General features: G+C 42.5%; 15 protein-coding genes across 19 annotated transcripts; 8 read left to right on the top strand and 7 right to left on the bottom strand.

Annotated features, from left to right (window-relative positions):
• The first annotated feature begins 2,461 nt into the window (after positions 1-2,461).
• LOC139223173 (E3 ubiquitin-protein ligase TRIM35-like) lies at positions 2,462-7,768 on the top strand. The gene is made up of 7 exons (XM_070855148.1): positions 2,462-2,790; positions 4,773-4,868; positions 5,017-5,253; positions 5,349-5,371; positions 5,450-5,568; positions 5,656-5,858; positions 6,023-7,768. The coding sequence occupies exons 1-7, from the start codon at positions 2,479-2,481 to the stop codon at positions 6,773-6,775; spliced, it is 1,743 nt and encodes a 580-aa protein (XP_070711249.1). The 5' UTR covers positions 2,462-2,478; the 3' UTR covers positions 6,776-7,768.
• LOC139223163 (long-chain fatty acid transport protein 1-like) lies at positions 7,667-13,335 on the bottom strand. Its single transcript, XM_070855137.1, has 13 exons — positions 13,166-13,335; positions 12,271-12,409; positions 11,875-12,130; positions 11,599-11,766; positions 10,888-10,957; positions 10,563-10,654; positions 9,527-9,636; positions 9,230-9,439; positions 9,016-9,142; positions 8,754-8,891; positions 8,181-8,345; positions 7,898-8,044; positions 7,667-7,824 (listed from the first exon to the last, which is right to left on the bottom strand). The coding sequence occupies exons 1-13, from the start codon at positions 13,333-13,335 to the stop codon at positions 7,667-7,669; spliced, it is 1,950 nt and encodes a 649-aa protein (XP_070711238.1).
• A 1,297-nt stretch (positions 13,336-14,632) lies between these two features.
• On the bottom strand, positions 14,633-28,819 carry LOC139199276 (adhesion G protein-coupled receptor E5-like). Its single transcript, XM_070828323.1, has 17 exons — positions 28,522-28,819; positions 24,821-24,895; positions 24,244-24,393; positions 24,039-24,167; positions 22,485-22,628; positions 21,953-21,996; positions 21,687-21,791; positions 21,438-21,591; positions 21,173-21,292; positions 20,857-21,056; positions 20,551-20,718; positions 19,672-19,866; positions 18,721-18,938; positions 18,424-18,582; positions 17,333-17,501; positions 17,004-17,105; positions 14,633-16,485 (listed from the first exon to the last, which is right to left on the bottom strand). The coding sequence occupies exons 1-17, from the start codon at positions 28,550-28,552 to the stop codon at positions 16,444-16,446; spliced, it is 2,205 nt and encodes a 734-aa protein (XP_070684424.1). The 5' UTR covers positions 28,553-28,819; the 3' UTR covers positions 14,633-16,443.
• A 13,877-nt stretch (positions 28,820-42,696) lies between these two features.
• Positions 42,697-45,764, bottom strand: LOC139199392 (basement membrane-specific heparan sulfate proteoglycan core protein-like). The gene is made up of 8 exons (XM_070828458.1): positions 45,716-45,764; positions 44,916-45,065; positions 44,690-44,833; positions 43,723-43,895; positions 43,443-43,629; positions 43,167-43,346; positions 42,817-43,083; positions 42,697-42,701 (listed from the first exon to the last, which is right to left on the bottom strand). Exons 1-8 carry the CDS (start codon positions 45,762-45,764, stop codon positions 42,697-42,699), a joined length of 1,155 nt encoding a protein of 384 aa, XP_070684559.1.
• Positions 45,765-46,461: 697 nt separating this feature from the next.
• Positions 46,462-57,198, bottom strand: LOC139198992 (pre-B-cell leukemia transcription factor 1-like). The gene is made up of 8 exons (XM_070827990.1): positions 56,247-57,198; positions 54,727-54,800; positions 50,292-50,527; positions 49,717-49,907; positions 49,463-49,598; positions 49,215-49,362; positions 47,791-47,880; positions 46,462-47,626 (listed from the first exon to the last, which is right to left on the bottom strand). Exons 1-7 carry the CDS (start codon positions 56,414-56,416, stop codon positions 47,834-47,836), a joined length of 1,002 nt encoding a protein of 333 aa, XP_070684091.1. The 5' UTR covers positions 56,417-57,198; the 3' UTR covers positions 46,462-47,626; positions 47,791-47,833.
• Positions 57,199-66,734: 9,536 nt separating this feature from the next.
• On the top strand, positions 66,735-72,362 carry mvb12a (multivesicular body subunit 12A). Its single transcript, XM_070827772.1, has 10 exons — positions 66,735-66,872; positions 68,305-68,394; positions 69,427-69,510; positions 69,697-69,796; positions 70,078-70,207; positions 70,398-70,538; positions 70,763-70,872; positions 70,966-71,024; positions 71,155-71,217; positions 71,323-72,362. Exons 1-10 carry the CDS (start codon positions 66,735-66,737, stop codon positions 71,398-71,400), a joined length of 993 nt encoding a protein of 330 aa, XP_070683873.1. The 3' UTR covers positions 71,401-72,362.
• Positions 72,363-74,299: 1,937 nt separating this feature from the next.
• Positions 74,300-83,153, top strand: LOC139199227 (transcription factor AP-4-like). Its single transcript, XM_070828264.1, has 7 exons — positions 74,300-74,618; positions 76,935-77,100; positions 77,309-77,407; positions 78,377-78,547; positions 79,483-79,629; positions 79,835-80,002; positions 80,150-83,153. Exons 1-7 carry the CDS (start codon positions 74,530-74,532, stop codon positions 80,303-80,305), a joined length of 996 nt encoding a protein of 331 aa, XP_070684365.1. The 5' UTR covers positions 74,300-74,529; the 3' UTR covers positions 80,306-83,153.
• Positions 83,154-83,702: 549 nt separating this feature from the next.
• On the top strand, positions 83,703-98,163 carry LOC139198914 (sarcalumenin-like). Of its 2 annotated transcripts, XM_070827897.1 has the most exons (9): positions 83,703-83,768; positions 90,370-91,097; positions 91,128-91,641; positions 93,294-93,395; positions 94,161-94,256; positions 95,020-95,136; positions 95,406-95,639; positions 96,099-96,448; positions 96,545-98,163. In XM_070827897.1, exons 1-9 carry the CDS (start codon positions 83,711-83,713, stop codon positions 97,043-97,045), a joined length of 2,700 nt encoding a protein of 899 aa, XP_070683998.1. In that variant the 5' UTR covers positions 83,703-83,710; the 3' UTR covers positions 97,046-98,163. The 2 variants fall into 2 exon arrangements, with proteins under 2 accessions (XP_070683998.1, XP_070683997.1); XM_070827896.1 differs by having other exon boundaries at positions 90,370-91,641.
• Positions 98,164-105,171: 7,008 nt separating this feature from the next.
• On the top strand, positions 105,172-143,609 carry adcy9 (adenylate cyclase 9). Of its 3 annotated transcripts, XM_070855119.1 has the most exons (12): positions 105,172-105,322; positions 105,609-107,588; positions 129,135-129,337; positions 129,678-129,785; positions 129,991-130,265; positions 131,485-131,587; positions 132,651-132,868; positions 133,626-133,785; positions 136,351-136,499; positions 136,758-136,787; positions 137,996-138,281; positions 138,666-143,609. In XM_070855119.1, the coding sequence occupies exons 2-12, from the start codon at positions 105,695-105,697 to the stop codon at positions 139,731-139,733; spliced, it is 4,494 nt and encodes a 1,497-aa protein (XP_070711220.1). In that variant the 5' UTR covers positions 105,172-105,322; positions 105,609-105,694; the 3' UTR covers positions 139,734-143,609. The 3 variants fall into 3 exon arrangements, with proteins under 3 accessions (XP_070711220.1, XP_070711228.1, XP_070711212.1); XM_070855127.1 differs by having other exon boundaries at positions 105,172-107,588; positions 136,351-136,493; XM_070855111.1 differs by having other exon boundaries at positions 105,172-107,588.
• Positions 143,610-144,941: 1,332 nt separating this feature from the next.
• Positions 144,942-184,891, top strand: crebbpa (CREB binding protein a). 2 transcript variants are annotated; one of them, XM_070828454.1, is made up of 31 exons: positions 144,942-145,832; positions 155,225-155,961; positions 159,458-159,637; positions 161,159-161,426; positions 164,748-164,861; positions 166,174-166,446; positions 166,765-166,864; positions 167,052-167,189; positions 167,318-167,435; positions 167,597-167,768; positions 168,451-168,513; positions 168,682-168,803; positions 169,984-170,196; positions 170,541-170,864; positions 171,176-171,328; positions 172,219-172,390; positions 172,765-172,883; positions 172,998-173,237; positions 174,623-174,711; positions 175,632-175,712; positions 176,514-176,570; positions 177,396-177,473; positions 177,582-177,649; positions 178,116-178,266; positions 179,278-179,424; positions 179,530-179,643; positions 179,791-179,956; positions 180,216-180,383; positions 180,730-180,891; positions 181,118-181,399; positions 181,549-184,891. In XM_070828454.1, the coding sequence occupies exons 1-31, from the start codon at positions 145,745-145,747 to the stop codon at positions 183,838-183,840; spliced, it is 7,449 nt and encodes a 2,482-aa protein (XP_070684555.1). In that variant the 5' UTR covers positions 144,942-145,744; the 3' UTR covers positions 183,841-184,891. The 2 variants fall into 2 exon arrangements, with proteins under 2 accessions (XP_070684555.1, XP_070684553.1); XM_070828452.1 differs by having other exon boundaries at positions 170,529-170,864.
• Positions 184,892-187,192: 2,301 nt separating this feature from the next.
• On the top strand, positions 187,193-198,431 carry slx4 (SLX4 structure-specific endonuclease subunit homolog (S. cerevisiae)). The gene is made up of 13 exons (XM_070828561.1): positions 187,193-187,658; positions 188,226-188,433; positions 188,598-188,831; positions 189,140-189,384; positions 190,532-190,827; positions 191,406-191,649; positions 192,372-192,544; positions 193,018-193,164; positions 193,642-193,811; positions 194,015-196,428; positions 197,147-197,246; positions 197,416-197,739; positions 197,886-198,431. The coding sequence occupies exons 1-13, from the start codon at positions 187,193-187,195 to the stop codon at positions 198,256-198,258; spliced, it is 5,394 nt and encodes a 1,797-aa protein (XP_070684662.1). The 3' UTR covers positions 198,259-198,431.
• A 217-nt stretch (positions 198,432-198,648) lies between these two features.
• Positions 198,649-203,589, bottom strand: mcrip2 (MAPK regulated corepressor interacting protein 2). The gene is made up of 5 exons (XM_070827535.1): positions 202,961-203,589; positions 202,763-202,832; positions 201,703-201,836; positions 200,556-200,663; positions 198,649-199,127 (listed from the first exon to the last, which is right to left on the bottom strand). Exons 1-5 carry the CDS (start codon positions 203,013-203,015, stop codon positions 199,057-199,059), a joined length of 438 nt encoding a protein of 145 aa, XP_070683636.1. The 5' UTR covers positions 203,016-203,589; the 3' UTR covers positions 198,649-199,056.
• A 2,018-nt stretch (positions 203,590-205,607) lies between these two features.
• gde1 (glycerophosphodiester phosphodiesterase 1) lies at positions 205,608-211,006 on the bottom strand. The gene is made up of 6 exons (XM_070827529.1): positions 210,523-211,006; positions 209,738-209,913; positions 208,681-208,786; positions 207,811-207,903; positions 207,024-207,235; positions 205,608-206,915 (listed from the first exon to the last, which is right to left on the bottom strand). The coding sequence occupies exons 1-6, from the start codon at positions 210,790-210,792 to the stop codon at positions 206,768-206,770; spliced, it is 1,005 nt and encodes a 334-aa protein (XP_070683630.1). The 5' UTR covers positions 210,793-211,006; the 3' UTR covers positions 205,608-206,767.
• Positions 211,007-211,312: 306 nt separating this feature from the next.
• On the top strand, positions 211,313-212,866 carry tmem186 (transmembrane protein 186). The gene is made up of 2 exons (XM_070828397.1): positions 211,313-211,401; positions 212,157-212,866. Exons 1-2 carry the CDS (start codon positions 211,399-211,401, stop codon positions 212,820-212,822), a joined length of 669 nt encoding a protein of 222 aa, XP_070684498.1. The 5' UTR covers positions 211,313-211,398; the 3' UTR covers positions 212,823-212,866.
• A 32,115-nt stretch (positions 212,867-244,981) lies between these two features.
• Positions 244,982-256,330, bottom strand: cxcl12b (chemokine (C-X-C motif) ligand 12b (stromal cell-derived factor 1)). The gene is made up of 4 exons (XM_070828032.1): positions 256,204-256,330; positions 253,705-253,822; positions 248,273-248,356; positions 244,982-246,648 (listed from the first exon to the last, which is right to left on the bottom strand). Exons 1-4 carry the CDS (start codon positions 256,268-256,270, stop codon positions 246,609-246,611), a joined length of 309 nt encoding a protein of 102 aa, XP_070684133.1. The 5' UTR covers positions 256,271-256,330; the 3' UTR covers positions 244,982-246,608.
• Positions 256,331-286,519: the final 30,189 nt, after the last annotated feature.

Genomic DNA, 286,519 nt, shown 5'->3' with positions numbered 1-286,519 from the left:
ATTGAGGCAAAGAGCCCCCCAAGACACTCCCAGCATGTGCAACAACATGCTGGAGTACAAGGGGAAAAAAACCTGTTCACCTTTAGCACTATCATAGAAACACACATGGCAGCACTCCATGATTTATCTTATCATCACAAAAATTGTGCAAAATTAAAATTTCTAATATTTTCCCACAGGATGCTGAATCAGAGGGCGAGGTTCGGAGGACTCTGTGCGTTTGTTCCTCATGTGGGTCAGTAGATGTGAGCTGAGGTGAAGTCGATAGAGAAGAGCCAACGTCTCCATGATGTCAGCAGTGCGCTCTGTTCATTTTAAGCAGTTCTTTACCGGTTTGTGAAGGGCGGGTGAAATGATGCTTCCACACTCCCAGTGACTCCAAGGGGTCACTGAATAGTTTGATGAGTATGAATGTGATGTGAGTCAGTTTGACCTCACAGATCTCCACCAAACTGAACCCCTTTTAGGAGCAACATGTCAGACTGCACTCTTCACCGCAATCACCAAAACACAGAACGCGTTGGTTAATCTTTATTTTCTCACCTATCTGTATGTGACAGAATACACACAGACTTGATGTGTCTTGTGTAATACTGACCTGTTATCCCAGTGGGTTGCTAAACCTCATCCTAAACCTTTTTTAACTCCCCATCTCTTCCTTTAATCACAAGCCATTTCACCATGGCACACTCAACAAAACTGATTTATGTTGACAGTCAGTACTTGAGAAAAACACGGCAAAACAGCCAGTAACCCTACTGATGTCCTCATGTTGTAGTTTAGTAGCAGCCGTGTTAACCAGTAAAATCAGGACGAGGAGCAGAGGTGAAGCCTTTTCATCTATAAGACAATGATGGTCACTTGGTAGACTCCATGTGAATTGACACTGACTGCAGAAAAATGGAGGGGATTCACTCTCTCATCACTTTGGACTCATGCCACAAAAAACATTTTCTGTGCACAAAAAAGCTCTTCATGTCAGAGGAGGGAGAGGTAACATTTTGCTGTCAGGATCATTGGAGTAGAGAAAGAGAGGAACCAGCTGACAGACAGGGACATGGGACAGAGAGCTCTACTAAAACATGAAAGAAAAGACATGAATACACACACGCAGAGACAGCTGCTGCAGCGCGATGTGTTTCATCTTGTCTCAGCCAGTGTGGAAAGCATGTCTGACGGATGGACATTTGCGCACAATCATGCATGCGTAGTAGAGCCCATATAAACACTGTAGACAAGATAATGTAGATAAGTTCATACATGATAACTGGTAAACCTGCATGAGACAGTGAAAGAAAGCTTTGAAATCATGCTTTGAAGTCAGTATCACTAAATGTGGGTTCTGGCCTGTTATCTTTCCTCATGGCTTTTTTGCTTCTTTTCTCATTTAACCGTACAGTTATCAAATTACGAGTATCTACAAAGTGGTACAGATGTCTGTTTTCAACAATTTGTATGAATTTTCCTCGGTTAGAGTGAAATAAAAGATTTTTTTGTTGCAAATTGCTTTTTAATGAAAAGACCAGTGTGTAAAACCCCTGAAACAGCACATTTTGGGTAAACATGAATCCCGTTTTAATACAATAAAGATTTTAAAGACCATTCATGAGCATTTCTACTACACAAGTATTGAATAGAGCATGTTTTGAAACATTATGTCATCAGACTTTGGAGAGTTAAGTTATATCACTCTTTTCAGTCAGCCCTCTGACACTGAACTACATTAGAAAAATGCAATTACTTGTGTCCCCCAGATTTCTTTCTGCTGCTAACTCCCTGGGTGGAAAGCACCAGAAAAGGTCTGGTTCTGAAACCATGACCCTCGGGAATTGTTTTGGGCCTGGCGAGGCACTGACTCATCAAATGGTACATGTGTCACCAGACCTTCTGTACACTGGAAATAACCAGATCATTAATTTCACTGTAGAGCATGTGATTCAATGAAATATGATTCCACCGTCAAAGCTGATATGCTGTACATGTGAGCAGCTCAAATTGTTAAAGGCCAGTGAAAATTGATCCATTTAACATATTTCAGGCCTGGCACACAGTGCATGAAGTATTCTCACTCTTGTGCATTACAATAATCCCCAGTTCACACAAGTAAATTACACCTGATATGCCATTCAATGAAAGAAGTGCTGTACCGCTGAGGGGGAAATAGGTGAAATAATAGAAATTACAAGCAAAGGCAGAGAATTTGGCCTTGGGATGCGAGTATATACCATAAATCACAGGGTCATGAAAATCAAACTGACACTCAGAGTGATGTATGGCTACACCCAGTGAAGGCATGTTGGCTAAGCTTCAGTTCAGACCGGGAGTGTGTAAGCAGATCCACAGTCTGTAACTGCAGCGCTGTACATAGATACAGCATGAGAATGACTCATATCCACACTCAGGTATGGCAAGTGCACATGAAATACTGATACCAGCGCACATGAACACACTGCTCCTCCCTTTCTTTCTATCCTTTTCATGCGTTTCATGCAAAGTTGCTGCTTCATTCGGACTCAAACCGAACTGGCCTCAAATCAGGAGGCTCCAACCACCACCGGCGGCTCCATGAGCTGCCAATCCTTTCTCCCGGTCTCCCTTCCCGGAGCAGAGGCAGAAGGCCTCGTCTCGCTTCCCGGGTCAGATGATTCTCCAGAGCGGTGTGAGGAACACGAAGAGAGCCTGTCTATGTTCTGTTTGGACGACCTTGAGCCTTTATGTAAACAATGTGCAGCTGTGAGCCATGGAGGACACAGGGTTTATCCCCTGACTGAGGCCGCAACTGACTGCAAGGTAGGAATCAGGCACTGCAACCACGCAAAACATTTGAATTGCAAATAATAATTGAAAATATAAATTCTACAACTAGTGTAGTTATTTGAGCCTTTTAGAGAAGTACTACTGTAAAGCTTGTGGAGAAAGAATTTATCATGCTTAAAGACTAGAAATAAGTAATAATCAAGAGGTATTTTTTTCACTCAGGTAAAATACTGTGTGATTTGATCATATTGAATCAGTATAAATGTTTTTTCCATCTTCTGAACAAGTAGAACTGTCCAGTATTTTACAATAAAAATGTAATTATTAGAGAGAGTCTATAAGGCAAAGGAAGAGGTTTTTGAGTAGATGAATCTCTTTTTCATTCTCTCCTATCACATTAATCCTCTTGTGAACCCTGAGATTTGTCTCGTGATCGCTTTCAGGAAGCCGCTGAAGTAAAAGGCTTGAAATATACCTACTTATTCCCCCACTGAAAGCAAGACAGCATCAGGCTGAAGGATTGGATACAGAGCAGCTGGCAGGAATTCATTGTTTCCTCAAAAACACTTCAACAGTACAGATGATTGCCAACAAGAGTGCTTGAATGCTGCTTTTCCAGTTAGAGCCGCCAGGCTGCTACAAAGCCAGAACAAACAGTAGTGACAAGACGTCAAATAACAGCAGAGCTCTCAACAACAGAGGCTCTTCCGAGATTTGAGATTTTTTGCTGGTACTAAAGGAGAACTATCTCATGAGTGCTTTGTACTTTTTCATTAATATGCCTCCTGCGACCACAGCGAGCGGATATTTAAACTAGGAGGCACTCAGCAGTTTTTTGATCTCCTGTAAATATTCATTTTCCAGCCCAAACACAAGCCGCCTCTATACAGGCAGAATTCAGAGTGACTTTTAAAAAGGCACTGAGTTGAAAACTGCACTGATTACTGGTGTTATCGTCATGTCACAAAATTAATCTTTAGATATCATAAGAATGAAACTTGACCTATGCACGCACACACACACACACACACACACACACACACACACACACACACACACATACACACACCAAAATGCTAAGAATAATCTGAAGGGCTGGTGGGTAATGCCAAGTTCCTGTGAGTCAGTACACCCACTATGCAGAGTGAACCCTGTCATGTTATATTCTATTATATTACTGATTTGCTAATAATGATGCAATAAAGGATAAGCAACATTTTAATGTTTTAGCTTTACTTTGAAGTAGAGCAAATCTTGACTAGTCGTTATACTGATTTGATTTGATCTGTAGAACTTGTAATGTAATAATACAGTATGTTTTGTATGTATGAGTTGGTGATATCTCATGATCTACAGTGTTCACCTTCATCAGGTTAAATTTAGGACTGTTTAAAGCATTCTTAAGACCACAGAGATGCACTTTTTCACATCCATACCTATAAAAGTATGAAACAAACCCCATCTGGACAATGAGGCCATAGTTATTTAAGTCCACTGATTTATTGACACTCATGTCACGTTTTTGTCAGTACTTACCAGCTATATATATATAACACTATATCCTTTCATTTATGTGACCTGGAACCCTTATAAGTGAAACATTGTCTGCTGCACAAAAAAGGATTAAACAGACTCCTGCAGCCCAATCTACTGTCACAGTAATCCCACTAGTAGGTCATAGCCTGCAATCACATATAAGATGACTGCCTATGGGTGGCAAGGGAAAGTATTTCAGCCTTCTCAGTACCATCTTAAGCCTTTTCTTGAGGCCCAACTCCAACTCTAATCTGACAAGAGGTCTCAATAGCCATTTCATTTCATCTGGTACCTCTAGCTGTTAAATAACTGTACTATGGTAAGTTCTATATTTAGCTCTGAATTGTAGTGGAGTAGAAGTATAAAGTTGTATAACTTGGCAATACTCAAGTAAAGTAATTGTACTTTCTTTTAGTCTGCTCTAACCCTGCTCCCTGGTGTGGCTTTATGTCAGAGTAATTCTCCTTTTTTTTCACTAGGAGGAGCTCAGAACATCGCTTAATGGACTGAAGACGAAGATGGTTCAGTTTGAGAAAGTCACCCAAACCTGTGAACACACATCCAGATTTAACAAGGTGGAACCGCAGCTAGAAATCTCAAACCAAAAATCAATTAGAAAAGCTCAGATGCTGAATGTGTCATTGGCTCACTCCTATTCTTTCTTCTCTCTCTCTCTCTCTCTCTCTCTCTCTCTCTCTCCTCGCTTTTTCTTTTCTTCCCCAGGCTGAGACCAAACTCACAGAGGAGCACGTGAGAAGAGAATTTGAGAGTCTTCACCAGTTTTTGAGAGGGGAGGAGGCAGCCAGGCTACTTGCACTCAGGGAGGAACAGGAGGAGACGAAGAGAGAGGCAGAGGAACGGAAACACAGAATGAATCAGGCGATAAAATCCCTGGAAGAGAAAATCCAGCTGATTGAGGAGGAGATAGATGCAGGAGGAAATGGGGCTAAATTCTTAGAGGTAGCATCAATCAAAACTTAAATAATTAGTCAGTGATTGGGGATGGATCATGTCTGTATATAACACAGTAACCATACAAACTGTTTTTTTCACAGCAATACCAAGACACAATGAATAGGTATGTGACATCTCTGAGTATTCTCCCCTCATATAGTCAAATGTAATTGTGCAACTGTTTTATATCCATTTACTACAGCACACGGACAGGTAGCAGGGAGCCACAGGAGCTTTGCAGACTTCTAATAGATGTCGCCAAACATGTGGGTAACCTCCAGTATGCTGTGTGGGAGAAGATGAAAACCATCGCCCCGTACAGTCAGTCTCTTTCTTTACATCCGTTTGTTTCCTGTTCCCTCCCTCCCTCTCTCCTTCAGTCCATGTGACCCCCTTTGTATCTTCCAGCTCCAGTGACCCTTGACCCCAGGACAGCTGGCTGGTCTCTAAGGGTGTCATCTGGCTTAAACAGTGTTCAAAACACCCCTGGACCCACACAGGGGCTGGGTGCTGATGTGTCTGTCCCAGCTAACCCTGAACGTTTCCATCCTTATTCCTGCATCCTGACGAGAGAGGGCTTTGACTCAGGAGTGCACTGTTGGGATGTTGAGGTATTTATATACTGTATATTGCTTTGTATTGGTCAAGTTGAATGCCAAATGAATGTGTGCCATGCCATAAATTTTTTTTCAAAACTTCAAGAGTACATATCAGCCCAGTTGTTGATTTTATTTACTCTCAAATATCGTTGGTTTCTTCTCTATTGATTTAACAGGTTGGTGACACCAGCAATTGGACCATCGGTGTAGCTGCTCAGTCATTGTCCAGAGGGGCAGAGTTTGAAGCCTGTCCTGAGGCAGGACTCTGGTGTATCAGCCTGCGAGACAGCGAGTACCGAGCTCTGACCACTCCATCTCAAGCACTAAATCTCGACAACTCACACCTCCTCGTCAGGATCCGTGTGAGGCTGGACTGGGATGAAGGGACACTGGAATTCATGGACACTGATACTGACGCACATCTTTTCACATTTAGACATTGCTTTACTGAAAAGGTGTACCCATACTTTGAGAGCATATCTTTGTGGGGGGGGCTTGCTGTGTTGGCACAGAGAGTCAACATCAGCGTGGGGTCATGTGACGTCCCCGTGGAAGACACCGCTCTCACTGAGGAGGGTCAGACAATGAAAAGCGAATCTTGCACTGGCGGAGACATTAACACTGCATCGACCAACAGCAAAATGTCAGAGAGCGGACGTCTGACTGAAGGCAAAAACATTTGTTCTACCAGAGAGGAGAAGAAAATCAAACCTCAGAGATGCACCACGAAGGATCAGCTCAATATGAAACCGACTGAAAAGGAAAAAACAAAAGACAAAAAACAGAGGAGCAAGCCCAGGTTCAGTGTGACCTACCATGTTTCACTGAACAGAGCCCTAAACATCATCAACAATGAATCTGGCAATTACAAACAAATCCAGATGAATCATAATGACCTTCTGGTTTGTTATCCCTGTGATAATAAATAATACAAAGGCCTGTAGCCATAGTGAATCACCCCATGACGCCGTCTTCTACATTCATATGAGTGTAGCAGCATGACTCCAGGGATGGCAAAGCAAGCCTGTTGGTAATATCTCAACAACTATTGAGTTACATTGGCATGGAAATTTTTAACAGTTTCGTTGTCCCCAGAGGACGAATCCTGATGACTTTAATGATTCTCTGACTTTTTATTGATCCACCACAGAGGTTGACATTTGTGGTTTTCAGTTGAATTTGTCAACTACTGGATGGATTTCCATAACATCTGGCACAGACATGCATGTTCCTGCCAGCATGAACTGTAATCAGTTTGATGATCACTTGACTTTTCCTTTAGCAGCATCGTAACTTTTAACGACCCAGTACCTGCAAAACTAATGATGTTCTTACCAGCTTCAGCTGTATTTGCAAAGGTGGAGATTTTGAGTAGATTTTTGGTTCTAAGGTGTGTGATTAAAAATAAATGTAAAATGTGTGTTCATCTGTATTTAACACTGAAAACAACAGAGCCTGATAACTTCAGTTTTGAAAGCTGAGTCTTAGCTCCATTTGTCCTGTTTTTTCTTTTTCTCTTTTTTGATGGTTGGTGTATAACTTAGTTTTGCCTTCTGTTCAAATCCAATTACCTGTTATAGGCTTATATTTTTCAATTTAAAGCATTTTTAAGAAAGATGCTATTCAAAGTAAGAAAAATGAAAAAATATATCAATGAGTTTATCACATGGCAAAATAAAACAGTGACACAATCATATTCCCATATCAGTATTTCCAGGGATGCAGTTGTTACCAAATCCCTGTTTCCTTTCTCTCTTTCCCCCCCGAAATATACACAGTATACTCTTTAAAAGTCTGCACCTTCTCAGCCTCCTCCTGTCTCATAGACGTACTTTCCCCTCCACGATGGCGTTATACAGTTCATCAGTGACAGCCTCATACCGCCCAGCGCGACTGTTCAGAAAATAAATCTTGTCACTCGAGTCTTGTGTCCTGTATCCTTCCCTCTGCAGCCGTGTCTTCTGGATTTTGAAGGTACCTGAGGACAAAAGTGGAAAATGAAGATTGCGTGCGACTTTTTCAACATGCGTGTCCTTGCATCAGCGTCCCACCTGTCGTGTCAACAGATGGCATGAGTCGGAGGAAGACGGGACGTGCGTAGGAAGGCAGCACTTTCTCTACAGCCATCATGAACGCATCGAGGTCGAACTGGCCTTCTGTATCAGAAATAGCTGCCATGCCGGCCTTTCCTTCCACACCTGCACGCAGACAGACAGCAGAAGTCATGAACAGAGCATACGATCTAACGCCCACATTAAGCCATTCATCTTTTTCCTTTCAGTCACGAATCTTTGCATGTTTTCCCCCATCCTACATGTCTTGTCTCGTGTCTACCTGGTACAGAAACACCATAGACGGCTACATCAGTGTGTTCCAGCAGGCCGCTGAGGACTCCCTCCACCTCCGCAGTGGAAACGTTCTCCCCTCGCCAACGGAACGTGTCGCCGCTGCGGTCCCTGAAATACATGTAGCCATATTCATCCATCACCAGAATGTCACCTGAGAGACAGAGACAGAAATAATAACAATCATCATCATTGTCATACCTGCAGGGAATCACAGAGAAGAAGGTAAAGTCAGTAGTGATGATGATTCACCAGTACAGTTTGACTATGATGTAAGATGATGGTGAGTCACTGAGCCGTCTGTTAGATAAAACTGTTAAAGAAGACTTTTGGAAATGAAAAGTCATGTCTCATGACCACATTATGTCATTTCCTCAGTCTGTGGGTGTTTGTATCTATTGCTGTGTTTCTGCTTTGTGTTTGTGAGGTAGACAGTTGGCTTCATGGGTTGAATAAAGTGTATAATCTCTATTTATCATCAGTCATTGTTGTTTTTGTTTTTTTCAGCCAGTCAGTATCACTCTGACTGTATTTTAAAGAGACAGAATGAACGAATGAATACCTGAGACATAAGCAGAGTCGCCCATCTTGAAGACATTGTGAGCTATTTTCCTGTTGGTGGAATCCTCATCAATGTAGCCGTCGAATCTCCTGAGTGGATCAGTGCGGTTGATGCGTCCCACTAACATACCTGGTTCACCTGCAGACACAAAGACAAACACTTTGACACATTTCTGTCCAGTTGTGGCTTTGTGTGTGTGTGTGTGTGTGTGTGTGTGTGTGTGTGTGTGTGTGTGTGTGTGTGTGTGTGTGTGTGTACTCACCAGGCAGACAGGGTGCACAGAGTCCCTGAGAGTCCCTGTACAGCTCTCTGTTGTCCCCCTGCACCCTGACCAGTCTGATTGGGTAAAAGCTGGGCAGGATGCGACTGTTGAAGCCACACGCCCCCACCTGGACATGGAAGACATTGTACATGAAGTGGAATAAACTTTGGAAAATCCATCACTCCAATTTGAAGTCTTTTGAAATAACACACACCTTTCCGTCTATGTTGATCAGGCTGCAGTTGCACTCAGTGGCGCCATAAAACTCCCCAACTCGTTGGATCCTGAATCTCTGAACAAACTCCTCCCACACAGAGGGACGAAGGCCGTTACCATAGGCAACACGCACCCGGTGATGTGCCTCAGACGCACGGACCGGCTGAGCCAACAGGTAACGGCAAACCTCCCCTATGTACTGAATCACCTGGACAGTCACAAAGTACAGGACGATATAACTTTCAGTTTTTTCCAAAAGGAGATCAGTCAGTATTGAGCTGCAGTGTGCACTCACAGTACAGTTGTGTTTAACGCAGTCGTCCCAGAAGCAACTGGCAGAGAACTTCCTCTTCATTACAACAGTCAAACCGAACAGCAAACACTGGCCTACACCCATGATGGTACCTGTAAACGTTCAAATTTCAAATGCATGCACACGGTTTAGTTTACATATATACATATATATATATATATATATATACACTGTAGGAGCCATGAGTGCACTGTTTTGTTGTTACGTTAAGGGGCATATTAATTTATTAGGTTTTGGTTATATTATTGTTTGAGATTATTGGATAGCGGGTCACATGGGTATGGGCAAGGTTATTTAGCTAATTGACTCACCTGTGCGTTGTGGATTATTGGATGGAGAGAGAGGGGGTGAGCTGGGTGGCCGTATTTTTTGTTGACCGCTGTTTTCGCTATTTTCGCTATTTTCGCTATTTTCCTTTGTTGGCTGTGACCATTTTGATTATGAGTTTACGTATTTTTATCCTGAGTGGATCTTCTTCTTTTCTTAAGTAAAAGGCAAATTTATTATTGGTAATCGCAGTCAATTGTTCTTTTACACGCGTCTGACATACAGGCCCAACCTCAGTCCCTCAGCGACTCCTTTTGGTTGAAGTCGCTACATATACACACACAAAGAAATACAAATAGATAGTAGTCAACTTGATCTAAGTCAGCTGAAGCAAAATACATCACAATAAGACAATATTCAACTCAATGGTGTTGATGGTGGAAGGAATAGTACACGACAGATGATGTGTTAATTGGTGTGATGATGTTTAGCAATGATGGCAATATCATAACATGTTGTGATTAAAATTGTTGTTGTAATATTATTCATTATGAATATGATCATTATAATAGCTTCCTGTTATAATTGGTATGGTGTTAAATTTTGATAGTATAATGCAGGGAAGCACTTCGTGAGGGGTGAGAGGAGGTGAGATGATGAAACTGTTTCTTTTTGTTCATCTTGTGTGACAAAACACAAAGGCAGGAAAATTAGATTATGGCTGACAGAGAGCACGTCGAGTGAGTCCTACCTGCAGAATGATACAGGGGAAGGCAGTTGTAGATGACGTCATCGTGACGCAAGCCAAAGGAGTGGAAACCAAAGGCGGCAATGCGATAATACCTGGCAAGAAAGATCCATCGTCACCAGACGACGGCATCAACAAAAGACACTGACAAGAGATCCTCATGATCCTGACTTTAACTGAAGCACTTGGGCACAGTTGTGATGCAGTGTTTCCCTGAAAGTTGCTACTGTCATCTAAAAATGAGCTTTCAAGACGTTTATGCCTCTAACCTCCCTCCAGAGACTAAACATGACATTGTAAGTTCAGATGAGATCACAGACAAACTCACCGGCTGTGCACCACGACAGCTGCCTTTGGCATTCCTGTTGTACCAGAAGTGTAGATATAAAAAAGTCTGTCTGCACATGGGGAGAGAGGAGAAGGCAGGAGATGACAAGCGAGGTGATTTTTAAAAAAATTTTTAGGGATTGTTCAATACTCTTTTTCACCTTCATGCTTAGTGTTTCTCATGTGTGGTATGCACACATCCCCCCTCATTCCTTAACATGTTTGTGTCTCTCCTTCCATATCTTCTGTATGTCTGACAGGCTGCGCAAGCAAAGACTTGAAGAGTATTAGCTTAGGAATGTCATGTGATAGCAAAGGTAAAAACCATACAGACAAGGCAGATCAATAAGAGAAGAGCTAATATACAAACATATCATAACAACAACTCAAAAGGGAAGTTTAGAGTGAACCCCTTTAGAGTGAAAAATATAGTTCACCATTTAATTTCACAAACCATTCAAATGTTGTATGACTGATATTTCTTTGAAGTGAGTTGATGATTTGTTTGACGGTGGTGTGTGTTACTTATGCACATATCCAGTGGGTTAAATCTCATAAGAAGACAAGAGAGAGTAAAAGCTGGCAAAGAGCTGGTTACTCTGGCAGGCAAAGACTTGCTAAGGAAAAGAAGGTGTTGCAATCAAAACTTGATAGCATATGGGCAAAACATGGCAACACAGTTATATCCATGCCCACATACACAAGCACTCACCATTGAAGTCCTTCCTGACTGTGTGGCATGGTGGGTGTTTGGGCGAACGGTCCAGCAGAGTGTCCAGGCTCTGAACTTGGAGGCTGCAGAGCTCCTCTTCATCTGCCAGCTCACCGCTGCTGAACAAAACCATGTCGGGCTGCAGAGAGCCGCTCACCTCTGACACCGCTGGGAGACAAATGTAGAACAGGAGCGCACATTAGCAGAGCATTAAACTCAGAGCCTGAATTAATTATTTATTCAACTGTGTATCAAACTACGTGTTAAAACTCCTACCTTCTCTCATCTCTGCCCCGAACACCATGGCCCGAGCACCAGACACGCTGAGACAATGCAGCAGTGACTTCTGTCGAAGGTTGTAGTTGATGAACGCCGCCTCTACCCCGACCATAGCCAGACCCAACCACAGGGCCACCACTAAAGGCCGGCTCTCCATGTACAAGGCCACCACATCTCCTTGAGCCCATCCCTGCGCCAGCGCCCAGTGAGCCACAGCATGGCATCGCTCCTGCAGCTCCCTGAAGCTCCAAACCTGGAATAAAACAAATATGGGTTAACATGATAAGTTTTGACAAAAATACAGTTCATGTTGGGTTCTGTGATTCTGCTTTGTGAGAAGGTATTTTATGCTGTTGGTGCGGCATTTATGTGGAATCCTTGACAAGTCCTCACCTCTCCTGTCGCCTCGTAGATCAGCGCAGCTTTGTCAGGGTGCAGAGTCACCACCTGGGCAAACAGCGCGGGGATGGTGCTTCTATTTCGCAGATTACGGTACATGGAAAACCTCACTCGCAGGATAACAACCAGACACCTTTTAGATTAAGAGGAGCAGTAATGGGAGTAATAAAAGAAAGTGAAAATTTGGGCAGATTCTGTGATGGGATCACATCAACTGCGACGCCAAATCAGTGTGTATAGTGCAATGCAACACATGACAAGAGAGAAATGAGTTTGGCGAAACAGGTGATGTGTGTCAGGTTTCTTCAACATGCCTACCATTGGAGAGGGACATCCAGGTAAATGTTTATTAATATTTCTTATCTATCAAGGACGTAATTGATGTACTATGTAAGATGTATCATGTTAGCTGCTGTTGTTATTGTTGTTATTGAAGGTTGAATGTTATCCAGTGCTGGATCAGTGGATGATTGACTAAAACTGGTATACAGTGATTTTCATCTTAAAAGGAATGTGGAACAGGTTCCCTTCCCTTCCCTACTTCCTATCCCACACTTCCAGCGGCCTTGCTCGAACCACACCCAACTCCAAACTCAGCCTTGATTGTAATCTCAGCCACACACTTGTTTGGACTGTACGTTGCACGGTTGTGGCGCTATCACGTTCACAAAATCACAGAGAGATACAAACACCTGACAAAGTACTTAAGTACTTCTGTGGGAGCTCCTGCTGTAATAGGTATCTCCTGGGTCACTTTTTGCCATGATGTCACACACAGACTTACAAAATAATACCAGCCTGTCACAGCTGGTAAATAGGAATAAAGCATGCATGTGTCAAATCTGAAAATGGGACAAAACACACATGCACATTCACACACACTACTTACATCAGGTCTCTTTTGATGGTGCACAGAGCCACATGAATGAAGCTCCTGGAAGCCCTCCAGGCCATGCACAGCCCCAGCCCTGCCAGCAAGCTGCAGAGCCAAGGGAGGGGGAGCAGCCTCACAGCCCCAAACACACCGAGGCACACCATGACACCACTCATCCGATTCATAGTCTTATCTATGGGGAAACAAACAGTCGCTTCATGCCACGAAAACCATCACATAACCCGGGATTATGTTTTGGTTTAGAGGGCGCTTACCTGTCCAAGGGTTTAAATCCTGCTCCACCTGGAAATCAAGAAAGCAGAAAGCAGCAGCAATGATTCCTCTTCCACGAGTCCAAAGAAGTGTCAGACTTGAAACTTTTGGGTCGAGCCACAGCACTGACGGGCTGTCAGGAGTGAAATGAGAGGCAGCACCTAGTGAGAGGGGCTGAGAGCTGAGAGCTGAGAGCAGCGCAGGTTAGAACTGTGAACTCCTGCGTCACTCAGTGATTCACTGCGCAGCGAGGACACACTCACGATCTATTATATTACCATCGGATGATTTAATAGGGGGGAAAAAAAGCCAATGATCATGAATGGCTTTGGTGCACTCCCAAGAAAACTAGTAAAATTACAACGGGAACATACAAGTATAAGCCACTGCATAAAAAAAAGAAGAAGCGTATGAAAAGTAAAGTATTTTACTGTCATATTATTGGATGATTACAGCTGATGAGCAGCAAGCTTTAAAGTTGAAGTCAGAGAGTTTTACTAAATGAAGCTGTATCTACTGCTTGGGAGTGGCTGTTAACTTGTTCTCTGTTTTGAAGGTACAGTGTTAATCTGGAAGTATTCAGTTCAGTGTTCAACGTTTCTCCTTAAACTGCAGAAGAACCAGAAAGCAGTGTAACATGTAATGTAACATGTAATGTAACATGGAAGTGCCTCAGATTTGTCGAAAGAGAAAAGAGAGTACTTTCATTTTACAAATAAAAAGTCATAAAGCAGTGAAGTCAGTAAACAGCCCACACTGACTTGGTGTGTGTGATCAGTGTCTGTCTGATGTTCTCTAATGTTGGCTAATTTTGCTGTGTAATGGACATTACATACGTCATTTTACTGACTGCATGATTTGAGCTACATTCACGTTAAATGTTCCTCCTAATCTAATATTCTACCTTCACAATCTTTCACAATCCTCATGGGAGTGGGGTGTTATGAACAGTGCTTGATCATTCATTACTTATCATGTGATGTATCATGATGTATATCATTGATGCAACAGTAAGTGGGCGAACCCTTGCAGTTTTTCTGTAATTTCACTACTGACTATTCTGAAGGAGGACTCAGTGTGACTCATGCTTACTGCTGTTAGAACAGGTTTTGTGTTGAAAATGAAATACCATACATTTCCCGAGAATCCATCCATCTGCGTGTATTTCTCCTGGGGTTTAATGCTGACCACACTTGACAGATTTTCCGTATGAAGTCTAAGCTTTAATAAAATTTTGGTGCATATTCTTTAAAGAAAACAGTACCGAACAATATACAAAAAAAAACAAACTAGAAAAATAAGTTCATATAGCTTTGAACTAGAACACCTACAGCATGTTCTCACAATAAGATTCTTACATTCACAAAAATGCTGCATAATGAACGTCGCTTTTTCACATAAAAAAAGACATTTGCAATGCATGAATAAAAAGTATCGATGATCACAAAAAGGCTGCAGCTGCACGTAAGAACCGAAGAACAGTTTAGTTGTTAAAACCAACACATAGGACGCCTTAATCAGGCAATTTAAATATAAAAAAAACAGTACAGGACAAAACCAGTCACATAAAAAGATTGATTTGAAGGCCAAAAGGTCTCTCTTTTGTTTCTACGAGGATCATTGTCTTTCACTAGATCTGATCACTTTCTAAAAAATAGAACATATAAAAATATATAATTAATATCTTTATAACAACAAGTAAACTGTTCAGGTTCTGTACGTGACGCTGGCTCTCAAGTCTTGTAGATTCTCCCATGCACCATGTGAGTGAAGATGTGCTGGATTATCATTATCACAAAGGAAAAGTGCATTTAAATAAACAAACTCAGGTCTCTACATGTCCCATTAGACCTCATGAAGGTGGCTGAAGACGGCTGAAGACAATGCATGGAGGCACAGGCTAACAGCTCAAATAAGAAAACATGATAACAAGATGGAATTCTATTCCATAAACACAGTTTGATTGCAGGAAGCTGCAGACTTATCAGGAGGGTGGGTCTGTTTTTTGTGAATTGCCCAAGGAACCACTTTGGGGTGGATTTGTTTTCTTGCTTGACAATTTCAATATATATATATATACACTGCAGACAAAAGGCACAGCTCAGTTACAAACTAAGATAGACTCTTTGAAATTAGCCACAAGTGATTTTTTTTTTTAAATCACTCATTTTGTTTAAAATCAAGAAACAACAGCCGTGAAATCCTTGCAGAATCCCACGAGATTTGCAAGCCCATGAAGGGAACATCAGATTTACTTCATGGATCATTTGTATCATCAGGCAGTTGTTTCTTTACAACAGCCAAACAAAATGTTCTGTGAAGATCACATGAACAAACAGCATAGTCATATAAAATACAGCACAGTCTCACATCCTCGTAGCCCACATAATGTAGACTTTATAGTCTGAAAATAAATAGCCTGTATCAGAGTCACTTTAAAGGGAAAACAGCTTATATTATGATTGTGATATGTTTTGGATGAGTCACTGAAATGTCTTCACTTTCACCAGGAGCTCCTGAAAGAACACTTTTAAGAAGCTGGCTACTTCTTGCCTGCTGTGACAATAATGACACATTTACACTAAAATAAAATTCAGTCATTATCATATTAGTGGGTTTAGGTTTATGATTTTTGATATTTTTGAAAATTTGGTCCTATTAACATCATCAGGGTCTGACAGGCCTGCGATGCAACTGCTTAGATTAGATGTGTGGTGATACCTATTGGTAACACCTGGATTAGGTTGTATATGTCCATGAATTTTTGTTATATATCAGAACTGTGGAACATCATATGACCCCTTTTTATCTTGTGATTTATCTTGTGACCCCACAGGGGGTCCCTGGTTCGTTGTTCCGTTAAACAAGTTTCAGCTTCAGTTGACATCAAGGTGAGTAAATAATGACTGAATTTTAATTCAAAGTGACCCAGACCTTTAAAGTCAGGGCTAACTTAGCCCTGACAGGCCTTAAAAGGCGTGATAGTCTTTTTTTGGGGTGGAATAAAAAGATGGAGCGCTTCATATTTGGGATTCTCCGGTGTGCTGCCCGCTCTGAGAACCCTGAATGAACACAAAGAGCACAAATTCAGAAACAATGGAAGGCAACGTGCTGTGCCTATTTTAACACGTTTGCACAGCAGTGAAAAACACAAAAGGTTAAGTATTACCAATAAAATGTATCAAAAGTAAAAGTAGGTAAAATGTAATATAAGCTTTATAGTTCTATGTTATATACTTGTATACATTATATTACCAAAATAAAATTATTGATGCATTAACACATAAACATATCATATTTCATATTGTGGTTGGTCAAGGTGGAGAAACCTTTAAGAACCAAATATACTGTTGAGGAGTTTAATCTCTATCTATAAGATGATGTGTTTTGTGGGTAAAATTCAAATCTGCAAAGTAAGACATTATGATAAATGTCAGATACATGTAATGCAGTTAGAAATTCGAGTCAATGAACTAGGTCATATCAAAAGGAACAGCTCGAGTACGATACCTTAAAACTGTACTGGTGAATGTTTGTGGTGTAGAGAGAGTGATAGTGAGTGAGGTCACTTAATGCTTACTGGTGACTGACTACTGGAGGGATTGGTACTGCTGAAGTCCGAGTATCTCTTCTTCTGTGGTGTGCAGATACAGGACAGGAAGTGGGCGTACTCATCTCTCACCTGCAGAGGGCAGCAGAATATCAGGGGGGAAAAAACCTTATTCCAATCCAGCCTGGTGACTTTGCTGATACACTTCCTGTTGTAATAAGTAATTTTATAAGTTGATCTGTTGTGTTCCTCTCTCTCTTAGCCTCATGCATACAGACCCAGTTAGGGTTAGGGTTTTACACACACACACACACACACACACACACGTGCGCACACACATCACAACGACTGCATCCTACCTGCTTAGACAGTAGGCAGTGCATGACGAAGATCAGCGCTCCCAGCAGGCTGTTGAGGATGGTGAAAATGTATGCTACTGCTACAGGCCCCTCTTGAAACAGGAAGGCCCCAAATACCCACATCAGACCCAGTATACACATCTGGGCAATAGCTGTCACTGTGAAGGCTCTGCAGAGGAAGAGGGAGGATGGGGGAGGTGGGGGGTCAGAGCGAGGACAACAGATAGAAAATGAAAGGAAAGATTAACATGAGCCCAAACACATGGATGACTCAGCTACCCCTGCAGTATGAGGAAAACCCCTTAAGAGTGGAAAGGAAGAGAAAATGAGGATGGGTCCTCGGCAAAGCAGCTAAAGAACAACAGAAGAAGAAAAGCCAAAGGCAAGTGATAAATATGAAATATTAGCCTAAAGGGAAAAAAAACACTATGCTCTACTTGGATGAATAACTAGCTACATAATTCACATCCAGATACAGACACAGAGGAGACTGAAAGGATTTAAAAGTTGAAGACCAGGTATCAATTTCAGTCTCCCAGCATCAGAGAGCGTTTCCTTCTAGACTCACCGACTTTACCAACAATTCATCACGTCAGACAAGGAGACATCCATTCAGAAATGTGAAGGGGATGATGTTTCCACTGGCTTTTGATTATAATCTAATCCTTTCTGAGTTTTTCTTTACTGAAAATCCCCAATTCCACGGATTAAACTGAACGTCAGTGATTGATGTATCTCATTTATTCTATTTTCATTAAAGCTAAGATGTGTTTTGCAGCTGCACGTATTTATACAGTGTTGAAAAATGAGCGTGCATCTGGTAGACGGAGGTGGTGGTGGGGGGCGGGGGCTCCTCAGTAGCACCCCATTAGAGAGCAGAGTCGGTGCTATGACATTTTCTCGACATTTTCCCTCACAAAAACTCTTACATTCTTTCCATTGATGAGTTTTTCGGTTCCCAGAGCCCCCTCATTTACGTACAAACTCAATTCTTTTGGCAGTGCAAGAGGTGAGGGTCTCAATACTTCTCACTTTACAGCAGCGACATCAGACACACAAAAAGCCACAAGCAAACAAACACACAGACTGACTTAATTTTGTGCAGCTTGGAGAGGTCTGGGTTGAGGCTGGTGAACTTCTGGGCGAGCTTCCAGACGGTGACGATGAAAAAGAAGACGTTGAGGATGATGATGAAGCACACGGGGCCAAAGAAACTCCAGATGAGGCCGTCATTCAGGGACAACCAGCAGCTAGTTAGGGGGAGAGAAACACATGTGCATGACATTGTTTTCTTGACGTCATGGAGATAGATAACAGCAGTTCTTTGTGATCCACTGATGCACCAAGTATGCAAACACACATTACAACACACATGTTGCAACACTTACTGCTCGTCTGTGCCGTATCCCTTTAGTCTAATGATGGCAGATATGATGACGATAACAAGCGGTGTCCCATAACCGGTGAGGAATAAGTAGAGGGGCCGAATGGTTGCATTGAACACCAGGACAACCATCCGGTACAGCTGCACGCCTTCTAACAGCATCCAGGTAAAGACTCCCAAGAAGAAGAAATGGAGCATCGCTGCGACAAACCTGCAGCCGCCCTGAAATGTCATATGACAACAGGAAGGCAGAAAAGATGAGAGAGGAGGGAGCAGATGAGTGATAATCTGATAAAGGCAATAGTTTGAATGAGAAATAGCCCCTCAACATCCATTTTTGATGATCAGAACCTCAACTAGATTACAGATTAATTGAATTAAGACCAGCGGTAAAGTAAAAGCCCTGTATTCAAAATGTTAGGACAAAACACTTATATCATTAAGGATATATAATATGCATCATTGTTATTAGTAATTCATCAACACTTGACCAATAGTCTGATACTTGTTATATCTAGCTCCTTCACATACTGTTGGATGCAGCCTAACGTGACCATATGTTCTATATGTAGTCCGTGCAGCACTTACTGACACTGTCAAATAAATGTAGTTAGGTAAAAAAAATGTTATGAGTTTCACGTATAAGGTTGCATAAAATGGAAACACACAAGTACCCTAAAACTCTGTTTAAATTCAGTTACTTTCCACCACAGATGTACTGCAATGGCAGGACGATGGGTTTTAGTGTTAATATTGTACAAACACTCTAATGTCAATGTGAAGAGTGCCTCTTCAGTAACAAACTGGACTCTGCTCAGCTGTGTAGCATATAAACAGGAAGTTAGAGTGGAACCCAAACATTTTAATCAAATTGCTTTCTTATTAAAGATAAGGTCAACAGTCAAATTACTGCAGTCCATGTGACTGAGGTCACTGTTTGCTTGCATTAACATACCACAGGCTTAGTTTGTGAAATGCCAGCCAGAAAGATGAGGTCAGCCATGAAGAGGCAGATGCAGAGGTGCAGGTGGATGGTGGTGCGTGTGCCTTTTATGGAGTGGCAGAACTTGAATGTCAGGATGCACAGTATGAGGCACAGCAGGGAAATGGTCAGCCCTATCTTCGTCAGCAACAGGAGCCCGAAGGTGTGCTGGTGGAGAAGACACAGTCAGGCCCTGAGGTGTTTAATTGGGATTATGAGGTCATCATTTACAACATTATGTGTATGTGTGTTTACACTGACATACAGGTGAGAGAGGAAGGGAGGGAAAGAGAGAATCAAGTTTATTGTGCATCATACTTTGCTCGGCAAAGCAAACTTTTAGAGAATCATCATTTCATAGTATTTAAAGCAGCAGTCGGTAATTTTTTGGCCACTTAGGAGCAGCGTAAACAAGCTGTAAACACAACGTTGCCACATAAATAAAAACATAAAATATAAAAATATTATAAAGTTGATATAGTGAACTTGTTAGCAAACAGTTGCCTATTTACAGATCAAGCATTCATGTAGTCATGTATCTGGTCACCTGATGAATGTAAGTCTATAAGTCTAACACATTTACTCTCCGTTTTGGTCTCCACCAACTCCTGAGGGAAATATTTTTGCTGTTTAGTCGTTAAAGTAGCTATGTTCATCAGATAGTCGCCGACTTTATCAGAGACATTTTCCTGGTGGAATTTCACATTAATTAAAAAAGAAAGAAAAAAGAAACAATTATATTCCAACATTAAATGTCCTGGTAAGATTGACATTTAATTTTGTGTGTGTGTGTGTGTGTGTGTGTGTGTGCGTGTGTGTGTGTGTGTGTGTGTGTGTGCGCTCGCTTCTTACCTTGATGGGGTAGAGTGCCATGAGCACGGCGAAGCTGCTCAGATGTTCACATGTACACACAGTGTGTGTGGCATTGGAGTACTGTTGATAGCAGCCAGCTGTGGACCAGGCCCCTCTCTCATTCCAATAAGCACAGACGTAGCTCACTCGAGAGGACTCCTCTGCATCCTATGCACAAAAGCAACTTATATATTTCACTTATATCTTCATATTCCAGTACTCCTAAGTTGTTCTTTTGACTGTAATGATTAAAAGAAATAACACAGATAGAAGACAAACCACACTGGACAGACTGTGTCAGACTACCTCTAGATGTTTGAGGGTGATGTTGACTGGGTAACTCAGATTCTGGGGGGATGGGTTGGAGACCACAACGGACACAACTCGCGAGGAGATCTTAAAGGAGGGATCCACGCCATCTTTTTCATGTCCTGTGAGCTCCTCAAAGGAGCGGTTCATAGATTTCTCAAGGTTCTTGTAGGTCAACAATGCAGCCAAAGCAAAACCTAGAAAAGACAATATTAAGAAATATGAGAGTATTTGATATACATTGAGTTATATTTGATATCGAGTATTTGAATGAAAATTGTGACTTATTTGTCACAAGAGCAGAGAGGTTTACCAGGATATGATCCTGTCCCGACTGCTGTTGCCCAGTCAGTGTCGAGTGTAGCGTTCTTATTGGTCAGATGGACTGGTCCAGTGGGTGGAGTCTTTTCTCTCTGCACTGCAATCTCACCATCTATTTGAACAGATAACTAATTTCTAATGACCAATGATGATTTACCAATTCTATTTATTGAATTCAGCATATATCATCATCCCCCGAGCTTGCAATAGGTCAAATACAGAATTTATATCACAGCTGAGCATCTAGGCACTCTTACCTGTCTCAATGGTCTCTATCCTGGTGAAGTTGTCTTTCAGCTGTGGTCCAATTAACATAATGGAGTCCTCCATAACACCGAGGAGCCTGCTCACATCTTCACTGCTGGTGAGGTCGCCAGGGGACAGGATGGCATCGGTCGCGGTAAAAAGTTTCTGTCCAAGTCGCAGGACAACAAGAGGAGGAAGTGAGCGTGTTTGTGCGTGTTCACATGTGTGTATTTTGGTTGTTTTGTATCTGCTGCTCTCACCTCTAATAGCACATCTCCAGTCGTCTCCGCATCAGTTAGTTGGTGAGACAGGGCCAAACAGCTGTTTCTCATCATGGACAAAATGTCTGCCAGGCCTCCGAGCGACTGAGACACAGAGACAGAGAAAAGGGGGAGAGAATAATAAGACTATTCAGTTTGCTCAATGCTAAAGTTCATGTATACTAAAGGGTGGCAGGGTGGTCTAGCAAATAAAGAGAAATGACACTGGACACTGGAATAAATTTGTATCTAAACATGCATCTCACCGGTGCTGGCCCGCTGCCGGCACTGAAGCTGTCACAGCTGAGCTCTAGATGGAACAGTGCGAGAAATCAGACACCAGTTGAGTTTAATACCTCGCCACAATATACGCTGAAAGCAGAGGAGTGTGATACGATCTATGCAACAAAGCAGCAGCACTGCACAGAAACTCATGACCATTATTTTTGTGAGACTGACACCGCAGATTATCTAGAGTCTGATGAGTCAACACAAAAAGTAGAGTAAAGGCAGGGCGAGCGTTCACAGCAAAGAGGAAACTGGGGGCCCAAAAGATACAGACAAATACAAATGCATGTGCATTCTTCAGAGGTGTTTGTTTGTGCTTGTGTGCGTCTGTGTGCTAGCAAATGTGTGAATTTCTACCATAATAGCATCTGTGTTGAGAGGCTTATTCAAGGAGGGAGTGAACAAGTAGAGGCTTAATAGGAGGAATAAAAGGAAATTAAAGCCATTAAATGCATATATATGAAGTAAGTAACGGCAATGGAGAGGAATCGTGTATTCACTCACACTCACCTGAGCACGGGTTCCTTTTGTTGCCATAATTGGTGAATCCTTCCTGACATTTGCACCAGTAACTCCCATTAACGTTTTTACAGCTGCCTTTTACTCCACAGATGTCTTCTCTATTCATTTCAGCTTCCTTGCATTCATTCATGTCTGCGTAATGAGAGACATAAGTAATCATTGACATTCCTAAAAGGCAATGATTCGACAAGACTAGTCTGAAGTTAATTTGAATATAGCAGGTATTGCAAATACACAAACAACAAACATCTCTGAGATGTAACCGTGCCGCATGAGTTGTGTTTCATTGTTGGCAAAAAGAACTTAAAAACACTTCTGAACTTTCCCGGCAACTGGTGGGATCGTGAGACGTTGTTTTGCCAAGTTAGTTAAAAGCTGCAATTTGAACTAGCAGGAGACAGGAGATGGCTTTGTGGTTTCGGTCAGACTGCAGGGAGTTATAATTGTTGAATCACAATGAAGCAAAAGCATGTATGACCTTTTTCAAGATTAGCTAAGGACAGGCTGTAAATAATTTTGGAAATAATCCTAACGATGGAGTGAAACTCACTCTGAGCTCCCTGAATCTTTCATAATTATTTGTAATAAGTTTTAGTTGAATGTGAGATTTTTTCCCATATCCCTGTAGGATGAATTCTCATAAGGTGATATTGTCACTACAGCTAAAAGAGACTTTTGGAAAAAAAGAGGTGACACATTATCTTCCTCTTACAAATTAAAAACTTGTTTAAAATGATTAACAACAAATCCCACTAACGCTCTCAGGGGTTGGTATGACCACTAGGCTAGCTTGTGGTGGCTAATGGTAGCTAATGTTAGTGAATCACACAAACAGACTGTGTTTTATCATCAAAGCCTCAGTATTCTTCAGATAAACTACATCGTAGGACGCGACACCCAGTACTTATGCATGTCCTGAACGGCACTCTACTTAGCTATGATTGCGTGCTGCTTGTTTCATAGCAGCAAGGGGGAAAAAAACCCACTAAAATGGAGACAACAACGTGGGAGATAGTAGGTATTATGATCAAATAGCAGCAAGTAGAAGATAAAATAATATGCTCAAAGTGTTTAAATGCTTGTTTCATTCACAAGTCATGTGAAATATGTTTTTATTAGTTGGCATTGTTTGCAATGCTGCATATATGTACTATTTTGAGTATTTGTCCCACAAGCCATTGATTCAAGTCAGCTAATCCAACATTGTGTAATCTGGGTTTTGGAGCATAATGGCCGACCCTCGAAGGCCGGGTGAAAGGTCAGCTGTTGTAGCCTCTTCCTGGCTGCATCCTACTGCCTGCCTGATCTCCCTCCAATAATTCTGTGGTGCCTTTTCGGTGTTTCTGTGTCTGGTGAAAACGGCGCACACTTGTGGACAGTGTTGCACTGAAGGCAGTAATGGCTGTACACAAAAAAAGTGACGAATGCAATTGTGAGAAATATGAAAAACAAGAGTTTAAGAGGGAAGTTTAAACCAGCGGATGTGCTTCACCTTTGACCTTAAACTTCAACTTCAACCTGAAAAATGCAGACACAACTCACCTATGCAGTGTCCACCTACGCTGCTGGTATTGGTGTACCCAGAATGGCAGGTGCACTTGTAGCTTCCAATCAGGTTATTGCAATAAGCGTTGTGACCACAGGCGTCCTCACTGAAGCATTCGTTGTGATCTGGAACAAGTGAAGATGGGTCAGACGGTTGGACAAGACAGAGACAACAGTCACTCACACACACACACACACACACCTTGGCACTGTCCATCTGTCCCTGTGAAGTTAACGAGCCCTCTCACGTGTATGAACCCCGACTGGCACTGACAGTAGTAGCTGCCGACTGTGTTGAAGCACTGTGTACGCTTTCCACATGGTCCTGGGTCGTCTTCGCACTCATTTGTATCTGTGGATTTGAATACAAATACATAAAGCAAATCAAGACACAATAAAGCATATTTTTACTGTGACAGTGTCTGACACTAATTTCAGTAAATAGTGGCTTTGTCATTTTAATCTCAAGCAATCTTTCTTATCAGGTACTTTCCCTTTAGCTCATCTGTCCACCACGCTCACCAGTCTGAGCCAGAGCACTTGAAACTGTGCTGATCCAAGAATTCAAACCTCATCTGCTGTTGTTTTTATTGTAATCCACTCTGGATGTGAGCGATGATTAAATGCCTAAAATGGCATCTAAAAAAGGCAATTTTTCCTGGTCAGCTCCAGTAAGAGCTATTGCATAATGGCAGCACTGCTACTTTCACAGAGTCTCAAGTAGAAGCTACAAAAAAGTATTGGTGGAGAGGGATGGTAAAATTAGAGGTCCTTATTACCAACACATTCACTGCCTTGTGTGTTGAAGCCCAGGCGACAGGCAGAGAGACATTCCTGCAGCATACACAGTAAGCCTGTGGGGAAGCAGAGAGAAGCCACTTATTTTCAATTCACAGTTCAGGAAAAATAACAAGCTTGCAAGGTTCATTTGTCATTCCGCAGCACAACCAAATGGAAGTTATAGCCCCAGTTGTTGCATACGTTTTTATGAGTTAAGGAGTCTTATAGCCTTATCGCCCTTTTTTTAAAGTTTTATTCAGCTCAGCCCAAGTCACTCGTTGACTTCAAGAGCCACTTCACTGGTTACAGTGCAACACTGGAGCAAAAATGAAACCTTAAGTGTAACCCTGTGCAACATTGGCAACATTTTTTGTTAAGTAATTTTTAATTTACATGTCAAAAAGTACCTTCAGTTTTCTGCTTTTCTAAAGGACCCTCACCAAAGAGGATGCTGCTGCAGCCTGCTTTGGTTTCACAGCAATTGTAACCCAGAGTCATGGTGAAATAGAAGTATCAAAACAGAAACAGAAACTTGCATTGCTATGGCACATTCCACTCTTTCATCAATGGTCCCAATGCTCATTGTCACAATGTTGTGTCCTCATAACTCACAGTACAGAAATTCGTGTTCCCGTCATGATATTGTAATAACTGGCGATCTAAACCACCCTTAACCACTATTAATTTACCCCCCATCGTTAGGTCTAAATTTAAGTTTTTTTTCAGTGCCTTGGTTTAAAAATCCTGCTAGCTAATGACATTCCCTTCAGCCTCAGCTGTATGTTAGTGCTGATTAGAATATGTTGAGCAAACATTATGACCACTAAACATCTGCGTATTAGTATTGTCATTCCTAGCTTGTTGACTTAAGCTTTAAGTTAAAAACACAGCTGTGCCTATGTACAGCACACAGAGCTCATGTAAGAATGACTAGATAGATATTTTACAAAAAGTGCAACTTCTTGTCTGCTCAAATCATCATTTAACACAGCAAGTGAAAAAGCTTAGCCTTTGTTGACGTGGTTTTATTGTGCCGTACAACAAACGCGTTTGTTTACGATATGCCAACTTTTCAATTACGTATGCGCATGTTTTTTATACAGTCATGCATGTCCCACTTTAGTGTGATCGTTTTTTTCTTCCTCCAGCAAAACTTCACCCATGACTCCACCCCCAATCTGTCAGATTGCACCACAACAGACACACATCAGTCACATTTTTTGACTAATGAATCACTGGTAAGGCATAAAACAACACCCCCTTCACATGGTGTAAGTAAAAAAAAAAAAAATCCCAACTGTGTTTCCCTCCCTCCTTCACAACGAGCCCTCTGTTGTCCCCTGATGAAGCTGGAGGTCCCACAGCAACACTACTTTAGGCAAACCCAGGAGTTTGTCAGTGGCCGTGAGTGTGTTTGAGTCTAACTTTCTGACTGAATAACAAAGCCTGAAAGTGTACAAAGAGTGACTTTGTGCTCAACTCGCAGTCAGTATTCACCACCAAGCACAGTGCTGAATGAGAGTAGTTGTCTGTCACATGAACTGTCCTCTCTGTATGTCTCGTCCGTCTCACATTTCTATATAAGCTGCATTTTTTGTCTGTCTCTCATCCTGTTGCATGACATCTGGGCCTGAAAGAAAGTGGAAGTTATAAATGCAGTCATGAGCAACCTGAGCCCGATTTGTTTCCTTTTTGCATAATCTGGGACTTGTCTTTGTGTTTCTGTGTATGCATATGAAAGCAACTGCCATGTTTTATAATCCAAATGCCTAATTTTACTCTGATGGAAAACATGAGATGACTAATAAATGCCACATGTTTACAATCCAACCTGTTATCTTTAAAGGAATGTTTGCTTGTGCCTCTGCTTTTTACCTCAACACTTCTGTGGTCAGTAAACATACAAAACTACAATGAAAATGGTATTTATGACCAATAAAATAAACCATGTAGAGGCTCCAGTTTGTGTTTGACATCATAATAGCATGTGAACAGGTGCGATCACAAGCAGCTGTTCTGGCTCTTCTGTAGTCTTTTTCAGGTCATGCATCTTTGAAACACTCTTTCAAACTTGAATGAAATTTTACAAGTAAGTTCTGAACTATTTTTAACTTTTGATGCAATTGACTTGACTTCAGGTGCAATCATAACTATCAACACAGGAGCCCCTCTTGCATTCTCAATCTGGGCTTCCTACAGGCCATTGCCAATTTCAGACGGATTAAAAATGTATCATTCCAAAAATATATTACGCTATAAACCTGAATCAGTGTATACTACTTATTGCATATTATCACCTTATGAAGTTGTTATGGCTAACATGAAGTCCTGTTTATGGCAACTTGATAAAGTTCAATATTCACTCTGCTTTTGGCTCGGTTTTTGGTCTCCACCAACTTCCAAGGGAAATTTTTGACTGTCTCTAAATGCTCCTCTGCATTCATAAGCTAGTGAGACGCTATCTTTGTCTATGTGCTATTTGGTCATCATGTAATCAGTTTATCAGAGCTCTAGTGTGTAACAAGGTTCGTGAGAGTGGTGAGAACCAAAACCACAAAATCGTGGGCCAGAAAATCCAGACAATGAGCTGAAAGTATCTAAAATGTTCTGTAGAGCTGAAGGAACCTACAGTGTCTGGTGACAATGATGGGTTCATCACTATCAGTGACCCCTTTCACCTTACACATAGTCCTTTGATCCATTGTTAGTGTGAAAGTTTTGGTCAGAGTAGCTTTAGTAACCGCTATGTTGAGTACTTTTGCTTTAGCTGCAAACATGAACCAACTGTGGACAAGAAAGCAAGTTCAGCTGTGGTTAGGAAACCAAAGTATTATATAATCATTGAATAAAATAAACTAACAAATAAATAAAACATAACTTTATATGTTGCCATACAATTTTCTTGTATTTTGGTTTACACTATACCATTTCCATAACAGATTTAGGGCAACAAACTTGTACAGTTTACACAGGATATATAATAGTATCTGTAGTATAGTGTTATATGGTAATTTAACACTCAACTCTATCATTATCATCATCTATCTATCATATTTTAACATGTATGTCCTACACAGTATGGATACATGTGGAGATAATAACAGTGTATAATGTCAACAATAGTATAAAGTGCAACACTTTATGTATACAGAGTTATGAGTTACACATGGTAAAAAAAAATAGATAAATAAAAAGTTGTTATGACGATGTTCCTCTGAAATCTGCCTAGCACAGATGTATAAACCACAAACATCACCATCCTATTCAGGTTTGTGGTTATCTCAAACGTGGCTTACTTGTGGTGAGGGACTGTGTGCTGTTGAGGAAGGTAGAAATTCTTATCACACAGCAGCCCCTCTGACCTCTGTCCACAAATCACGGCAGCAAAGCCATCTGCTCACTGTCTGATGAGTTAACATTACTGATGTTGCCCATGTGAGCTAGAATCAAAAGTCTGCCAAGATGCTCCCCTGCTATGAAATTCAGAGGGTGTGACCACGGGTAATAGCTGCCGTATTACTGCCTGAACTTATTTAGGTTTCAGCTGTGAGTCTGACTGAAACAAAAAGTAGAAGTACATCAGCTGAGGTGTTACAAAATGTACAAAAAAGTACCGGGAGGTACTTACTGTACTCTTTTCTTTCCTCACACACCCATCCAGTCACACATACACACACTGTGATGTCATTGATAGACTTACAAAGAATAAGTAGCTCCTTCCCAGACCCCATGTCAGAGGTGAACCAATATTCCCACACAGCCGAGGACTGTGAATCAGTTGTAAACTGTTGATGTCCTGTAGAAAAAGTTTAGATTCTGTCACTGAGTTGAAGAAAGATTTGACTAATTTTCAAACTTCTCTGTAGTTCAAGGTCCATAAGATCCACAAAGTATGAGAGTGGGAAAAAAAACCCAAAAAGTCAACATTAAAAAGATAAATCCTTCCTGTAGAGGATGATCGTGTTTGTGGCAGGAAAAATAACAGTGAACCGTCACCAGCTTTGGTCTCTCTCAGATTTAGACTCTGTCTGAGCACGCCTCTCACCCCCATTCATTCCCCACCCCCCCTCTCTCTCTCTCTCTCTCTCTCTCTCTCTCCCTCCCTCCCTCCCTCTCCCTCCCTCCCTCGCATTCACTTATCTGTGTGGCTTTGTCTCTCCCATCTCACTCTTTCTTGCTTTTTTCTTTCACTCCATATCTTTCCATGTGAACTCATTTTTCACACAGGCACCGTATCACATTGCTTGCAACACAACCCTCCTCCTCCTTCTGACTACTCCGTCTTTCACATTTCCCTTTACGCTCCAGTGGGCTCTATTTCAGGAGCTATTCACAACACTCTCATGAGAGACAGAAACAGAGAGGAGGGGGGAACAGAGACTGAAGAGAGGACACTAACTAACACTCCATGTAAACAGCTGCTGCCGTACTTGAGTTTTGCCAGTAAGTAATCTTATATCCGTCCCCATTCTCTCCAAATCCTACCGTCCATCTCCTCCTACTTTTTCTCCTTTGCCCTCCAAATGTTGAGCCTTTCACCCAGTTCCAGTGACAAACCCATGTTTTCTCAACCCCCCAGACAACAAGAAAACAGCCTGCCTGAGACGGATGCAGGATGACCTCTATTAAAGTGAAATCCTCCACAAGACCACAGTAATGTGGTTAAGAGAAAACAAGAGTGGTAACATGGGACCAATAAAAGGGAGTCCATCACAGAATAACCTAAAAGTCTGAGCTAAAATAGTTCACTCACAATGAAATATATTTTTATCATCAAAATATGGCTCCAAAATGACTCAACAAGTAGAAAGATTAATAATACTTGAAATATGTGAGGACACTTTGGTTAGAGCGTTTGGTTACTTTGGCTTGGTGTTTCTCAATAAATAAAACCAAACTGCAGCAGCTTTAGTTTTAACTGTTTCCTCCCTGTAGTTAGTTACATCTGTCGGGCACCAGTGGGACCACAAAGGGACAAAAACAGACTTGTTGATTTCGTCAGCCGTAGCTAGCATGCTAATTAGATAACATAAGGTTCTTGAATTGGTTCAAAGTCCTGTATCCACCTGACTTGTTTTAATGGGAACTTGTGTCTTTTCAACATAGATGTCAAAGGTATAAGTGAAGCACACAAACAGGTCTGTGGTGGGCTGCAAAAACCCCCAAACCTCCCACGATGTGAGGATGTGAAGACCCAGCAACCTTTATTTTATAAAAACATGCAATGAGGCTAAAACTGCACATCCAAGGCATCCTGCTGATGATTCACAAAGAAGACATGCACGACTAAATAAAGAAATAAAATTGTTTTTAGTTAGTTCTAGTAGTTCTAATGTAGCCAATGTTATAGCTACTGTCATACTTGCGTTTTTTTTTTTTTTTGCAATACAAAATACGGTGAAGTCAGAATCAGCTTCTATTGGCCAAGTATGTGAACACACACAAGGACTTTGACTTCAGTTTCTTCACTGCTCTCGTGTACATACACATAATCAGACAAAAAGGGAGGCAAGAGCAACAAAGCTGTGCAAAGTAAACACACATTAACTTAAGCAAAAGATAAACATTTATGGTCAATATACAATGTAAATATGTGAATATATATATAGACAAATAGCTGTAAAAAGATGCTGAAATAAATATGGAATTACTATGTACAGGTTCCATTTACATGCATGAGGTAGGTAGGATATGGGTGAATTCAGTATAGTAGTATGGTAAAATAAGGGTTAATCAATAATGCTAATGGCTTGTCTACACATGAAGCATTTCAGCCACGTTTTCCAGTCATCTGTCTCATGTGTGTCTGAAGGAGCAGATAAATCCCTACGTTAATCAGCCCAGCTGTCTACACAGGAAGCATAATGGCTTGCCTCTGATACACTGCCTTTATGCTCCAGGTCTATTTTGCTCCATTTTGTTGCCTGCGCATGGTTATAGTTGCTAAGCTGTGATCGAAGAACTGCTGTTAGACAAGCCGATGGCCACAGTGTGCGAGGATATTCAGTAACTGAGAGTGAATGGAGAGTGGAGTAAGAACACACGTAACGTAGTTGTAGGAGATTAAATTAATACTTTTTACAGATGTGTGAGGTGATCTCAGTTGCCATGGTTACCATGCAGCGTGCAAGAACAGCCTCTACCACAGATCTTCCATTCATGTCAAATTGCGAAGTGTGTGGCACAGATGATTGGTTTTGAGATAATTAAAGGCTATCTGTGCATGTCGTGTGCAGTGATAGTGGACGGTCAACAGCTCCCCTCTGTTTCTAGTGAACCTACACAATTGTTGCACAACACACTGTAGCTTCTGCACACGCTGTCAGCAATTTACACAGCCAACTGGTTGTGGCTTCTCAGCGTGTTCACAGTTGAGAGAAAAGCTTGCTGATATGACCTCTTTTCCTCCCTTCAGTCTTTCATTGTTTCATTCCGTCTCGGCTTTCTTAAGCGTCATCTTGACTCTCTGTCGCCATTTTTCATCATATTGGCGTAGACGGCTGACCAGACATGGAGACAAATGAGCAGACGCATAGAGACAGACAAACCACCCTTACATGTACTCAGGAAGAGGATGAGAGAATGAAAGTTCATGTCCCCTGAGCATCTCTAGTAAACAAAAGGCTAAACAAAGCTTTAGTGTGTGTGTGTGTGTGTGTGTGTGTGTGTGTGTGTGTGTGTGCGTGTGTAGGTGGGGCATATATATCGATTTGTCCTTGTTTGTTTATGTCTGTGTCTGAGCGGGTGTCAGGCCGTGAAAAGAAACTGCTGCTTTCTGTTACTCTACGATAATACTCATCAGTGTTTCCATGTGGAAAAATCCAGTCAGTATGTGTACGTGTGTGAATGTGTCGACAGCTGATGAGCATTAATCCCAGATGTATTTAATGGACATCTGCCCATTGTGACCATCAGTCATCCAAATGGAGAAACTGCATGGGAAACATGTGATCTGTCAGTGGCAGAATGTTATTTACACATGACTAACAAGCAGCAGTGATCATTAGACAGTTGTGACAAAGCTAAACCCGTGGCCTACCCTCACTTTACTTCGTAGTTGTGAACTGTAAGTGTGAATGCCATAATGTGCCATGACATCATTTGACTTGACTGAAATAGCTGAACTGAAATACTTCATTAACTGCCTTTGCACACTGACAAAAGACTGTACGTATACAAGACAAAGCTTTAAGAATTATGACATTTGTGCTTGTGTGTTTTTGCGTGTCTTTATTGTCCAGATTAAAAAAATGTTGCACAGTAATGCTGACAAGTGTCAGATCACGAAATATGGGTAAGGTCACATTGACCAAACATCTCAAGGCGGGGAAACAATTTGACTCACTGGGCTCGTCTACTCACCAAAACTTTAAAAGAGGAACTTTGTACTAAATACAGATATTCATGAAAAATCATCCCAGGGCTTCTTTTTAAAGGTCACTCCACCAATTTAACACCTAACATTGAATTTACTCTACAAGGAGTCTGATTCAGCTTGTCAGAACAATTTTATAATGTTTCAAATATAAAGCATTTCAAACAGGAGGTGGTGGGGTTTGGGTATGTAAGAGGGAGGGGGGGTCTACTGAGAGGTGCTAAAACAGAATTGTTCATAGTATACTAGTAAATGCTAATTCAAATAAAACACAAAGTACAGCTGAGGCTGATGGGAATGTCATTACTTTTGCAAGGATTCGGTCAAACTGAAATTTAGGCTGGATGGCTCTAGATGAAAAGAAAGTTTCTTTATATGATATCTCAGCATCTCAGACCAAAACAAACCCCTGCCCCACCTGCCAGGTCTCTTTGGTCAGGTTTCTTGTTTGTTCTGTACACTGAGACTGACTGACAGCCTCTCTTAATTTTTGTCAGTTGCTTAGCTGAGTCTGTCACTGGGCAGCAGCTCGGACTCTTTTTGTCCTCTTTTGACTGTGCTACGGGTTTGCTCAGTGAACGATTCACAAACACTATATGTGTACCAAGTATCATGGCACTCCAATAAATATTCTTAAGAACATTTCACTAAAAGCAAAAAACGTTAATCTGCTAGAGGAAAAGTCATGGAATCACAGAAGCCAGTAGGGTTAATCATCAGAGGACCATAAAATGTCCGTACTAAGTTTCATGGCAGTTCAGCCAACAGTTATTGAGATATTTCAGACCGGACCTGCAGAATTCATGAACAAAAAAATCATTGTGGAACAAAACTAATGTCATTATTTTATTCATGATTGCTGATTGAGGTCAGTCTAAAGTTTGTTTAGTTGTTGTTTTGTCTCCTCAGGTAAGCCAGAGTTTGAAAGATACATGAACATGCATGCTTTACAATCAAAGAGAAACGTATGTTAAATCAAGTTAATGTCCCAGCCGTGTGGTCATGAGAAAGATTGAATGGATCCTCAAGCGGTTGCCGATAAATGAAATCAGCTGTTGTCAACTACAGTCAGTTTCTGAGTAAAATATATTTCTTGCAATACCCCAGCTGCCCACAGATTTTGCATTATTTTAAAAGAAAGACTCTTCATTCCCCAAGGAGTGGACCATAATAAAAGCAGAAGTCACTCATATGTAGAAGAGCTTCTTGTTGTATCAGTAGTACAGAAAGTTTCTGTATAATTTTAGAAATGTGGAATAAAAATTTATAATACTGACAGATGACTAAATGCTAGTGCCCAGAGCCCCTGGCACTCACACACCCTCGCCAAAGAGGATTTTTCCATATGGAAACGGTGGAAAGTAAATGGATCATAATCACACAGTTGCAGTTTACATCCTGAGGCTCAGTCGGGCACAGAAACAGACAAACACAAGCTTTAGGAAAGAGCTTTTCACTTGTTATTCACCAACTGTGGGACCATATCATTTTACTTTCCACCAGACCAGGAGCACAGTCTTTACTGAAATTACAGCAAAAAATGATGTCTGAAGAGATTAACTTTGAATGCCACCCTTCACGCTACATCCTCTTTCCTTCCCATCTCACTTTTTTTTGAACGCCTCTTCTCACTTTTTCGTTCTCATATTATCATTAAAATTGGGTCACCACAAAACCATTTGTTGAATAATTTACATCAGAATGATAAAAAGGACAAAAATTGCCAAGAAAATAACTGATCTCATGTAAGTACTGGTTTACTGTTATTTCAGCAGCACAATTACAGAATAAATCTGTTTTGTAAAGCACTTAACAGTAAAAAAACAATAGTTCAGTTGGTTCAGTTCAGCAGCCGAATCAGCTCAGATGGTCTGTACATGATGTACCGATGATGTCGTGTGACTTTAGATCAGTCTGCATGCCTGCCTCTTTCTTCTGCTTGAATACTACGTATATAAGAGGTGCTGCTCAAACTCTTTCCGCACATCAAGTGGTTTTCGTTCTGACGCCCCACATATAGGTGAAATGACTGTGGCGGAAGTGTACACACACACAGATGCATACGCAGAATTGTGGCTGAAAACGCTTTGCAGGAAGCAGGCATTATGTATGATTAAGATGGCCTATTATGTGGTTTGAGTTTCAAGAGAAGAGGAGAAGGCCACGATGTACTACCACTGGTTTATATTTATGGTGCCCAGCAACAAGCAGCGGCAGCAGCGTCTTTGCAGCCAGTTGTGTTTTAATGCCAACCACTGCTAGGTTCCACTGACAACAGTGCTGTTATTATGTGATATCTCCACCTACACACACCCTGCTATTAAAGCTGTTAAACAAATATAATCAGAAATACAATCAGGAATAAATGTTTTTAAGAGAATTGAACTTGAACACATGAAAAAAGTGTGTTTTCTGTGTTGTGCGGTGGAATCAGAGGAAATAATCCTACTCTTCAGATTGTATCTCAGAAGACATTATTCTGAGAGGATTCGGAAAAATTTATCCCAGGATACTGAAAGTGAGTGTCAAAACTGGCCATACAGTATACTATAACTAGGATTACTTGTAAAATAACTGAATTATAGAGGAATTAGAAATATTCTGGACCCACAACATGGTCCTGGGATTCCACAAACCAGTGTTAGAACCTGGCTTTAATAGGACCCCTTGCCAACTGTTAAAGCCATTAAAACACGACTCAGGCAGGGCTCAGAGGCGTTTGCCCGTGCTGCACATTTAAATTAATATTCAAACACAATATTGACAAATTATCTATTGAGAGTGAACAAATTATGTGTTCACTCGGTACAGCTGTGGGACAAACACTGAGTTAAAACACAAAAGGGTGATAATCATTTGTGGCTTTTCACACTACACATAGTCATGTTTTCCCAATGTTAATATAAGATTATTGATTATAGTAGCTTTAAGGAATGTTAGAGGCCCCCTGTCATTACAAATCCGGCTACTCCTTCCTGTCACTCCCATCACCTGTTCATCTCCACCTATTGGTTTGCCTGATCTCACTGTCCACCTGCTTTTGACCCATGACTTTGTTCATGTTTTTTTGAACAAAGAAAACGTATAATTTTATCTTAATTTTCTGTGATTCCTGCATTTGGGTTCCGGTTTGTCTTCATTCTGAGCCATATTGTCACTGATATTGTCATATGTCATGGCTGGCCAGCAAGAAAAACAATTACTTAATGCAACAATATGCTGCCTGTAATTTCGTCAGAGACCCATCCAGAGCAGATCAGAGCCATTTCGAACGACAGTTAAACTGTATTTTCACTGAAGGAGTCAAGCAAAGAAACTCTTACAAACTCTTCCTCTTTCTGTGCATGACAACATTTCAGCTTATCCATATGAAGCAACAGAATCCATAGCAAAGTGCTGTGACTTCCTGTTGCTCAAATCCGAAGCATTTCATTGACAGAGTGTGACATTATGTACTCTGGAGTAGTTAACTTGGTTCTGCAGCCAACACAATACAGGAACTCCACTCCCTATCTCCCCATCAGCTTGCCTTCCTATGTCCTGAAGAGACTGTTGTTTCTACAAACCAGTGCCCCGCCGCAGCTTATCCCCGCTCACCAGGTGGAAACCATAGCAACAGACTTGACAGGCGCCCTGCTTCCACTTATCACTTCCTGAGGAAGCTTTCACCTCATTGGTTCCTTCCTCAATGATCTGGCCATAGTATTACTGCATGGATATGCATGGAACAGTTTTTACTTATTACTGGAACATATGAGGAAAATGAATATTTGGGAGTATTTTACTCTCCTTGCATGCTGATACAGCTATAAGACTGATTTTCTTTTCCCTTTCCTCACCTCTTAAGGGTAACATAAGCAATGTGTGGTCCAGAGCAAACGTAACACTGTTGTGTACTCCTACTGTAATATAAACTAATGTAGTGCTTCTGAAATTGTGATGGACTGTCTGTGTGAGTGTGTGCGCACATCTTTTTTCTGGGACGTCATCTGGACTCCCATGAGCCTCACTGTTTATATCAGACTCCATTAGAGACCATATGTCCATGTCTAGTTAATATGTATACAAAGACATACAGAGAGAGAGAGAGAGATCAGGTTTAATGAGTTAGTTTCCTCTCTGTCTCTGATACATGTTTTCCTCTGTTCCGACTCATCAGCTCTTATTCGTTGTAAATTATAAATACATGTAGATTTCCCTCCTCTAAAAGCATCCATAGTGGATGTATTTTGTCTCTTTCATCTTACCCCTCCCTCCCTCAGTCTGTCTGTGAAGTGAGGGGGTGGAGTGAGGTGACAGAGGGCAGATGTTTCCTCCCCAGCTTTGAAGATGATGGTAAAGATGGAGGGAGGAATAGTGGAAAGGGTAAAGCCTGTTTCTCCGCAGAGGCTGGGCGTTTTTACGAGGGAGGCCACAATCGCAAGCAGCAGATGCAGGCTCCCTTGTGGCAGCAGCTTTGGAAATGGTAGCCCTCTGCAGCCGCCGCAAAACCTAAATGTCAAGCTAACACCTCATTTAATCAATGCTGCTTTAGATTTTCTCTAACAAACCAGCCGTTAGTGCATCATTTTGCAACACATTTGTCTGATCAAACTGAACTTTGCCTGTTCAAGAGGAGGACACAGTCCATATTGACACAGAGAGCTACAATGATCAGCTAAATCTTTTTCTTTTTTCAGACCTAGAGATGACATGCAGTCATTTGGAAAACAATAGCTTGACTGTGCACCGCATCTGTCCCTGCAGTTGTTAAGGGTGTGAGGGCTCAAATTGCTTTTCTTTGGCCCAAAGGCAATGCTGGTGTGCCTTAAAGCACCATATTGCCACCATGTGGCTAAAGAAATTACATTGTGAAGTAATGCTCAGATTTGACAGAATTTGGATAATGTTGCAGATGTAAAGGCATTAACTTGGCAAGATGACAACAAATGGTAAACATTAAGGGACTGTACAAAAATTACTGGAGCGTAGAGGTGGGCTGAAACTTAGCACAACACCCTCCTCTCCAGTGTCATTAGGGCCCGAGCACCAAGTGGTGCGAGGACCCTATTGAAACTGCGTGGGGGAAAAATGTGCAAGGGAGGAAACGGGCCAGTACCCAAGAACCAAGAGGTGTACGGACCTCATAGGCCTCGAGCAGGTAGGCCTCGAAAAAATACGTGAAATGAAAAAAAACAGGAGACCAGGGGGCCGTTGAAATGCAAGGAATTCTTCTTCTTCTTTTTTTTTTAGGCAAATGAATTGCATTTTTGGGGACCTAAACATGCATGAAAAGTCATGAAAGTTTGCAGAAAATTCAGTCGTGGTGAAAAATTACGTATTTCATAGGTTTCGCAAATGGGTGTGACAAAATGGCTCTGTAGCGCCACCTAAACGCAGCCCCGGAACTGCGTTTTATGTACATGTACGACATTCGGAAGGGTTCATATATCTCTTCAAGGCGAACACAAAAAGTCTCTTGGAGCAATGATCTAAACCCAACAGGAAGTCGGCCATATTGGATTTTTCACGCATTTTTGGCGATTTACAGGGGACGTAAATGAACGAACTAGTCCGAGGGGGTTCCAGCGATTGACTTCAAACTTGGTCAGCTGGTAGAGAAGGCATCAATGATGAAAAGTTATTAAAAGTCTCTACAGAATCTTAACGGTTTGGGCGTGACGAGCTGTCAAAGTTCAGTGTCTCACCATGACTCGCCATGAAACAGGAAGTTGTTAATAACTTGACTGTACATGATCCAATCAGCACCAAACTTCACATGTCTGATGAGAGTCCCGCCCTGAAGACGTCTACATGTCAATATTCATTCACAGTCACAGCGCCACCTGGTGGTGACAGGAAATGCTATGTTTTACATTATGATGGCTCAAGACCAGCCAGTTGATCAGATCCACTTCAAATTTTGTCAGGGAAGCCTCAAGATGTTGATGTTGGTCTGGAGCGAACACTGTGAGTCTCCATCAAAAGCTGTTGCCGTGACGACCAGGCGATTTCGACTGTACAAGGTCCTATCTTCACCAAATTTATACAGTTTGATGACTGTCCGTCTCTGCTATAACTTCAGAGTACATTATCCAATCTCTTTCAAACTTGTCACACTTAATAAGAGTCCCAACCTGAAGACATCTAGATGCCAATTAGTGACCACAGTCATTGCACCACCTGGTGGCAACAGGAAGTAACACATCTATGACAATGATCATTTGATTTGCACAACATTTTCACAGTGTAGTCAACACTTCATATACTGGAATATAGGACGTGAGTGGCTGTTCTCTGGCGCCACATGGGAACAGGAAGTGACGTGTAACTCCTTCACGCACTGTCCGACATACATGAACATTTTGAGCCGCGTGGAAGGGTCAGAGTCCGGCACAGGACGGAGTCTCCTGAACACGTAGATGTAATCTGAGGTCTCTATCTGGTGAAATGAGCGCAAGAGAAGTGTTTCTCTCTCCCTCCTCTGTCATTTTAACATGGCAGTCAATGAGGCCTTCGGTCGGTGCTCCCGTCGCTCAGAGGCTCGTGGGACGTGCTGCGTGCGTTTCTGTGCGTTGTGAGTCACATGACTGCGTGTCCAAAGACTTAAGCTACATTTTGAGTGATAAACTGTGACTGTGGGTGAAACGGTTCGGCCAAACCAGCGAGTTAAAGACAAAAGTTTCATGTGATTTTTCCGCTCCTCCACACTCTAGCGATGACGTCACCCACTCTAGCGCGGCCACATACACACTCATGTAAAATGAGAAAAAGTTTAAAAATGTTTTAAAAGACGACTGTGATGAAGTGGTGAATGGCACTGAATGAGGTAGAGGTATGTGCTGAAAGAGGGAGAGATGATGAACGTTTTAAAGCTTCAATGGAGTTTCTAGCTAAAAGCATGAAGGAGCTGTGAGGGCTAGAAGTCGGGTGAAGAAATGGGAATGTTGAAAATTTTTCAAAACCCCATTTCAAAGGTAAACAACTTGATCACAACTGACCTCCATGCACCACAGAACACTTCTGTCGCAGAGGAGGTTGCCCTTCCGGAGGAGTCCCAGGTCGCTCCACTGGAGGAGGCCCAAGTCACCGAAGAGGTCGCCCCAAAGGAGGAGGCCCAAGTCACCGAAGAGGTCGCCCCAAAGGAGGAGGCCCAAGTCACCGAAGAGGTCGCCCCACTGGAGGAGACCCAAGTCACCGAAGAGGTCGCCCCAAAGGAGGAGGCCCAAGTCACCGAGGAGGTCGCCCCACTGGAGGAGGCCCAAGTCACCAAAGAGGTCGCCCCACTGGAGGAGACCCAAGTCACCGAAGAGGTCGCCCCAAAGGAGGAGGCCCAAGTCACCGAAGAGGTCGCCCCAAAGGAGGAGGCCCAAGTCACCGAAGAGGTCGCCCCACTGGAGGTGACCCAAGTCAACAAGGAGGTCGCCCCAAAGGAGGAGGCCCAAGTCAACAAGGAGGTCGCCCCAAAGGAGGAGGCCCAAGTCAACAAGGAGGTTTTCCCACTTGAAGAGGCCCAGGTCCCTGATGAGGTCGCCCCACGGGGGGAGGGCCAAGTCACTGACGAGGTCGCCCCACTGGGGGAGGGCCAAGTCACTGATGAGGTCGCCCCACTGGGGGAGGCCCAAGTCACCGGCCAGCCATCTTTGTGGAGGTGCTTCAGGAAAGCTCTAACACCGAAACACCGCCGCCAGTACAAGAACAAGAAGCAGAAAAATAAGGCGGCGTGAAACAAGACACGGAGGTTCAGTTTCATGTCCTGACAGACGGGAGCGATCCGTCTGTCAGGATCTGATCTGTTCCTCTGTGTTTAAACTGGTTTTCTCCAGGTGCTCCGGTTTATCCAACATACAAAAAACAAACAAACAAAAAATCTGAAATAATTTGAAATAAAAACTTAAATTAGAAATTAAATATTGATTTCCTGTGTAGTTGTTCCTCTGTAGAGCATCGTTCAGAACTCTTCAGACTGGTGTCTTACTGTTCATATCATACTGGGATACAATCAAGGACTGTTTACTGAGTATCAGCTGATCTGATTTGATTTAATGTTGCACATAAAAATAATATTATAATATGTATCATATAATAAAATGACATGTCATTTTAATTTAATTGTCTAATTGTAGCATGAAGAAACAGTTCAACATTTTCAGAAATGTGCTATTTAGCTTTCTCTCCAAGAGTGAGATGAGGTCACTCCAGCACGTAACTCACCCTGAAACCACTGTGTTATTTTTACATTTCTGTTTGTGTTCACACTCAACCCAGACACAACGTGTTTTCGTCTATGAGTTTTAGAGGTGTTCACAGGTGTGTTTTTGAACTCTGGACAGATCCAGGCTGACCCCCTGCTTCCAGTCTTTATGCTAAGCTAGGCTAACCACGTCCTGCCTCCAGCTCCAGCTCTTCTTTTAAATTGAGGAGTCACGGACAAAGTGTGTTTTCATATAATTAGATATTATCACTGGTGCATTTACAGGCCCAAAAAAAATCTAAACACAAAGGGAACAGCACTCAGACACATTTGTTTTTAAAGGAAACCTTCAAATAAATATTGTAGTGACAAAATGGGTTATTTCAACCAGAATTATAATGTAATATTTCCTACTGCAGCGTTACAAATCAGCTTGTGTTGTGTTCAGGTGTGTGATCTGGATGTACGACACATGCGGCCCATCTTCTGCTCTTAGTATGCGACGGTGTGAAGCGATGAGGTGTCACGTCGTCACATAGGTCAGAGTCTCCCTGCAGGAACCTCCAGCTGGTTTCCTCATGACAGAACCAACTAATCCTGCAGTCACACTGAAGCTTTCCTCGTTTCACTGCAGCTCAGTTGCTCAATTGGTCCAGTTTGCCTCAGTCGACTGCCAACTGCACCTGATCACAGTAGGTCCACTAAAAGTGCTTGTTTGATCCACTGACAGGCTCAGAGTGTTATTCTAAGTGTGTGACAGCATCATGGAAAGGATCCCTACAGAGAGAGACCTGGAAGATCCTTTTGGTTTAACCACAAACAGCCGTTATATCGCTCTCTGCACACACACCAGACTACATTCACAAAAACAGGGATTTTACCACACAGAACACAGGAAGCTGCTGCTCCGCTGCTGCCTCATTCGGTTAGTATGTTTGTGTTGTTGTGTGCTATATAAATATTTCTTTGGATCCAAACTAACCATTAAAAGCATCGAAGTAACACAATGACATAAACAAACTCACTGATTGAGTCAGCTGTAGAAGAGAAGCACTGATGTTCTGTTTGGTAAAATCCCTGTTTTATCGCGTGGAAGGGTCGGAGTCCAGCAACAGGACGGAGCCGCCGCATGCCACGACGTGCACGGAGGTGCGAGGGCCCTCCAACGCTGCTTGCAGCTTTAATTGTACATTGGTACCACTTTAAACCTCAATAGCCTCATGGAAAAATAGCTATCGACACACACATTAAAAACGACCCACTCCTGCGTTTCTCAGAACTCACATAGTGGTCACTTGGTTTAAGGGAAACTCCACATCAAACGTCTTTGGGATTACTGCGGCATTCACAACAGCAGTTCCATAAGGACTTTTGTGGCTCCACAGGGAGCTGTGTGAAATCCAGTGAATGTCCTCATGTGATGCTTGACTCAGCTTCGGTTGGGGCTGAAGACTGCAAGTTGACAACTGAAAAAAATCTGGGGGGAGAAGTGAGAAAGAAATGGACTGGACCTCTGTAGACCGTTCCTCATCTCTGCTTTAAGGCTAGCGGCACATTAGCTCACCACAAGCATATTACAGCCAAATCTCCCACCAAACTGTCAGCAAGTGGGTGAAAAAAGGACTATAATTGGAAAAATAAAACCCTGATTTTGGTATAATTATGAGTAACTATTGTGTAACTATTACTGTAAGATAAACTATCTTTGCTCTAGCCAAAAGAAAGAGTATACCGTCCCATTCTTCAGACTTCATATCCCTCTGAATAATTTTGGAACACTCCCTAATTTGAATGCACATTTTCTTGACAACATAGCTTTTCTTATAAATGAATGAAACCTCTCTTATTTGGTCTTTATTGTTTTGATATTTAATGGCATAATAGAGGTTTTTATATTAGTCCAGGGTTCTCTTTGTTTTGTTCCCTCCTTTAAAGTTTTGAAAGAGTTACAGTGAGGAGTTGGCAGATGACATGAAGAAGGAAGACCGGGTACAGAGACACTCCAGCAGAAGAAACTCCCACGCACATACCATAAGATGCCGGTCCACACTGTTCTAGAGAAAAAGAGCTTTCCAAAGGCAGATATGAGCCATGGATAACAATAGCAACAGAGTCAGTTTCTATAAAAGTACAAAATTAACCCCATATGCACAATAAACCAAACATTTAAACAGCGTTGACATCTTCTACTTTAATAATCAAAATATATGAATCTATTAAATATAATTTACTCAGCATTAACTGATTGACTGTCTTGATGGCTACAATCCAGGCTTGCAGAAGTTTTAAGCGCTGCATAAATGGTTTGCCAATCAGACCGCTATGGATTAAGCTGTAATGACAAGTAAGAGAAGGGAAGGAAACAAGATTAGAGAGTAAAAGAAACAGAAGAGGGTCAGATCAGTCATTTTGATGGTGAATTACCTCAAACCCAAACACCAGCTCACCTTTTATGGTGACTTTGGACAGTGCCTCACTGGAGCTGATGTGGTTGGTGGCCACACATTTGTACGTTCCGCTATCGCTCACTTTAACGTGAGCTATGAGAAGCCTCCCATCCCTTGTGGTCACAGCTCCTGGAGGCAGGTTCACCCTGCCCGCCCGGCTCCACTCAAAAGTAATGGGATGAGAGCCGTGGGCAAGGCACTGCAAGAGAAGGGCATCCCCAGGCCGGAGCCTCACCTGGTCAGGCAGGCAGGTGGCATACGGAGGACCTGCATGAAGGAATCATTATCGTTATCATTAGCAGTGACAAAGAATCTAGATGTACAAAGTCTGTGATTATTATTCAACTTACTCTCCACCTCCATCTGCGTGTACGCCTCACTGTAGCCATGGATGTTGGTTGCATTGCAGATGTACTGTCCTGAATCTTGGCGCCCCACACTGGTCAGTGTCAAAACTCCACCAACCACTGTGTGTTTCCATGGCAACGGAGCTCTTAGCTTGGACCAGGTGATGACAGGTGGAGGGGAACCTGGAGGAAAGAAGAGAAAGGGAGGATAAAGTGAGAAATGAGAAGTGAGAGCAGAGCTCAGAGATATTTACGAACACAAGCATGCAAGCATCTTACCACTGGCCTGACACTCCATCGTGACCAAATGTCCCTCCACCACTGTCATTTCTGTAGTGCTCACTGAAGCCACTGGCGCTCCCAGCCCCCCCTCAACGATGAGCTCAACTTTGACCTCTGTCACCCCCTCATTGTTTTCAGCCTGGCAAATATAAACTCCTGAGTCCTCTGGATGCACTACAGCCCACTGAGAAAAAAGACAGCAATCATTATATTCTATTCGTCATCTTGAAATGTGGAAATACTGAACGTGTTACCTGTGGAAGTGCTCATATTTCACCTGTATGGTGTTGACGCCATTTGTCTCCGTGGTGACCAGCTGCAGGGTGGAGCCTTGGCGTTTCCAGGCCAGCGTGGGGCGTGGCCTGCCGGTGGCGTGACACTCCACTGAAGCGGAGTCACCCATCCTGACCCGCAGGGGCCCTGCTGGAGTCAGCCGCACTTTAGGAGCAACTGACAGAGAGGACACAGACACGAATGACTCGTTAAACCTACAACAACCGATTTTTTTGGCCAGTCGGGGGCAGCAGAAATGAGCTGAGAACACAAGACTGTCATATATTACTTTTTAAAGGGGAACTTTGCCAATTTTCAACCAGCTTTGTATCATCACAGTGTGGGTAATAGAATGGAAATGAACAATGTTTAACTTTCTCCTTGTTTCCTGGGAATACTGCACCCCCGTTTCTGTTTTATCTAGTCATGTAGCATCACCACTGCTGCATAGACAGCCCTGTTTGTCTTTACACACCCAATTATTCATTTGAAGCTGTGTTTGTGTCCACCTGATCAATATAAGTCCAACGTTCACTCTTTTTTAGCTCTGTTTTTGGTCTCCACCAACTCCTGAAGGAACTACCTGGCTTTTCAGCTGCTAAATGCACCATTAAATTCACCCGCTAGTTGCTAGCTGCTTCTCGCTTACATTTGGTGCCAAGCAGGTGGCTTACATTAGGTTTCCAGAGATTTTTCGCTGAAAACGATGCCATGAGAGTGGTGAGATTGAACCAAAACAGTAAGGTGAGGGTTGGACAGCCAAACAATGAGCAGAAACTTTCTATAAAGTTCTGTAAAGCCAAGGGAAGCTGCAGATTCAGGTGATTTAACCAATATAAGCCCCACATTGATACATAATGTAGATGAAAATAACATGCTTGAACCAACTCTTCTAAAATGGCTGGCCCAGTTAAAATACTGTTGTTTCAGGGGAGCCACAGTCTCTGACTGAATTGTCAAGACAAGCTCACATTTGACGTTGAGGACTGCTGTGGCAGTGCTGCGGCCTGCAGAGTTGACCACCACACAACGGTACTGCCCTTGGTTTCCGGGTTGGGCGTTAGCAATCTTAAGCAGCACAGAGCCATCAGGACCAGGGACGACATGAACATTGTCTACAAGGAAAAGGTACAACTGAGTGAAACTTCAAAGATGGTGACATTCTATGAACAATGGTCACACGTTATTACTCCTGACCTGGCAATACTTGGCTATCTGTTCTCCTCCACTGGATGGATTTGGGTGGCTGTGCACTGCTCCCCATTCGGCACTTAAAGGTGGCCGACTCCCCTTGGCGCACAGTAGCAGTCTGGGGCTCCACTGAGATGGCATGAACCTGTCCGGCCACTGCACAGAAAGAGAGAACTGGTGACATCACACACACACACACACACACACACACACACACATATGCAGTGCTACTCTGTGAACCTTTAGCCAGGTCTGAGAAAAAATACTGTGTAAACGACCATCAACTCCAAAGCAAACAACCTGAGCAAATACACAGATTGAACAGAAGTGCTTCTGATGACGAAGCAAAAAAGAAAATAGCCAACAAATTCCAAATAATGGGAAATGAGAGGAATATTAAAATATTTTCACTTTGCTAAAAACTCACATTACTATATTAAAGGGTTAGTTTACCCAAATTACTTAAAAATGGTCTCGGAGCTGATTGTTTTGGTTTGATTTCTACCTCAGAAATATCTCCATTAATCTGGATAATCCAAATTCAGTTATTTTAAAGCTTTAATAGCTTTTTCTTAGGGGTTAAGTAGTTCCAATGAAAACATTTGACAGTGAAGTCTGTGGATAGAACAAACAGGACACTCAAAATACACTCTGTTGAAGTTTTTGTAATTATTTTCTTATTGCAGCATGAGCACCAGTTTGTGTGAGTAGTCATGTTTAAGCACAAAAATACACCTCTCTACTGATGTCAAGTAAATGAACAGAAAAGCCGTAAAAATGACAGAAAGGTAAATCAAATTAATTACCTGAACATAGTAGAGCAGAGAGGATGAGAACTCCAGGTGACAGATCCATGATGGGCACACAGAGCTCCCACTTTCATTTGCCACTGTCTCTTTTCTGTACGATCACTTTCAACCTTTAACCCCTACCTCTCCATTTACCCCTTACCCTATTCAAACATTGTCAACCAGTGCTAGTCACGTATGAAGAAGCTCACTGTTGTATTGTTATCTAGCTTTTCTAGAGCTAATAATTGTGTGATTCCAAAATCCAAGATCATCTGGTGTACCTGAATGATGAAGTGAGTCAAACTACAGTGCACAGGGACACTGATTTAATCACTTTAGTCTTCAGAGAACTGTTCTGCCTTCCAAGAAAAATGGTCTCCCAGTAGTCAGACACTCCATGTCTGTTTATGTATTGACCAGTGAGCCAGCGGTGATAAGTGGCTGATGAAAAGGAATTCAAATGGATCCCAAAGTACACAGAACTCCCTGTGTTTTGTCCCTGAATGTGTTATGTTAGTTAGTCACCTGAAGTAAAGCTGGAGACTATTCAGAAACAATGCTTTGAAATATCCAAAAATAGGCAGGGAACTCATACAAAACGCTGGCTATTAGACCTTCTGTATGAACAATGAAATAGCCCTCACAGAATTATGGATATTTTCATTGCAGGGAAGGACAAGCACATTTTAAATGATATGTAGCAATTAACTTTAATCATTGCTGAATAACAAAATGCAATAAATCTTAATTATAAAGGGATGCACAAGTAATGAAACCAGATATAACAAAAAAAAAAATCTGGATAATGTAACATAAGTTCACATAGAGCAGCAATTATGACTTTATAAGGAGTTTAGTGTATTTTGACCTACTAAACAATTTCTAATACTCAGGATATTATCCGAGTACATAATCAATTACATGATTACCTAATATGTACATTGCATCCTGTCAAGTTAGAATCACAATTATTACATTTTTTTTTTACATTTTTGACCAACTGATGGGCATTTTATCATACCTGTAAGCTACTACATTGTGTGGCACTCACTACATTTTCAGATACTCTTGCAGCAGCACTGCTCAACACTAGAGGGCACAGATGGGTGATAACACTCATGGGCCCATCCAATATGAACTTATTAAACATTTCAAGTGTGCACAACAGACTGAACCTGATCTCCTGGGTTAAAGCCTCTTTGGTTTGGTTGCTTCAAAAGCATTCAACAAACATAATGACCTGTAAAAGCAATATTGTATATACAATCATAAAAACAGATTCAAACAAACCTCTTGTCTAAAGCAACACCACAGAATACAAAATGTAACAAGTGACAATGTGTTTTATTCTTTTTTGGTCATTTCTGCCACTAATATGTTATTGTTCTGCTGTCGATGCATTTATTTGCTTAAAAAAGAAAAAAAATCTTAGTTCAACATCTAAAAATAACTACATGCTTTATTTTTGTCCTTTTTTCTCATTTTAATTCTTTGAAATAAAATCACGAGCCTGGTTCAAGGCCAAATATAGGCCCTAAACCTTCATAGGTGAAGCAGTACATTAAAAATCTTATTTGAAAATAGAAGAAAATGTGGTGAGTAATTATAAAAAGAAACAAAAAAATAGAAGTGTCAACACATTTGTAAAATAGAGGGGTTTAAAAAAGAGAGAGATGGGAGAAATGTGGGGAAAGCATCAGCATCTAAAAGCAACACAAGAGGAAAAGTTGAGTTTAATAACGCTGAGGTGTGTGTTTGTGGCTCGGCTGGAGGTCAGCCGACAGTCTGGGGTGTTTCAGTCTGAGGAGCAGGAGGTAAAGTGGAGCATCGGCTGGAGGTGACGCAGGGTTTGCTGCCTGGTGCCCTAGGTGGTGGGGGGGTGGGGTGGAAGGAGGGCTCACCACTGTCCTGCCAGCCATTATCAACCTTCAGACATTCAGAGACAAAATGCACACTCACATTTACTGAACAGGTTCATGTGTTAAGATATTTCATATGTCATAAGGTACCATATGCTAACGGCTGTTACCATGACTACTCAGCTGGAGAGTGTGTAACTATAGCAACAGTGTGTAACCATAGCTACTCACATGGAAACCGTGAGGAGGGAAAGGAGTTCCCGCAGACAGGTCCTCACAACCTCCCGTCAGTCGGAGTGTAACACAGGGGTGGGTATCCTCCTGTTGGCACACAGGTAACACACACACACACACACACGGTATGTTTGGCTATCTTTGTGGGGGCTTCCCATTGACACAATGTATACTGTAAAAAACACAAACCTATCCCTGACCCTGACCCCAACCTTAACCATTGACAAACAAATATTTTGACACAACAACATAGTTCAGAAAATCACTGTTTTCTCAGTGGGGTCCATCTAAATGGTCCCACAAAACACTGTGGGTGTTCTCCCACTTCTCTGGCCCCATTAAGTGAGTAATACAAGGACACACGCACACACACACACTTTAATGCCCTGACTTTAACCTAAATTCTGCCCCTCCACAAGGGGTTGTTTCCAGGCATAGACGAGCTGGACTGTGGACAACAACACCACCAAGGATGAGGAAGATCAACTTTTATAAACTCTGGAACTGTATTCATAACATCTATCAAGTTACTGTTTTCCTGTTTTAATAGAAATATTTTATCAGCTCTAATTAAGTACCATTCAGAAGACGAAACTAAGTAACTCTAAGCAAAGATAAGAGACCGATGCAGAATATGACAGACTGCACTATACCACTGACACAAAAAGAGAACAAACGCTAGGGCCAGATCTTTTCCCACTGTGTTGCAAAGGTGAAAAAAAACATACTAGAGCAATGTTACAGGAGAGGTTTGGTCTCTTGTTGAACACTTTTTTTGCGGTCCAGTACAAGGACAGCAGGTCACTGTACAAAACAGCAATAATAGCTTCAACAGCAGAAAAAGCTATAATTTATTTGCACTCTTATGAGGACTGTGGTTTTTAAAAGGCTAACAAAAACACATCCCTGATACGAACAAGGCATCCGTTGATTCGGTTTATCTCCCTAATGATTCACAACACTGGAGTGAAAGTGCAATCTCCATTTCATTCCCACTTTCTTCATTCTGTGAGGACATCTTACTGGCTACTTAATCATATCTGACCAGGGTGAGGGAGGATTTAAATTTGGCTCATGGCGTCATATGAAGTGCAGACCTCGCAGGGACTGAGGGAGTGGGGAATATGTGATAAGAGGCTCTAAGCGAGGACCGTCTGCAGCGCTACGTAACTGCACTGATGGGTGAAGAAACGATCTCTCCCCACTGACTGAGGTTAAAACCAGGTTGACATGATTTGTTCTGGGCTGAGCCATATTGTGATATTCAACCAATCAGGAGAAAGACTCCTAAAGTAAGGAGCAGGTGATTTATGGGCCCTCTTTAATTGAAAAGTCCTTTGACTTGGCTTCAAAGACTGACAGTGGAGATGATTATACCTTAGATTTCATACGTGTGTGTGTGTGTGTGTGTGTGTGTGTACCTGAGTTTGGTGTGGCTGGGGAGTTGGCTTGGCTTGCTTGTGAAGACGCACTGGCAGCTGTCTTCCTAGTGTACATGTTAGCTTCATCCTGGAGCTTTGCAACGTTCTTCTTGTACCGAATCCTCTTGTTTCCAAACCAATTAGCCACCTAAGAGGGTTAAAAAGAATGTCAAAGTATATGAGCATTTTATCAATTTCTTTATGTTCAAAAGCCTTTCTTTTCACCAGTGTGTCTTTGACATCCAGACCTGAGAAACAGTAATGGAGCACTTCTTGGCCAGCTCCTCTTTGGCCTCCTCACTAGGGTAGGGGTTTGCCAGATGGGAGTAAAAATATTCATTCAAAATCTCTGCCGCCTGCTTGCTGAAATTTCTTCGTTTCCGCCTGCCAGAAAACAACAGTTAGCCGTCCGAAAACAGAAAATACTTTTCCTCACAATGTAGTAAGTCCACTGTCACACACCGAAGACTCAGGTTAAGAGGAGGCAGGAAATTAAACCAACCTGGCATCCAGGAACCTGGAGCGTAGAATCATGACAGCTTCACATGTGCTCTGCTTTAACTGCACCTGGATGGTGCTGAACTTGCGGTGGATGATTCCCACCATTCGCTCAATCTCTTTGGGCGAGACTGGCCGCGTGCGGGACTGTTCCCTCAGCAGGTTCATCACATGGTCGGTGAATTCAGTGCATGCCTGCATGGGAGGAGGGGTGAGTGGGTCAGGTATGAATGTGAGAGAGAGAGGGACAAAGACAGAATTAGAACAAACCGCTCACTGCATGTCTGCCAAAAACCCCTGGTGGGATCCATTAGTTTGCTTCTGTGGCATCCCAAACCAAAATACTCTATTCAGAAGAAACACATTTCAGGTGTTCAGCCCTGGGTGGCTCAGTTATGTGGTACGCTGTTGTAAAATGACATGAAAATGGCAAAATCTGTGACGTGATGTGTGAATTATCAAATATAATTTCCTGACAGAGTGACACTTCCTTACAGTATGTAATCATTTTGTAATTATTACATTAAACAACGGCACAGCATCTCTTCACGTTGTGAAATGACTGTATATGTCACACACCTGTTCATATTTCTCCAGCTCGCTGTGGTACATCTGTCGTATCTGAGCAAGCTTCTCTCTGTACTCGCTGTGCTCTATGCTCCCATCGTTGGGCGACCCTACCGCTGCCGCCGCCGCCGCTGCCGAGGCCCCGCCCCTCGCTGGACCCGCAACCCCCTCTGCTAACAGCATGTTGTCCAGTCGCAAGATCTGAGGGTCCGGACTGTCGTCTTCTTGGACCCCTCGGATACCCAGGGCTGTGGAGATTGGTAGAAACAGTCACATTAGATGTTAAGTGATCAAGTATAGCTATAAGGATTTATAAGCCATTACAGCCTGTTCGCTGCCAGAAAGACTTTTGCTACCTTTTTAGATTCAAAGTGTGCAGCAACTTTTAATCAGTGTCTTTGGGAATAGAATAAACTCATTAAACATAAACATTAAAAAGGTGAAAAGAGAAGGAAAATGGAAAGCAGAATAATAAAGTATGTCCTGCTTATGTAACACTGGAACGTTCATTCAGAATTTTTGGCTCTCTCATGTAGAACTAGAGAAATAAGATGCACAAAACCTAGGACAACATCATAACATCAGTAGACACTAGCTACACAACCTGCTGGCATTCAGTCACACTTCTGAGCTGCTGCCAAACATTGTAGTTTCTGCTGCCTGTTTCAATGTGTCAGGTCTGTGTCAGTTTTCATCTCACAGCTTTTTTAATAATTTCAACAAATAAATGCTGCATTACTTTAGGCACATAATCATGCTGTCAACCCAATCTGAGATATAGAAATGACAACAAGGTCACAGAAAACAAAGTGTTGCTAAACACTAATAAACACATTAATATCTTCTGTTTTCTTTTTTGCTGCAACAACAAATGTACTTTTTGTGCAACATCACACAACAATTAGGCTTCCCTTAACAGCCAGCAGAGAGCACCATATCACAATGAAAACCCATAACACAAATACATCAATTCAATTTCCATAAAAATATGGCTTGGCCAAGTCTTAGTCCTAGACAACATGTAGCACCAGATGGCTAATGGCCTTAACAGGGTAATGATAGTGAAACATAAGAATGGCCAACCTAAGACCCAGCAATGCTATCAGAACAACTGTACCATCACATCAGGAGAGAGTTATGCTACAAATACTGGATGACATAATGAACCTCCGTTATAGCTGTGCTGGGGAGAACAAGCCTTAAGTGGGGTCCAGACACTGGAGCAACACAACAAAAGAAGAGGCAGAGGTGGAGAGTGACAGAGAGATCGCATTAAATGTTGCTATAGTTGTGATGCCAGCTTTCCTTGGCATCGCCAAGAAAGAAAAACAGACAGACACACACACACACAAGCACATGCACACACACACCAACAGCTGTTAATTAACGCCAGCTCTTAAGGAGCAACTAAAGACCCAGTGAAAAATTAAAGCTCATTTCAGAGGTCATTAATTTGCACAGTTATGCAAATTAGGCGGCAATTACAAGGTAGCTCCAGAGATTGTCTAACATTCATAATCCTGCATTGAGGGCAATGACAGCCTCCGCAGTCGGCTGACAGCATCCAGACAGACACACACACACACACACCACACACACACTCAAAGCAAATGTGTATGGCAGGTGCACCAGTGTGAGTGTCTTCCATGGAAATCAAACTGTTTCTCATCAGTACGAACAAAGAGCGGCAATTATCAGTTTACAGCTGACAAATCTTCATCCACCTTTTGCTTTCATCCCTCATTTATAAGTCCATATTTTCCATCAGACTAACCCCCGTCTTCCCCTGTAGGCTCACAGATTAATTTCAATTTCACTTTTTTCCCCCATCACTTCTCTGGTCAATCATCTTTCTGAGTTACACTATTTGTGTAAAGTGGAAAATCAGAGCAACAATAGGAGGAGAGGAATTAAATTAAATCTAAAGACAGTTTAGGATACTTTAGAGAAACAGTAAAACACATTAAATTCCATTTATATCAGAGTGTAGGGTAGATATATATTGGAAACCTCCGTGTAAAGCAATGAAATTCAACAAACTCCAGCCCACAAAATAACCATTTCTAAAAAAAAGTTTAAACACAAACGGATAATATAGATTTATATATTTCTAACCTTCATGAAGGTCGGGTTTATTGCAGGAATGTTGCATTAGGCTGCATTAGTTTTAGCTGGGTGTACCTAATAAACTGGCAACAGAGTGTACAAGAAGAGTGAGAGCAGGGAACAGACGGACAGTGGCAGGGTGGTTGAGAGAATAAGACAGACAACTATATTTGACAGGGGCCAGGCTCTGTTTCTAGACTCAAACCCGGGCGACTGCGGTCCCATTAATATACGGTAGGTGCTACTGGAGCACCCCAAGGTCCCGTCGCTGTTAAGTCATTCAGAACTGGTCCAGTGTTTGGGCCAGTCTCCCAGTTTGCCCAGTGACTCTGCAGCCCATGAGCGCTCTGATAGAGTAAATCCAGCTTTGTGAGGCCGTGGGTGGCAAACTGTCCACCATCGGAGAATCTGATTGTAGTGATGTCTGACACGACTCCGGGGTCTGGACATCATCAACTGTCTGCCAATCCATGAAACACAACCATTACCGCCTCTCCCTCCAACTCATCCATCAATCTGTCCCTCTCTCGCTATCTTTTTCTCCCTTGATCTTTCTACCTCTTTTTTTTTTTATTTTCTCTCCCCCCTCGCCACATCTCCTACATTTGCAGATATATCTCCCTTTGCCTCGCTCGTCATTTCTTGAGTTTTCTTACTTTGACTCCGTCTTATTTTGTGCACTGCACTACGCTCGAAACTCCCAGAAAGTGATGAAATTATAATAGATAAGATATTCCTTTATTAGTCCCTTTATTAGCAGGGAAATTCACAATTCACAAAAATGGAGAGATGTAGAATAACCTAACATGACGGAAGTCAGGAAGGAGGTGAAACAAATGGCCGATATAGGACGACAGAGAGGTGAGCCGGGTTTTGGACAGTTGCTGCCATGTGAGGCGTTATTTTTAATGGTTCTAACTTGGGACAGAGAAGAGAAGAATGAGACAATGACAGCAGACAGAGGGAGGCAGCACGAGCTCCGTCGACACAAAGCGAGAAAGGAGTGATGTATGTTCTAAACTTCAACAGAGATCTGGAAATAGAGACTGCCTGAAAGCCCAAAAAAACCCAGAGATAAAATGTGTTTCAGAGCAATGTGTTTCTCTAAGAATTTTCATCAATTATTGAGCATAATGCAATTAGTCAAGTACGTGTGAAAGATCAACAACAAAACAATGGTTAGTAAAGTGAAACACCAACTGTTCACATAAAAATGCTATGTATGAATCCAGATACTGACAAAGAACACATTGGACCATTCATACCAGATTATTGCTTAGGGGCAAATTAGGGTCATCACCTTTGACAAAACCCTGTTTTCTATATTTCTATATTATATTTCTACTTACTATGAACTATATATACTACTATAAAGTACTATATTACTACATCTATTAATAGTTATGTTCCTTGCGTTCCTTCATTACTGTGAATTTACTAATTATGGATTTATTCTGACTCAATCCCAAATACTCACTCAAGAGAACCAAATGTGTATTAATGCACCACTGAAAATAGTGGCCAACAAATAAACGATTTATTTCTGAAAAACCTAAAAAAAATCTACTTTGCCCCGTTGAAAAATCAGAAAGTACTGAGAGATGGACAACATATTGCTGGTTTTGACGGTTTCCTGGGTTTCTTCACAATAAAGAAAAGGGGGAATTTATGGTTGCCACTGACTGACATGTATGAGACTCAGATCAGAGCAGAAAACCCATGTTGACCAATTCACACCAAAGGCAAAGATCTCTCTGAGTCACTGCTGTGGTGTGAGAAAAATACAACTGAGCTGAACACAAAGAATCATGTGATGACTCTTCACCAAATTTCACCTTTCTTCAAACTATTTTCCATTGAATGTATTTTACATCTTTGCTACCCATCTTTTTTTCACATGTGACCAATTCTGTAAATTCAGGCTGGTTGAGTGTGGAAAGGTTGAATGACAGTGGGTAGGTGAGACAACTAGTTGCCTTAGAAACTCTGTTTCCCTCCCCGCAGACATCACGCCTCCCATTTTCAATTAGTGAAGGAAATTAGGTAATTACAGGTCACAACGAGAAGTGAGAGACTCTCTTAAGACTGTAAGGTATAAAATCATCACTAAAAAATGCCAAGGCAGCCAACAGAGGACCAGTTTTGGACAAAAAAGGCCACGACAAACTGACGGCAACACACACTGAGAAACACGTTTAAAATGCTATAAGCCTGAAAGGGTGAAAAATACTGTACTACCTGAACTACAATCAAGGATGCACTGAATGAGGAGAAATGTAGGCCTTTTCTGCAATGGCTGATGTGAAAAGTAAGAAGACCAGCGTGTAAATGGACACCTCACCTGTCCTTTCTTTGATCTCACACAGGACGCTGAAGAGGGCGGGCTTCATTCTGTGGCAGTTTAAAGCATGTTTCCTTCAGTGGAAGATAAAAGACAGACAGGCAGAGATTGTTGATTACAATCATTCTTGGGTAGACTTTATGTTCTCTTAGTTACATGTACAGAAACCCATCCTTAATAGATCGTGCAGACACATGGCAAAGTGTCAGCGCTGCGCAGACAGCGCAGACGGAGTGAGTGTGCAACTGGATCCGTTTAAGCCTTTGACTGAAAACAGGCCTGAACAAATACTGTCAGATTCACCTGAACTTACTCACCTTAGTGAAGAGAAGACACTCATTGCACAATCATGCAGAAACACTTAGAAAATGTTAAGTGTAAATACACAATTTTTCTTTGTATGAACAAGTAGATCGACCCAGTCGGCCTTGACTGGATCCTATGGCTGTAGGCCTGGGAGCTAACAGGGAGAAAGCCCTCTAGAAATCACAAGACAAGTTCATTCAGGCAGTTTGTTCAAAGCAACTTCAACCTAGCATATGCAGATATCAGTAGTGTGTCATCAGATTTACCTGTGCAATACTCCGTATTCATACGAGGCGGCAAACAGAGTTGCATAGTAAAAGCGAGGTGTACAGGGAAACAATCCAAACGCCGATGGTGTCATTATTCTAGAGCCATTACACTGTGCAATCAACATTTACATCATAATGATAAGTTAAGGCAGAGGATAAACACAGAACAGGTTTGATTCCTGCTTTGAAAAGAACACTTATCACAAAAATCACCCAGGCAGGCACGAGAAACTGAAGGAAAAAGAGTTTTACAAACAAGAGAAGAAAAAGAGAGACGAGAGAGGGAGAAAAAAAGACAACGCTTTACAGCTTATGTGATAAAATATAGTTTTTAGGAGTATACTATATATATTTTTACTTACACAGGTGCTGCAACGTCCCAAAGATTAACTGAATTAATAATATCGTGTATCGCATCACACACTATTTTGAGGTACTACTTTGAGCCGCTAGTGTGACTGTGTTGCATTATATTTTAAATGTGGATAGAATAGGAAAGCCTGTCTTTCTCTGGTTGTTGTGAAAATTAAGATTGTGCACTGGGGACAGCAGGATAATGTGTGATTGTGAGCGAGACAGGGGTGTAATGGAGGATACACATGAACCACCTGACAAACTGCACTTTTGTATCATACTTATAGTTTGGAACAGGACAGCCTGATGGTTTTCTGTAAATAGAACTGTTCTTCTCATAATAATGGCTGCTAATTGCTAATTTAAAAAAAACCCACCTACTGTCAGTGCTAATTCAGCTTTGTATTCAGGCCTGTGGGGTGAAAGGTGGTGACGCTCAGCGGGAGAAGGGGCACAACACTCCCAGCAGTATTAGAGACGATGGGGGTGTTATTACAGTGTGTGATTCGTGTGAAAGACCATGCAAGCAAGAAGGGACACTGAGATATTTATCTCCCCGCAGCACAAACCAAAATCCACCGGTGTCATTACCTGGCCTGGGCCTCGTCCAGACTCTCATCTGTGATGGCCATGATCTGCTGGAGGATGTCACCAATCTCCCGCTGCTGTGGCTGACCGAGGTCGTGATGTTTTCTTATATTCTCAGGTTCACCCATGTCTTCCTGAGACAGTCCAGTTAGTCCAATGTGACCCAACATCATGCCTCCAATGCTGCTGTGCTGAGAGAGGTGGGAGGAAGGGGGGATCTGACTACAATGGGCGATCCTTCTCCAACTTTCAGCACTTAGGACACAAACAGGTTAAAAAGTTTTCCCCCCAAAAAAACAAAAAAAAAAAAGCACACAGGTCTCAAGAGTGGGAGCAATGTTGGCTCAGCTGCAGCTGCAGCTCCAGCTTGTGTTGATCTGAATAACAAAGGAAAAGAGGCAGCAAAAGTGCAGCAGCCTGACCTTTGGTTTATCTCAGGAAAACGAGAAACCAGAGCTGGGGCTAACTGTAGTTCCTCTTTGGTATGGGAGGGCACTGTTGACTAAATATTAGCCTGTAGTAAAATGCTGTTGTTTTTATGAGACTGACGCGCGTACGCATGTCTTTTCCTCCCCTGAATAGACAAAAACAGGAGGGAAAACACGCCAACAATTGCCAAAACTAGCTTGGTGCAAAGCTAACAGCCTCCGGCTTGGAGAGGCTGGTCGTCTCTAGTGTGATAAATAATGGCCTGAATGGCGCTTCGGCTGTGTGTAATGACCTGGGAGTCCCTTTGATGTCGCCGTATCCGCCTGCCCTCCTTTTATTCACGGGTCCCGGTAGTCTGCTCGGTCATTAACACTGTGAACCGACAAGGGTCAACTAAAACACGGTCAAGGAGAGGTATTCCCGGGAAACTTCGTCTGTCTGGTAGCGTCCTCCCACCGCCTGGTTTCTACCATTAGTTGTTATTGCTTTCTCTCCCCGCACAGCTCGCTTTGTGCCCGCTGCCCCACTCCTCCCTGAAAAACACCACGGAGCAGAGACGTCAAGTCACGCAGCGTGAGAGCAAGAGGCAACTTCCGCCCACACCTTTCCAAATATTATATAAACCTCAGCATAGGCCACAGCCAGGAGACTCCTATGTTGTAGTGTAATGTTTTGTTTATAGTCCCATAGCACAGTGTGTCCTTCTCCAAGGGTTGATGGCCAGTGTTATCTATCAGTATCTTTCCAATTACATCAGGTGCCAGTCTACCTCTGGATTTCTGGGGTTTCTTTCTTTTTGTCAGTCTAAGACGATGGCAAAATTACTTCTTAAGATAGTCCATCCATCCATTTAGACTGCTTACCTTGTGAAGGGTCGCTCACCGTGGGAATCTAACATAGCGCTGCATGATCACACATAGTAGTTTTTTAATGGGGTCACCTGGATTACATACATCTGCTCTAATTCACAAGCCCTCTCATCTCTATGGTGAAAATGCAATGTTGTAAAAATTATGTTATGTTATTTGTGTCTCAGAAAGCAGTTTTCCTGTCCTGGAGGTGAGCAGCAAAATGATTTTAATACCTACAGAGAATAAGATGGCCAGTGAAATGCAAAGAGCTGCAGAACATTCATAAAAACTTATGGCACATTATTTGGAATGAGGTTTGCTTCCTTCCTAGAACAGTTCAGAGGCACAGAAATCAAACAGTGTGTAAACATGACACGAGAAAGATTTAAACGTCTGAGTGCTCTTATTTTGAAAACGATTCTGGTTCATTTCCGGTCTAGTTTTAGCTGTTTCCGTCTGACTTGACGCAGCTCTCTATCAGTATGTCGACGTACTCTTGGGGATGCTGCAGTTTGATTAGAAACCGCGAGGAGGCCATCATTTCACCAAACAATTTGTTGTTGCTGTTGGTGGTGATGATGATGATGTTATCAACACTAATACTAATTTTGAATGTGTGAAGATCATCCAAACAAGCTTCAGACTGAAAACAGTTTCAGTCTGAAGAATATTTCTAAGGCAACTAGCTCTAAAAATGGATTGTAATTCAGTGGGATGTTCTATAGTAATGTCCATCTCCACGTGAATAGGGAGCCTTAGATTAGATTTTCATTATCAATGTTGCTTTTCCATCTCTAGTTGATATATATTAGAGAGTTCTGCAATATTTATTTCCAACATACACATACACGTTTCTGTACACATTTAGATGTGTAGATTTGGTTGGTGTAATGGCTGAACATTACCCCTGCATCCTTTCAGGACTACCGCCTATTGTGGACTCCCACGCCTCCTTCTCAGCCACCTCAGTGCACGCATCCACAAATCATGGGGAAGCCCCATGTTTGGTGGCCAGGAAATATAGTATTTTTTCTACTCAATTATGTGTGATAGAGACATCATGCTTTTGACAAGTGTGTGCTTGTGTTTGTGTGTACACGAGCTTAGTGCATGAAGCTGACCTGAGTGAAAAAGATGAATGAATCCCCCAGCATAGACGGAAGCAGCAGAGCGTCTGAACCTGCTCTCTCTCTCTCTCTCTCTCAGTCTATCACTCTCTCTCTCTCTCTCTCTCAGTCTATCACTCTCATATTTACTACCACTCACGCACAGACAGCTGCATGCTCCCCCAACATGCACACACACAGATGTGCAGGCATTGACACACACACACACACACACACACACACACACACACACACATACACACACACAGATGCATTCACTGGTAATTTGCCTTTTGTCCCCTTTGTTTTAGTCCCAGCAGATTACAGCTGTCTCGTCCTCATTAATTGGCCAATCAGCCAATAAAGCTAAATGCTCTGATTAAACACCGATTTCCATTTTCACCGAGATGGTGCAGCCCACCCTGCAGCCCACCCCACCCCCCTCTGCACGTTGCCATGCCAACGCGGACCTGAGCGCCTCTGGATGCTCTGATCAAGAGTCATTTTCTCAATTTCACACATGTACACACAACATCAAAGTGTGCGTTGTGTTGATCTGAAGTCTTTAGATGGCGCACGGTCTGTGTGTGCAGCTGCTTCTATGTTGCACGGTGTAAATTATAGGCTCAACAAAGATAAAGAGGGACTTCTACGTCTTTGGATTTTTCACTGAATCATTCATGTTCTTTGTGCTCACTGACTACTCCAAACAGCTGTAAACATCCCAGAAACATTCACCTTGGGAGGAGTAAAGCCTGATGATACAATAAAATGTATTACTAACAGTAATAAACATTACTTCTCTGGATTTGACCCCGATCTGCTGGTGTTAAGAGTATTATTTTGTCAAAACAGCACATTAGAATAGAATAGAATAGAATAGAATGCCTTTATTGTCATTGCACACAGGATACAACGAAATTTTAGCTTTCACTTTAAGGTGCATGACAAACATACAATATACAGTATAAACAACAGAAACAGACGTCGAGCTACTTTGCAAATGTAAATTGGAGTAGTAAGTATCTACATGTTAAATTAAAATAAATAATTAAACAGCTCCTTCAGTAATAAGGGTGGTGACATTTTATATTTCATTGCCAACCAGCCATGAAAAGATGAAAACAATCCCCTACATGCTACACCCCTATTGCTTCCTGCTAAGGATAAACATTAAAAAACATTATCTTAATAATATCTTAAAAATTAAATATACCAAAAAGCCCAAGTGATTTCCTAAAACAGGTAAGCACAGCAACAACATGATTCAGTCAGGACTAAATAGGTAATTTGTCAGTCTGTGGGATTTATTCACAATACTCAGTGCCCATGTTCATGCTAATGAAGTAATGAAGGGACGTCTGCAATGCTGTGGCTGATTAATGTTTAACGTGTTTAATGAAACAATGGAGGACAATGGCACAGTGGAATAATCCTCAGGCTTTGGTTACACATGCAATAGACAGACTACTGGGTAGTTGGCTCAATTCATTGTTGATTTTGGTGTTTTTGTGTGTGTGTGTGTGTGTGTGCGTGTGTGTGGTTTTTGTTGCCCCTCGTCTTCTCCTTGCCCCTTTTAAACCCACACTGTTCCCTAGAATTAATTTCCTCTTTATCTCTTATTCCCTGTCAACCCTTTCCCTTTATCCTCCCCCCTCTCTCCCCTCTCCTCCACCTCTGCCTGCCCTGCTCACCCTCATTTTCATGTAAATGAGAATCGATCCTCCTCTCAGCACCCTGTCGTCCCCATCTGTATATATGAAGGAACATAACTGGGCAATGAAATCTTTAACCAAAATTATTGAAAGCTAAAATTCAAATTTATTTTTGACACAAAATCTATTTGTTGTTTGTTTTAACTTGAGTTCTTACTGGTTGATGACACTGTTTACTGGGACAATTCAATGAAATACTTCCATCTTTGAATTATTGATTCAGCGCAAACAAAACTAGTACCAAGCGAACTATTCATGGTCCAATATGCAATTTGCACAAGCACATACACACAGAGGACTTTTCAGTAGGAGACATCTTGTGTCCAATAGTTAATCTTGAACCATATTTTAATATTGACATATTTTGGGTGTTTCATTGAGGGAAAGGGTTTTTAAACCACTCTGGTAAGGATACATTAGAATATTAAGAAGAATATTTGCGGGAATACTCTTAATCTTTCTATTTCTCTATGTATTTGTATATATTACCATTTTTATTTGTGATCACAAGTGCACATACAGAAAATGCATAAAATGTGTAAAACTAATCACACAAGGTAGTCTGTGCAACCAGAGAGAGAAAATATTAGGGAAAAAAAACAATGAAATGTAAAGTTGTGGGCATAACAATCAGCTGCTCTTCCCACCTGAGACATTTAATTTACAAAATAGTACATACAAAACACGTGTAACACATAAAAGCAGACAGGACAAAATCAGATTAAAATCAAATTAAATGAAATCAAATGAAAACAAAATACTATTTGCATATAGATAGCTGCTGCTGCTGCTGCCATGGCAACCTCATCCTAAGCAGCAGCGTGAACTCTGAGCTCACTTTTCACCGAGATGCTCGGAGAGGTGAGTCCCTGTGGTCCTCTGCTTAGCTTAGCCTAGCTTAACCCACTTTAGCCTGGTTTAGCCTGGTTTAGCCTAGTTTAGCCTAGCTTGCTATGCCTAGCCTAGTTGAGCCCAACCTAGCCTAGCTTGGTTTAGCCTTGGCTAATGAGCAACAGCATCCTGTCTGACGATTGAAGGTGCGCGTTACAGTGAAGTTAATGACAATGATTATTCTCTCAGGAAAGAGTCATGAAAAGGATAATTATTTGAAATTCAGTATTTATTACGTTATAGTTACTAATCCAAGTGAATATCGGTACTTCGGTTTGTTGATGAGGAATTATTTATGTTAAATGACGCTTTGGTAGCTGCTGGTTAGCTTAAGTTTTAGTTCACGAGAGATGCTGATGCATTTTGTGGTACAAAACATAAAGTCATTGTATTTTGGTCCCAATGACATTCTCATTGCCTCAATGGGCAAAGTAGACTGCACAGCCATGTTTTTCTTTTTCAGTAGGAAAAAAATACACATTTTAACAAGTTAAGTTCTTGCACGTTTGTGCAGTTATCATGTGAATGAAATAGTAATTACACTGATGAAACGTGTGTTTTTATCCAAATGCTAAACTTCAATCATCATTATAAATAATGGGTCAAAGAATAAAATAGTTATCACTGTGTGAACAGCTTAAGTCGCCTACATAAGGGCCCTGGCAGAAACTGAGGGCTTAATGAAGATGACTGGCTGAAATGTGTTGTATGATACATGCAGGAGAAGGCAGTGAGGGTTGTGTTTAAGGTCAGGGCTCTGCAGGGTCGGCCAGAGATCCTGCTGTCGTTGTTAAGTGGACAGTCTCAAAATGTAAGTGATCACAAAATCCAAACTGTAATTGTAAAGTAAGTATTTTTATAATTAATTACTTTCAGAGCACAACACAATAAGGCAGAGAGAGACAAACAGAGAAAGAGAAGACAGAAAGGCTGAAGTGGTTTGAAAAAGGAAGACAAGAACACTGAGAGAAGGAAAGACAGGTGAGGATGGACAAGAGACAGGTGAGGAAGGAGGAGATAGGAAGACAGGAGAGTGAAGAAAGAGAGAGAGAAGGAAGGGAGGACACTGGCGTCCAGGAGAGGATGATCACAGAAAGACAGGAGGTGGTGGAGAAGAGGAGGAGGGAGGAAAGAGAAAGAGAGGAACAAGAGGAAAGAGACAGACGGGAGCGAGAGGAGAGTGACAAACAAGAAAAGGAGGAAATTGAACGGCAGGAGAGGATTGAAAGGAGAAAAAGGAGGAAGGAGGAGAGAAAGAGGAGGGAGCGGGAGGAGAGAGAAAGACAAGAGAGGGAGGAAATAGAACGACAAGAGAGGATTGAAAGGAGAAAAAGGAGGAAGGAGGAGAGAAAGAGGAGGGAGCGGGAGGAGAGAGAAAGACAGGAGCAGGAGGAGAGAGAGAGGCAAGAAAGGGAGGAAGTTGAAAGACAGGAGAGGGAGGAAAGAGAAAGACTTGACAGAGAGGAAAGAGAACGACAGGAGAGGATTGAAAGAAGAAAAAGGAGAAGGGAGAGGGAGGAGAGAGAAAGACAGGAGCAGGAAGAGAGAGAGAGGCAAGAAAGGGAGATAAGTGGAGAAAAACAGGTGTGTGAAGTTAAAGAGAGGGAGGATAAGAAAAAAGAAGGAGAGGAAGAGACAGAAAGAAATGAATCGGTTCGCAAGAGGAGCCTCATTTCGAACCTGAAAATGCAGTACCTCCAACAGCAGAGGGAGCAGGTCATCAGGGCCATCTCCAGGACCCATAAGAAGGAGGGCACCATTGATGCTGGTGGTAAGAAAGTCGGCTTCTGTACTTTGTGTCGTTTATTTAGTTTGCTCTGTGTGCCGTAACGACCTGCAGGAGTCCAGATTAACAAACAGTATGTAGGTGGTTAACTGCACTCCAGGCTGACCTTTGATGTCTCTCAGATGATTCTCCCGAAACGAAGGAGATAAGGACATGGAGGCAACAGGCTAAGAGGAGGACGCTGCTGAAGAAACAAGAAGCGATAGAGGAGAGAATAAAACACAAGAGGGAGAAGGAGACGAAGAAAAGTCTAGATGTGCGAGACGAAAAAAAAAGTGGGACGTGCAGTGATCTTTTCCGGGTACGGTGACTTGACAAACATCCAACTATGCAAATGCCTAATGTAATAGGGGACTATCAGCACAAATAGGAGAATGAGGAACGTGGATGTTAACGGCATTGTAGTTAAATTTGATGCAGTCCAATTGAATGTTATTCAGTCTCAGCAATGCATAACAATCAACATTAAATCACATGTAATGTAATGCATTACAATCGAATGCAATAAAGGAGATGGGAAACGTACTTGAATATGGCTGTTCTGTGTCTTATTTTCATTTGCAGTCAGTTAAAATTACATAAAGCACAACCACTTTGTTTGGTTCAGAATTTCTTTATTGGCACCTTTTGACAGTGCATTGTTTTGTTTTTTTTAATAAAGTGGACACAGTTTCCATTGGATTGTTATATTAATGCGTTTATCATTGTTTTTGAGTTACTTGGCTGCTGCCTTCTATTTCCCAGCTGGACAAAACCTGGGGCTTCTTTTTCTAACATTTTTAAAGTCATCTTGCATCCTCAGTGTCACATTACTGCCATCTTGTGGAGTTAATAATCTCCTACAATGTCCACATTATGAAATGAGCTCCAGTAGCCCTTTGTTTGTTCCTCCAGAAGTCGACCAGGGGTGGTGGGTAATGTAGGCTAGTCTCACTTAAACTTACTGACGGTTAATGTGCTTACGAGTGTAGAAATGATACAACAATACGCTGACATCACTAGAAAGCGGAGGATTTAGCCGTCCAGCTGGGTGATAAATTCTGCACAACTATAAAACCCATATTCTAAATCAGCACTTTCATTTCTTATCTGAACGTGAAGTAATTCCATGTCAACCATAATTGCTTCCAACAGCCACACTGGGGTTAAAGGCCACACCACAGTTAGACAGAACTCCACTCCACACACTCCCAGGTCTCTTGCTGCTGCATCTCCTGTCCAGCCAAAACGTGATTTCAATGTTCTGTCTCTCCCAGCAGGCCTGTAGCTCCTTCTTGGTTGGGTGACTGTCTCCGTGCCCTTTTAGCCTCACCCAGTAGCAGACTCTGCTGAGCTGATTCCCACGCAAACACAGCAGCACTTCTCCTGACTCACCCTGCAGGGCACCCACAGGAGTTCTTACTGCTCCTATACACCATCTGAGAGCCTATATATATTTGACAGACGCAATAGCAGCTCCCCAGTCAAATCCCTTGCCCACAATACTTTTAATGGAATTTTTTTGTCTCCCTCTTTTCCACAAAGCATCATCTGCAAGTAACGATCTTCCAATTTCTTTAGATACATTTCCAAAGTTGTCATTTATCAGAATAGAGTATTTTTTAGGACTTTTCACACTCCCCCGAATGGTTCTCTTACAATCCAAAAATCCATTATCCAGTTTTTCCAAAAGCTCCAACTTTTCCTCCAACTCCCATTTCATAAAGCTCCTCCCTCCATAGCATATCATAGGTTGTTTTTTTTTACGTCAAATAACACTGCAGCTACTGTTCCTTCATTAACTTACTTCATCCACTAGACATAACACTGGATCTGAAGTACCTCCTCCTTTCCTAAATCCACTTTGACATCCAGCAATTATATTCTGCTGCTCAACATAACGCATTGGTCTTCCATTTATCATGCGTTCCATCAGTTTACGTATGAGAGAAGTTAAGGTAATTGGTCTATACTGTGCTGGTTTGTTTGCATCTTTCCATGGCTTCCTTATGGGTACAATGACCACTTCTTTCCAACTCACTGGCACTCTACCCTCCTCACAGTTTTAGCCTTTTTAACCCTCCCAACATAACTGGAACACTCTGTTCATCTTCAGTGTTTTTCTTTTCCCCCATTTTGTACTTTCACCAATAATTTCGTTTTTTCTTTAAGTTCTTTAAATTGTTGCTGCTTCCTCCTCCTCCCCGGCCCTACTGGTCTTTTTGCTTGGCTCATTGTCCTTCTTACTACTGACAGAGCTTTTATTGTACTGTGTCATGTGTTGGAAGTTATGAGTTCTTTTCAGTAATTTAAATGTAGGTACTTCTGTTTTTAATCCCACCAAGGTACTGCCTTCCTTTTATTTAGCCTTTACTCTGAGCGGTGGATGTCAGTGCAGCTGTTCTTAAACCTTCTCTAACTTATTGAGGGTTTCTAGGGCCATATTTAGGGCCGTATATCATTAGTCTGGTTGAGATATTTATCACTCTCTCCCTAATGCGTCTCTCTCTTCCTAAAGGTCCCATAGTATGTCTTTTCAACATGAATATGTGTCCCTGCTGTGCCTACAATCCGACAAACTCTGAGTAACCCTCTCTTGTTCTTCTGCTCCATCTTTCAGTAAACGTGTGAAAACATGCTGTTTAGATTCGGCTCCCCTTATGATGTCATGAGGGGATCTGTTAATCATGTGACCTCCTCCAGCCCTTCAGCAGACCGGCTGTCCGTGCCCACCAAAAACTTCCTTTTTCCTCACTAACACCTGCTTCCGGTAACACAAAGATGTGGGAGGCAAAAGCAGCAGATTGTTCTGTTCTTCTAAAACGGAGCGTTTTTTGAGCATTAAACCATGTAAATATGTTCTAGTAGAACCTCCAAATACAAGTGGGGATTTTAAAATGAGCACAATAAGGGACCTTTAAACTTCTGACACTTGGCTTTCTTAAACACCCGCTTTCTGTTTACTTCAGCCACTGATGCATTAATATTAATTAGAGTGGACTAATGGTCACTACCTTTGGTTCCATCTTGATACAATTTACAATCATAAATGGGAGTGATTTTATTTGACACCAATGTAAGATGTACATTTTTGCCTTGATTCCTGCACACACAAAATGTCTGGTTTCTCCACTGGCTATCATTCCACTGGATTTTCTCTTACTTCGTCCCATTTAGGACAAATCATATGAGGATGACGTGCTGCTACTTTAACAATTACTTCACTTCTTTCTGTTTGAGACTAATCCTCAGCTGTTACATCGATCCCTTTTATACTTATATAAGTCACTAACTTCTTCTTCTCTGCCAGAACCTCCTGTTCTTCATTCAGTACCATTTGCCCTTTGGTCCAGCCATGTTCCTTAGCCTGCTTTTCATGTCAGATCATCTTAACGGCTTCTGCATTAAAAAAAAAAAACGTATCCTTCACTTTCTATTGCATCTCCACCTCTCTGCTCCAATAGCCAACACTTTGGCCACACTCCCTCTCCACACTTCCTGCATGTTTGTGAACGAGGCTAAAGCGGACTAAAATGTTTATTTCTTCCTTATTTGAGGGGATTAACAGCACAACCCTAAGAGAGAGCGTAGGATATTAACCATAACAGTTAGCGACTAAGAGGCATTTAAATGAACGCAGTCTCACAGGACACCAGCCTCTCCCATGCTGTTGTAAGGACGCCATCTTGTGTTCGCACTTTACATTTAACTCTGACGTCGCTTGCCGTGGTTTGATGGGAGTTGTAGTCAGAATGGATCCACTACTTCCTGCTTTGACGAGGAGGACCGAGAAATTTCGGCTGTTAACCAAAAAGTTGTTCGTCTGTCAAGCCGTTTCTCCCCGACGGCAAAGAAGTGAACACAGGGACAGAGTAAGTCTGTGTTTTTATGGTTTTATCAGTCGACTCATGAAACAAAAGGAATTAAACTCATTTTGAACAAGAAGGAGCGAAGTTTTGTCTGTAGAGCAGTTGCTGCTATTGTAAGGTAAGCACGGCTTGTCATATAAGTTCATGGGAAGTGACTCCAAACCAGACTTTGTCAATAATTTAATCATTTACTCAGGCTTTCTTATTAATAATTGTATTATATTACGCGTGAATTTCATTGGAAAGACGAAAGTGTGTTAATGCGGATATCAAAGTTGACGGTAAAGCAATAAAACTGTCAAAGCTGAGGAGTGATTGAAGCTGCCTGGATGGTATTGATTTCCCACCCTGAAACCAAAATAAGAGTTCACACAACAACAAAAAGTATTGTGTAAGTAAATGTAGGCAAGTTAGTAACTAAATGAATCTACCCTCACTTCACCTTTCAGACTCATCATTGGAAAAGGTTGTTCATTTAAAATCCATTTACTCATTGTTAGTTGTTTTTTTTTTTTTTTGCTTCTTCCCGATTTTTGCTTGTGAAAACGGAGGACAAGAGTTAGTTCCTGGAAATATCCAAACAGGAGTGTTACTCATGTAGCATAAAGCTTTTTATCCAGAGCCAAGAGTAGATCAAGTTTTTATTTTCACAGACAGAAAAGGTTCAGGCTACAGCATCAGCTTTTACTTGAGGTAGCTCATATTATAATATACTTTGAAACTATTCCACACTGTTTGTGCTGTGGACGCTCCCCCCGTACTATCTCTGGATGTATCAGACTGTCGTGGCCAGTGTTAAATATGAATACATTTTCATATGGTTGTGCCATCAATTTCCTGTAGTAGCTTACTTTTCAGGATTTGCCAAAACAGACTATCTTGCCTGTTTATTTCAAATTAATTTTACAGAAAATGCTGTATATTGATATTGTGATAGAGGGCAGAGCCCCTCGGGATGAACTGTCATTTCACAGCTGCAATGAGGAAAAAATTCTTGCGTTGAATAGTTTCTTTCTGTCCTCGAGCAAATAGAGATAACATGACTATTTAGACTGAATACGATCTTTCCGGCCTAGACAAAGCAGCACAAAGAGACAACGTGAATTAGACTGAATGGGAGTCTGTTTACCTTTTGTGAGACCTCACTTTTTGTCACGTGGATGCTGCAAGTTGGTCCTCACAAAGCCATCAAGTCCCAGATAAACCACATCCCTACTCACACAGGAAATGACAGACAGCGAGACTAACGCAGTAGAGAAATTAGCCCAAATACCTCATCTGACAATGAGAGGACTGACGAGACTTTATATAAGTGTGGAAGCAACATTTATGTTTGTCTTTACCATTAAAACGCACACGTTTATATTGTTTTCCTCCCCTCCAGATACCATGCACCTTCCTTGTTTATTGTTCTTTTTCTTTTTCCCCTCCTCAGATGTCTTTGATGGAGCGTGGGACCGTCCGGCCAATTGCGGCAGTGGCATGGACCTCCAACAGCAGCACCTGCCCCAAAGATTACAATCTGGTAGGAAGAGAGATGAAGATTATGGGTTTTTACAATTGTCCATGTGAAATACTATATGGTTGCCACTGGAGTAAACATGTATCTGCCAGATAGACACACAGACTGAAGAAAACTTACAGGTTACCAGGACTACAAAAGTGGTGGTGCAATCTCTATCTTTAGCCTCAGTGAGTGCAGGAGCAGCTGTGTTTGTAGATCAGCTTCATTAAACTGTAAACAGTCACCAAATACTCTCTGGAGTCTTAAGGAAGGAATATCCAATAGTCTTAGTTGCTTGAAACAAATGTGTGCGCTTTATTTTGCAAACAGACAAAGGGTCGACACTTTAAAATGACAATGTATGGAAGTTAATGATGAAGATGATGCAACCTCACAGCGGAAGGAAAAGTGGAGTTGTGGGATTGTTAAGTAGCACAGTTTGAGTGTTTTGATGAGCTGGAAACTGACCTTTAGAAAGAGAGTAGTTGTTTAAAAATGGCGTCACTGACTATAAACTACCTCTAAAGATCCGCACAAAAAAGGATGTGTAGCCACTGAATTTCTACTCTGCTCTTGTGTGACTTGAACAGGACACAATGAATAGCATCACGACCACTATGATTATTTCTAATAATCATAGTAATAAATGTACCTATTGGTTCTGAATTTAAACCTAATGTTTGACCCAGCTAATACTAACTTTTGTCATCATGTCTTCAAGTGGCCCAAAACACACTTGTCTTCCTGAATCACCGCCAGCTTCTAATAAATAGCGACAAACTTGGAATGTGCACAGTCCAACCACACTCTTGTCCTGTAGGCCAGGATGGAAATGACTGCAGTAGAGAAATGTCTTGCTAACGAAAGCATGAAGTAGAATAGTTAAGTGAGGCGCCACCCTCGAGTCAAAAGCCCAGCTTTAAAGCCACCACTGACATCAACCATTCTCAACTTGCCATATTATATTTTAAGTTAATCCGACATGTTTGCGATGCCAGGTGTGGTGTATCTAACCGTACCCCCGTCCTCCTCGATGTCTTTGCCTCTCTACAGATTAGCATCACGGAAGACGGAGCAACAGCAAACTTCACGCGCAGCTTCGGGATGAAGTCTGGATATTACCTCTGTTACAGCAAGGTAACAGGTTCAGTTCAGATCAGACAGACACTCTCATACATTTACTAGCCATATTACTTATTATTTACATCACTCTAATTCATCATGTGTTGGATATCAACAGACCTTTGTTTAGACTGCGTATCTCTCTCTCTCTCTCTCTCTCTCTCTCTCTCTCTCTCTCTCTCTCTCTCTCTCTCTTTGTAGGACTTGGCAGGTGGTATGGTTGTGTCTGACATTCAGCTTATTTCAGACAAGGACGCTATTCCTCATGGATATTGCTACATAGCAGAGTACCTTGAACCAAGTGAGTACACATACGTCTCCATCCCTTAGCCCCTAACCCAAACACAAACCATCACAACTAAATGCATAACTCCATCACTTACCCTAAACCTTAATCCCAACATTAACCTTTAAAACATTTTAACCTTTGAGGTAGTAAGGACCGGCTAAAAAGTCTTCACAATGCAGAAGATGTCCTCGCTACGATGGTTTAAAGCTGAATTTCCCCCTCACACACTCACAGGTGTTTACACATTCATGATACTTTTCAGTCTGATAGATATTATCTGTTTATGTGTCCAGAGGCCTCTGTTTGGAAGAAGAAACGGGTGTGTGTAAGCGTCGTCCCAGTGGGCAGCGTGGACACAGCTGTGCTGGATATCAAACTGACAGCCAAAAGCAAAATGATGTTGCAGCACTACACATATGTGGGGTAGATAGCATTCACATATACAAACATTTGATTTGTACCTGGTTCCTCAAAGTCTTTCTTAAATCTTGTGACCTAAACACAGTGGTCTGTTTACAGCAATGAGTTATTTAAAGACAGAATATGAGACAGTGTATTAGACAGATATGTTCAATGTTCTTGACGCACCATTAAATGTGCCTTTTCCCCCCAGAGACATACACAGCTATGTGCTGTGGTGTAGAAAGGGCTATTTTTCTAGCCCCATGCCCCAAGCCAAGCCCCGCAGTGTCAGCCTGGACCTCCGCACACTCTCACTGGAGCAGCCGTCTGCTCCTCTGCCCCTCAGACCCAGGTACAGTACATATTTAATGTCTAATACGGCCCTTTTTTTTTTTTTAAACTTTTCACTATTTATTGGGGGATATATCATGACTCCTCTGCAGCAGAGGTGTTTAAACACAGACAATTCACATGAGAGTAACTGAACGCCATAGTTTTGCAAACACACAGTATATCACAGTCTGTATCCTGAAGATGTTTTACTCTTGGCGTCAATACATACGTTTGTCTCCACAGCAATCCCCCTCCTCCAGTGCCACATAATAGAGTGAGTCAGAGACGATGTAGCCTCCAATCTAAGGACAACTTGGACAAGTCTGCTGACAGCAGTATCCAGGGAATCACAGGTACTCCAAGTCTCTCCTCATACATGGGAAACTTGTCACTATTTCTGACTGCAGACAACCCGCTCAACTGTTCCCCACTCCTACTCTCTGCAGCTCTAGACGGAGTTCCCTTTAGCCTTCACCCAAAGTTTGATATCCAGGCAAACGGCACGGTAAGTTTGACATTTTCAGCAATGCTAAAAGAGGCTGTTTCTTGCCTCACTTTATCTCCTTTTTTGTGCCTTCCACCTCTCAAGCCTCTAATATAAACATGTATGTCCTCTCTCTCTCTCTCTCTCTCAGACTCAACTGAACACTCAGTTAAACAACATTCGCATAAAGTCTCTCCAAGACATTGAAAATGAGGTAGGGTCGTCTCTGACTCTCAGTTTCAGCCCTGTAATTTTTAAATTAAGAAGGTAAACTGTTCGCAACATATAAAATACTATCTTTGTTTGTGTTTTTTCTCAGTATAACTACACTTTTGCTGTGGAGGAATCTGCGGCCAAGAGGACCAGACCATCAGTGCCAACAGGGGGTGCCCCATAGGCTCAGTGAACTGTCAACTTTGACAGGGCAACAGAATCAGAAGTGTGCGTTCTGCTCTGTCCAAAGGCGTTCAGCATGACGTCTCACATCACGGTACAGATGAAGGATGATCATGCTTGCATGTAGGCTCATAATATTAGGCTTTATTTATCATGATGCGGTCAATTAAAAGCTTATCTATGAATATTGCCCCTCTACATGAGACTGACAATCAGACTTCAGAGCTGTTTAGATGGTTTGGCCGTACTCATCACTCACATTCCCTTTTTATTTCTCTATCATGTTAAGTCAATACTTAATTGCCATCTTCAAGCATTCCAGGTTTCTATTTGCCAAAGGAAAGGCCCACTTTGAATCATACTTGTAATTATAATGTCTCAACATGTCTTTAGACCTTTTGTAGGAATATAGCCTTTAAAGTCTTCACCGTGTCAAAGATGTACTGAATCTTCAAATCTGTTGGGTATCTGCTGTTTGGGCCTAATCATCTGCAGCATTAAGGCCTATTGTCAACACTTAGACTAACTGACTAAAAAAAGCTTACTGTTGAAAGTGTGCGCTACTTGCTCCATTGCATGCTACCTGATATACTTGAGTGCTATGCCTCTTTAGGTTGAAGCATTAAGAATTTGTTAAGCTGGGCTTTAATATGCAGATGTCAAACTGAACTCACTAGATACACTAACACGTATAGATGTAGGATATTGGGTATTCCCTGTATGAAAGAGTGCTACTACTACTATTATGAGGTTTGTATTATTCCAAAAAAATGTAGGATGGTTGTATATTTTCTCACTTAAACAAGATATGTGTCTTTTAACTGTCAGGTGGAATAAGGGCCAAATATTTATCTATTCCATTGTATATATGCAGCAATGTCCCTTTTTGGTTTTTTTTGTTTTTTTTATGGTCTGTAAAAGCAAACTTTTATTGCATGGAAAAAATAAAAACCTAAGACACCACTTCAGATGTGTTGGTCTTACATACAGTGATTGCTTATGGAGGAAACTACCAGGCATTAAGGCACATTTGAGAAATATTATGAGAAAATCAGTTTGAAATACAGCTTGAGAAAGTAAATTGTGTGTCCAATAGAGTAACATGCAGGGGGCAAAGACATAAGGAACTGTACAGTAGGTACAGTAACACATCTTAACCTATTTATTTAGAAGAGGTTCACTGAGCATGTATGTGGTTTCTAAGTGATGCCTTGCATTGGTTACTGTCACATCCAGTGGATTTTTAATTTAATTTGATTTAAAAGTCAAATCGGTTTATAAAATTAGATTTAGATTTAATTTGGCATCACTGGATGAGTCTCCTCATTCACAAAAACAGGTCTGACTAGAATCTGCCCTTTATGTTTGGGCAGTCCAGCGTTGACGAATGAAATTCTCCTAATCATTTCTATTATATCCAAAATGTACCATTTTACCCAGCCCTCGGGTTATGATGCATCTGTGCACAACAGCTTTACTACAGTTCTGCATGTTTACAGCTCTCTACCAGTCTGACTGATGTTTTCCATGAAAATCCCTCCTTTCTGTTAATGGAACATTAAACCTTTAGGGTGCATCACTGCCACCTGCTGTACCATGCTGGACTGTTCATGTTGGATAAGTTACGTATACATTGCTTTTTACATCATCGTCTCCCTGCAGAGTAAACTGTTGCGCAACCACCAAACTTCATCACTTTTGTGATGAAAGAGAAAAAAATTGTAACAGCCGAAAATGCTCCCAACTGAAGATCATTCAACTCTCCTCTTCATTAACTGCTGGTGTTGCTTAGTAAGAATAAGAATAAGAATAAGAACGACTTTATTTATCCTGGAGGAAATTGTTGTGCCAGAGTGCGGTACAGAGGTCAAGTCACAACAATACAAAATATTGAAATACAAAATTGAACAGAAACTTAGACACAATAAAATACAATTAAATCAAAAAGTCTGTCCCTTTTTAAAACAAAAAGTACAGATTGAAAAGTACAAATTTGTGAAAGTGTCACAGTGTGTGAGGTGAAGTGTGCAAAGTAAGTGAAACTACACAGAATAGAATACTTTAACAATTAAATATATGTAGTATTATATTGTATTGTATTATATTATATTATGATGCTTTTGCCTGACATGTTGTAAGTTTTGTATTCTGTTAAATATATATATATATATATATATATATATATATATATATATTAATTTCTTACAAGTGAAATTTCAAATGAACTTAAACTTGAACATCAACTTGAACATCAACTTGAACTCAAAATGAAAAAGAAAATGACAAAATGTGATAGAAGAGCTCATTTCAAAGCTGGTAAATAATGACCTGCATTTACAGAAGCCAGGGCCGCATTAATCCACTGGTGGGGCCCCGGGGCACTGATGACCCGGTGATGGAGCCTGTAGGTGAGATCAACACACCACCTGTGCCATGATCAGGCCACTATCAGTTTAGTCTTTAATGTGATGCGCTTGTGCATCCAGTATTAACAAATGAAACCAGGAGTTGTGGCTTCAGTTTGGTCGCCCTGTGTTGTTCCTCTTGCACATATTCATGTTATTACAGAGTCATTAGTGTTCCTGTCCGCTGCTCCCGTGCAGCTCCGTGTGAGGATTTAATGTGCAGCTCCGCAGTGACTCTGTTTGTTCTGCTCTCCGGAAAACGGGCTCTGATTCCAACCAGCTGTTTCCCGCCTCACACACACACACACACACACACACACACACACACACACACACACACACACACACACACACACACTCTCTCTCTCACACACACACACACTCACACTCACACACACACACACACGTAGTAGGCGGAGGCAGCAGACACACACACACACACACATGCAGACACGTAGTAGGCGGAGGCAAGAAGCCACACACACACATTGGAGGGAACCCCATCAGCTGTGGGAAGCAACACAGCTTCAACTTACTTTTATTTTTCTAAGTCTATTCTTCAGATTTCCTGCTTCGGAGGCTCTATTTTAGGTATGCGCCATTGACGGCTACGGCGGGAGCTCTGCGCCATAAACGTACATCATTATATTTTAACAAGGACAGCAGTGGAGGAAGGAAGAGAGAAAAAACAGAAAACACGGACTACAGAAGGTGGCTTTGAAAGCATGGAATATTTCATGATGCCCACAGAGAAGATACCGTCCTTACAGCAGTTCAAGAAGACGGAGAAGGATGTTATTGGAGGTCTCTGCAGGTGTGTGGCCCGCTATTTCTTTGTTGATACGAAAACCGCCTGCACAAATCACCCCTCATGTGGCTGTAGTGTGTGTATGTGTGTGCGATGCAGTCTGACCTGCGCTAGCATGCTAGCTGTTAGCCTCGCTGCGATATGTTGGCAGCAGCTTGAGCACGCTTGGAGAAATTAGCAGCTTGTTGGCCAGCTGCTGCCGCCGCCGTCGGCCAGGAAATAGGGGGATAATTTAACTTATGTTATTACGTTTGCCGGCCGAATTACATGTAATAACATACCGGGCATGTTTGCAGCCATTGGGCTCAGAAATATGTAAATCAGTGAGGTGAAATCGATACATTTGCGTCCAGTTGAACATCAACCACGTGGTAGTTGAACGTGTTCCCCGCCGCCTCGCTGCTACACACCAAATCACGTTTGTAACGACATAGGTCCTCACGCCGCTCACTGTTTCCACTGAATTACTAATACATGTTTGTTTTGTGCAGGTGTTGTGAGTACGGCTGTGTAAAAGGGGGGTTTCGGCTGTGCCGCGTGCCTGGTTAAATAACGCTCCGCGCAGCAGCCATGGTTGTGTCGTGTGCTACAATTAGCTTAGCTTGGCTAACTAGTTAGCTACCACAACGCACTCGTTTTCCCACCGCGCTGTGCGCCCGCTGACTTATTTTACTCATGTGTGTTAGTTTATTTTACTGACACACGTCGTCTGGATGGTGTAATGGTCGGTACAGATCTGCACCCGTCCGTGGCAGACCACAGGGTTAGTGTTAGCTCGGTGCTAATGGTGGAAAGCATTGTTCTCCATGATGCCAGGGGGCCTCCTCCTCCTCCTCCTCCTCCTGCTGTTGCTGCTGCTGCTGCGGGCGGAGTCACATTTCACGGCCGCTACAGCCCAGACTGTCCGACGCGCCCTCCGGCGGCCATGTTGGAGGTCCGCAGCTCCTGGCAACTGCAGCAAACAACAGCTGATTTCATCTGTAAAGTTTAAAAACACCCGACGTGTTTCACCTGTTTGTCTGAGTCTCGTCGGATATTTGATCTGATTTGTGTCCGCAAGCTGCAGTGAATATCCGTGCCTAGAGGCTCAATGCGCCTAATGATGGGAATGTGGGGAATAAGGGTCCATATAAAGGGAGATGTCATTTTATTTGTCTTTACATAACTCGTTGAACTTTTATTCAGTGAAACACACTGTGTAACTGTTTGATTTAAGTGTGGTCAGACAGCAATGGGCCACAAAAATCCTTTGTCTTGTTCATTAAAACTCCATTGAACATCTCACATTAAATGAGCATGTTTACAATAAGTAACTTTTGAGTAATTAAATTACAAAACTAAGCCCTGATTTCTTGGTGTAATATCCTCGACACGTTCTGCTACATGGATCTGGACTGCATGTTAATTGCAGTTTGACTGTATATGCATACGGATATGTGGCGGATGAATGAGGAGGCTCTGTGCTGCTATGTTCTCTTAAATGCACAGATACACAGATGTAACCCAGGGGAGTCAATATAATGGTGAATCTGCCCTTCAGGCTGCTCACATGTTGATTATAAGGGCTTTAACCAGCAGATTAAGATGTATTTAAGAGAGAAGATTTTAAAGTAAGATAAAATTGAGGCATTCATTCTTGAACTTTTTCCATCATTATGAGATGATGAAGGTAACTGATTTAGATTTAGCTTCGAACATTAGTATGACTTCTCCTCCACAGTCTTTTGTAAAAAATGAACTGTTTAGAGCCACGTGAGCTGTGTCCTCTGTCTCTCCTGTTTCATTGTTGTAAACACTGCTAATCTGGTTCTCCGGGCTTGTTGTCTTCTTGGCACCACACACATATTAAGACTTAATGGTTCACATATTTTTCCTCCTGAGTAAATATGACGGAGAAGGTTTTGCCACCGTAACATCCAACCTCGTGGGGTGGGGGTGTGTGAGGGGGCAATGAGTTCAGCCAAACTCAAAGACTTCCTGGCAGAGTGACTGAGGAATGCAGAGAGGTCAGGACTACAGCCTAGTAAAGTTCTAGGTTATAGGTTCAAGAAGTCTGTGTCAGAGATCAGCTCATTGCAGATTTTATCATTGCCTTTTGTTCTTTCTTTGGCCAAAATTAGCAGAGTTGTTTCAGAGGTATGTGTTGTTTTCATTATAAGATGATGTAAGGTTTCTTTTAGCTGCATTTCCTGCGCTGTTGAGTTTATTAAATTGATTAGAAGAAGAAGGAGCATCACATGTGCATCAGAGAGGAGTTTACGCCCTCTCTATGGACAGAATAATGACCGCCTCTCTCTCTCCTTTTTGACCGTTCTCCCGCAGCCTTGCCAACATCCCCCTCAGCCCGGAGACGGCCCAGGACCAGGAGAGACGAATCCGCCGCGAGATTGCCAACAGCAACGAGCGCCGGCGCATGCAGAGCATCAACGCCGGCTTCCAGTCCCTCAAAACACTCCTGCCCCACACAGATGGAGAGAAACTCAGCAAGGTGCAGAAAGCAAACACTGACGCACAGAGACGGCATAGATCATGACACACTGCCATGACGCTTTAAATGATTTGTCACAATTGTTGAATCACACTGCAGAAAGTTTAATCGGAGGTTCCGTTCTGCCTCAGCAACAGTTTTGTAAGGAAATCAGCCCATTTGTCCACACACTGTCCTCATATTCACTTGTTTTTGGACCGTTTGCCAGGCGGCCATCTTGCAGCAGACGGCGGACTACATCTTCGCGTTGGAGCAGGAGAAGACACAGCTGCTGGCACAGAACAACCAGCTCAAACGCTTCATCCAGGTAACCATCCGTGCCATCGTTTTTCACGGTTATGTGTCCGACCCATTCAATATAGCTCTTGCACACCTCACACTACCACTAACAAGTAGTTCACTATATCAAGCTGTATGGTGTCCTAGCTCTCAGGCCACCATTGGGATTCCCCTCTTTAAGTTTAGTCTGAAAATAGTCTGAAAATGTTTGAAACTTGATCACACTTCATGCCGCCTGTAGTCCAATAGTTGTTGCGTGGTAAATATATTCTTTCACTTTGATTAGTTCCCAGCTACGACGTGCGTGTTCGGCTCCGTCACAAGCAAGCATATTAAAATCCTGAGAGATGTACAGTCTTTCAGAGGAAGACATTTTCCTGCCTGGCTCAACTGTGCCTCAGGAAAAAAAGTCGCCCTTCTGCAGACCGTGCTCCTCTGGGCCACGTCAGAGTGTGACATATTATGTCGGGTGAGGTTTAAATGTGGCGGAGGTGGGCGGTGTGATGTTGCATCTCAGTCAGTGGATACATGTGTGTTAGATGCTGCGGTGAGGCTTCTCGTTTAGGTTGACCTCATGAGGATGATGGGAAGCCCATAAATATCAGTTAGGGATGTCTATTAAATATCTTGGTGGTTATTACAACATATGCAGGCATCATTAAAGCCAAAGTTTAATTCCACGTTTGGGCACCTTGCAAGTGTTGGGAAAGACAGTCCAGAGCTTTCTCGCACTGTATGCAGCCAAGTGAGAAATATCTGTTAACCAGTCTCATTTGTTCGCTGTGGTGTCGGCGTTTTATTTACTTGTCACATCCGCGTTTGCTTAATTTTACGTAACGTGTGCCGTTTTTTAAACTCATCAAATTCTGTAGGAACTGACACTATGCTGGTTGGCCTCTCGGAGCATCGTCATCCACTCACTAAGTTTGAACTGAACACAGAAATCTTTTTTTATCCATTTAACCGTCAACCGCACGTGGCCTCCGTGTCCCTCCAGGAGTTCAGCGGCTCGTCACCTAAGAGGAGGCGAGCAGAGGAGAAGGACGAAGGGATCGGCTCTCCGGACACGCTGGAGGAGGAGAAAGTGGAGGAGCTGAGGAGGGAGATGTTGGAGCTGCGACAGCAACTGGACAAGGAGCGCTCGGCTCGTATGCAGATGGAGGAGCAGGTGAGACTAAAGTTGGGGGTCATTGTGACTCGTGTTTCCCTTTTCATAGCGTTTATGTCAGCAGTGCAGAAGTAATTAGATTTAACAATAAGTCACTTTTTGATTTTCAGACATTCAACTTCTCTTGTGTGCTTGTGACAGTTGACTGTTAGTCGCCAGATGTTCCCAGTGTGTCCTACCATCATTATGATTAATCACTCAACTGCTTTCCACAATTATTTTCCCATTAATTTGTGATTGTTTGAAAACTTCTCCAATATTGCCAGCAGTGAGAAGTAGAGGAATACATTTACCAGCCATTTCAACTTTTTTGTACTCTGTCGTGTGGGTTCTGACACGCTGCTTATCAGTGAGTGACCTTAACAGGGGTGGTAGCTGGTGCCGCTGGCAGACTGACCAGCACACCAGCCAAATCCTGATAAGCTCACATCCTGGATCTACCTGAATAGCTGGTTAAGACAAAAGGGATTGAACCACCGGCAAAGACAAACAGAAACTTGAGCAGGTAGTGAAAGAGGAGGGTAAACAGTGGAGGCCTGAGATATTTCCAAAGAGTCATAATTGAGCTGGGTAGTCATTTTGTGTCTTGTCTAAAGCCTGATTTTGTCAGAATAGGAAAAACAAATGGAACATAAAATGTCCCCCGGGATGAAATTGGAAATAAATTAGGCTTTGACTGTAGTACTTTTATTTCCCTTCATTAATGTTATTTATGAATAGATAAATAAAAAAAATTATGCCACTGAAATTATACCAGTATGTTTATTTTGTTTAATGTAAATTGTAGAAATTGGCTTTCTTTTCTATAATTTCTGTTTCATTTGAATTCCTTTATTTGTATAATATTCACGAGGCCTTGGATATGTTCTCAGTTGCCCATAACTTTGTGCTCAAATGGTTCTTGATGTAATAAACACATACCTGCTTGTGTGCAGGTGCGATCACTGGACACCCAGCTGCACCCAGAGCGTCTGAAGGTGATCACCCAGCAGGTGGAGGAAGAGCAGGCGCTCCTCCAGAGTCAGACGCTGTTACGGCTGCAGCAGATCCACGGCGCTGAGAGACAAACACACAGTCCGCAGGTCAGAAACACACACACACACACACACGCGCGCGCGCGCTTAAAAGCGGTGTCTGTTTTGGCATTTCCAAACTTTAAGACACTACAGTTTGCTCTGCTGGCCTCTGAAGTGAGATATTCTGGCCTTTTTACGTCACCACAGTCAGGTGTACATGCAGCCTCGGATCCCACATTTGAATCGTCTCTACATGTCTTCTGTCCTCCAGGTGCTGGCTCCTTCCACTCCCCCTGCCCCCACCCACCACCCCACGGTCATCGTCCCGGCCCCAACACTAACCCAGCACCCCCACCACGTGACCGTGGTGACCATGAGCCCGTCTGCCCACACCAGCACCGTGTCCACGTCCAGACAAAACCTGGACACTATTGTGCAGGTAGGAGCTTGTTTTCCTTTTTTCAAAGAGAGTCCCTGCTGACCGTAATCGTACCTCATCATTTCACCACGAAAACACCTAAGAGTTGTCTCTCAGTGGACTGAATCTTTCCTGCAGCCGTCAGTGTTCTCCATCCTCTGCTTCCAGGCCATCCAGCACATTGAACGCACCCAGAAGAGGAGCGCAAGCGCCGAGGACGAGCAGAGGCGAGCGGTCATCGTCAGCCCCGCCCACGTCGCCATGGACACCGCCTGCTCAGACACGGACACCGACACAGAGGGAGAGGACTGCTCAATGAACTGATCCGCCCCCCAACTCTCTCTCTCTCACACACACACACACACACTCTCAAACACTTAAAATACCTACTCACTTTAAGATTCCCTCCAGGAGCTTGACTACTTTTAAAAAAAAAAAAAAAAAAATCTTTCTTTGGCATTATCCAAACTCTTAAATCCAGTGGTTTAAGCTCTGTGTCAGTCTCGTACTGTAAAACCTCTGAAGATTGAAAACACAGGACGGTCAGCGTGCAGAGGAGGCCCCCGTGGGATTTCTAGAAGCTGTTTTCCGATGCCAGAGCCGGTCTGTTGCTGCCTGAAAACTTGAGGGCCTCCTCATGTAAAAAGCTATCAGCATCGGTCCGTCCCTCGTGTCTGTTTATGTGTGCCACATACAGTCGCAGTATCACAGTTACCTGTCCCCACCAGCACACTGACAGTATTATTTGTGCTACAAATTGACGGAGTCAGTACAACAGAGAGTTGAATGTAACGACACGATAAGCAAGCAGCTCTTGATTCTGGAAAGGGATGTGGAGTTGCTTTTTTTTTTTTTCTTTCTCCCACAGTCTTAATTTCTCTCTGTATTTCCTGGTTGGCTAGGTGACAGGCTGGTGCCAGCGCCCACGAAACCCAACTTATACTACAACAGAAGGCATTTCTAAATTTAAAAAGTTAGGAGAAAATTCAAACTTAATCGCAAAGCTAATTCAAGGATAGATAAAGAAATTCTGTCTGATTTACTTGAAGAGAAAAAAAAAAAAAAGGTTGTTTTTGATATCTAAATAAGCCCTTAAAAAATAAGCTGTTGAACAATTTGCATTGATCGTCTTTTGGTTTGAATGTTTTTCATGTTTTTGATTACAATTTTTTCTTTTTCTGTCAGGGTTACTGAATGTCGAAGGGGAACATTTTGTTATATTGAGATTAACAACTTAAAATTGGAGGTTTGTCAGGTTTTCACAGGGAACCGGAAGCCTTGAGATGAATTTTTGCAAACGTGTGATTAGAGCCAATCGAAGGAGGTCCCAACATTTATGTAAGAAAAAAAGAACCAAATACTGGTTCACTGCTGGAACACAAACCAGCATTTTAGTGGCTGCCGTCGACATCAATCATTCTCAGACAATTTGACTGAATCAAACCTTCCATATGAATTAATGACACTGCTGTTCGGCTGCTGTGAAGATCTGAAAGTGATTCACGTGCTCAATTTGCATGAAGGCTTCCGGTTTTCCTCCATTGACTTCCAGTCTATCTTCTGGTCTTGGTTTGTTGATTTCAGTGACTATGCACTAGAGTGTTTTGGTATTTATGCAATTCCATCTTCAGTACATTTGTCGGTGTCACTTATACATGAGGTGAAGTTATCTATGCACCGTTGATAGGTGTGTACATTACACCTACAGTATATGTATGAAACTTGACATGCTCGTATGAAAGAATGTAGTCTCTACTTGCAAGGTGCTCTTTGTCAACCTGGTGCTCCGCTGACCAGCAGCGAGCTGAGCCCCACCCCCACCCCACCCCCCCGGACCCTCCATGTTAACTTCACGTTTCCGATGTGCGACTTCTCTGCGAAATGACACGTGTCATTTCTACATATCGGAGAGTAGGGGAGCAGGGGCGGGTCGTGTCCGATCACGAATGGCAGCACATTCTGCGTCGTCTCCTTTTATGATATTTGATCATCTAAATAGAAAAAAAGAAAAAGAAAAAAAAAAAAACCTTTTGAAACACAGACGTTTTGGAAAAGAAACTCTAGCATCAGCAGTTTTTGAAGGAAAACTAAGAATGAGCTGGTAGATCACGCATGCTTTCAGTGCATCAAATGCCACAAAAGGTGCAAAACTCCAATGAAAAGCACTGGACTGGATTGCAGATCTCCCCAAATCCCCGTCCTCTCTCTCTCTCTCTCTCTCTCTCTCTCCTTCCTTCTCTCTAAAATGCACAGAGCCTGTCCACCTCATGTTTCGTTGCTTATATTTCTCTCGGGAATTTGACTGGAAATCCCTGCTTCGAGCCCTCCTCCTGTCATACTCGATTTGATACGCTGACTTGATGCTGTAAACATTCCTTTTATTTGGATTTGTATCTGTCTTTTGATCTCTTGTATGTTCTGTTGCCAATTGAATGCATGTTACTAATTGCTGTTTTCTCTTGTCTAAAGCAGGCTTTTGTTTTGACATTTTGTTTTGTTTGTTTTTTTTGCAGGTTTGCTATCTTTGTTTGTTTCTTTTTTTAACACATGACTGATGCATTTAGTGGGAAGCTGTCTTGTGTGAGATGTGTGGACACTATTCACTCACTGACATCGGTTTTATATCTGGTTAGTCTAGTATTTCTCATGCCAAACATGGGGGAAATTCTCATATTTTGTTCGTGAAACTTTGTTTGAGGGTTTGGTGTTGTTTGCCGACAGATGAGAAACCCCAGTCTGAATGAAGGCTGAGGTTTGTTATTGGTCTGCTGAACACTTTCCCCAAATGTTTCTGTACATTGTGTTGCAGCACTGCTGTCTTTTGGTGGAATTTGAGGTATTTGATATGAAGCACTTGCTGTTCTGTACTGCCTGAATCAATGATGAGGAAGATATTTTTTTGCCATTTATTTTTTTGTAAACTCTTAGCTGTGATGCGACTCAACAGCTGTTTATTGTGTTCTGCTTTTCTGTCTTTTACATCTGTTTTTCTCTTCCTGTTTTCCATTTTTGGTGACAAGCATTTTTTTATATCTTTGATTTTTTTTTTTTTTTCTTTTTCCCCATCAGTCCAGGTCGATGAGAAGCTGTTATATTTTGTTTATAAAATCTTGGGTAAACAGGCCTTTGTAAAGATGAAAAAAAAAATAAAATTTGTACTTTTTTTATTACACCCCTCTGTGTCCTAGTTTACTTTCATGGTGTGAACCTGTTTGTCCACCAGGTGGTGACATTGAGCGACTCCTCATGTCGCAGCAGCAGAGAGACGCTGCCCTGCACATTTCTGATCAACACAGGTGGCACACAGGCCTCATTTAATCCCTTTTTAGTAGCAACACAGTTCCTAGAGCTCTCTATCTGTGGGAAATGTGCATGTTTTACAGAAAAAAGCCATTTTGTCATTTAAACGTTGTTGTAGAAAGTAATGAACTCTCTACTGGGTGGTACTGATAATTAGAAGTTCGAAGTTGCTCAGGTAGGCTCACTAACATGTACATTTTGCACAATGAGGATTAAATCTACACAACTACAACTTGGTCCAGCCACTTTCTTCCTGCTTCTTTCTGCTTTTCTCATGACACATCCTGACTGGACCAGGCAGCTGTCCTGACACAATGGCTGACTTTGGTGCAGTTGCTGAGCGCCACCTCAGCTGCCATGCCCTCTGACCTTCAGCCAGAGCAGTATATATAGCCGGGGCAGACGAGGGGAAGGCCCCTGGCAGCCAAAATGAAGTCTCTGCTGTCTGTGTGCAGCTTGCTGTCTCTGCTGGCCTTGTTTGCTGCAGGTAAGGTGGAGGGCAATGGGGTTTGAGTGAAATGTCTCAGGCTTTTGGTGCGTTGATGTATTTCTAAGTGATGGAATGGAAATGCTGATCCTCTGCAGCTGGAAAGCTATTTATGTCTGTGTCTCTGAACATATCAGAGCTTTGCATGTGTTGCTGAGAGTTGACCATGATTTTATAGGTCAGCAATGAAGGAAAGGTTAAAAGATCAATATCCGTTTTGTTAAATTACTTGATTTCACTTCTTTAAATGTGCAACTAAATGAGTTCTGCGTGTTACTTTGCATTCTCAGTTCGTGTCTTGTGTCAAAAGTGCAGTGTTTTGTGTAGCTTCTATAGCCTTGGTGAAAAATCCCTCTTTTCTATATTCCTAATGTAACAAGAGCTGAGGCGAAACACGTTTTTGACATCTATGCACACCACAGCATACTTAGATTTGGCTGATTTGGCAGGAGAAAGTGTACTGCATGTTGTCATGGTGCAGTGCAGAGCTTTGTGACTGGGTGAGGGCTGAGGTGTGACACCAGCTGATGGAAACTGTCCTGTCTGCTGCTCATTCTCTTTTTGCCCTGGAGAGAAACACAGTGGCAGCAATGACAGAGTGACTTGGACTCACTACAAGGAGTCACGCTCTGCTGCTGCCAACGCTAAAGCTGACTGAAATTATTAGTTTTCCCACTGGATCTATTTTAGTTCGACTTTCTTTTCACAGCTGTGTGTGTGTAACCAGCCAGTGCTCAGACTCACCTTTAATTCCATGTCAGATGACTGAATACATTTTTAAACTGAGCATATTGAAATGAACAGCTTTGACACCAGAAATACATAATGAAACTATGGAGGTTTATACATCACAGTTGTTGCTCTGCTCGTTACCACATGTTTTAGAGAAGTGACTGCTCACGCTTGGTTAAAGATACCCTTGTCTGTCCTTGCAACGGTTTAGTTTGGCCTCTGCAAGTCACCATAGTCAGGTGTCAGGCGTCAGTCAGTCATCAGATACTGTAGTCAGCATGTGGATACACATCTCTATATACATACTATATACATCATGTACATATACACACACATAAAGGCTTCCTCAGGTTAGCATGCTTGGAATTACAAGACAGTCAGAATGAGTACAAATACACACATGTCTCAATAAAGCCTCAGCTCTACCGCTCTGCTCTGCAGAGCTGCTAATCTGTCATACCAGTCAGCAGGGTCCATGTCCAGGGGATGTCCCAGCTAAAACAGGCATGAGAGAGCACAGCAGAGGGCATGTAGGACCAGAGTTTAGCGTCCAAACAGCTGGACTGTTTAAAGTTACATATTAAGTAGATAATGAAATGAAAAGTTATAGAAAAAAGGTAATAAATTGAAATGACAGCACTGATATGGCACATAATCCATAGATTTGTGTGTGTGTGTGAGGTGATGCCTCAGAAAGTGTGAGATTCGACAAAAATAGCATAAACAATGATGAGGAGAAATGGGCTTATTGTGGAGGAAGAGAGAGTGAAAGTGTGTCTGTGTACACGTCTGTAGAAAAAGCTGACGCAGCTATGGCAGTGATAAGTGCAGCTCAAACAGGTCGTGTAGATCAAATGAGAAGGGACATAACTTATCTTTGGGTGATTAACCGTCATTAATTAGTCTGGATGCTGAGGTGCTAATTTTTAATTTTCTTTTTTCTGAGCCAGAAATGCAAAACCCCTGCGGGCTGCATGTTTGAGTTCCTGTGCGCTTTTGTTTTTGGCTCTGATGTCTAAAAAGAAAACAAACTCATCATTCATCGGGACTATTACGCTCGAGTTACACAGTAAGCAGGGTGCATGTCATCAGTGCTAGTGCTGACGCGTTTATTGTTCTGGGTCTTTAAAGAGACACTGAGTCACACACAGCCGCACACTGTTGCAGGGAATGTGAGCAATAGTGCAGCAGAGTTGCAGGCCAGCCTCATGACAATCACAGGGAGGAGAAGAGCGCCATGCTTCCTGAAAATAGGAGTGGAATTATCCCTCCTTCTTTTCACCCTCTGACTCATTGTGGGACTATTTCTGTCTCAAAGATGTACCATCCAGCACCCAGGCACCTGTCCCACTCTATCCCCACGACACTGTGCTCTGCCCAGGCTTCACTGCAGCGACAGCAGGGCGAGGAACCACCAGAGAGGCACATTACACTAAAATTTGATGTGATATACATGTATTTTATTTATGCTTGAGGGAACTTCCATTACAACAGTGGCATTGCAAATAAATGTGAGAAAATACTATCAAAGATCAAATTTTAAAGCTGGTCAGGGCTTTGCTGTTGTGTTGGAGCTTACAATAGCCTGATGCTACAATGAATGTGCATCCAGGAGTATGTAACTGTACCATTAGGGTTCCCAGGCAGATAGAGGCCATCCCATCTGGTGTCCATGAGTTACAGGACCATAGTTTGACTGATGACATTTGTTTTTACAACATTTGAATTTTGAGACATTTCACTCAAAACCATAAATGTCAGTCTCATGGTGCTGCTTAAGGAAAAGTCAAGGGATCACCAAAGCTATCAGGAGTCATCTTCTTCACAACGTTTAACAAAACTCCCTAACAATCGGTCCAGTGGTTGTTGAGATACTTCAGTCTGGGCCAAAGTCATGACAGTCAAAGACCTACCAACAGACCCACAATGCCATCCCAAGAGTCACGCTGCTACTGTGATTAAAAAGAAAAAAACTTACTTGGGAAATTTGGTTCTCTGAAATAATTCATAATTGTATTGTTTCCATGCATTTTTTTCTACTAAAACTTTCCCTCTTAATAATGTAAATCTTCACAAACATGTCTCAGGAATTACACTATTTTATCTCCACTTCTATTCTCTCATCTTTCCCTTCTTCCTAATGATGTGAACTTATGCTCTTTTAACATTTACCGTAGAATCATTGCATTTAGCATATCATTACATCAAGGTGCACAAATATTTGCTTCTTACATAAACCACTCATTTAATGGATTCAAATTATAGATCAGATCACACATTTAGCACATTTACCTTATTCAATATGACATAAATAGGCCAGTAAATGGTCATTCAGGACTGGCCTTGTTATGTAATGTCATTTAACTTTGGCAATCCATCCTCACCAACACACCTCAGGATCTTGGCTGCTGCTGCTGTTCATGTTACGCGGGAAAAGCTGCAGCACGATGTCTTTGGACAACATCCAAACCTCCCCCATGGCTCAATCAGAACATCGTTACCGGGCTCCCTCCTCACGAATGCCAGAGCCCAGACAGGCTCATGCCTCGACCTCAGTGACAGCCAGAAAGTACACATGAATATTCTCTACCTCACATCAACTCACCGTCTCACTGAGGCTGCCAAAAGATAAATCTGGCTTGTTGAGGATCAGAGGTGATTTGTGAGCTGGATTTTTTTCCTTCATCTCTGGGATGATTTTGATTTCGGACTCGGCCTCTTTGGCCAATTAGAACACATTACCATCGATGCCACGTCATCGGTGATGTCCTGGCCAAGTACTGGAAGTCCATTGGTTTGATTTGTGGGGTTTGACTGGGTTTGTATTACAATGAACCGTGGCCTGCTATGACTTTGAACTTTGCTTAGACTTGGAATAAGACAAGACAACTGTCACTTTTGTTAAAAGTCAAGAGCACAACTATCATCACAATTGCAGAAAACATTATGAAACAAAACATCTCGGTCTTATTCTGCACACAGTTGTGGATGCTTTGGGGAAAATAATCTTGATGTTCTCTGCCCACTAACGCTGACAATCCCCCCAGGAGGCGATAAGCTAACAAAGCTGCCAAAAACAAGAGGTGACAAGCGACATCATGAGAACAAAATGGCTTGATGTGTGATTCAGGACCTTAAAATAGGGCAAAGAAGCTGCCATGGAGGATTGTGCAGGAAAAGGAGAGTACACAGAGCCATGCTAGTATCATTTCAGATAGCTATGTAAACGAGCATTAAGCCTGCCATTCAGCCGAAAATCTACATGTATCTTGACTTGGAAGCAGCTGATTTTGGTTTGGTGGACTCAGCTCGGAGGCTTTACACTGGGACTTTCACATCCACATTTAAAACAGAAAGCAGCTGATGGCCACACTACTGTTTGGTGATGCACCTTATTATGTAAGCGCATTGTTATAATAGAAACAATTGAGTTTATTGGCATTTAGAGTTTCAGATTTTGCTGTAGCATCCCTCAAAATCAGAGAGGAAGGGTTCCCTCATACATCTACCAGCATCTAACACAAATCCATTATAGAGAAACCAGTGTGTGTGTTGAGTCTTCAGCTGATTACTCTCATTTTTACGCATAGCAAAATTGTAACTGACCACTAACAAGGACTCTTTTCTGTCTTTGTGGTTCAGAGTGGCATGTTAGTGAAGCAGCATGCAAAATACCACGGCCCTGGGGTTGGAACATCTAAATGGAAACAAGCCAGTGTTTATTTTATTAATTTTACCAGTGCTTTCCTTTGCTACATGACAAAAGACAGAAAAACACTCTAAAAACCAGCTGCAATCTACCTGCTCCTCTTCAAATGGCAGACAGGCCCAGCTAGCAACTAGCTGGTGAACATTATGGAGGATTTTGCAGCTAAAGAGCCAGATATTTCCCTCAGAAGTTGGTACAGCCCAAAATCAGAGCTAAAAGAGAATGGATATTGAACTTCAAATGAATGCTATTGTTGCTCTATAACTGCGGCTTGTCTAAATAATCAACTTTTCGCTATATCAACTGAAAAAGTTAACCCCAAGTGACAAAAAAACAACAGTTTTTACATGTTTACTAGTGTAAGGTATCTCATGGACTATAAGGAGTCTCTAAAGCTATCGTCACAGGTATTCGCGTCTTCTTTAGCGTTTCTCATGATGAGCATTGATCCAGAAGTCTTAAGATCATGTAAAATCTGTGACAGCTGCCCACAGCTACTAGTCTTCATCCCACACACTGACCCGATCCTGTAACATGAACTGTAGATGTGCATTTAGCCGCATCATGTCACACTGTGCACCTTTATGTGTTCCCCAGTCTTAAGACAGGCACATTATAACCGCTCACAGACAGTTATAATTAAATAGAGGTCGTGGCCTTGTGCTCTTTGTGCACTGTGGTTGCGTCAGGTAACTAATGTACATGCGTGTATGTGGTGTAATGGAGTGGGAGCCCTGTTTTAGCTGGGATTGTTTTGAAGTCATAGTAACTGTGATCTACAGTAGGATGCTGAGGGATGTCTGTTTACCTGGATGTGATCTGGACAGTGTGTCAGAGCAGCTTGTAAATGTTTGTATTTTATTGGACTTAAAGAGGAACAGAAACCATCCTTGGCTTTGTTTTTCTGGAAACTTTATGCATATAAACATGATACCATGTGCTTGATACCAAGAATGTCTCTTTTTCATGGTCTAAATGCAATTCGTGGGACTTCTCTGACAAGAAAATGATGTACTTCAGGGGAAACACTGATTTTACTTATTTTCTGTGTACTTTTTCGTTACTTTGAGGATATTTAATATCAGAAAAAATTGTTCTTCCAAATCATTGTGTCAGTTTGGGTTTAGTTGTGTTTATACAGCTTAAAAACTTAAAACAGGCACACATTCCAGTAGGTTTTCCATATTTTGAAGAGATTACATTTTGAAAAATAGAAATTGCCTTGAGATAAAGAAAACAGAGGAGACTAAGCTCACCTTAGCAAAAGGATTAAGCCCAAATTCATTCATCCACTACTTTTTTGGTTGTTTTTGCCAGTAAAAAACACAGCAATGTTGCAAAAACCCAGAAAAGGCCCCTTTCTGATACATTTTTGCATAGAAATTCCCATTAACGTTCTCATAGCATGCACAATAAAGTGATAACAAATACATTATACTACTCCAAGCTGCCCTGTCCACTCAGCTGTCTTATTATAGATTCTTTACACAACTGTGTACTGCATGTCGGCCTCAAATAGTCCATGCTTTAGTGTCACCATTCAAGGAGCTGAAATCTGAGTCTTAAATCTGGGAGGTGCTGAACATCTGATCTGCTCTGTTCTTGCACAGTGAATGAGCACTGGTCAAGCACTGACATAACAAACAAAGGTGACCGGTTTACACATGTCACCCTAATTTAAGACGTGCAGTCTGATTGGTCAGAGATGCTTTCAAATGCATTTGTTTTCCCTCGTTTTTTTTCAGCCTCATGGATGCATGTTGGTTTGAAGTTGCTATAACAGTCTTTGGTCTAAATCACTGCTTTACTTATGTGTCCTCTGACCAAAACAACATTCTGAGTGCAACACACAACTCCTGACTTCTTCCCCAGACTCCATTAGATAATACTGGGGGTATGACAGGCCTCTATAGCTGTGCACATGTTTTGCCATGAAAAAAGGCATTTTTCTTGGCAAAGAAAGGGAAAAGAGAATTAAATGATCCTTTAAAAGGCTAATGTTTTAATATGTTATGTGTTTTTATTAATGTTAGAAATCACAAGCTTATTAGTTTTGATCTTATTCGCTAATCATAGACTTACACACAAATTTGTAAAGCTTTTATAATCTGAAACTTTGTCTTGTCTGATTCCATATTTTCTCCTCACCTTTCCTCTTAGATCTCCTGGCAGGGTCCTCCATCCATGATGAGGAGGCTGTGGTGCATCTGCAGCTCCAGCAGCCAGAGGGAGACATCTTCTCCTGTGGGTGTGACACAACAGAGGAGAATGCCAGCCAGAGCTCCTCCAACGACACCCCGGCCCCGGAGAGGGCCATGTGTCAGCCCTGCCAACCCCCATTAGCTTTAGACACTGAGGAAGAAGCAGCATCCACCTCGGAGCATGAGGAGGAGGGAGAGGAAGAGGAGGAGGACAATACTTCCACTGAGGAGGAAACGAGCAATGGGGAAGAAGAGCAGGAGGAAGCAGCTTCCCAGGAGGAGGTAGAAGAAGAGGAGGCAACATCTGAGGAGGAGGCTGAGTCTGCAGAGGAGGCTGAGTTGGTGGAGGATCAAAGTGTGGAGGAAGAGGAAGCAGCTGAGGAGGCCGCATCATCTGAAGGGGAGGAGAAGGTGGCCGAGGTTGAGGAAGAGGAGGTGGAAACCGAGGAAGGAGTGGTAGAAGCAGAGGAGGAGTCATCTCATGAGGAAGAGCAAGTGAATGAACCTCAGGAAGAAGCAGCAGAAGAGCACGAACATGCTGAGGAGCCAGAAGGTGAAGACGCACAGGAGGCTGTGGAGGACGAAGCCTCCGCTGCTGAGGAGGTCACTGTGGCTGCATCCGAACCTGAAGCAGAACCAGCAGAGCCTCCTCAAGCAGACTCTGAACCTGAGGAAACAGAACCAGAGGTGATATTAGAATCTGAGGCCGAACCAGAGGTGATGGAAGAGCCAGAGCCTGAAGTCATTTCAGAGCCGGAGGTGGTTCCAGAGGCCGAACCAGAACCTGAGGTCGTCCCTGAAGTGGAGCCAGAGCCTGTTGTGGAGGTCATCACACCAGAATCTGTAGAGGATGTGGCTATGGAAGAGGAACCAGTGGAAACCACGACAGAGGAGGCTACTGTGGCAGAGGAGGCTCCTTTGGCGGAAGAGGAACCAATGGAGACCATGGAGGACGAGGCTCCTGTGGTGGAGGATTCTGCTGTGGTGGTGGAGGCTCCTTTGGTGGAGGAGGCTCTTGTGGTGGAGGAGGCCCCTGTGGTGGAGGAGGCTCCTGTGGTGGAGGAGGCCCCTGTGGTGGAGGAGGCCCCTGTGGTGGAGGAGGCTCCTGTGGTGGAGGAGGCCCCTGTGGTGGAGGAGGCCCCTGTGGTGGAGGAGGCCCCTGTCGATATCGAGGAAGTGACAGTGGAGGACGTCACTGCAGAGGAGCCTGCGCACCTGTCTGAAACAACAGGTACAACACAATAACCACCTGGGTTAACAACATGTCTTAAATCTCATGCCAATAGTAAAGCTGTAGCAGAGGGTACTTTAAATCTTTTCACTGACACCAGAGGCCGGTGACTCTCCTTCGCTCTGTCTAAGCAGCGACATGTAGAACAGGGGGGATCCTGTTACAGTAAATCTGTTCCCGTCCAGTCCAGTGTGCTTCTGTAATTAAGGCTGCATGCCATTATCTGGTGTCTGGGTGTCGACACCTGCTATAAAAGACGATGGCTGAGTCTTAAAGGAGTTTCCCATCGCCTACTCTGATCCCACTTCATTACTTTAGTCATTACACTGCTGTGAGTGTCAGTGGAGGTTGTTTTATGTTACATGTGTCATCTTATCTGACCAGGTTGCTGCAAAGAGCTCAACAGAGGCTGGAAAAGCCTTTTCACACAACTCTGACTTTGTAACTCATGGAGGGATTATTTTTATATTATTGGTAAATAATAAGAGAGCTTTGGTGTGGCCTTGACACGATGCTGATGTTCATCAGGAGAAATTACACTTTGTGATCTCCGATCAGGTTCAGTACACAATTATTTTCCAACAAAAAGAGATGGAATAATAATGGACTAATATAAGCAATCTTAACTGTAAGGAGGTTAATAAGACACATTTCAATGTTAGTATGATTTTTCCTTCATAAAAAGCAAAGATAAAACCTCTCAGAACAGGGAGGAGAGAAACAGAGGAGCACATAAAATTAGAGAAAACAACCTCAGACAAGATAAAAGACAGAGTTCATGAATTCATGAATTTGAATAATTTTGCCACTTTACATCAACTTTACTGTTGTATAGGGATTTGTAACTACTCTCTGATAAGGCATACTTTATCAGTTGTTTCTAAGTTTTAATTAGTGGCTTTCTCAATTCTTTATAAGTCCAACATGAATTTTCTGTAGAGCAGTAAAAGTCCATTAATAATGCAGGAAGAAGTCTCTAATGAACTGTTTGACCACTGAGTCTCCAGACCACACTAAATGTATTAATAACTTATTCAGAGGAGGATAAACACCAGTCAAAGTCAGTACAAATGTTCAACTTACAAATGACTTATCACTGACTGATGAATTGTTCCTAACCATGTTTAAAACTCAGTATAGAATATTCCTTAATGGAGAGTGGTACAAAAATTCTGTTTGGGAATCTGATTCTTGATTCACTGGGATGACTCATGAAATGATAGCAAAGGTCTCTGTCTTACTCCTCTTCTCTTTCTGTCTCGGGCATGCCGGACCCCTAGAATATGACACTGTGTGTAGCCAAGGAGGAATTAGCAACAACCTCTGGTACAGAAATACACAAACCAAAATAGCAGAGGAAATGAATATCGACGGACAACAGCATGATATAACAGTTGGGCCACACTCATCCCAGATGGTCTGGTCACTCACAACAGACGCTCTGCTCACTCATTGTCTTTGACAGCTTTAGCGGATAAGATAGCGTGCTTCATTTCTTTGTCATTCATTGTCAGTGCATGCTATAGAAACCTGCAAAGTCGTTTCCCAAGGCTTCTCTGTCAGATGACTGCTTTCTTGCATTCGCAGATGAGTGAATGTCAAGGCCTTTGACCTTAAAAGTTGACTGACTGTCTGTCTGATCCTCCAATCAGCACATGAGGAAGTTGAGGCAGCAGGCCCGGCACAGAGGGATCAATCCCACATTGAGGACACGCTGCGATTGGCCACTGCTGAGCCCTCAGCAGAGTTCTCAGGTACAGAGGAAAGATATTTCAAAATGGTTGACAAAAGAAATGGGCATAAAGCATGAGAAAGACTCCCACCAGCACATGTGCACCTAGACACTCATACATACATATACATGCACACAGCCAGTGAACCCCACATCCTACTGATTAAACATTATATGCACAATGATAACACTGCAGTGCTGCCCACCGTTTCAAATGCCTTTCAACCCTTTGCTGCGGAACGCTGCAGAATGTTTACAGCTTTGTCAATGGAAAAGAAAAACAGATGTGTTTGCATGTGAATGAAAGGAAGTTTGAAACCGTTTTGGGGGCTTTTCTGCTGAAACTATTCTGAAATTGCTTCATGATGTCTAGGTCCTGGGGCTGTTACGTGTGAGTGTGTGTACTGTATGCGTGCTTGTGTATGCACGCAAGTGTGTGTGTGTGTGTGTGTGTGTGTGTGTGTGTGTGTGCAGACACACGTCTCGAGGCAGGTGATTAATCAGTGTAAAAGTGTAACTCTGTCCCCGGCATGAAAGCTTCTCTGTTCTCTACAACCAGATTGGTTCGTTTCAGGGAGGCCAAAGGGCTGCAGCAGAGCCAGTCTCTTAATCACCTCGGCTCGATTCAATAAACCTTATGAGGGCGATTCATCACGTCCTGCCAAAGCAATAGTTGTAATCAGTAATGGTAGCAAGAACATTAATAATACTCTTGTCCACATTGTCTTCTCGCCATTACATCCCAATTATTACATCTCATTTTCTTTTGGTCTCTCTCGCGCTCTAGCTGCAATGAAGAAACTGTTGAACATCTACCACACCGCCATCAAGCCAATGGAGGAAGCCTACAAGTACAATGAGCTCCGGCAGCATGAAGTCACAGGTAAATCAGCCTCCCGTTGGAGCTCACACAGGGTTAAAGCAACATGTACAGGAGCATTAACAGTAGTTTGTTTGTATAGGCAAATATATAGCAGTATGAAGTATAAACAGTGTCTCAATAGGCTTTACAGGCACACATCAGCAACAGTTCTTATCAGCTCACAGTTACATAGTTTAATAGAATGGAGAAAGAGTAAAGTACAAAGAAAGTCATAATTAATAGAGCCCTGACCTGACATTATTTAAACCAGGCACACAGAGACGCACAATAAGGAGTCTGTCTGCTGAAAATTAAAGGGAGCATTGTTTGGGCCAGGCTCCCTACAACTTTGTTCCATGGCACTTGAAGGCAGGATGAAGATTTTAAACTGTGCCATGTGACTCTGGGACCCCTTGTGGTGCAGGAAGGGAAGACATGTATACAATCAGGACATCAGGAGGTGCACTCATGTGTTTGGTGCATTTTATGTCAATCTGCACATTTGACTTGGTTGTGTCAGTGAGCACATGGAAATTTTACTTACGGCGACCCCCCTCTGAGGACCATGAATATTCATGCAGTTGCAGATGGTAGTCTGGCCAGGCCATGACTCATAAACACCACAACCCTCAAACAGTATGGCAAAAACAACCAAATGTGGCAACTGCAGCTCTGCTTTGTCCAAAAGATTATGCTCAACATGATGACCTGAAAAAAATGGATGGAAGTAGGTTCTTTCTCTTGCTCATCTTCTGTGTGTCTGTCTTTGTCACAAACTGTGCAGATGGTGAGATCACCTCTAAGCCCATGGTACTGTTCCTGGGACCCTGGAGTGTCGGCAAGTCCTCCATGATCAACTACCTGCTGGGTCTTCACGGCACCTCACAGGGACTCTACACAGGTTCGCACTCAGGGCATCCTGATTGTTTGTGCCACGGAGCACAAAAACAGACACAGCTATTATCCAATGATAACGACAATTGCAAATCACTAGAATAGTGATAAAGATTCATAATTACATCAGTATAAGGTTACTTAATGGACTACAACTAATGTAATGATGAAATATGCTATAAACATATTGTGAATTATATATCTATACATCTGTTAAGACAGCTAGTTAACTATATCCTGAATTAAAATATTGTCTCCTCTTCATCCCTCCATCAGGGGCTGAGCCCACCACCTCAGAGTACACAGTCATAATGCACGGTGACAAGTTTCGGACCATAGAGGGCATCGTTATGGCGGCAGACAGCTCGCGGTCCTTCTCGCCCCTGGAGAAGTTTGGCCAAGGCTTCCTGGAGCGGCTGGTGGGCATTGAGATGCCCCACAAACTGCTGGAGAGGGTCACCTTTGTTGACACGCCTGGCATCATTGAAAACCGCAAGCAGCAGGAGAGAGGTGACCATTACTAATACTTCAACGTCGAAGCAGATAGATAGTATTCATTATCATTTGTGTCGGTGACTAGACTGGACTTGACAGACTACACATGGTTGATACACAGTGTATCAACAACCAAAGTTGCGTCACATTACAGTGAGTGAGATTTTCACACTGAAATTAAATGTTTCCTTGCAGCTTATTGCTAAAACCCATTTATGATGTAAAAATCTGGGCTTGAATCTTCTGAGTAATCTTTGTAAACTCACCTATTTTTTCTCTACTGTTACATGTGGAATCCCTGAACCAGAAATCCCATTAACAATATGCTTCTATTAGACAAAATACTTGGTGAAAACTTTTTCACATGTAAAATGTTCATATAGCTTTGCATCCATCATGCTGCTTTGGGACATGTGACAGAGCTCAAAACATTTCTCTTTTCATGTATTGTGCCTCCTCCCTCCTCTCCCTCAGGTTACCCCTACAATGAGGTGTGTCAGTGGTTCATTGATCGAGCTGATCTGATCTTCCTGGTGTTCGACCCCACCAAGCTGGACGTGGGTGGGGAGCTGGAGATGCTCTTCAAGCAGATGAAAGGCCGCGAGTCCCAGATTCGCCTCATCCTCAACAAGGCAGACAGTCTCAGCACCCAGGACCTGATGAGGGTGTATGGGGCCCTGTTCTGGAGCATGGCGCCCCTGATTAACGTCACAGAGCCTCCTCGGGTGTACGTCAGCTCCTTCTGGGCTCAGGACTACGCTGCAGACACCAGCCGAGAGCTCTTCATGAAGGAGGAGATCTCTCTGCTGGAGGACCTCAACCAGGTACGGTGTCTTTACTTAGTGGCAACACTGATCCACTCCATATCTCTATATTTGTATATTCCTTCTCCTCTCATTTCTCTGTCTTCTTTCCTGCAGGTGATTGAGAATCAGTTAGAAAACAAGATTGCTTTCATCCGCCAGCATGGCATCCGTGTGCGCATCCACGCCCTGCTGGTGGACCGCTACCTCCAGACCTACTATGACAAGCTGGGCTGGTTTAGTGACCCCTATGAGGTGTTCCAAGACATCGTCAATGACCCAGACAAGTACTACATCTTCAAATCCATTCTGGCCAAAACCAACGTTAGCAAGTTCGACCTACCCAACAAGGTGGCGTACCAGGACTTCTTTGGTGTGAACCCTGTTTCCAGCTTCAAGCAGCTGTCCTACCACTGCAGCTGGACCGGCGGCTGCCTGCTAGAGAAGATGGAGAGGGCCATCTCGCACGAGCTCCCGGCTCTGCTCAGCAGTGTCAGCAAAGCCCCAGACACTCCTGCCCCAGCGAAGGCGGCACCGGCACCTCCGCCTCCGTTCCCTGGCACCTGTGAAGGTCCCGGATGCGAGGAGAAACCCAAGAATCGCTGGAGGAGGCAGTGAGAGGGAGGAGAGCGGTGTGGGAGGAGGCAGATGGCGGCAGAAACAGCCAGAGGGTTTCCTGAAATAATTCCCACTGCTGTGATTTTCATGATTTAACTGGGAAACTGAGCAGGGAGAGCGAATCAGAGTATAAAATGTGCAAAGCAAGCCGACCGGGTTCTTCTTAGTGCTTCTTTTTACCTGCATGGAGTACCACATGGATGGCTCTTACTACAATAGGACAGTTGAACAGGAAATCACACCTAATTGATTTTCAGATAGTTTTTTATGATTGTATAGTAATTCTCTGGTACACGGTGTCCTACAGTGTGACACCCTTAGGTGGGTCAAAAGAAACAATTAAAAGTGAGCATTTTTGACTAGGGTTTGGTAGAAAGAAATTGTCTGCAAAAGTTGATGAATGTCTGCAGAAGAAATAAACTCCCAAAACATGATCAAAAGAACAAAATCAAAGACGTCTATTTCCTTTATAACTGCTCTTGTTGATGAATTCATCTGTTTCTCACTGTTTTCAAGTTTGTACATTATTTTTTCTCCAGAGACAGATGCAAACAGTGGTTGTACTCCTCCAGCAATGCAGTGAACGCTGCCAGTCTTTTGTCTTCTGTGTTGTTTGCAAAGCCCGAGGATTCAGTCAAACTGCTGTGCTGTGTTTTTTCAGTTAAACCACTGTAGGTCGTTATCATGTCAGGGTGCATATTTTCAATGGTGCGACAATAAAATGGAAAGAAGGGTGCTCTGGTGTTTTATTTAGCAGTGATTTAACCATGTTTAGTGGCTGTGTCATACTGCACTACTGTATACTATACTGTCATTTATTTCTTTGTATTGCACTATACTACGTTCATTTTAGAGTCGAGTTTTATTTTGACATTTCTCAGTGCTTTACTGGGACTGAATTGACTGAATACAGCTATCGTAATCTAGTAAAAAAGCTTGTATTCAATGCCACCGTGGCCTTTTCAGCCCACCAAACTGTTGCTAGTTTTACCTCAGCACGGCTGCATAACACATGGGCATTTCCTTTAAAAATGTAATCTTTCCCTTATTCTTATAGGTCTGTTTGTAATTGTCATTCTGTTGAGTGATTTCTTTTGAGTAAACAACAACACTAAAAAGGATCTCCTGCTTGGTTTCATTTGTAAGGCTGCAAAGACATTACAGATACAATCTCTTCCACTGGAACAATACATAATTCATATCATTTGGCTGTTTAGCTGCAAAATGCAGCGATGGTGCATTAGTGAAATTTGGGCCAAACACAGGCTAAAAGCACCAGAGCTCATCCTCACAACACACAGCCATGGATTGGAGAAAGAGCGCCCACAGAATAAAATATTGCACAGCCATTTGTTCATACATAATGGCATTGTATGGATTAAACGCGTGATTCAACGTTTAACAGCTGAACGAGCACACAACAGCCCCAAAATCCCATTAACAGTAAAATAAAAAAGGTGTCAAAAATGTTTTTGATAGCTGTTGATTATTCCCTGCAGTGACTAGAAACAGCCACCAAGAGGCGCCTCCTTTCAATGTGTGACTGCACAGAGGACGGCATGATAGAGGGAACATTTATTTCTTTATATCGCCAGATGATTCACTTTAAATACACCGAAAAGAAGAAATAGTGTATAGTAGAGAAAATAGAATATAATGTCACAATGATGTTTTTCAAAATATAAAGGCTACTTTAATAAAACGACACTTTTGGTACAGAGAGTCCAGGACATTCTGTAGATACAAATCTTATTCTAAATGTAAATTAAATTGGCTAAAATCTGTATTTGCATGCAACACTTTGTTATAAATGACAAACCTAAGATTGACTGTGGAAATCTACATAACAATATGGCACATCCCCATGACAGATCACGTTACTGTCGACCAGAATGAACCCCCAGTGGTGTTGACGAGTGGTAATGATTTTTTTTTGCATCTGTGTATTTGTGTTATTGTATTTGTGTGTCTGTCTAATTTCCTTTAACTGCATTCATGATTCAAATTTGCACTTTTTTTTCTAGCGATGTAAATCCATGTGTGATCACACATGAAGGTTTGGTGGCACACATACAGAGGCAGTCGGGCTCTCTGCACCTCTGAATCACTGCCCAAATCTCACGGTTGTCCAGAGCAGCAAACAAAAAGGCAATTCAGTCTCATATCAATCAATCAATCAATAAAATAACATTAAAACTAAGTTTGTTTTTAAAAAGTATTCATAGTACTCTTTTAAGAAATTCTGCTAAAAATATTTTCTCATATCTCATTACTGTCAGAGTCACATAGAAGCTCCCTCTGGGCTGTACAGTAACATAAATACTCTATAAACATTTACATTCTGTGTAGTTCCAGTCATCCATTTGCTCCCATATTGCCTGTGGATTTTTACAGTATACAGGGCAGTCTGTAATTTCATTGATAATAGCCTCAAACACAATAGTCTACAGCCATGCTGTGGGCCTGTGTGAAGTTGTAGTCTGCCACAGTGCTAACAATGCTAACACGTTGATGTTAAGAATAATAGTATTATTATGACATTACATTGTTTAATATGTTAGTTTAGCTAACTATATGCTAATACGCACTAAAGGTGATGTATAAGCAGATGATGTATAAGGTGCTGCAAATAGGAATCCATCTTTATAAAGTGAGTTTTAACACTACTTTATTTTATAAAATAGTATAATACATGAAAAAAATAGAGAATGGCCAGGAAATTCCCCATTTTATCTCACGCTAGTTTTGTTGCTTCTCATTATAAGGGCTACATTTCCCAGAAAACCTTTGGGATAAAACAATGATTGCTGGCAGATGGCAATGTTGTTAGTTTTGCAGGTAAATATAATAAATATCTGATCATAAAACAAGTACTGGAAAGATATTAATGGTGACTCTAGAATAAAGTCAGTAGATCAAGTTATTAGAATTCATTCTGAGGCACATCAATGTGAGACCCAAAACTCATGGAGAAATAATCCAATAGATGTAGAGACATTTCACTCAAAACTCATGGCTCTAGAAGAAAAGTCTGGGGGAGGGGGGGGTCACTTAAGCCATCATGATACTCCTCTGGGTACCGTGAACGTCTGTAGGAAAGTTTGTGCCCATTGAGTAGATGAGATAATTCACAGCATCTGTAAAAAAGCTAAAAGAAACGTCAGGGGATCGCCAGAGTAATTATGGTTCATCCTCTGGGCACCCCCTCCCCAGCGGTCAATAAAATATCACATCCACCACACCAGACAGTCACACGCCGCACGGCAGGACCACGCCTGTGTGAAGCTAATAAATGCTACACGTGCAAATATGTGTTTGAGCTCATATTCTGTGTATAATCAGTGTTTGCTGAGCTGACAGGCAGTACTCCCAGCCTTTAAGGCACAATGTTAACACAGACTTATCAGTACAGTTTTATCAACTCTACAAACAGGCCACTCTTGTAAGCTCTCGAACATAAGCACATACACGCACATGCCATGCACACACACACACACACACACACGACGCATAGAGACTTATTGCTTTACTTGATTCAGAGTTTAAACATTATTGCTTTGTCAAAGGAGGAAGATACACGCACACACACACACACACGCACACACACACACACACACACACTAAATTAGCACTACAGCCTTGTGTTAACTTGTTTATGTTCTTGCTATTCACCTGCTGTTCACAATCTCATCACATCACTATCTCCAGCTGAAAATACAAAAGAAAAGCCAATATAGTCTCCATTCATTCTAGTGAAGCACGTACCACCTTAGATATTTGATCGTCAACACGCCTTAGACATTAATAACAATACTTTTGTGTCGTCTGCACCATCTGTCCTGGATAATTCTTTTTTGTGTAATACTTGCTGCAATATATACGCACACATGCACATATATATATATATATATATATATATGGTATATATGTGTGTGCGTGTGAGTGTGAGAGAGTGTGTGAGTGTGAGTAGAAAAGACCTCCGAGCTTGCATTGTGACAAAGGAGATCTTTTTAAACTTGAAAAATAGTAGGGAAAACAGAGAAAACATACACTGGAATACTTCACTGCACAGTAAACCATCCTCCTTACTTCCTCATGGTAGTTCCTCTCTCAATATACTTGGCCTTAGGGATTACCCCTTTGCCAAGTTCCTTTCACACCTTTTTATTTTCGATATTCTCTAGTGGATTTATATTGTGGAAATGTTAAAAACTATTCCCCGACTATTAGATACAGTATCGTATGACTCCCAGAGAATATTAAAGGTGCTACAAATACAATAGTGCTACAAATAAAAAAAGTAATATAGTAGATTTCATAGTTTTCCTACATACCAGACTGAACTACATCCCACGGATGTGGATATGAAATCCACATAGGCCCAGATCACCTCTCAAATGACCCACAGAAAACAAATTAAGACCCAAACAAAATTCCCCTCAGCTGCATACTTGGCATTTTTTGACGCTTCTTGAAGCCACACGTAGGCAACAATACCAACTGTGTCTCTTGGTGAGACACAGAAGGGAAAATATAGTTATCCTACTACCATTTGGCAGTTTTGGGAGCCGCACTCACAGAAGACTGAAACAACACCTTGATAACCGCCCTCGGGAAGTCACAATTCGCCTTTTTTGGAGTAATTCAAGTCAAGTTTTATAATCTTATGTCATGCACGTCTCAAAAGGCTACACGTTATCACTACAACATAATGCCATTTTGCCTTACTTCACTGCTTCTATATTTGTTAGAGGCAGATATCATAAACTAGCTGCTGTAAGGTCTGGTAATGGGTTAGTCAACACACCAAAGTTAAACTGGTTAACTAAAGTTAAATCTTCCAATGTATTGTGATGCTGCATTCCAGTGAAGTAGGAAAGAAAGGCATCTTCTAACTAATAACTTAAAAATACTGTTTATCTCACATTTTAGGCAGTAAGCTTAAAACCACGTTACTTCTACTTGAGTAGAGATAGATACAGGTTCAAGGAACGATGTTTTAAACGAAACAAAAACCAAACTATGCTGATAAGAACGTCTGCAGCAGTCATGGCAGGACACCTCTGTTTGCGGCCTAAATAATAATGTTTAGAGGCACAGCTGCTTGTTTCAGCAGTGCTAGTTGATAGTGAAGGGAGTGATGACCATTTGCAGAGGACAGAAAACATGAGTGCCCGAAGTTTTTTTAAAAGTCGACACAGCTGTTTCAGTTCTCCACATGTGACTTGAACGTAGCAGAGGTCCAGTGTGGACACCCAGCCTCCAGCAGCTGTCGGCTGACACACAGACACAACCGGAGGTCACAGCCTGCCTTCACAGTAAAGGCGCCACACTGGCTCTAACTTTGGCACTACTTTGTTAAATGCATACTTTAATTCACCTTTAACGTCAGGGTTAGCTTTAGTGTTTTAAAGTAATTGTTGCTATGCGTCGTGCTGATACGTAACTTCTAGCTAACATTAGTGTTTTGACAGCTAACCACCCGAATGGACGCCTGCCTTCAAGAAAAACAAATTAAAGTAGTTACACATTAACCAATGTAAGTTATAGTAAATACTAATCATATTACCATACATCTATGTTCTTACTAGCTAGCTAAAGAGCTATTTTCCATCATCCGAGAAATGCATAATGTTAGCTAATGTTAGCTACGACCGACCGTTATTAGCTAATGCTAACTAGCTTAGCTGTCATAGCTGAAACATGTTGACGGCTATAGCTAACGGGCTAGCAGTAAGTTTGGTATGGAGCTAAATTACTTGAGTTTGAAAATTAGTTGAAAAAAATGTGTTTTATTTAATGTTTTGCGAGCCTACACAGATAGAAATTGGTCTGCTTAACTTACTCCGACTAAATTAACGTTACTTCTGTTTTTCTGTTGACAAATAAACACTGGTGTGTGAGATAAACTAATAAAATCAGCACATGTGAATTATACTGTTCCAGTATTATACCGTGTGCTATACCATCAAAAGCTAATGTCATCTAGTAGTTCGCTAATGTTAATGGTCGAGCATTTGCTGATATCATTGTCGTTATTGTTTGTATTTTTATTATTTATCGTTTATTCGTGACATTTCACAAAGTGGCTTTTTTTTACTGAGGGGTTTAAATGACACAGTCTGGTGTTTTATTATCTCTGAATGACGCTTGTATGTCCAACAACATGCAGCCTGTCACATTTCATTGTTTCCTTGCAGGTTTTGCAGGACCATCGTCGTTCAGTCACGCATGGGAAAATATTTATCTAACTTTCACATTGGCCCTTTTGACAGGCAAAAACCGGAAACCGTGTTCTTTGAAACTGTGGTTTGCTTGACAGGCTGGTCCCACCAACCCGCACCGCCACAACAGCTGGGGGAGGATTTCCGACCCAGTCACAGCGAAGATGGTGGCAGCTACAGAGGTGGAGATATTACGTTCGCCCGGATAAGACGGAAAACCAGCCGCAGAACACCCGCTGGAGCCCTGCTTTTATTTAGCCCCCAACTCCGGCAGAGAGCTGTATCAGGGGGGGAAAGGGAGGCAACCAGCGGCGGACGGAAGAGGACGCACCACAGCCAGAGCGCACAGTGTTGTGTTTGTTGGACACATGCATGCCAGCGAAAACTAGTGCTATCCAGACCTGAGGAATTGGTCGAGATAAGGAGACAGTGCCGATCGTGGGGCGTTTTTTTTTTTTGATAATCCCACCGAAGAGGTATCCAAAGGTTTTCCTATATTGCTCTGGGGATTTTCTACTTCTTTGCTCCGGGGGGGAATGCGAGGGGAGGAAATCCAGCCTCAGCTCCAAATAACCAGAGACTCCTAACTGGGTCTCTCCTCTTCAAACGCAGGAAATACGGCCTGGGAAAAAAAAAAAAAAAAAAAGTTTGGGAGCTTTTGGAAACTAGAGGGGGCCTGTCGCTGACTCTTTTTTTTTTTTTTTTTTTTTTTTTTTTTGCACGCGTTTTACGACGTGAGTTAGTTTAGGTGTTGCGTATTTTCTGTTATTCCGCAGAAGTAATTGAAGAAAAGCATTCAAATGTTACACGCCGTCGGTGTTGTTATTGCAAGAGTTTTGATCATCACTATTTATAGACCAGCCTGTTCCGACCGAGGCTGTTCCTCATAGCTGTATATTTTGCCAACTGCGCGCAACAAGTTGCAGACACTCCCAGCAGAGGCGAACCTACACTAATTTGGGCCAGCGGATGGTATTTTCTGCGCCTCTCTTTTCGGATTACGCCTCTTTGAATAGCGCATACCCCTCCCCGACCCCCTCTTTGGAAGGCAGAGGGGGAATAAACGGTGGAGATCCGGAGAGGGAGTTCAGGAAAGGACGGGGCTGGATCCGTGGGAATAGGCCTGCCTGTCAGGCCTCCTATGATCTGGATCTTGGACTGGACAGAGCTCCAAAATAACTCGGTCTGGAATATTTTTAAGGGCCCGCTGGAATAAGGATGCAAGGAGAACGTAAAGGGACAAGAAATGCAAATCCTTAGCACACTGAGCCATGCATGAGGAGGAATGTAGAGGAAGGTAAAGCCGCCTTAATCACAGATCGCCCACTTTTTTAATTTAACAGAATTAACAGTTCGACCACATTTTAATCCGGCTTTCATTTAAAAAAAAAAAAAAAAAAAGTAAAACATTAATCTAAAGTAAACTACTTTGTGTAAAACGAGAAAATAGGGCATTTGAAGCGAGGACTGAGGATAATTACTACATTTATATTCTTGAAAATATTTGCTTTATGGTTATTATTTTATCACAACCAGCTGATCACAACGACAAGATCTTGGGGGTGTTTTTAAGAGGGGGGAGGACGTGTAAATGGGCCATTTGTCACGCGTGTTGAGGAGATAAGAGGGACAGTGTAACTTTTGTAGCCACTTGCTGTGCACAACGCCAACTGTTGACAGCCTCTAATCTGCATCTGCTCACACAATGAAGCCCTGGACATGAGCGCTGTTTTTTTCCACGCAAACAACGTTATTGCGGATTGGGAATGAAGAAAAACCTGGACATCTTCCCCGCCGCTGTGTGACTTTGTAATGTCAGCAGGATCGAAATATTGCGCACATCCAGAGGAGGTCATTTCCAGTCATGTAACGTCAGGACTGACTTGATGAAGGCATAAAAAAACCAAAAAAAACCCGTTGCATCACTAACCAGTCCTTTCCCAGAAGGATGTTCAATTCAGGAGGCAGAAAGAGTGATGACAGTGTTTTTACCGCAGCTGGAGAGAAAGCCGGGCTCAAACCCAGAGCCTCTTTGGAGACGGATACATGTAATGTGAGTACTGACGCAAACCCGGGGTCGGATAATGAACTGCTCAAGAAACTGGAACGCGCGTCTTGTGTGAGTGAGTGTGCAGGCTGCTGTGTGCGTAGCAAAGACGTCTGTGCCGTGCTCACCATTCATGCAGTGTGATTATTCCAACAAACACCTTTGCGCTCTCTCTCTCTCTCTCTCCCCCCCTCCCTCCCTCTCTGTCTGCCTGCCTGTCACCCTCTCGCCGCCGCCTCCTCCTCGCTCCTCTCCGTGCCACATGTGCACACTCGGCGCCCACGCACCGTAGTCTAATTGCCTGAGTGCCATCAGAGGATATTATTAATATTTAACACCTCTCCCGCATCCCCTCGTTTCCTCGTCCCACCAGTCAATATGGCCACTCTGCAACATCACCGGCAGCTTCTCATGCATGGCACGGAAGTGAGCTGCGACTCCAGCGGGGATGGCGCCGTGACCGTGCGGATTACCAACAGCGCGCCACACGTGCATCAACATGAGCCACTGAGGGCTGCCAGCAGTGGAGCAGGAGGCGCTGGAGGCTATGGGGCTGTGAGTAAAATGAACCCTAACCTCCACAAATACAGTATCTCCTCCAGCTGCAGCTCGGCAGACTCCAGACCGGCTGCGACCTCCCCTTCCCGGGTGATTCGGAAGGCACCGCCGCTGTTTGAACGCTCTGCTGCCCAGTGCTGGGACCCCAAGTTCGACTCCCCCATCCTGGAAGAGCGGTGCCAAGAGAGGTGCTTTCCTCAGACACAGCGGCGCTTCCGTTATGTTCTGTTCTACCTGGCGGTGGCAGCTGTACTCTGGGGGGTTTACTTTGGGGTCAACAGTGACCGCTGCAACCCCATGACCTTTCTAGCCCCCACGGCCTCCTTTTTAGTCATCCTAGCGCTCCTCTTTTTGTTCACCTTAACCCAGCCCTACACATGGCTGTACAACCAGACCTCCTTGTTCCTGATCGCGGTCACCTTCGCCATCACCTTAGCTCCACAGATACAGACTGCTGGCTACACTGAGTTGGAGTGGGCTGGTGGTGGGAATGCCTCGTATCTCTCGCCAGACAAAGTAGCACCACCTCCAACCCCTTGCATCTCCCCCGTGGGCACCTTCTCCCTGTGCATGGAGGTTTTGTTGTTGCTATACAGCGTCCTCCATGTCCGCCTGTATGCCTCGGTGATGCTGGGGCTCCTGTATTCTATATTATTTGAGGCATTAGAATGGCTACCATTGCTTCAAAGGAGTTATGACACCACCGGATGGGGGACGGGGTTAGTGGGTGCAGGTTCAGATTGGGAAGGAGACACCCTCCGCTGGTTGGGCCCGGCCAAAGCTCTGCTCCACTTGTGTGCTCATGTCATTGGCATTCACCTGTTCATTATGTCGGAGGTGCGTTCCCGCAGCACTTTCCTCAAAGTGGGCCAGGCTATAATGCATGGCAAAGACTTGGAGGTGGAGAAGGCCTTGAAGGAGCGCATGATCCACTCAGTCATGCCACGGCGAGTTGCGGATGAGCTGATGAAGCAAGGTGATGACGAGGGCGGTGGTGAGAACTCTGGCAAGCGTTATTCCTCTGGTGCCTGCTCTGCCTCCGCCGTCTCCGTTGGTGGTGGAGGAAGCAGTGGAGCTTCACAAGCCCAAAGTGCCACAAACCCCAAGAATCACGCTCACAACAATCACAAACGCAAGAAGACCTCCATCCCTCGCGGACAGATAATCTTCCGGCCGTTCAACATGAAGCGCATGGAGCCTGTCAGCATCCTCTTTGCGGACATTGTGGGTTTCACCAAAATGTCTGCTAACAAGTCAGCGCCAGCCTTGGTGGGCCTTCTCAATGATCTGTTTGGACGTTTCGACCGGCTCTGTGAACTAACCTGTTGTGAGAAGATCAGCACTCTGGGAGACTGCTACTACTGTGTAGCTGGCTGCCCCGAGCCCAGGCCTGATCACGCCTACTGCTGTGTAGAGATGGGCTTGGGTATGATCCAGGCCATCGAGCAGTTCTGCCAGGAGACATGCGAGACCGTCAGCATGCGAGTCGGGGTCCATACGGGAACTGTCCTGTGTGGCATCCTGGGAATGAAGCGCTTCAAGTTCGATGTATGGTCAAATGATGTCAATCTGGCTAACCTGATGGAGCAGCTGGGCGTGGCAGGCAAGGTCCACCTGTCAGAAGCTACCGCTCGATTCCTGGACGACCATTACCAGAGGGAGGATGGGCGGGTGGCGGAGAGAGCTGGACAGAGTGTGGTGGAGAAACTGAAGGGTAAGTGGCTCTTCACCTTTAACTGAGTTCTCTACATAATGTGAGATTTAGAGTGCTGAAGATCAGTATTTATTTATGGCAATTCAAGAGGGGATGGCATTGAACACAGGTTCTATGAATTTTTTCAAAATTTGCAATTAAAAAATGCCTTAAAGTGTCTTAAACGTTCATTGACGTTATGATAAAATGCTTAACTGTGAAGCAAAGGTTAGACATATCGAGGAAGAGATTACATTTGAATGAAGTCCTACTTGTGTAGGAGAAAGGTTGAAAGTCTACATTGTCTGAACTTGTGCACTTTAGCACTTGGTCATTAGGGTTGAGTGGGGTCACTGCGTGCCAAGACGGCACTAAAATATGCTATCTGACCAGTTAGTCCTGTTGAAACAGTCTACCAACAGTAGCACGAGATCAGGCTACAAGATTAAGAGATTAGAGCACCTGGAGATGTTATCAATTGGATATGATTCAACAATCAGTTGCAATTAATTCATACCAAAGGTCATTTGTCACAACCTGTAGAGTCAGAAATCACTAAACTAATTTAAGTCATGTAAGATCTGTGACCTAAAGAGCTGTCAGCATGCCAATGCCATTTTGTTGCTCAAGGACATACATTACCCTCTCTGTGATGACCCCGTGCTATCCGTGGTTTTGTGCGAATTTGTATAAATAATAAATGTGTTATTTTGGAGTAGCACTCAGATTTAGATTACAGATATTTTTGGAGCTTCATATTTGAATGAGAGTGGCTTGTGTCATTGAGATTAAAGCTTTAATCTCCAAATACAACAAATGGATTTGAAATCCTTGCTACAGACAAATGTTGACAACTTGCATGTCACTACTAATGGATACTTATGGCACAAGTATACATGTGGCATGTACAGCAGAGAAGACATGTGACTGTGACTCACACATAAGACTGATGCATTTGATCATATAGATGAAGTCAAGGTCAGTTTTGCTACACAGATGAGGTCTTCTCTTGGATTAAATACAGGTTTGAACCACACAAAAATGTGTTTACGTCAGTTGAAAGCGTCTATCCTCCACGGGCTGTTTTTCCTCTATCGGAGAGCTGTCACTCAGTGCAAGGTTTGGTTTATATCTCTGACTGTGTTTGCGGCTTGTTGTTGTGGTTGGCCAGAACATTTGGGCCAGAGATTGCAGTTGATAAGATGAGGGCTGACCAGCTTTACTCTTTTGAGGCCAGTATTGTACTGGATTTCATTGGATTAAACAGGCCTTCATCATATTGTGCCCACCACTTCTAGGAGGAAATAGTGATGGGAGAGTGCGGAGATGAGACAGAGATGAGACAGACACCAGACAGACGGTGAAAGATGTGGAAAGAAATCTGACTTGAATGTCTGCAACTTGTCCAGCATCCTCCGCTCATATTTAGTGCACACACACACACACACACACACACATAGAGTCAGTCTGCCTCAGCACTCAGCGGACAGCAGCATCAATGGAACTAATCTCTCCAGCAGGGGATTCCTCTTGGGCCGTCTAATCTCAGGTCTCTTGCAAACAGGGACTGTCTGTTCTATTGTCAGGCCTTATGTCAGAGAGTATTCACACTTGGCTCTAAATGGTGCCATCACTCTCTGTTTCCAGACTGGCGAACAGTAACGGAGTGAGATATTGACATGCAGCTTTCGTCGAGGGAGAGAAAAGGGGAGAATGGCATCTAGTTTCTCGCTGAAACAGAGACCCACAGTTTCCTGCTCAGAGAAAGAGATGACCTTAACAGTTTGCTTCTTTAGCAGAGAGACAGAGGGTTTGACACAGTCTTTTTTCTGTAGAGAAATGGACACAGTTTCATTTTGAGAGAAAAACAACATACCACTTCTTGTTGAGAGAAATAAATTGTCAGAATCACACACTGTGTGATGTAACTACCGCTTTGTGTAGGAGACAAGAGAGACTGGAGAGATTTGTGGAAACGAGTTGGAGAGACGAAATGAATGAACAAATCAGAGATTCGTCACACCACCAGAATACCTGGAGTTTTATAAGACGTCTTTCCCTCTGAAGACAAAATCCATTCTCTTTGCAGTTTGTAAATGGTCATAATCAATTTGCCAAATTCAAACTCAGCTCTTCTTCTTTTCTGTTGTTTCCCATTGTCTTCTGTTTCATTCAAAACACACAAAAACAGTCAGTACCCAGTGAGTAATTAGGTTTGAAAAAAAGCAGTTGATAATCAACAATGCACTTGCAGTTAGCAAACAGTTAGCAAATTCTGATTTTATAAATAAGTGTTTCTTTCACCTGTCTGACACCTTCACTATCCTTCTTCTTTTTTCATTCTTTACACCATCTTTTATTCTGAAGTATTATCATGATTGGTGAAGTAAATAATTTGGTGCGTTTCTTTGTCCCCGCCTCCCTCTATCTGTCTTTCTATGCCTTCTCCCTCTGTCTCTGTCTCTTTTCCTTTCATCCTCGGTGTGCTATCACATTCATTGCCTCAGTCTCTCACCTGTCACCCAGGCCTGTACATGTGGGCTGTTGTGTAACACAGCTTTAGTGATGTCTGTGTGTCCTTAGTCAAAGGCTTTGCTATAGATCCCCCAGCTGGCAAACTTTCAGCCATTCTCTTTCTTTTAGTTCCTAAATACCCATCACCTCGCTCTTCTTTTAACAACAACAACTAAGCAAACCAAGCTCTGACTATGAATTCAGCATGCTCGTAAGATGCTGTATCTGACGGATCTATATAATGGATTGTGAGGGATGATGCAGCAGCAAAGGGTCTCCCATCACAGTGCAGTGCATGCAACATCGACTTTGTCAAGACTACTGTAAGTGCCAGTTCTCACACATCTGCTTTATGCAAGATTTCATGAAAGGTGCATTGATGAGTCATACCTCCATTGACAAATGCATCAACTATGCAGGTATGCAGTGAGACGATTTAAATACTAGGAAAAATAAACAAATTTTCATGCTTCACAGCACTTCAAAGGAAGATAAGAAGTTTAAGCTAGTTAAAGCATGAAAATCTGTGAAAACTCATGAAAAGTATACAAGCACTGTGTAGTGATATGTCAGATCCACTTTGACGGTGTGTAGCTGTTTCATAGAATTAAAAGATTACGACGCCATTCCTCTCAAATGTAAAAAGGTAAACCAAAAATGAAAAGTTACAGTCGATCATCAGTTGAACTCATCAGGCTGTACTCATGCCTTCAGACAAGCACAGGAGCAAAGTTTGATCATCAGCAAACATGTCTACACCATAACATATTTGCAATTAAAATTCATTGGATGTTTTTTGAATTGATTAGCATTGAGTGAATTATTATTATCATTACCATTCTTACTGAAAAGGCGATCTTTACTGTAGATGGCAGCAGGTAAGCAGATATTTTACAGGTATTTCAGGATGTCCAAAGCTTGTTCTTGTGAATTGACAGTTTATTTTGAACATTTATTATCTAACATTCCCATGTTTCGCCATATTTGGGAAATTGCAATACATTTTGAAATTTCACTGAGGCCCATTTTCTAAAATAACGTCACCACACCAGTTTTAGAAATTACCAAATCTATCGTCTCATTAGATACACTGGCAACAGTGGGTGGTTTAAAATGTGCCCCAATGAGTCGCTAGAATTGTTTAAAAAGTCACTATAGGGGTCTTATAGTCAACAAAGTACACAATCACATTGCGTCATTGTACACATCTGCATAGCTCTCAGTTCCTTGGCAATGCTAGCGCGTCAACAACAATGGCAGGCTCTGTTTTCTCTTAACAAATGTAACACTGGCATCCAATCACCACTGGTCCAAAACAGTAGTGTCATCCTAACTGCTATCCGTGCTGATTACATTAGTTCCCTAACACGTTTTTCTTATTAACACTGAAGGTAGGTCACAAAGATCCCACTCCCATCCCCTGACATAAGCCTTGTGGGTTAGACCAGCTAAGACCAGCGAAGTGGTGGTACCACTCTGGAACCAGTTTTCCCGGTTGATAGTCGGTTCCTTTGCTGTCGAAACACAAAGACCTGATTTGAGATTAGACGCCGTCTCCAAACCGGCCTTCTAACTGCCGCGGTAGAAAAGGGTACCAGTGAGGGCCGCTCACTGTCTGTTAAAGCCATAGATGATAACCCAGTGGTCGTCACACCGTACTCTTGCCTACTCTTCCTACATCCTCTCCGTTTCTGCAGTCTGTGTTCATTGTTCAATTTATGTGTAAGTGGGTTTTTTTAAAGACGCGTTCAGTAACTTTTCATGAAAGCACATTAGGACTAAGTTTCTCCCACATCTGCACACTGTATTTCTTCCCCGTCTGTCTCTGATTGTCTCATGAGAATACTGTTCTCAGTTCCCACTTTGTTGTTTATGGTGTCACTTTTTTCACATCCTACTCCCATTTATATCCAGAGTAGCACTATGATTTTCACACCCTCCATTTTTCTGCTTTGCCTCGTACTTAAAATTTACTCTTACTTGTCATTGATCGCTACCAGTTCCTCTGCTTGATTGCTCGGGTCTTGTCCGTCCTTTCCCATCTAGTCCTGCTCTGTTTCTTGCACACAAACACACTAGTATTTCACTGCAGGTGTTGAGGACTGCAGTTTTCTGCCCTGGGTTTTTGTTTAGCTGGTCATTATATCCTGCCTCTATCTGCTGTGTTAATACCTTTTTAGGCTCCCCTTGTTGAGCGTTGTAGCTTGGGGAAATGAGGTCGTGGAGTTTTCGGGCGTGTGTGTGTCTGTGTGTGTCTGTGTGTGTTTGTGCATTACACTGCCTAGATTTTTAGTTTACAGTGTGGTACAGCAGCATGTTGTATATTTGCAGACTCAAAGTTTGGACCTTGAACTGTTTCAGTGGCACTGACACCTTGTCAGTTTCAATCTGTGTGAGTTTGGAGGTACTGGCTGTGTGTGTATGTGTGTGTGTGTGTGTGTGTGTGTGCATACTTGTGCGTATGGCGTATGATGCGTATAGGTGCTTGGCGTGTGTCTTTTTCTTCTTGTGTCTGTACACCCATGTCTACAAATAAGCCCATCCTCCCAGTGCAGTGTGTTGCAGTGGGAAGTCTGTGCCCTCAGGCTGGTTAGTCTGTGCTAAATCAAACGTGTCACCTAAATATGCAGCGGCAAATGGCAGATCCTTAACCATAAGCAGGCCAGCCCCAGTGGGTTATGGGCTTTTCTATTCTTCACTTTATGATAGGCCTTATCCTCTGTTTTCTGGTAATGGTAACATTTGAACTGTCTCTTGGGGAAATATCTGACTTTCATACCACCTCCAACGACATTCCTGTTGCTCTATAGTATTTGTGAATAATTTTGTTGTATTTGTTTTCCGTTACATATGGCAATATACTTGTAATATACTGCCAATAGTGTTCTTAGTTGGCAAAAGCTTCTCTGCAGATTGAATCCCCTCTTTCGTCTTGTTTTCAGCTGTTGAGTCGTGGAATTTCCACATCTAGATCACTATAATCCGCTATCAGTAGTTCATTGACCCACGGCTGACCTTACTGCCAAATTTCATGGAAATACATTCATGAGTTTGTGTGAAATTCTGCTGAGACTGGAACTTTGAAACTAACAGGTCAAGACAAGCTGTAACTTCTCTGATGGTGAAGTTTTCCTGGCTCATTGATGTCATGTAATGTTTACAGTTTGTATTCCAGCCGTCTTTTCTGTGTAGTTTTTCACCAGCGCTGCCCCACTTTAAATTGTTCATAACAGGCGTTGGCAAGGCATGAGACACAGAGACATAAAGACATAAAGGTATTAAGGAAGGTCAAGATATGAAATGTCAAGAAGAAGGCATTTTGACATGTCACAAAACCCTAATGACATTAAATGAAAATAATAATTAATACATTAAAATGTTTTGACAGATTTCTTTACTCCTCCGTTGCTACAGTTTAAAACCTTGCACGAGATCGCCTTGACAGCAGTAGAGGAGAAAGAAAAGAGTAGTTCATGTTTACTCCAAAGTTTCTCAGTTGTTTTCCAGTAGATTCAAATTTTATTGCATGGCAAGACGAAAAAGGTGAGCGCTAAAGAGACAGATATCAGTAACTTTGCCCTCTCCTTATCAGAGCTTCACCTTTCGATGAGGCCTGCTGTGCTGCATTGGACTGTCAGACACTGTGTGTGTGTGTGTGTGTGTTTTATAATAAAGATAAGACACCCAGGACATAAAACAAAATGACTGATCAATGTCTTTGTGCCTTCTGCCTACACAGATGCATGTGTTTATCCACAGATTTTTCACTGGGCAGTGAGTTCAATGGGTAGAAACAGATTTAGGCCTTTTAATCGGTAGTGCTTTTTTTTTTCTCCTCCTCTGCTTTTGTTGTGCCTCATCCTACACGGTCACACACCCCCTCTTCAGCATGTCCACTCTTTTCTTCATGTGCATACGGCACATCTTCCCTCCCCCTGTGTATCTGTGTTTGCATAAAGTTGAGAGGAGACAGTTGTCCTGACCCAACATGGTGTTGTCTCGGCTCTGCGACTCTTACCTTGGTTTTCAGCAATGCTGTCACTACAAGGTTCAAAGGGCAACTGTAATTGCTTGACTAGGTGGTCTTGCAAGCGTGTCTCTGTCTGCCTCTGTCTGCCTCTGACTGTCGTTGTGTTTGATAACAAAATGAAAAGAAAAATGCTGTGCTATAACGGGAGCTGAACATGTTAAAGCACACAGGAAGGACACAGAAAAGAGGAGACAAAAAGGGACCTCTGATGTGGGATCAAACATTGTGATAAGCTAGATCGCTGTGTCTTTTTTAGCAACATTTTTGTGCAAACTATGTCCCTATCATGCTTACCATTCCTAGTAGGCATTTAAAGAAGACCAGGGTTCACATTTTATCACTCACTAATCTTGTTCAAACTGTGTGACTTGATGGTGGAAAGCAATTTGTGTAGCCGGTTAAATTCCTTTTCACCAATATCCATGACCGCAGCAGTTTTTTGCTCCTTGTGATTCTGTAGCAGCTGAGAAAAAACTTGACGGTTCAGCACAGACGGACTTATATACAGGGAAAACACTGCGATCAGTAAAAATGTGAGTTTCTTTATGTGAAGCTCTTTTCTGTGTTTGTTCAGTCAGGGTAGCTGTTGCCGCTTGTACTAACTGCAAAGTTGTTCGTCATTTGTTGCACCCAAGAGCAGTTTTGTCCTGTGAAAGACTCAACAGACAAAAAAGTTGATGTTTTAAATCTGTTGTTTATTTTTACAGAGGCATTGCACATTTAACGCCACTCCATATGTGCCTGTTTTTGCCAAAAGGCTTATTTTCTGTTCTCTTGCCATGGCCAGATGTTAAATTAGCCATCACAACAAATGATGGACTGGGTACAGATTTAATCTATATTTTATTCTGTATTATGCCTGTCATCAAACAATTATTAACATTACAGCATTGCTTGGTTTTAGTTGGCTCCTTCTATATTTGACCACACATACTGTCAATAGAAAAAGACAGCTGGTAACACACACATATACTGAAAGAAAATAGCACCTAGCTGACATAAATAAAAGAAGTTGTGATATGTGCTTTTCTGTCTGACTTTCCAGCACTGCACATACACACATGCTGCACAGGAGTAGACCTACAATTACTTACATGATGTGTAAGTATTAGGTACATCCTTATTCCATTATCATTGATGCAGTGTGCGTGTGTGTGTTCCTGAGAGAGAAAGGATGATCTGACATTAAATCATAATTTAACACTGACAGCCAGTAGCTAATGAACCAGCTGAGAATGAGGGGAGGCCAGAGGCACTGATATCAGGAGCTTTCTTCTCTCTCTCCTAATCTTCCGCTGCATCTCTCACCCTCTATCTCAATAAACCTGTAATAACCCTTTCTGTCATCCTCGGCATCCTCTCTCTCTCTCTCTCCCCTCACAACCGTCTTTGAGTCAGTCACTTGACATATTTTACTGGGAGTTTGTCATTCCCATCGCTGAAGAATGTGTTGAGTCGGATGTGTGCGTGTGTCTGTGTGTGTGTGTGTGTGTGTTCAGTGTTGATAAAAGTGCCCAACCCTTGTCCTAGGCTGATTGCATTTGTAGTGTGCATAGAGACAGAAACATGCACCTAATCTTTGACCAGTCTTTCCTGGCAGTTTGCTGTTCATGCAATAAAACCTTTCTATTTTTGGCACAAGTCTGAGTTAATTTCTGTAATCAACTAAATCACATGACAGATGAGTCATCTGCTCTTACTTTATTCAATTGTTTTTACAGGTCTGTCCAGTCTTTTCATCGTGTGTGTGTGTGTGTGTGTGTGTGTGTGTGTGAGATAGAAACCAAAGCATGCACATGCTTGCTGGAGTGTTCAACAAGTGCAGCACTTGTGTGCGTTTGCCTGTATTTAACAAACACTAAAGCATTATCTCATAATGAAACCATGAAATGAATCACAGGAATCTGACTTGTTACAGATGGATTCACTCATTATTTGGCCTCTGTTTAACAAGGTGACTTGCATTTTCTTCACTGATGCCACCCTGCAGTTGTGTGTTTTTTTTGTTTGTTTGTTTTTTTACCCTGGCAGTGAAATGTATGGCTTAAGATACCAGGCAAATATTTCAGCATTATATTGATAAATCTGGCTAAGATAAACACTCAAGTTGTGTGAAAATCCAGTAAAAATCCAATGCTATATCAGCATGGGATGTTGAACTCTGCCTTGGCATCCACGTTGCAGGGCAATTAAATATTGGACAGTCTTGATAAGGCACTTCCTGCGGACCAAGGCCCATCCGACACACCTGTCACTGTTATTAATTGACCAGCTCATACAGAATGCATGAGTGTCTGAACAGCATTGGTGTGTGTGTGTGTGTGTGTGTGTGTGTGTGTGTGTGTGTGTGTGTGTGTGTGTCTGTGTGTGTGTGTCAAAGTTGGGTCATGGCTTCTTGAGTTCGCACACTCGCACACTGCTACAGAAATACACACTGTATTTCTGTAGCACATGAATACTTCCCATGTACCTGCGTGTTATTCTGTATTTTGCGTGTAATAAAACAACTGTTTAAAATTCCAATTTTGCGACAGTTGTATGTGCCAGTGTGGCAACGGCAGCTGGTCCTCTCTAGTGCCCTGTGTGTTTGAGTCTGTGTCTGTGTCTGTGTGTGTCTGTGTGTGTCTGTGTGTGCCAAGTACAGTACGCTGGAGTGGTGCTGTGTTAAACGGCTGTTGTGAATAATAGATACAGAGCGTGGCCTCAAGCCTGTTAAAAAATCCATGAGCTTCCTTTGCACTGGTTTCTATAGCTGAAGTGCTCATAAGAGAGAGAACGAGAGTTTATAGCCTGTGTGAGGAGAAGTAAGGATGAGATCTGGGCAATCACAAACCTGATATGTCTTAAGAAAAGAAAGTGTGACAAACACTGATGTGTTTCCCAGCATGCACTTGCTTCACGATTTTGTAAATGGGGGAATTACTGCAGAGGGATAGTGAGAGAAAGAGAGTTAGTGTCACCAATTAAGGAAAATCGGGAGTTGCACACCTGACTGACATTACTGCTCTCATTATTTCTTGTGATGTTATTGCATGCTGGTCAGTTGAGGCTACTTTTAGTGCAGAAATCAGCATCCCTGCCACTGCTTTGATGGATTCCTCCCTGAAGTGCTGAATGTTGGTGCAAAGTAGTGAGACTAGAGATTTGCCCTTTTTTTTGTGACAGAAGCTTTTAATGTGTTGAAATTTGTATTTTTGAACTCCATTATTTAAAAAAAAATATACACCACCGAAAACAAAATGAAAATATTAATATTAAAAGATGCTTCTATATTTTCAGATGCAGAATTTGGACATGAAATATGTGTGTCTAAAAATGTAAGCTCTGGCCTTCAAAAACCTGCATCAGTCAAGTCATACCATAAACAGCATGTAGAGAGCTGTTCCCTGGTGGTCTGCGGAAAGAGAGACTTGTTTGACATCAGAGGGAAGAACAGAAGAGGGAGAGAGAGACGAAGGCAGAAGAACTAGCATATTTTCTGGTCATGACCCTTTCCCAAGGATTTCCCACAGTCTAGCTTAGGGCAGTGGGGGGCGGGGTGTGTGTTTGTGTGTGTGTGTGTGTGTGTGTGTGGCTGAAGAGGGGCATTGTAAACCCATGGCACACAGCAGAATGAATCACCCCAATGAACGACTGTGTGACTCAAATGAGACCATGCGATTTAAGTGCATTTGTGCACCTCTAAAAATATATCATATGAAGTTCTTATAAGGATAATAAACATGCTCACATCTCACATTTCACGAGCGGATAACTAACTTTTACTCTTTTTATGGTCTTGCGATCTAAAAGACTTTGGGTTAAGATAGTTCAGCATTGCTGAGACCCTGATCTGATCGTTTTGGTCCATGGACAGTCTGCTCACAGTAAATGCTTGAGTGTTTAACCTCACTACCCATGGCGTGTCGCCGGACTTCCACTCCTTACCTGGCTGTTGCTACCTGCTGGCTACAACCTCCATCCGTCAATCATGTGGATCAACGGACTGGCTGTCTGGTGTGTCCTCGTTTGGATTGTCCTATCCACTATACTAGGACCATCGTCAGCCCTTCTCCAATTCACCGCTGCTGAGCTCCTCCAGCTGCGTTTCCACCTGTATGATCCACCGCCGGTACTGCACCTCTTTCCGGACATCGTCCCCCCCCTGTCGGAAATATATCCACCGCGGGTCCCCCCGGAGCACCCACATCAACGACTCCTCGGCCATCAACTCCATCTGGTCCACAACTCGACGTCCGTGGAGAAAACCCAGCAGGAAAGTGAACCTAGCCAGGTCAGCTAGCCGTGTCACCACCTCCGATCGCAGCGACGTCAGTTTCGGATTATTCAACATCCGCTCGCTCACGGGCAAAGGACTTCTCCTCCGGGACCTCCTCCTCGACCGTAAACTGGATTTTTTGTGCTTGACAGAGTCATGGCAGCAACCAAACGACTTTTCCCAGCTAAATGAGTCCACACCACCTGGGTTTGTTTACACCTGTCAGCCCCGCCTCACCAGTCGAGGAGGAGGTCTCGCGATAATTCACTGCGAGAAATGGAAGGTCTCTGTTCTCCGTTCCAACATTCAACTCATTTGAATCATTGGTCCTACAGGTGAACGGACCAACACCAACTGTAATTGCCACTGTTTATCGTCCACCCAAACACAACAAGGATTTTATTGATGAACTCTCCTCCCTTCTCACTCTCCTCTGCCCTCTCTCTCCTAATGTTATTGTGCTCAGTGATTTTAATATACACATGGACAACATGAATCACATACTCACTATAGATTTCAAATCATGCCTGGACAGTTTGGGCTTTCAGCAACACATACATTTCCCCACCCATTCTAAAGGTCATATCCTTGATCTGGTGTGCTGCTCTGGTGTCTCTCCTTTTAATTGCTCATCAACTCATCTCCCCATCTCTGACCATATGTTCATATCATTCAATATGAATCTGACCATGTCCAAAACTAAACCGACATGTATGATTTCATTTCGTAACATCAAGGACATTGATCTAACAACTCTCACCACTTCCATTGAGTCACTCCCGAGCACTGCCTCCCCATCTACTTCAGATGAACTGGTTTCCCACTACAACAATAGTCTCCACTCTCTGTTGACTTCACTTGCCCCCCTAAAAACCTGGACTGTGTCATTCACCCACTCTGCACCTTGGTTTACACCCCAACTCCGCCTTCTCAAAGCCAAAGGACGACAACTGGAACGACTCTACAATAAAACTGGTCTAACTGTTCATAAGGACATGTATCACCATCACATCCTCCGCTACAAGGACTCAATTAACACAGCCAAATCACAATACTACGCAGGTCTCATCAGTGCTGGTGATGGCAACACTCGGACTCTGTTTTCATTAATCAACAACTCCCTCCACCCTCCGGACTATTTTCTCCCACACTTCTACTCTGTTGAACACTGTAATGCGCTCATGAACTTTTTCAATGCAAAAATTGACAATATCCACCGCAAACTGGCCTCTCACATCCCCTACAATTCTCTCCCTCCTGTTCCCCAAACTCCCTCCTCCCAGACACTCAAGTTTCCACCTTCCTTCTGCTGCTGCAATAACTGAACTCATCAGAAAATCTAAACCATCCACCTGTCAACTCGACCCCTTCCCGACACCTCTCATCAAAGCCTGTCTCCCCTCCCTTTCACCTCATCACCACCATCATCCACTCCTCCCTCACCTCTGGTTCAGTCCCACCACCTCTCAAATCTGCTGCAGTAACACCGATTCTGAAAAAACCTGGTTCAGACCCTAACAGTTTCAATAACCTTCGTCCAATCTCCAATCTGCCATTCCTCTCCAAAATCCTGGAAAAAACTGTTGCATCTCAAGTCCACTCTCACCTTTCCAATAACAACCTCTATGAACAGTTCCAGTCAGGCTTCCTTCCCCATCACAGCACAGAAACAGCCCTTCTCAAAATCACCAACGACCTTTTAATGACAGCAGATTCTGGACTCTTATCCAGCCTCATCCTCATCCTCCTCGACCTGACTGCAGCTTTTGATACCATCTCCCATTCCGTCCTTCTCCATAGACTGGTTTCCATTGGCTTATCTGGCACCCCAATTGACTGGTTCATATCATATCTCTCTAGCCGTTCCCAATTCATTCAGTTAAAAACATTTTCATCCCAGCCATCTCCCATCCCCTCCGGTGTTCCCCAGGGTTCTGTCCTTGGTCCTATACTCTTCATCATCTATCTTCTCCCCCTTGGCCACATTTTCCGTAAATATAACATTCACTTTCATTGCTATGCAGATGACACCCAGCTCTACCTTTTCACCAAACCCACCTCCTCCCTACCTCCCACCTCCCTCTGTGACTGCCTGCAGGAAATCAACTCCTGGTTCTCCTCCAACTTTCTCAATCTCAACAGTGACAAAACTGAGGTTCTCCTCATTGGTACCAAATCCACCCTCACAAAAGCTAACAGTTTCACCTTCACCATCACCAACTCCTCTGTCTCCCCCTCCCCTCAAGTAAAAAATCTGGGTGTTGTCCTTGACGGCACTCTGTCTTTTCAAACACACATCAATAATGTCACCCGGTCAGCATACTTCCACCTACGTAACATTAATCGCCTCCGTCCTTCCCTCACCCCTGCCAGCACCGCCGTCCTGGTCCACTCTCTGGTCACCTCCCGCCTGGATTATTGCAACTCACTTCTCTCTGGTCTCCCCCTCAAGTCCCTCCATAAACTGCAACTGGTTCAGAATGCTGCAGCCCGGATCTTCACTGGCTCCCGGTCACATACCACATCTCATATAAAGTCCTCCTCCTAACCTTCAAAGCCCTCCATAACCTCGCCCCTCCATACCTGACTGAACTCCTCCACATAAACACACCCAGCCGGACTCTCAGATCATCATCCTCCATCAACCTCACGATCCCTCCTGCCCGTATGACCACCATGGGGTCCAGAGCCTTCAGCCGCTCTGCCCCCCGCCTCTGGAACTCCCTCCCACCGGACATCTGGAACATCAATACATTGACCATCTTTAAATCACACCTCAAAACCCACCTGTTTAAACAAGCCTACTCACTGTAACATCACTCTGCAGATCTCCCCCTTTTTTTAAACTATTTTAACTTTTAACTTGTTTTTTCACTGTTTTGTTTTCTGTGTGTTGTACGGTGTCCTTGAGTGCCTTGAAAGGTGCCTATAAATAAAATGTATTATTATTATTATTATCTGTCACCGTGCAGCATGTGCGTATTTAATAGCATGCACTGTTAGCCTCCCTGCGTGCTTGGAGTTAATATGTGACCGAGTGTGTGCACATGCATGAAACAAAGCGACGTGGTAGTCGTCATTTGGTATCGCCTTTGCAGCAGGACCAAGGTTGGTCATTTCTTGCTCAAGGACTGTCCTCCGCTGCTGAGCGACAGCTTCCCCGAGAGAAACTCAGAGCCTCTGAAGTGAGACACTAAAATGCCTTTTAACAGCTGTGTGTGTGTGTGTGTGTGTTTATCAGAGTGACGCAGTGACAGTCGGAGTGCGTCACTGCTCGTGTCAACCAACTGCACTTCATGTCACACACACACGCACACTTGTAGGACCTTCAGAGGGAAGAGCCATTGATAACAGATGGTGATGAAAAAGGGGGATTTATGTATTGTTTAACCATTTTGCCCTTATTGGGCAGGTGTCATGTTAGTGGAGGAGAGAGGGAAACAACTAATTTTATCAGTGATTTCAAGTCTGCTCATCAGTCGGTTCTCAATCTGTTGTTTTTGAATCCTCATTCTAATTCAAGTCATGTTATTTGACAGAAAGAAACCCAAGTACGTATGAGGCAAAACAACACCTTTACTGTCACAGGATTTTTCCCAAGCCTCATTGTTTCTAATTGTGGACTCTCATGGTCTTTCGTTCAAGTTAGTACCCTGAAGGTGGTGGGACAATGGTCTTGTGTGACCCAAACCATGCAGAACATGTCCACTGATCCACCAGCCCGCCCAGAGATGCTTTATTAAACCCCTGGAGTAAGATTTTTAAAAAGGAGATACAATACAAGAAAAGGAGGAAGGAGAGGGAGCGACTGAGGAACTCCCTGGACTAAAATGATGGCACAAAAGAGGGAAGGGGGGGGTGTGGATGGATGGGAAGGAGGAATGGGAGGGTATTTGAAGGAGGATCGTGTGAGAGCCTCATCCCTTGGTTCCATCAGCGTGTCCAAATATGGAGGCATCTGCTATTGCGCGAGGCCTGTTCTCAAGACCCGCCACTGACCAGGGAGAAAACTGGAGGGCAGGGAAGGGAGGGGGGGGTGTAGAAAAAAAGGAAGGCTGGTGGGAGAAAGTTTAAGTGAAAGGAAGATGGCTGAAAAATGAGAGACAGAGACAGGAGAGACAAGACAGAGTAGCTTGATATAGAGATAGAAAGGTAGTGAGATGCAATGCTTGGCAAGACAAAAGAGAAAAGGTAGACGGCGAAAGTTAGAGTGATAGTTGAGAAGTTGGACAGTTGGAAGGCCAAGTCTGTGAAAAGGGAAAACAAGTTGAAGTCTATTTTTAGTGCTGGAGATGTTTATTTCGTGACTCTTCCGAGCTAAGGATGAAAGTGAAGAATGAGAGAAAAGGTTAGATGAAGCTCAAAGAAAGAAGAGGAAGTTAAACCCCCCCGTCTGCCTTAATTTGTCCTTTTCTGCCTCAGTTTCGAGGTCGGCTTCAGTTGCTTTGGTGCTTAATTGGTTCGATTAAATGTTGCGTGTTAATTCTCCCTCTTTGTCCTCCTTTGTCTTTCACACACATGTTCACTTTCCTGTGTGTGGGACCAGAGGGGAGCCGGCGACCTTTGGGTCACTGGGGATGGTTTTGATCGTGGGGATGGACGCCGCCATAAGGTCAAGGGTCATTTGTCAGGAAATGCAGAGAGTCCAGATTGGGACGGCCCTCTGGGGATTGTCTGAAATGTCAGCTTTAGTCAAACGTTCACCCAGACTCTCGCAGGAGGACTGGGTGTGCATGCATGTGCACTTTTACACATTTATGAGTGGGTATGTGTGTTAACTCGTGTGAGTTTACACATAAGCCTTTTAGAGGAATTGTCTTCCAGGAGTTCTGCGTGGCAGCATGCGTTAGAGGGCGAGAATGTGTGTGTGTGTGTGTATGCATGCAGAGCTGTGCAATCACTCACCTGAATTTTGTTGGTAAGAGCAAGTTTTCATTGTAGGGCTGCAGCTAACACTGATTAACGAATTCATCATTTCATTCTTTCATTTAGTATGATGTCAGCACATGGTGAGAAAGTCCCGTCATGGTCTGCCAGATCCGACAAGAGTAATTTTTAAAGAAATTACATAAATGTTTATGGTAATTGATTATCAAAATCATTTAATCATAATCATAATCATTGTTTCATTGATATGTTTGTATCTTGTTAGTGAATTGGGAGTGTGTTCATAGGAGAGTAACTTTCTGGTGTGTGTGTGTCTATGGTGCGTATGGTCTTTGGGTGTACATGTGGAATGTGACGACTCAGCTACGCTTCCTCTCCATTCAGCCTTCTGTTCATTCATTCATTTATTCATTCATTCCTGCATACGCGTCCTTTACATTTGTTTTTCTGAAAGTGACTGTGCATGTGGTGTGTAAGTGTGTGTGTATGTGTTTGCATCGCAGTGGTATTTTCTAATAAGTGAGGATATGAGGGACAGAGGCGATCACATTGCAGAGCACTACCTTGGATGAGTCACATGCAGGAAATGCCAAGTTTGTGTGTGTGTGTGTGTGTGTGTGTGTGTGTGTGTGTGTGTGTTTGTGTGTGTGTGTGTTCGCTCAGACATATCATCCCTCTAATATGTCTCAGACAGGCAGATGCTGCATATTTCCTGGAAAGGGTTTCTTGTGTGTGAAGGTTTATGCCCTCTTGGAGGATTTGGTTTGTGTGGTCACTGCACATACCTCCACACACACGAACAACCAAATTAGTCTCAACAAACATTACATTAACATTGTGAGGTCATGTTAATTGCAGAGATTCTGCTGTGAAATACCTTGTGCAGATGTTTCTATTTGTATTGCTTTGGGCACTTTGAAACAACACATTTTGAATAAGTTAGAGACAATACCAATGAAATCATGTATGTATGCTTGATCCATCAACAGCGTGAAGGATTGGATTGAGGGTAAGACTGTGCATTGTGCCACTCTGGGTGAATTCAGGGTGCACTGTGTATTTGTAATTAGCTCTGGTAGTGTGTAGGAAGGTGTCTTGTAGATGCATGCGTCTGTGTAACTAGTGTCTGTACCAACAATTTGTCTGCTATGACTTCACATGTGTGACTCATGCCTGTTTCAGACATACATAAATGTGCATTGAAAAATGTGTATCTGACACAAAAAACAACTGGACCTGAGCCTCAACAAACCCTAAAGAAGTTAAGACTTGAATGGAACAGAATACTCACTCAGAATAAGTGACTTCTCATTCAAAATGAATTTGGCTCTTAACATGTACATTCCAGTCTTATTGTCTTATTCTTGTTCACTTCAGCTTTAAAGGGGAATATTCGGTTATTCTACAATGGCATGTGTAAAAGTATAATAAATCTATAATGAAAATCACTGCAGCAGGCTCACTCTGGAGGGGACAATCTTGACCTTGACATCGATGTCCTCAGATCTGCCTGAGGAACTCTTGTGTCTATGTCTGGGTACTGTATGGGCATTTTTTTTTTTGCCGTGATGTTTGTGTGTCTGTGAATATTGTAGTGGTGGTAGCTGTCCTCAGCTGAACCCTCTCAGCTCCAGCCAGCTGGTCTGAATCAATCAATAAAAACCATTGAGCTGCATTTATACTTTAGAGTGCTGGTGTCATTTTCTTTCCCAGAGTGCTGCATTTACAGAGCTTGGAGAAGATCAATACATAAACACAGATGCAGTCGCACGCACACGCATATGCACGCACACACACACGCACATTCGCACGCACACACACTCACACTAGAAAACTCCACAGTGTGTTCAATGACTGGCTGCACAAAACTCAGTAGTTAAGGATTAGTTTTGTTATGCCTTAGAGCTTAGATAAACACACAGAGCACACAGTACATGTGGCACTTTATTGTATATCTAAAAAGTACTTGACACTCATACATTTGCACTCACAAACACATTAACCTACTGTGCACCTGATGGTTGGAAAGCTACAATTTTTCAGTGTCTGTTGTGCGAAAGGCCTGTTTAAGAGCTTAGACCGTGCTGTTGATAAAGTTAGAAAGCTGAAATGGAAGTAGACAAGGAATGTGGGTTATGTGAGGCATGCTAAACTCAGTGACCTTCAAAGTGCTCCCGGTCTCTTCCTCCCCCTCGCCATCTCTTCGCCGTTTGCCACTCTGCTTTTGCTATCTCCTCTCCGTCTGTGTCCTCAACGCGTCAGCATTTTGCCTCTCATGCAGGACGTGCGCTGGGGTTAAAATGAAGATCACAGAATAAGTGTCCGTGATTATTGGCAGCCTCTATGTTATAGCTGGAGTATTTTCTCTTCTTTTCTGACATGAAAGTTATAAAAATCTTGTAGCATTTAAAGACATTAAATCATTTTAGGTTCTTCTGTGACTTCAGCAGATGATCTCACCCAACTACAAACTGGAAGCAAGTTAGGGAGTCGCCAGGGTGACGGCTGTGCAGATCACAGAGTGAGTTTTTTAGGTTCTAAGGACCCTAAACTAAACTATATATTGTTGTTGGGGTGCTATGCTTCTTAGCTTTTATGTCCTCTTAATAAGCCTTTTTTACAGAATGCATTTCAACATGTCACAGTAGGAAGAGCACAAGTGTAAATGATACCAGTAATGATGAATGAACTCCATTTAGCTGCCTCAGTGTTAGGGTGCTGGTACTGTGTGTGATGGCTCACTGTCACACTTCAGTGACTGACTGGGACCACCGAATCGAACAGATCCATCATTAGTGTTATGACTAACAACTGTGCTTTTCCTATGAAGACAAGTAAAAATGTCTGTTACGAATAAAGCCTGCTGAGCGTGTCATTACCTTTACTGACTTTGTGTTTGAGGACAATTTGGTTGTTTCTCTGCCCCTCCATCCTGAGGCACTTCTGGGCTTCAGTGTTCAGGTGTGGTAGTTCAGTGGATCTGTATTGCATGATAACTGGCCACGTTTTTGTTTTGACTGTCTGGTGTCTGGTAATCATTTATTTAACATGGGTTGATAAGCTACCTGGGAAAGCATGGGCTGTTCAGTTATCTCCTAATGCTGTATACAAATCAACAAATAGAATTTCACATATTCAAATTAGAATTAGAGAGAAAAATTACAATATTTGACGTCTGTCTGACTCCCTACAATTGAGGTCGTTTTCAGTTTGAGATGTGATTTCCTGATATCTTATTTAACTGCAGTTTAGCTGACATCCCACTCAAGCGTGTGTGTGTTTTTGTGTCTGTGTGACAGTCATGAGTGATTGGAGATCTGGAGCAAAAGAGAAAGCATAATTCACAGCCACATGCTTCACTTGTGGTGCAGAAGGCCCCTGTTAACATCCATTAAAAATCTGATACTCTGGCCTAAGAGTTAATGGACGGCAGAGAACAGCAGTGAACCTTAACGTGACTCTGTGTGTGTGTGTGTGTGTGTGTGTGTGTGTGTGTGTGTGTGTGTATGTGTGTGTATATGTGTGTGTAGGTCAAGGTCTCATAAATGGCCTTTGTCGCCTTCTTAGCAAAGGACTCAATCCCGAAGTTAGGGCTGTTGTTGGCCTAAAGGCTGTGGATGTCTGCCAAGTCTACACTGTCCAAGGGCTGGAACAAGACATACGGTGCTTCCAGACTCCCAAGATAAGTTCATTGTTAGTTATGTATTCATGACTAATTTTATTTATGCAGACAAGGAAGCAGGACCACAACCTGTGGTGAAACTCAGTCATGCCCGTTGGTTCCACAGTGGTCAACTTAACTTCGGATGTATCTTTTTAGATTTGCATCTCATGGCAGATTAACCCCCAGATCAGTCAAACAATCACACACCAAATCAGTGAAATGTACTTTAGTTCTGCCAATAGTGTGATCGGTTTGTGTTTTTTAATATGAATTCTTACTCTTATCCCCTTCATTAAATCTTAGAATCACGAGAGACTTACTAAAGAAAGTGTAAAGTGTTTAGAGTAGAAGAAAAGTACCTTATACAGAGAAGGAGGGTGAAAACAGATGAAGAGATAGTAAAACTAGATCCATCCAGTGAGAGGAGAGACAGACAGACATGAGTGGGAGTCAGTGGTGTGTGTGTGACTTGTAGATTCACTAAAAATGTTGCAAATGTTATCCAAACCAATTTATGTACACACCCACTTAACATCAGAGTGACGCACATGCCTTCACATATGGGTCGGATGCTCATCAGTCACACTTGCACAGGCTGACACTTCACCGCATATTTCTTTTTCTGTTGAATGTATACACCGAATGGATGTTTTCTCATTTTGGCAACATTCTATGCTTTTTCTGTACAACTCTTGAATTGTTCTCTTTTGCCTCCTCCAAATCAGAGTAATCTGGTAAAGATGTGTTTGAACCATGACCAAGACTCTTCACTTCATGCATCAAAGGAATCACAGTTCAAAAGTTAGCTGTTCTTGTGTCAGAGAGGGTGCAGCATCATTTGTAAAGGACAAACCCAGAGAATTTTGCTTGTGTCCATGTTGGGTTCAACATAGACAATGGTAGACAATAGGCCCACTGGCCTCATCCACTCCAGATTATTTCCAAATGGAACAGAACTGGGTTCGACTCCCTCCCAGTCCCGGCTACTAAAAATGGGCGAGGGTTGTGTCAGGAAGGGCATCCGGTGTAAAAAACTAACGCCAAAATCTACAACAATCTACTTTTCTATTTCATATTTAGAAAATATGAAAGGGATGTGATGATCCAGTCAAAATATGACACAAGACTTCATGAAATCTTAGACATAGTTGAGCTAGACGGTATATCTCATGGAGGAACGGGTGGCAGTAAAGTTTCTACAAAAACACACGCAGTGTGTAAATTTGTCTTTGCTCGTGCACATGGAGCAGGGAAGCCAAATGAAGGGTTCTATGTTGGGGTAAATAGTGCACACAACAATGAAATGTAACATCAGCAATCAGTTTGAGACAAGCAGCACGCGAAAACTCGTGGACCAGGTCCCTTTCTGGCCTGTAGTCCCTCACTCAGTCATCACCATGCTAAAGGTTAGCACCTTTAGCTGTTTGAACAAAGAGGCCAGCTAGCCAGGTTACTGTGTGTTTGGACAGGCTGATAGCAGCTGGCTATGAGCCACCACTCTAATCCACTGTTTGTGTATTTCCTTGTTGGCCCTACACCAGTGTGAACACGGCCAGAGCTCTGGGCTGATATGCAAACATAGCTGGTGAAACACCCAGTATTGCATTACTACCTGCCTCTCAGTGTGTTTGCATCTACAAAGAGTGGCTGATGATTGCCTGAAGAGGGTACGTCTGCAACAAGCCACTATTGTCGCAAGTGTAAGATTTTTTTTTTAAATGTCAGAAACCAAACCTTTTATTGTGAAATTTCAAGTCAGTTTTAGTCTGATTATCATCCAAGAAAAGAGTATTTATTTTATTATGACATGAAACACAGAAACACAAGCTTATTTTAACAGGTTGAAACTATAACAAGCTCAAGTTTGGCATTTTTGATTCTATTTACTAAATCATCAATGACTAATTGTCCTGCAGATTGACTTATTGTTTGAGCACAAGATTAGAGGACACAGACGAAACATGCAAGAGTCCTCCCATTCGAGGATTTACTCGTCTCTTCGTCGTGGTTCGGCCTCTTGTGTTGTTGAAAGCATATCGTTTTCAGTGTCACTGTCAGCAATGAAGCTCTTGCAATTCATTTTCCATTAAAATTGCCATTATAATTTCTGTGGATGACAACTAAATGCTGGTAAGTGGGAACTCGTCTTTGGCAGTGATGTCCTGATTATGAAGTTCTAAACTGAGGGGCTTTTCTGTTTGTGCTTCTCCTCAGGTCTGAAAACCTACCTGATCTCAGGGAGGAAGCAGGAGCATGATGTTCAGTGTGGCTTTTCACAGGTGGGATTGTCAGGGGGAGATTTTGTTGGGGTCGGTCTGTCCTCCTGCCCTCAGCCACGCACACCAGACCTCATCCCTGGTGGAGCACAGGCTGCTGAGCCCCTGCTGCCCCACCAGCCACCAGACAGGATCACACAGGTAAGTCTGAAGAGGTAAAAAGTCAAAGGTGGAACATAAAAATGGATGATACCTCTGCTGTTCATACTGTGATGGTTTCTGCTGGTTTCTAAAGAAATTATGATGACTGTTGCATTATTTCTTTATATCTTGCTTTGTGAATGTACACAAATCTGTATATAATTTATATATTTTAATATTAATTTCTGAGTAAATGAGTCTTCCTTATGAGGACACAATGTCATTTCAGTGTTGGTAGTCCACGCTCAAACACTTCTCTCTAAATTGGTGTTGTAATGTCTCAAACTGCTTCTGTGTGATATGCTGTAATTTGTCAGCCTCTGTCCTTTTCTCTCTCTAGCCTCCCTATGTGTCCCGTAGTGTGGTCTTGTCTTCGGGGGCAGAGCAGGGTGATGATGTGGCTGTGCTGAACGGCTGCCAAGAGGAGCACAAGACCGGCAGTGCCAAGGTACAACACACACACACACACACATACGCTTGAATGGTGACAGCACCAGTGCATTTGTCAAGCACCCCTTTAAGCATTTGTCACTTAAGCTACTCAGCAATCATTCCCTGTGTCTCGCCTGCTCTGTGACTTCTTTCTTTGTGTTTTTACTTGTGAATCTTGTGCCTCTCTCTGCTCCCCCCACCCTCCCACCCTCCCCTTCCAGTTCATCCCAGGTCATAGCCCCAGGGCAGTCAATGGTCTCCTGAGTCCCCCACTGGAGGACCCAGTGAGAGCCAGCCAGAGCTCCCTATGTGACATGCTCCAGGAGAAAGAAAAGAAGACCAGCACTAGCACGGGGACTGGCACCAGTCTTGGCATGGCGGGTGGCACAGGGGCAGCAGGAACAGGAATGGACCACTCTGCCCTGATCCAGCTGCGTGCCAAGAACTTTAGAGAAAAGAGCGATGCCCACTTTGTGGAAGTTATCAGGGAGGACAGGTGAGCAAGAAGGTTAAAGGTAGAATATATGAACTGATAATACCACTCATGGGTGATTGATTATGTTTGATTAGAGTCATCACGTGAATGGATACATTTAGTCATGAATAAGAGCTCACTTTTTTATAGGTTTCTAAATCAGTAAGCATTAATTATATGAATAATATAAAACTTTTTACCCAATTTTCACCCTCTCAGGGTGTCTATCTATCCACACTAGTTGTTGGTCTACAGGCACAGTACATAGCATTAAAAAGATACATTCACTGTCACAAGCCCTTACCAGGATGTACTTGCCTAGTGTCTGTGGGCATTGGCGCCAGCCCCCCCATGAACCTTAAGGATAAGTGGTATAGGTAATGAATTAATTAATTCACTGTAGCGCTTTTCATGTCTTCCCAGTGTGGAAGGTAAACACAGAAATAAACATGCAAACTCTGCACAGAAAGGCCTCAGGGTGCTCTTAGAAATAAAATACAAATGCTTCTCACACTAGTTTTTGTATGATAACTTTACGTGCAGAGACAATAGACAATAGAAATCTAAGAGTCAGCGGACTAGTTGGTAAACTTTGTTGTGTTTTCCTCCTGGTTCGGCCACAGAAGAAGAAAGGTCAAGCAAACCAAAATGCATCACTAAAAGCCACGTGAGAAAGTTCGCTCCCCTCATTGGTTAGATGTGTCTCAGGCGGGAGTAAGAAAGTATAAACAGGAAAAAGGTCATGTAGAAGGTCATATCTGCTATCGGATGTCAAGAAGGCAACGTACTTTTATTGCTAGTCCAGGTCAGAACCAATTTCAGTCTCCGGTTAGCTGCTAACAATCGCACTCATACACATCCCAGTATGCAGAACGCACCCGGCTACCACAAGCAAGCCGCTCCAGAATTTGTTCTTGAATGGCCTGCGACCACTTCCTCTAAAGGGTCTTGATTGTTTTGGTCCTCACCTGCTTATGATTGCTGTGTTGAGATCTGCCAGAATAAATTGCATCAAGGGAAAAGTGAACAAGAGAACGATTGAACCGCACAAAACAACAAAATGCCTAAAGTGTAGTGTCTACTCAAGGATGGAAAATTAGAAAAGCAGATTCAACAGTAAATGCATTGGATATTTTGGTGCATTTTGTCAGTGAAGGTTTATGTTTTTCAGTAATATTTCATTTCCAAAGGAACATCATATCTTACTTTATATTTGGTCTTGTTTCTCTGTGGGACACAGTCTGATGAAGGACTACTTTTTCAAGCCACCCATTAACAAGATCAGCCTGAACTTCCTAGAGAGACCTCTAGAAAAGGCCTATCGCAGCAGCTATAAGGAGGAGGTACACACACACACACACACACACACACACACACACACACACACACACACACACACAAACACACAGCTTTGTATTGACTTTCATTACCCTACCTGTCACTGTAATTGTAACCCTTATCACTGCCTTATTCAGCGCTAACCTTAAAATAGGTCTGGCAAAAGAGAGAATTGATAAAATGTCTTAGTTTCCTGTTTCCTATTACTGATTTTCCTATTCTTGTGAGGATATTTGCCAAATCTGCACATCTAAGGGTCTTGAATAGCGGGCTCTGTGTCTGTAAGAGAAGAGGACAGCAGTTGTTGCAAGGTTTTCCTTGTACCCCTCTGTTTCCTAAATTTTATGCCACATTAGTGCGACACAATCACACACCCAGGACCAGTTCCAGTTGGCCTGTATTGACCTCACAGCCTTGCAGCCCTCTGCTGTTAGACCAGTGTTACTGCAGAGCAAAAGAAAATCACCTCAAACATTCAATGATGGTTCACTTCATGCAAATCTTCAGCGACTGTTGATAATGAGTCTAACGTTGCATTAGTTTAAAAAGTTTTTCACTTTTCATTAGTGTAGATAAAAATAATTTCCACTGTGGATTTAACAATTTGTCAATGTGTGCACACGGTTATAATTAAATAATATATTTATTTATATATTTGACTTAAAAAAATCTAATTTCAGCTCTCTTTTAGTATTAAAAATGTAGTGATATGTAGCAAGGTTAGCACATATATAATATACATTATTTAGGTAATAAAGGACGAATGGGAACAATAACTAATGTATCCTGAAATAAATTTTCCTGTGGCAAAGATGGCTTATGTTTACTTTCAAGCTTCTACACAGATCCACACCACACGTGCACTGTCTATACGTTGGACAGTCATCATTTTTCAGGGTTTCACAGAAATTGTCTTGTTGAATACATTAATTCAGCCTGCTATCATCTCTTACATAAACACCCAGATGATGGTAGAACACCCATGTATGTGCAATGTAAGGTGCAGGCACGTTATCTGGGTGCTGAGTCCCTGCTTTTCCTCCGTTCCACATCCCTCTTCCCCTCAAGGTGAGGAACCAGGTTCAGGTGCAGACATTTGCAAGCTCCACCTTCAGCTCCTTCCTGGATGTTCTCCTCAGCTGTTTTGTCTTCCTGGCCCTGACACTGGCCTGCTTTCTTCCGCCTCTGGTGAGCCCAGCCACTGTGGGCCCTCCAGCTCCCACTGCACTGGCCCTGGCCCCCCTGGCCGGCCTGTTGGAGCTGGCCTCCCTGGTGCTGTCTATACGGTGAGGAGGCAGATGATGTGCGAATGACGTGTGTGTGTGGGTGTTTGTATCCAGCAGGGTGCAGCCATTATGGGTTTTTTAAGGCCAATTATAACATATTTATATAAAGTAATATATTCATTGTTTTGAATGTTTTTTTTCTACCAGGATGGAAAAGCCTCTTAAATCTAACTTAGGCTGTTGTTCAGTGCTGTGCCACAAGGGTCTACAAATATGTTTCCAAATTGACAGCTGTAGTGCTTGGTTGGAATAAAAGCCAGCATCCCCTGGGCCTCGGTGGCTGAGGATTGAAAACCACTGATAGACCATCGCGTGGCACTACAACTCTACACTGAAACCAAAACAGATTATTTTATGTGGTGTTTGGCTCACACACTACAATGGATTAACTTCCCTGGTCAGATACGACTGGCTCAGGTCCAGTATTTTATTTTTTTTCTAAAAGCCCAGTCCTGGTACCAGGTGGAGTTCACAACCCCCCCCCCAACATCTTTCTCTACTTGGATTTTCCACCACTTTAAGTGCTAAAGATCGTGTGTTTTTGCCATGTGAAAATTGGCAATACATCCTCATCTTCTAGCTGGGACTTGGACTGTGTAGTTGTGTTTTAATAATGTGCCTTGATTTAAGACTGACAAAATTCTACTGCAGTTTTCTGATTGAGCAGGAAGTGGACTGTGGGTTGAATGAGAGTAAATCTGTTTATACGTTTTCTCCTCTCCTCTCCTCTCCTCTCCTCTCCTCTCTTGTCCTGCAGCATGGCCTTCTATCTGGAGGAAGTGATGAACTGTACCCGCTCCCTGCTCCTGGTGGTCTCTGGATGGGTCCCCCGTCACATAATTGGGGCTGTGTTGGTCTCCCTCCCTGCCATCTCTGTCTTGTCCCACCTCACCTGCAGCATCCACTTGCCCCTCCAGGTAAACATGTCACTTAGTGGATGGTGGAATAAAAACTCGATAAGACTGTGAAGAGATTCCAATGAGTCCACGACTGCCAAAAGAATCCTGAATGGACAAATAGACGTCATATCACCGGTTTGGTGTCTTATATAGTCCTGAAACAATAGTTAGTCAATTAAGAGATATATATCAAAACTTGTAAGTAAAAATATCAAACAGATGCTGCTGCTGCACTACATCTGCCCCTGCTTCGTACTACTATTTAAAAATGCTGGTGCTACAGCTGCTGCCATCTCTGCCACCATTACTAGTACTGCTCCTGCAACTATGCCTCCTCTGTTATTACAGGGTTTATTGCTAATTATGGTAGTGGTACTACATGTGATTTCCAAGCTATAATGGTTTGCCCTCACTGACACATCTAAGCCAAAGTAAGCAGAGAGGAGTTGGGCGGTTTGAAACCTTGCCCACGGTGGTCTGAAGCCAGAGATCCTTGGAGACCAGCAGAGCTGTTAGCTGGCATTAGCCCTGATAGGAACTGTAGAAGGAAAACAGCTAGCAGGCTTCAGGAGGCTTCGCCTGTGGACCTTGGCAACAGAGATGTTGACATTTCTTCTTCTCTGAGTCTTGCATGTGAGAAGATTGAAGGCAGCCATACTTTGCAGCGTTTTTATGCTGTTTGGAGTCAAGGCCACATCCAGCTCTGTATACGTTTCACTGTCTCCTTCCAGCTTTATGCCAGTGGCTGTTTGCATGATGTGTGGTGTTTTGATATCTTGTTTTTCAAGGATTTTCAACACCCAATTTCTCTATCCATTTCTCTCCCACCCCGCTCTGTCTCTCCCCACTGCTCTCTCCATCTCTTCGGGGCCTGCAGATCAAAGCGGTAGTCTCAGGGAGAGTTGTTAATTAGACATGCAGTTTTCTGGACTTTAATGCCTTTGAAGATATAAAACCCAATAACATTGCTGGGGGGAGGGGGCATGACTGGGCGAGGGGGAGGACATGTGTAAGGATGAGACGGAAAAGTTATCCTGTCAATATAATCATTAACAACCTGTGAATGTCCACATATTATTGCTGCTGTCTCCATGTGCATTTGTCTGAATATATCCAGGTATATTGTAGAAAATAGGTATTTCCTCTGCTTTTCTGATCTTTGATCATTTTTTGCAATGCTGTGTGCTCTGGCTTAGACCTTTTTCATTTGACATCTGAATTTTAGATACCTTTGAAATTACACACAGAGAAGTAATTTTCCGCTAGAAAGAACTAATTGGTTAATCTAACTTGATTTTATCATTGATAAAAATGAACCTTTATCAAATCTATTGGTTAAAAACATATTGTATAGTGAAAGAGATATGAGTGTTGCAAAAAAACTCAAAAACTTATAAGCATTGCACTTTGCTAAACCACAAGTGGTTAAAAAAAAACCCCATTCAGCCAAGACACGGCCGCTAAGACCACGAAGGACAACAACACAAAAGTTCAGAGATCTCAATTTGGTCAGACAAGACTCAACAAAGCTATTTCAAGGATTCTACGTGTAGCTATTCTTGTGCGAAAGGATACAGTCCACCACTCTATGTAGTCAGTTACACTAACAAACTAAAACTTGTCCTATTCACAGAAAATAAAAACAGATACAGAAAATACACCTACAAATCTAAGGCAAGTTTGTTTGTACAACACATTTCATGCACAAAGAAATTTCAAAGCTTTACATAATGCATAAAAGATGAAATAAAAAAGAAAGAAAAATTGCATTAAAAATAACATGCAAATTAGGAGCACAGGCACTTTTTTTTTAGAGGAAATTAAAATGTTCAGAACTGAGAAATAAAGACAAGATTGTTCATGATAAATATTTAAGGTTCATTCAAAGGCAGCGCAGAACATTTTAACGGTTTTAACCTGCATTTAAAGGTGGTCAAAGCTGTTTTTTGCATTCTGGGAACAGCTAGCAGCCCCTCTACCTGGTGACCTGAGAGGCCGGGAGGGTTTGTATTGTAAAATACAGTTAGAGATGTATTTTGGTCCTAAGCCACTGAGAGATTTAGCGACCAGAGAACTGCGTGCGATGTTCAGTTTCCATGGTCTTTGTTTGGACTTCAGCAGAGACATTGCGATTGAGCTGAAGTTATCTGAGAGTGTTTTTGGGGAGATGTGAGAAAAGGCAGTAAAAAGAAAAAAGTACAAATACAAGAAAAGCACAAGAAATTATTGTTTTAGACACAACATGCATATTTTTCAGTGTTGAATTGTGTTACTAATGTTACTCCACTCACACAATATGGTGCTTTGAGTCACCACAGTTGGGAAATTAATACAACAAGGAAGTTGTGTTATTTCTTCAGTTCAGATGAAAACACAGTGGTTGTCAGCATTGACTAATGAACAGAACTGTGAAAAACCCTGCATTTATTCAGCTTACCTTATAATTACCTCTCCTACTCAACAGATGCACTGCTCAACTGACCCTCACACTCTGAACTACATTGTGTTTGTTCTGTTTTGCTCCATCGGTATAGTCTTTGATTGCTTTGTGAGCCACTTTACTGACTAACCCTTTTTCTACAGGTGACCATGTTCTTGTGCTGTGCCACCATCCTGGCTATCATCCAGTACTGTAACTTCTGTCAGCTGAGTTTCTGGATGCGCTCAGTTCTGGCTACTGCAACAGGAGTCGCCCTGCTGCTGTTGCTGTACAGCCCCTTGCACAGGTACAGGTGAGCACTTTGCACGTAAACACAAATAAAAACACAAATATATGGTACACGTCCACAGAATGCACTTCTCCCATTTCCTTCAATGTAAAGACTTGAAATCCAGTCTGAGTGTTTTCTAAGTTCATATACACACCTCTGTGTACCTGTTCCTCAGCCAGTACAGAGGTTTTAATATGATCCGTATTTTATATGCTCGTTCATGTGTGTGTGAGAAAGAGACCCCTTCTCTTGACTGACACCACTTTCGCTGTCTTTCAGCTCCGGTAATAACAGCTTGCCAGTTCATGGGTGAGTGTCTCCGTGGAAACAGAGGGGTGTGATGGATGAGCAACATTTGAAGGGTCAACAGCAGCAACAGCTCTCCTTTATGTTTTTCATAACTACAGACTCTCTCTCTCTCTCTCTCTCTCTGGCTTTTAACTCATTCTCACGGTTGCCTGCTCTTTATTCCACTATCCTTCTCTTTCTCTCCTCCTCTGTGTTCACCAGCAGTAATGGCTGCTAAATGTCACCAGTGGTGCAAATGACTCATACAGCCTGTGCTGGCTTGAATTTTGTATTAGAGTCACAAGTTAACCAACTACACCACTGTGAAGGAGAGAGGGCTGGAAAAGACTCCCGTTTTTATCAATTAGCACTTTGATTGGCAGCTGATTCTCAAGGCATACAGGATACATAATCTGCTTGAATTTTACTTGAGTGCACTGTTGTTCAAACAGAATCATTTTATGAGCCAGTGAGTCAGTCTGAGGCCCTTCCGGTATTTATTCGTTTTTATTAGCAAAGATGAGGTGCGGTGGGGTTTTACAGACAAATAACCCCTAAGCCCTGTCTTACACTGAATATGCTCACATGTTACACCTGTGCTAATTACAAATGCTGAAGTAATAAACAATATTTGATTACAGTGTGTACATCTTGATCAAATGAACTGGCATAAGAAACACTTCTCTCAGTGCTTCATCTGTATTATAAACAGCAGTCAAACTTTTCCCTCGTGGTTTAAGGTTGAAATTGTAGTTTGCACCTCATCTATTTCAACTTCTGTTAGTGATACCCCATATCTCCCACAATGCTTTTTGACAGAGAAGCAGGTTATTACAATCAAAGATGGGCATAGTGCAGTTAGCTAGTTGAGAGCACTGGGTGTGATACGTTGAGGTCAGTGGAGAAATGAGTATGTCTGCCTCCTCTATGATTAATTTGATCATGGGTATAAAATTGCAAGTTTAGAATTACACTGCAACTCAATGATTTTTAGTGACCGACTCCAACTTACCTAAGGCTGCTCTGGAAATATTTCATCATAATGTCATGTCATCTACATGTAGCTTACACAACACACACCTTAAGTGTGCCAGTGGTTATGTGGTTCCTCTCTTTCCTCTTAATCCTGATAATCTTTTTCCTGTCCCTCCGTCCCTTTGTTTGTTATGTCTATGTTCAGCTTGAACCACCCTCACTTCTCTCTCTCTTCTCCCCGTTTTCTCTCTCAGACTGAACGTCTCTACATCCAGGGATGGTGGTTCAGCATTAGTCACTCCTGCCTCTGAACCTTCCCCGCGACCTCTTGAACTTCTCGTCCCAGAGGCCGTCCTGGCCTTCTTCTTGCTTCTTCTCCTGGTCTGGTTCCTCAACCGTGAGTTTGAGGTCAGCTACCGTCTCCATTACCATGGCAACGTAGAGGCTGACAAACATCGCTCCAAGATCCAGATGATGCGCGACCAGGCTGAGTGGTTACTGGGCAACATCATCCCCATCCATGTCGCTGACCAGCTCAAGGTTTTTGTAGTTGCTGAAGCAAAAATACTTAATACTTATCAGAACAATGCTGAATACATATACGTAGGGCTGAAAGTTCTCAGGCACCATGCCTGATTTCAGACGTAGAGCAGTAAAATTCATATATTCCCTCTTTTTTGTCTTGTATTTTAATCCAGAACATCCATTTTTGTAAGGAAATCTAAAGATACATTCTTCTCTTCTTTTCTTCACATTCTTCTCTTTTCTCATGAAGGAGATGAAAGATGAGAATCTTAACCATTGTATCATCACTATCATCACATTTTAGTGTTCAGTTTAGTGTTCATTTTAGTGCTCAGAATATTTGAACTATTAACATGAGCTCATTGTAATACGGCCATCTTTGTCTCTTTGTTTCCGCAGGTGACCCAGAGCTACTCCAAGAACCATGACAGTGTCGGCGTGATCTTTGCCAGTATTGTGAACTTCAGTGAGTTCTATGAAGAGAGCTATGAGGGCGGAAAAGAGTGCTACCGTGTCCTCAACGAGCTAATTGGAGACTTTGATGAGCTCCTTCGCAAACCTGAATTCAAAAGTGTTGAAAAAATCAAGACAATCGGTGCCACCTACATGGCAGCGTCCGGACTGAATGTCCGGCAGCTGGCGGAGAATGATGACGACTCTCCTCACGCTCACCTGAGGGCACTGTTCAACTTTGCCCTGGAGATGATGGGCGTCTTAGATGACTTCAACAAGAACATGCTCGGTTTTGGTTTTAAGCTCCGCATTGGATTTAACCATGGCCCGCTGACGGCAGGGGTGATTGGCACCACTAAGCTGCTCTATGACATCTGGGGAGACACGGTCAACATCGCCAGCCGCATGGACTCCACCGGCGTGGAGTGTCGGGTGCAGGTGAGCGAGGAGAGCCATGCTGTGCTCAGTGCCATGTGCTTAGAGTTTGACTATAGAGGTACAGTGAATGTTAAGGGCAAAGGTCAAATGAGGACCTTTCTGTACCCAAAAAGTGGAGAAAGTATAAGTCAAGATCGAACGGAGCTGGGCGCCAGCGTCAGACACTCGTCTGTGGCATCAACAGCCAGTAAGACTTCAGGATCTGTTGCCCAGGCAACAGCTCTCCCTGCTGCCTCTTCCTCTTCCCCCTATCCTCCTCCTTCCTCCTCTGTTTCCACACTCCCTCCTCAACCACAATTCGCTGTAAGGCCCTCAAGAGCAGGACCTGAGCCTGTCCAAGCTAAGTCCACAGAGGCGAGGGAGGAAGGCTATAGGGACGCTCCACACCTCCCTGGGCAGTTCCCTGCCACAGACCTCCACCTTCCTCCCCACTCTGAACTAGGCCCAGAGCCCAGCGCTGCACAAGTGCCCTCCCAGGTGCAGCCTGCTCCTCTTGCACTTCAAGAGCAGGAAGATGAAGAGGAGGATGCCAATGAGCTCACAAAACTCAACGAGGAGTTTTATGCTCGTCTCTGATGCCTCCTCTTCTCCTGCCCTGTCTTCTGCCCCTCTGCTGCCCCGAGCTTCGGCCTCTCCAGGTGTGGGCAGGATCTCCCTTCCTATAGGCATGGGTGAAGTGTCCTCGGCACGGATGAAGAGGAGGGAGATTGTCAATCCAACACAAACAGTGGCTACAGTGGCTATAAAAATGGGAATGTCGCCTGAGTGCTGGGGGGGTTAGACCTGTGTTGAGCACAGAAGGGTATATGGGAGAAAGCTGAAGGGGGTTCAAAGGGAAGGAAGTTTTGTTGGTGTTGTTGTTGATGTTTTTTCTCATTCGTTTTTTGTTATTAAGTGCCTTCAGGACTAGAACAGTGAACAAACAAATATGAATACTGAACAAAGTTTTAACAATCTTAGACTACAGAACATGCTGTGGTTTCTTACTCCATGCTTTTATTTTCAATGCAAGTATTTCTTTAAAAAAAAAAAAATCATTATTGTTGTGCCATATCATTTGTTTTAACTTGATCAAAGTCTTGACCGTACTTAAGGGAAAATAATTTTAGATTCTATATAAGTGCCAGTGCAGCATGATCGGCTGAGCAGGGAATTATGGGAAGAATGAGGGAATCACATGAAGCAGTGTTAATTTATGTATTCTGCTTTGACATGAGGGCTTAATACAGTATTCATTTGTGCTAGAGTCTCGGTAAAAGGAGACACGCTCCAAAGCAGGCTGCATAGATTTTAGTTTGTGTAGCAGCTAAATGCACATTTTAAGCACAGGTCTTGCACAGTGTTTTTTCTCGACCACTTGTATTTGGTAGTTATTACAGTGAAATAGCTTTTAAGAGAGTTTTCGTCTGTCGCAACAAGTACAATCAAAAGCACAAAATCAAATCGGATAAGGGAATTTATGCTGTACATTTAGAAGAAAAGGTGGTTTTAAAAAGTGAGATCATCACAAAAGCAGGAAGGCACTTTAGAAATACTTCAAGTGATACTCCACCCGAGATGTGTCTTTTGACTGTGAAACCCTCAGCCCCTGTAGACCTGTAAGATTGGTGTAAAACAGGTTGTAGTTTGATCCGAAATGGAGCGTGATGAATGCGATCAGAATCCCCTCGACCCGATCCCGCAGCACATCTCTGCAGTCCATGTGTAAGCTCAGTGGCTCCAGTCACATTTCCACCCAAGTGTGGCTAAATACTTGTTTTAGTCGCAGTCGCAGGGAGCGAGATGGGGGATGAAACAACGGTCCCACGCCATACACCAAATGAGGGATGTTGCGGTTCAGGGTTTGCACCTGAACCCCGTAGACCAGCACGCCACTCCGGACCCTGCATTATATAGTGCATTTGTTGGAGACTATTTTCGGTGGCTGATTTGGTGTACTAGTGAGTTTTTACAGCAGCAGGATGATATGTGTGGGACTGACACAAAATTAAACTACAGAGCCAGAATGCATTGTAACTGAGGAACACGTCAGCCAGTGCAACAGTGCGGCTCACTGTGTTTTTATTAGTTTTTGGAACACTTAGCCACACAAGGTAACACACAAGATCAAGACAATACCTGTTGTAGGATCAACCCTTTTATTGGTTTTGGATTTGTTAACAATAAGAAAAATACAACAGGCTCATCTTTCAAAGCCTACAGCGTGCCGAGAGTTTGATGCTCTAAAGATTGTTATTGGAGTATCACTTGAAGTGGGACTGTGAGGGACAATCACTGTGTAGTTCTCGGTTGGTGACAGGGTGGTCCACATTGCTGTTGGTGAAAGTGTCGAAGCACAGATCAGTCAGTTTCTACAGTACCGTATGTACAACCTCAAGATTCAAATTTTGTGACGTTCCATTCGTTGCCTTCATCGCCAGGAGAAAAAGCAAACAGCGGTCAGTCCATCACTATCGATTTATTCAGTAGGTAAGTATCGTCTGCCTTTAGCTGTGTGGTTTGCTGTAAGAGGGGTGGGACTTTAAACTTTATCTTGTCACAGCCTTTATACGGAGGGGGCCCTCTACTGTATCGATATACTTAAATTGTGCCACTTTAATTGAGTGATCTATAGGTGCAGTGCAACCTAAACTAGCTGATTGTTTTGTGGTGCCTAAAAGTATGACTGTATTTTTTGAGTATTTTGGTTTTCAGAAAGTTTTTTTTTAATCATGCTGTTTTCAAATTGAGGATAGATGATTGTATGTTTGAGGAAAATGATGCTCGTTGTACAAAGTCCATATATTTTTATCTCTTTTTCAGTTCTTTGATTCTTCCGTCATTAACCCGGTCACCTGGAATAGTGTGGTGGTGTTCCCACCGAACAGCTCTCGCAGTAGCTCTCTTTGGTCTTTGCTCCCTTCATGCTTTGTTTTTACTGCAGAAAGCACTTGTTTCCTCCTCGTACTTTGTGTGTGCGTGTGCCTGTATGTGTGTGAGGAAGATATTTAACCTTTAATCCAAGTCAGTGACACGGAAAAGATCACTGTAATATGATGCAAAAGGAAATCGATTAACTGTGCGGCCGCCGTTAAACTGTTGCTGTCAGAGGGATCACATTCACAAATTTGCATTCTTTAGAGGGCAGAAAAGAAAGCCCTGAAGTTTGAAATCTGTATAATTATATTGTAAACACACATCAGTGCCACATCTTTTAGAGAGAGGCCAATATTTGGGCTAAAGAATCTTTCCTTGAGATGCTGTGGCCACACACGTAGACACCAAGACGACATGACGAGGGAGGAACCATCTCTATTTATGTAGCCGTGTTCATCTGTAGCATAAAAAGCATCTTTGTTTACCTCTGCCATTGTGCACTCCAAACATCCTCAACCAGTGCCTTTTGGATTAGGAATATGTTTAATCAGCATGCGTGAGCTGGGATTATTTGTATCAAATAATCATGATAATTTTAGTAGCATAAGTACCCTGAAAATCCAAAGTTTCACCAGAAGCTGTCACTCTAGATTGGGACACAAAAAGGCCTTCCTCGGCTAAAATCTCTTTCGTTACTCTTAAAATAAATTGTCAACATGGCTTGAGTGTGCCAAACCTAATGAACCACACAAAGTTATGATAACAGATGAGAAAATCAGGTATCAGTTTTGAAGAAATGTTCTTGTTTTTCCTCTCACGTTTTCCAGATTACCCCTCTGCCTCATGTTGTCAGAGAATCTTTGGTGATTTTCAGGCCTCAGTGTGCTCAGCAGTGACAGAAACCAGCCTTAGTAGATTTGAGGTGTGGGACTCCACAGGTTGATGGGTACACCACCTCTCCAGTAGCGCACATCTATACACACGTATGAATAAAATATTCAAGTGAACACTGCTGGCTCTGTGATCTGTGATGTGGTGGGGGGAGACGTGTGTGTGTGTGTGTGTGTGTGATCTTGTCTGCATGGGAGCGACTGAGCAGTTTTCCTCTTTGCTGGATACGCTACGTTTCTAGTTCCGACTCTGCATCACACTACCATCCTTTTATTTGATTTCAGTTATTCAGTTATTATCTACAACTATGTCGAATGTTAAGCATGCATTGGCAACACGCAGGATTCCTCAAATCACCAAGCTTTGCTCATTTAAGGTCACTTGGATTTTGTCCCTCTGTGACAATGATAATGTGTGTATGACGAGGTTTGTTGTAGTTTTGGCAGAGGGAAAGAAATGTCCCCAGCTCTGCAGTTGAAAAAAACCCCAATGCAATCATGAAAACAGCCAAGTGCAATTTTTGTTGAAGAAGTGCGGCTCTGCCCTGTGACAGAACAGTAATGCGTAAAGGCCTTGAGTGTTTCATCAGCACTTGTTTAAATGGCATCGCCTGATCCCCCATTGAAATGGTGACTGATCCACATCTTACTATAAATGTGCTATAAATTCAACCCGTATGTGTTTTTATTACACTGGGACAAAAGTTAGACAGAGTTGTTTGATTTCAAATCTATGTGTATTCGTTTTATGTTAATGAATGAGATGTATTATGTATGTTTTGTGCACATTACCCATGTATCATTTATCAACACATGATCGTAATCTGTACACATTTGCACAAAGCACTCAGTGTTTGTACATATGCAGTTATGTTATGTCACATATGATTTTTTTATACATGTGCATGTGTCAGACTTTGCCAGAAAAAGAATGAAAAAGAGACACGTATTATCAAATTGATTCAATGTGTGTCTATTTGAGTAAGTGTGAGTGTTTTGACTTTTATTACTCTTTCTTTTCAGTGTGAGAGAAATAAATCTCCAAGCAGAAAAACAGTTGAGTGCACTGTTGCGTATAAACAAAGAGATGAGTTCATATCAAACCATATATGCAAGTTAGCCTGACAATCAGAGTGAATTGCCATTTTGTTGTGTAAATCAGAGATGTGGTCTTTCAGACCAGCCAGCTGATGACTAAAATGTGTGTGTCCATGGTTTATTTTAGTAAATATTGACCCCCAGGACCTGTATAAGTTAATTCATTGCTTCGGACGTTTGTAGTTATTCACTTTAAGCAGAAAAACAAAAGTAAAACAAACCAACCATAAAGTGGGGGAAAATAAGAGCGAAACAGAGGAGACTTGTAAAATTTGATTTTAAAAGGATATTAGCAAAAAAAAAAGTGTTGGCATCTTTTTTGTGTATTAATGTTGCAGCTCTGATCATCTCCATGGATGACTAACCAGCACACAAACCTCTACTTTACCTTTGTGATGCAGAAAATCACATTAGCATCATTTTAAAAACAAAATCCAGATCCTGTGAAATGTTTCCCTTAAACTACAGAATATATAATGTGAGTTTGGGTTGTGATACACCTGCCTATTTAGTTATTTTCCTTTTTGAATTATAAAAGACAGTTAACCCTGACATCATTATGACACTTTACTAACTCTTACATTTCATTTAAAGCTGATGTCATAATTTACAAGACTCTTAGTCTGACTCATCACATAACACGGAGCAATATTTAATTAGAAAAGCATACATGAAATATTGTAGTTAACATTCAGTGTTCTAATATTGATATTTCTCAGTTTTGTGTCGTGTGTAATTTAACAATAACGCACTTAAAAATGTGTGAGCTGACTTGTGGCCTGTGTGTGTGTGTCTGTGTCTGTGGCGGTGCTGCAGCGCCCCCAGCGGCGGACGGGAGCGGTGTTTTCACGTAGGGCGTGATAGCGCGGCCCCTCCCCCTCCACCGCCGATCTGGAAAAGAAAAAAAAAACTTTTTTGTATCGAAGGAATCAACAGCCGCCATCTTGTCGTGGCTCGGAATTAGGATTTCGGTCCAACACTGGTTTTTACGTAGAAATCGAGCATCCTTACCGCGATATGACAGCGTCCTTCCCCCGAAAACGAAATCTTAACATCGCCTCGGAGACATTTTGTGCGAAAAAACGGGAATTGGATCGGTGGTCGTCGGGCAAAAAAGCTCCGTATATCTGATTTCCCCTTCAGAGTGCGGCGATTCAGCCCCTGTCGCCGTCCGGGAGCAGTATTGTTTACCGTGGGCAAGCGGAGACCAGGTCGTGACTTTCGAAGTGATTTGCAAAAATACAGCATTTTTATGCAATTGTGCATTTTTGTGGAGCTTCGCGCGATTTTTGCATGAAGAAATTTGACGTCACGCAAAATGGGTACTTGGACCATCTAGAAATTAGGACCTTTCCCCCGGAGAGCAGCAGTCCACCCGATTTTATTGGACTGTCATTTTGAAGTTCGATTTGTACATGGGGAATATTTTATTTTGGGTTATTTAACGATAATAATGTGGGTGTTGGGTGTTGGATTATCATGGGGTGAATGGCGGTGGCGAAGCGGGGCGCTATTGCATCTCTTTTGAAAGACACTGACTCTCACAGCAAGGAGTAGCTAACGCTAACAGTTAACTTAGCTGGTAGCAGGCAATTAGCTAGCTATTAGCCAGTTAGCTAACGTTAGCAGGCTACCAGCTTGCTAATGTGCTAACCGGGAAGGTTCGAGTGGATAGAGCAACTTCCCCGTCAAAAGGTAACCACACTTATCAACTTAAACAACCAGCCGGACAAGACGACAACTATGGCTGAAAATCTGCTGGACGTCGGACCTCCCAACTCCAAGCGGCCGAAGCTGAATTCACCTGCCCTGTCAGCGTCTGATGGACCAGGTACAGGCCTCAACTCTGTCTGCACATATAAACACCAATCTCACTACGATTTACACCCAACCCCCCCCCCCCCGTCTCAAATGTACCGATCACCCGTGCTGCACGGTTTAAAGCCTGCAGGTCAGCTAGGTGTGCTGAGCCGCTTGCTGGTAGTAGTTACTGTGCTTTTACTGCAGTGTTGTGGTTTGGGTCTGTGGTGAGCGTGTAATTGCGTGGATCTACCCTTTATTCTCAAGTGCCAGTTTATTAGGCACCTTCGTACTAATGTAGTCCTAATGACAGTTTAAACTCTGCCCCCATGAGGTTTAATACTGTTTAAGAGCACCACAAACTGCAGCCTCTGATAGGACCATATGTTTAAATCAGCACCTCTCTAAAATAGTTGAAGCAACAAAAATTGAACATTGTTTAAGGTAATAAAGTTGGATGTCTTGCAGAGCTGTTGCATTAGACTACTTGTAAATGAGTGGACAAACTGGCAGTTATTAAAGCTTACGGCAGGAAGCTGTAATGTAACAGATCTTTTTTTGGCTTAGATCCTGAGTATCTTGTTTGCTCAAATAATACAAAGTCTGCTCAAAAATCTCACCTCTTCTGAAATCAGATGCCACTTCACTTCATGCAATACTGTGGATCAGAAATCTATATCTAATACAGTTCATCAGATCTCCAAGCTGGCCCGTCTAAATCGGCTTCATTTGCTTGAAGAGAGATTTCTTTTCTTTTTTTTTTAATTGTGTTTAGTGTTCTGTGTAGCGTAATGATTAGGCGTGCCAACAAGAGGGAGAAAAAAAGAGCGACTGACAAACGGTGTTTGATACTGACGCTCAGTTCAGCTACCAAGTATAAAACATGAATTAGCAGAGACAAAAACACCGTCATCTGCTTGGCCACAGCACCCTTAAACATGCAAATGTACCCACAGATCACTCTGGATGTGATCTGACGGCCTTTGATTGCACAGTAAATATTTTATTGCTGAATGAGTACACCAAGTGCAAGATTTCTTATGTGGCGCTTCTCTGTGGACACATGCACTCTTGAAATGAAATGTGTTGGAATACATGATAGAAATCTATCTCTGAAAGTAAGAGGGATCAGGACGTGCCTTTCTGTTTGGTGTGTCGGCTGCATGAGTTTTAATTCTAGTTTTCAGACACTTTTTTAAAAAAAAGTATTAAAACATTTAGAACTTTGAAAAAACACACCGTACGTGGCATGCTGTCATACTGTATTGAATACTTTTTCGGGTTTTTTTTACATGTTTTGTTGCATTTAAATAAACAGAGTAAATAAAAATAACTAACTAAAGGACATAGGTACCCATGTAGTAATCTTTAGAAATGTAGTCACACACGTACAAACTTACACTCCTGTTTGACTCTTGCAAGCAGTTGGTTTGAAACTTAAAAAAAGATTTTCCAAACTTTTTTTTCACAAGTTTAAAAGGTCATAGTGTAACATAAGCAGGCAAAAAGCTCCTGTAGACTAAACTGGGTTAACAAGACACTGTTGGGACTGTTTTACAACAGCAGTCATGGCTGTAAGATGGATGGGTAGAAACTAGCAAAATTAAGAAGAAGATGAATAAGGCTTAAGCAGCTCACATTCAAGTGGTTGAAAAATGATGAATGCGGCTTTAATGTGACACTGGAACACAAGCCGGCTCTTATTCAGTCTGCTTTTGTGAATCCTTAAAATGAGTCTGTAAATATGATGGGACTGTCACTGTTCAAACACGTTTTTACAGGGGAAAAAAAGTCTTAAATTTGGACCAAAAAAGTATGTTTTGGAATCACATGCAAGTAAAGTTGTAGCAATGTAGATCTGTTGCTGATGTTTATAATGCATGCAGTAAGACGTCCGTTTCGATATGTGTTTGTCGCCGTTTGTCTTTCTGGAGAGTATCACGTCTATCACATGGCACGTGTTCTTTATTGAGTTTGATTTTGTCAAGTCTGCAATAAAACTAATAAGCTGGACAGCCTGTCAACAAAAGCAGCTGTCACAACAACAGTGAATCACACCGCCCATCACACATGGCAGAGGCACCACATGTCTGCAGTGATCAATCATTAAACGTGTCCCGCCTACTCCCTATAGGTCTGCCAGTTACAATAGGGACCTAACGGACCCCATGGGACAGCACCGGGATACACTATCATCAGCTGTAAATTACTGGGGATAAAGACGTGGCTTTCAGCCTTTGATGACTCTCATGCCTGGGGCTTTGGGAGCGGGACACCTTTGCCCTGACATTTGGCCTCTGCCTTTTGTAGTAGAGCCTAATAGAGCCTGGTTTGAGCTGCACGTCCCATCTTGGGGTCTAATGTAGCCCATGGGGAGTGTTTTCATAATTATGTGTCCTAAAGCATGTAGGCTTGCAGCATCTGCGTATTTGTGATGATTTTATGCAGCCAAGTTTTGTGTGCGTATGGGGAGGACACTTCTTATTGTAGTGGCCGTCTTTCTCTTCTGGCCATGTGCCACCCTGCAGGGTCCCCAAGCTCCCTTTGCCCCCCTGTCCACAAATGCATTCATAGGCAGTGCGCAAAGGGTTTATTAAGATGTGCTGACATTGTAGTGGTTTATTTCAAATTGGGACAGTGGCTGTTGATGAAAAAATGTGTTAATGTGCATCCAGAGCTGCTGGCTACAGCCGTTTTGATAAACGAATGGATTTTAATAATAGTTTGTAAATAGCTGATGGTCATAAGCTAACTGACCTCTTTTCTCTGGCTAAGTTAGAGGGTGTAAGTATGGGGTGGGTGAGTCCCAGCATCTTCTGTGTTTGTCTTCATGCTGGGCAAAGCCACAAGTGTGCTAAAACCTAACTAGTGAATATTTGATACATGCCTTGTGGAGATCTTAGGTCATCTCCATGTGTCAGTCATGGCCATGTCAGTGAACCCACCCCTAAACACCCAAATGTTCGCTTGCTGTTGTGCAAATGGCAACTTAAATGCCCAGCAGGCAGACAGTAAGCTTATGACGCAGCTGCTAATGGAGCCATTTATGCCTCTGCCTGCGGGCAACCAGAAAAACCCTGAGAAAGAGAGGGGGGAGTGGCAGTGGAGCGGACAAGGGGAGACGGAGGGTGGTGTGTCACCACCCACCTACCCCTTCCATGTAAACCATTTATGACAACGCTGTCTTTTTTTAGCTGGCTTAGTTTGCAGCATGGGCTTATTGGTTGTTTTTTAAAATGCTGCGTGTCGCTCGTGTCTGTGCCTGTACTTAAGCTTGTTACCCCCTCTAATAACACAATCTGTTTCCATTAGCCAGTATTGCCAGTTTTGCTGATTCTCCACTGCGCGCATCTGTGTGTGAGGTAGAGAAAAGCGAGAGTGAGGCTGTAAAAGTAAATTTTTGTGTTTGTAGACAACCTAGAAAATTCTGCTTCTTGTTTGTGCAAACATTTATACAAAAAAAGCTGGCTTTGCAAATGAAAATTTTCCATTACAATTTTATAATATATGAAAAGCACAATACATCTTTTAGTGATTCTGGTCTGTCCTAAAGCACTTGGAAAACACAGTTCTGTCCAGCTGCTGTGGGCAGACTTGAAATGAAGCTCTGCATAATCACTAAATCTCCCGCATCTGCATTTAACTGAACCCCCTCACATTTGTACTGGGAGAGACGGCCTTGCTCATTCCAGCAAATGTGTCATTGCGTCACTTCAACTTAATAATTAAGCAGGTATATGAAGCGTAAAGCCTGGAGAGGATGAGAAGCAAGAGAATGCTATTATGATATAAAGTTAGATTTTCAAGAAGTTCACATGGAAATACATGGAGTAGGGGTCCAGACAAAAAACGAATTTTTACAGAGCAAGAGAGTGACATGAAAATAGAAATCTGAGGGGAGAAAAAAAGATGGAGAACTGATTAAATCCATTACCGGAAATAGCAGTGATTGAGGAGCTCCACTGGTTATTTTAGCACAAAGTCAGAGCCTGAACATCAGTACGGAATTGCAGGTATTGCGCATAATTTCATTGAATCCCAGAGATCTAGCGCTAATAATGCAGGGAATTCCCACACACATTTACAGCAAAGTCTAAAAATGTCCAGCCAGCGTTTGCACAAGGGCAGAATGTGTGACGGACCGGCCGAGTCCTGGACACCACACTTGGCACACTCTCTCGCTCCCTCTACAAGGCTTTGAGCCTCCTCCGCTGTTGCAGCATCTCTTGCTAACATTTACAGACTGGTTTCAATTATATGCACTTCAAGGTATGTAAACGGGGACTGCCGGCTAAAACTAAAATCTACATTATCTGAAGTGGAGCAGTATTGGAAGTGTGAAAGGAGCAGCGCAGACGCCATTGCCAGTGATCCTCTGGATCCTCAGACAGGTAACTGTAACGTTACCAAGGTGAAGCAGCAGTCCAAAGACAAGTTTCAGGCTAACTAACTCAGAATATATCCGCGGCTCAAACTTTGAAATGTGCTGCTTGGTCAGTAAAGGCACAGTGCTGTGCCTTTTACCAGCGTACAGTACAACCTCTGGTGTGAAGCAATTAAAAGCTGGTGATGTCAAAGTTGCGTTCACAACCTGTTAGAGCACAGACTGTATATAGAAACAGACAGTGCGTCAGTACTTCCTTCCGCTGTACAAAAGTCAACGCACATATATCAGAATATATTGGAAACAGGTGTTGCCATATTTCGCTGTCGGTAGCAATTGGCGCCTGAGTTTGTGCAGTAGTGATTGTGGTTGAAGCTGTCACGTGGAGGTCCTGCCCATGCACCCCCCAGACTCTATCACAGGTTCAGAAATAACAAATTAAAATCAAAGTCATCAGAAAAAAGAACACTTGAACAAACCCCACCTTCATCTTAGTCAGCATCTGCGTTGTCTTGAACTCGGGAGACAGGAGAAGAGGGCGCAGTAGAATCAGGATGAAGGGAGATCGAAACATGTTGTTGTCAGTCCTTATCAGCTATGTAAATCCTTATTCATTTATGATCCTTTAGTTGTTTATTTTCTGGATACATCAGCTGTAAAAAGCATGTTTAGCTTTGTAAAAACACTGGAGAGTCTCCCAACGCACATTGTTGGGAGCAAGTGAACCCCAATGTGTGTCATATTCTGCTCTCTTGATTAACAAAGACATGTTGGTGTGTGACAGAAGTTTCCATAGGCTGCCTCATTCCTATCCAAGCCTTCGTGCTACAACAGATCCACATGGATCCACTGCTCCCTATGTAGGTTTCTTACTGGAAAAAGGTGCACCATTTTAATCGAAGTTAATTTAATTTAATCTGGCAGAAGACGTGGTGATTTCACTCACTATTAGACATTCAGAGATAAGAGGAGGAAAAATATGTCCACTGATAGAAATGTGAGAATACCGTTTCCATGGCGGTGTTTATATAACGCATGATCTTATGTGATCTGGATCTCGTGTGATCCGTTTCAGCAAAAACAGAATATTATAACCCTCATGAAGATAGGATTTATTGTAGGGCTGCTGCATTAGAGTCCATTAGTTTTAGCTAGGTGTACCTAATAAAGTGGCAGCTAAGTTAGTTTGTTGATTAGTCCGTAAAACAAATAATCGACTGTATTGTGTTTGATAGGCAGCCTTCCTCTTTTATGTGAGTGTGTTCTAATGACACTATGTCAGCAGGCCTTACAGGATATTATCTGACTCATTATTGTCACTGCGGTACTGCTCAGCTCTAAACTCAGCTGACTGTGATTAATTTTTCATGTGCAATGGTTCGGACTTGGCCTAAGCTTGCCAACTGGAATGTAAACAAAGCCGCTGTGGTTTGCATGCTGCGTAGCTGACACGTTTATCTACGGATGCGATGTTAAGTCCTGCATGAATCGCTGAAGCCCAATTTGTGTAAAATGCTGAAACCCGAAGTCCGAGTCACTGGTCATATGGAAACTCAGTTTTTCTGCATTCAGTGAAATCCTCTATAAATCCGTCATAATCCATACCACCGTAACTGAATAGATCACCAGGTTTTTTTCCCCCCAACACCTTCTTCCAATGCCAGATGTTATTACCAACTCAAAGGACCTTTTAAATTATTGTTAAACAATACTATTGCATGACATGGTCAGGTTACCCTTGAGTCAAAAAATAAATGCAGTTGCAATAACAACACTTTGCACTCATATGTTAAGATGTTCAGTTTGAAAGAGAACGTATAATAAAGCAAATGACATTCAGTAATAGTAGATAGAAGTTTTAGTCACTATAATACATGATTTATAAAGGTTAGTTGGATTAAAAGGAAACTGTCACTTTTATAATATAATTAGAGGTGATTTCCACTCTAACCTTCTCTAAAACCATACAGTAAATTTACTTCAAATGTTACATGGTTGTAGTCATTCTGAACAGGATGCTATTGAAAGCAAACTTTCTTAAGGAAAATTTTTTTTTAAGCTGCTGTAGTTATTCTTATTAATGTTGAAATATGAATAAATTGTCATTCTGTTACAATGTCCTTTTGAGGTGACTTTCTTTCTGAACTATATGGTTACATCACATATTAAACAAGAATTTCAAATACTGCATAATATTTAATGTAGTTTTTTTATTTATCTATATCAAATGTCAGGCGTGTTTGCTGAAATACAAGCCTTTTGGCAGCTCCAAGCACTGGTACTGCATGAATAGATGCACATCAAAATCCAAACGACTGCTGGCTTGACTGCAGTTCCAAGTCCCATAAAGCTCCACTGTGTGGGTAATCCATTCAGCTGCAGGAGGTAATTCCCCCAAAAATCTATCTATGGTTTTGGTTGTAATCGGTGGAATTTTCTTGTATGAAATGTCTGGGCTAGCCTTGCTCACCTCAGTTCAGCAGTTGTCTGAAAGTGGCGCGCCTATTAATTTTGAAAGTGCAGTGGCCAATGGGAAAAGTCCAACACTCAATGGACCAATGCTGTAACTCCATCACTCAGTCAGGCAGGGACAGACCTTCAAGTTTGTAGCTGCTGTCCAGCTAAAAAGCAGCACTAAGTGGCTTTCTTGCTCTCCCTGCTGTGATACTCAACAGCAAGTGAAATGCCAGGCATGCTGCACCTGTCGCTCTAAGGCCAGACACTCGGCCCTCGGGCAACATGACAGACATCCCCAGTCTGGACCACTGCTGTGGCTGTTTTTGCAGGTATTTATAGCCACCAGCTCCCAGACAGGAGCCACGAGGGATATAACAAAAAAAACGTAGAGAGGCGTATGGCGATCAGCCAGTCAACAAAGGGGGATAATTGGGTGAAAGAACATAAGAATAAGCGCAATGAGAAACCAGTGGAAGTAAGAAAATTGAGTAAAAGAAGGCCTCAAGAGGAGAAGCGTACTCCAAATCTGTCTCCCCTCCTCCCCTGATTTAGCTCCCCTGACTGCATGTGGTACTCCCTAACCAAAACATTGCTTTGCATTTTTGGTCTCGAGCCAAGGAGCCTGGGGGCAAGGTCGCACAGAGTGTGTGTATGTCCCCATTCAGAAATGAATGCGGGACCAGGCCTGAGCACATGTGGTTGAATGCACTCAGAGCAGCAGCATTCAATGCTGCTGCTCTGAGAGCATCCATGTGGCTGCTGGTTAGAGAGGAGGGGCTGAGAGGAGCAAGTGAGGGAAAGACGGATGGTCCCTTCAGCCTTAAATAAGCTTCCTCCACATGGAGCACCTGCTTGTCTGATGCCAGGGACTGACAGCGGGCTAGCGCGGCAGATCGGGGAGGCTGTGTTTACTCAAGGAGGTGCGTAGGCCAAGTGCCCTCATTAAAGGCTGGATTCTGACTGAATGTCAATGAAGACATCCAGCAGCAGCAGATGGGAGAGGCTGACTGCCTCACTTGGCCTGCTCTGTTCTGTCCTCTCCCAACGTGTAGCAGTGAGACCAAGTCCCTGTTAATTCTTTGAGAATAACTGATGACCTTAATGTAATTTGGATTTGTCTTGGATAAAGTGGCATTCTTCAGGTGCTACCGGCCAATCACATGCATGCTGATAATGACCTCTACTAATTTTGGCTTTATATCAAGATACAAATGTGCTGTTTTACATGATAACTTCATCAAAGATGAATAAATCTATGCTCCACTCGCACTTTAAGAACTGAGTTAGCTGGCGATCTTTTTATCCCACTTAAGTCATGCAAGGCTCAATTTGTCACAAATGTGTGCTTGTACATATTAGATTGGCCACCACAGCACCTTGCCGTTTCTATAAGGAAAAATGTTTAGCTGGGTTCAACTTGATGGATGACCCTGCACTGCTTCAGCTGGTTTGGTTAGCATGCACGCAACTGTGTCCTTAACATGCAAAATATCCCCACAATACAGTAACTTGCTAACTGAAAGGATTTTGCAGCAGGTTTACTCTTATTCAGTGATTTATAAGATAATATTTCAAAAGAGTAGTGGGTAAACAGGATCTAAACACTGGTGGTTGAGTTAATTGAAAAGCTGCAGGTACTCTGATTACAGTGCGAGTTTTCACATACCTCTGCCAAGTCATGAAGGTAAACCCCAGTAACTTTTACTCTTTTACAGTGACTTCCATAAGATATTGAAAAGCACATGTGCCCCGCCTCCCTCTGAGGCCGTAGTCACAGCTGCAGTCAGGACTGGCCACCGAACTTTGATAGTTTTATGGCGCTGGCTGAATTGCTTGGACACTACAGAATATCAAAAAATGCTTTGTCATTCAGACCCAAATTTCGATACCTAAGGTGGAAATCTCATCAGAGTCGGTGAGCGAGGAAATTTGCTTGGTTGAGGACAGCCCTAATGCACGCACACCTCCCTTCTTTTCCTGCTGTCTTACTCACTTCATCTCAAACAAATTATGGCTCCCCATGGCACTCAGCATTATGCTCACACCCCTGGATGGTGTGACACAAATATTCCTCCACCGCTCAGCAGGAACCTTGAGTGCTGCTGAATTCTCTCTCTTGTCACACCGTGTTTGTCAGCCGGTAGCGATGCTCTTATTATCACCGTGCTGCTTGTTTCCGTCATGTGCCGCAGGGACTAGGCCACAGTGTAGCACCAGTTAGCACGTTGGCTCATTAATAGCCCATATTTGAGAATACATTTGGACTGAGGAGGAGGGTCAGCGGAGGAGTAAGAAGATATTTGTAGATTTTTGACACCTACGGTCATCTGCTGAATTGTGGGTCGAGTTGTCAGTGGTACATGGAGAAAATATACATACTTGGCACTAAATGCTTCTTGTACAAGTCTATTGAATGACCCCAAAGGTGGTGTGGTTTAGGAGAGTGAGAGTGGCATAAATGGTTGACTCTATTAAATATTTTCAAGGCAATTCAGTGCAATACAAAAAGTGTAAAGCTGTTAAACTTATCTCAGATTAGATCAAATGTGTCTTAATTTTCCTTCCTCTTCCTTCTCTCTTAGATCTGGGGTCACTGTCCTGGGATGATTTGGAGAATGACCTTCCAGATGAGTTGATCCCAAATGGAGGAGATCTGAGTCTGATGGGTGGAATACCTTCAAACGGTGGAGCAGTACCTGGAGCTGGTGGACCAGGTGGCACCCCGGTGGGCCTTGGCGGCGGCGGCGGTGCCCCTGTTGTCCCAGATGCAGCAGCCAAACACAAGCAGCTCTCAGAGCTCCTTCGAGCAGGTAGCACCTCAAGTATCACGGCCGCAGGGCTGAACTCGGCTAGCCCTCAGCCAGGCGGGATTGGGCCTCAGCTCGGCACACCGCTTGGGAAGAGCCCCCTTGGCCAGGGCTCCCCCAACAACCACCCGTCCCCCCAGGCCCAAAAAGCAGGAACACCAACTGGAGTAACAGGACAGAACAACAACAGTAATGCTGCAACAATGGGCTTGAACACGGCAGGTTTCAACCAGGCCATGATTAACAATAGCCAGGGCCATGCCGGGCTTCTTGCCCAGGGAGGGCAGCCCCAACCTGGGCAGGTGATGAATGGTGGTCTCGGACCTGAAGCCGGGAGAGGACGGGGAGCAGGGGTGGCAGGAATGCAGTACCAGGGACAGACAATGCAGGGAGCTGCACCAGGACCAGGAGGAGCAGGGAGTGTGTTGGCAGAGACACTCACCCAGGGAGGGCAGCAGATGGGGGCTCACGCCACCCTCAGCGCGGCACAGCAAGCAGGCAACATGAACAAGGTGAGTCACACGTGTTTTCCATCACCCTTCGATTAAGTATCATCTCTGTGCTGTAAATAAACAAGGTTTTGTTTCGCGTAAAGATTTGACGCGTCTTTAAACTCATCCAAAATAAACATGTTAAATCTTTTCCTACCTCCATAAAACATTCTCACAGCTTTTTTTAAAATCACTTTTTTATATAGACTTGCCTCAAGTTTTATTGGCATTGCTGCCGTTAGTGCACATTACCTCCATCCATGTCTATATTCATGAATGACTTCTGCAGTGGGCAGAGTTATGTTTCACGTTTGTTTGTTTTGTCATAACCTCCTCTCTTCTTTCCAGTTTGCTATGGTTAGAGGATGAATACATTGGTCTTGGTCATTGCCAACTCTACTTTTGGTTGGGCAAGGGTGTGGACAGCTGTGTGCTTCCTCTGATCATTTGTATTGTCACCATATTTGAACTTGGGGACGTGTTGCTCTACCTCAGATGACTGTTTCAAACTGGGCTCATGCAACCTCAGTTACCCTCATATTATGAGTGGGGGCTGCATACAGTGACTCTCTCTCTCTTTTTTTTTTAAGATGCATTTGTGTGTATGTGCTAGTTACTGGTGCTCAGTTTTATGTAGCTCTTAATTGGCTGGTTAATGAGAGAGGAGATGCTCCATGGCCATACCACCACTCAGGCTTAGTCTCAAATGACTTGGTACATTCACTACAGCAACACAAGTATGTTTAGTGTATGCATCTGTGTATGCTCTGCTGGCTGCTCTTCTGGTTCATCAGCGCAGTGTCTTCCCGCTGTCCGCTCATTTCCAGTGCTCCGATTGTTCAGAAATGAAATGTACACTCACCACTTGGCAGCTCTACCCTCACTTTTGGCAAGTAGCTAATATTGACACTACTGTCAACTGCTCAGTCATTCAGATTAGTCTTGGGACTCTAAAGTATACAAGCGTGTGTCTGTCTGTGTGTGTTAGTTCATAGTGTCATTGGCTGCTTGTATGTGATCTTACCACCAATGTGGTTTCACAGGAAATCAGTAGGAAGCCATCTATTTTACTGGCTGTCAGAGGCAAAACACTGAAGCGGTACGTAACCACAACACACGAACAAATGCTGTGAGCCACTGAGAGAAGACTTGGGAGAGATAGTGAACGTTCGTGTTCGTGTGAGATTCATTCACAAATACTGTGTACACATGCTCTAACCACAAGAAAGATTAAAAACTGACGTGCAAGTGTGTACTAGACGGTCTGTAATGAAACAGTGTGTGTGTGTGTGTGTGTGTGTGTGTGTGTGTGTGTGTGTGGTGTAAGTGCAGCCGGTTTCCTATGATGATCGTGTCACCAACACCTCTAGAGAAAATGCACCACTAGACCCAGTCTTTTGTGTGTGACCGCCTTTGTTGTGTTTTAATCACTGGTAGTAAATCTCTTTTTGGGCATTTGTGTTGGTTAGATGCTGCTGTCACACACTCCTTCCTGCACCATGCCCCTTTTGTCATTGTATAAGCATGAACACTCCCCTCGCTTTCTCTGGCCTTTTGGACGTCTGTTTGCCCTGTCAGTCACGAAGGGAAAGACAGGTATTGTAAACCACTTAATCAGTTTGAATGACAGAGGGCGAATGCATTTAGGAAGAAAGAGGGAGGGCAGCTCAGCTGAATAGTCGGGCCTGGCAGCCGAGCGGTGAGATGATAGTTGGCAACTGTCCTGCCTGCCGATGTGTGGAGTGTGTCGGAGAGTGGGGGACTGAATGGGAAGAGCGCAGCGAAGGGGGTGTGCATTTGTGTGTGTGCAACTGTGTGTGTCCGCCTGCTCAGCTGTGTTGAAAGGCTGCCAGTGTCTGGTCGTCTCAGCTGGGTCTTTTTTATCTGGTCTGTTGGAGCGGTGTCAACAGCCTGAGGAGATACAGCCTGGCCTGGCATGGCAGAGTCTGGTCTGCTCTCCCAGCAGCGCTGTGGATGAGGGAGCAGCAGCAAGTTGATCGGTGTGTAAAGCATGGCACTAACAAGGATTTTATTCCCCTGGTGCCTGACATCTCAATGTATGCAGTCATGGCTCTTGTTGCTGGTGGGCCATATGGGAAAAATTCTTTTATCACAGTGGGTACATTTTCTGGAAATTCAACTGCAAAACCAAAAGTAGTTTGAATATAACAATGATAATAAAAACAAATAATTACATTATGGTGCCTACCACACTGAGGCAAAATTCCTGTAGATATTCCATAAAGCAGTTCAGCTCATTGATATATATATAGGGCTGGGCAATATGGTTGGTATCAGTGTCATGATATAATTATGAATATGGTTTTCGCAGTATTGATATCAATCCCAATATATGTAGAGTAAAAATAAACAAGTCAAGACTCAAAGTACATATCACCTTTCTACAGCAAGTCATTTTATGAAAAACTTAACAGTTTGGTATTTTAACCCTTTATTGGGCAAGGGACCATATTTGATAACTTCAGTGGGAGTTCAAAATGCCGCCCCTTGCCTCACCATGAGGCAGTAGAACTACGAGATTTCTCCAAGCCAATCAGCGACAATCAGGCTACATGACAGACCGGCAAGAAACCATATATGGTAACTTCATTGACCTTGATTTTCACCATAAATTGAATTTTTTTTTTTTTTTTTAAAAGTCTTGTAATGACCTCCAGCAATGGTCTAGGGTTGAAATTTTGAATTTTTAAGTATTTCAATGAGTGCCCTATAAAGGGTTAATGGTTCTACAGCCTAACAGGATATTGAGAATAGGAATGCCAAGTTATGACCTGCCAAAGTGGCCAATGGAAGAAAGACTTTGCAGTAGGTAGATCAGGCAGACACCAGATGTTAGTAGTAATGTTTAATCTTTGTTATTTCTTGAGGTTTCATTGGTTGCAAACTTCTGATTAGCTTAAGAAGAGAGGAGGAGGAGGAGAAAAGGCTAACCTTTTCCACCATCCGTCAACCAGAAACAATTCTAAAATTGTTTCTGGTTGACGGATGGAGAAGACCTTCATGCCAATAGCTGGTGTCATGCTGAGTTGTCACGGTGCCAGAGCATGGGCTGTTTTAGACTCAACCAGGCGCAGTCATCCTGGCACAGCTATGATGGGGCCTGCATTGGCACAGGGGGTCTTGTCGTGACAAATTGACATTAAAAAAAGGTGGAGCCTATGTTGGCACGTTGGTACAGTTTTGACAAATATAGTTGAATAATAAGCCCCAAGTAAATCCTAATCCACTTGTTCTGTGCTTGTTTGCTGTTGAGAAACAGTGCTGAGTCTTTTGTTTATGGAAACAGTGTTGCTAATAGTGCCACGTAGTTTTCAGACAGATGTTAGCTGCTATTCATGTAATAGTCAAATTTAATCAAGTAAAATGACATATTTAAAACCTATGAACTCTCGGACCAAGCTCCTAATCAGGCGTCCAGGATTCAGGCCGTAAGTCTGTGAAACAAATGCAGCTAAATCATTTTATCAACTTTTCTGTCATCTGTCCGTCTTTCCAGATGGGCCTCGGCAGCAATGGGGGTCCATTTGGGGCCCAGGCCTACGGTCAGGGTGCCTCGGGACCCGGCCAGCAGCTAAACCCTCAGCAGCAGCTCCAGAACAAGGCTGCCCTTGCCAACAGCCTGCCACCCTTCCCCAATGAGCTCAAAGGGGCTGCTGTCACTAGCGTGCCAAACATGGTTAGTGCTTGTTACACATATTTAGATGTTACCTTACAGATAATATCAGAAATGTTGTTGTTTGCTGAAATAAACTATACTGGACACATCGGCATACTATACATGCCGATGTGTCCAACCCTTCAACTCCAATATACATGCATATGTCTTTCTGTAATTCGTGTTGCAGTATTAACCATATCGTACAAGTAAGAACTGTTGAAGCGTAAGTTGCCGCACTGCAGTACTATAATTTCCATCCAGTGATACCAGAATCCCTGGAATGCTTTAAATGTTGCTTTGCTTGGTGTGAATTGAATTAATTCTTTTTTTTAAATTAATTTTTAATTAATTAATTTTTATTTTTATTTTTTTATCTGCTACAGCACATAACTGCTCATTTTGAAACCAATTTTTTTTTTTGTATTCATTTTATGGGATACTGTAAGGCATCTGTCTACATAGACTGAAACCTTATTTCAATACAGCCAATCAAATCTTGCATTAAAAAAAATAAATGTCAGCGGTCTATCTAAGGTCAAAGCAGATGGTTACATTGAGTCAGCCTTCTACACGACAGCCACAGACTCTGAACAACAACCCTCATTAGCTTTCTGCTAAAATCTCCCTTTTATCTAACCTACAAACATGAACACACACCTTGTCCTGCAGCTTAGCTTGTTGAATGAGTGACCACTAACAACACGCAGTCTGCCCGCGCCATATACGCTACAGCGCAAGTTTGTTTACTTTGTCTCTCGTTCTCTACAATGTAACACTGGCACTGTGGCAGCCTGCTGGCTGTGGTCATTCAAACAACAGACAACAACATGCCTCTCCAGCTGACTGAAAAGAGGTATTTCTGATATTTCCTCAAAGACCCGTTTTCTTCCCTTTTTGATCATAAAAAAAGAGGAATAAAAGGGATGACTAAATGTTAATTCAGTTGGACTTTAACTCGTATGCCTTCATTAAATGTCAGATGGGCAGCCCCAAAGGCCACTGACCCAATAACAGATGCTGATTTGCCACTTGATGTAAAGAAACAGGATCAAGAGTTTGAACAGGCACATGTCTCACTTAAGAGAGAGTTATACAAACGTATGCAGCTCCTGGTGCTCAACATGTTGGTAATTGGTAAAAGTTTGCACTTTGTACTCTTTTCCATTAAATACATTTTTTACTCTCCAATAAGGTCCAGACATGTTTTGTACTTAATACATTTTTCTGATTAATGTACAAAAAATGAAAATAATCTGTTTTAAATTACCCAAAATACTATTTTATGTAAAATGGAGAAAAGCAAAGTCCTCATATTTTGAAAGCTATAACCGGAATGTTAGATATATTATTAGCGTATGTTACATTTTGCCAATTGATTAATTGTTGGAGCACAACACAAGTGGTCAGTACGGATAGAGAATCATCTCACCAGAAGTGACCAGCAAAACTTTGCCTCTCTACATCTCTGGTGCTGAAGGCATTGATTTAAACCAGTACAACTTTGACATTTGTCTGCCTTTTACTTTGCCAACCATGCAGCAGCTCCAGCAGCAGCCTCAGCAGCAGACAGCGATGCTCCCACTGGCCGGCGGTGGTGGTGTGGCAGTGCCTTCGGCAGGCCCCACAGCCGACCCAGAGAAGCGCAAGCTGATCCAGCAGCAGCTGGTCCTGCTGCTTCATGCACACAAGTGCCAGCGACGGGAGCAGGCCAACGGGGAGGTGAGGGCCTGCGCCCTGCCTCACTGCCGCACCATGAAGAACGTCCTCAACCACATGACCCACTGCCAGGCCGGCAAGTCGTGCCAGGGTGAGTTGGAGCTTTTGAACCAGATAATGAAATCAAATTGATCATTTCCCGATAAAGAAAAAGTTTTCAGAAGTCAAAAGCCCTTTTTTACTGTTTGGGACGTTGCTGCTGTGTGGTTTATTATTGTTAAGGAGTTAGGCCACCAGAATCAGTTATTTTTTGTCTTTTATGTTCATAGCAATCTTGACAAAGTAAACAAAACATACTGGTCATACAGTTTGTTTTCTGGATTGTGTGTAAAATCCCCAGCTTTGTTCGTTACAAACTAGCTGTTGAAGTGACACTTGAATGGCAATGTTTTAGGATGTCGCACTGATCACACAATCGCCTCTCTGCCATTTTACCTCAGAAAGAGCACAATACACAAGGTGCTTAGAGTTGATGGTAGCTGTGGCCTTTATGAATATACAGGTACGATACTCTATAGCTCTACCCAGAATTATATAATTTGACAAAAAATCAGATTAACCTCAATGACACTTACATGTACCTACACTTCCAACTGCTTTTGACACTGAATTTCTACAACTACACTTACAGATCAGAAAATGACATCAACATAGATGTGATTCCCTTAATGGGACAATCAAGCGTTCATTAGGTGTTGAGTGGGTTGTTCAGATTAAATGTTTATAACAGAATGCAACACACACAGTGTAAATGCTACATTTTCATCAGCTCTGTTTTTATCATATGAATACAAATCATAACCTTAAAAGTTAGTTTGGGAACTTTATTTTCCACAATCTGAAAAATGTTGCTTTGGCTTCACTGCATAGCATTAGAAACAGCACAAGACTACTGATAACAGGCAGGCATAAATGCAGTTATGATAGAGATGGTCTAGATTTACTCACATTCAGTTATACCCCATTATTTTACTAGCCAGCTCCTTTGGACGCCCCCCCCCTGGTCTCAATGGGGAGGTCAGTAGTCCAGCCATGACCAGGCTCATGTTTCCCTTGACTCCTTGTTGTTCATACCATGAGATCCTGCCTAATCCATACTTGACATGGGGGATTTCCACCTATTCCCAAAACACAGCATTCATCCTCAACCTGGTTGTCGACTCAGTCTGCTGTTTCTCCCTACACCAGTTTTTTGGTGATATCATCTGTTTCTTACTACTCTTGAACCTCCAATGCCGCTTACCTCCTTCGTGTGTGAAAAATTCCCCTCAAGCTACTCTCATTTAAATTTGGCTCCATGTCTTTGCTCTGGCCTCGGACTTGAATGCTGAAGTTAAATTTGAAGCCAAAAACACTGAGAGGCCAAGGTGTGTTAAGTGTGAAGGGGTCTGTGTTTCTGCTCACCGCTTGCCAGCTCATTTCCTCTTGCTCAGGATCTCTGCTTCTCAACGCCACCAAAATAGCTGTTGAGAGAGATTTCTTTTTCCCCCAACATGCAGTTATCTTCTCTTAGATTTATCTGATGTCTGTTGGCTCAGTTTATTTTCACCTGAGGGACTCTGGGGTGTGTGTATGACTAGTGCCTGGATTGGCTTTGGATCTGTGGCCTCATCATTGAATACTGAATCTACAAAAAGCCACTAACACGATAGCCTTGCTATGTGTCTGTCTTTGCCAGGAGTATTGGCACTCTTACAAAAATAATGAAATTTAATTGTGTTTATTTGTGTATAGCCCTTGGAGCTTGAAGCCATGTAGTAATTCTATATTTGGCAGTACTTAGAAATGCCAGTCAGCTAGCACGGTTGATTTTAGCCTGCTCGTGATTTCTTGTCAGATTAGCTGCTAGCACATTAGCCTGGCCCCAGATGAATCGAAGCACTTCAGTTTGTTCAGCCACGCATCAGGAAATACGGTTAGGTTCCCTTTCCGCCGGGCCAAACCAACAGCCTTCCAAGAGTGGAAATTATTGTATTGAGCTGAATCTGAGAGTTTTGGGCAAATGCATTCTGTAGTTTCTCTCAAGAGCAAAATGCAAAGGAAGTGAGACAGATGGACAGCCAAGCCAGAGCTAATGTCCTTTTTGTATTTTTCTTATTCTCACAGGACCACTGTGACCATCCTTGAGTCACATTTACATAGCAGGCTTTTCTGTTCTAGGATTGAGCTCAAAACAAATCCAAACTTTGAGTATTTTGTGTACGATCTTGTTTTCATATAATCAACTTTTAGCCAGGTTAAAGAAGCACACGAAACCCATGAAACTCCTGATAAACAGATATTTTGATGCCGGGCAATTAGGCAATGACAAGTTTTGGCTGTCAGTCTGCGTCCTTTTTGTGGGTTCTTTTGGAAATTGAAGAAGTCATGTCTAATTTGAGTCCGGCAGTTCAAATCGGTGTAATTCACTGAGTGCTGAATCAAAGACAAAATGTGACTCAATGTTGGAGAGATTGCTGGGATTGTTGGTACAGATGTCGATGAGGAGAAAACACTTTACATGAGTACAGAAAACACTGCCATGCTAGTCACATAGGTATATGGGATGGGTGGTGGAACCCAGTATTAAATGGACATTGGGGCTAAAGTATTAAAGACTATACCTTTTGATAAGCTCCAATGTTACCTCTTCTGCTCTTGGAGAAATGAAGAAATAGATTCCCTGTTGATTTAGGCTACGTAACCTTGCACCTTTTATCTCACCAACTCCGTTTCTATATTGCAGTAAGATTAAGACATGTGTCTAGGACGCACTTTCACTATTCACAACCCAGAAGAGACATCTCCCTCTTCAATAGACGCGATGCTGCAAATGCTTGTTGTCCCGAGTGCAGCAAGTCTTTTGAATGTAATGGCAGAATGCGAGAAATCTTTTGAAACATGTAGCGAAAGTACATCACATACAGACAAGGAGATACAGTTTTCACCTGCCTAGCTCCTAGTTCATCTGGTGTTGCCCGGTCCACCTCAGGCATTTTATGTATGCCAGCAGCTCACACAGAGTTAACTAAATTGCATTGTTAATTCTGTTCTTACGTTGCTTTATTTTTTCCCTTAAAATAACCGATAAGCATACAGTTAGAATACTGGATTGATAAGCAGTATGGGTGAGAGTAGCAGTACTGTGTAAATCTTAGTGATCCCTAGTGGGTACACTTGGCTTCAGTAAACACAATATAAAACAAAAACAAGCTAAATGTTAAAAACTGTTGGAAAATGGCTATTGTTTCCTTTGATATCACTGGGATAAACATGACAATCGTGACAATCATGATATTGATTTCAAGTGATATTACCCATCCCTAGTGTTGAATTCTTGGTGGTGACCAAATACAGCAGACTGTCGGTGTCAAGACTGTAAACCGTGCTGCTCTCTTTTTCTCTCTCTCATTCCGTCTCTCTTTCTCTGCAGTGGCTCACTGTGCGTCGTCCAGACAGATCATCTCCCACTGGAAAAATTGCACACGACACGACTGCCCCGTCTGCCTGCCGCTGAAGAACGCAAGCGACAAGCGCACCCAGCAGCGTAAGTACAACTAACGGGCTCGGGCCCACTGCCACTTAGCCATTGTCAAGTCTCTCAATGATACCACACAGGCCAAACACATGGCTGAATTACCTCCATCGACTGTATACTGAATAAGCAGGACATCTAGACATGGCAAGCTCTGGGTTACAAAGGCCTCAATCTTTATCTGAGTCATTACCGGAGATTATGTTGGAATATTTAGCTCTTACAGTCCACACTGACAACCTTGGAAAGAATTAGACGTGCTTGATGCTTTCCTGAAACCAGCCAAAGATGTCTGTGTGTAGAACGTGTGCATGTTTTTCTATTCAGGCAAGACAGGCAATTAATTTGTAGGTTTGTGCTCCTCTGCGATGACTAAAAGTGCTCAGTGCGTAAGAGCGTGGTCCTGCTGGGCTTGTAATCCGACACACAGGAGGAATAGGAGTGTGATGGAAGGAGAGAGGGAGGAAACAGAGCATGTGCTAGAGGTGTCCTGCTGAGCCATTGGCTGTTGGGCTGTTTACTGCTACTCCCCACTAGAACAGAGCACTTTGACACTGCTTCTGCCTCATAGTAAAACTACTTTTCTTTCTGTTTTGTTTTTCACTCTTTCCACATTGTCACAGGTTCACAGTCAGTTTTCTTTAATGCCCTTCCCTCTTTTTGATCCATCCTTCTCTAGATTACTTTAGTTACCTTAAACTTTTTCAACACTTTTGTTCCATCTCAGTTTTTTTCTTCACTTCACCACTCTGCTCTGCGCTTTTCATTACTTACAGCATTCCAGTGTTGGTCTGTCCCTGTTTGGCTTGCATGTTAAAGAACATGATGCCGGGGCTTGTGGGTCTCCTGCCAACACAAACAGAGCGCAGTATTTCTTTGTTCTGCCTCCTCCGATTTTTGTCTTTGCACAAACTAAGAGCGTTTTTAGCTCAACCAAGCCTGGAACCAGAAAATATGCTAATGTATTGTCCCCTGAAGGGATTTATGCATTTATTCAGCTCACTGCTGTTTAAAGCGTTTAGCCTTACATTAATGCTCTCAGTGTATCATGCTGCCATGAGACTTCATCTTGCCAGAGGTCAAAGTGTGTCTGCATGTGTATATTGTACTACCTGTTTTAAGTATTCATACCATGTCTTTGCTGTGTTTTCACCAAAACAAACTGGTTTTGTATTTATTGGATTTGGCACACATTATCAACATTTGCACTTTGTTAGTTCAGCAATAGAGTAAGCAAGAGGGTCAACATTACTAACTGCTGATAGAATATTCAGTATGATAGTAGCTAAGCATCTTTGACTGACTGCTCTGTGTCTCTGCCCAGCCATGCTGAGCTCTCCCAATGCAGGCCTCCAGAACCCCATGTCCACAGTTGGCGTTGGCCAGCCCAGTGCTCCCACAATCAATACCTCAGCCCCCATAGACCCCAGCTCCATGCAGCGGGCGTACGCAGCACTTGGGCTGCCGTACAGCAGCCAGGCCGCTGGGCAGACCCAGGCCCAGCAGGCCCAGGGCCCAGGACAGACAGCGGGTGCACAGAACGCACAGGCCCAGCAACAGCAGCACCAGCAGCAGATGAGATCCATCAACGCACTTGGTAAAGCAAGATGGACTGATTCTATTCCCATATTGTTTATGAGCACTTTTATGAACTTAATATATATTAAGATATGGGTCCTCTGTCACATATGTTTGCATGTATTGATTGACAAATATCCAGGGCAACAGTTTTGAAATTTTAAAGAAAACATTGTTTGTGTTTTTTATCAAGCACCTCAAGTCTGCTATATTAGTATGTGTGTTTTGTTTTTTATTTTGTACGCATTTATTTTCTGCCTAGAGTACCATTGCATTAAATGAGCATGATTTTGAAATCGCGGCAGTGCTGTTTGCTCACAGCTTTCTGTATTTACAGGTAACCAGATGGCTCTTGGAGGTGCGGCAATGGGTGTGACCACTTCAGAACAGACAAACCTGCACACGGACTCCCTTCCCAACACACTCAACACTAACAAGTCAGTCCCCGTCTGTAACTGCATTGCATTCGTTGACCTTAAAGGTTTTTAGAATTGCAGAAAAACAGATGCTTAAAATATGCAGCTGCACCAGATCAGATTCCATTGTGACAGTTTCCTGAAAAAGTTGACTTATAAACCACAGATAATAAAGCTGTAACTTCTAACCTTCCTGTTTGACCTTCAGTCAGCTGCTGTCAGACGGGTCAACTGTGGGCTCAATGGGAAACCTGCCCACAGCAGCACCCATCTCTGCCACAGGCACCAGGAAAGCGTGGCACGAGCATGTCACTCAGGACCTGCGCAATCACCTCGTACACAAACTGTGAGTGCATATCCGTGCTGGAGAGATGTAACAGTTATTTTTTGTTGCTAGTTTGTACCGCACAGTTTTGAAGTACAGTAGTAGAAATTGCCAGAGGTATTTATTACTGCTCTGTTCTTCTGTGTTAGAGTACAAGCCATATTCCCTACCCCTGACCCGGCAGCTTTGAAGGACAGACGAATGGAGAACCTGGTGGCCTACGCCAGAAAGGTGGAGGGGGACATGTATGAGTCAGCTAACAGCCGGGTAGGTTTTATGAGACAAGCCTCAAAGAGGACTGAAGTGGAATTGCTCCTTCTATCAAGGACACACACAAAGCCTTTAAGCATTGCCACAAAATACACCGCATTCTTACCCCTTTATTCAACTTCACTATCTCCTTCCTCTTCCACATTCCTTCCCTTCAGGATGAGTACTATCACTTCCTCGCTGAGAAAATTTATAAAATCCAAAAGGAACTGGAGGAGAAGCGGCGCTCAAGGCTACAAAAGCAGATCATCAACCAAGCCCCTATGGCTGCCCAGGGGACCCAGCAGCCTGGCCTTCCTCAGCCCAATGCCTTTGGCCCAAGGCCACAAAGTGAGTACAATGTTTGCAACTCTTACCGAATTTCAAGTGAAATCTCAAATTATCCAAAAGTTTCTTTGAACATTTTTGAAACAAGAAAAGTTTGAAAAACCTTGAACAACTATTTATGTCTCTGATGAGAATAAAGTAGGTAATATCCTCTGCCATGTGATATATTTTCATCCTGGTTATGAAAAAGTATTCTCTTTGGCTGTAAAGCTGTATGGCCAAGTTTTCACATTAGACCTATTATCCAGCTGGGCTTGGGTCATACTGTGAGATACACTGTGAGATGACATGTCAGTGTAATGAGATCTTGCTATACTGGAGAAATCTAATTTTGATATCTCTTTTTCTTGATTTGTCAGGTCACTGACTGAAAAAACCAAACATTGTCTTAAGGTTATTGTAGCTATAGATGATATATAGGTTTTGTAAATTTCCAGAAAGTTCATTAGAATTTAAAATGAGTATATATTGAATATTTTGCCATATTGACCTCTATACAGTTTATCATGTTTTTAGGAGCTTTAATACATTTCTATATTTTATAAAGTTGAGAATAAACTTCTGAAATAACAGAAGAGGAGTTCATTGATTATTTAGCTTTTTTGATTGCAGCTGGTAGTTCTTCTTCAAGCTGTGTTTGTTTTGGTTCAGCGTTTGTTTTTGTTTTTTCCATTTTGCTTTACAGATGGACCTGTTCCTCTGCCCAACATGCCAAATCAGATCATGAATCGCATGCAGGTTTCACAAGGTTCGTCTTGGATGTTGCATGTTGTACATGGTAGATTCAGATTTGGATTTTGGGACATAGTTGGTATAAACGTTCACCACGATTTCAGCATTGTTCTGTGCTTTCGCGCTCCTTGTCGAGTTGTGTATATGTCCACTGCTGAGCATTGTGGTCCACTCTTCTTCACAGGAATCAACCAGTTTAACCACATGGCTCTGCCCAACGCCCAGATATCCCAGGCACCCATGGGAGCCCGAGCTGCGTCACCCATGAACCACCCACAGCAAATGAACATGAGCTCCGTCCCAGCGGTGAGGAAGGCAGGGGGCAGAGGGGCACACAAATCACAGCACACATACACACACACACACACACACACACGCAGGCAGAGAAGTAACGTGAGCTGACACCCAGTTGCTGTAAATTCACACTCGGCTGGTTGGGTCATGAGTGGCAGTCACTGGACCAAGTGAGCATGTAACAAAAAAGCAAAAGACCTGCTGTAAGTAGAAGCGGGTAAAGAGCAGATTGTGCCAAGCAGAGCTTCTGGGAGCCCAGGTGTGTAATGGAGTCGCTGACCTTTTAGTACAAAATGATGTGCCTTGTCTTGTTAAAGAACAGGACTACAGTGAATACAAGGCGTGCATCATGAATTTCAATTTATTGTAAAAGAAGCCGTACCAATTTAATTTAAGCCATATTTAAATAATACTTAAAACAATTCTATAGAATTTGTATTCAGGCAGGCAATTTCATTTGGCTTGTGGCCACTTGAGGTTTTGTGTACTGTAAGTCAATCCAGCTTGTTACTTGTAGAGACACTTGTAGGGAGTAGAACCTGACCACCGATATTTTACAGTTTAAGATAAGATATGAATAATAATTTGTCCAAAATTCTATGTAAACCTATAATCAATGTTTGATTAGGGATGTGTGTTTCCATAATGGATTATCAGCCCTGTCAATAAACATTAATGTATTAATTATTAATCCTGTGAAATGCAAAATTTATGGTTTTCCTTGATTAAAGCTTTATTTCACACATTGACATAAGCTATTTTCGCAGCAGGGATGCATTAAATCACTTAACAATTTTGAATCGTATGAAACAAATAACGTCATCAGTCAGGATCCAGGCTCCTCTTGTTTTATAAGGAAAAACCACGTTGTCTCATTCTAATTTCAGCACTAAAGACAATAGAAACATCAGCTGGAAGCATGCACACAGACACACACACACGCACACACACACACACACAGACAAAACACTGCAACAGCTCTTCACCCACAGTCCACATACACACAAACAAGAGCACACTCATACAGCCTCATCATACATGGAGGAAACTCATTGTACTCCATCACTGCATTATTATGGAGCAGGGATGCCTGTAATGAGAGTGATCTATGCCCTGGCTCATGCTTCTGGTTTGGTCAGTGGAAACTCATGTCACTCCGCTCAAAGCAACATAATCTTTTCCTGCCTTGTAGATGGGACTGTCTCCCTCGAGGATGCCGCAGGCCCAGGGCATCATGGCCGGACATGGCGGTGGTAACATTGTAGGCCAGACAGCTAGCCAAGGGCAGTTTCTTGCTCAGACCCAGTTCCCTCCAGGATCTGCTGCAGTCGCTGCAACGGGCGCCTTGAATGTCACCGTGGGGCCTGGCATGGGCCAGCCACCAGCACAGGCTGCCGTCACCCAGGTGAGACAACAAGAGAGACGTGGGGTGTGGAGCTGTAGGAAAGAAAGTTTGATAACCGATTGGTTTGGCTGTTTTCAGCTATGATATCCCTGTAAGAGTTGCTAATTCCAACTTGCTGCTGGAGAACTAAACTCAAACTACTTTCACCAATCATACTACGCACTAATTGCTCTTAAATTGTTCTCATACCAATCACAATGTGCTCTCTTAACCTCAAATTGTGTGTGGTGTGGTGTTTGTCTGGCCTTTTGACTGTATGTTTGTCTGCTTATCGTGTCTGTGTGTGTGTCTGTGTATGTCTGCCTGCCCTTTGTGTGTGTCCTTTTCTCCAGCAGCAGCAGCAGCAGCAGCAGCAGCAGAGTGCTAACCTCCCCATGAATGCACTTGGCCCCTCGCTGGGCCCTCAGCTAGCCTCCTCCCAAACCCCCTTGCACTCTACGCCTCCGCCTGCTGCCTCCTCCGCCTCCACGGCTGGGGGGGCCACTAACCTGCCGCACCCCCAGCCCTCCAGCCGCAGCTCAACCCCCACCCTCCCTGGTCCTGGCCCTGGCCCTGCCCCAGCCCCAGCCCCGGGTGCCACCCCGCCCCGCCCCACCCAGCCCCAACCCCAGGCAGAGCTCCCCGCAGCAGCACAGACGCAGCCCCCGCCTCAGCCCCCTACCACGCCGGTGAGCCTGAGACCCTCCGCATGTCCCCCCCCCTCTGACCCCCCCCATCCCTCTGACTGCCATTTACCCACCCGTCCCATCCACATCCACCTTTCTGTCTGATAAGTGCATACTCACCACTGTTTGTAGCATCCATCACATTGGGAATGTTGTCACGTTTCAACTTAACAGACCAATGAAATCAGTATGGGAGGTGTTCATCTGTGTCGTGGCTTCAGACCTGCATGCAGAAAAGAAACTGTTCTGTCACCTAGTACCTTGTATTTACCATTTCTTCCTCTGCCTCCACCCCCCCCCCCTCTGTGTTTCAGTTGTCTCAACCAGGGGCCAGTCTGGATAACCGGGTGCCCACGCCGGCCTCTGCAGCCAGTGCCGACCTGCCTGTCCAGGAGGTCAAAACGGAGGCACACCACGATCAGCAGGAGTTTGAGGCCGCTGGCGGCAAAACTGAGCCTAAGATGGAGGTGGGTTGATTCATCCATCCATTTATTTCATGCTGCATTTTATTCAAACGTGAAAATGATCCTAACAATGAAACGGTTTGATTGAACCTGAATAAGAGAAAAACATTAAAGAGTTAATGACTCCATCTGTGCAACAGGAGAAGAAGCAGCATCCAGTCTTTGCTGTGTTACTGTAGGAAAAAAGAACAGAACTGCTTTTTACTGTAGAGTTTAAATGCATCTCGAGTAGAGGCATTCTGATTCGTCAGATCATTGTCGACCCTGACACCAGACCTTACTGAGCAGATCCAGTATCAGCCATGATATGATTGAGCCACATTAAAACAGTTTCTTTGTCTCGGTCATTATGGAATTCTGCACTTACGCTATCTATTACATTCATTCATGCAACTAGCACTTGAGTGCTACTAGCTCCATGTTTCTTAACACAAAAATGATTACAATGAGTTCCACACACCGACATATACAAACTTTAAGTTTAGGGAAAAGTGGCCAACTGGAATTGGTATTGGGAGGGAGAAAGTTGGATTGGTCTATCTTTAATTTTCATGCTTACACATTGACTCCAAGCCACAAAATTTATTTCAGTAGACAAAGTTTGGATCCAAGTCAAATTGTCGTCTTTGGTCCAAGTTGGATCAAAACGTTGGCTATTGAATACATTTTTGGGTGTCAGTGACAACATTAGGGTACCAGATTATCACACGCACACATAAAATCCTCACATTGACACACAAGCCCACAGCTGGAGAAATGATTAGGAAAATATGTTTCTCTCCAGATCATCAAACTCATACATATAAGAGACAAATCAGTCATCCAGCTCTTTTGAGGGTCAAGTCTTAAAACATGACCGGGGTCTAATGAGTCGTTTGCCTTTTTGTCTGTAGACTGACGAAGACTCTGCTTCAACGTTGGTGAAGAAAGAGGAGCCCGAGGAAAAGCCGGAGCCAATGGAGGTGGAGGAGAAGAAGCCGGAAATGAAGACAGAACCCAAAGAAGAGGAAGAGGGTGGAGCCAACAGCACTACTTCCTCATCTCCCTCTCAGTCACGGAGGAAAAGTGAGTCTGATGCTAAAAGATGAATGAAATCAGACTGATTGAAACAAGTTTCACAGCAGAGAGGATTTCCGTTATTGCCAACTCTGAGGTGGTCCTGACTTATTTTGAGTTTAATTTAAACAACATTACTGACTGTGAACAACAGACACTTGTAATCTTGTTTTGTTCCTCTTGTGAGAATATTTAGTTTATTTTGATGTTTAGACTGATTAGAAACAGGTGATTCAAATCACAAAAGTGAGTCGGGATTTGATATTGCTGTTGTTTTCAGGTTGTACTCTATAGAAAAATGTTTCAGCGGCATCGCTCTTTTTTTCAACTAACTTTTCATTGTTTTGATTACTTAGCTTGACTTTCTGTTGTTCGTATTTCAGTCTTTAAGCCAGAAGAGTTGCGCCAGGCTCTGATGCCGACTCTGGAGTCTCTCTACAGGCAGGACCCTGAGTCGCTGCCCTTCAGACAGCCGGTGGACCCCATGCTTCTGGGTATCCCGGTAGGTAGCACTACACGCACTTGCCAGTTAATATTTTCATTTAAAACAGCGGCACTATTTTAGTGCCATGGTGTTTAACGTAAAACATTTGAATTTGTGCTTTTCTCTCTGTAGGACTACTTTGACATTGTAAAGAACCCAATAGACCTGTCCACAATAAAGCGTAAGCTTGACACGGGCCAATATCAAGAGCCCTGGCAATATGTTGATGATGTGTGGCTGATGTTCAACAACGCGTGGCTCTACAACCGCAAGACGTCCCGTGTCTACAAGTACTGCTCCAAGTTGGCCGAGGTGTTTGAGTCAGAGATCGACCCCGTCATGCAGTCCCTGGGATACTGCTGTGGGAGGAAGGTGAGATGAGGGGGCATGACAACAGGGATTTTGATTTTGTCTGTTTTTATATAACCTCTAAGAAAAATAATTTTTGTCAAACAGCTGCCAAGTTATTGAAAATCAAACGTTAACTTCCTTTTTCAGTCATGGATTTTGTTTGGTAAAACAAACAAGCAAAAACAGTTTGAGTACGATGAGTCTGAGTTTTACTTTTCACTATGTGATTGTGAATACACTGTGTTCCAAATTATTATGCAAGTAGGATTTCAGTTAAATAAACTTTTTGTTTTTTGTTTTTTAATGAAACATTTCGCTTGTGGTGTTTCTCTTGTCTGTTTAAAACACTGACATCAATTTCAGACAGGTTTGATAAGGAGGTTGTTCCACATTATTAAGCAAGTGACAGTTTTATTCACTGATGAATGCCGTGCTACACTGGATGGTCCAGATGGATTGAGTTCTGGGTGGCTGGTGGATGGCCACCATGTCTCAACAAGGCTGTGACGTGAGCAAGGAGGTGGTAGGCCCCTTCAGGGTGCCCGAAGGTGTCAAAATGACCTCTGCAAAATATGTGGAGTTCCTAACGGATCATTTCCTGCCATGGTATAAAAAGAAGAACCGTCCCTTCCGGAGTAAAATAATTTTCATGCAAGACAATGCACCATCCCATGCTGCCAAAAATACCACTGAGTCCTTGGCTGCTATGGGCATAAAGGGAGAGAAAATCATGGTGTGGCTACCATCATCCCCTGACCTCAACCCTACTGAGAACCTGTGGAGCACCCTTAAAAGGAAGATCTATGAGGGTGGGCGGCAGTATACCTCAAAACAGCAGCTCTGGGAGGCAATTCTGGCATAAGCAAATGAAATCCAGGCAGAAACTATACATGGACTCACAAGTTCAATGGATGGGAGAGTTGTGAAGGTGATATTCAAGAAGGGCTCCTGTGTTAACATGTAACTTGACCTGTAAATATGTTTTTGATTGAAACAGCTTTTATTTTGAGAAAAAAATATCCTAATGCAGAAAATACAACAGATTTCTGTTTTCAGTTCTTTATAACCTATTGAATGCTTCGAAACTCTGTTGTGCATAATAATTTGGAACACTGTATTTTGAGTTATTTAATGTTGTCATCATCTGAAGTTTTGTTTAATAAAATCCTGATTATGATATAATTGTTGAGGATTTAAATTGTACCGACTGTCGTTTGTATTGACTATTTAGGAAAAAGGAACAAAAACAGCATATGTGTAATAATTTGGAACACAGTGTATTGTCCTTGACTAAAGATGAGGCAAATTTAGGTGTTTAGAGCTAAACTCCAAATACTCCCACTCCTGATAAAAAGGACCTGTTGAAAATGTTTTGACCGCCTTTTACATCTCACTTGTGTCTGCAGTACGAGTTCTCCCCTCAAACCCTCTGTTGCTATGGCAAGCAGCTCTGCACCATACCTACTGGAGGCACATACTACAGTTACCAGAACAGGTACCCAAGTCTGTGTGTGTGTATGTGGATAGATGTGTGTGTATGTGTCAGTGTGTGGCTTTGCAGTTATGGGTGGTTGTGAACCCAACTATGCACTTGGTATAAAGTGATATTGCAAATCAAATCTTACTTAATATCATATGTGTCATCATATTTGCACGCCCAGTTGTTTTTTTGCTGGTCAATAATTGCAACCATTTGAACCGTATTACCCATCCCCTGCAGCCTGGGATCTGTTCCTCTGTAGCTCCACAGGGATCCAGGCGGTAGTGCCATCCTGACAGCTTCAGCTTTAATGGCTTTGCCTCCCGGTTCTAGCAGGGCACAAGACTACAAAATGGATTTGCTCTCAACAACAACATTTATTGACGGTTCCACATAAAATGAAACCATCTGAACCCAAAAGAGCATCAGACACTGAGAACTCTGCGAAGCAGTGTGTTGATTGCTCAGCATCTATGGAGGGAATGAGTGAATTCAGAGTTATTGCCCCCTCTTTTGTACGACAGATGAGAATATAAGGCTTGATTAGGGCCACAAACGGCGTTGCACATCATTGCTTTTTTCCTCTAATTTGAAAGCCAGCAGATGACTGCTTTCACCATGTTCCCTTGCACCGCCTGCTGTATAAACCGTGTAACTGCAGCCCCTTTTTCACACTTATCTGGGCACTTTGGGAGCGGAGCAGCACAGCAGTAGTGATACAGCACAGCCTGACAGACAGCATGAGGCTCCTGCAGCGCAGTCCATTTACACTCTCAATGGGAGCTCAGGGATTTCCCGATCTCTGTTATAAAACATAAAAGACAAGTGCCCGTCTGTGCACAATTGTACTGGACACATGATGAAGTAGCTGAATAGTGACAAAAGAGCTGTGCTAAGTGTTGAATGTGCTGAATGTTTAATGTATATTTTTGCAGGTATCATTTCTGCGAGAAGTGCTTCAATGAGATCCAGGGGGAGAGTGTAACGTTAGGAGATGATCCTGCTCAGCCACAGACGTAAGTAAACTGGCTAGTGATAAACCCACAATAAAGAAAATCCCTATAAAACAAGTCGCAGTTGTACTTGTTTAGAAACACATCATGAGATGAGACCTTGTCCCTTTTTCTGGAATTTGTCACATGAGGATAGGGAAATGCTTCAATAGGGCAACCTTGCAGCTTTCAGATATTTAAGTCTTGGCCTAGAAGGTTGCATCAGAGTGTACAGTATATAATCGGATAGTGAGAATCTGCCTGTTTTTTGTTGACATTTGGATCTAAAATGTAGGTGTGGTGACATACTATTCATTATTTATCTTGTCGGATTTTAGCTTCAGATTTATCAACACGTATTTCTTTAACAGTGCCTAAGGGGTTTTGGATTCTTTTCATGTATGCGTTATTGAAGCGGCACTGAACAACAGTACACTGTGGCGGCTCTTCCTGTCCCCATGTCAGAGTGTGCTTTTGGATAGATACTGAGCCCCAATTTGCTTCTGAAGCTGCGCTTTGGCGTGTGAGCGTGTAAATGGTTAGTCTCCCCTTGATGAGCAAGTTGGCATCGTGCAAGGTAGCCCCTGCCATCATTGTATAAATAGCGTGTGAATGCGCTTTGAGTGGTCGAAAAGACCAGAAAGGTGCTATACTAGTAAGTCTGTTTACCATTTCTGTTTAAATTGTCATCGCAGCCTCACACAGAATCAGCAAGAAGAGAAAAGCAGAGCGTAGGATTACAGTTAAACAAAATGTAAGTGCATTTGTATGAATCCTGTTTTTCTTACTAGTTCTCTTTTCTTCCCCTCTTTTCTGAAACTTTAGGATGATATCAAAAGACCAGTTCGAACGGAAGAAGAATGATGTACTCGATCCTGAACCGTAAGTAGGCACAAGCTGCACACCCTTTCAGTGAGAAGGACTAATACTGACAGACATGCATGTTCTTTCTGTGGTTCTTTTTCAAAAGTTAGTCCCATGTGGGTTGAATAATCATTTTACTGCTTTTTCCTACTCGTTCCTGATCACATCTTAAGAAGTTATTTTCTGCCATCCACATCTGGCTTTGTTTGTGAGCCTTTGGTGCACAGTCTGCATATTTTCACTCTGGAGCTCTCCGATCAATCACTTTGGTTTCAGTGAGGCCCTGGGGCAACTCAGCAGCGCCACCTGCTGAGTGGAACTCAAAACTGTGTGTCCAATGACTGTATCCATCAGAGAGCATAGGCCTTTAGTTCTTTGATATGCAGTGATTGCCTTTCACGTCGTCACTCAGACTTAGTGTTAGATAAGACACAACCCTCCCACAAAGGCGCTCTTGCATTGGCTGGCTTGCAAGTGTGTAACGACTGGAGGAACACAAAGTTGAATGGAGATGTTTGTGTTGCTTGCTGCCTTAGCAGTTAAGATGTCAACATTCATACAAACGATGACCTTTCGGAACTTTAAACAATATTTGATATTTTTGCAGTGATTATTTCATATGTAAGTAAGTTCTCCAGCAGTAACTGGACGGTGCAGGTCTTATAGATTTTTGCATTTTTACCACTTGGTCAACACTCATTTTGGCAAAACTCTTTTTTCATTCATTCATGGACTCCTTGTCCCTACCCCTTATTGTGTTTTTCTGACTTCTGCAGAGATTTCTGAACTTTTTAGCCATTTTAAAATATGGACGTGTCCTATTGTGTGCTTGCTTTTCTTCAGATTTGTTGAATGTAAAGATTGTGGACGGAAGATGCACCAGATATGCGTCTTACACTACGAGGTCATTTGGCCTTCTGGGTGAGACGTCAGCCTCTACTTTTTGAAGATTTACATATTTGCATATTGTGTGTGTTAATTTTAACAGCAAGTTGTAACTTATCGCTCTCTCTCTCTCTGACTTTCCAGGTTCATCTGTGACAACTGTTTAAAGAAGAGTGGAAAAACACGGAAGGAAAACAAGTTCTCTGCAAAACGTTAGTTCAGTTCTCTGCCTTTGCGTTTCAAATAGCAGGTCCTTGACTCAGCTTTCCTTGCAGTGTGTTGTGCTGTGTTCAAAATGTCAACAGATTATTGCAGTTTTGTCTCACAAGCACTGAAGATAACATAAACCACCTCCACCTGCACATGGGCTGCATATGTCTCTCTTTTGCCTTGCAGTGGTGGCTTTGTGTCGTTTGATGTTGGCCTTGTGGTTTCACCAGTATTCTTCTGTGTTTACACCTCTGGAGAACATATGACCTTTATGGCATATGGTGCCAACAGATTTGAGCTGTCCTAGTCTCACACAGATCAGGCCTTGTTCCTTGTCTTGTTTGCTTATGTTGAAGGCTCCTGCTGGTCGAGTAAGACCAAATGTTACTCCTGCTTTTCTTTTATCCTGGAAAGTTGAAAGAATTCACATTTCTCTAAAGATTTCCCCCATATTCTCGTACATTGTAGGGCTGCAGTCGACACGATTGGGAATGTACATAGAAGACCGTGTGAATAAATACTTGAAGAGACAGAACCACCCAGAGGCCGGAGAGGTGTTTGTGCGAGTGGTGGCGAGCTCTGACAAAACGGTGGAAGTTAAACCAGGCATGAAAACCAGGTGAGAACTTCACTGACAGAAGACGGGAGGGATGGGGTGACTGTTTTTAATAAGAGGTTTTGACCCATGGTTCTCTGACTAACAAAGTCTCAGGCTGATCATTCTAAGTAGTGCATGTTTTGGTGTCTTAAAGCAGACTTTGTAATTTTAAATGATTCAGTGATTATCAATAATCAAAATAAGTATTTATTATTGATCAACTAGAATTACCTATGTCAAAAAAAAGACCAAGCATTCAACAGGTAAGATGAGTGAGGTCATAAGGCTGTAAACGACCAAATATCTGTCTCACCCTCTTTTTTTTTTTTTTTGTAGATGCACTAGTACAGCTTGTATTTGTCCTGTGCGTTTTTTTATTGTCCCCACCATACAAAGCTGAATGCCCTCTATAAAGCTTTTATACCCACTCAGAGTAATTGTGGAACCTGCATATTTGACAAGACAAAGTGCACACCCTCCCTGAGCACCTCCGCAGGTTGCTTACCGTTTCATCACACAAGATCAAAGTCTGCGATGCTCCCATCCTCGCAGGGAGGAGCCCAAGAACCTGTTATCTTCATGTTGACTGATTTTAGGCTTGTTATTGACTCAAGGCCACTTGACTTGAATTGTCTCATTATGCCCTTGAGTGTCGCTAAAAGCAGCGAGGCAACTTCTCGGCAGCCCATGACTGGTTTTCTCAAAGCCTTTATAGTCACAGTAAAATTTTCTAAAAGCTCTTAAAACTGTTACAATAAAACATGTATGTACTGTATTATGCAGCTATTGAATACTTTATTTAAGGATTTGGTTTTAAGATGTTTTGTGGCAAGATAGCTTTACAGTCTGCCCAAATAGAGTAAGAGGCAGTATCACATCCACAGCTACGTACAGTCCACAGCTTTATGTCTCTAAGGTGACCCTTCCAGCATCATATTGCATACAGATGACATGCTTTATCTGGCAATAAGCGAAGAATATCAAATAATGTTCTGCCATCTCTAATATTTGATTTTTTCTTCATTACGACAGGTTTGTGGATACGGGTGAAATGCCCGAGACCTTTCCCTACAGAACCAAAGCACTTTTTGCCTTCGAGGAGATTGATGGCGTGGACGTGTGCTTCTTTGGCATGCACGTGCAGGAGTATGGCTCTGAGTGCCCATTCCCCAACACTAGGTCTGTACATCCAATGATCGTATGTAGCACATGGCAATAAAGGAAAGGCACTTGAGGTGCTTTTTATGAGTGAAATGAACCATGTTCCCCCTCTTTTCTCTGCAGACGGGTCTACATATCATACCTTGACAGTATTCACTTCTTCAGACCTCGGATTCTACGAACAGCAGTGTATCACGAGATCCTGATTGGTTATCTAGAATATGTCAAGAAACTTGGGTGAGCCTTACTCTTTAAGCTCTGCTCTTTTCTGCCTCACCTTTTGAAAGCTCAACATGGGGAGGAGTTTCTGTAGTGAATTTGATGATTGGATTCAGCTCTTGGGCAGCAGATGTAATAACAAATACATCATCTCTGATACCGCAGGTACGCCCAGGGCCACATCTGGGCGTGTCCACCCAGTGAAGGAGACGACTACATCTTCCACTGCCATCCTCCCGACCAGAAGATCCCCAAACCTAAGAGGCTGCAGGAGTGGTACAGGAAGATGCTGGACAAAGCCTATGCAGAGAGAATTCTGCATGACTACAAGGTAAGGAGGAGAGATTTTCGTTAAAATACTGATGAATTTATTATGGGAGACAAGTGAGGTTCGCTTTACCGTGTTCCTGATCACATTTCCTTGTAGAATTCTGTGCGAATAAGTGCTAGTCTGAGCTCATCTGCCACTTTGTCATAGTTGACAAATACACGCATGGAACATACAAGTGCTCAGTATGTTGGATTGCTGACAACAGTTAAATGGCATCTTAAACAGCTTGAGTCATCCATGTTTTTTTGTTTCCTCTCAGGACATTTTCAAACAGGCGACAGAGGACCGCCTGACCAGCGCTAATGAGCTGCCGTACTTTGAAGGCGACTTCTGGCCCAACGTGCTGGAGGAGAGCATCAAGGAGCTGGAGCAGGAGGAGGAGGAGAGGAAGAAGGAGGAGAACACAGCTGCCTCTGAAACTCCTGAGGTCTGGTTTGAGGATGTGCTACTACCACAGATAGAAATTTCCACTCCACTTTCTAGTCATTAGTTTTCTCTTTGACTGCCACTTGGCACTTCCAAGCAACAGACTAAATAGTCCTGTATGTACCACTCGTTTTTACGTGTTTGGGTATAATTATTAAAATATTTTGAATAGAATGTAATGATTTGATTGATTTTAATGATGTTTTGATAATCTCATAGCATATGAAGATGGCCAAAACCCTCACTGTAATGAGTACAAACTTGACAGATGGAGAGATTGTCAACAATCAACATAGTGTGCTTTAATAAGCTGTTCCCTTTAATGTCTGTCATTGTATCTCCCACAGGGTACACCAAGTGACAGCAAAAATGCTAAGAAGAAGAACAACAAGAAGACCAATAAAAACAAGAGCAGCGTGAGCCGAGCCAATAAGAAGAAGCCTGGGATGCCGAATGTAGCCAATGATCTGTCCCAGAAGCTATATGCCACCATGGAGAAGCACAAAGAGGTCAGATTTGTTCTTTAGTAATTTATAACCGACATTAAAAGCGGTTTTGAAGAAACTTTATGGACAGTTCTGTTTTAAGGGCTGAAGGTCTGATTATGTCAAACAGTATAGTTGTTTTCATAATAGTGACGCAGTCCATAAATGTTGTGATACGTTTGAATGCCTCATCAGTTTCACTTGTGCTTCCCCAACTCACGTTTCTCTTTTTTCCTGCAATCTGCTGAAGGTGTTCTTTGTGATCCACCTCCACTCCGGCCCCATGGCCAACACCCTGCCGCCCATCGTTGACCCTGACCCCATGCTCTCTTGTGACCTGATGGATGGCCGTGACGCCTTCCTGACCCTGGCCAGGGACAAACACTGGGAGTTCAGCTCCCTCAGGAGGTGCAAGTGGAGCACCATGTGCATGCTGGTTGAACTGCACAACCAGGGGCAGGACCGCTTTGTCTACACTTGCAATGAGTGCAAGCACCATGTGGAAACACGCTGGCATTGCACTGTGTGCGAGGTGAGTTATTTCTACAGTATTGCTACTATTTGTATCCTGTTTTGTGTTTTTACGCATTAACAGCAAGAGTACATTTATGAAACTATTGACAGATGAGAATTGGTTCGACTCGCATCTAATGACTGATTCCCCATCTGTCCTTTTTGCAGGACTTTGATCTGTGCATTAGTTGTTACAACACGAAGGGACACGAGCACCAGATGGTGAAGTGGGGCCTTGGCCTGGACGACGACAGCCAAAGTGGAGAGGCTTCCAAGAGCCCACAGGAGAGCCGGCGCTTAAGTATCCAACGCTGCATCCAGTCCCTGGTCCATGCCTGTCAGTGTCGCAATGCCAACTGCTCTCTGCCGTCCTGCCAGAAGATGAAGCGAGTGGTGCAGCACACCAAGGGCTGCAAGCGCAAAACCAATGGTGGCTGCCCTGTTTGCAAGCAACTTATTGCTTTATGCTGTTATCATGCAAAGCATTGTCAGGAGAACAAGTGTCCTGTCCCGTTCTGCCTGAACATCAAGCACAAGCTTCGCCAGCAGCAGCTGCAGCACAGGCTCCAGCAGGCCCAGCTGATGAGGAGAAGAATGGCCACAATGCAAGGCAGGACCATGCCGCTACCGTCCCCGCCGGCCTCAGCTGCCCCCAGCACTCCCACTTCCCATGCCCAGCCCAACACTCCCCAGACACCCCAGCAGCCACTCTCCAACCAGCCGCAGACCCCCAACTCAGCAGGTGTCATGTCCCCCTCTTTCCCCAACGCACCTCGCAATGGCCAGCCTCAAGCACCGGTGTCTCAGGGCAAGCCTGGGCCCCAGGCCTCCCCGCTCCACCAGCAGCAGTCACCTCTTCCCCAGCCGCCTCAGCCTCCTCAACAGCTACAGCAGCAGCCTCCACTCGCTGCCGTCAAGATGGCGCGACACATCGAGATGATGGCACAGGCTCAGCAGAACCAGCAGAATTACCGGGTCAACATGAATGGCTTGCCCATGAACCCCCAGCAGCCACAGCAGCGCATGACTGGACCAATGCAGCCACCCATGCAGATGGTGCCGGGGCCCCGGGGCCCACAGGTCATGCAACCAGGCATGGCCCCAGGTCAGTGGCCTGGAGCTGCAGGGCCCATGCAGACAGCTCAGAATCAACAACCAGGCCTTGTCCCAGGCCAGACCCCACAACAGGCCATGACCTTGCAGCGAGCCATGATGGCCCCAGGACAACAACCTCAGCAGGGCCAGAGGATGCTGATTCCACAGCAGCCTGGTGCCCGGCCACAAACACCCCAGAGACCTGGTGCTATTGCGCCCAATGCCCTGCAGGACCTTCTCCGCACTCTCAAGTCTCCCAGCTCGCCCCAGCAGCAGCAGCAAGTCCTCAACATCCTCAAATCAAACCCTCAGCTAATGGCTGCGTTCATCAAACAGCGAACAGCCAAGTACCATGCCAACCAACCGCAGCAGCAGCAGCAAGCCGGTCAGCAACAGCAGCCCGGCATGCCAACAATGCAGGCCATGGCCATGCCAGGAGCGGCGGTGCAGAGGCCGGGGATGCCCCCTCAACAGCCTCAACAACCTTCTGCACAAGGCATGGCCGCATTAGGGGCTCAAGGGCAGCTGATAAATGCCGCCAACCCCCAGATCCAGGAGCTTTACCGTCGGCAGCTCTTAAGACAACAACAGCAACAGCAGCAGCAGCAACAACAGCAGCAACAGCAGCAGCAGGGAGTGATGCCCCAGGGCCATCCTGGCCAGTTCCCTGCTCAAGCGCAGGGTACAGCAGCTACATACTCCCAGCTCCGCATGCAGCAACAGCAACAGCAGATAGCCATGCAGGCAGGTGCAGGAGCAGCTGGGGGACCAATGGGACAGCTCCCACCCATGGCTCAGATGGCCCAGCCTGGCATGGGGATGGACTCCACCCAGAACTTACTGCATCAACGGATGCTCCAGCAGCAGCAACAGCAGCAGCAACTGCCCCAGCAGCAGCAGGCTGTCCTAAAGCAGCAGATGGGCTCTCCTGGCCAGCCCAGCCCCATGAGCCCCCAGACCCACCTGCTGGCTGGCCAGCCCCAGGGTGGAGCACACCTCCCTGGCCAGCCCACACTAGCCAATGCCCTGAACAACCAGGTCCGCTCCCCCGCGCCAGTGCAGTCGCCCTGTCCTCCCTCGCAACAGCAGCCCCAGCAGCGGCCACATTCCAGTCCGTCACCGCAAGTCCAGAACCAGCCCCAGCCCTCGCCGCAGCACCCACATCCACCCCACTCGGGTTCCCCTCACCCAGGACTCGGGGGCCCGCTGTCAGGGTCCATGGAGCAGGGACACTTGGGGACACCAGAACAGAGTGCCATGCTACCGCAGCTTAACACGCCCAACAGAGGGGGGCTGAACAGTGACTTGGGGATGGTGGGAGATGCCACGGGGGACACTCTGGAGAAGTTTGTGGAGGGGTTGTAGCATTTCTGCTGGGAACTTAAAAAAAAACACAATCTCTCTCCCAGGGTCCCATCCTCCCACTTCTCTTCCTCTTAGTTTCCCCTCAGACTCTTTATCCCGTTAGTGGGCTTTGTTTGTTCTTTCTAAGGTTGAGAAAGTTTTTTTGTACTGACATGTAAAAAGTTGTTTCAACTGTTGTAAAAAGAAAAAAAAAAACATTTGGTCGAGGAAAAAAAACAAAAAAAAGTCAACACTTCTAGGGAATGTAATTGTTTCCTAAACCCAAGTGATGGGTCTTTCTTCCTTAAGATGTTGAGGGATTTGCAAGTTGCTTCTTAAATGAAAATTAAATCACAAAGAATATATTTTTTGGTTGAGACCAAATGTGTTCAATACTCAATTTATTTTTGGTTTGTTTTTGGTATGGTTTCATGCCTTTCTCGTTTCTTCTCTTTTTTTTTTTTCTTTTTTTTTTATTAAAGAAAAATGTACAATTGCATTATATTATTCATATCTTTTTATTTTGTACCTTTGAAAAAGAAACTTAAAGCATTTTTTGTGTTGAACCTGTAAAATAATTTGTCTGGGTATTGGGCCAGGTTTTCGTTCTCTTCTCAAGCTGTCATTCCTGGCAATTGTAATCTAGTGTTGTACCATTACTCTAAGACGATGCGTTCAGGGACCGTTCCCCTCCTCTTTGCGTGTATGAAGAGCACTCAGTTGTATTAAAATAGGAAATGGACTGCGGCAGGTTGTGTATACACGGGCATGTATACAGGCGCACATGAAGACACTGACACAAACCCTCACGGTCACTAAAGTAACGCCAGCTCCAACTGGTTTCGCAAAACACCAACAACAAGGACTGCAGCCTACATCTCCGTGACCTGGAATTTGGAAAATCTGTCTTGCAGGTGTAGAAAATTGTTGCTTTGACATTAAAAAGAATTTGTCATACTTTTTTTTGTCATACCAATGTTGTAAAGTGTAAAGAGAGTGTGAGAAAGAGACCAGCCCCCTAAGCTGAGGTGGAATGATCACCGGTTGTTTGTTGGCCACATCTCGGATGACCCCCACCCCCCCATCCTCTAAATTTTACACTAAGCTGTGTGCTATCTAGGGATGAAGGGCACATTTGAGATTCACCCTGAGGAAAACTAAATGCTATCAACCCTCATTCCTCTCTCACAGAAACTTGAATTAGGGGGATTTACTTTTTCTCCTATTGTAAATCAAGTTATTAAGCAAAATACTATAAATATAAGGAAGAGAGAATGAAATCACTGTATAAACTGGTAAAAGACTCATTTCTTACTTATATACCATATTGTTAAATAAACTGTGTGCAACAGAAGAACTCCAGTACTCTGTTGACTCAATAATGAGGCATCACTCGTCCTGTTGGTTTGTGTCCATTTGTTTCAGCTCAGCAGTCTTTTTGTCTTCCACTCACCAGCAACAGTAGACGGAAAAATACGAGATATCAGTCAGAGAAGAGCTCCTTACCTGTGTGACTGGTCGAGGGTCACTTCTTTCTAATTAAAGAGTTTATTTTGAGATCACTATGGAACTTTAATCTCCATTTGAATTTCTACAGATTTAAAAAGTTGGCGATTTTAAAGTGAATGTTAAAGTTTACCACAGTAGCTTTTTTTTTTTTGTTTCTATCTGCACTGTGATGGAGGATAAACATCTTTCCTGTTCCTTCACCTTTATTTCACCTGCTTCACTCATTTAAATACATTAATAAATGGTGAAGTCAGCTCTGCTCAAGTCACAAGGAAATGCCCAGTATCTAAATTTAGAAAACCCATGTAGAACAAATGCTGACTGCAGCGTCAGTGGAAAATCTGAACTTGAACAAAAATCTTGAGCCTTTCAAAGGAATTGTAATTGATCAGGAACATTGACTTATATTACACTGAATCCATAATATTTCTACATTTTTGAGGTCTCAAAATCACATAATTCAAGTCATAAGCTTTGCAAGGGTCTTTTAAACACTTGAGTTTTTTCTATAAATGTACTGTTTATATGAGATTTGAAACCATCTTCAGTCCTGGCTCATAAATACATTCAGACACAACAGTTAGAAATAAGAAAGTATTGATGGTTCAAGGTTGTTGCTGTTTGGATTGTGTTTTAACCAAAGTTATGCTTCCAGCAGTGATTGTTTTACATTAGTACTGTTGATTTGCAGATGTTCAAATATCAGAAATGCAATTTGAGTGGTGCGCTTTAAGACTGCTTTATTCAAAATGACAAATTTCAGTCACTCAAGTTAAGTTTCTGCAGCAGACAACATTTATATTTGTAACAAACGGTCAGATTTTCTTAGATTCTCCCAGTTCCTGCGTGTCCTGTGATGGATGATGTGACCCACTGCATTTAAGTGTAAGTAAGGTTAAGTATTTTTTCCTCCGTGTAAGAAAAATAATAGTCTTTTCTCAGATTTTATAGACTGACAACCAGCCATATCTTAAAGGGAGAATAATTAAATAATTTAACAAGACGGGTAGAGGGTAAAACTGTGCCTCAGGATTCATGGAATATTTGAGATAAATACACAATAAGTGACTCATTTCTCAGCTCATATTATGCTTCTTACAGATAGAGCGACCTGTATTTTAAATTCAGGATATTTAAGTGTAATTGTTTGTGATGTAAAATATGCTGGTGTTTAAATACACGTTTGGTTTTTTTTTGACTGAAAATAGAGTTAATATTAATTAATCATGTAAACGATATGAATGATGGTCCTTACTGGTCCTCTGCGATGCGTTGCACTCACATGACGTGGAGGGCACTCATTCGCTCCCTCGACGTCACATGACCGGAAGCTTAAAGTGTGAACGTTTTTGAAATGAAATGAACATTACTTGTTTTATCAACCATAAAATTGATAGATGCAGCTTGAAATACATAGAAATGAGCTGTCCGACGGACTCGTGGATGAGCAACGATGAGGCGGAAAGCTAAAGAGCAAATTCATCAAAGCTGGGTGAGCATAAAGTGTTAGCATGACCAGCTAGCTGGCTAACTGACTTCTGCCTAACTGATCATTCAACCACAAACAAACGCTTTCAGACGTAAAATGTTATCCCAATTATCCCAATTAGAACACAAGTGTGTAGTTCCGTGCTTACATTGAAGGATAGCATTGCTGTTTTCCTTGAATTTTGCAGTAAAAGAGCAAAGCTGAATCTTTGACATATTGTGTTTGGGTAAATTAAAGTGTTTTTACCCTTGTTGGTCCCTGAACACAACTCCGGACACCAGTTTCTCCAACTTATACCATCTGTCTTTGCAGGCTGATCGCTGCAGCTGGGGACATGCTGGCATGGCCTTTTAATGCGAAACAAAGTGCACCGTCATGGATGACTCGGATCAGGATTTTGTGGATCTCTGCTCAAAGCTGCTAAAGCGAGTCCGCAAGAAACCAGGTGAGGCCAGACAGCTGAGGAGAGCAGAGCAGCAGGCCTGCAGTCAGGCGAGTGCTGGGGACAAGAAGAGGAGGAATAACAAAAGAGATGCTGACCCTGGGTCCAAGTGTGCTGGGACTCAGCCTGTCGGCACCGGTGCGGGGACAGAGCGGCATGTGGTCTGTGGACAGGCTGGACGTGATGCAGGAGATGCTGCTGAGTCCTCAGTTGTGCCTTCAGCAGCTGCAGCAGCAGGACCGAGAGCTGAGAGAGGTTTGGCGGCGAAAGACAAAGTGCTCATCAGAATGCAACAGTTCAAGAGAGCCAGTCCACAGAGGATGGTGCACAAGGACAAGAGCCAGCCACCGAACCACAGCAGCGAGTGCGTTCCTCCTCCACCTCTGGAGCAAAGACAAGGTGAGGTGTCCCGAAGCTTCTTACACAGACTGTAAGTGAACAGACGGGACACAGACGTGGGTTTCTCTCCTCTCTTCTTAAAAATGTCATCATCATCATCATCATCATCATCACCACCATCATCATCCATGATAGAGATCAAATAAGCGGTTTTATCTTTTTTTCCCGTTTAGCTTATGTATGTCTGCCTTTAATCCACCTTGACCCCACATGCAAAACACAAAACAGTACTCATTCCATCGTGTCATACAGGAGAGCCAGCTGATATTGCTTGTAGCTCAATAGTGCCAGTGAAGCAGTATTAGTGCTTTAAGGAGATATTTACTAACATAATCATGAAGAAATGTGTGTGATATCATAGCATGACATGTTAACTTCATTCAGATAGAACAGTGTAATGATTTCAGTGCAGTGAAGCTCTTAAGGCACAAATAGAACTCTAAAATTATATGAGTGCATTCATGTCTTGTTTTTATATCTGTGCATTACATTAATATTTATGTGAAATTGTACCTTTAACTCACCTTTTACTTGTATCTGTGTGTCCCACCTCCCTTCTGTTCGCAGATACTCCAGAGTGCTTCAGCTCTGACCTCCACTCCGAGCCCCAGGACAGCGACGAGGCTCTGGCCCTGCGGCTGCAGCAGGAGCTGAACAGGGAGGCAGCAGAGGCCCAGCCAGTGGAGCAGGAAGACGGAGGCCTGTTCTTCTGTCAGATCTGCCACAGAGACCTGTCACACATGACCCCTGAGGGGCGCACGCAGCACCTAAACAGGTCTGGATATTTATATTTACGGTGTGTGTGTGTGTGTGTTTGACTGACTGCTCTCACCCAGAGTGATCTGCAACAGGGAAATTAACGTACGCAGCTTCACTTCAGGTCACAGGCAAGCATTAGACTGGTGGACACACAGAGTGAAAAATGATTCGTGTTTGCAGGTGTTTAGATAAGAGTGAAGAGAGCGCTCCAGCCCCATCTCCTCCTCCTCCTCCTCCTCCTCCTCCTGGCGTCCCTGACTGTCCCATCTGCGGCAAGAAGTTCAAGTCTCAGAAGAGTCGCTCGGCCCACCTGAAGCGCTGCTCCTCAGACATGGGCGTGTCTCCGGCTGTGCTGCTGCAGGCTCTGCAGAGACAGGCTGAGGAGACGCAGACTGACCCCACTGCTGACACACTGTAAGTTGGCCTCAGTGCCTCAGTCCAGCAACAAGAAAGTACCATAGTGAGCTTAATATCAGTTACAACAAGTAATGCACCTGCTCTACAAGCATTTTTGAGATATCAAAATATGGCCGGATTGGATAGACTGGGTCTAAAAGTTGCATCGTTTCAATCAGACTGAACAGAGAGAGAATCTTACTCCTGTTTTGATCATGCTTTATCGCTTGACAATCTTTATCTCACAATAGGATTAGCTTGCCTATCACCCAACAGTCAGTATGTGACTACTTACAAAGCATCATCAAACCTCCGTCTATCTGCAGCACAGAGACTGGAGGCACCAAAAGAAAAGGCCCGTCCAAGCCGGGACACCCAGCGAGAAAGAAGCCCCGAAAGAAGACTGAACCGCTGGACGAGGACACCGCTGTGGCCCTGGCTCTGTCCTCGTCTCTGCTGGAACAGGAGGCGCAGCAGTGCAGAGAAAGGGAGGAACAGAGGCTGTTACAAACAGGGGCTGCTGCCTCTCACATTTCCATGACCGCAGGGTTGAATTTGAGGCCAGACACAGGTACAGTGACATCACCTGTGTTTGTCCGGACTAAGACGATAAGAAGAAGCAGTAGCACAGCACAGGGGGTGTTATATCTGACAATGCAGCACAAATACATGTATTTTACTGCTTTTATGCAACATTTTGGCATTTATATAAATGTAATTGATTATCAATGCAATTATCAGGGAGAAGTGTTTTGATTATTTTGCTTTTTGTTCTTAAATCCAAATATTGAGCCAGAATGAACTGGCTCATCATCAGTATTTGCTGTGTATATATTTTCAAATACCTTAAATGTTATGTGCTATCTAGCATATAACACTAGTGTAATTTTAGCAGCTGTACACTAGACTTATACTACAGCATAAACATTGGTTCATGGTCATAATCAAATATATCAAAACTCAAGATTTTGGTGTGTTAAATTTACACAAAGCAAGTTGATGCTGATTTTTAGACCACAGACGCAGAGCAGCTTGATTCGGATTGGCTGCAGAGTGTGTATACTTTTAGCTAACTGCACGTATCTGATGCAGTGGCTTCATCTTTGATTAATCCTCATAGCATGCAAAGCTGTGAGCTACGACTGTGTTATGACTTCTTCATCTGACCGATTTAAAAATAGTGCCAGGAAATGTAATACTTTGATCAATAACAGGTGCCTGTGGTATAAACCTGTTAACCAGCAGATTTAGGGTTTTTTACCGTCTCTAGTTCAGTAGAACAAAGGTAAACCACATCGGGTTTGGTGGTAAACGCATCAGCAGGGTCTGTAGGAGGAACACTCCTTCAGTTTATATGTTCTCTATTGAGGGTCTAAGTTGTGTTTGTATGTCTTATTTAATGTGGAAACATGTTTTTTATGTTGTTCTGCAACAAATCCTTTAGAATCCAGTCTGTGTATTGTGTGTCTGCATATTTGTTACCTTTGGCAAGGCCCGAAGCAGTGTACACACACCATCTAACAACACAGACACATCTCACAAACTGTTGAAATAATTATTTCAGATCACAGTGGGTTTATTTTCAGTGTTGCACTGATATTCATGTATATTTAGTAGACAAATGGAACATTATCCTATAAATACTGAAGCTCTTTGCAGGTTCACGGGCCTCCAGGTACATGATCAGATCCCTCCTCTCTCTCCTCTCCTTGGTCCAGGTAAGGGGCGTGGGAAGAGGAAAAAGGGCGCCGTCCCTCGCCCTCCCCCGCTCCTCCTCGTTCAGGATGCCGAGACGGCTCAGAGGAGGCTGCAGGAACGCGTTGCTGCTCTCCTCCTACGCACCCGGGCCCCATCTCCCACCTCACCGACCCTCTGCCCCAGTAGTCTGCCTGGCTGGAGCGGTGCTGCCCTCCTCTGGCAGAAGAGCGCGCTGCTGGACGGAGGCTCCACCTGTCTGACTGATTTCTACACCCCAGAGCTCAGAGAGTTCATCACGCCTTGGGAATCAGAAAAGGTGAGAGAGACCAGAGGCGTGTTCACTACTTTGTCGTGTTTTGTTTGAAGTGACCGACACAGGGAGTTGAAATCAGACTGAATGTTAGGCATATGTCCCAGTTTGTTTATGATGTATCTACTGGTAGAAGCCTCATGAATACCATTCAGATAGCCAATCACTGATCTGCAGCTACTAAGGAATACATACAGTTGATGTTATATTGCTGAATTTAGAAACTGACTTTAAAGCAATCCTGCCTTGCAGAGATACTAGAGAATATAGGGAGATGTAAGAAAAAAAAAAAAAAAAAATTTTGATGCATTTATTTGCCAGCTGCATCGATTAAACTTGCATGAAGATTTTTTTCCCCCACAGAAATACTAGAACAGACTTCTGTCCACCCACCGTGTTTCTGACAACATTCTGCATCATACTGAGCTTGATTTATAGCTTGCTGAGCTTGCTGCTCAGTGCAGCAGTTAATTTCACATCCAGAATACAACGCAACCAAAGCACATCATCATCACAATTAAATGTTTAAATTAAACAGAATCACAGGTAGACTGAGCTTTCATGATGTCCTCCTCACCTCGTAGACTGATGCAGCCTCCTCCAGCACCATCAGCAAGTCTGTGTCTGTCGTCCAGCCTGCGAGTGAAGCAACTCCTGTCGCAGGAACCAGGACCCCCGTCCTGCCGTCCTCCCACACGGCTGCTCCCTCCACCCCAGGCACAGGGAAGCTCCCGGTGAGCAGCCAGACACTCCGAGACCTGATGGAGCTGGCTGAAGACGGCATGACCCTCACCCAGTGTGGTTACACTGCTTCAGGTCCTGACAGGGGTAACACACTCTCACACACACACACACACACACACACACACACACTGTCTTGTAAAACTTTTGTTTACCAGTAGAGACGTGCACAAACATCAATAAGGTAAACACGCTTGTAGAGATGGATCATAATGGTGAATCAATTTTGAGTACTTTAATGGCACCACATATGTTTAAATGCACAGGCAAAGAAACCTGACATCTACTGGCTGGTCCAACCTGCAGTTGTAAAGAATTTTCGTGGTCTTACCTTAAAACAGTTGTCGTTTTGTTGTGGTTGAAGGTACATGCCCTCAAATGTTTGCTTTCTGGTTGTTTCCATAGTGTAGTCTCCCATGAGGTTTCTAAAAAACATTAAGTATTTATATTGCACATGCAATAGACCAGGGTTCGTTATGGTCCCTTTATAATTTTGTACCCTCCAAAAATGATGAATTTATCACTTTCCTTTGAATATTTAAAAAGTGGTGCATATCTGAAAATCTATTTTTCTCTTCATTTTCCATTACCAGAAACTTACTTGTCACAAGAGGAGCTTGTTTATTGTTGGAGCTTTTTTATTACATTTGTCAGTGTCTTCTACTAGCAGAAAGCACAAAAAACTTCTGCAAAGGTGGGGGACATAAAATTTGGGTGAAAATTGCCTTGAACTCTGGTTAAAACATCCATCAAAAATGTATTCCTGGAATCTGAATCGGTTCTGTCCCTGAATGTCTTTGTTCCCACAGACAAGAGTGATGGTCAAGTCACAAACCTTCATCTGAGCGGCTTCGTCCCGGAGGAGACCGAGGAGCAGGCTGACCTCTGTGCGAGCGGCTTCCTACCAGACGACACCCACAGCCAAGCGAGGAGGGCGACCGATCGGCCCGCAGCAGACAAAGAGCGAGGCAGCCGCCCATCGGTGAGACGAGTCATCACCACAACTTATTCTGACACTTTTCAACCTGAATCCTGTTTCTTTTTCATCATTTGTATCTGACTTCAGCTGTGCCGTTGGGTTTCTGTAAAGCAGCTCCTGTCCTTAGATTCATGTCTCTGCATTCCAGTCCAATAAGGTGAAATGATACTACTGCACGTCTTCCTCAACATAGTTTCAACTAGTCTCACCCTCAGCTAGTTGACCCAGTGATATAATCTACGTTGTATATTATAGTTCCTCTTCGTGCAGACCCTCATCAGATATTACATAGAGCTACAAAATAATCAGCCCAAATAATCCAACAAAACTGTCATATTGTGAAATAGAAACCACATCAAAGTGTGTTGCCAAACTGAGATGATACACACGGTGTAGCAGGTCTTGTCTGCTGCGCCCACTGTGTGCCTTTCCGTACTATTTGTGCAGCGTGCTGACCCCCAGTGTCTCCCCTGTAGGTGACACTATGCAGACTGGCCTCAGACCTGAGCAGCATGGTGAACAACCCTCAGCTCAGCGATGTGCAGCTCCAGGTGGACAGTGGAGAGGTCTACTTTGCTCATTCCTTCATGGTGTATGCTCGCTGCCCCCTGCTGGCCGAAATGGTAAAATGTATTTCTGTGTGTGTGTGTGTGTGTGTGTTTGTGTGTTGCAAAGCAGAGCCCTGCTGACATAAGAACCAGGACTGCGTAGTTCTGTAAAAAATCTATGTTCTGTTTTCAGAGTTTACCTTTGATAAGTAAATGCAGTATAATTGAAAGATTATTACAAAAGCAATATAAAAACTAAAAGTTGACACAATACTGGACACCTACAAGCCAATAGTTTCAGCTTCCAGCAGTGATTTGTGGAGCCGAGATAGTCGAAACCTTTTTTTTTTTTTTTAAAAAGGCTGAGGAAGTTTGTACTGGAAGAAATATGTATTTTTTTACTTACCTGTGAGCTATGTAATTAATTCAGTCAGTAAATGTAAATATCAGATTTATACAGTCAAACAACTTTGATCATCAAACATCCGTACTTTTACTCTCTTTGCATTTTTAACCCGTCATTCTCTCCTCCTTCCTCTGCTGCTCTCACAGGTCCATGAAAGCGGTTTCGGGGTGCAGGAGGAGGACATGCCTGCTGCTCAGAGGGTGTTGATGAGCGACGTCCCGGGACAGGCAGTGTTGGTTTTGCTGCAGTACCTCTACACAGCCCGCTGCTCCATCCAGGCATCCCTGCGGCCTCATGTACTGGAGCTTGCATCCAGGTTAGGATTCTGTACTCAAGCCAGGATGTTTATTTTACAGTGAGCAGTGTGGTCACTTAGAGGTGTGTTGGTCCACCTCTGGTCGAGCTAATTCGGTGATCCCCATTAAGTTTTCAGGTTTTTGTTGTAACGTGCTGTGTGTTAAGCAGTATAGAGTAATTGATAATTGTAAAGAAGGCGCTTCTCTTTTTGTGTTTGTTAAGGTTTGACTTGCAGGAGCTACAGCAACTTTGCGAGCTCCACGGAGAGGATGCCGCGGCTCGGGGAGGTGAGGAAGACTACGGCAATCAAACAGACCAGGCCTTCACCGAGCTGCTCCACTCCATGTGGATGGGGGAGGAGGATGAAGACAACGATGGTGCGGATACAGACGGAGGAAGGGATGAGGAGAGAGCGTTGGAGGAAGAACGCCAAGCCAATGACCTCACATTAGGTGACAGAGAGATTCGTGAGGAGAAGGTGAACGAGGAGGAGCTGGAGGAGATCTATGAGTTTGCTGCCACGCAGAGAAAGAGGGAGGAGGAGAAAGACAGCGTGGAGGAGGAGACGGTAGATGAGGAAGACGATGGAGAGGACGTGTTCATGAAACTGACGGAACCTAAAAGAAGCTCTGAGGGCCTCAGCGTAAAAATCCCGCAGCGGAACTCTCAACTCGAGACGGGCCCCAGCCTGGATCGCAGCTACAGCCGCCTCTTCTCAGACTCCTGGGGCTTCTACGAGGAAGGAGATCCCTCCTCCATACCTTCTACTTCCGGTGCAGCTAAGACACACACCCCTCAAACCCAACGACACCAGACCTCTCATAAACCCTCATCTGAGCTGCCTGGCAGAACATTGCTTCAGTCTTCAGCAAGCGTTGTCGACGACTGTTCCCTCAGTCCTCCAACCAGCACATCCAGCCTACCGATCCCAGGCCAGTCTCCTGGTCATGTGGGTGACTCGGGAGCAGATGCTGTTGAACTGAACGTGCTTAAAGAAAATCTGCCTTCAATGCGAGAAAGCCAAAGTCCTCGTAGTATTTGTGTCGCTCTTTCGCCTGATTTGCCTGAGAAAAAGAAGGAACCTGAGCTCATAGTTTTGTCCGACTCGAGCGAGGAGATGGAAGTAGTCCTTAGCTCCCGCAGTCCTTCGCCGCATTCTCCTTGCGCCGTCCAGAACCCGCAGCGCTACTACACCCAGATCAAACCTCAGCCGATCCCGGAACCGAATGAACCCGCCGTGCAGAATATAAAGCCCAGCAGTTTAGAGCTCAGTCCTGGTGACTCACCAGCTCACGGAGATCGTGGCTCTGGGTGTGACCAGGGACCAGCAGACTGTTCTCCAGAAGTGTCCTGGCTGATCCCGTCCACACCGGTACAGCATAGACGGAGCACCGCGACCAGCTCCACTCAGACCAAAAGCAGCATGTGCAGGACGCAGCTGTTCCCTAAAGGTGACACCTCCTCCCCCTCTGTTTTCTCTTCTTCTGCTTTACCGTCAAACAACAGACGTCCGACCTCCAACAGTCCAGTCAGAGATTCTACCCAGATTTGCCCAACAGAGAGCAGCGTTCCCAGGTTAACACTGGACAAGACGACTCCAAGTAGCTCCAGCTTTGATCTCAACTTCTCTTCTAAAAGAACCAGTGATTGTGATGTGAGTGAAGACAGAGAAGTGTTTGCGGTGCCCCAATGCCAACCGAAGCTCTCGCAGCCCTCAAAGCAGGATACACCCCTCCACCTGCAGCCCCGGCCTTACAGCAGCACTCCCCTGCACACAGAGCTCCACCAGCCCCTTGTTCTCCTCGGCACCTCCCCGCTCCACAGCAACCACGAGGAGCAGAGGCCGCAGAGTAAAGAAAAGGGTGGGGCGCCATCTGAAAGCCCAGAGAAGACTGAGTTAGGGAGCTTTCATCTGTCCCCCCTGTCTAACCCTTCAGACCCACCGTCTCCATCCTCTCACAGAGGTCTTCAGAGACAAAGCAGCTCCTCCAGTCAAAGTCGACATTCTGTTGAATCTAGCAGGCGTGACAACACAGGGCCTGAGCCAACGAGGAGGGGAATAACTAAGGAGGACGGAGAAAGGATGACAGAGTCTGAAAACAGAGACTCAAGTGATGCAGGGGAGCGGGAAGAAGCAAAAGCAGAAAGTGGAGAGGCAGAAGTTGCTGAATCCAGTTTTCAGAGTTTCATGGCCATGGACGAGCCCCCCATAGCTTTCAACGACTCCTGGGGCCTCGATGCATGTGTAGATTCCAACCCGGGCTGCTTCAGTCTGAGGCTGGAGGACAGCAGAGGATCCAGCCAGCAGGAGAGCCGCCCGGGCCAACGAGAAACCAACAGGTCGTCATCCTCTGCCGACTGTCAGCCTTCACCATCTCGTCACAGTGGCCTTAGTTTGAAGAGACGTGGCAGTGTGACTGCCTGCTCTTCATCCAAAGTCCTCAGCACACAGCCATCCACCAGCATACAGGCCCATACAGATCCTTACTTCACCCCTTCTGCACCTCACCCCACCACACCAGAGATTAACAACAGCCTCCTGGACTCCAAAATATGGGAAAGCTGGGAGGATGACGAGGAGGAGGCTCTTCCTCTGTCTCAGAGGGTGAACCCTCCTGCCCAGCTCAAAACACCAGGTAAGTAGTCATGCTGCAGTACTTGTGCTTCGGCACGAATGGATGTTTTTCTGTAATTTACTAGCCGCAGAATCTGATGTTTTTGGGGTTTTTTGCCCATGTCATGCAGACATATATTTATTAATGGCAACACGCCTTCACAAAAGAATATTAGTCTTAAAGCATTAAAGAGTGAAACTGTGACTGTTTCAGTAGAGCCACACGTCCTCCATGAATATGCACATTTCCGCAGAAAGGTGTGCCAAAATCGAATCCGGTCATCTGCTCTACGGGGGAACATGTGGTGCCAGTAAGCCCGTGCTCCTCTCCTTCAATTATTGTATTCTCAAGACTCGCATCACACATGGATGAACAAAATCTGCCTCGAAAAACAAATCGCTAGCGCATGAAGACGGAAGAAAACCAAACAATCCAAAGCAATATAAGAACAAACAAAAACTAAATGTAATAATATTGTTTTATTCCAACAATTTCAGAAAGCTTCAAACTGCCTGCAAATATGACGTCAAATTAGAGTGTATCTGGCAGTGTGAGACATGACGGATATACTGTGTTTATTTACTGGTTTTGTTAAGGAATGTTTGGTTCGAAGTTTTTGTTTTTTTTAAAGAAAGTGTCTGTGGACTTTTGCTTTCAGTACATTCAGTTATGTTTTAAGTTGTGGTGGAGGAATCAGACTGAAGTCTTACACAGCGTCTTCCTGTTTGTGTCCCATCAGCATCGTCGTACAGTAAAAGGTGTCGCTCCCTTGGGCCCATCACTCCCATGCCCCACTACTCTGACTTGGACACACCAGACCTCAAGAACAAACTCAGCAGGTCTGTTGGGTTTTTTTCTAATCAAGGCTATTAACCGAGGAGCCTATCCGATTACCTCCCACAGTGTCACTGTCAACTTAGCCTGTCTGGCTCCGCCCTCTATCCCAGGCTGTTTTCCTCACGTCCATCTGTTTGTTCGTCTGTCCGTCTTACTTTCCCCTCTACGCAGGTTTGGTGTTCGGCCTTTACCGAAGCGCCAGATGATCCTCAAGCTGAAGGAGATCCACCAGTACACCCACCAACTGGCCAGCTCCGACTCTGAGGACGAGGCACCCTGCGTGGGCCGCACGGCTCGCATGAAGCCCCCGTCCACCACTTCTGTGGCCGCTGGCAACAAGCCGGCCTCCTGCGCCCAGACAGAGAAGGTCAAAGAGGCCAGAGTGACCGCTGCCATCTCCCCTCTGAAACACGGCAGAGAGGAGGAGGCAGAGCTGCTGTCTGCCTCACAGAGCTCCAACACCTCCTCCATCGCTGCCAGCGAAGACTCTGAAAGGTGCCGTGTGTGGATAGAGCAGACCTATCAGCTTCTTAATTGGCTCATAAAACAGCATATTGCCACATAAATCTGGTGGTTGTTGCATTGAAATAACTTCCATAAATACATTATGTGCATCTAACCACTTCCCCCTCCGTCAGCAGGTCCAACCCAGAGCTGTGTCACTCCTCCAGCGGTGACTCAGACAGCGATGGCGGCATCTCTGCCTCCCAGGCGACGTCCCGCCTCCAGGATCGCCTCCAGGCAGTGCGCTCCTTCATCCTGTCCGATTCCGAACTGTACACTCAGATCCTCCAGTACAAACCCCTGGTGCTGTCCCAGTTCCAGGAGCGACTCAAGGCGGCCGGGATCCGCTTGGGTGCCGCCAAGCTGGTGGACTACCTGGACTCCCAGTGCATCACCTTCACCACGGCCAAGCCGGGCCGCTCGGCACCGAGCCGCGGGCGGGGCAAAAGGAAAGGCAAGGGGGCAAAGGCAGTGGGTCAAAGGAAACGAGGTGTTAAAGCCACGTGTTGAAACTATGAAAGCAAGGATGGTTTACAGAGAAACTATGAATGCTGAAAGTTAAATTATGTGTTTTAAACAGTCATGGTTGCTCTCCTCATGGGGAGCCTTCAGGTTTTTACCACTTTGTTTAAAACTATGTAAACATGTTTTGTGTTTTGAGTGTTTTACTTCAAATGGTCTGTTTATTATGAACAAACAATGTGAAAATTAAAAAAAAAATTGAAAATTTAGCTGTGGCCCAACGTCACAACTTTTCCTCAAATTCAAAAATTATTACAGCATAATAATTTGGTATTTTAACAACTGTATTAATACCAAATGTGTTTAGTCAAGTCAGGAGTTCATCCAAATGGGAACAAAGAGAAATCGATTAAAAGAAATGATTAGTCACACAGGACATCTGTGAAAAACATTTTACTTTTTTTGCTTTTCAATAGATTTATATTAAAAGATCAGCCATGACGTACATACAGCTGAGCACACTTGAGAAAGGAGGAAGGTCCTTCAACAAGAAAAATCTCTCTTGAGAGAGAGAGAGACGGGTCCTTCGGAGCAGCACAACATCAAGTCAGTTCAGTCAGGTCGCTGTTGTTGCATCGGGTGGGGGTGGGGGAGGGTTTGTGTTGTGCACCCAGTTTTCTCTACAGCAGCGTGAAGCACAGGGCATCAAATCAGATTCCAAATTATGTACGACCCTTTTGCACCGCAGATCCCAGGGACGGACTTGCCTCCGCTCCACCCTCGTGATGCCTTCACTGATGGAGCATCTACGCGGTGCTTCCTGTCCCAGCTCAGAGCCTCACCCAGTCATGACAGGTTGGCAATGTTGGCAAGGAAGCGCTGAGCCCACCACTCCTCCAGGTCTATGGGCACAAAGTCTGCACACAAACAAAGGCAACAGAGGGGGAAAACAATTAAAGGATAATCTGCGTTTAATGATTAATTTTGGTGATTAAGTGCTCATTTTGTCACATGGATACCAAAGTCAAATTCATTTTAAAAAGAAACATGGGAGGATCTGTGCTTGTAAAAAAAAACGAGAGATTAGATGATTTCTGTCTATGTAAATGTTGGAAAACTGTGTAGAGGGAAAACAGAGACTCAGTTGCCAGTTTATTAGGTGCCCAAGTTAAAACAAATGCAATCTAAGAAAATACCTTAATTAAAATGTTCAGTTCTTCTTGAAACTGTTGTTAAATCTGCACCTCTTGAAAATAGTTTAACAAAAACTGAACATTATAACATACATGAAGGAGGATTTATTGTAGGACTGCTATGCATGAATTTCAGCTAGTTGTACCTAATAAACTGGCAAATGAGTGTCAGTGCACCATGAAAACCGCAGCAGGGGAGCATCGGTGCTGCTTTGAGCTAAATGCTGACGTCAGCATGCGACATTCTGAAAATGACAATACCAACATGCTGATGTTTACCCTGTTCACCAATGGGTTTTACATGCTAGCATGCTAACATTTGCTAATTAGCACTGAACACACAAAATACAGCTGAGACAGAGGGGAATCTCATTAGTTTAACAGATACAAGTATTGGACAAATTGGAATTTTGGACTGATGATGGCGTCGGATTAAACATTATTGCAACTCAGTCTGAGAGAGACATCTAGCTGTTGAGACACAAAACCATAATTTAAGCTCAAGTTGTCGCTAGAGGGACGGTCATGGGATCGCCAAAGTCAGTAGGTTTCATCCTCTGGAGACCACGAATGTCTATAAAATGTTTTGCAGAAATCCACAAAAAAATGTGTTGAGATATTCCAGTCTTGACCGACCAGCCGTCACTGCTAGAACAACAGCACACGTTCCTATAATCTTCAACTAAAAAAAAAAAAAACATCTGTTTTTATGTGTGTGTGTGTGTGTGTGTGTGTGTGTGTTAGCCACAGAGGGAACCGGAGCAGACAGGTGTGTGTGTGTGTGTGTGTGTGTGTGAGCCAAGACGAGACACGCTACTATCAGCATTCAGGCCTGATTTATCTGGAACAGAGAGGAGTTAAAAATTAAAGCAAACTATTATACAACTGTTGACCTCTGGCTGAGCCCAAAAGCAGAGCGGCGGCAGATGAGAGCAGCAATTTAGCTTTCCTGTGGTAGTAAGTAACCAGAATAATAAAAACACAGCAAGATTACTGGTTCAAAGTTCAATGGTGGGGAGGAGGGCGTCTGTGTGGATGCCATAAAACTGTGAGCACTGAGATTAGATGTAAGGAGGACATGTTGACTTTGTCGCTGTATTCTTTGAGGAATTTTAGCAGGTGAGTGTGTGGGTATTGTATACAGGTACTTACTCTTCATCGCAGCGCTGGGAGTCTTCTCGGTGTACTGAATGGGCCCCTGTCTGTCAGTTCCCTCCCCACCGTCCCTGTCCCCCAGCTTCTGCTCCACCTCCTGCCATGCTGCAAACACACACACACACACAGATATGCATAAATGTATATACACATGCTGAATGAACGTAAATGCATTCTTGGTCAACAGGAACCTGATTTTAGTTGCTATCTGGATGTTTAAACTTCAGAACATCATTTTTCTTTTTGACTCTACATTTCTGAGCTCACAGCACCCATGTGAGAGGGCTGGACCGCTCCGTGTTGCGTGTTTTATCTGCTGGAGGTCATGGTTTTTCAGCTTCACCCCCAGATAAGCCTCAAGGTTTTGGCTCGCCTAGAGCACCAACGTTCAGTCTCACTATTTACACATTATTTACTTACAGCTTGCACGACCTGTTTAACTTCAACTTCTGTGTGGATGTCGTATATAAAGAACCAGTTGTATGTGTGCATGGGGGTGGGTAACTCTCCATCTCAGACATGCTTGGGGTGACATTTGTTGCCGTTTCAGCTCTTTTGCCAGAGTGAACATGTTCAGCTGGAGTGAGAACCATCAGGTTGTCCGTCTTAACCCAACTCGACGGGCTGTAACTGAGGTTCTTCTTTAGGTGCGAGCGGTGAAGAGAGGTGAAGCGACCTTCGCCCGGTTGAACTTCATGGTCACAAAAGGACGCCACAGACCATTCTGTGCTGGCAGCCGTCCAAGAGTAACAGATAATATTCTTCGTGCCAATTCAGCTCTGTCGTACAAGTCATTCATTTCCACCAGGGCATGAAGTATTGGCCAACAGTAAGGCATGCTGGGTAAACGGTGCACAGTTTTAATCATTATTGGGTGTTGCTAACTGGGGGAAACTTTCTTCTGGAGAGCTCTGTGTTGACACTTTAGTGGCGAGGCCGCCCAGCACTGGAACTTTTTGAATTACTGTAGTTAGCAATGGGTAGCAAAGAAGTTAGGAATTAACAAATAATCAATTATCATCTAACGAGTGGTTAGACTGATGAAAAATATACAGTAGATGATGGTCTCGTTAGAACAGTCTGCTCAGAGGAGCAGAATTAGATGTGCCAGCATCCTGATTAGAACCTGATGTGGGACCCTCACCTTCATACACAAATCTGACGTTCTCCTCATGTGCAGGAGTGAATCCCTCCGCCGGGCTGCTGCTCTTCTGTGTGGCTGCACCGTGGTAGCGCTTCCCGTTCAGACGGTTGAACACGATCTTTGGGGCCGGAGAGCTGCAGGGATCAGACAGAGAGTCACACCATGAATGTCAAAGAGTTAAATCTCACAGTGATGGAACAAACGACACAGTTCACTTCTGCTTGAACAAGCGTGGAAGCGTACTTTGTGTTGGATTACTCAACAACATGTGCTGATGCTTGCAGCCTCAGGTGAAGTGTTTCAGAGGCATAGAGATGACAAGTTAATTCTTGACCTTAAAGGTGAGATTTGACAGTAAATCAGAGATCTCTCACAGTCCTCTGCAGCAGGGAGTTAAGATACATGTATTTTACAGACAGCAAGGCGAGGCTGAACTTTTGCCATGTTTAGTTTGAGCTTTATTGACCAAATGTAACCTGTGTTTATCCCAGAATGCCTTTCGAAATGGGCACATCCAACATTCATGAAAGTTCCTGTTGAAACTATGTTAGGGCGCCTTTAGATGACTTTTTGTAGGCTGTACTTTGGGGTGCTGTTGAATTTAATTGCACCCAGAGGCGTTTCTAACATGTTGTCCACTCCAGCTGGTGTAACAGACATTGTTTTTAGCTCGGTGTACCCGGAAACTGGCAGCACCTGAGTGCACCTTCAGGTGACTGATGGTATTTCCGAGCAACACCTGAAGGAAGCAGAGCGGGGCATTTGGGGTCTAAGGTGTCGAGCTGACGTCACGGGACGTCAACAGGTAGTACAACCGCACGTATGTGACGTACGAGGTCACGTGATAGCAGACGGTACCGGGCTGACAAGCTGCGAGTGGAAGGTTGTGTCCGATAATGGAAGCAGGCGGTGGCTGGCTGTTACCCAAGTCCCACCGGCGCGTTACATGATCGCACTCAGGGCGCACGTGCAGAGTATTTTGGGCCCACACGGCTCAAACAGCCAGCGGCAGAAACATCACGACAAACACACCGAAACAAGACTTAAAACTGTCACTTACTTTGCTGAGAGCCACGTCGTCGGCTTGAGCTTCAAGTCGCTGAATTTGCTCTCGATTTGCTGCGTGGGACCTTTGAGACAAAAATCAGGGTTTAGACGGTTTTAACAGCTTCATTGTAGCTGTGACCCCAAACTTTCCCTTTTGCTGCACACAGGCAACGTGTCGGTGCGTTGCATCATGCTGTGGAGATCAGCTCACCCGTCCTCCGTTGTGTAACAAGTTTGCTGGGACCTCTGGTGATTGTGTACATCATGTGAGCGCCGGTAACCTCAAGAAATTCTCTTGGTGTCGGGGTGCAGAGACCAGCCTGTGTTGTTAATTATCTGGTGCGACAATGACCGTCAACTCTGCAACTCCCAGCCCGCCGTCCGCTCCTCCTGACGCAGCCACGACGGAGAGAGACACACACACAGAAAGGCGCAGCGTCGTATTTAGTTGTCCGGGTCAGCTGCTCCGGAGTCGGCCTGCAGCCTGCTGGACACTCGCTCGGTCGGACCCCCCCGCTGTGTGTGCAGACGCTCTCTGCCGCTCCTCCGACCCAGCAGGTGTTCAGCTGCGATGAACCGACGTCCGCTGCTCCTGCGAGAGGTTGTGTGTAGGTCATCCAAGGAGAAAGCGGCTCCACATGCCGGGGATCAGTCAGTCACAGGAGGAGGAGGAGGAGGAGGAGGAGGAAGGGGGCACTGTGGTTCCTGACGTCCGTGGACGGTGACACTCCGGCCGGACACTGTGACCGCTGTGCTCTGCTGATGCTCCGGGACCTCACTGGGACACCTCTCCTGTGTGACAGACTACAAGGACACTGCACGCTCTGATATTTCCATCAGGACGGACGGCTACCATACTTTGACAGCGTCAAGACACACTGAGTGAAGAGCGCGGCTTCCGGTCAGAGCCTTCAAAATAAAACACCGACAACAAGCACCATTCAAACCATGAGTATTTCATATAATGAGTTCAGTCTTTGAAGAGAATCTGATGTTCAGTATTAACCCACATTGTGCCATTACATCACATGGCTGTGATGTAATATAATTCATCACTGAACATAAGAGGACTCCCTTCATATGCGTTTTGACACTCAGTTAATGTAAACACAAAGCAGACTGACCCAGACAGACTTCCTAGGATAGGAGTGTGTTTAATGCCCAATTGTTAGTGTTTACAATTCAATATGAATGACTACCATTGCACCTGTTTTCACTGCGTAAGAGTTGGCTGATAGATTGATAAATTAGAGAGGTTTTCATCAATTAATTTCTTCAGTAGAAAGTAGTCACCATTAAAATCTAATGCTGATGATTTTTGATAAAGGAATATAATTGTCAGTGTGTTTTGGCATCACAAAGAAATTTCCAGTCACCCTCATGTTAATATGCTCCAATATGTGGGCAAATAAAACACCATCTGTATGGTCAGATACCGTAGGCCACAACTAATGACTAGTGTGTGTGTGTATGACTTAGACTTTCTTTATTTTATCCCCCATAGGGGGAAATTTTCTAAATGCAAGTGTGAATATTGTTTATGATAAAACTGCAACACATAATGTGGTGCTGGTATTACTTCAGCATGCAAAAACAAACAAAATAACATAATCTACTTTTTAATGCTGCGTTTAGCTGCTCTATTAATCACTGGGTATGTTGCTGGGTTTGTAAAGTTCTCTTCAACCGCCCTCTTTTTGGGGCTTTTACTTTGAAGTCAGGGTGTCTTTACTTCCGCTCTCGTTGTTTCTGTTTACATCCGGTCGGCCTGCTTTACGGAGCTGGGCAACCCCCCTCCGTGACGTCACTGCACGCCCCTCAGACGGGGTGTCGGAGGGAGCCATCACCTTTCACCTATTAAAGCACGCGGACGGAAGGAGAAGCGTGTTGACAATAAAGAAGAAAACAGAAATAATAATATTATTATTTGCAGTTTGTAAATCAGCTTTTAACCCAGCTGCTCATTGAATAATAACGAGTGGAGCTCGTCGAAAATGTACCATTGATCTAATAATCCTGTATAAATAAAATATAGGGAGTGCATGTTGTCACACAAGAGCGTCCAGTAAATAATTCCCTTTTCTTCTTTAGTGTCTGCAGTTGTTCCAGTCATCCACCAGACAGCAGCATTCATAGAGGGACGTGTTTTGTTGCACACCTTTGTGGATCTTAGATACATCACAGGTAACCTGTGCTGCTCAGGTGACTCTGAACTGTGTGAGCTGACAGTCTGCCTTTAGTATCTGAAGATCAGCCAGGGCAAGCAGCAGCTCAGACAGGCTTATCCAGGGTGATATCTAACACTACGCCTCCCCCCACCCACCCCCTCATTGATCTGTACTATCTGGGTCAATCACCTGAGACTCCAGGCCAAAGAGGCTAATCATCGACCGTCCCCGCTACACAGGCTTAGCGTTAAAACCAGAGGCCAAACCATGGTCAAATGATGTCCGCTTTGAACAGTAGAAGACACCTTTATGAGCTGCCCGTTCACTTTTCTAGAGCCAATAGATGTTTCAGACAGCGTGGACAGATGTTCAGTATTAAACGAGGAGGTTAAAACCTCTTCAGTTAACAGATTGTTTCTTCAAAATCCCCTGTTCTTGGTTTACTATACTGAGGTAGACTTTTCTTCCCTTGGTTCAGTTTAAAAAAAACATTTATAGCTGGAAACATTAGTATCTAAAAGTATTTTTTCATTAGTTTTAGTGTTGATCTAGTGAATAATTTCCGTCCTGCATGGGGCCTGGCTGGAGAGTGTGGGGACCACCTTGGTGTCCCCAGATCTCAACTGGGAGGATGTGGGAGAAAACATCTGCCAACAAACAACAATTTCACTGTAAAATGAAACATCCAGCATTTTATACATATTTCCAGTCAATTCAATCATATGGGACCAAATCTTCATAATTATTTATTCAGATTTTCAGTAACAGTGAAGTCTTTCGCTTTTTTATTCATTATATCATGAATAATTTAAAAGTGGTCAAGCCCACTTAGATTAAAGGAAGCGTTTAATCAAAGAGCATACAAACAGAAGTAGTCTGCGTTCCAGTCAGTCTGTTAAATCTCTGAGGACACAGTCCTGCAGATCCTCTCTGGTTTAAAGCCTCATTCGGTCTCTCACTCCACACATTCGCTCATTAATTCCTTCTTCTCTGCTCTTACTGCTCCTCTGCACTCTTCTACTGTGTTTCCATATTCAGCGCTGCGTTACTAAACTCCAGAACTCATCTCGCAGCTAAACTGGAGCATATAAACTGTGCGGTGACATGAGACGGATTTCACAGAAAAAAAGCTGAAATATTGCCGCAGTCACTGGTGGCCGCTCTGCAGATTCAGTGGCTTTCCAGAAGTCTGAGTCCTTTAACCATGATCCGAATGATGTATCACATAGATCACAGCTTTTTCCCCCCCTCACAGAGTTACTTTTAAAATGTATAATGATGATATTGTATGCTGTATGTACAATATAAACCCGCTGAGGACTGTAGTAAAACTCAGTATTCGTATGCTGATCTTGTTCTATTCAACAGTTCAGTTTGTCAGTAGAAAATGTTTATTTATATTAGTTCCAAATAAGTATTAATTTCTTATAAGCGATAAGAATGATTTCTTGGTAGTTTACTTCAGACTAATGTCCTTCGCTGAGTAAAAAGCAGTGCGAGAATTTAAGGTGTTACTAAGACGCAGTTACTAAGACAAATAAAAATCATTGCAGTCCTGAGTTGGTGAATACAGTACGTTTGATTAAGGTCCATCATGGCCATTTATGAAAAATGATTCAGTCAGAAAAAAACCCGTTCCCTGGTCTCTTGTTATGAAGTATGAAACCCTTTCATTCACTCATACACAGTCAAAGTAATGAAAGTGTGCATGGGGATAAAGAGTGGCACGTTCTTTTACCTGATGCCACATTACGGGTGGTGAGTAGACAGTGAAACGTTCCCTTTATACGGGTTTTATGTTTTTAATGCGCATGTGTGCAGACACACTGTGTGCTGGGTTCATGTGGGTTTCAGTAATGGGGATCACAGTCCTCCACGAGGCTGTCTGTGATGTAGTTGACGTGCAGCAGCTCCTGGTAATACTCCTTCTCCACCTTCGTGTTGACTGTCCAGGCTACCACCTCCACCCCCCTCTGGGCCCAGTACTGGACATAGTCCCTGCAGACAGCACACACAAACATACACTTATTCTCATTTCGTCTGACAGCCGGTCAAGTAGTCTGATGCAACATGCTCAACTTATGGACCTCTGCTGCAGAAACTCACGGTGACACAAAGTTCTTCTGTATGAGGAATGCTGAAATGCCGCAGAGCTTCCAGAGCACATGATGGTGTGCCCAGTCCAACGCGATGTCCATTAGCGTCATCCAATGGTGTTTCCATGGCGATGAGAAACGCGGGGCGCCATCTCCGAACCGACTCAGGCTCCATGGCCTGTGGGTCAGTGCTGTGACCACCTCTGGGTCACTCTGTCTCATCTGGGCCGGAGAGGAACAGAGACAGATTATGTAATCGTCAGTGTCACCGAGACGACTGATACAACAGCGGTGGAATACATGACAGCGATGTGAGCTAATGTAAGCTGGTCTGTTCTGCTCCAAACCATTTTTCTCTCTTTTTTGTCCAGTGTGGTTGCAACATGTATTTATACCAGATAGCTCAGTATTGGATTTTCACCTCAAAATTGCCTGTAACTGACATTCAAAAGTTTTACTCTCTGCCACAAAGTTATTTATTCTCTGTAAGGTGATCCATATTGGCAAGGCTATCCCAGCTTGCACTTTTGGTGTGCCAGAGATGATAAGCTAGAGCTCAAGCATTGATCCCTCGGAGGACTGTGGTTTTCCCCAGATATGCATGCTAACATTGGTCAAAGTCACAAAAAGTTCTATCACTGAAAATATAGCAAACACGCAAACACGTAACAGCATCACCTGAGGTGCAAGTTTATCTTCCCACAGTGGTCAAGGTTCATACTCAATCACAGACAACATGTCAACAGAGAAAACCTCGCTCTCTTCCATCACCCTGAAAAACTTCAAAGACCTCTTACCCTGTAGATGACTTTGGGCTCAAAGGAACAGACGATGCTGCTGTTGTAGAGGACGGGATGTTTTTTGTACATTTCTTTAAGGGCTGCAGCTGCCTGGGAGGGGAGGAGAAAACACATGGTTATTATAGGACAGTCAACTGTTTATAGAGTTGTGTGTGTGTGTTAGGCTTCATAACAACATTGTGTGTGTGTGTGTTCCTGTCCGACCACTTGGTGGTAACTAGCAGCTGTGTATGCGCAGACACACTGCTGTGGGCCCTGCACTCAAGAATGTCACTGCCTGAAACAACCATTGCTGAAGCTCTGCATTCCTTCCTAATCTACAAATGTGCTGGGTAAGGAACCACTCATCAAGTGGTTGAAAGTTCGCTGATGGGAGATTTAATTTAGCTTTGCAATATGCAGAATTAAATTGCGCAAACACTGCCAACACCGACAGTTGTCTCGGGCTCAGTTTGTGTGGAACCGACACAAGCAATAAACATTTCGTCACGTTAGAGTATTTTAAGATGTTTGCCCACAAATTCATAAGAAATATCTACGATGGTGCCATGCGAACAAAATATGCCTGTGGTAATGTCCTCTAAGTGTGAACTGCTAAAAATGTGTGCATGTGTGTTTTTTAGGGGGCTGGTTTTGTTCCAAAGTAAAGACTCGAACAAGAGAGTGACATCAGACTAAAGAAATGAGTAAAAGCATTACACTATCAAACCCCTGGAGACACATTATAACTGGACTACTATAAACTCAACACCATGTTCTCCTCATTATGCAATCTCGAATGGGCACAGATCAATTAAATCAACAAGTGTGACAGACAGACTGCACATAGTAAAGTCAGGCTTTGTTTGCTCGGTTTGTTGGCTGCACCTCATCTGGATGACCTTTGACATCAAAGTAGATGGTGAGCTGCAGCTTGATGCACTCCTCTACCGCCTCCTCCAGAGTTGGGATCTTCTCTCCGGTGAACTTGTCCCTGGTGACGAGGGACACAAATGTTATATGCTGACATTCACTTGCTTCCCTGGGAAACATTACCCTTAACTTTGACCGGAGATGAGCCTTGAGATTAGGAGGAACATGCATGTGGTATGTTTACGAGTGTCTGTATATAAAAGGCTCACAGAATGCTTCACTCATTGTTAGTCTCTCTAGTTTCAGTGTTGCTGTGGCGAGGTCTTAAGAGTAGATGGCGTCTTCAGTATACCAGCTTCAGCATCCTAACTTCCTTTCTTTGAGGGAAGCTCTGTATCTAGATTTCCTCTTTTGTCTCACACGTATTGCCAACGGCATGCGTCTGTATTATTAGCAACTTGCTTCTCTCCTGACTGGATTGATCCCTCCTGTATCCATGGACACGGATTATCACCTTCAAACGTGTAACTGTAAAACGATCAATGAAGCAACCCCTACAGCTGTAGCTGAACAATACATTGTGTACCAGGCCATTGTACCACAGAAGGTACATTTGAAACAGAAAACCAGCTCATCAGTGGAAAGGCAGTGTTCTGACCTTCTGCTAAAGGCGGACTATGTCAGCAAACACTTTAATCCTGCAGTTAGGCCAGAAAACATGCATGACTTGTCTTACCTGCTGAAACATCTCCTAGGCTTTGACAAGCTTGCTACTTTTGGGATATTTTAGTCTCTTCCTTTCATCTTTTATTTTAAGCCTTTCTCTCAGCACCACCGGCTTTATAAACAAGGATTAACAGACTCTTATTTGATACGCATGTCAACTATACTTGCAGTGGATCATCGCTGCAGACTCTGAAGAACTGATAAAGCAACACAAACACACAACCAACATAGAGGATTTAGTGACTCATCAGTTCCTCCACACATACAAGAAAATAAAAACTCATCTTCATTCTATGTAGCTTTATTGTGTGTTCTGCTCATGTGTCTCTGTATCCTTCTCTCTCACCTCAGTCGATGTTTAGCAGCTGCGTCCAGTTTACCCAACTCGGACAATCTCATCTGGCTGAGCGGTCCCGACCCATTGGTGGTCCGGTCCACAGTCTCGTCGTGCATGAGTATTGGGACGCCGTCTGCTGAGAACTCCAGGTCCAGCTCCACGCCTGTCGCCCCATTCTTACTGGCCTAGAGCAGGACAGACAAATAAGAGGGTTGGAAGTATTACATATGGATATACTGTGCTTATATATCAGCAGATCAGCAGCATTTGTTTTGCTTTGTTGGCCTATAAGAAACTTTGCGATATAGAAATTCCAAAGATTTCGAGAAGTAATGCAAATACAATGTCTCCATTATGTCCAGTTCAGTACACATTGTTTAAAACTAATTTTAAACAAACTCTCAAATTTCAGTATTTATGTCTACCTGAAATACACATTATCTGAACCATAGAGGACATGTGGTGTATGAGTGTCTCAGTCGTGCACGAGGCTGCAGTTTATTGAATGGCAGTGTGGTTAATGTGTGCAGCTGTGATGGTCATCACATGTTAATGTGATGATCACCAGATGATGATCACCAGAGGTTAAATGTGACACTTGGACATCCTGATTCCTGTTTAACTACAAATTCACTCCCCTGACATCTTACAGAATCATGGCAGTATAATTCACCAGTCAGGGATGAGGGTGTGACACATCTCTGCCTCCAGTGGTGGTGGTAGTAACCTCTAGTAACACACGCTTGAAGGGGAAAAAAAGCCCCTATAACACCCCTCCACCCTCCCCCTCTCACCTCCCGTATGGCTGCTATCGTGTTCTCCGGTGCGTCGTGTCCGCCGCCCCGGTGGGCGACCAGCGACACCTTGCCGGAGCCCGCCGCGCCCTTGGCGGGGTGCAGCACCTGCCGGGCTCGGCCTGTCGGTGCCTGAGGGAACCGGAACATGGCCATAAAGAGGTAGAGGGAGGCGACGAGGATAGTCGTCCACAGCGGGCTTCGGGTCCCCAGCAGGACCACGACGAAGACCACCGAGTACAGGACGACTTCATCTCCCAGCTGCAGCATAGCTGTCCCCTCCTGTCTGTCTGTCAGTCTGTCTGTCCAGAGAGAGTCAAAGAACCGCCGCCTGTCAGTCTAATGTTAGCTAACGTTAGCTACACGTCCTGCGGTGTCCTCAGCCACCCTACGTGACATCAGGACAAGTGTTAACATTAGCTGCTGAAAAACACCAGTAAGCACTTCAAGAAACCCCACGGCTGGTCTGACATGTCACACTGAGGGAAAAAGGAGGAACTCCGTCTGCTTTCAGTTTCTCTCTGCGGCAGACATGACTCCACCGCCCCTACTTACGTGTCGCTTCCGTAACCCGAAATCAGTACATATTGAGCGTACGCGTTTAAGTGAGATATTTAATAAAATCTCAATCGAATGCTTCTATATACGTTCCCGCAAGGGGGCACACGAGCAAACAAAACAAACAAATAAAAAAAAAAAAGGCACTAATATTGTTGAGTACATCCGGGAAACCTCAAAGAAGAAGAGGAGTACATCCGGGTCAGTCACTACAAGCTAGCTAACAGTGTTGCCTTTGCTGTGTCTCTTAGTGCTAAAAACAACAAAAACAACAACGTGTTTTTAGTTTTCCTTCTTGTATGTATCCTGCTGCCTGACATGGTGAGCCTCTTTATTTGTCACACCCTGTTTTCACTGTCTTGTCCCAAGACATTATGAGTAAATGTAAAATATGAATGATTAGCCACAAATGCTAACTGCTGCTTTAGCTGGAATGAATGACACAGGAGTTGAGTGTCTGTAGTTTGTTTAACTTAAGTTACATTTGTGATACATTCAATGTCAGCTATCTTAGTTCTAATGAAGAAGTTAATTGAAACTAAATACATGCATATGCTTCAGTGCTCATATTCATTTCCTCATACTTTTATCCAGCTGGATTCAGGGACTGAACCTGATTTGAGAAACTTTTACACAACTGTATCATAAAAGTGCAACGGCAGCCAAGATGTGACTTATTATACATAACCTAAATAACAGTAACACTTTGATATCTGAATGCAATCCAATCCAATAGCCCTGCTATTTATGTTTAAATATTATTGAAACTAAAAGCTGGTGTGATTTAAGTTTAGTTTGTTTAGTGTGAAGGTTCAACTACTGTTTTCTTCCGTGATTTATGATTTTGTCTATTAAATGCCAGAAAATACTCCAAATCTGAAATATGTTTAGTTTAGTGTCATTGAAGACAGCAAACATTCATTTTTTTGAAGCTGAATATGTTTTGCGTTTTTTGCTTAAAAAGGGACAACAATAAATCAGTTATTAAAATGTTTGGAGATACATTTTCTTTCAGTCAACTAATCAATTAATCAGCAAATTGTTTTGGCTCAAATGTATCTGTTATTTTTCTACAGATCAGGACGGTGCTGCTGCAGAGGTTAACCTCCCACATCCTGTCCTGTACCAGAGGACCATGTCGACTCACAAGCCGGATACCTTACGGTGTGCAGCCTCGTTCACCAGGTCTCACACCCATCCAGCAGAGCGTTCACGGTCCCCTCACACCTAAAATCACAGCCTCAGTCAGGTACTCTGACTTGTCCACAGAGAAGTACACTGTGATTTATACCCTGCCGCACATTAAGCTCCTCAGAGCCGTGTCCAGACTCAAACTGCTCCAAACTGCAATCACCGTGGTCATCTTGCCCCCAGTGTTCGTTTTCTACCTCCAGGGTGACGTCAGCTTTTTCCTTGTCAGCTACACAACGGGTTTAGCACTGTTTGCTGGTGTCATGCTATACACCGCCAGTCATTTCTTCAGGAGGGTTGTGGGGATGATGTACCTGGACCCGTCCCAGACCACACTCAAAGTGTCCCACCTCACCTTCTGGGGCAGGCGCCATGACGTCTACCTGCCTGTATCAGATGTTATGACCTTTGGGGATACAGGGGACTCTGTAAACGAGACCATATTGAAACTAAAGAGATTCAGCAGTCCACAGACATTTTATTTTTCCACTCGTTTTGGCAGAGTGGTGGACAAACATGGCTTTGAGAGGGTGTTTGGAACTTTAAAATGATACATACTTTGGTCAAAAGTACAGATTTGGCAGGTAATAATCAACTGTGAATTCTACTAAGTACAATGTTCAAAATATAACCACATTATATGTATATAACGAGAAGGATCTGACTTAATGTATGAAGCAGAAAATAAATCTGTCTTGGTATATGCGAGAGTCTGTTAATGGTCGTGTTGTATCATAAAGCAATGATTGGCAAAAGAAGACAAGAAAACTGAAATTCTTTTGCTAAAAACTACTTCAAGGCAAAAAATGCAGTAAAGTACATCAAAGTAAATCTTCCCTAAAAACTGTTAGTGACTCAGCTGTGGACAGTGACTGATCCATATTAAATTTAGAATGGGGGAGTTTAATACCATCACAATAAAGATTGAAATATCTAGTGTTAAATAGATTTTTTTCTCTCCTTCGGCAGCCTTTGATCTCTGTTCATTTTGGTATGGAATTTAGTTTTTATCAATGTTATATTGTTATGTTATACATGAATCAGTTTGTATTCATCATTGCACTCTGCTCAATTTTCAATCAGCAAAAAAGCAGACTGTGTTATCAATTATGTGTAAGGACGCAATGCAAATGGTTTTCACGAGATTTCTTGATGTGATTCAAACATTTTTCTTAATGATAAATCTTGATTGTTGTTTCTTTAGAATCAGAAACCTCAAGCACAACAAATGTCCGCACAGTTTTACATCATAACAAATGCATTAAACTGGTAATGTTATTATCACATTGAAGAAGAGAATACATTTGATATTTCTACACGGTAAAATGCCTCTAAATCTTGTGTCCATGTTACCAGTGAATGCAGCATACAAAGCAAATGCATCATAAAGTCACTGTTGAGTCTTTACGGTCAAACTACAATGCAAAACAACAAATGCTGTTTCATTGCAGTTGGCAGAGTCAGAGACATACAAATAAGAAGAAATAAATACTGCAGCTTATGTATTAAAATGCAAAATGTTGATAAACAAATGTGTCAAAGCTTTGGGAACAAAGATTTAAAGAAAAATTGTATTCCCTGCTTTATGGCCTGCTATTTTCACACAGTACAGTTCAGAGTGAAGAGGATTACATTTGGCTAGAGACACCTGACCTGGAGGATGTCATGGCTAACTGGCATGGGGGGGGGGGGGGGGGAGCTTTCCACTGGCAGCTGTAGAGAGGAAGGGGTGGAGGAGACGAAGGCCAGACAAAGCAGGAAGACCCATCATGAACTAGTATTTTCATGGATCACAGCCCCTTAGGTGTTGTTAGATTATAGTACACTTCACTAACCAAATTTTTAATTTCATTACTTCCTCTAAAAGAAAGCGATATTAATTTCAAAATAAAATCATTATTCATACAGTGTACTGAGCTGAAAAAAAATCTAAAAATGTCTCATTTAAAGGAGCCTCTCACAAAAGCATTAGGAACACTGGAAGTGTCCTGAGGCTAGTTTGCCTATTATTTAGATAAATTGCTAATAATTTGTAGGAATGTGTGCTTCTCTAAATTATGCTTATGCATTGTAGGGACAATGATAACACGATCGCTGCATGACTGTGTCCAAAACCTGCGTGCCGCACTTCTTTTTTGATGGTTTTCCCAACGTCTTCAAGCTCTGTGAAGACTTCAGAATAAAAGTAGATTTTTAAATCATGCTTTCATCTTTTCCTCCGAAACTATGTGTCGTCATGTCAACTTTTTTTTTTTGCATTGTGTTTCTATATCCATCTGTTATCAGGACTCTCCCGCACCATCCTGTTAAAGCCAAAGGCCTGTTTGACATGAGAAAACTAATATGAGATACCACAACTTGTGCAGAGACATTCTTGTATATCTATGCAACAGCAATGTGATACTGTATGTGTAAATGCAAACACAAACCATATCTTATATTCTTCTAATATATATTCTTATATATGTAAATGACAGTGAAATAGTTTACCTTGTTAAACTCCTGTCTTCTCAGACTGGGGCCAGTTGCTATGACAATAAACCAATCTGAGGTGTTGCTGCAGAGGAGAGGCACCCGGGTTAATTAGAGTCAGAGATTTACACCCATCACATTTCTCATTGCAGGAGAGAGACGGGCCTCGTCAGAAGCGTGTGCTGTTGATGGAAACCATTGTAACAGCGTTGTGGGAAATGACGTTTGGACCATCTGAGTATCAAACAAACGGTGAGACACATTTTTACACTGTTTCGGTTAAGGTTATCAACCATTAGAAAAAAAAAACACTCATTTGTCACTACAGACTTCATGCTTGATGAACTAAAAAGGAAACATTTCCCCACAAACTATACATTTTTCAAGAGATGTATTCAGTAGACAGACTCATGGTGATTGTCCACACCTGCCTAATTTCTCTCACTTGCCTCCACACTGTATTGTAGTATGTTGTTCAGACCACCAGGTGTCACTAGACTCCATGTAATGTACCTCAAAAATGGATCAAACGCTCACACAATTAAATTTTGCAGTTGAACAGTGTCACTAACTCTGGTCAGCTAAAGGACATGGAGCTGAACTGGAGATTATTTTCCAGCCAGTATCTGCTGTCATGCTCCCTTTGACTGACATATTATGAATATTATGTGCAGTAGTGAAATATAACCTCACCAAACTCCGCGGCGACTACCCCCATTTTTAATCTGCTAACCAACATCGTTGTTTGTTGCTTTAAGTTATATCTCCACATCTTTTGCATTTCATTGCTTCTTCAGTATGATGCCACGGATGCAAACACATAAACACGTGTCCTGCTCTGGCACCAGCTGACAATGCACGGGAACTGAACGGTTTACATGTCAGTGCCATGTCCAGTGTACGGTTTGTCTTCCTATGGCTCGCTGTTTACAATACTGCGCTCTGTTAATCTACACATCGACTCAGCCTGAACGTCCAGCAGACAGGGACTGAGCTGGATGTTATTGTGTGGTTGCAGTCACACCCTAGATAAAGAACCCCCTCAGTTCACCTATGGACTCCCAGAAGAACACTTGAGAATATGAACAAAGGAACAAAGGTCCTGGATTGGAGTTTTTCCCCTGCAAAACCTCTGTGTATTGAAAGGGATTCTGGCAGCCCAGAGGGCTTCTTTCATGTCTTGAAGGGCCCTGGAGAGCCCAGCTCCACCGTAGGAAAACCCCACTTCTACTTGTCGCTGTCCTGCTCCAAAACGTCCTTCTACAGACCCACCTCTGTTTGTTTTTGTCATTGTTAATAACCGGGACGAGCTTCCTATGATCAACAATATTGCATTGACCTCGACTCCATTGCTGCCCGAGTCATTTTGCTTTTATATTCAATACAATTTCCTGTGTTTATGAAGATGTTGGCTGCTTTTCTCTGACTCATTAGTTATTAACAATATGTAGGAAGGTGCATGCAGCTTTTAAGAATTGGTGTACTACTCTTAAGTATGCCTCACCACGAATGTTTTCCCAAAAGGCATTTATCAGAGCACAACCTGGATACCATCGTGTTTGTGTCACTCACCATAAGTGCTAAACTAAGGCCACTGCTCCCTGGAGTCTGCATGACGCTACTATTACCCACTGTCCAGCCATGCTGGATCCTGGCAATCACACATCCAACATGTGGGTAGTTTGTTCCCTTGCATTGTTTACCACATTCCAGATTGTTTTTGGCACAATATTTTGGATCTTTATTACACAAAAGGGAAACCTTCCTGTCTGTGAAGGATTTCCTCTTGTTTTCAATAATCAAAAGGCTCAGGCTAAAATAATCCAGAGTTGCATTCATGTTGGCTTGGTTCAGATTTTAGATCATTGTGTTTTTTAAAGACTATTTGGGGATAGTAGCAACTTAGTTTGATTCACCATTATGTCAAAACAATGCACTGTTTATTAGTGACATTTTTCTCAATGAGATGACATTCAATTCGAGACAACACTCTTAAAGGAATCAATTCCTTCCTTTTATCTTCTTGCGAAGATGAGAAGATTGATACTCCTCTCATGCCTGTGTGTTAAATGTGGAGCTTAGCTCAGCCTAAAGACTGTAGACAGGGAGAAGCAGCAAGCCTGACTCTATCCAAAGTTAAAAGATATGCTTTCCAACAACTGTTTACACACAAATAAGCATCTTGTTTGTTTAATTTGTACACAAACAGAAAAGTAAAAATGACGATTTGTAATTCTACAGGGAGTCACCAAGACAGTTAGAGCACCTAACTCTCTGGAAAACCACATGTTGTTTTTCTATTTCTGTTTCTGAAGAAATTAAACAAGCAAGATACAGCGCATTAACAAACGCTTGATGCTAGTATGTGTATATTTGAATGAATAGAGCCAGGCTAGCTGTTTCCAGTTCCCCTGTCTCTAGCGTCATACTTAGTGCGCCAACATTAGAGTGGTATCGGCCTTCTCATGTAACTTGAATGTGTAATTCCCAAATTTGGCTTGGACAAGCGTTGTTTGGAAACTTGTGCATTTGCACATTGAAAGAGCTCATGTACAGCTGCTCAAAACAAGCAACACAGTATTTGTTTGGTCTGTAGGAAACTAAACTTCATTTACACCACCTCATGCACAACATGAATGGGTCATAGCATTTATTGACCGCTGATCAATATGGAGCTCATATATTATGCTTGGCATAATATAATATGTGTGGCATTATGTGAGAGAGGATAAAGTGCAATATTTGAGCCCACAGGAATAAATACATCAAAGTGAAACATTTATGTAACAAGAGTGCAAGGAGCAGATATGTTTTCTGACCTCCTGCAGGATACAACACGATCGGTTTGCCATAGACTCGCAGCTACCGGCCGTACTTTTCTGATTTATAGCTGCTGAAAGTGAACAGCTTTGCGTCTCTGGTGGGTTTCAGGGGTGGGAGCCTGGACCCTGGTACCATAAATCCTGGTGGCTATGGTGGCCTGTAGAGAGAGTGCTTAACCCTGCATCAGGCTTATAATTAGAAACACACCTCCCTGCGTTCGCTTGCAGGAAACGGCGCGGGCCTCCATGTGTGTGCGCGAGGCCATGGGCTAACAAAGAGAGGAAAGTGTGCACACGGGGCAGGCATGCAATGTGATCAGTCTGGTATTTGAGTGCTACGATCACCTCGTTAGAATGTGCAGGTGGATGGGAGGGCAGGATGGAGAGAGCCGATGAGACAGGGTAATGAGACAGGGGAAACGAATAGTCATACATTTACTGTATGCTCCAATTAGACATCACTGAACTGTGGGGTTATGCTACAGACACAGCTCTGCAGGTTGACTCACAGCCATGAAGCAGTGGGAGTTTACTGTTGGCATGCCTTTACAATTCTTTTGAAAAGGGGTGTGCTTTCACACTGAACATTATCATATTTTTATATTCACATTTTCTCAGAGCTAAACAGAACTTTAAATATGGAGCCATTTAGTTTTATACTTTCCAATTATGATCAAACCGTTTGCTTCTTTTATTACTGCACAGAAGTACTTTTTTGTAACCCAGAAAGTTCTAGTTATGAGGAAGATCATCTGCTGAGCTCTGCAATAACCCCCCTTATATCTGTTATCCACTGTGCCTCCAAGGAAATCTAAAACACATGGGGTAGGGACAAACCTTAAGTCTGATTAGACAACTTAAATATTAGTGATGGAAAATCCTATTTTGTAAAAGAAGACAGTAACATTTGGTTGAGAGCCACAAAAAAAAAAAGGAAATCCAACGGATCCCTGCTAACACAAAGTTCACCCAGCTCTAAGTGAAGCTGTCTCACATGTCTGTCTACTGTACTAACCAATGCACAAAGTGCTTAGATTCAGTTTGCACAAATTGGACAAAACGCACAGTTTGTATATTCTTTGACGATTGGATTGAGGGGAAAAAAAGCATCTGAAATATTGCACAACTTCAGAAAATATAACGCGCAGGTTTAATCAAACATAAAATATAAAACGTATCTAAATAAGCTAAAAGAATTGTATGTACTATCTAGGAGATCCATCATATTCCATCAGATATCTGTACTGCATTTCATTTCTGCTTCTCTGATAAGAAAAATGGCTGACTATGGCTCTTATGAAATTCTTTGGCAAACTACCAAAGTGGTTGTTACTTGGTGTGTCTTTCCTGAACCAGCCATATTATACCAGCCAGTCTGCAGAGCTAATGAAAAATGAGGAAGAAAGGATTTTTTCTTTTAAAGGAAAGAGAAAAAAAGAGGAGTGCTTTGTAAGCCCCACTAGTTTGGGAAGCCATGTTCTTGGACACGCTTCACGCCATCTTCTGTTACATCAATTGTTTTTACGGAGCGTCGAGTCCCACCACCCTGGCAACGCAGGCCAGGGCCACACAAAGATCGCACTAGTTGGATGTTTTTTCAAAACAAAAAGAGTTACAGACTCACTGGTTCACTCGATGTTTTTTCCAGTAATAGTGGAGGAGTTGTGTTGTGGGGTAACACAGGGTGAGGCTGGGGGAATCTGACAATAGACAATGGATAATCTGCATCACAACATCCATTGTGTTCTGGGGTGAAATGTCTCCTAGTTTGATTCGCAGAGCCCAAATATTCGCTCCTCTGAACCCAACCCAATTTTTTTTAACAGCACAGCATTCTTTCACCAGGGAATCCACAACAAAAATGTTCTATTTTTGTTTCTGGGTATTGAGATAGCACTGAGGGAACATTTGAAAATTGATGTATAAGGAAAAGGGACAGTGTGTACATGGCAGAAAACGGTCTTCCCATTTTGGATTTAGTATTCCCAAATTACACTGGATTAAATATGCTCCATTTCTCCTTTAGGTTAATTGGGTGCTATAAATACAAACTATAGGGAACCTGTATGCAACACATTGCATTAACACCCTCACAGGGAACCCAGCAAAGTTCATGGGTTAATATGTACAACGTCTGCACCCATCTGACACACTGGGCTGTACTTCCCTCAATTGGACTGAATCTTTGTTGTACAATTTCCCTCCCTAAAAAAACACATTGAAGCCAGCATGTGCGACCGGTTCTCACACCCGACCTATAGAGAAAGGCCTTGTGGGCCATGCTGCACATTTGAATTCTTTGAAAGCGATGCCTCACCCAGTGGGGGGTTCCTGCTGAAAAGAGGAACGCGACTCAGCCTCAGAGACTAATACAGGATGGAGGGAGGAAGAGTACTCTGCTCTCAACATTATGTCCCCTGTGTTCCCACTGCCATTTCCAATCCAGCTTTACAGGTCTAAATGCAGATAGGTGAGAACAGTCTGCTTCCTCATTAAGCAGGTGTCAGAGGCACTTGGAGGCGACTGATTGGCTGATAAACTGTGTTTTCCTTGGCAGCACTCGTCAGACTGACAGTCTCCACTTAGGAGCTGCAGGGGATTTCCTCAAGGTCAATCTCATCAATACTGAACAATGCCACATTACTGTAAGGTGGAGGAAGGTAGCAGGAGGGTGTGAGGGTGAGGTGGGGCCGTAGGTGCCCTTTGGATGCTGAGTGATGTAATCTGGTCAGTTATTGTCGCGCTGCCCCTCGAGGCACTAAGTACTTACATTGGATTCAGCACAATGGGCAAGAGAGGAAGTCAGTGTTTTGGTGTATATCAACTTTTGGCAGGTTTATAGCTCAATCATATCATTATCAGCAGCTCCATTGTGTAAACAACAGTACATGAGATTCAGTATACAGTATGTATATACAGTGAGAACAGATTTTGAGCTTTTGTAGATGTGAAACGGGCACTGAAATACGACAATGATGCAAACAATGTATGTGAGTGAGATGACAGTGAAATGGTAGTGCCCTGTTCTCTCACCCCTTGGGTACATATATACAGACCATCTGTACCATAACATGTAGAGCCCACAACAAACCTCACAGCCCACATAGCCACACACCCAGTAAACCCACATACAACACTGCAGAAACATTATTAATAAAAAGTGATCAGTGCAAGAGGGAGCTTCAGCTATTCAGCAGCCTGACTGCTTATGTAAAAAACATGCTGGGGTTCGAGATTTAATCCTTTGGTAACACTTTTTTGAATGAAGTCGTGTAAATGTCCTGGAGTTGTGATATTTCCATGCCAGTGATTTTAGTTGCTGTCTTTACAGTCCCTTTTAGTTTTTGTGGTTCTGGGCAGTCAGGCTGCTGGACCAGCTCTACCCCTACCAAAGCTCAGGAAGAATAGCTTCTGCTGTGCCCTCTTGAGGATGCTCTTGATGTTGTTGGACCATGTGAGTGTGTCTGTAATGTGTACCTACAAATCTGAAACCGCCAACAATTTTGATGGATGATCAGTTGACAGAAATAGGAATATAATTTCCTCTGCAGTCAACTATGATTTATTTTGTCATATTGACACTAAGGGTGAGGTTGATGCCATTACATAACTTTGTTCCTATAGATCCGCTCATCACTGTCACTTATCAGTCCAAACACTGTAATATTGTTAGCAAGTTTTATAATTATTGTTTTTAAATATGGCAACACATTACATTCCTCCTGTATGAATGATGTGTGAATGGGTGAATGAGGATGTCATGTAAAGCGCTTTGAGTAGTTGAAATAACTAGAAGTACGGGACATAGACAGCATCCCTGTGGTGCACCAGCTCTGATTATTGTAGAGGAGTATGTGTTACCTATTCTCGTAGTCTGTGGCCTGCCTGTCAAGAAATCAGAAAGGCTGTTTGCAAATGGAGTTGCCAAGATTAAGTCCTCTGAGTTTTAACATCAGTCTGGATGGTACAATTATATTAAAAGCAGAGCTACAACCAATATACAACAGTCTTGCATGAATATTTTTCTTTTCGTTTGACTGAGCCATTATGCAGAGCAAGTGAGATAGCTTCCTTTCCTTTAGGCAAATGAAAAGTGTTTTCTTTGGTACAGGTGCCATGGTGGTTTTCTTAAAACATACTGGATCCACAAAAAATGACAGGGACAGGTTAAAGTCCATGTCTGTGAAAACCTGAGACAGCTAAGTGAAGCAAGACTTAAGGACACCAGAAGGTATGCTGTCTGGGCCAGCAGCTTTGTCAGTCTTCACCTTTGTAAAAGTTTTACCCACACCAGCCTTTGTCATCTGTAGATTGACAACAGCGAGTGGCAGCTGTGCTGCTACCACTGGGGTGTAAAACCTGTTAAAACCATTGGTGCTTGAGGCCGAGGTAATGCCATATTTATTTGTTGTCCATACGTTGCCCTGCAGTCTCTTTCACATGCTCAGTTAGTTGCAGCCTTTCCAGTATGTCCTTATACTGTCTGTTAGCAGCCATGATATTTCTCCGTAGACCATAACTGCATTTCACGTAGCCCTCCTTGTCTCTTGATCTAAAAGCAGTCGTGCTCCCCCTCAAACTGGCTCTCTTCACATGCAGCTGAATAATATTGAATGTACAAAAAAGGACAAATTAGATTAATGCTTGTGTTGTGCAGTGTCTGGTGGATGGGTAAATAAACACTAAACATGAACATAGTGGTGCATTTAGATAAACTCATTATCCTAAGAAAGTGAATATTGGACTTCAGGTGGCCAGAAACACAGCTCAGGATGAGGGGTGTCAGTGAATAAAACCACTTCTCTGGTTCTCATTGTGTAGCAAACTTTTTCCACAAGTGTTTCTCCAGCCAGGTAATTTACTGCAATAAAAGTGAAGTCCTCATTTGGTTTTGCTGAGTTCTCTGTGACTAGGTCAAGTTTCAGCACGGGGATCATCTTACACTCTACTTACTGTTAGTGAGCTGACATCCTTAGAGAGAAACAGAAATATCTGCCAGAGAATAATTCCTCAAAAACACGCCGACTTTCCCAGAACCTGCCGTTAATGAGACAGTGCAGCTGATTGTTGAAAGGACCAAATGGAAAAATCAAATGCTTCATGTGCAAATTAATACCTCATTACTTCTTAAGACAGCACCTAAACTGCGAACACCTTTTTTATTATTCCTGTTCCCATCATATCGAGGGAAAGCTGTTGACAAATGAGGTCAGCGCACATTCATTTTTCAACATCATCTCCTCCAAATAACCATGGCCTAGGGGAGGAAGAATATCGAGGTAACATTGAAACTATACAGCAATGATTAATGTATGTCTTACATACATGTTCAAAAAGCTGTGCATGCAATGAATTAAGCTAGGACTGGCTGTAGGTCATTTAGAATATGTGTTTTCATATAGTCAAAATGATCAGGTAATTACCCAAACATGCAACTGTCATTCATCATCTTCAGTAGTAGTAACCTACTGTTACTATTGAAAACAGAGTATGGCTTTGAATGCTTGTAGTTACTGATACTGTGGTCAGGCTTCAATTGTTGGATAAAGTCATAGCAGTACATTATGATTGCTCAGACTACTGAGAGGTCTGTGAGGCTTTGTCTTAGACCAGCTACTGATCTGGCCAATGAAGCCTGCACTGGTAACTGACAGGCTGGCGATGGGAAACGAGAAGCCGACTGTTCATTCGACCAGGGTGGTAACTCATATGTCTAACCTAGCGACCCATTGGAACAGCTATTGGCTTGGCTGATCACTAACCACTTGGCTGTCAGGTCTCTTCTACTTAGTCCTAATGTTCTCTCTTTGGCGATACATTATTACATACTGAGGTGTTAAACAAAAACATCTATGAGTCAAAATCACTCATTAATATAACAGTGTTGCCCTTGCTGACTTTTTAGAGTTGGAAGTTTTCCTTTGTTCAGGTCAAGAGAAAATAGTTGATTTCCAGAACGTGATATATTTTCACAGAGTCAGATACAATCTTGGTATTTCAGTCCAAACTCAAGGCCCATTTGTGCAGCCCAGACTACACCCTGCTTTAACTATCAGCTAGAGCCTGCCATTTATTATTTCTGCTATAAACCAACATGGCTTTGCCTGGTATTTCCATCTAAACCCACATGCACACGTAGACATACCGTACATACAGTGTAGGACACACACTTGTACCTTTTTTGCGCTTTTCTGTACGTTGTTATCCGTAAGGACCTCTGACAGACAAACATGTTTTTGTAAAGCTCTTCATAGCCTTTTTTTTATAGCCTTTAATTTCTTTTCTCCTTAAGTTTGTCATTCACAGTGTTTAGAATGCAGATTTTCAGATTTAGTCAGCCTTAGAAATTGTTTTCTTACTATAGATGAAAATATAGATTTAGATCAGTTAATAAGTAAATTGCCATTAACTCATGAGCTAAAAGCGTAACTATAGGGTGAGACTCCATCTCTATTGGATGGATGGCCACAAAATTAGGTACAGACATTCAGGATAAATCACAATGGTGATCCAGCTTCCTTTAATATCACCATTAAGTAGAGCTCTGTGGTTTTGATCTGATATTTTGGCTTTTGACCAAATATCTGAAAAACTCATGACATTCCTTCATGCCTCAGCTGTACTTTGTGTTTAGTGCTAATTAACAAGCAAACAAATTTATACCCGCTAAAAATCAAAAAGTTAGCATGGTCACTGTGACCATGTTAGCATACTGAGGTTAGCATTAATCTCAAAGCACTTTTGCAGTTTTGTGAAACAGTGTTTATCTTATTTTAGGATGAAGCTTCTGAATTCTTGTGCAAGGTATATGAGCTGAAAGAGACTATTATTGTATCCAAAAATATCCCTGTCTCTTTCCCTACGACTCTGTGGCGCTCGCAGCCTCTCCCTTTGGGACCATCGGCTAATAACAGCATACAATCAACAAGTGTATCACTATTTTGTCATATTAGGGCATATTGAAAAAGAGAGAGCAATGGAGCAAGAGAGAGAGAGACGGTTCCTCCTCCAGATTCTCAGGCCTTTGCAGGTCTGTCTCAGTGGCAGAATGGACAGTTCCTGTGTTTGTGCCTGTTCCTGTCTCCTGCTGTCACCCTGAGGCGCGTCGCCATTGTTTCCGCACTGAGCGCCGGAGGTCAGGGCTGCTCCCTCTCCCTCTCTCTCTCTCTGTTCCGACCTCGCTGCCCAACAGAGGGAGGGGAGCTGGGAGAGAGTGGGAGGCCTGGCTCCAAACAGAGCTGGTCACACCTAAATGTATCAGAGATACGGTCGTAACAGGCTGCTGAGCTGGAGCGCTGCTGCATGTAGACACACACACACGCGCACACACACACACACACACACACACACTCGCATGCAAACACAGCTCACTTGCACATGCACACGTCCACCTTTTGTTGTTCAGCAGGGGGATTCCAGGTTTTCTTGTAAACACTGTGCAGGTAAACAGACTCCCTGTCTGGCACACTGAGATTAGAAGCTGGTGGCTTTTCTCTGCACAAATTCAGTTACATTTACTTTGGTCTTACTGTGCACATCACTTGTCTGCTTTACTAAACTCCACTCCCTTCTATTCTACTGTTCACTGCTATAAGTTCAATCATTTTTTACAGAACAATGGCATCAAATCATTGATGTAACTTTGGCCATCTCCTGTACATTACTATCCATGAAATGTCCACTGTGTACCATCTTTCTAGTCTGCACAGATGTTGCTCGGGACAATTTTCAGGTTATATCGTCATGCATATGTGTAATTGTAACTGGTTAAATTCCAACACTGAATTTTCAATAAATACATATTTCGCTGAGCTGCCGTGTCTCTGGCACCTCTGTAGGATTCACAGTGGCATGTTGATATAGTTTTCTCACCTCACAAAGAGCGTAAATTGGTGTAATTTATATGTCAAATTACTGTGATATTTGTTCTGGCATGTGCGTTTCATGCTCTCTTCATTCTCCCAAAATAAATTCAGTGTGGTCGTGTCATGGGTCATGAGTTATTGTTTTTAAAGAAATCATCACAATAGCTTTGTTAATTGAGTGTTAAGGGCCAGTTGTTACAACCCAAATTTTGCCTCTGCTCTATATCAGGTTGACAGCAGAGACTCTCAGAGACTTTCTCTGGTTGAACAGTTATAAATTACACTTTTTTATAAAACCAGGGAAGGTTCACTGACTACATTTGTCCTTCTTTATCATCACCCTGCTTCACGTTCAGACTCACATCTTGGGGCTGTCCAATACAACACTGGTGTATGGGTGGCCATGGAGCAGGAAGTGTTTTAACAGCTGGATTAGGTGTATTGATCAGGAGTACTCACATGTATTCATGATTGAATAACAGCCTTTTCAATCAAAGCTAAAAATATACCATTTAGAGTATTGATATTGATCAGTTTCGTTGAACGTTTTCTCTACACGTTCAGTACATGGCCAAATGTATGTGGACACTACATAGCATGAAATGACATTGTAGATAACAGTGCTCTTCCAACTGTGTGACAACACTTTTGGGGAAGACCCACTTCTGTTTAAACAGGCCTTGACTGGAAGCACAGAGCCAGATCTCAACACCACTGAACACTTTTGGGATGAACTGAAAGGCTGACTCCAAGCCAAGCCTCATCGGTTAACATACTGTAGGTGCCTCATCTCATTCTTGTGTCTGAGATTCAGGTTCAGTTAAGCTCCAAAATCTTGTGGAAAACCTTCCCAGACGAGCGAAGGCTGTTTTACCAGCAGATTAACGCCCATGGTTTTATAGCGGGATGTTCAACAATCATATATGAGTATAATGTTCAGATCTTCACATACTTTCGGCCATGTATGGTTCATGATCCTGTTTTCCATCCATCCATCTTTTCCATCTCTCTTAATGCAAACAATGAGTATAAATGTCCTTTATCTCCCTCTAAATCTCTTCTACTTTCTGTCCTGTGACCCTCTGCTGTCCTCCTGTGGTGTTATTTGCTCAGCTGGCAGCAGACTCCTGGACTCCGAGCTACGGAGACCTTCACAAGTCCCCGCTGGCTTCATGCGTTATGCTGATCGACATCTGAAAGGCTCTTTTTTGTCTACTAGCTTTTTCGTAAAAGAAAATATGAAAAAACTAGAAAATTACTACAATAAACACTGTAGGGCATGATTATCTTTTTTATTTTTAATAAACGACTATTGCTCATGGGTTAAAACGCATCTGTGTTGCATTGTCATCAACTGCAGGTAGCTCAGGCACATAAGGCATCGGCTTTGACTGTGAAATCCAGCATTTTCCAGCTGAGATCAAATTCTTAACTAATGGCTGATGCCATCTGGTCCTGATGAGGAAAGGAAACACTCCATGAGCCTTATGTAAAAGCCTGTTATTTCACCAGTCATTGGGTATGACTTTGTCTAAACACTGGCAAAGTGTTAGTGATAGATTCCAGCCATGATAAGGTGATTTGTTTTCACTATGACATTAGCAATCTCCTGTTGATCTCAAAGCAGACGTGAGCGCCAGTATGTCATCTTTTTGGAGGGTCTCTGGTCTTCAGTGGACATTATTGTAATTACTCATCAAATATACACAGATTGTGTTCATCCTCATTGGTGAAATATCAGCAGCCAGCGTCATACGCTATTGAACACAAGACATCTAGCATCTCACTGACCAATAACATTTCAGGTGATATGATTGTACTGAATTCCTTTGCACCCAATAATGAATCCTACCTACACTTAGCAGTTTTTTAAGTAATATGCAGTGAGGGATTTTGCCGCACTAAAGATTTGCAAAGTGAAGCAGCCCAAACAAGTTATGAACACTATACTGACATATCGTCACCAAGTCGATATACTAATACTCATATTCATTTGTGCTTGTGTCTCAGCAGATAAATGTAAGTCTCTAACAATTCCTGAGTAAAATATCTCTTCAGGTGCTGTACAACTGTGTCTGTCAATTGTTTGGTGTTGCACCTGAGCAGGTAGTTTACATTGAGTTTTGTTGTTGTTGTGAAAACAGCAGCCTGCCGCTCCTGACCATGACAGTATGAGAGGTGGGAGTGAACCAGAACAGTAACATTATGGGTTGGACACCTTAACAATGAGCTGGAACTCTCTGTAAAGCTCCATAAAGCCAAGGTGAGCTCCAGATTGAGATGATAAATCTCTGTGGGTTCATCACCATCACCTTTTACATTTGTCATATTGTTTACAAATTGTCATTTTGTCCATTATTATCATAAAAGATATTGATTATAGCTGCTTTAAATGATTCTATGCAAATTCCATGTGATGTTACACATGGTGAGGATATAGACATTGGTGCAACAAAGCAAAAGTTAAATAGTTAAAACACAGAGAGTCTACAGCCATGCTAGCAGCTCTGTGAGGCTGTACATATGCGCAGCAGTGCTTTTAGCTAACTGCTAAAGTCAACAAAGACATTGATTAACAGAGATAAGGCAGTGCCATAATTACTAAAAGCCATTAAAACTTTCCAGTTAGGGCAGATCATTTGATAGATAAATTGACATAATTAAAATGCCAAATAAAATACAGTCATGTAAGAAAAAGTCCTAAAACCATCCAATAGTTGTGAAGATATTTGACAAATGAAAACTTCGACCTGCTGGTGGCGCTGCAGAAAAAGTCTCGGACTAGGAATAGGACAACAAACCAACATTTCCACCCCTTAAATCAAGCCTAGGCCTCTTAAACAACTATTTAAACTTATATTATTAGTCCTACTGATCGGAGGCTGCAGCTGGGCACCAGCTCAGGCCTTACCTTGGCCATGCAGCACTTTGCTGTCTCTTTTGACACTGAGCAGGACTTTTCCTGAGGCTTGAGACCCTCTGGCACTGAGCCTCAGGTGACCTTACATCAGTCCACCCAATCAGGAAAAATCACAAATACATCTGATAGGAATGTACAATGATGAATCACTTACATGGTCGCTCATTATACATGAAGACAAATATACATTTCTGCAGTACATGTGTTACATACCGTCAACAGAACCACCCCACTTCCCCTCAAAAGTCCCTCGGAAATTGCACTCTAATTTAATTTGTAACAGCTTGACCCTCTTTAGTTTTGAGATCTTTCTTTCAGTGTCCAGAATGGGCTGACAGGGACCTGAACATGATCTATCTGCTGTTGGTGGATTTGAGCTTTTGTGTGAATAAAGTGGTTTTGCATTAACAGCAGGGTGCAGCACTCCTGGGGGATGTAGGAACAAAGGCTGCTGTGTAGAAAGGCTGCTTTTGTGAACTAGACTGTTTTCAGAGTTAAGTAAAGGTGGTGCTCATGACTCGTTACTCCCATGTACTGGTTTATAGGAAAGTTCACCATAAAGTTTTGGATATCAGGGGACTTAAAGTGAACCGGCACATTCTCATTCACCATGTCATTTGTTGCTCTACAGCATGCTTTTTTATTTAGGAACCAGAACTCATGGACTCAAATGTGATTCAAACACACTATTGTCAAGCAACAGTCATCTTTGTAGGTTTTAAATATTATGATGCTCTGAAATATTTTGATGCGCTCATGATGCTCTTCATACTATACATATACAACATGCAATAATATACGTATATGTATATATGTATATATATGTCTGTGTAATAACAGCACCTTAATATAGAGAGGATGAGAGTGTCTGTGATGTGGAGCAGTCAAAAACACCCCTGCAAGATGAACAGAAACCAAGATAATGTTAGAGTCACACAAGGATATGAACAACCAGGTTTTTTGTTTCATATCATATCCTGGATATGAGACAAGTGTGCACGTAAAGGTATTAATTATCAGACCATATGATGTTGATAACAAGAGTCAGACCTGAAGTTGAATGAAGCTGGTTGAAGTTAGATTTTAAATAATATTATAACAGTAAAATTATTGCCATGCAATATTATGATAAATGCACCAGTGCTCTCAGGGGCCCTGGACTTAGATGTGGGACTGTGCCTGAGAAAACTCATCATATTATATCATACGCAAAGTTTACTCAGCAATTATTCCAAAACTTTGACCTCTTCATACTTACATTTGATCCTGTAAAAACATGTAATAACAACAAGAAAGCAAAGGAATATGTTTAAGCATTCATCCTGTTGTATTTAATAATAACAAAAGCATTTATCATCTCTTATTAACATGTTAATAGGCTTGAATTGACTTCTTGAACTATTCATTTGAAACGCCTGTGTCGTGAGTGCATACTTGCTTTGGCACAGCAACATTGCATGAACATACACCAGACCAGTTGGTGGACATGAAAAATTGATCAAGTAATACACCAACTTGTCTTACATCTTTTTGTGTACTTTACTGTGCTACTATTGTCCATTTTCATTTCAGTCTCTGTTAACTTTGTTGGTTTTTGTCTTTGATTTGTTTATCCACCTTTAAGTCCACCTTAAATTTGTTTACAAAAATAGTTTTTACCTCTATCAGCGTGTTTGCATAAGGCATCACTGGTGAAATCACAATTTTTTTCTTCTTCCACTTCTGCATAGATATATTTAGATTTACTTTTTTTTAAGTGTAAACTGCAGCACTGCAAGCAGCAGACGGCCTGCATGTTGTTTGCTGTGTATTTCAAGACCAGATGGCAGCATTTGTTTCCTGCCCCATTTTAAAAAGAATAATTACAAAGATAGCTAATCAAGACTAATGACTTTTTAACGCCAGGTTTTCTCCTCAGACTGTGATCATTCCCTCCTCAGTCAACAGATAAAATGCGGCGTGAACAGCCATGCTCTGTTAACAGAGCTGTCGACCGAGGCCTGGGCAGACACCCAACATGTGGCTAAATACCCTGTTGTGCCGGCGGTGATATGCTTAACATACACACGGATGCATACGTGTAGACACAGACCCCCAACTTTACCCACTCACTGCTTGAAGACCTCTCATGTTGGATTACGACACCATGAATCACTGTAATTGGCCTGGGAAGCAGCATCAGACAAAACAGGCACGACAGCTCAAAAAGAATTGGCTGCTCAGTGATGCAGCCACAACACTTCAGTTTGGGGCAGCTACCACACCCAAGAAACTACTTTGTGTTGTCTTTGAAATCCCTGAAACATATTTTACAGGATAACAGACAGTTTCTCTGTAAAAACTTTGATGACACTTAGTATGTGCTAAATCTGCTCCATTTTACAGTAAATCTATTTGAAAACACACTCCTTATGATGTCATAAGGGGATCTGTTGAACATGTGACCTCTTTCAGCCCTTCTGCAGGCTGACAGTCTGCGCCTGCTGAAGACCTCCTCAGTCCATGATGCTGTCCCCTATTGTTTTTCCTCACTAAGACCAGTTCCCGTTAACACAATGATATTGAAAGCAGGACCAAAGCTCACTGATTGTTCTGTTCTTCTGAAACGCAGTGTTCAGAAAGAGGCTTAAAACAGCTGCAGCAGCCGTGTGTGCTATGAAAACAAACATGTCTTTTTGAACAATCAACCATATAAGCCTATTCTAGTAGGATATCCTGTGCAAGTATGAACTTGAGACAGTTCTTGAGAAAGTATGAACTTTAATGTCTCATATATACTTTTGTATTTGTCAAATACTTTGTTTTATGACCAAATATCTGCAAAACTAATGGTATTCCTATCAACCTCAACTGTACTTTGTTGATATTTACTTTGCTAATTAGCAAATGTTGATACTCAAAAATAAGATATGGACATGGTAAACATTATACCTGCATAGTATCAGCATGTTAGTATTGTCCACAGACTGTATGTAAGAAGTGGACATAGCCACCATGACGTCTTAGTTTTTCTGGAGCCAGAAGTGATTGGTTAGGTTTAGGCATGACCCACCTCTGACTGGTTAGTGACAAGGTAGTCCCGCCCTAAAGCATCCCCTGCTTTATCGTCTAGTTTCTTCTAAATGGGACCATAATCTACTAAACAAACATCATGCTGTGTTGCAGAATATTTGAAACTAGCAATTGAGATCATAAATGTCTCTCTGCTTACTGAGGTAATAAATCGAGTTAGAAGTAAGATCTTTTTCTCGAAGACTTTCATACGATCAGACTTCTGTTTGAAGCCAATGGAGGGTTTGCTCCCTAACCCACAAACCCATAGCCTGCTGGCCATTAGAGAGAATGCAGGTTCAAGCCACTTCCTCATTGGCTTCACTTCATTTGTACAGTCGATGTTATGTCATTGTCAGCAAGATAGCATGCTACTGTTATCAGTAATCTAGTACAGAACATGAACATGGCTTTACACTGAATCATCAAACTAACATGAACAAGAGTGGCAGCATTTTTGCTGCATTTCACTTTGAATGTCAATTAAAATTTTGTTTAAATGGCACAAAACAGGAATCAATGCAATGTTGTTCAAGCCCAAACAAAGCAACTAGGGAAGCAACGGGGTGGTCTTTATGGGAAACCAGCACTGATAACACTAGTGACTGTGCTGACATGAGGCAGTCAACCATGGTCCTGTTTCTTATGGTGATTGTATGTGAGGTGTCATGGTTAACATCTCCGGTACATTTACATAAAAGTTAAAACATTTGGTGTAGCCATTTTGAATTCACTATTCATATACATTTATTTGATATTTATGCAGATATATTCTAAGAACTTCAAACTATTATCTAAACATTTGGCTTGGATTTAGTCTCCCAGTACACCAATTGGTCAATACAATATGCCTCTGGATTTGCATCTGGTTCCCAGATACTATAATTAACCACTGGCAATCTGATAATTGATGTGTGACAACATGGCAACAGGTTCAATCAGTATGTGCAGTATGTGGAAAGTATGTGCAATATAGTATATGTACAAGGAAGCAAAAGATTTATGATTATAATTAGCTGTGGCAATACTCCACAGGGAATCCCGTCTCGGAACAAATTACATATTGGACTCTTCCAGTTCTCTGTCTTTGCTCTCCATACATGACTCTGATGCATCATTGGACAAAACGCTGTTTCTTCAACAAAGACTGTACTGTTTTAGTGACTATGGCAGCCATGACCCTGAATTCTCATTTTTCATTCTGATATACATCTTCATTCACTGTTCCCAACCTAATCTCGTCCTCCCTTGAATTTATCAAAGTGCTTTATGTATGGTGGCAGTAGCCAACGTCTAATGCTGTCTCTGTCTAGCCCTCATGAGAGCCAGTGCTTAGAATTATGGATCTACCAGCTGTTTACAAGTGGCTATCAGACCATCTAGTGAAGACTGAATTAGGACTGAAGGGTTGGGGAAAGCACCAGCAGTCTTTATTTTGGTTTAGTGGCCTCCTGTGGCCTTCTGAAACTCCCTTTAGATCAACCTTAGCCTGCCTGTAATATCTGAGAGATTGTATGGTAATTGTTGTGTACGTGCTCACACACACATGCATATACATTATAAGGTACACTGTGCAGATATACACTGCATACACCAGAAATGAATAGCATACATTCAGATTTCCATTTGTAATCTTATATAAGTCCCAAATCAAGATGTGTACAGTGAGCAGGAACTTGTAATACCCAACTTCCTGCTGAATGTACACATTATGATTTGGGACATTTGATAATAACCTTGTATTGTGGTACTTGAACGAGTGGGCTGAAGTGACAAGCAAGCAAGTCACAAGCAAGTGACAAGTGACAGTGCACCAATTTTGACTGGGTTTGCCTCAAATTTCCATGAACTAAAACTTGAGAATAAATCAGATTGATATAAAATTATGCCATAATAATAGCAAAGCATTTTCCACATGGTGGCACATTTTATGTTGGAAGGATCAGTGAGATCACACAAATTATCAATGAGATTATTTCTTTGCAACTCATAACATTTTGTACACTTTTATTTTGCTTATTTATTTGTTTGTATTCATGGTGGTGGTCACTTTTACTCCTATACTATTGTAATACCAGAATTTCCCCCCAGGGATCAATAAAGTATTTCTATCTATCTATCTATATCTATTTTTAATGTTTGAAGCTTAATCTACAGGTTCAGGTAATTGGTGTTCTTTTGACATTTTGACATTTTGTGGTGGTTTGAATGAGGGTTTCAGTGCAACAGCACAGGAATTACTATTACTATTAGCCATCACTAGTCAGCTGGTGAATAGAGGTCCCCTAACCTTTATGAAGTAGTGTTTCCCAAACCTTAACCAAGTATTTATTCCAATCCAAACCATGATTTTCGCCTAAACTCAACCAACCCGTTTTTGTGCCTGAACGTAACCAAACTGTATTAACCATAACTGTGTAAGATCAGAAAACACCATTATTCAATGTTGTCCTGTTGATAGGGGCATCAGGCTGGATAAATCTTGTATAAAGGTGGAGGACTTGTTACATAAATCATGTTAAAGTTAGAGTTAAAGATAGCACATGATTCATTCTTTGCTCATTGACTTAAGTGCTTTTCAGCAGATTGTCTACTGCAATTTTAACATTTTATGTGACAGATTTTATTAATACCTCAGCAGTTTGTCGTGGTTTTATCCAAGACTGGCAGTATGATATATAGTATTTCCAACCATCTCAGCCTCGCCAGAACTAATGAACATTTTTGTTCTTCATCAATTACCAATAAATCAAAAGAGGAGGAGAAAGAAGAGGAGGAGGAGAAAGAAGTACTTGATTTTTTAACTTTATTCACGTAAGCTCCCAAAGTCTCCCATGAGAGCATGTGCCTGCAAAAACCCCGCTTGGCTGCCGCCTTTCCAGTTCTCCTAATCTATACTCTCATCATCGAAATCTCTCACCAGCTCTTTCCCAGCGCACCCTTATGTTTAGCAGGGGAATAGTGTGCAGATTTGAAGTCGCAGTGGGGTACTGAGAGATCAGCATGCGTTTGTCCCGGTTCACATCTATTATAAGTCTCCTCGTGGCTCCCTGAGGGAGGTTTTGCAGGGGTAAGCTAAACTATGCCACCCAAGGTAGTTCCACAACCTCTGACCCGTGTGACATCTCTCTCTGGCTGTCAAATCATGTGACCTGTCTCGCCACAGGAGGCAGTCACGGCTCAGCTCTTTCTCAGTGTAGCGTTTTATTGCAGTTTCCCAACCTTAGCGAGCACCTTGACTTGTTTGTTCACTGAACGCAACCTGAAAATTATGCCTCTGTAAAACGAGGCCTCTGCGTATTTGTGCGTATGCACGCTTGCTTATGTATACAGTATGTGCATGTCAATGTATGCATTTGTTAATGGGTCCATGCGGTCAACAAATGTCCCTGATGAGAGAAAGGACTTCTTTTGACCATCTTATGAATCATGTTTGGCCAACAGGACTAGAGGTTGGTGTATTTCACTTGATGTCACTTTAATGTCGGTAATATAAAGCTGTCAACCCAACGGTCATGAGAAATTTTCTCATGATTGATGGAAGGGGGGAAAAAAGCTACGTTCTTATTTATAGCTAGCACTTATTGAACGCCATGTAAGGACGTGCCTCTGCATTGTTGCTGTAAAGCCAAAACGCACCCCTGATGCCAGAGAATATTTAGATGGAGCTTTTTAACCCTTAGTGGATGTAGCTGCAGAGCACATTGCCCAGTTTGTGCATGAACATCGTCTTTTGCATGAAGTGACATGAAGTTTAGATAGTAGTACTGTTTGGCCTCATAGCGTCACGTTATTCATTACTCTTATGTCCTCCTGTTGTTCAGTTCACAGTCCACAGTTCACAGTGCATCCTTGGCTGGCAGGTGAAATCCCTCTCAGTATCAGTGCAGACGTGGATGACAACGATGCTAAAGCTACTTTTGAGTTTTGTGCCTGTCGTCACTAATTCACTGAATGACAGCATTTTAAGATGAGCTCCTATGTTGGATGCTCTAGCTCTGGGTAAACAACAGGTAGACTAATATTGAGTCCACTAGTCCACCAATTTTTTTACTCAGTCTATCACGAATCACTATATCATTTGTACACTTTTTCTCCCTAAGCTAAGTGGTTGCATCATCATTAAAATGCACCTCAGCATCGAGTAAACTTCAGTATCACTTCAGTGTGTGGTGTGTGTGAGTATGGAAAAATGTAGTTTTATTAAGAAACAGACGTTGGTACACCAGCATCGGTGTGTTTGGATGGGTGTTTTCGTGATTTGCATGTGTGTATCTTAATTAGCCTCATCTCACCTACCAGGACTTTATGAATCCAAAATTTAAACTACAATTGGTAGTTATTCATAAATGCAAACGTTATTCCTTCACCATCATTTTGGTCAGCATATGCACACCTGGAAACTGAACCTTTACAGCACATATATTGGCTGCTGACCCGCTCTGTTGCAACAGATGGAGGTCAAGAGTTTCTCAGCCAGTCTGGGGATTTTAACTGGTGACCTTACAGCTAATAAGCCTGCGTCTGTAAACTAGATGCTACTGCAACCCAGAAAAGAGCAGCAGTGCCAGAGGAATCCATCCAACAGTTGTGCATGTACATCAACATGCACATGGTTCAAGTTCAGATAGATAAAAGAGGTCGAGATATGTGTGAATTCTTGGTAAATGCACTGAGTGACCTGCCTCCTGTTTGAGCCATGAGAACATCCGTAGAGTGTCTACAGCATCCAAAAATGAGAAGGTCTTGTTGTAGAATAAGCCTGTAAGGCTTTGCTCAGTGCTGAATTACATGTTGAACTTTGATTTGACATGATTAAATAACTGCTGAGTGTCAGTTGCCTGCAGTCAGTCTCTCATGGGAGTTTAGTTATACGTGTTTATATTTGGTGACTTCCTTAGGTATTTGTGTCCCGCCCACACACTGTATTTAACATCACACCTACAAAATGAGGCCATATGAGACAGAACCTTATGAAACACATACAAGGATTTCACTTTGCCCTTTTCCCAAGAAAAAAGAAGTTCACAATCTGGACTCCATACTGGGTATGAGAAAAACGTAACCTCTCTGGGGTCAGCCAGGAAAGTCCAGTCCAATATAATCTGATGTCTTACTCCAATAACCACATTGAAAGGAAAATGTTGGGAGCTTGTTTGTGTTCTACTTTGGGCCAGACCCTTACAAACTGTGAAGGAGGGACCGAACTTGTCATTACCTTCCTCAAATTGCTCGTTTTACAGGAACTGACATGTTTAGTAACATAACCATTCATTTACCTTGGCTTTAAATCAGATCTAACTTGAGACCAAACCACTAAGAGCTTTACCTGAGGGTTTTTTGGAGGGGAATTTAGATTTGGCAGAGTGCTGTTTACTGTTGTATCTAGATTTGTACAATATTCTTTTTCTTCGAATAAGTAAAACAATCTGCTGAATGAATCTGCTGAATTTCTTTTAGTGTAGTGTAAAACATAACGCTAATGACCACATTTTTGCAAATTATATGACAATAAAAAACATATTCTTCCATCTTGCTGAATACATGATGGACCCCCCCCCCCCCACACACACACACACATACACACACATCTTTGATGGAGGGCTTCCTAAAGCACCATGGACGAAATCCATACTGTCTCCTCCGGCACCAGAAAGTGTTACAGATGTGTAAAAGCAATAATACACGGAGAGAAATTGTAAACAACAAGGAGGCTGAGAGAACGCAGTGGCCGTAACTCATGTTGTTTCAGACCCGGGGAGCGAATTACGACGTGCTGTAGAGAAATGTTGGCGGATTTGCCTGAACTCTGCTCTCCGTGGTTCGTCAGACTTCAGAGAAATATCGCTTTCAAAGGCTTTGCCCCTAAATGCTCTTGTATGGAGTTACACTGTAAAACATGTCTGTCATGACAGGTTAAATTTAATAGTTAAATTCCAGTCACATACATGGGTAGGCTTCGAATTGTAAAGTGAGTGCAAAGTCATTTTATGTAAAAATATATGCTTCAAATGCAGATGACATGATATTATCTTGAAAGTAAGGTGATAACTGTCATTGTTGTATGAACTGAAATAATGAATTTGACTAAAGGCAAAATTTGAAAAACTGTAATATCATAATCACGCTTTTTTACTTAAAGAGATAAGATTGTAACAAGATGGAAGGAATCTCATTGCTGATGAACCAGTGACTCCGCCTGTGCTGGCCTGTAATATGTTGACAATTACAAGTACAAGCCCTGTATAAAACACACATTATTAGAACTAAGGTATTTGAAGTATGAAAAGTAAAAGTACTCATAATGCAGAGAAATGGCCTCTGTGAGTGTTACAGTTATAGTAAGTTTATTATGGGATTATTATTACCGAAACATCAATGTGCAAGTAGATTTTTAGTTGTTAATGAAAGTGATGCTCATTGCAACTATTTTATAAAATGTCTATAATGTTGCATAAAATTTTATAAGCTCATCATGTATAGTACGGAAAATCTGAAGTATCTGAAGCCCTTGAATTGCTATATAGTAAAAGTAATATTTAGTACTTTAGTTACTAAAATGCTACCTTAACTTTAAACTTTCCACAAGTTTTAAATGGTTGGAATATAAATTATTCTTTTGTATCCCTTAAATTACATTTGTTGCATATTCTGCTCATTTTCTTATGTGGCAGCATCAAAATCTTTCTGGCTCCACCTTAGATAGTGTATAAACAGTTTGTCATCTTTTACAGTGGAATCACAGTGGTTCAGTAGTATTTGCCTGCAGGCCATGTCCGCCGTACAAAAGGAAATAGCTGGGAAGTCAACTCTCCACTGAGTTAATGATGCTTGTCTGTTAAATGCCAGCAGAGGAGATAACCAGGCAACAAAGACACAGTCCGTTCGGTCCTGCATCACAGCGCAATGACTCATTAAGCGGAGATCATTGCGAGCCTTTTGTACGTGACATCTTCCAAAATGAGCCGTGAATGATGACGCCCCCTTTCTTTCCTCTCTCTCACTTACTTTCAGAAAATGCTAATAAACAAAGATGTATCACATCCTTTTCTCTGCTATGGAACAATTGGGACTCATTGCTGATAAATGATGATATTCATCTCTTTTTCTCTCCTTCTTTTCCCCCCCGTCTGCTCTGCCTTGTCTCCCGTTCAAACACAAGAGATGTGCCTGTGTGGAAACTGTGATCAACCTGTTTCCAATAGCGTTACCCACGACCCCTTTCTCCGCTGTAAGGTTAGGGAAACATTGAAAGCTCTCCAATGATGGATCTGAGGACATTCCGATACCCCCCAGAGCTGTTTAAGCTAATGCCTGTCGGTTTGATAGAGAAGAAGTGTCTTGTGGGATATGTGGTTTCTGTGGAATTGTGAACTCCTTCATCTGCATTTCTCTCCCTCTATAACGCTTTGTCTCTCCTCTTTCATATGAAAAGAGTTATTACTGTTGGCTGCTCAAACCTCGCCTGTCTCTTTGAGCATGTGTTTGTTGATGGCGATTGTTGAGAGTCTGTGTGTTTAGGCCTGGAGTTGACCGTCTGTGGGGGGTAGCTAGGCCTCGCATGTATGCAGAGGGGTCACCGCGCAGTCAGAGAGTACGTGAAGCTGGAGGGATCATGGAGTGGTCAACTCCGAGGTGCGGTTGTGCTGTCTTTTCAATCCTCATATCAATAAACGTGTTCTAATTAATTAAGATTATCTTAATCCACAGCACAAATGACCATAACACGTGTATTTTCTTTTAGGCTATTGAAGAAATACAACACTTGCAATGCATGCCGACTAAGTGTTCATTAAGTCCCTCCCCCTTAGTTACTGCTGCTCCACCTCGTCAAAAACTGTCTGTCCTTGTACACTATGTAAGCAACGGGTCCTTGATTTCACGCAGAAGTAAACTTGTTACCAATGATCTCAGTAATCTCAGTGTAATCTTACTCTAATCAAATGAAATGCAGGACAGTGTTGCTGTTGCTGTAGGAGGCACGCTAACAATTACAGCTTCTCTTAGAGCAGATAAACATACAGCTGAATCCATTCTTTACACTTTTGCTCTTGTATTTTTGGATTTCAGGCGCTAAAGAAAGACATGACCCTACACACTCTTTCAATGCAGATTTCAACATGGAGAAAAATCCAAAGCGTCACAGGCCTGCCATGCCAATTTATGGTTCCTAAACTATGATTCAACAACCACTGCTTGGGGCAGAGATTTAGTGAAAGTACAGCTACAGCCACAGGCCTGCTGACAATGTCACAGTTTGTACCAGAGGCTCAAAAAGGCTAATAAAGTCCACTGTCAATTTTTACTTTCCAGTTTTTAGATTATCCATGTGAACTTGATGGGTGGCACTTTTAGTTTGCATGTAACACATACATTTGCATCTTCATATTTTCAAAGTTACAACTTTATGCACTTGTGCGTGTTCGCTTCCTTTTAAACATTAGCATGCATACCATATACAAATACACATTCCTATATGCTTACTGAGGGTGTTTAGTATTTTTTAAGTGTGTGTGTGTGTGTGTGTGTATATATATGTTCACTTGATCTGTCAGCATCAGGTCTATGTTCACATGTGCTGAGCAGGAAACATCATGTTAACGTCTCCTTCTCTTGGCTTTCTTTCCTTACTGCAACTTTCTTCAGGAAACCAAAGAGATTATGCTCAGATTGTGAACCCGTCCCACTGACATCCTTCAATGTCACTACCCCATCGCACACAGAAACACACACACACACACACACACACACACACACACACACACACTGCCCTGTGTGGTTTTGCAGCCAACATGTTTCCTATTAAGTTCCATTTAGCCGGCTGGGTATTAAGTTGTTCAAAGATGTACAATGGAGAGCCCGAAATCACACCGGATTACCCCCAACCTCCAAGACCAAATCAGCCAGGCAATTTGTTGTCCAACCTGGTTATGTTCTCTGTCTCAGGTGATAGGAGTTGAAGGCTGCTGTGTGCTGAGCGAAGCAGTGGTTACGACTTGATTCAATGTCAGCAAGAGTCAGAAATTATCTAACATTTTAGGTGTTTAGTTGACTATTAGGCTCAATGCAGGTGCACAGTGGAAGAAGTCTGGAGCAATAATCAATATCAAATGTGAACAGTATAATGTAAAGTTTAAGTCACCCAGTTACTAATTTTGTCTATAAAGCATCCTTATGTGATGAAAACGGTAGCTATGTAGCTTTTGAAACGTCTCCTTTCCGTTCTTTAGGTCTTCAGATCTGATAAACAACTAACTATGCAACTATGCAGTCTGTAGCACTGAAACCATTTGCAGCAAATATCTCACAAGGAGACAGAGCCATGCTTTATTTACAGATTACAGATTACTTTTCTGGCAGCATGATACTAGTAATGGCAATGTCCCTCCACCAGACTGAAATATCTCAACAACTATTTCATTACCATGAAATTTTGTAAAGAAATTCAAGGTTCTAAGGGGCTTTGGTGGTCCTCTAACTTCTCTCCTTGTGCCACTGTGACGTGGTTTTGAACTATTGGATGGACTGCCATGATATGCATGTCACCCTCAAGATGAATTGTAGTAATTTAAATAAATTTTGTCTATGATAAATACCAGCAAAATCAATGACATTCCCATCTGCGTCAGCTTGTCTTTGTGTTTAGGGATAAGTAGCAAATATTAGCATGCTACCCTCTAAACTGAGATGATGAACATAGCAAAGATTACCTGTTAACATCAGCACATAGCCAATGTTAGCATTTGGCTCAAAGCACTGAAATGCCCAAATACAGCCTGACAGAGACACTAGCATGGCTGAAGACTCTTAGTCTTGTTGCTCAATCACACCACTTTTGGTCATAACACACAAAGCTGTATGAATACTCTTGATTGCATTCATAGAAACACAAGAAGTCTTTGGGAGTGCCCATAAGTTCGGCATCACCAAATTGATTTTGATGTAAGATGATGTTACTGATGAGCCTGAGTTTCTGTACCACCCTTGGACCTTATATACAGTCTGCATGTTAGCATGATGTCATGCTCACTTAAAGCACATGCAGCATGCCCTAGTGTAGCCTAGTGTGCAGTGCACATCATCAAATATCCTTCGCTCTCTCTGTGAACTGCATGTGAGGTCCAGTTTTCCTGTAACCATTTAAGTCAACATTTACTCTGCTGCTTCATCTGTTGATATGTCTCTTCATCAGTCTGTGCAGTTATTGTTCCCGGTTGGACAGTGCATTGTATCATTGTATGATTTGGGCTGCAATTAGTCCACTGGACTTCTTTTATTAGTCACAAGTGGCTTGTAATGTTTTATCTAGTTTTATTAAGAATATTTCACACACAGACTCAATGCCTCTCTCTTGTTGTAAATTCCTCGGCTGAACTGGATCAGAGCAGCGTGTCAGTAAAAACACACGTTAATAAACATTCTGTACATATGTCAGCCACCTCGATCATGGCCGGGCCTCAGCTGAGTAAGCACAGTATAGAAATCCCATAATCATTTCTGAATGTGCCCAAAAGGCCCAAACATGCAACTCTCACCCTCCAAACCGGTTGGTCCACATCCAAACCATGTCTCATGTTCGTTGTATATATCTACACACAGGTCAGAGGTAAGAGCTGTACCATGAAATTAATCCGCTCTACACTGTTCCACTTGATTGGAGTTGACAGCTTTATAAAACTACACGGGCTCCGTGGTGCTGAGGACGAGTAATAAACCAGCACAAATGAATACTTTTGAAACCTCAGGTGTTAAAATATCAGACAGGGATGTTAATGGGCATTACATGTGCCTTTCCTCTTTACTCCTTACTTTACTAGAAAAAGATTTGCTGAATAGGTTTCAGTTCTAAAGTGGAAAATGTCAAGTGATAGTCCTGTTGAATTATTCATTGACCCGCAAAGTCATTATTCATATGCAAAGTAAGACTGTTTTTGTGGGAGATTTTGGCTTGGTGATGCTTTTCTGTTTGAACTGGTTTACTGTGGAGAACCTGCAGCAGGAAGTCTGTGATTTACTTCTCTCTGTGGAAAGAGAGGTTGCACGGTCTGTGCTTCAACTTATCCCACCTGTCTGACGTGTGGTGCAGCCACTTTTTATCACCATCAAAGTGAGTAAGTAACTCCTCATGACAGCTCTTGAAAGACGGAAATATAAGACTTTAAAACTGTATCAAGTGACATTTAAAGTATTACTATTAAACCAGATGATTCCCTGTAATGCCATTACAACATTCCATGTTGCTGAACCTGCTGAGAATCAACTCGTCTCTAGAAATGTGTGTCTTGTATCTGTTTTTAGCTCATTATTTGATTTTCAAGCCTCCACATACATAGCAAGCCTTGTCCTCTAGAAATAACATTTATATACAACTGACAGGATTATCTAGTAGAGGAAATCAGTCGGAGGGGATGGTGGGTGTACAAAGCGCAGGAGTTTGACTGTAGAGTCCCGGGTTTGTGTCCTGAGTTCAAAAGAACTTTGGTTAAGTTTAGGGAAAGATTGTGGTCTAGGTTAAACATTAATAAGCTAAATACACTGTGTCTCATTCTGAAAGTCACTTGACCACGTTGCTTGTTGCTCGTTGCTTGTTGCTTGTTGCTTGTTGCTCGTTGCTTGCATTCTTGCTTTACAACAATGCCATTTAACTTACATATAACTCAAACGTAGCATATAAACTTAATTTCTAGGAGACAGGGTAACTACATAGACTCATGGTTCTTACCAACACCTGCGTGCAAAACTGTTGATGAGAGAAAATAAATCAGTCACTGGTGTAGACAGCCAAACACCATCTAACAAGCTAAAGACCCAGATATTTTTCTCAGGAGTTGGAGGACTAAATTAAAGTAGAGTGGATACTGGGCAGAAACTTGCTCAACTTGCTCCATGTCTGCTGGATGTGTAAGTGGGCATTTGCTTGCTGCCGGCCATAATAACTTGATAAGCCGATCGTCCATCCAGGATGTTTTTTTGCAAATTTGTTTTGAAACATCACCCCAAATGGCCAGAAATCACTTCACATAGCTTTAAATAAAATACTAAATAAAATACAGACACATGTAAGTGATTTTATTTTATATGACTTTATTGAAAAAGGGCTTGAGTATCATAGCTTAAACTGCCTCTTGGTTTACAAACAGTGACAAAACAGAGGGTAATGCTCTAATACATCTATGAAAAATATGTGTCAGAAGCTGCCTCAAAAGAAATAAAGTTATTTCACATTGTCTCAGGGTCCAAAGTAGAACACATGCACCCACTTTGATTCATTTATTAGATTAATTTATTAACACATTAATAGTGATCAATGTTAACCTGAATGTGTATTTGGTCTATGTAATACACAAAAACTTTCTGTAAAGCCTCTATTGGCAGTTATGATAAAGGTGTCTATATATTTATATCCAGCACATTTTAATCACACTGAATATTCTCTGCAGGGACAGTTCAGTGAGAGTGGCTCTAACTCTGCAAAGGTTAAATGTTTGGGCCACAGAACTAAACATAAAAGCACTTAAAGTCTGATTACCTGTTATTACACATGGGTCTCATTAACATAATTCAGTAACTAAACAAATGCCACTAGTGTTTGCAGAGATAATAGTCACATTATATGTTAGAAAGTTTATACAAGTAACATCACGTTCTTCTTTCTGGATTTAGCTTTATAGTTTATAAACTAAGTTGGAAATAGGTGGTGTTTCTGAACTGAATTTACACAATGAATAAAATTGGACACTTATCATTTCACATCAGTTCATTCGAGAGCTGGAACGTTTTTAAGCAATGTGTTTAAACAAATTAGTATAATAATATAAAATGAATGTTCATTAACTTCCATTACATTTGTGGGAAATGAATTACGCTTACAGGATTGCTGCACCATTAGCTGTAAATTGATGTGATTATCACCTGTAACCAGGCACTCAGCAAATAGACCGTGTAAACCATAACAAAACAAAGACCACAGAAATGACCACAGCCACCAGGACTTTTTAGAGGAAAAAAAAAAAAGGGCTCTAGATTTTCGGCATGGCAGCAGTTGAGTGAAAGTGAAAAGAAAGCCCATGGGGTGCTGGGAGTGTCCAGATTGAAAGCACATGTTGGTCGTTTGGATCTCAACTCAAAGGCTTTGTTCTGTTTTGACTCAGTGGCTCTATTGACACATCGTACATCAACCTCATTTAAAGTATGAAAAAAATCAAATCAGGCGTTCGACAGGGATGGCTGGTGGGCCGAGCCGAATATTTCCCTGACCCATGTAACACAATGACAGCAGCTTTTGTTTACAATCACTGTGTGTTGGACTTTTTATTCAGTTTCACATTTGTTACATCTCAGATTGGTTGATTAGAAAACAGTACGGAGAGAGCAGCAAATCAAGAAGACGATATTTGTTTTGTTTGGCTGATTTTTTTTTTTTTTTTATCCACATTGTAAGACATGATCAAAAATAGTGTGTTTTATTCCTTTGGAAAAGGAATGTGTTGCATACTGTGTTTAACATATTTGCAAACATTACATATATGTGAAATATTGTATGAACCCTTAAAAAAAGAACTTTAATACTGTTTCTTGCATTTTATAGACTAGCCTTCATTTAGTAGCTACTGCCTACTGTACATTGCATTAAAAAAGCATTTAGTAAGATTATACACAATATAAAAATAAAACAATTACATTTAAAAGACATCTGATAATAAAGTGGCTCAAATATATAAAAAGGTATAATCAGAAACTTTTTTTTTTGCCACCGTGAACATTCCCTTTGTGACATTTATCATTCAGCTCTTTTATGTGATCCTTTATTAGCTTTTCATTCCTACCGAGGACAGGTGTTGGTATGAAAATACTGCAGTTGAATTACTCTGTTGTCGAGACACACATTGACTTATCTCCTTTAATGAGGAGTAGAAAAATGAGGAATTATCTTTATCTCTAACTTTTTCTAACAATAAATGAAATAGATAGTCCTGCCTTTCTTCATGTTGCATGTTTTACTGTATACATATTTGGTCTCTGTTTAACTGATATGTTCAATCAATAAAAAAGCTGCATAAGTGTTTTATTCCACCTCTTTATAGTATTCATCAGTACAGTCTGGCCTTAGTATCAACTTTCCATTTCATATTTCATATCAGCGCTTTAAATATTTTGTGACAGCTCAAAACATAATTGTGTCCCATATAAGACATAGAAGTCACAACATCCCATCTTAAATCTTGCATAAAATAAAAAGTGAAATATAAGTATGTCAATGGCTTTGACCCCTTATAATGAACATATAGCACCATAAGATCAGTGCGCGTTTCTTAGCAGTGTGTGTGAGCTTCCATCAGTTTTGTTCCTGATGACGCAGGAAAGTTATTTAAGAAAATGTTGTAGCACGGCCTGTCCTGATTGGTCGCTGCTGCTGTGTGACCCCATTGGCCGGCCTCTCTCTGTGTGTGTCTGTTCCATGACCCCTCAGTCCTGGGCTAATGCCACAGTCACCTCACATCATAAGAAATTCACATTAAAGTCTGTTACACCATCCCAAACATATTTTTTTTAATGAATCTGAGTTCACTCTTTTCAAAAACTGTTTAAGTAGGTGTAATTGCTGTAAATATATAAAAAAAATCTTTTCTGTTTGTGAATGATAAACTTTTTGCCAAGCCACATTTGGGCTATTTAGACAGAAATGACCAAAAAAGTCCTCCAAGAAGTCTTAGGTGAATGTTTCAGCTTGTGTTTAGAGTTAATCTGACAGGAAGTGAAGGTAGCATTACCCACAAAACCTTGTGTGTGACACAGAAAGTCCAAATTATTCCTTAATAGCTGTGTGAAGTCAGAAAATACTATATACAGACATGCAGTCAGATGAGAAGCACATTCAAAGTCACACACACACACACAAAGACACACACACTCTTGCTCTCGCGCCAATCATCCAGCACTCACACACAAATGTGACATCAGCATGCGTTGGGTCGCTCAAAGGTATAATTGCACTTGGTGCTAACATGGAGAGTTGGAGGGGACCGTGGGTGTCCAGTGGGATCGGCGGCGGTGCTGGGGACGGCACGGTTTGGCGGTGAAGTGCTGGTTCTCAAAGAGGTCCAGAACAGTGGACAGGTACATACAGCGTGTTTACATACATCCATAGCAGTGACAGGGAGGTATACAGGCTCGACCTGCAGACGGCATTCACGTCTTCCCTTGTGTTTAGTTTTTCTTGTTGTTGCGTCTTCTGGATTTCTTCACCCTGGAGAGAGATTCAGACAGATTGGTTGGTCATTAGACTAAAAAGAGCGAGAGAAGAAAAGAGGATTGTCATTTTCTTTGCTGGGCCAGATGTGAAAATGTATCCAAGAAATTATTGATTAATAATAGTTTAACCAAATTTTAACATTTAATTATCCAACTAACTCTTATGATCCTAATATTTCCACTCATTTTCTCCTTAACAGTCCGGTCATGGACATGTTAGGGGCCTCAGGTGTTGGCGCACAGTTTTGATGGGTGAACATGGTCCTTTAGTTTATAGATGTAATTTATGTGTAACCGTAACTGAGCCTGAAAAAGGGTGAAGTTGACGAAGAGCAGCCATGGAAAAAAAAAAATCCCCCCCTCCATAAAAAAGACAAATTCAGGTGGTGATTCCTGGAGACAGGAGACTGCATTTCGACATAGCCTTTACACACACGCACACTTGTATGCGCATGTTATTGCTTATGTGTACACCATGTGATTTTGATCTTTTCTCTTATATCTAACAGAGGACTTTGGTGTGAACAGATGGAGTTTAAAGTTACTGTCACTCCATTCATTCGTGCCTCCTATCATGAGCACCTGTAAAGTGCAAACACACTTCACTATGTTCCCACGCTGAACCTTGCACAAAGTCCACCTTGTAAAACTGTAGTTTTGGTCATTTTTACATTTTTACTGAATAGGCTCAAGATACCTGGTGGAAAAGCTGAAAACAAGGCCGCTGGAACACATGAATCACATACAACTTTGTACATACAGCACACACTGAGACACAGACAGTGGACAGCATATTCTGACTATGTGCTACTGTGCCACATGCCAGCTTCAGTGAACTGTGATAACTCCCAGGATAGGATAAGAAAATAAATCTGTACTCGCAGAGATCCCTCACTAACACAACAAACAATATCTCGTAAATCCTGAGAAATTAATTTATTGTTTGTTTTCACATTGTACTTTAAGTGTTTATGGTGTTTTAAGAAGGCAGACGTGCAGCCTGGTGATAATCACCACCAGACATGGTGGGAAATTTTTTTTTATGAGGAATGCACACATTTTAACTGCTTAGCTCATTAAAAAGTGAATGAGCTGCTCCAGTTTTTACTATGAATAGTTTTCACCCACAATGCTGCTCCCCGACCGGTACAACTCTGTCGCTGATGTGCAATTAGTGATGAAAATTATGTGGAAAAAAGCCTCTAATCATGTCGAAAATACAATAAACATATGATACTGTGCATTAAACAGCCTGCTGTGGGCGAGCTGAGAGGGTAAAAATGATGAATATTCAATTCTTGTGCAGTCTTGGCTGCAGACTCATGCTTATGAGAAAGAAGGAAGTATACATATCAGTAACAGATTTATCACCATCCTTACTTGATGCTAATTATTTCACAGGTAATAACTCTGCTGCTTACATCAACCACGTCAGTGATTTCAGAGAGAAACTGTCAGCACGAATTTGAGAAATGGCCATTTTTGATGGTGGTTTATTTCTTCTTGGTAACATCTAAACTCAGTGCAGAGGAGAGCTGTATTTCATTTCTGTGTCGGTCAGCGATGCTTGTGTTTGCACAGAGAGGTTGAAGAGCAGGAGAATTTTTTTTTTTTCTTACTTGTTAATGGCGTTCTTTAAGTACTGCTGCAGCCACTTGGTCTCCGGGTTGATGCAGACTTCCCTGTTGCTCTTCAGCTTGGCACTAGGGGAGAAAAAAGTTTAAGAGATTAGATGCCACATTTTAGGTACATCTGGTACAATGTGCCAAAATGCAGACTTGTATTTTCTTTCTTATTTCTGAACGTTCACTGTTGCTCACATGAAGCAGGAGGAGCAGGGATGTAGGGGAGGCAAAAGTACTTCAGTCTAATCCAAACTCACTTGTAATAAATCAGGTTCAAGGACGTGAACTGGAGAATATTTTCACCTCTTGGCTTCCTTTGTAGCCCAACATCCGGCAATGGCGTACAGTCAGAGATTGTATCTACTTTATTAGCTGTGTAGTCAAACCAAACTGTAACAAGACCTCTCGGTAACCTCAAGTAAATGTGACTGGCATTGTAATTAACATGGATCCTTGAAGAAGCTCATTCAAGTTCCTTCGTTGGTTCTCTTTGTTTCCATTTCAGGCATTTTCTCAAATTAGCAACCAGTTTGTCTTTAAATAGATTTAGCTTGTTTAGCTTAGTAGCTACCATTTAAAGGTGCTATATAAAGAAAGTGTATTATCTTAAATCAGTAGGTTCCAAAGCAGGCTTTTTCAAATGTTTCCCCGCCAGACAAAGTTGAGACAACTGAGCCCCCCAATGCTGTAATGTCAGACCATTATTGATGGAGCAACAAGTTTTGGAACTGCTGTTCCCATGATGCTTTTGGAAATGTAAAAAGATAATATTACTATGGATTCAGTGACTGAGCTGTTCAGATTGTTCATCTTGTTTTTTTTAGGCTGAATATTGATTTATATTTTACTAAAAGTATGCTGAATTAGCTATTAGCTGTTCCTGTTTGCAAAGCACCCATGGATGTGAAGACAACTATCAGACAATTACACAAAGATTTAAATTTGATCATTCTCAGTTATCACAATTGTCTTTTTTTCCTTGATTCCTACGTGGATTTATGGATGTTTAATCGTGATGTAAGTCACATCGAATCCAAAAATGTGTAGATCATGTCTGGGGGTTTCAAGATGGAGTACGAATTTTGACACAACTCACAGCCACTGAAAGTTTTGCCTTTCAACTCACACGCCATGATTGCCTGACTCCATCCCTCTGCTCTCCCACAGCTCTCTCACAGTGTGAGAATCTCTCTTCCAAAACATACTGTAAGGTGATTTCCCAACTTCCAGAGAACCAGCAGTGTCTGTTCATGTCGGAACATTATGAATCCACTTGTAGAAACTTGGAACGTGCTTGATAGTGATTAATCACAGCGAACCATCCATCACCTTCAGTCTGTTGTATCATTACGCTACATTACGGCTGTGTGGGAACATTTTTGAAACCACCTATCAGATAGCAGAGCATCCTTGAATTCACCAACATGATATTTGCAAGACCTATAGCAACAATAAACACTGGCTCAAAAGTAAGATGACAAATTGTTCTCTGTGATAGATTACCGTTCTAAAACAAGCTTTCTCTGCAAGTTGACGCGTAATGTGCTGGAATTAATGGAAAAGAATGGCTCTTTGCATCTAGGAAAATTAACTAAAAAAAACACTCTAGCCACTAATTTGGATAATGGTGGGCAGACATGTACAATGTACACACAAACAACTGGGATGGTCCTCTAAACCTAAAGGCGCCATAAGTTACGTTTATAATTCCCCAAAGCACTATAAAGATTGTTACGCTGTATATGTTTGGGAGGTGATATTGTTTGAACTGAAGAGATAATGTTCTAAAGATATACCCTTAACTTAAGCTTTTTTAATCAATCACAGAATCATTTACTTTTCATGAAAGCCTACTTCAACAAGCCCGAGCTCAACTTAATCTCCAAGAACCCCAGAACATCTTACAACACATCCCACTTAAACCCAGAGGATTACTTCTTCCAACAAGGCGTCACCTTAATGTCGGGAGTTTAAAAAAATCACACCGGTGCTGCTTGATTTAACATCAGCTAGCCTGCATTATTTTTAACCAAAAAAGGAACCATAATTCCTTTGTTAGCTCATAACATGAAATAAAAATATCTGGTTTATTTACGGCCCGACCCTCGATGTTGAAATGAGCACAATATGTCAGGATAATATCTGATAGGGTTTATGAAAGCCGGGCTCAGAAACACCTCAGCTAAGCTCTAAAAACCTCAGCACATCCCACAACACACCCGAACTAAAAACCAGAGGATTCCTGCTCATAACAAGCTGTCACTCTACGGTAGGCGGTGAAAAATCACAGCTCTCTGTTTCCAGTCAGGGACAGCTGGACGGGAGGCTCACACCGGCGCTCACACCGCACTGTAGGCTTGTAAAGCTGCTTCTGCGCTGCACACAAAACATTTGATGTAGAGTATCACACACTGAAGAGAGCATTTTTTAGTCTTTGTTGAAGACGTTGACGTACAACCGCTAAAGCTAAAATATCAACAGATTTGTTTTAGATACATTTAAAACAAAGTGTTTAATGAGCGTGGAAGACTTTTCTATTGGGTCTCTACTGAATTGACTGCTGCTCAAGTTCTCTCACTATTTTGTTGCTTTAAGGTGCATTTTTAGATTGTTTATTGGATGAAATCCTGCTGTAGTTGCATTCAAACATTTTTTGTGATTGAATATTTGCATTTCTCTTTAATTCAGATTTTGGGTGAGATTTGTATTCATCTGTTACTGATGTCCACGACACTCAGTGAGTCTTTCCTGATTAAATGAAGGTCAAATAAATGAGCACCTTTTTTTTACTCCTTACAGTTTTGTATGACAAATTTCATAGTTGTGCACAAGTGATCACATTTTTACAGCTTATTTCAGGAGACTATAACAGCCTTATTTCTTTGGACAATGTGATTTTAATTTAAACCAAATTCTCCTCTATCCTTGGAGAATAATTGGATTTCACTTCATTTCAGCTCAGATGTTGCTCGATTGTGTCTACTCATCAGTGTTTGCAGTGTGTGACACTGGAGCAGGAGCTGCAGGGACGTCGGAGTGATCCCACGTCATGATGAACAGCTCTATGGTCACACAGAGTGTGTGTTCTTGCGAGTGATGTCGGCCTGAGCCAAATATTTAGGAGAGGATTTGTTCCGTCATCGGACACTGCTGGGTGGTTCTCAGATCTGTTGGGACGAACAGCGGGGGCAGGCGGCGGGGTTTCGCCCCCTCTAAACATGTGGATCTCACACCTCGGTGGCAAAAGGTCGTGTATGAGAGTTAACAACTCAAGAGGTGTCTCGCCTCACTTCTCCTTGCTCTCCTCCCTCCATCGCTCCATCACACGACTCTGCAAATTAAACACATTCCTCTTTGCCTCCACACTGCTCCCTCTTCACTGCTTTCGGATTCGAGTAGAACCCCCCCCCACCCACACCCTCTCCTCCACCCCTGCTAACTATTTAATATGCCACCTCCCCTATTCCTCACCCCATTTAGATGCGCACACGTGAGCAAATGAGCAAATGGCCCCCAAACTTAAGAGAGCAGTTCAGGAGCATCAGTCCAAGCATCAGCCCCAAATCCCTCAAACTAACATGTGAGTCAGGAGGCCACACAGCTCAGTAACTGGATCTGTGTTTGCTTTTCCTCCAGGGATGTCCTCTTCTTCCCCTCCTTTTTTATTTTATTAGGGGTGGCCGGCTCATCCGCTTGGGAGCTCTGTGCTGTTTTGATGTGTCTCCCCTCATCCTGTTTATCTGTCTGCTTGTCTGGGTGACCAACTGAGAGCCTAAACCCTAATTGACTTGGCTGGAATTTGAGGGCCGGAGTTCCACAAACAGCAGGTAGTAATTACTTCACAGCAAGTTAATACCAACAGCATGCTGGGACGGGTGGGGGGGCGGGATGAGGGCACACGGTGGGAAATAGGGGGAGAGAGGGTGTAGTGTTACTGGCCTTCTTTTATCCGCCTCAATAGAGATATCGGGGCAGCTCTGCGGGCTCCCGCTCTGAATGACTTCTTGACTCCTCTGGCAGTTTTCTGGAGGGAGGTTAAAGGGAGTTTGTGGCCCGGCCAGAGCGCCGTGTATCCTCTCTGACCTTTTGCCATTCGCTCACCCCATCACCAGCCCCCCTCTCGCCTTCTCTTTTTGGCAGAAGCCCCACAGCCTTTTAGCCTTTTGGCTGTGAGGCTTCTGCCATCCCTTTCTCTATCGCGAACAAACGAATGAGGCTTTTTAGTTAATGTGTTCCAGACCACTGACATTATACTCAATGTTGCCGGGTAGTTTGAGGAAATAAAAAAAAGTAGACAACACAGGAGGTCAGCAGAAATACAAAGGTAATCACTTTGACCCTTAATTATTGCTTCCTTTGAAAAACATAAATGGTCCCCTAGAGCTCCGGCCGTCACGCTTTCCTCTTTCTGAGTGGATCGTGTTGTTTTAAACTCAGGCCTCTTATTAGGGAAAGAATAGAAGGATATTAACACCAACTTAAACATACCTCACACACCCGCTCTCGAGCTATCTACACTGTATTTAGATAACATGTGTATTGTTATATTTTTATCTTATACACCAAATAATGGTGACAGGTTAACACATGAAAGTTAAAGATAATGACGCACCGGGCCTGTAACATAAGGTAATTCATTTCACAAGGCCAAAGACAATAATGGCATTATTTCATATATGTAGAAATAATCTAGTTGTCATTTAATGAAGATTTAAGAATATTTCTCTAGTTTAGGGATTTTTGTAGCAAATGCATGAATAAATACTCCTACATGTACCCATTTAGTATTCCTTTATTTGTAATTATTTTATTAATCACTTGTTGTGTCCCCACTTATTGCATTCCTAAAGATTCCCTCCAATGCTACTAAAATAACATTTGATGTTCTAGTGCAGCAGATACGATGAGATCAGCTTGACGTCAGTTGCAGTGTTTATTCAATAAAAATGTTTAGTGCCACCAGGTGGAATTTTTATTATTATTATAATGTCACATTAAAGCCTTCTCTTTACTTTACTTCTCCTCCTGGAGGATAAATAAAATTCGACACCTGATTTCCACACATGATGCTTCAGGGTGTTTCAGTGTTCTGCTATCAGGTGCCTTAACCTTTAACTTAAGGGGAGCAGGTATTTTTGTGGCAGGATGTTCTGGTACATCTAGAAAGTGTGTGTGTGTGTGTGGAAATTGATTTTTTCTTTGGAATGTTTTTTGGGGATTTTTTATTCCCTGAACCGCAAAGGAGATTTAGCAAGTGGTGCGCGTGTTGCCCTCTACACTTCTAGAAAATATGCCAAAGGACTGCAGAATACCAGACTTCACTCATGACTCTGACCAACCCGGTCATTACATTTCACCTGAATACACCAAGATTATAAAACATTCACATCAGGAAATACATTAACATTTAACACTCATCGACTTACATGACTTGGAAAGGGCAGTTGGGTGTGTGGAGGAACTTGAGTTCTTTGATGGAGCGCTGAGGAACAGTGTTGAGGGTGGAACGACACCAGCACCGCTCTACCAGACTGATGGGCTTTGCTGCAAATACACAACAAGGAAAATTACAAATCAGCATTCCTCTTAGTGTAAGAAGAAGTGATAAAACAACAAGACAGGAACTTGTGCAGTTAAAAACAAGTACATTCATAGGACACTCTGAGTTGTGGAAAAAAACACGTAATTTCAGCTGTTCAGCACATACAGTCAACAGTTTTATTAAAAATCCACTTTATTTGCTTGTTTCAAGAATAAGTTGTACAGATCTTCATATAAGCCTTGTTTCATGTTAGTGTGAGCGAAACAACGTGAGCAGAGAAGGGGTCATTTTGGTTCATGTGAGGATTTATATATTTATATCAACTTCAATTAAAATCTAAATTCAAACACAGAAGCTTCTACTTGATTTCAGTTTTGATTAAACGCATCACTTCCCTCAGTGGACAAATTAAAAGCATGTTTAATGTACTGTAACAAGACTTTACAAAGCATGGGAACGTATGAGTTTACCTGCTATTGCTCTGAACAACATGTTCATTAAAAAGAGATTAGCCCTTTTTAACCAGTGTCACACACACACACACATGCAGAATTTCAGCTTTTCACTCCCACAGCATTCAGCCCGGCCACTCTAATGGAGAAGGGTCCTCGACACTCAATTTCCAATATTTGCCTCTTTTATGAAAGAGCACTCAGACGGCATCGACAGCCTCTGTGGAAATCACCTCGAGTACATTCTTAAAATGATTACAAATCACCCCACTGCCTCCATGGAGGCTTTTGGGGGCCCAGAGGATCACAGATGCACATTAATAACTCCCAGCACTGGCAATTACAAGCTGATTGTAGTTTTCTACTTATTTGAAATACAGTTTACAGGTTTTCCAAAGAAAATGATGATGGTTGTAAAAGTGTTAGTAAAAAGATGAAGAGAAACACTCTGCGGTAAAACTTTAAATCCGGAGTCCACCCTTACAGCCTCAATGTTGTAGAGTGCTCTACTCCAAATATCACTTGCGAAATGCTTTGAAAGAAAAATGCTTAATTTAGGCTGCACTCAAAAATCATACAAGGTCACACAGCAGATGCTGATATCTGATTTTTCAGATATTTTGCAACAACTCATTCTTTGTATCAGCCATTTCCTGCCCAGATAAACACACAAGTGAACTAAGTCAAGTGCATCATGTGTAACTAACAGACCTTTGTTCTGGGGTTCAACATATTCCTATTGATATGCATGTTTATAATGTGACACCAAATGTCCTGCCACAAATGGCTAAATCCTCAGTAATATCAGCCTAATGATTCACACCCATTCAGGGTCTTTTCTCATGCTAACTAAGGGATCATTATGCAGCACGCAGCACTGGGGCCAGAAGCGAGCGTCCTCCGCTATCACCACCGCATTGTTTATCCCTAATTAGAAACTAATTAAAAGAAAGCAAAGGGAAAAGACAAATACACACATTTAGACCTAACTCTTTAATATGCAATGAGGGGTCTTGCTGGGGCCGAAACAACAAGCTTAGCATAAACACAGGCCAGGAGGCTCAACACCCTGACTTGTCTCCTACCAGGGTTTACATGTGGGAGACTAATGTGGGGTCACTGTGGAAACTGCACCCCTCCTGCCGTACGTGGAGAATTTTTGTCCATAATAGTGAATAAAATAATTACATAATAATAAAAATTACTTAATTAATTGGAGAATTTGTAAAGTTATTGCTGAAAAAAGACTATTAAAAGCTGCAGTCATCATGTAGATGGTTCTATACCAATAACTTCGATGCTGGAATTAACAATTATTTTCATTACTGATTCCTGTGCTGATTGTTTTCGCAATGAATCATCTTGGCCTATAAAGTATAATAATTCAGAATTGCTCAGACCTAAGACCTCACATCTTCAAGATGTGTCTTTTTTGCAAGTAAAAGTCCAAAGATATGAATTGATAATTATGGAATAAAAGTCTACTCTGGTAAAATATGAGGTGGAACAAAACAAAATCAAAGCAGTGAATTAAAGTGCTGGAGTTTAGCAAGTGCATCAAAGAGTTTCAACCATCAAAATTCAGGGGACTCAAACCTGACAAAGAAGCACCAACAATGCCAAAAATTAAGCTTTTGATAGTGAAAAAAGAATTTCACACACGAAGCCAAAGGAATCTTCTATATCACCATCTATATCAAATGCATTTGCCTGATTTTCCAATGCAGACTGAATCCAGAAATGTTCAGAAAGTTCCCACACACCCTAGATTACAAATAATCTAAATGATAGAAGCCTCAACATCAAACAACAAAGCCCCTTCTCCGTCTTTCAGACGAAAGAAGCAAAATTCCTTCAACCAAAAATCATTCAAACCATCATTCTCTCTGCCTCACTAAAAAGAAGTCTGCCCGTGTGTCTCCCAGACTCACCGTTGGAGGTTGGTACATGTGTGGCCACGGCCAGCAGAGCCATCAGTGCCAGCAGTTTGACATCCATGGTGGAGGGCTCACAGGCTGCAGGAGGGCTGCTCTCTCTGTCTAACTCTGTCTGCTACAATCCAGGGCACAACTGTGACCGCCAGCTCTGCTCTGCACTGTGTTAAATCAGATGGGAGGGAGAGAGAGAGAGAGTGGGGAGGAAGGGAGGGAGGGAGGGAGGGAGAGGGAGTCCCACTTTCTCAGGAGGGAGGGGGGTGGGGTCCCAGCATGAGAGGAGAGGAGGTGAGAGGAGGGGAGAGAAGGAGAAGGAGGGAGCAGCAGCGAGTCAGCAGAGACTTCCTCCACTGTAAATGTGTTGGCTGGGAATCAAGGAGAAAGTCTGAGGGGAATTCTCTCTTTCGTTCTCTCTTTTTTCACCCGTTTCTCTCTATTTTCCAGATTTTCTCACTTTCTCTGTTAGTTTCGCCTTTGTCTTTGTCGCCCTTTTCTTTGTCTCTTCTTGCCACCTGCCACACACACACACAGAGCACATGCAGCTTCCACCGTGTCCACTCACAGACTAATTTCAGAGCCAAAGCTCCCTGCTGTTATGACTAATATTTTTGTATAGTGTTGTGTTATTGTTTACAGGGCCACAGACTGCTCCCCTCTCTCTCTCTTTCTCTTTCTGTCTCTGCCTGTGTCTCTCTCTTCTGTCTCTGTCTTCCCCAATTGATACCTCTCTGTCATCTGGCTCTGCTGTCATCTATGATGCCTCACTCACGTTTTTATTGGCCTCCTCTGGATGTCACTTTCACTGTTTGATGAAACTATTTAGACTGTTTACACTTCACGGTTGTACAGTTAAACTGGGACAGGGAAAGCTGTGTTGATTTATTATATAGACTAATTGTGAATGGCTTGGAAGAATAAAATGATATTTGTGAAAGGAAGCCTCTACGATTGGCTGCCAAATAATGCATAAAAACGGGTTATTAGAATAAAAGAGCGGTTTAGAATAAATCGAAAGGTGAAACCTGGTACAGTTAATTTGTGTAAACCTGTATATCTGATTAGATTCCTATGAAATAACTGTAAATGAAACCACACCTCACATTTCACACAATCATGGTTTTAGCTTCCACTGAACACCCGTCCTGTGCTTCTGCCGCCCTTTTATGCTACATCTTTAAGAGCATTTAAAGGGAATTGTATCTTCATACATAATAAATTGCAAATACATTCAAGGTGCCTTTTTTAAACATTTCTTTTTCAACTTAAACCAACAAAATAACTAAATGACTATAAAAAAAGAAAATATTTAGAAGTGGATCTATGATGGCTTTAAAATTGAATTAAAACTAAATAAATGACAAATTATAAAAGCATGGGGTATACTGTATGGTATGGCATTAAGAATAACAAAATGAATTTAACATGTATTTTCCTTTTAATATTTTCCCATTTGTTCACATGAACTTCTTATTTCCTGCTGTCCTGAGATAATGAACAAACCAGACAGACAAAGTGCATCTACAAGTATCTATGATCTAACATTTACTGAAGTGATTCACTCAGTTATTATGTTATTGCCATCAATTTTATCATCTAACTCTGTGAGAGAGTAAACAGGCTCCCAAACATGTTCCTTTAACATTTCCAGTTAAGTTTTGAGTGACAGATAAAGCTGACTTGTGTTAGTGGGACTTTTGGCTCCCCACCTCAATGGCTGATATGGTATATATGGTATATGTGTAGTCTTATTAGTTTTTTTCTTTTCCAAATCTCGGTGTGTTAGATAAACAGTATTATCTGATTTCAGATGATATCTACTGGAGACAGCAAAATGAGGTGGATAGACAGGTGGGGAGTAAAAAAAAAGGTCTTCAGGGACGAATGTAAGTTTGTTTCTGAAGCACTTATTCTGACTGATGGAGAACGTCCAACGTCATCTGGAAAAAATGGACTAAAACGGTGAGCAATAATGTAACAGGACACAGATGTGTGTGTAGATGCTGCCGTGCACTTAATTTAGTGCATGCATGTGTGTACATGTCCGTACATGTTTGTGTGTCTGGAAACATGCATGTAATTATGCATGTTTATGTGTCCTTTCCCTCCGTTCTGCTGCATTGAATCCAGCAGCTGGTAAACTGAAACTGGTCTTCATGCCAGGACTTGACGCCTTCCTTGTCAGAGCTGTTGGAGGTGATTCAACCTCCCCCCGCCCTCATCTGCAGCCCCCTACCACCACCACCAGTAATAAAACCATACACTGCTAAAGAGTGCCTGTCAATTCATACACTGGAACTCCTCCCCTGCAGTTTACAGGCCCATACCATGGCGGTGTGCTGAGAGAGTACTTGCAGGTCTGCGCGCTGCTGTAAGCTGTAAACCTGAGAGGGTGTTTACTATTAGCCAGAAAGTCATCCAGTATAACAGCCATTAACAGTGGGGAGATGAAACAGAGCTGCCAAGAGACAAACATCAAATTACCGTTGGAGGAATTTACTTAGTTTTTATTGACACAGACAATGCGTTTTTATTGTTTTACGGCCCAAGTAACAGCACAAAATACAGTGAACAGTAAACAGTCATAAAGACGGACAGTTTGGTTATTTTTTGTGTGGCTGCATGTGCTGCTTTAATAGTGCAAATAATATAATACTATTCAATAGATTTTATTTGTTTTATTGATTTTTGAGATACCTGCATCAGATTCCTGCTGCCATTCTAAAGTAAATAATAAAAAAGAAATGATAAAAGAAATGATGGAGGTAAATGGATCTTTGTTTTCGGTGCCCCCGGAATTGAAAAATGACATTTCAAATAATACATCAGCTTTGTTGCTTATCAGATTAACAGTTTCGCAGTTTTTCTAGAGAATCCATAGACCACTTGATGGTTTGGATTATTGAAGAAGTCGTGAAAGAGTTTGTGTTCATGAATCCAAGCTTTTTAAAAGATGTCGCAGTGCTAAAATCAATGCTCTCATTTCATAGAAAAATTGCCTGCACGCTGAAAAAAAAGCCTCTTTAGATGCAAAAGAATAGAATTTATTCCATGCGCAAAATGTGACACGTAATTTTTCAGTGTCGGAAACGCCACAAACTAAATTCCCTTCACTTCCATTAAGTTGGAATGGAAACATAAATCCAGACAATTAAAATCCAAACTTTTTACATGCCTGGATTCAATCAGTGTTATATACTGTATTGTTATATATATTGTTTTTGTTCCATATTTTGGACGAGCTGACCCTTTAATGTAACCATTTGTGTGTTAGATTATGGGACCACAGCGATAGTTTTTTTTAAGCAGGGCTTGGGAACAGATGTGGGTTTATAAGGTTTGATTAAACGCAGTTAAACCATCAACCGTCTTTGTGCTCCACACCTTCAACATACAACAATGTTTGGATTTCAGCCATGCATGTAACGTTTCTATGATGGGCTGTTTGGCAGCGTAAAGTAAGTCTGTATTATGTTTCATGCACACACTAACATTTACAAGTTAGCTCAGATAAACCCCAAAGTCCCAAACTACCCTAAACCTTGTCAATCTTATCATCACAGTACTGAGAGTTGTATTTACTGAGACACAAAAACAAATGTCAGAAGTGTTTTGGCCGCTCCAGCGCTAACACGCCACAGGAGCACGGCTGCGATGGAGGCCGGGAATGTGTTTGGCACGTTTTCTGATGACCTGCGGAACAACGCTGCCACTTGTATCACACGTGAGGTCGAAGGTCAGCGTTTCATGTCTCTGTATAGGGTTACAGGCAATTGGGGTGCCAGGTCTTTGTTCTGGACCAGTCCTGATAGACGAGCCTGCGCAAATGGCTGCCATGATGAGGGACATGATGGAGAGCAGACGAGTGTTTGGTCTGGGCGGAAGGTCTGCATCAGGTCCACACATGCAACACCTTCCTATTTGAATCAAGTCATTGCACAAATAAAGGTTATAAGGTGCAATAAACTTTTTTATTTTTACTGTAAATGTGATTGTCTCTTGTAAAACAAAACCTTGATCACAACAGGAATGAGGATGTGGTTAAATAGGAACTAATGGGGTTTTTAATGAGAGTACAAAAACATCCGAATGCTTTTTCCCCTCCGACAACACCTTCCGTTTTCCTGCTGTGATTCTGCTCATTTGTAGTGAAAATAGTCTTAGAAGTAAAATACCAGGGACGTTAGAATCTCTCAATAGAATAGAATAGAACCCAATAGAATAATACACTCTCAGGTTTTCAGCCATATGAACTGAAGAGTATAAACTACACACCTCTGTCCACTTCAATAATCATCTTTCATCAGCAGGTGTGTCATAGCACTTAAACTAAACCCAAGCAACCACATTATAAACATCTTTAATGCCCCTCCATGTAAAAATGAACCCAAATAAACACAGACTAATCATTTTCTAAATCTCCCAATGCAATGGCAGACCCCGACTTTCCTGTTGGAATCTCTGTGTGGAGATCGCTTTGTGATCTAGAGTTTATTGTGTTTGTCCAGCAGTTTGAGTCTGGTGCTGAGTTTTATTTTATGGTGGCAGGGCAGATGAAAGGTTTCCCTCCACTGGGCTTAGATAAACAGTAGTTCACAATCACATCCCGGCCTGTATGAGAGGCTCAAAATGTGCCATGTAAACACACATTAATCAACATGTGGAGAAATTCTCAAGAGCACCAAACGTATCGGCCGGTGGATCATAAAAAGGGAAAGTGTTGAGTTAAAACTATGCTCGCTGCGTTAAGTGGCCGAGCTAGTTTACAGTATAGAGAGTGCAACGGATTTTATGTTGAGTCAAACAAACTTGAATACCTGTCGAAGAAGGGAATGTGTTGCCTGTGTGTGTGTGTGTGTTTTTTTACGGTGGTGATTTGAAGCTGGGTTCTGTAAACAGGATAAACAGGAGGTTTTGGGGGGTTAAGGTGTGTGTGTGGGTTAGAGAGGGGGACGGGTGTGTGATGTGTGAGTGATGCTGTTTTTGGGGGGTCCCTGTTATCAGTTAGCACGTTTTACCCTGAGCCTCAGCAGCTGGCTTCTTAAGGGGAATACACACACACACACACACCATTCTTGTTGAGGATTGATTTGATGAAATGGGGCTCCCTGCTGTTCAGAGAAAATGTTTTCATTAAACACTTAAGTCCATTAATCTGTAATAAATCAAATATTCTCGGCATTTAACTCTGAGTTACAGTCACAGTATTTACTAATAGAGCCTATGTATAAGTGTATCCAAGTATATCAGTGATGCTTTTATCACAAACCTTTATCAGAAGTGTCTGAGATATCGACATTTGACAGAGAAAGAGATTCTCAGCAAAATTCAAAGCGTTATCTTCCTTTATGGGGCATAACATCATAACTGAGGGCTAATGAGTTGAATTAGGATTCAAGGATCTTTATTGTCATACCAGCACACATTTCCACATGAGATGGCATGAAATTAGGTGCTTGGGTCCTGGTTATAAGCCAAAGAGAATAAATAAACTATAAACAAGAGCAATAGAAAATAAACAAGAGCACTTCTAAAAGAAAAAAAACACTATAAAAATAAGCAGCGATAAATAAGCATGTGTGCATAATGCAGTTAATAACATTAATGTAGAAAAAAGGTGAGATCCTCTGCACAGCAGTATAATTCAGAGATGTTGTATTACAAATAAGATAAGATAATTCTTAAATGATCCCCCAGAAGGGAAATTTGGGTGTTCAGCAGCACATGACATAAGTAACTATGGGCAAACTAATAAACAAAACCTATATGATAAGATACATAAGAATGAGATAGAAGCTATACAAGAGCTATTACACTCAAACTCAAATTACAGAAATGTAACTTCTGTACTACTAATGAGTCAAAAGAGACATTTCAAATGTGTTTTCAACCTTTCAGAGTTGCTGATTAAGTACAACATGATTAAACCAAATAATACAGTGTTTACAGCTGTAAAACAAATAGAAACTAGTCAAACACTCCGTCGACAAAACACCACCAGAAGGAGAAATGTTGCCGACACACATTAAACAGTTTAAATGAGTTTAAGATGAATAATAGCACAAGATTTTATGAGCACTCCGAGGGCAGCAGTCTAGTAGCAGACTAAAAGAAACAATGATTAAAGACCCAAAAGGTCTTGGCAGAACAAAACCTGGAGAGAGCTCCTCATTGAATCCGCCTCTTGACCATTTTAATCCTGCGTTCCCCATTCACATGTACAGCACATACAGTCAGAAAGCTATGGATGCCGGCAGAGAGTGATGATAAAGGCATTTCCATTTGAATAAGCGTCTGGTCTTTAGGTAGAAACGCTCTGAATGTGTTTGAAGTCTCCAGCTCTCCTTGGCTGTCAGTTATGGGAGAAAGGCCTCTTAGAGACTAATCCAGTTTACTTTGTGGCCATCTGTGGAGGAGAGAATCTGGCATGACACCAAATGCCACTCAATAGATGCTTTTCTAAACAAAGGCAAAAAATGGCCACCTCCTCCTCTGCTCTCCTCCTTCTCTCCTCCTCCTCGCTCCTCGTTTCCTGCTTGACAAGCACATTGAATCCGTCTCGTCTTTCATATCTTTGTCAGGAGCATGGTTCGTATCTGACCCTGTCGCCATGGTTTCAGCTCCTGTATAGGGCAGGACATGTGTTTACTGTATATATTATGGGATGCTGAGAAAAGAGAGGGCGGACCGGAGTGCTGGTGCCCTTTGGTGCCACATTCAAGTGTGTAAGACTTTGTGAGTTTTTAATGCTAGGTGGTTGTCTGCTGCTCTTCTCAGGGGAATGCTGAGAGCAGGAGGCCATATGAAGGGATGGTCATCACAAGTCTGACTCTAATTGGATGGGATGTACCGTGACCGCAGGCGTGTGGTCAAACCACATGAGTGTGTTTCTGTAAATGTGTGCCTGCTGTATGTTAAGCCTGCTCTTTACAGACCTGGATGAGAACAAGGGCCCCTAAAAGTTCATCAAACGCTCATGAATTCTCAAATATGGTGGCTGAAAATGCGCTCGATAATTCTGGAATTCATCCTATTCATATTTTCTTAATCAAGTTTATCATTTACTACAACACAGGTCGTCACTTGTGGGAAGACAGAGATATTTTGCCTGGGGAACAGTTGAGTGTTGGCCTGCAATGTTGGCCTGCATGATGAGGAAATGCCAACATGGGAACAGAAAATTATTAAAAAGCAGCAATTTCCCTGGATGCAAAATAAGTATGACAGTGTTAGATGATTCAAAATAAAAGAATATAAAAAAAGGAATAATTAGTTGCTTTCTTCCAGTGTATTTGTATTATTTGACAGCTCAATCAAATTGTGCAGTGTGCATCGAGAATGATTTCACACAGAGAGATTGTGGGTGTTCTCATTTTGTGCCACTGACAGCACATGCAGACTTCATCAGGGTGCGACAGTTTTCATGACATCACCTCTGAGATTTTTGGTATCTTTTGTCTGCCCCTCCTTCTTCAAAAGTCCCATGGTGATGCCTAATTGAGGGGTCCGTTTCGAATTGACAATTTAAATTTCCCTGAATTTGTCTGAAGACAAAGCTGACAGAGGCCAAGAGAGAAAAGGAGATAAATTGAAAACACCAGGTTACGTGGCAGAGTTTTAAAGAACATATTCCTCCATGGAGCTTTTCAGCCTTGGCATGTTTGTCGATTTGGCTCGCACACGCCCTCCAGCCCGAGCTTTGATAGTAACAACTCTGCAAACAGCAGCATTTTGTTGAGATCTCTCTTTGTTAAATCAGTAGTTTGCTCTGCTCTGAGGCAATTCACTGTGTAAAACCTGTGCAGTCAAATGAGAAAGGATGCTGCCTTTGTCATGTAAATTGCTTATGGGCGCTGTAGGCTTAATGGGATGTGTGTCTGGCACATCAGGAACAAATCTGTTGGCTTTGGCATGCACACACATAACTTTCATTTAAACACCACACAGACACACAGACACAGACACCGCACACATCCACGTCAGCACCTCGCTGTCGACACACAAACAAGCAGAGCAACGCTGTGGAAGGAGGCCAGAGCCGAAGCCGGGTGGGGATGAGATCCTCAGAGTACTGGGACGGAGCTGAGGACATGACCTCAGCAGATTGGACAGCCAGTATCAGCGTGAGTCCTCCACACTGCTCCCAGTCTGGACGGAGCTCACACTCTGGCAGGTGGGAGGCAGGCAGCGCTTTCTTTTTTTAAACGGTTAAAGCTACAGTAGTTGACAGACTGTTTGTGCTTCGACAGCCAACACAATCCTGTGATAAACAGAGAAAGTCTGTTTTATTCCAATCCACCTGCCAAACAGAGTGTTGATGGTTACGCTACTATGGTGCAATGATTGGCTGAAATTAAAGAATGCTGGCTGTTGCTGTGGTTAAATATTAACACAAGCACAAACACTGATTCTGTTGTTAAAGCTGATGATGTTTTCCTGTCCTCCACATGTCTAATTTTAACTACTATATAAACAAAATACCAGTCCTTACTCCCTACTTGGCACTGGACACTGGCACTGGATGTACTTGTGTATGGCAGAATAGTCCAACCGTCCATGAATGTATCTCTTCAGAATAGGAGACTGGACAATTACTCTGTCTTTGAATAGCGAATCAGTTACGCAATATGTACTTCAGTAGTGCTGAACACCAAAAGCAATTGTCACACTCCTTACGTTACATAGCTACCAAACCTCTTAATTAATCACATTACTATAATGTGTTACTAAATAATGCAAACCGTCACCAAACAGGTCTCTTTGCAATTTAATTACTCAAAATTAGTGTGTTGTAGAGAATTGGATTTTCATAGTATATGATGTGAAAATGTTTTGTAAGCCATCTTGAGATCCACTGTGAGTATATTTGTGCCAAACATCCAGACAAATGTCAGGTGCTGCTAGTTGAGGCAGATCATTACATGAGACACTCGGGACATTCTGAACGGTCTCGTCTTGTGGTTTCCCGTTTGATGACAAGCTTTCACTTCTCAGTTTCCACCATTTCGGTAATTTTCCTTGTCTTTTCTCTCACCCCTCATCTGTTTGAGTATTTTCTTCCTCCTCTACACAGTCCTGTGCCTCTTCTAGTGTTACCAGTCATTTATTCTGTCCACATACAGACCCCAGCACGCTTGTTTTCAGAGCATTAGAGCCTGTTCTCCCCTTCAACAGAGAAACCCCAGCAGGGAGAAACGATAGGATCTGCTGTTGGGGAACTCAGCAGCCGTCCTCTGTCTCAAGACGGAGAAAGATTGAAGCGCAGTTAGTCAGGGCAGACTGACTGGTTAACCACATTCACACAAACATGTACAACAACACACTAAAACACACACACACACACTACTTCACATATGCAGTCATGCTCAATATATATCCAAACTTCCTTTTTTCTGTAATTTTGGCCCGAACAGCTATATGAATATGAAACGACCCAATGATCATCATTATCCTGGTGGTTTACTAAGGACTAGATGTTGTTATTGTGTGGCTAAAGACAGTAGGTGGAGTAAAACACTGTTAATGTTTTTATATATAATATATATATATATATACACACTGCGTGCACAATTATTAGGCAAGTTGTATTTTTGAGGATACATTTTGTTATTGTACAACTACAGTGCTCTTGGTCAATCCAAAATGTTAACAAACCCTCAAACCTGAACATTTAAGTAGTAAAAGTGAAGTTTTGGCTTTCTTAAGAGAATATCTATACGTACACCATTATTAGGCAACTATTAGTGTGCAGAATTATTATGCAACTAAATGAAAAACAAAGATTTTCCCATCTCACTTGTTTATTTTCACCTGTTAAAGTGAGAATAATAAACAAACTCAAAATTTACAAATAAACATTTCTGAAATTTAAAAAAAAAAAAAACCTCAGTGACCAATATAGCCACCCTTCTTTTCAATAACAGTCACAAGCCTTCCATTCACGGAGTCAGTCAGTTTCTTGATCTGGTCAGAATCAACTTTTTGTGCAGCCGCAACCACAGCCTCCCAGACACTGTTCAGAGAGGTGTACTGTTTACCTTCACTGTAAATTTCCTGCTTAAGAAGGGCCCAAAAGTTCTCAATAGGGTTTAAGTCAGGTGAAGAAGGGGGCCATGTCATTAGTTTTTCATCTTTAAGGCCTTTACTGGCCAGCCACGCAGTGGAGTACTTTGATGCGTGTGATGGAGCGTTGTCTTGCATAAAAATCAAAGTCTTCTTGAAAGATGCAGACTTTTTCCTGTACCACTGCTTGAAGAAAGTGTCTTCTAGAAATTGGCAGTAGGTCTGAGAGTTGATTTTGAGTCCATTTTCAACCCGAAAAGGTCCAACTAGCTCATCTTTAATAATACCTGCCCATACCAGTACCCCACCTCCACCTTGCTGGCGTCTGAGTCGAAGTGGAGCTCTGTGTCCGTTACTGATCCAACCACGGGCCCATCCATCTGGTCCGTCAAGAGTCACTCTCATCTCATCAGTCCACAAAACCTTTGAAAAATCTGTCTTCAGAGGCCACACCCTCCCTCGTTACACAAATACACATCACCTGATATGCATTAAATCCAATAAGCATTCAAGTTTATACAGCTTGGAGTTGGAAATTATGGATAAAATGATGATATGGTCAAAATAATCACTTGCCTAATAATTGTGCACACAATGTATATATATGATGTGCAATATGGTGTTGAAGTCATCACAAGCGAGCTGCATGCTGCACTTCTAATGGTCACTAGTATGTGGCTACAATGAAGCATTAACAATGCTATGCAATGAGAGGATCTCATTAAAAGAGCTACAGATGAAAACAATGTAGAAATCATGATGAGAAGCAGCGCCCTTTTCACCAACTCTAACTGTGTAACCATTCACAATAAACAATCGGTTCCTTGATGTAAGTGGTTCTGAGTTAATTGAAATCAATGTGAAAACCCACAACCATTGTTTTCACAGCAGTTTTAATTTATTGTGTCTGGGAGGACATTTTGGAGGTAAATAATTCTTTAATATGTTGATATCAGGACCTCTAATAGGTGTCTGTTTCAGGCTTGTTTGACTGAATGATGATTGTACAGGGAAGTTTTAGACAGCCACACTTGTTGCTTCCTGCTTATTCCACCTCAACCCCAACCAGATCTTACATTTTTGGCTCCAAGTGTAAATCCAAGGCTTCAAAGGCGTCAAATTATCCATTTAGAAGTTAATTCTTGAACTTAGAAGCAGTACTTCATACACACAGTGGGTGTACTTGTATCCTTTGTGCATTGCTTTGCTACGAAGTTATAGTTTCTAAGCTACGACTGGACAATTGACACATGTGGGAGGGGTTCAGTGACACTTCCCTGTTTTCATTACCAGCATCTGCATTACATTGCTAACTGGAAATAATCTTGCATGCCTGCTTTAATACATGTGCATCATACTGTGCAGTGAACTTAGACTGAGGATATGTCCAGTTCTTGAGAAGTGAGGAATAAACACAGATGTTGCTCAATTTATTGCTCAATCTCTGACTAAAATTCAGTTACTATTTTTTTTTCCTGTCTCAAGCAACCAGTGTTTCTCATTTGATGTGCTGTTTCATGATGGGCTCTTTTATGATTAACCGCTGTAAAAATATGGACATAATAGAATACAATATCACTAAAATAACCAACCATAAATCAGCAAATGTTTTAAATGGAGGCCATGTATATTTAGACTGTAGAAACAAGAAAGAATAATGTGACAAAACTGGTTCCATTATAGCAAAGAGGTCTTGAGCTTCAAAACAAGCCTCCTGCAATAAGTCTCAAAGACTTAATCATGCTACACTTTGCTGTAAACATCCCCCCTTTTAATCCTACAGTTTATCTCATCACATTATTTAATACAGTTCAGTTTAATTTTGAGACTAAAAACTGGCTGCTACTCAAACCATTTTTGGCCACTCAGCTTTTTACTGGAGACCCATTAACTGGTATTATGAGTCCCCTCCTCTTAGTATCGCCAATTTATGACCCGTCTGTGAAAACATGACAGGACTTTCTCTCTCCTCCTCCACCTCCTTCTTCTCTTCTCTAGACGGACGGATAACAAGAGGAGAACTTTACCCGCCCATTGAAGTCTCTGTGTGATGGTTCCCAGATGGAAGAGAGTTATAAATCTTCACTCTAAATGTGACGTGACAGATCAAAGTCCACATGTCGTTCTGCTGTGAAACGGTGGCACAGGTTCGTCATAGGTTTCTTCTTGATCCCTATGCTGAATAAACAATTCTCTTATACCCCGAGGAAGTAAAATATGAGGCGAATTACGGCAGTTATTCTGGCAGATGTGGACAATGTAGATTTGAAGTTAAGACTTAACCCGTGAGCACTTCTGTCTATATCTATATCTGTCTATTTCTGTATATATATTGTATATTTGTATATATATGTATGTATATTTTATCACATTGTCATCACCTGAGAAACTTTACAAATCACTAGGGATCTCTGAGGAATCTGTGTTCATTCACAGAGTCAGTGACCATTCTGTGGAGGTTTAACGCTTGATATCCGTCTTAAAGATGACACAGCATTTAAAATTTCAGACAGATAATAGCAGTTATAGTGCGATATAAATCTCTTTGTGCTCTCGATGGAAATAGAACAAAATGCACTATGTATTTTCATTATTATTTTTTAGCAAGGAATCAAGTCAGTAGTGCAGCATTTCATTATCCAAAACGAGAATCCTGATGTGCTTTTCAACAGGTGTTCATGCCATCACTGCCATCACGCAAATTTAAGGGATAACGCTGGTATGAATCTATATTTTTCATATTTTTGCTAAATCCTGTGAAAAGACCAAAAGTAACTAATGTCCATCTTTCATTACTGTCTGATCTCCCTACCATGTTTGTTGCTTTTCCTAAAGATGTAAACCTTTAAAGCAGCTATAATCGATGTTTTAATTAATTTCAATGTAATTCAATTTTATCAATACATCAAATAAAACAAGTGAAAGCAATGTAACTATGTGAAAGGAGCCACTAGTAGTGAACAACTACAGAGAATTATCACCAGACTCTGCTGCTGCCTTCATAATGAGAGAGTGAGCTTTATAGTGAGTTCATCTGTCCGCCCCACATTTTCACTTCTTTGGTTCACTCTCACACCATTCACAAAGCAACAGTTTAGCTGCAGAAAAAAAAAGTGTGCAAGGCTAAGATAACTTTAGCATTGGATTTAGCTCTGTTTGTAATCTATATGCCTATTCACAAACCTGGTAGCCCCATCTGACAGCTGACATTTCCCCATACGTTGCGTTTCCAACCAAAATCGTTGCAAGTTTTTAATGCTGTATTACAGAGATAGGGAGCTCTGAGTTTTGTCCATCACTCTCTACCTGCCCTGCTTGCATGTGTCGGTGCTGCTGTTATCTTCATTGTGTTTTAAAATGTCAATGGCAACCAAGGTCAAAGTTGAAATAATATGAACTTTGAGCTCAGTGCTTGGTGGCAATTTTGAGCGGTGTGCCACACCAATAGTAGTCTGCCACCATCGGCCTCCCTATAGGAAAACAATGGCACAGCCAGCGCAGAGAGGTTTTACCGTGGATCATGTGTGAGGAGTTTTACCTTCGGTGCACACAGATGCAAAGTCTAATGAGTTACATGAAATGAAGCATGGCAAACGCTTTCAGAGTGTTTGGTCCTTCAAAGCTTTATCTCTGGCAACGGTAGATTGGTCCACTATTGAGCCATGAAGAAACACACAAAAAGAAAAAAAAATCTTCAAGTGTTTTATAGCTCAGCCACCCATAATGATCTTTCCTTTAGAAATCAATGAGAGTAAAAGCTGGAATTTCTCTCGGGAGACGAGCAGATGTTAACACTTCTGGACTGTTTATATTGATCGGCTGCTCATCTGTGCTGCTTTTAAGGACCTGATCCTCTTGTGTATGGTGGGTGTGATGGATTGATATGTGAATGTGAGCAGACAAGGCCCATATAGGCACACACACACACACACACACACACACACACACACACAAATTCCACTGTCTTCTCTCACCTCTCCATGCACCTAACACCCGTCTTGAAAGATGCCGATGGACTGGTCGTGGTGTAAGGTCTCAGTGAGCCGTGTTTGAAGTGTGTGTCGGGGGTTGCCCGGCTGGGTCATTGTCCACTGACACACACACACACACACACATCTGACCTTCTGTGGCAGGCCCGGGGCCGAAGACCCTGCTGAATAGAAGAGCAGATGGTTGAGAGGTGGCTTCAATGGAAACTGAGAAAGAAAAGAAAGAGAAGAATAGATCAGGAGGACAGCCAGGATTAAAGATGCCCAAAGAGATGGGCAGGTGTGTGTGTGTGTCTATGTGTGTGAATGTGAGTCTGAACATGTTTGTTCCAAAGTTGTGTATTTTGAAAGTAACTACTTGACTACTCAATAGTCAGTATCAGTATATCTCAGTTTCTCTTGGTATCTTTCTATACACTAAAAGGCAGTAAAAGCTTCACAAATGAAACATAATACAACAGTGTTTATGCAGCATGCATGAATTCCCAGAAATATGCCTACTGCAGGCCACACACAAGCCTCAACCTAATCTGGTAGTGTGTCACTGAGCTCCCTACAGGGGAATACTGTGTAAGACATCTGCCTCTGTGGTTAGCATTACTTACTCCACTAAAATGAATGCTTTTATTCATGAATGACAACGTTCAGCATCGGATTGTGTCTATTGGTGATAAGTGATTAATGATTACTAAGTGGCATTCTAATAATTTCTGTGCAGTGCCACCTTTGGACGTTTCCTTGTAAAAGACCGACTACATATTAGCAGATGATTAGAAGCATGTAAGCAGGCCAAAGGAGAGGCATTGTTAAACCCTCTGAATCGAAAAGGACAGAATGACCATTCCCTTGCCACACTGTTGTTCCTGTACTCAGCAACTATAAACAGATCGTTTAACCAAGTTTCCATTAGATTTGCAAAAGTTAAGCCCCAGAGTGCAGAGCTATGCCTCAGATGATAAAAAGTGCCTAAAATAGTGGCCAGCATTGACCTTGGATCTGCCTATTGGTACAAAGTTTCCATGGCTTTGGGTTCCCAGATAAATTAAAGGCATGTCGCAAGTTAGTGACATGATGATATGCTTGAATAATCTGCTGTTTGGCTTACTATTGTTTAGTGATGTGCCTTGTAAAGACCAGCAGAGATTTGAAAGGTATCTGCCTGCTCTAGTACCACTGAAAAAACAGTGAAGGTTACAGTCAACCTTTTTTTGGTAACAAAGTTATTAGAAAGCTCAAACCAAGATGGTCTGGTACCACTGGTGCAGATATTGACTATGCAACTGGAGCAGCTACATCCTGTTGGCCCACGGGTCGCTCAGGCCTCGGCCTTGCATTTTTTGTCCCTCTCTCCCTGCTTGTTTCTCCAGGCGTGTTTCCTGAGACGCAGAATCTGTTCTTGCCTGGGCCTCTCGTCTGCTTGTCTATGTCTATCATCCTCATCAGGAGGCAGCACCTGGTGGGTTGGCGGTTGCTGTGGGTATTGTGTTTTAACCTCTCTTGGTTTCAGACTCATCCTTACCAGCCTGATGCCTTTGTCCCCGCTCAGCCCATCTACTTGTGCTACATGCATCGCGGGCAAGAAAAAATACCTGTATATCTTAAATCTATAGTACACTTAGAGTACTAACAGTGATAACATGAGATGCCCATAGCCACATGCTATGTCTATTCAGATATTATATACATAGGTGTACTTCAGGAGTGGTAAACCACCCAAACTGTCCACCCAAAAGGACAAGAAGTCTTAAGAGGACAACCACTGGAAACAGTTCACCACAGAGACCTACTGATCACTAAAACCCTCCACACTTTCCTCTCCCACCTGGACAAGAGGAATACATGCAGGACGAGGAATACTGTTCACTGGCTGTAGTTCAGCATTCAGCACCACTGTGCCCTCTAAGCTTGTGATCAAGCTCAGAGACCTGGAGCTCAACACCACCCTGTGTGACTGGATCCTGAACTTCCTGATGGGCAGACCCCAGGCTGTACAGAAAGACACCAATGCATCCTCCACCCTGACCCAACACACTGGTGCCCCTCAGGGCTGTGTGCTCAGCCATCTCCTACACTTCCTGTTCACCTACGACTGCATGGCCACCCACAGCTCCAACGCCATCATCAGGCTTGTTGACGACACAGCCATCATTGGCCTGATCTGTAGAGAGGAGGTGAGAACCCTGACATCTTGATGCCAGGACAACAACCTCCATTCAGCAAAACAAAGGAGCTGATTGTGGACTACAGGAAGCGACAGGAATGACACACCCTTATCTCAATAAATGGGGCCACGGTGGAGAGAGTCAGCAGCTTCAGGTTCCTTAGGGTCCACATCAGCTGGGACCTGACCAGGACTCACCGCACAGATAACATCACAAAAGCAGTGAGAGAGGGGCTCTTCTTTGCAACTTCGATAAGTGCTCCATTGAGAGTATCCTGTTTGGCTGCATCACCGCCCGCTGTGGGAGCTGCACCGCCCTCAACGGTAAGGTATTAGTGGGTGCTAAAAAACACTCAGCACATCACCAGGACAGAGCTGCCATCCATGGAGGACCACTACAGTCAGCAGTGCAGGAAATGGCCAAAGGGATTATCAGAGACCCCGATCCTCTGAGCTACAAACACACGGTACCACAGCATCCAGTCATACAGTGATGTGTGTGTGTGTGTGTGTGTATGTGTATTATCTTGTTCTATTTTATATATGGTATATTTAATTCCTATATTTTAACCTTTGCACTATCAATGTCCCTGTCTTATATTCTCTTGTTGAGCATTGTTGGATGAGCCTGAGAAAAAGAATTTCATCACCACCCACTGCTTCACTTCACTGCTTTAATTGCTGCGCATATGACATTAAAGAGCTTGAACTCGTAACAAACAAAAGAAAAAACATCATTATTATTATTATAGTGATAAAATGATCAGTTCACTTCACAGAGCCATACACTCTGGTACACTCTGTTTTACCATGATGAGTCCAGTCAATTTTCCAGTCACAGTTGTTGTTGCTCAAAAACTGGAGGTCAGATTTCCCTTTATGGAGCTCCACTGAAAATTACACAAGAAAAGATACTTTATGTTTCACTGCTACTCTCTCCTAAATCCCAGCAAATTTGGGACATCATTAGAAGTTCAACAATTACCCAAATATTTTTAAATTTGGTTATCTGAGAGAAAATATGCTTGTAGCCATGGTCCCAATAAACAGGGTCATTATACGCAGGCATTGTTTGTCTTTCTGGGTCCCTCAAATTTTATAGAGGCTTTCATACCTTTACTGATGCATCACCAGTGGGGTTGGAGAAGCTGCAGGAGAGAAGGGACTAGACAGGATGTGAAGAAAGAGGGGCACATGGTTTGTTTTCTCATCTTTGACAAAATCAACACTCACCGTGTGGGATGGGCTGCCTGTTGACAGCTCAAATCACCATACTGGAGGCTGAGGTTACAGGGTTGAGGGAAGGAAGAGGCTTGAAGAGCTGAAACTGGTCAATGAGGTGCGTAAATATGTAGGCACTGTAGGCTATATGTGTGCGTTTTATGTTGTGGGGTCTATCAACATGCCTGTCAGTCACACAAGACCTCACCATCCATCAAGTCCAAAATGTCTAGATTATTGAGAGCAGCAGCATTTTAGATATTAGCACTGCAAACCACAGGGATACCAAGGGAAAGTGGAGGTTCAGGTCAGCAGCATGAATATTTACAGAGAGTCAGGCTAATTGGGGGATGAGTTTGCTCCATGCAAGACAAACACACCAGAAAACACTTGACATGCTTAAACATCTTCTTGTCAACATGTCAGCTGCGTGTTGACGAGGCTTCCTCCACCATCTGAAAACATTCGGAAGCACCAGTGAATCACTAAACTGTTTACCGTTGGGATCGAGAGCAAAGAATAGTCAGTGTGTAGATCTGTGTGTGTGTGTCGAAATGCGTGCCTACGTGCTGCTACATGTATGCACAGAGTGTGGGACAGGAGGAAAGTCTGGTAGACATTATCACCACTCAGCCCTACCCACAATCAGGAGGCACTTAACCGTGTGAGACGATCACTACAGGGTTCGCGAGGTCACCGCGTCAACCATGCAGCAGCAAACAAGAAGAGAGCATGTCGGAGGTTGACACAGGAGCCGGTAGCACTGAAGATACCACTTACACAGATGCCTGATGAACGGGGAAAAAAAATAGCAGCCTGGATTACATGGTCTAGCTGAAAGTGTGTTTGTGCTGTGGGCGTCAAACTCCTTTTTGTTGTTTCAGAGTCCATAAGTGCAAGCTTTTTGTCTGTCATTTTATTTTCACCAGTTGACAGTGGCAGGGGGCTGCAGCCCGAGCAGTTTACTCATTTTTTTTCCTACTTAGAAGGCAGTTTAACAAACTTCCTATTTTGCCAGAATTACTTAAAGCGCCATTGACCAATAAAGGACATTGGCTGCTTTTCAGTGGTTGCAATGGTATCAGCCAATACAACCCTGTCTCCTAAAATTCCACTTAAGCCTATGTACAATTTTGTTTCATCAAGGGAAACATCATTGCAGTCAGGATTATATTTGGAGGAAACATTTTTCCCGAGAACAAAGTACCTCATTCTTGTACAGCCAAGTAGTTGTGAGGGAGGGAGGTGATCGAGGTGACACCTGAGACTGGGGTTCCTACATTTTCCAGTATTCATCCAAGGCCACAATCTTTCCTTTTCCACTGCCAAGTGCTTTTAGTCGCCCAAACATAAAAAGGTTTAATCATGCTTTAGTCACTATGTGAGCCGATATTATTGGAGAACTCATTAAACAGGATGTCACACAACATTTTGCAGATACATTGTCTCAGCAGTTACTGATTGATTTTCTGTTTTAGTCATGCTAGCAGCTCTGTGAGACACACTTGTGCTTTTGGCACACAGTGACAATGCTTACATTTAGCAGGTATAATGTTTACCACGTTTACCGTCTTAGATTAGCATGTTAGTATGCTAACATTTCTTAATTAGCCTAAGTACAGTAGAAGCAGATGTGAATGTCATTATTTTTACGGGTATTTAGGGTCATACACGTAATCATTGGAGTACCTAAAGATAGGGTTAAATGAGAGTCCAAGAATCAAAACAAGTTTTTACAATTCATCTTGAGGGGAACTGTACCAAACGTCATGGTAATCTATCCAGCAGTGAAACAGGTTCAGTCTCTCTGGGATGATCAGTGTGAAAATTACATGTCAGCCGATCCAAATAGCTGTCAAGATAAATCAGTCTGGATCAAAGTCCTGGACCGGCCGACACCCTGACAGACAGACATTGCCATCCGTACAATCATGCCACTAGCATGGCAAAGGAAACCAACCATGTATATTCCCTGTGAATAGTAATATGCAGACATAATTCCTGAGAGACAGGGTTAGACACAGAGCAATGATTCTTTAGGAAGACTCGCTGGGTTAAAACCAGCATCAGTGAACATCTGCTCTGCTGAAGTCTCCCTGAACAAGACACTGCACTTAAGTCGACCCTGTGCTCTGACCTCCCTGAATAGAAGCAAGTGAAAAAAGAATTTGCCTTCAGGGATCAATAAAGTAACACCCTGTAACTAACAGTGGGGGAACTGGTGAAATCAGCAGATGGAAGGAGCAGAACTGTAAAATGAATTCATTTTATTTGAATGAAGCACATCGACATTTTCCTCTTTCTATTTTATTCAGCTTGTGCTCTTTAAATGAGTCACTCACAACAAGTGCAACTGTGAAAGTGCCTCAAATTTCCAGTTTACGAAGACTGTAAATAAAAAAACATTGAGGAGTGCAATGGCCAGAGGACAACAAATGTAACCAAACAGTCCTGTGAGCTCCTGTGTGGTCATGTAGGATGGAGAAATGTTTGGCAAAGGAACTAAAGAAATAAGATCTGAGGAGAGAAAATTGTTTGAACAGGATAAAGTGTAATAGAGCATAAAAAGGATGATATGGAAGAGTGAGGTTGGACTTGAGGAGGGACGGGGAGGTATAAAATGTCTTACTGCCAGGATGTCTTAGCATATCCAAAAATTTTGTCTTGTGTTTACATCCTAATGTTAATCTCAGTGATGATTTTATGGTCCATCGATCAGCCTGTGCCTAGATTTCACTTCCACTTTATCACAACCGACTACAAACAGTCGGTTCTGTGGCTGTAAAGATGTTCGGTTTGATGAATATAATTCCATGTGGATGTCATGCCCTCTGAATGCACTTCAGACCTTCCAGGAAATGCGCTTATGTACTTATTTAGGGACACGTACTCACTTCTGCATAAAACTTACACCCACCAAAAACAAAACACTAAAAGTTATAGAAGCAGTCACAATAAAATGAAAAGGCTTTATGCTGAAAGATAAAAGAATTCCCTAACTTCCTTTCAGTCTAGCTTCACCACGCTGTGATATGTATTCAAAACATGTTGCTGGTTTAGTTCTATACCCTGCTGGTGCTTCTTGTCTGTCACAAGCTTTAACAGTAAGGCCGACATTTAAAAGCACAAGACTATTAATGATTTATGACAGACAAGAATTTGACAGACAGAAAGCAGACAGAAAGTATTTCTTGGAAATTAAAATCCCTCATAAAATAATACAACATAATAATGAGTTCTATACATACCACCATAAGTTAAAAGTAAGTAAGTTAAGAGTAAAGATGAAACCAAATCTTTAAAGTTTTTTCTTTCAAGTGGATTTCCTCAGGTAAATACTAGTTCTTAAAAACTGTGCTTTTGAATAGGCCTTCAGTACACACACACACACACACACACACACACACACACACACACACTCACCCCATACGTCTGGTCTACATTGTGACCAAATCATCCATGCATCATAAACTTTGACTTCTTCCTTACGACAAACCCTGTAAAAAAAATCACCTCTGAGAAAATAAGTGTCAGAGGGATTTTTCCAAACAACTTCACAGCATTAGCCTCCAACGAGCTGTTACACAAGCACCCACCCTCAGCAAATTTATTGTTTTCCGTCCGACTCGGCCAAGCTGAACAGGTTAGTAAGCCAAAACAGTGGGACCTGTTGCCCAGGTGGAGAGCTGAACACGTCCGTCCACAGCAGGCGGAGCCCAGACTGAGTTATGGAGGGAGAGGGAGCTCGGCGGGGCGCCAGGACTGGCTTTACTGTTTATTTACACTCCTGTTTAACGAGCTTTATGATTCATAAGCCCGGGCTTAACGGCCTTAATGGGACCAAATATTTATGTAAGATGGACCTCTGGTCACTATGGAGGAAATTCACAAACACACACACACACACACACACACACACACAGAAACATAGTGATCTGTTTTTCACTCTGCCCAGGAGCTATTTCTCATTATGAGCACGTGGCCCCCAAACACCTTAAAGCAGACAAGTGAGATTAGCTACTGATGAATGGCTAAAACACGAGTCTGTGTGCTGTGTGTGCTGTGTGCTGTGTGTGTGTGTGTGTGTGTGTGTGTGTGTGGCTGAGAGAGCGAGAGTGAGAGCTTAAAGGAGGACTGACTGATGGAAAAAGGGGCACGACAAAAAGAAAGGGGAGCAAAATGGCATTATGCTGTGACGGCATAAGAGGGATGAACAGTGAATGCAGCAGAAGCCTGCTGGGACTAAACTCAGTCAAACAAAGGGAGGAAAGAGAGAGTGATGGAGTGATGCAGTGAGAGAGCGATGGTGCTGCTGTCCTCACTGGTGGCTGCATATGATTAGCTGAGGAAGCTCGGGTGCTCTGGTTCCCAATCTCAGGCATGTGGCCTCTGTCAGGTCCTATTTTCACTCTTTCTCTAAATGTTTGTATTCGTCGAAGGAGCACTAAGATCTTTTGATTAAAACAGCCGTGATCAATATTGCTTGCTTAGTTAAAGGCTATTTCATTGATTTGTGAAATCAGTTTTATGTGTTTATTTGTACGTGATTTCATAAAAAGAGATGATCTGATTCGAGATTCAAGATTCAAGATGCACCTTTATTCATCCCCCAAAGGGGAAATTTGCATGCACACAACAGCTACATCCAGAAAAATTTACAGTGAAAGAAAAAGGAAATTTAAAAAAATTAAGTTAAAAAAATAAAATAAATACCAATATACAAAATATAATGCAAATGTACAAAATATACAAAATAAAAAGAATGTACAAGAACAAAATATAGTGCAAATATACAAAATTCACAGGCAATATCTCCAGTCGACCTAATCTCTGTCATATCTTCGGACTGCGGGAGGAAACCAGAGTAGAAGGCCATATGGGGACTGGGATCCACTGGGCCTCATGGGATACAACGTAAATCTCATGGAAGCGGGAGGTTTGAACTTTGCTGCAGGCGGTCAAAAAATAAGATGTGGGATTTCTGCCTGATGAAAATTGTAGAAAATTAAATTCTATAAAAAACATGCAAACTCCGCACAGAAAATACCGAGGCTGAGACCTTTGACCTCAGTGTGACCCACTGTGCCGCCATTTAAAGTGAGACTGTGTAACAGTTTTTCCCCTGACAAATGAGAGGGCGAATTCATAAGAAGTAAAACATTCCTTTGATTACTATGACTGGTTGTATTTAAACTTTTTTCTTTTTTCATTCTTCATACAACTACTTCCTTCAATTTATATTTACTTGTGTTTCTCTTCCCCGGAGGAGCGTTAGAAAGTGTGTGCTGTTCTCTCCATTTGACATTAATTGTATCATGACTACAAAGATGCACAGAAGTGGAGTACTTAGAGAGTTATAGTACTTTTGGCTCTGGCTTCAGGTCAGACATCATGTTGTTTGTTTTAAGCGTACTGAACCCTACAGCCAAGGTAGCCACCTTCATTGAGTAAACTTTACTCATCAGCGCCCTGAGAGCTGCAACAGCTAATCATCTTCTTCATCCATGAGAGGAAGCATCTGATGCAGACGTCCCTTTTCTGGAGCTCGCTGTCAACTGTTAAAACTGAAGTTTTGTTAAATTTTTAAGACGGTGATTGAAAGTTAGTTGCAAGTCAGTTAAACGGCCTCAGTATCTGTCCGGTGCGTAAACTTCGGTGTGGAATGTGGACTGGTGTTGATTTGACTGGCGGTGATGGTTAATCTTCTCCAGACCTGTCCTTTATCACCCTTTTGAGCCCTTTCAAATCCTTTAATAACCTCAGACCAGAGCCCCCTTTATGGCCTTAATCATGATGGTCAGGGTCAATCTACTTATCACCAATCACTTCCTCTTCACTTCCTCTTTCATCTGACCATCATGAGGGCATAAAAACAAAAGCCCTGCTTGTTTCAACTTATCAGATATCAGATCAAGATGTGAATTCTTTGTTTCTCCTTCAGTTTATCTTTTACAGTTGAAACAAAAGTATTTCAAGCTACAATTTGGCTTGTAAAAAATCTGAAATTAAATCAAACAGACCTAACCCTAACCCTAACCCTAACCCTAAAGATAACGTATGTTCCCTCGTTTTTCACAAACGCTGTCACACAATAATGTGGTTGGACGTTTGTTTATCAGCCATATACTGATTAATTTCAAGGCGAATCCTACAGAATAAACAGTAGATTTCTCACTTCCTTTACTGTTTGCTTTAATCAACGGGGGGCACCAGTGATTAGCATTCAAATGCTGCTTTGGGATTATTAAACTTGCACACCAGCTGCACCGGAGACGGATCCACTACATTACGATAGAAATGTACATACAGTGTGGATTTTTAAGTGAACAAAATGATTTATTTAATCGTCTTGCTGTGCCAAAATCATTTTGTCTGTGATTAGTTTTCACTGAAAACACTTTAACTGGTCCAAGTTAGTTTAAGGATCATTTGAAACATCCACAGAAGAGGTTTCACATGGTGATAAAAGAGAGACAACAGACATGAAGATAAAATAACAGATACCAACTGTTACAAGATAACAAATTGACTTTTCAAAGATTAACATATTCTTGGTAGAAAAACAGTAGCAATTAGAACCTTCTTGTTTTTAAGAAACTGCAAAAAAGTATATTCAGTGTTTTAGAAATTTAATCCCTTTGGTCATAGAAAATACCCTCAGGAATACACTTCACACTCAAACACAACATTTACACCCAAAACAGCTAATGCCCGACAGCGTGGAGGAAAAACGAGCGCCGAAACAAAAACCAAATCTAAACATCTCAATCACTGTGTCAATCTGTTTGAGTTTAGACTCAGAGTGTTGGGAGTCTCGTCATGTCTCCACGTCTGAGGATTAAGGGGTCTGTTGGCATACAGGCTCTGTACTCCTATAGTATTCTATACTCTCCTTTTTTACACCTCAATAATGGCCAGTTTGCTTGGAGCTGAAATCCCCCATCGTGAGCCCCTTTTAACGTGCTCTCCGATATCCACGATAACCACTTTGCTGCCGGTGGTCTTCCCCGATAACTCAATAGACACACCTGCCAGGAAAAACTGCAACCTTGCTCTAGGCACTTCTTGTGTAAATTTTGAAGAAAATACTATCAAATATGCTGATCTGTATTTTGTTATGCCAGGGCTCATCTCAAAAGGTGTAGTTTGAGAAAGAAAGTGGGAGATGGAAAGAGGGAAAAGAAGGAAGCAGATTGAGTTATTACCAAGGCTGTCGCTCCAGACCGCTCAGACTTTGTGAAATCAGCTCAATAAACATTAGATTCTCAGTTGAAAAGACATAAAGGAAGAATCTGTTTCCTCATCACACACACACACACACACAAAGTTATCTAAAAACTAAAACATAAACTAAACTATACTTTAAAATGGAAAGTAACTGAAGCAATATAGTGTACTTACAAAACTAAATAAAATAAAATAAAAATATACAGTTTTAGTCTTTTTAATTTAATTTAATATTAATTAAATTTTCACCAGATGTTGGTAACAACCCAAGAAATCAAACCATAGATATCCATAAATTAAGTTATGTGTAATAATGTGAAATGACACAGGGAAAAACACATGAAGATAGGGAGGTGCAAAAAGGCATGAAAAGCCAAGACACCAGCTGAAATCAGTCAGTAATTAGAAAGCAATCCTGCCCCTTGTCAGTCAGTGCAAATGAATATCAGCTGGTTCAGTCCCAACTGATGGCCTATAAAAAGGTGTCTCATTACCAAGGTGTCACACAAGAAACATAAAAGCAAAGAGCTCTCTCAAGACCTGCGCAACCTTGTTGTTCCAAAATATACTGATGGCTTTGGTCACAGAAGGATTTCTAAACTTCTGAATGTTCCAGTGAGCACTGTTGGGGCAATGATCCGGAAGTGGAAAGAACATAATTTCACCATAAACTGGCCACGACCAAGTGCTCCTCGCAAGCTCTCTGACAGAGGAGTGAAAAGAATTATCAGAAGAGTTGTCCAAGAGCCAAGGACCACTTGTGGTAGAGTTTCAGACCTGGAATTAGCAGGTACAATTGTTTCAAAGAAAACAATAAGTAATGCACGCTCACCACGCAAGACTCCATTGCTGAAGAAAAAACATGTTGAAGCTCGTTTAAAGTTTGCTGCACAACATTTGGACAAGCCTGTGAAATACTGGGAGAATATAGTCTGGACAGATGAGACCAAAATTTAACTGTTTGGATGCCATAATACACAAACGGCACTGCACTTCACCCCAAAAACACCATACTAACGGTGAAGTTTGGAGGTGGGAACATCATGGTGTGGGGCTGTTTTTCAGCATACGGTACAAGCAAACTTCATATAACTGAAGGAAGGATGAATGGAAAAATGTTCAGAGATATTCTTGATAAAAATCTGCTGCCATCTACCAGGATGATGAAGATGAAAGGACAGAGTGGACATTTCAGCAAGGCAATGATCCCAAACACACAGCCAAGGAAACTCTCAATTGGTTTCATAGAAAGAAAATAAAGCTGCTGCTAGAATGGCCCAGCCAATCACCTCACTTGAATCCAATTGAAAATCTATGGAAGGAACTAAAGATCAGAGTTCATAGAAGAGGCCCACGAAGCCTTCAAGATTTGAAGACTGTTTGTGTGGAAGAATGGACCAAAATCACACCTGAGCAATGCATGCGACTAGTTTCTCCAAACAGGACGTGTCTTGAAGCTGTCATTACCAACAAAAGCTTTTGTATGAAGTATTAAATAAATTTCAGTAAGCGTGTTCAATACTTTTCCCTGTGTCATTTCACATTATTACACATAACTTAATAATGGACATCTATGGTTTGATTTCTTTATATGTGTGGATTGCATGGGTTGTTACCAACATCTGGTGAAAACGTGTTCAATACTTATTTTACCCGCTGTATATATGTACCAATTTTGAACTTGTTAAATCTTGCCCCAGAGAAATACCCCCCTCCCACCCCCACACATTATAATAAAACGTGACAACTGATACTGAAACTAAGAAAAACTAAATTATAGCCAAACATTAAATGAAAAAACTCATGCTGGAAACTAAAACTGAATTGAAAACAAAAATTAGAAATGAAATAATAAACAGTAGAAAATACCAGATGATAGAATGAAAATATGCAAATACATTCTATTTAAAATTATTTCACAATGTTTTACATTTAAAATATGTTGGCTTTGATGTATCGCAGTAAGTAGTTCCTCTGTTACGCTAACATAACTTTAAGTGACTGCCCTGATAACTAAGTTAAGCTAACTTATGTGAAGTAAAGTTTTAGCAAATTAGTATATCAGTAAGATGCTGAAAATTATATTTATCAATCATTCCTGAGCCACCTAGCTGAGAGAGCTTGTCCTCTTCTTCAGTGTAACTATTGATTGAATGAAATAAGAGCCCTGAGAGTTAGCAAGTAACTCTCAGTTACAAGCTTGTTAGCCTTGTTGCTACAGGACAAGAAATTCACAGTTTATTCAAAAGATGACTGTCTGCACACTGTGTTGCTTTTAGTTTAACTCCGACAAAGCAGGATTAAGTAAAAGCGGATGTAGTAACACAGCTAACAGGCTACAATAGTTTCCTCCGTTACCAGCACCAGATGTGGTCGGCCTGCCACATCTGCTTTTCGTCCTGCATTTACAGATGATGTTACACATGATGACATTATGATTGGCTCTGCATCAGAAAGTGTACAAACGCAGTTGAAATTCTGTATTTAATTCTGTGCTGTGCAATAATGTCTTGCTGCAGTCTGGGTATAATAGTTATTAAGTCAATTCTCTTCTGTGTGTCCACATTCTCCATCATTATTTTGGTGAAATGTCAATGTGAAATATCTTAAAGTCTGATAAACGATAATACAGTATCACCTGACATTAACACAGTGTGAAAATGAATCACATTTTCACAGTCAAATTGATAAATTCTCCACAATAAGACATGGACTAACTCTAATCAGACAAGCAGAGCTCATGGTACAAAGCTCATGCATACTAATTTGAGCATTTTAACATTTTATTATTATTATTTCAACATTTTATTAGATGTTGATCTCTACAATCAAAGTTTGCATCCATCTGGCATCCATGACTACCAAATTTAAATGTTCACCTTACCTTTCCTTCATAATTAATCCACTGAAATGAAATGATTTTACTATAAAAATGTTCATGTTTTAATATGATCCAACCAGGCCTTGATGACAGTACCATTTCTTGGCAGGCCCGGTTGAAAGGACCTAATATTTACACAATATATCATTATATACATCATTAGTCAGTAAGGATCATGTTTCCAAATTCTTGCACAAACACAAATGAATACACATGTTGACCGACTGTCATGACACCAAACTGAGCACACCAGGAAAATGCACAGACACGGACACACACACACACACACACACTCACGCACAAATACACAGAGTCAACAAGGACCACTTCACCACGTGGAACAACAGGCTGGAACCCAGGTTCCTCCAGAATAGCATTAACCCCATGACTCCCAGAGACAAAAACATTGGCTTCTATAGAAACCACTCTATAGGATGTTAGTTTTGTGAAGTCTCCAGGCAAATCGCAAACAGGAGTCCTCTCTTGCCCTCCTTTTCATTCCACATTTTTACTTCACACAAACGGACGGCCATCATTCAAAACCCATCTCGTTCCAGTGGCCGAGCCACAAAGGCTCAGGAGCTGCCATTGAGGAAAAAAAAAATTGCAAAGAGGGAGAGTTTTCATGTGTCTAAGTCCATGGTCAACCTTTGAGCACCGGACTGTGAATGAGCCTTTGGTGATGTTCAGGCTTTTAATGAATGGCATTAAGAACGTCTTGAGCTACACTAAGGTCCAGAGGCCAGCGAAGGCCACCTCCATTCACTCTTTAATGATAAATCTTTATGTTTCCCTCCCCTTGTTTCTTGCACCTCAGAAATGCCAATCGGAATCAAAGTATCTCATGCACACAGCCTGTCCATCTGCAAAACATTCCTTGGCTTTGGAGTAACACTCGAACAACTGTGTCTTCGATGCACAGATGTCATTTTGTGACCTCTTTCCCGTAAAAGGTAAACATGAAAGATTGCGGTGAGCTTTGGGCTGCAGTAAAAAATCCACAAAGTGTGGATTCTGTTAAGGAAATGAGCTCTGTAACACATCTGCTGTAGCGTTTTAGGACAGTGTCTCCCTCGTACCTTTGGAGCTGGGCAACAAAGAGGCAAAGAGCATCTCAGTAAAAACCTTTAAGGGGCATGAAACCCTGCTGTTTTTGCAAAGCACTGGAAGTGTTTCTCCTTCTAGTCTTTCATTTAGCTTGTGTGTGTGCAGACCTGCTTTTGGCTGGATTCACATAGAACTTGTGTTTTTGTGCTTTAGGCACATTAAATTCATCCACCAGGAATACCTTGCATTTCTCAGGTTAAAAAAGATAAATCGATGTGCTGTTTTCCAGTCAAATGAAAGCAGAGTCAGGAACTTTAGCCCTGTTGTGAGAGAGGAAATGGAGTAGTGGTTGTTTCTGCATACCCTGTAAGTTTTTTTTTTTTTTTTCTTAAATTTTTTGCTATTAGTTTTTTTGTGTAGATTGAACAGAACGGACATTGGATGTGGATTAGTGAGATTTAGAGGTTTTGGTAGTCTGTTTTAACTGACTGCTAGTTGCAGGTTTACAAAGCAGACGTGGGAATGATTAATCAATCAATCAATTAATCAACCAATCAATCAATCAATCTTTCATCTAACTCTCAGCGTAGTTCCCAAAATGAATTATTACTTTAAGTTTTTTCCACAGTCACCTAACAGCAGCTGGCTTTGCTGTGAACTCTGCTGCTCAGGCGATCGACAGCAGCTGACAATGCAGTTCTTCAGTCCAGCAAAAAGGTGCCTCGAGTGTTTCTGCCTGTTCAGGTTTCTTCCCCTGTCCTGTTAAAAGCCCGTCACTTCATTTGTTCACTTTGGTTTGGCAAATTGACCAAATGTTAGTTCTGTTTAGAGTTGCAGTGAAACGTCCACTTTGTGTTTCTTTGTGTTTTTCTTGATGAGCTGCAGCGGGGGGATATTCACACACACACACACACACAAATAGTATTTTGTATTAAGAATACGGTAACTTTAGAAGATATCGTCTTAATTTCACTTGCTCAGACTTGGTCTCAACTTACCTCCATCTGCTTTAAGCCCAAACTCATTACTGTAGTTCAGTTTCTCTCTTGTGAGAGAGATTTATAGACAGTTTAAACAAACCATCACCTCAACTCATCACATCATGTTGTAAACAGTCCTCCTCAGTTCCCAAACAGCTTTTCAGGTTTTCTCTCTTTTCTCAAGTCTGCGTATTTCACTCCCTTTAGCCCAGTCTATCTTTCAGTATCTTTTCATTCTCTCTCTCTTTTTGTCTTTAACCATATTATCTGTATCCATCAGCTCTCCGTCGTGTACATGGATCAGTCTCTCTCTCCCTCTCTTTCTCGCAGGTTAACAGCTCCGTCTTATCCTATCAGCGAGCCCATCTGAGCGCCGTCTTAGATCGCTGTTACATCGCTGACAGACTATGATCCCCCGATCACTTTGGGGAAAGGCAACACCTGCCAGGATCTGCTTTCATGTCTCTTTCTCTCTAAAAAGAATATGGCTCCTGAGGTTGTAACTGTGCCAGAAAACACATTTTACAGATTTAAAATGTCTTTTCATTGTTACCTGACACATAATTTGCACTTAATTATAAGATTTTTAAAAAAATCATTATTTGCTTTTTCTATTCCTGTTTAATCCTCCCTTTCTCCATCTGCTCTATTTTTTTCTGTCTGTCTCGCTTTGTTGCTCTGTCTTCGTCACCCCCTCATCTCGTCACTAATCCACATAACTGATCAGTGTTACAGAGCAGCTCTGATT

This window comes from Pempheris klunzingeri, chromosome 3 (genome assembly GCF_042242105.1).
Source record: "Pempheris klunzingeri isolate RE-2024b chromosome 3, fPemKlu1.hap1, whole genome shotgun sequence".
Taxonomy (NCBI): Eukaryota; Metazoa; Chordata; class Actinopteri; order Acropomatiformes; family Pempheridae; genus Pempheris; species Pempheris klunzingeri.
The sequence above is the reverse complement of the archived record's forward strand: the minus strand, read 5'-3'. Positions and strand labels throughout refer to the sequence as shown.

What these genes read in the sequence shown, in the direction of transcription:
- LOC139199276 (XM_070828323.1), bottom strand. Translation starts at nt 28,552, where the DNA reads ATGGGGTCTGGGAAGGAGCTACTTATTCTTT. An exon ending in TCCAAGCTGCACAAAATTAA is followed by an intron (nt 17,502 to 18,423) that starts GTCAGTCTGTGT and finishes CTTCCTCTGCAG; the next exon opens with AGCCTTCACAGTGACAGCTA. An exon ending in CCTCCAGTAGTCAGTCACCA is followed by an intron (nt 16,486 to 17,003) that starts GTAAGCATTAAG and finishes GTGTTCATTCAG; the next exon opens with GGTTCTCAGAGCGGGCAGCA.
- mcrip2 (XM_070827535.1), bottom strand. Translation starts at nt 203,015, where the DNA reads ATGATGTACACAATCACCAGAGGTCCCAGCAAACTTGTTACACAACGG. An exon ending in TGTTACACAACGGAGGACGG is followed by an intron (nt 202,833 to 202,960) that starts GTGAGCTGATCT and finishes TTTGTCTCAAAG; the next exon opens with GTCCCACGCAGCAAATCGAG. An exon ending in ACGACGTGGCTCTCAGCAAA is followed by an intron (nt 201,837 to 202,762) that starts GTAAGTGACAGT and finishes TGATCCCTGCAG; the next exon opens with CTCTCCGGCCCCAAAGATCG.
- crebbpa (XM_070828452.1), top strand. Translation starts at nt 145,745, where the DNA reads ATGGCTGAAAATCTGCTGGACGTCGGACCTCCCAACTCCAAGCGGCCG. An exon ending in GTCAGCGTCTGATGGACCAG is followed by an intron (nt 145,833 to 155,224) that starts GTACAGGCCTCA and finishes CTTCTCTCTTAG; the next exon opens with ATCTGGGGTCACTGTCCTGG. An exon ending in AAACAAGTTCTCTGCAAAAC is followed by an intron (nt 177,650 to 178,115) that starts GTTAGTTCAGTT and finishes CGTACATTGTAG; the next exon opens with GGCTGCAGTCGACACGATTG.
- slx4 (XM_070828561.1), top strand. Translation starts at nt 187,193, where the DNA reads ATGGATGACTCGGATCAGGATTTTGTGGATCTCTGCTCAAAGCTGCTA. An exon ending in GACCCCACTGCTGACACACT is followed by an intron (nt 188,832 to 189,139) that starts GTAAGTTGGCCT and finishes GTCTATCTGCAG; the next exon opens with CACAGAGACTGGAGGCACCA. An exon ending in AGCGAGGCAGCCGCCCATCG is followed by an intron (nt 192,545 to 193,017) that starts GTGAGACGAGTC and finishes TCTCCCCTGTAG; the next exon opens with GTGACACTATGCAGACTGGC.
- gde1 (XM_070827529.1), bottom strand. Translation starts at nt 210,792, where the DNA reads ATGCTGCAGCTGGGAGATGAAGTCGTCCTGTACTCGGTGGTCTTCGTC. An exon ending in TCAAAGGTCATCCAGATGAG is followed by an intron (nt 207,904 to 208,680) that starts GTGCAGCCAACA and finishes CTCCCCTCCCAG; the next exon opens with GCAGCTGCAGCCCTTAAAGA. An exon ending in AGCCCAAAGTCATCTACAGG is followed by an intron (nt 207,236 to 207,810) that starts GTAAGAGGTCTT and finishes TCTCCGGCCCAG; the next exon opens with ATGAGACAGAGTGACCCAGA.
- LOC139199392 (XM_070828458.1), bottom strand. Translation starts at nt 45,764, where the DNA reads ATGGATCTGTCACCTGGAGTTCTCATCCTCTCTGCTCTACTATGTTCA. An exon ending in AGATAGCCAAGTATTGCCAG is followed by an intron (nt 44,834 to 44,915) that starts GTCAGGAGTAAT and finishes TTTTCCTTGTAG; the next exon opens with ACAATGTTCATGTCGTCCCT. An exon ending in CACGCAGATGGAGGTGGAGA is followed by an intron (nt 43,084 to 43,166) that starts GTAAGTTGAATA and finishes TCCTTCATGCAG; the next exon opens with GTCCTCCGTATGCCACCTGC.
- adcy9 (XM_070855119.1), top strand. Translation starts at nt 105,695, where the DNA reads ATGGCCACTCTGCAACATCACCGGCAGCTTCTCATGCATGGCACGGAA. An exon ending in AGCCCCTTGCACAGGTACAG is followed by an intron (nt 136,500 to 136,757) that starts GTGAGCACTTTG and finishes GCTGTCTTTCAG; the next exon opens with CTCCGGTAATAACAGCTTGC. An exon ending in AACAGCTTGCCAGTTCATGG is followed by an intron (nt 136,788 to 137,995) that starts GTGAGTGTCTCC and finishes TTTCTCTCTCAG; the next exon opens with ACTGAACGTCTCTACATCCA.
- LOC139198992 (XM_070827990.1), bottom strand. Translation starts at nt 56,416, where the DNA reads ATGATGTTGGGTCACATTGGACTAACTGGACTGTCTCAGGAAGACATG. An exon ending in CTGGACGAGGCCCAGGCCAG is followed by an intron (nt 54,801 to 56,246) that starts GTAATGACACCG and finishes CTTCCACTGAAG; the next exon opens with GAAACATGCTTTAAACTGCC. An exon ending in AGCTGGAGAAATATGAACAG is followed by an intron (nt 49,908 to 50,291) that starts GTGTGTGACATA and finishes CCTCCCATGCAG; the next exon opens with GCATGCACTGAATTCACCGA.
- LOC139199227 (XM_070828264.1), top strand. Translation starts at nt 74,530, where the DNA reads ATGGAATATTTCATGATGCCCACAGAGAAGATACCGTCCTTACAGCAG. An exon ending in GTTATTGGAGGTCTCTGCAG is followed by an intron (nt 74,619 to 76,934) that starts GTGTGTGGCCCG and finishes GTTCTCCCGCAG; the next exon opens with CCTTGCCAACATCCCCCTCA. An exon ending in GACAAACACACAGTCCGCAG is followed by an intron (nt 79,630 to 79,834) that starts GTCAGAAACACA and finishes TCTGTCCTCCAG; the next exon opens with GTGCTGGCTCCTTCCACTCC.
- mvb12a (XM_070827772.1), top strand. Translation starts at nt 66,735, where the DNA reads ATGGGAGTTGTAGTCAGAATGGATCCACTACTTCCTGCTTTGACGAGG. An exon ending in CAGTATCCAGGGAATCACAG is followed by an intron (nt 70,873 to 70,965) that starts GTACTCCAAGTC and finishes TACTCTCTGCAG; the next exon opens with CTCTAGACGGAGTTCCCTTT. An exon ending in ATATCCAGGCAAACGGCACG is followed by an intron (nt 71,025 to 71,154) that starts GTAAGTTTGACA and finishes TCTCTCTCTCAG; the next exon opens with ACTCAACTGAACACTCAGTT.
- LOC139198914 (XM_070827896.1), top strand. Translation starts at nt 83,711, where the DNA reads ATGAAGTCTCTGCTGTCTGTGTGCAGCTTGCTGTCTCTGCTGGCCTTG. An exon ending in GCACCTGTCTGAAACAACAG is followed by an intron (nt 91,642 to 93,293) that starts GTACAACACAAT and finishes TCCTCCAATCAG; the next exon opens with CACATGAGGAAGTTGAGGCA. An exon ending in CCGCAAGCAGCAGGAGAGAG is followed by an intron (nt 95,640 to 96,098) that starts GTGACCATTACT and finishes CCTCTCCCTCAG; the next exon opens with GTTACCCCTACAATGAGGTG.
- LOC139223173 (XM_070855148.1), top strand. Translation starts at nt 2,479, where the DNA reads ATGCGTTTCATGCAAAGTTGCTGCTTCATTCGGACTCAAACCGAACTG. An exon ending in AGGCCGCAACTGACTGCAAG is followed by an intron (nt 2,791 to 4,772) that starts GTAGGAATCAGG and finishes TTTTTTCACTAG; the next exon opens with GAGGAGCTCAGAACATCGCT. An exon ending in TACCAAGACACAATGAATAG is followed by an intron (nt 5,372 to 5,449) that starts GTATGTGACATC and finishes CATTTACTACAG; the next exon opens with CACACGGACAGGTAGCAGGG.
- LOC139223163 (XM_070855137.1), bottom strand. Translation starts at nt 13,335, where the DNA reads ATGAATCGGATGAGTGGTGTCATGGTGTGCCTCGGTGTGTTTGGGGCT. An exon ending in TCTACGAGGCGACAGGAGAG is followed by an intron (nt 12,131 to 12,270) that starts GTGAGGACTTGT and finishes GTTTTATTCCAG; the next exon opens with GTTTGGAGCTTCAGGGAGCT. An exon ending in TGATCAACATAGACGGAAAG is followed by an intron (nt 9,143 to 9,229) that starts GTGTGTGTTATT and finishes TTCCATGTCCAG; the next exon opens with GTGGGGGCGTGTGGCTTCAA.
- cxcl12b (XM_070828032.1), bottom strand. Translation starts at nt 256,270, where the DNA reads ATGGATGTCAAACTGCTGGCACTGATGGCTCTGCTGGCCGTGGCCACA. An exon ending in ACATGTACCAACCTCCAACG is followed by an intron (nt 253,823 to 256,203) that starts GTGAGTCTGGGA and finishes GTGTATTTGCAG; the next exon opens with CAAAGCCCATCAGTCTGGTA. An exon ending in TTAAAGAACGCCATTAACAA is followed by an intron (nt 246,649 to 248,272) that starts GTAAGAAAAAAA and finishes ATCTCTCTCCAG; the next exon opens with GGTGAAGAAATCCAGAAGAC.